General features: G+C 41.0%; 4 protein-coding genes across 6 annotated transcripts in view; 1 reads left to right on the forward strand and 3 right to left on the reverse strand.

The window, feature by feature from the left end:
- Positions 1–15,042, reverse strand: part of Emilin2 (elastin microfibril interfacer 2) — a 45,933-nt gene extending 30,891 nt beyond the window's left edge. For both annotated transcript variants that reach the window (XM_051190923.1, XM_051190922.1), the window contains exons 1-2: positions 14,677–15,042; positions 14,099–14,221 (exon numbers count right to left, since the gene is read on the reverse strand). In XM_051190923.1, coding sequence (XP_051046880.1) covers positions 14,099–14,221; positions 14,677–14,819 — 266 coding nt within the window. In that variant the 5' untranslated portion in view covers positions 14,820–15,042. The remainder of the gene's footprint in view (positions 1–14,098; positions 14,222–14,676) is intronic.
- A 10,849-nt stretch (positions 15,043–25,891) lies between these two features.
- On the reverse strand, positions 25,892–128,683 carry Smchd1 (structural maintenance of chromosomes flexible hinge domain containing 1). The gene is made up of 48 exons (XM_051190924.1): positions 128,472–128,683; positions 118,067–118,142; positions 116,933–117,094; positions 112,269–112,351; positions 111,613–111,743; positions 106,988–107,102; positions 106,767–106,886; positions 102,734–102,900; positions 100,801–100,891; positions 99,770–99,980; positions 98,145–98,265; positions 93,747–93,930; positions 92,201–92,395; positions 90,040–90,153; positions 88,943–89,049; positions 87,940–88,022; positions 87,656–87,769; positions 86,213–86,290; positions 85,646–85,765; positions 85,046–85,190; positions 80,571–80,667; positions 75,506–75,578; positions 73,296–73,435; positions 71,887–72,021; positions 69,240–69,467; positions 66,390–66,538; positions 65,108–65,196; positions 64,397–64,515; positions 61,197–61,364; positions 59,486–59,611; positions 57,699–57,778; positions 57,339–57,496; positions 55,498–55,613; positions 54,430–54,494; positions 51,097–51,184; positions 50,452–50,583; positions 50,053–50,205; positions 45,504–45,630; positions 45,236–45,355; positions 43,765–43,850; positions 42,265–42,387; positions 41,129–41,319; positions 39,138–39,247; positions 38,929–38,999; positions 36,489–36,660; positions 32,712–32,870; positions 32,005–32,119; positions 25,892–26,780 (listed from the first exon to the last, which is right to left on the reverse strand). Exons 1-48 carry the CDS (start codon positions 128,655–128,657, stop codon positions 26,753–26,755), a joined length of 6,021 nt encoding a protein of 2,006 aa, XP_051046881.1. The 5' UTR covers positions 128,658–128,683; the 3' UTR covers positions 25,892–26,752.
- A 27,621-nt stretch (positions 128,684–156,304) lies between these two features.
- On the reverse strand, positions 156,305–184,994 carry Ndc80 (NDC80 kinetochore complex component). Of its 2 annotated transcripts, XM_051190925.1 has the most exons (17): positions 184,948–184,994; positions 183,664–183,774; positions 182,269–182,346; positions 181,211–181,334; positions 180,946–181,118; positions 178,892–178,994; positions 178,094–178,183; positions 174,339–174,432; positions 172,665–172,771; positions 171,630–171,774; positions 169,104–169,309; positions 167,182–167,334; positions 164,128–164,217; positions 159,469–159,561; positions 158,340–158,470; positions 157,323–157,425; positions 156,305–156,579 (listed from the first exon to the last, which is right to left on the reverse strand). In XM_051190925.1, exons 2-17 carry the CDS (start codon positions 183,762–183,764, stop codon positions 156,433–156,435), a joined length of 1,938 nt encoding a protein of 645 aa, XP_051046882.1. In that variant the 5' UTR covers positions 183,765–183,774; positions 184,948–184,994; the 3' UTR covers positions 156,305–156,432. The 2 variants fall into 2 exon arrangements, with proteins under 2 accessions (XP_051046882.1, XP_051046883.1); XM_051190926.1 differs by lacking the exons at positions 182,269–182,346; positions 183,664–183,774; positions 184,948–184,994 and having other exon boundaries at positions 180,946–181,108.
- Positions 184,995–187,268: 2,274 nt separating this feature from the next.
- Mettl4 (methyltransferase 4, N6-adenosine) lies at positions 187,269–205,902 on the forward strand. The gene is made up of 8 exons (XM_051190933.1): positions 187,269–187,706; positions 189,931–189,993; positions 192,428–192,797; positions 198,126–198,195; positions 199,243–199,417; positions 200,975–201,081; positions 201,441–201,532; positions 205,735–205,902. Exons 1-8 carry the CDS (start codon positions 187,308–187,310, stop codon positions 205,878–205,880), a joined length of 1,422 nt encoding a protein of 473 aa, XP_051046890.1. The 5' UTR covers positions 187,269–187,307; the 3' UTR covers positions 205,881–205,902.
- The last annotated feature ends 82,456 nt before the right edge of the window (positions 205,903–288,358 follow it).

The following is a 288,358-nucleotide window of genomic DNA, read 5'->3' on the forward strand; positions in this document are numbered from 1 at the left end:
GAGAGCAGGCTTTCTTCTTTAGAAGCGTGTTGCCACAGACCCAACCTCCACATCAATTCTAAGTACACAACAGGTATTAAGGACAGAGGGCACTGCTCAGCAAGATAAAAAGAATTTTGGGGTTGGGGAGACAGCTCCGCCAATAAAGGTCATGATATGCAAGTGTGGCGGTTGAGCTCAGAGTTCCAGCATCTGTATAAAAGCAAACTGGTGTAGTAGCACACACCTCAAATCATGACATGTGCTAGGAGACCAGAAACAAAAGGGCTAGCCAATCAGGTTCAATGAAAGGCCATAAATTAAAAAAAAAAAAAAAAGTGCAAAGCAATTGAATAATTCTCCTCATCCACCATTGACCACCACATATATGTGTACACATGGTCATGTGCACATACATCTGCATATACATAAAAATAATCATTTTATAGGCTCTTGGCAGGGAAGGAGATGGGGAAGCCCCATAGAAAAATAGGAAGACTTTTCCCCAAGATTTACTGCAGGGTGGCTTTGGAGTCCAAGGACATCTATGGTATGCTGTACACCACTGGTGTTACAGTCTTCAAAATCCTCACCTTTGTGTGGACTCGTGGAACTAGGTTTTTATTAGAGACTTTGAAGGTGTGGGGGCCCATTTCTAGGCCAATTCAGTGTGGTTCTGAGAACCACCATAGAACCCAGGAGACTCAACAAGCCATGGATAGTTGTTCAAATTAACTGTCTCTGTGGAGTATTCCTTTACACTGTGTGAATACATCACTGTGGTTCGTTTAACAAAGAAGGTGACTGGTCAATAGCTGGACAGGATAAGGCTGGGCGGTAAAGCCAGACTAGGAGGATGCTGGGAAGAAGGGTGGGGTCTCAGGGGTCGACCGCCAGACACAGAGGACACGGGACATGTACACAATGAATTAATGAGCCATGAACCACATGGTAGAGCATAGATAAAAAATATGGGTTCACTGAAAATGTAAGAGTTAGCTAGTAGTAAGCCTGAGTATGGGGGGGGGGGGACTGGAGGAGTGAACAGAGGGGAAACTCAGGTTGAGGTCCCTGACCTACTCCTCAGGGTGAATATGTTGGCTGTCCCGGCTTTTGTGTGGGTGCTGGGGATCCAGATTCAGGTTCCCGTTCTTGTTCAGCACGCATTTGCCCGCTGAGCGCCTTCCCCCCCAACACCTCCATTTTACTCTAAATTGTGCACATGACTCTCTTAACTCAACAAGAAAGTCAGCACTTTTCTGACTAAAGTTAAGCAGTAAAATTGACAGCTAACTAAGAACATTCTTCTATTGAATGGTAAAAAAAAAAAAGATCTGTAAATATATATAGTGCTTCAATAAATAATGATTTTAAATAGGTACGTGGGCCAGGTTTGGTGGCTCATGCTTATAAATCACCACATTTAGAGGACGCCAAGGCCAGTCTGGGCTGGAGTGAGACTCTGGGTGTTTCTTTGCTGTTTTCCTGTGCACTGTGAGATGCAATGGCATCTGTTGCAACAGCGTGATTGTGCAAGGTATTGTAGTGAGTAGCGCAGCATAGTAGTATGGAAGACCTTGCATACTGTGGACTCTGGACCTAGGTTAAGTAGGTCCAGACACTACTTACACCAGCAACTGAGATTGTGACCCTGAGCAAGTTAAATGACTTCTTCCTGCCTTGGTTTCCCCCTCAGAGACGGGGGAAATAATGGTAGCCACCTCATAACTTGTTAAGAATTCGGTGAGTTAAAACATAGGTCTCAGTATTAGCTTTATTAGTGTACTATTGAGTCCATACTCCAGTAGAGTCACACATGCTTAGACGTGAGGAATCGGGACATGGAAATCAAGAGTGTGTAAGTGAGGAACTTTGTGTCAACGTAACTGTTGACAGGAAGCTTCCATCGTTTAAGTACCTCATTTTTAAAAGCAAGCCTCCAAATAATTGTCTCAAGAGTGAGTCTCACTCGTTAGAAGGACATGGGTCTTACGGTGCCCGAATTACTCCTGTGCCTAACCGTTTGCTTCAAGTCTACATGCTTGCTATCAGGCTCACAAGTGGCTTGACGTTTTAAGAAAAGTACCACGTGGTATTTGAATGTGTATCTCTTATGCAGTAAACACGTGAAGTCCTTTGGCTTAGTCACATTTACTCCATAATTTCTGAGCTGTGGGTTTTCCTGTTGGAGGAAACTTGGATGGACCTGTCACTCATGTATGTCACTATCAGAACTGAAATAGGTGTTAACTGTAAGCAGAAAGTGCGTTTGCTGTTAGAATTATTTCACTGCCTAAACTGTTTAAAATTCTAATAAATTTTCTTTCTAACAACAACAACAACAACAAAAAAAAATCAGTCTCTTTAAAATATCTAGTCTCTTTTAAAATCCAAACTCTTTTTGAGATCAGCCTGGACAGCCAAGGCCCCTCATTCTATGGCTGCTGCTGTTCTTGGTGGTCATCGAATGGCACTGGCATCTCCGAAATACTGGGGTCTCTTACTGCGGCTAGGCTGCGCTTTTTCTAATAGCCTCTCCTGGGCTCTCTGCAGGGATAACCTTGCCACACAGCCTCCACTGCTCTCCATGACCCGTGCAGGGCTTCAAACTCACTCCCACCTGGGCGACTCTCACACCGCCAAGTTCGGCTGCCAGCACTAGGTAAGATGTTGGCTGCCCCTGGAACACACTGTCTATGTACCAACCCTGAACAAACACTTCCCAAAAGACTTCGCCTCGGTGATGCTGCTCTTACCTTCATTAACGCTAATCTCTCAGCTTCAGCATGGACTGCCCCAGCAAAGCAAAGGTTTCACCTCATTATTCCTGGCCTCTTGTTAATCACAGCTGATTCTTCAGCTGCAGCTGACCAGATACCATATAACACCGCAAATGTCCCCAATGTTTACATTTAAATTCCCCTCTAAAACTTCACAAGTCTGCCCACCCCCAACGTCATCAGTCTGTCTGTACTGCCCTCAACATCTGATCTTCCAAACTTCCACAAAACAGCCCAACACTCAATGGCTTTTCCAGCCCAAAGTTCCACTATCCTCTCAAGATCATAATCAGGGCGGTCATGGCAAAACCCCATGATCTTAGTACCAATTTCTGCCTCGACCAGGGTTACATCTTACCTCTGACAGTCAAGACAGGACTTTAAACACCTTCAAAGTATCAGGTTGTAGAAAATGATTACACACACACACACACAAAGTCAATTTTGAAAATACAAAGGGCTGAGGGCAAAGCACGTGCCTGGTATATACAAGACCCTCTGTACAAACCCTAAAACCAGAAAGAACAGAAATCATAGCAAACTCTAAAAATGACCCAGTGACGGACGCTGGCTTTAGTTTCTATATGAGATTTCTCATAGATCCCTTCAATTACGCTTCCTTCACAAAGAGTGAGGGAACCTGAAGACGCACAGATGAAATCCTAGCACCCAGGTGCTGTCTGCTCAAGGCCAAGCTGGACTACATAAGAAGATCCTGCTCCCCCCCACGCCCCACACCCCAAAAATCAGAAAATGAGTCCACTGGTGGTGCCCCTTTAATCCAGCCCTCCAGAGGCAGGGGCACGTGGAACTGAGGTTTCCAAAGACTGGCACCATTCACAGCTGTCTCCTACTTGTTGATTAGAATAAGGTGAGCTCGGAGCATTTTGTGTGGCTTTTGCTCTCTCTGCCTCTGACCTTCTGAAACTGTGAGCCAATTAAAAAGTTTTCTTTTATAAATCACTTGGTCATGGTGTTTCAGCAATAGAAAAGTAACTAAGGGTACAGAGGTCTGGTGCACCCCATTAATCCCAGCAGAGGTAGGCAAAATCTCTTTGAGTTAGAAGCCAGCCGTGTCCAGAGAGAGCTCCAGAACAGCCAGGGCTACACAGAGAAACCCTGTCTCAAAAAACAAAAGCCGAAAATTGGCTGATGAGATGCCCCAGTTGGTAAAGCTCCTGCTGCCAAGACTGATGAGTGCCATCCCCAGGACCACATGGTGGAAGGAAAGAAAAGATTCATGTAAGTTGTCTTCCAACTTCCACAAGAATGCTGTGGCACATGCACACCCCAAAACATAACACAAAGAAAAACTGAGTGCCTGTCAGGATTTGTGGCTTTCCAGTAATGCTTATTGATGAGGGGAGCTGGGAAGCACCTCACTATTTTGTTCAGAGAACAAACTACAAATGCCATTCTGCGTTCCTTCCTGTACCAAAGTGAAAGGGAGCCCTGGGGTGTGTCTTGAACTTGCTTTCCCCAGTGATGCAATGCGATGACACCGTGTCTGTTGCAAGGCCAGGAGATGTTGCAATGCATTGTGATGGGAAAGAGAACGTGGCCTATCCTGACTGCTTGTGCTGACCCTGCATGCTGCTTCAGAAAGTTCCTTCAAAGCTGGAGATACCTGACAGAAAACCAGGCCTGGGACACTGCCACCCCAGCAGACTGAAATGTTCAGAATATTAAGAAAGGCTTGCTGCTGCATCCCTGCCAAAGCCCTTCAACCATAGAGTGTGAGAGGACCCGATGAAGACCTGTACTTAGCAGATATGAGGCCTCCAGTTTCATCACCAGGAGAAAAAAAAAAAAAAAAAAAAACAATGAAGGAAGATTGAAGTCTCTGTATTCTGAGTGGTGCCGAGAAAGGCTTTAATCGAGACAAGCCTCCCAAGCAGGGCTGGATTTCATAACCACCCCACCCTGAGCTCTGTCGCAATCAGCATCACAGCTCCCAACCTTTTTTTCAGACCCATGGAAAAAGCTTCAGTGTGTAGAAAAACAAGCAGTGTTTCCCCCATCTAAGGTTTGTAAGACATTTTTATGCCTTTATCTCATTATCCCTGTCTGGTGTGTGCAGTGAATCGACTTCCAGCTTGAAGGAAACTCCAGCATGGTGTTGTTTGAGCCATGGTCTCTATTTGGTCTTGTCTGGCTGTGCACAGCAAACTGGCCTCAAACTCAAGAGATCCATCCACCTGCCCCAGCTTCCTGAGTAAGGGACCCTGCTGAGCTAATCTTTACAAAGAGATAACCAGTTGAGCCCACAAAGTCTAGAGATAGGAAGTTGGGAAACACAAGTGATGAAGATCCCACCCACTTCATGGAAATGACCAGCTTGAGAGGGTTCACCCAAACTGGTTTCCTCTTAACCAAATGCATAGTGAAATACATTGTCCTGGAAGGCTGACATGGCAAAGCAAAGGCCCCTCGTGTTTTGGTGTTAGTAGGTGGGGGTGCGGTAAGGAAAAAATAGCCAGGTCCTTCCAAATGACACAAGCCAAAAAGTTTGCCTTCCACGGTGTTTCTGAACCAGGAATTAGGTTCAGCTGAACCATCCCTCCTCTACTCACCACCAGCACCTATTACCTCTTTAAATAAGGGACAAAAGCTCGTGACAAATTTAATTTTAATCATATCATCACTTTTCCTCCAATGTGAACTGCTGTCACATTTAAATGTCTGTGTGACTTCCTGGGCTCCTCTCAGTAAAACCACTCTTTGTAACCATCTTTTCAAGACAAGGTTTCTCTGTGCAACCCTGGCTGACCTGGAACTCACTCTGTAGATCAGGCTGGCCTCAAACTGACAGATTCGCCTGACTCTGCCTCCTGAGTGCTAGGACTAAAGGTGTGCGCCACCACCGCCCGGCCTTAACAACTCTTTGTCGTGTCATTGGGAAGATACTATTTGACCAATTGTTCATTATTAACTTTAATCCCAGAAAGCCACTTCTTGAAAGGAGTTAATTCTGAGAAGTTGGGAGAGTAAAGTCAGGTGACCAGCAGTAACTCCAGACACTGAGCCAGGAAGCAATCTGCACACTTGCAGTTAGTTCATCAGCCTAAGGTTGAAAAACCCTCCTGGGAAGGAGGGTGTGGGCTGTTATACTCCGTACCTGCTGCATCATTTGCACTCAGCAAACATGAGCACATCTTAATATTCTCCATGTGTGGGAGGTTCCTCAAGAATTAGGCAGTGAGTGTGTATCTTGGTGATATAGCTTATGTGCAGCACTTTCTGGATCCAATTCCCAGCACCCAAAACCAGAACAAACCAAAATAAATAAATAAATAAGTAAATAAAATAAAAAAGCAAGCAATGTAGCACCATTTCAGTGGCCAAAGAAAGATCGCTGTGGCACCAACACTGGTCAGCCACACCAACATCCAGACTAAAGAGTCTTTTGATCTAACAGTTCCTTAGACACCTGCAGAAGCAGCAATAACTTGCTGGTGGAGCAAGCCTTTGCTACATTGTAACTGCTGCTGAGCCTTTGCTACATCGTAACTGCTGCTGAGCCTTTGCTACATCGTAACTGCTGCTGAGCCTATGCTACATTGTAACTGCTGTCACCACTCCCTAATGGACTTTGCTGCTGGCTCTCTGCCCAAAACTACCTCTGAGGTTCAAATACTTGCTACAAGTTGATCTTCAGCAGATCATTTTCTCATTATCTCAGGTCACTGGGTTATTTCTCAATCTTTAGTACTCCAATCTTTCTTCAGCAACTCCAAGTGACCCTCAACTCTCCAGCCTTCAAAGACAGCTCCACTGGCGAGGCGGCAGCATTGGGGCACATGAAGCCAATGCATGTTCAGCAGGCGGTCTGCTGGGTGTGCCTCACATTCTTGTGACAATAGGGTTTTCACACTCAGCCAGATCTACTTTCCTCATTTCCATCTCCTCTCCACAACCCTGTCTTTTAGCCCTGAAAAACATGTGCCTCAGGTGCCTGGTCACTTACCTATGTCTCATGGCATAGTGGCGAGGACAGTACCTGGGAACTAAGGCGAACTGCCAAACCTCCTATCTTCTCAGCCCATACGTGTCATCAGCCCACACAGAGTGAAGCCACCAAGATGAGCCTGATCTGGATGACCTGTCAGCTCCCTACAAGCCAGGCTACCCTCATCCACCTGCCCTTTTCTGCCTCAGTGTTTTAACTCAAGTACCTCGTGCTTGCGCAGGTGGGAACGATCAACAGAGAAAGATTAATTAAGGGGAATTTTAACAAGAAGCAACTGGGTTATTGGTGGGGGGGGGGGTTGGGTTTTTTGCTTGTTTTTTTTTTTTTTTTTTTTTTTTTAAACAGGGTTTCTCTGTGTAGCTCTGTAGACCAGGCTGGCCTGGAACTCACAGAGATCCACCTGCCTCTGCCTCCCGGGTGCTGGGACTGAAGGCGTGCACCAGGCTGTTTCATGTTTGTTTGCTTTTTAAAACCATATCTTCTATTCAAATTGTATTCATTATCTCCAAGATTAAGAATTCAGGAAGGGAAACACAAAAGTTTGGGTTTTTGCTTTTGCTGTGATGTTGGGGATTGAACCCAGGGCCATAGACAGTGAAGGTATTTTTGAGGGCTGGTGTGTGCCCTGCCCACTTCCCTAACTGAGCCAGTAACAAGACTAAAATAGTAACTAAAGGAATATGCTGGAAAAGAGTTTTCCAAACACAGCAACCTAGAAGGTAAAACAAACAAGAAACTCAGAAGATAATTTTGAGTTCTGTAGAAAGGTACAGCCCCAAAGGGTAGAGGACGAGAATCCCCCCAAAAGATGCCATAGAAGCCACATGACTTTCAGGGTTAAGTGTCTCTCCACTTCCCTGACAGGTGTCCTCTGACACCAGCTCAGCCTTTGGCAGGTGATTTGATGTCCCTTCATTGCTAAGGAGCAAGGCTTCAAATAGTCAGCTATATATAAAATGTTTAAAAGGTAAAATATCCCTCTGAATTTGGATGGGATTCTGTTCCTGGAGATAGAGGGGAGGAAACTTTCTGGAGAAGTTGTCAGCCCCCGGGGTTTTGTTATAGCCTTAAGCATCCTGTTGAAAAAAAAAAAAAAAAAAAAAAATGAAAAAAATAAAATAAAATTTGAAAAGCTCAACTATTTTCCTGGCGAGGATTGGTCCTTAATAGGCAACGTTCTTTCCAGCTGGATGACCATCTGTCCCCTTGGAATCTGAAGTGAGAAGTGTCTTGGAACCTGACCCAGAACCAACACCTGCTGCAGATTCCTGGGGTACGTACGTTTTCCCCAGCAGCCAAAGGCTCTGAATGTACCCCACCAAGGTCCCTCTTGGAGCTTTGTCTTCTTAATAGGGCTGAGCTTGGGATGTAGTCAGTGGTAGAATACTGACCTAACCTGTGAAAGGCCCTGGGACCAATCCTTAACACTGGAGATACACACACACACACACACACACACACACACTGGTGGGTGGGGTGTACAACACTAATAAGTGTTACAGAAGGAGAAGGCTGGTAAAGTCAGACAGACATAGAGTTGTGCAGCTAGAAGCCCAGGAACTGGAAGCCTTAAGCAAGGCCAGCTCTCCTCACTGAACTTGTACAGCAGCTACACGTCCCGAACCACCGACATTGCCATACTCATAAGAACAAAGATTGCTCTCTCTCCCTCTCCCTCCCTCTCCCTCTCTCTCTCTGTGTGTGTGCAGCGTTTTGGACTATGGATTTACAGAATGGATGGTGAGAGAGAGCAGATACAGTGACCAGACACTGGGGCCAATGTCTGTCACCCCAGCACTCAGGAGACCAAGGGAGGAGAGCCACAATTATAGGACAGCCGAGAATACAAAACAACAACCGCAACAAAACAAGAACCAAGAGTCAGACAGATGGCTCAGCGGTTAACAGTGCTCTAACAAAGGATCCAGTTTTAGTTGCCAGCACCCACCTGGCAGCTCTTGACCATCCGTATCTCAGGCAGGAAAAATATCCCCACACGTTAAAAAAAAAAAAAAAAAATCCTAAAAAGAGACAGAGCGACAGAACTCCTCAGCAGTCATGAGCATCCCTGACTGGGTTCTTGGAGTCCAGGTTTTAGAAATGCCTTAGGGTTGGGTAAGATGGCTCGGCAAGGTAATGAAACTTGCCACCAAGCCTGATAGCCTGAGCTTAACCCCCAGGACCCACAAGATGGTAGAAAGCAAAGAACCATGTCCTCCAAGTTGTTTTCTGATGCTGACACAGTGCTGTGACACACAATCACAGCCCCCCACACACATACACACCCTGTCCCTCATAAATACCTTCAGCAAAGAAGACGGAAGGAGAAACTAGTCGAGGTAGGGATCTCTCAGACCTTTGCTTTGCTTCCTCCCGAATGCTGGAACCAGAAACTAACAGCAGAGCATGCAGGTGAAAAGATTGTAATCACTTCCTTAATAGAAAGGGCTGTGACCCAGGACCTACCTTCAGCTGACTCTTTCCTGACTTGAGCCTCACTCAAGCATCCAACAAAGCCAGGTAGCTGGAAACCCTCACTCCTCTATGGCTCTGCAACATAAAGGCAGACACTGCTTCCAGTTTTGAGGTGTAAGCCTCTGGGGAAGCAGGCACTGTTGCCCTTGGGGAGTTTGGTAGAGCAGCCCCCAGTGACTTGACCCCTCAATAACAGTGAGTTAGGCACCTAGCTATAGTCACTGAGAAACCTACACTCTAGCCAGGGATAAACCAGGGTCTGCCTTAATTTCCCTTGCTGGGAAACAGTTGCTGGTAGGTACAATGGGAAGGTACAGTGTGTCAGTGTTTCTTCCTTTGAAGCCAGATGAGCCAGCAAGCTGGGCAGAGGACCACTGGCCCAGACTGTGCCCTGGAATCAGAGCTCTTAGACTGATAGTTCTCACTCCGACACAGGGATCGCCTAAGAACACTGGGAAATGCAGATATTTACATCACGATTCATCACAGTTACGCAATAGTAATAAAAGTAAATTTATGGTGGGGGGGGGGTCACCACAACAGGAGGAACCATACTAAAGGGCCAAAGCATTTGGGAGGGTGAGAACTGCTGTCTTAGATCCCTGCTGCCATCTGCTTGTCTCCCTTGGTCCTCCCTAGTATGACCCATAGGCTGAGGTCTTGTGAGACCTCACATAGGGGGCTCAGGAGTGGGCAGCATGGAGACCAGAGATCTCAGCGATGAAGCTGTGATATTAGAGGTCAGTCTTGCTTTTTGTCTGACCTTGGACGTCAGAAAGTGACAGAGGCCCTAGAACACAAGTTTCGGATGCTTGTGAGCACCCAACACAGGCTGACAGCTAAACCATGTTCCTCTGCAACAGCAATATGTGCTTGCCACTGCTTGAGGCCACTTGTCCAGACTGTTCTTATATTTTTCATGTGGGGTCTCATATAGCTCAACCTGGTCTCAAATACCCATGGATAGTCTTGAACTTCTGAACCTCTTGCCTCCACCCTCCAAATGCACCACCATGCCCGGCTTGACTCTAGTATTTCTATGTGCTGTATTGGCTACCAAGACCCAGGCTCCGGACTCTGAGTACAGAGGCATGCTGTCTGTCACAATCTTCCCCCAGGACAGATGTGACTGGACAATAGGTTCCATTTGGTTTGTAACACCAATATAAAAGCCATCAGAGCTATGCACTATCTCAAAAGCCAAAGTTTGAATGTCCAAACCACAATTAAGCAGAAAAACTAGATCATAAACCCAGAGAGATGCAATGAGACAGTTTCCAAGGGAACCTGTCTTTGAGGTTTCATTTACAACAACTCCAACAGAAGCAACACAGATGATAGTCCCCAAATGGTCTAGGACTCATGGAGCCTATCAGCAGCCATACAATTTCAATGACAAGAGCATTGCTTTTCCTAACAGTGCAGGTGAACACTGTCTCAAATCACCATAGATGTCTACCCTCCCAGCCATTGCAGAAAACAGTAGGCAAATCTCTAATAGGTGGAGTAAGGCAACATCTACAAATGACAGATATGAACCTCAAATGTCTCAATAAGCCAGGTGTACTGCTATGCCTGTAAACCCAGCTATGCCATAGGCTAAGGAGGCAGCAGATGGATTAACCTAAGCTTTCCGCCTGGGTAACACAGTGAGACACTTCATCTCAAACATAAATAAGTGAGCTAGGCATGATGGTGCACACCCATTGCCCCACCACAGAGGAAGCTGGGGAGGAGACAGAGTTCAGGGCTATCCTGTCTCAAAACACACACACACACACACACACACACACACACACACACACACACACGGCTCATGCTAAGCAAAAGAAAGAAACTAATGTCAAAGGGTCCCATTTATGTCCTCTTCTGGATAGGCAATAGGAGACAAGAGAAAAACTCATTAGCAGGTGTTGGGCCAGGTGATGGACACAGGAACAGTTTCATCTTTTAGTTACAGTGGCAACTCCACAGTTGTTTTCATTTGCTATATATAACACATGGATGGGAACATTCCTGTGGCAACTGTTACATTATGTGAATAATACTTTAAGTACAAAGGGCAAGCAAACAAAAGGGGAAAAATTCTAAGAAAGGGATACAAACAAGGCTGGCCAGAAGGGCAAGGGCAAGCGTGGGTGCTGATGACCCCAGTCTCTTGACGGTGTGGGAAAGCAGAACACCCCCTCCCCCCATTCCTGAAAGCCTGAGCCCTGGGTTGGGAGGCAAAGAAAATTCATGCTGCTTGCATCTGGGCTCCCTGAACATCCTGGCCAACACCGGAGTTGCTCCATGGACAGGACGCCTCCAAATGCCACAAATGCTAACAGCTGTTGGTCCAGCGGGAGGTTCTGGAGCTATCCAGAACTACTGCCATGAAGCATGAAAAAGATGGGATGTCTAGACTCATCCAGAGAGAAGTAATTTTCTCCCAGCAACCAATCAAACATGAGCATAAGCGGAAGGGATTGTAATACAGCAGGCCCTTCCTTCTCCACTCCTACCTACCAGAAGGGCCAACAACAATAACAACAACAACAACAACACACACACACACACATATGCACACACGCACACATGGGGATGGGGGGTTGGGGGAAGGAGGCCAAGGCTGTGAAAGGAAAGACCTGGGCTTGGATGGAGGCTCTCTACTTTCTAATGACTCCTGGGGATTGCTACAAAAATAGAAAATACAGAGTCTGTGAGTCAACCTCAGCTCCAGAAACTTCAACTGCCCTATACCCTACAGGAAGAATTCCATGTCACTCAGATTCTCCTATCTCCAAAACTGTATTCCCAAAGCCAGCCTAGGACCACACTATCAGAAGTTCCAGATCTGAGGAGTGTAGGAGTGTCCCAACACTGGTGTTTGCAGTGAAGGGAATGAGCCCAAAGGTGTGTGCACGCCAAGCAAGTACTCTACCAACTGTACTACATACCAAGCCCCAAAAGCAAAAGCTGGGGGCAGTGCCTCATGTCTGTATTTCTAGCACTCTAAAAGCCAAGGCAGTATAAACTTGAGTTCAAGGTCAGCCTAGGCTACACAGTGACTTTCTGTATAACAATGTAGCAAACCTTGCTTCAAAAAGCCAATTTAAAAAAACAAACAAAACCAATTACCACCGGGTATGGTATGGTGGCACATGACTTTAGTCTCAGCAGCTCAGCAAGCAGAGACAGGAAGGTATCTGAGTTTGAGGCCAGCCAGGGTTACATAGTAAGACCTTGTCTAAAAAAAACAAACAAACAAAAAAAAAAACCTACCTCCAGAAATGCAAATTTCTACATATGTATGTGTGTGTGTGTGTGTGTGTGTGTGTGCAGGTGTGTGTGCAGGTGTCTTCCTCAGTGTGTGCAGGTGTGTGAAGACGCAGGTGTTTGTGGAGGCAGAGCTGTCAGATATTTGACCACCAATCTCCATCCTACCCATCCTACTCTCTTTAGACAAGGTCTCTCACTGAACCTGGAGCTAAGCTGGTGGCTGAAGTAGCCATCCTACTGCCTCCAACCCTCCACAGCATTGGGCTTATCTGGCTGGCAGTCACCATCCCCAGCTTTTTACTTGGATGCTGGGGATTCAAGCTTAGCTCCTTAAGCTTGCATAGCAAGTATTCTTTACCCATTGAGTAAGAATTAACATTATAGAAAAAACACAACATAAAAATTAATGAAATTGTCCTGGGCTGACAATTCAATTCCAATTGCAAGCAAATTCTTCCAAATTGTGTTGAATATTCGGCTTGTGTTTTGGTCACCAGTAAAAACCTCATTTGGTCCTCTTTGTCACCAGCAGCTGGCCATAAGCTGTGAGGTCTAAATCTAAATGTGGATTGATTTAAGGTAGTTCTGGGTCTCTGTGATAACCAGGGACTCTGAATCTCTCTAAAGAGCCCTCCCGGTGTTTCCTCGAATTTGTACAGCTTTCCTTTTGCCTCCCAGGAGCTCTCTGTCCCTGAGGTTCCCCCAGTGACCACCTCCTCCCTATGTGTCTTTAGTCTAGTCCATCCCCTGCCCCCTGAAGCAGCTTGCTGGAATACAAGCTCAGCCTGTCCAGAGGCAGAGCTGCCGGCCACTGTCCATTCTGTGAAGCCCTGACAATGTGCATTGAGACAAACAACTTATTCTTACTGGAAACAATCCCTGCCATCACGTGTCCCCAACAGCCCTTTATTCTCAAAACCTCAAAGACCTTTCCACAAAAAACTTAAGGACCTTTCTAATCACAGTTGGATGCTTACAAATGTGTTTGCAGAATCGGCACACTAATAAATCATTTCCCCTCTGTTATTTCTTTCTTCCTTCCTTCCTTTCTTTTTTTAATGCAGGGAATCTTTATAAGCAAAGACATGGTTGACTCTCCCTCTTGACTTCTGTTCTGAGAATCCACAAATCTAATTGGAGAAGAAAAGGGGCCATCCAAAGTAGCCTGAGGGAGAGGAGTTTAGTTTAGAAAACTATGATGCTTAAGAGGATGGTTGGGGCAAAACTCACCTAAGTCAGAACACCCAACCAGTTGAAACCTTTCCACTAATCCTTCATCTAAAATATGTTAGGCTCCATCATGTGCCCCAGAACATACAATATGGATCTAATTAGTTTCAGCTGCCTTACATTACAGAGAGAGAGAGAGAGAGAGAGAGAGAGAGAGAGAGAGAGAGAGAGGTGGGGGCTTTGTTCATCCTCCCCTGTGACCTAGAGAATCACAAACTCCCAAATTTTGCGCATCTTCAAGGTTCACACAGAATTGCACACTCTAAAATGGCCCAGCGTGGCCACTAGCCTGCACAGCTCTCAGACTTTTAAGGATTTGTAGAGGGTCTGGAAGAACTTTCCATAAGGCTGGAGCCCAGCTCCCCAACTCACCCACCCCTTCGGCCCGCGCCCCAGGACTTACGCCAGAGCGGATGGACAGGGCATCTGGTTCCAGGGACAGTTGTACTGAGTCTGTATAAAACTCTCGCTTCCTTCCTGCACTGTGCAGGTCACGTTCTTATTCACAATGTAGGCGCACCAGTTCCTGGGGGTTGAGAGAGAAGAGCTGGGTAAACTTGTAGAACAATGAGGCACAGGGGTGGGGGGCGACGGACAGAGGGACAGACAGATGGACGGAGGAGCTGACCCAGCAAGTTGAGGGTCACCCGCTCAGAAGGCAGGAGCCTGCCAAAGCCGCCACCCCAGGATGCCTCCAGCGTCTTCCGAATATCAAAATAGAGCCCCCACACCCTGCCGACTCCAGGACGTGTTCAGCAGGGCACTACCCCACTGCCCGGGTCCGCTTCAGGATGCTCCAGGCTCCTGGTGGGGAGCACATGGTCATCCCGGGATGGTGATGCCCCCAAATCCATAGAGATTTCTCTCCTGCAGCCGGTCGCCATTGGCAGGGCAGTTCCAAAGACGGTAGGCAGATTCCGAAGGGACCCGCAGGGCGCGGGACTCCGGAGCTGGAGGCGATCAGAAGGGGCACGCACTTACTTGTTCCTGGCGCTGGGCCGCGCGTGGTACCCAGGTTGCGAGCTCGAGTGGCACAGCCCCACACCGCCCAGGGCCAGCAGGGTCAGCAGGGCCGGCGCCCAGCGACAGGACACGCGGGGTCGGGGCGGGGTCGCCTGCCACATCTTGTGCCCTACTAGTTTACAGGCTGCGGGGCAGCGGGACGGGCAGCAGGCTCAGGGGTTCGGCTGCCCCTCCGGCTCCTAGCCCCCACGCCTCCGCACTGGCCGCTCCGCGGTCCCTCAATGACGCACAGGTCCCCCCGGTGCCGCCCTCTTTATTTCACTTCCCTCTCAGAAACGTGACTCTTCCCTGCATCGCCTCTCGGCCTTTCGACTCTCCGCAGGGGGTTGGGGGGGAAGAGCCAAAGGGTTAGGCACAGAGTTCTCGGTTACAGAATTTCCAATCACTTATTCCTTTGGTCCCTTCCCAGCCGCCAGCAGTTCCACCTCTCACCTTCCAAGCCAGGCGCCCCTAGGCCCTCCGGAAGTGCAGGGAGCGTTGGACAGTCCCAACCCAGACCCCTGGGGCCTCCCTCCGGCAAAGAGCCCAGGACAGCACCATCTGTTCTCCTGGGGGACCTAGGCAGGGGGCTCGGCTTGGATTTCTTCCTCTGAGGCCACACCGCCACTTCCCTAACAACCTCTTAGAACTTGGGAGATGGTTAAGCGCGTGCGAGCTCTCCCTGCACGCAGCCAGTGCGCGCCTTGAACTTTGCAAAGGTTCTGGCTGCAGCCGGACAGTGGACGCCTGGGCTGGTCTCCCTGAAGCAGCAAACTGTCGCGTGCTACTCTAGTGTTTGAGAGATGATGTCCTGCTCGAACTTTTCTCTGTCAGCATTAAAGGCAGATGGTTAGGTTCATAAAAAGCTGTGCAAACATGAATAAGTGAGTTCGGATCCCCAGGGCACTCACACAAAAAGATAGGCAGGGTGTCAGAAACCTGTAATCCCAGAGCTAGGGGGATGGAGACTGGAGGATTCACTGGGGCTGCAGGCTCACTAACAGATCCTGTCTCAAAAATATAAGATAGCAATTGACTAGAGGAAACAAACATCAACCTCTCCCCCCCCCACTCTCTCGTGTGGGCGAACTTTTTAAAACACTATTTATTATACTAGTGTTTTCTCTTTGCATAATTCAGACAAAGCTGGTGTTTTCCTACCAGCCTCCATCCCTCTTTTCTATCTTTCCCTCCTTCCTCATTCATTTTTTTTTTTTTTTTTTTGGCCTATTCGTAAGTTACAGGAGTCTCTGTCAATTTATTTTTAGCTTGAAATAACTACGCAGAAGAGGTCAGCTGTAGCAGGGTGTGGTGGTCCACTTGCGCAAGCTGACCCCGAGAGAGTGGCATCAAGAGGCTAGCCTGGGCTACACACCACACCAGGGGGTGTGGAGGGAGCTGTTGCTTGCCCTGTGCTTACAAGCCCTGGTTGCAGGCTGCCCAGGGTCAGTGCAGTACCTGTGACCTAACAGGACATTGTTGACTCCAGGGACATGGGAGCTCGGCTATGTTTTGACATTAACTAAATGAAATCACTGCTTGTTTTGCTTCTCATATGCTTTGCTTTGATGGTTTTGTTGGGTCTTTTGGTTTGCAAATCGAAGAAAGAAAATTCCCAAAGTAGAGAAGTGTACCATGTGAGGACATAATCTGTTCATGAACTTTCCGAAGTGGAAGACTATGCAAATAATGGACTGAAGTCACCCCCGCCTTCAAAAGAACCATGCTGGGGGAGAAATAACAGAGATAAAAGGCTGTCCTGTGTAACCCAATCTACGCCTTTCTGTGGGACCTCTCAGTCACTCCTGTTCTAACCTCCACTTTGTTCACTGAATGTCGTGGAGGAGACAGAAGTCTAAGAATGGAAACTGAGCAAAGGGAAAATCAGGAGACAACCTACAAATCATGTCCATCCACGACTTCCTTTCTTTAAAAATGTAAGAATTAATTTCTGTTTGTTTAGATTTGTGCACATGAGTGCAGTAGCTGAAGAAACCAATCATGAGGGTGTGAGAGCCTCTGGAATGAGTTACAGGCCACTGGGAGCCTCAAGATGTGGGTGCCATACTTAGGTCCTCTGCCCTTAATCATGGAGCCAACTCTCCAGTTCCAACTTTTTAAAAATTGTGTGTGTGTGCAAGCATGCCTTCACACATATATTTACATAAGTAGATTTCATTGTATATCATAATTAATCTGGAGCTGGTTGAATCATATAGGAACTGGTACTGAGTATATGCAAATGTTACACCATTTTACATAAGGGTCTTGAGCACTCAGAGATTTTAGCAACCACCAGGGTAGTGGTAACTGTTACGAATATGTTTTCTGCCCAGCCTGGTCCCACAGCCATGCCAGCCCCAAATAACACACAGAGACACTTTATTAGATATAAAGCTGTTGGTCTGTTACTAGCATTTCTTATTGGGTAGCTCTGTCTTAAATATTAACCCATTTCTATTAATCTAAGTGTTCCCACATGGTCTTATCTTACCAGAGAGAGGGTCCAGAGTTCTGCTCTCTCGGTCCTACATGTTGAATCTTCTCCTACTTCCTCCTCGAATCCTCCTTGTCTTCTAGTTCTGCCTATCTTGCTTTCCTATTGGCCAACAGTGTTTTATTCATTAACCAACAAGAGAAACATATTTACAGAATGACATCTCCCATCATCTCCTCTTCTCTGTCTAAATAAAAAGAAGGGCCTTAATCTTAACAGAGCAAAATATATAACAAAACAGTTATCAAATAAGAATCATAGTTAACAATGTTTAGTCCATTAACAGCAAGATTTAAAGTAAATATTTTATCATCTATCCTATCTTTTTGAGTCTAAAGTTCTATACGTAACTTATCTTTAATTTTAACCAAGGAAAACTATAACTATTTGTCTTTAACCATTGAATTGTTAGCACTATGCTGAGTCAGAAAACCTCCATTAAAGGGGCTGCGCAAATCTCTGCTTGTCACTAGCAAAATAGAGCCTAACTGAGGAGAACTGATGCTACCAGGAAACCTTGTTTTTGTTTTTTGTTTCTAAAACCCTTTTGTTAAGTTTTAAGTGGAAATTCTTAGTAACCATGTTGAAGGTGCCATTTTGTTACTATTATGTTTTCCACCCAGCCTGGTCCTACAGCCATACCAGCCCCAAATAACACAGAAACACTTTATTAGATATAAAGCTGTTGGCCTGTTACTAGCATTTCTTATTGGCTAGCTGTCTCAAATATTAACACATTTCTAGTAATCTAAATGTTTCCACGTGGTCTTATTAAGCTTACTGGAGATAGGGTCCGGAATTATTCTCTCTAGATTCTACATGTTCAATCTTGTGCCTCCTCCTCGAATCCTCTTTGTCTTCTAGTTCTGCCTATCTTGCTTTCCTATTGGCCAACAGTGTTTTATTCATTAACCAATAAAAAAAAATTACAAAATGACATCTCCCATCAGGTAGCAATCCCCCAGATCACAAGAGACAACTATATTTAATCAGCAAACAACAATGCTTCTCAGTAGATACATTGTATCCTGAGCACCATTTTTTTTTTCCCTTGATTGGTTTTGTTTTTGAGCCTGACAGTGAAGCTCCAGCTGTCCTTGAACTCACAACTTCAGCTTCCATCGCTGGGATTATAGGTTTGTGGCTCCACAGCTGGTTATTGTGGGGTCTGTTACATGCTAAGTGTTGTGGAAAACCTACTGCTTTCCATGAGGAAGCCCAAACTGCCATGATCTTGTCTTTACAAGAGCCTCCAGAAAAAATTGTGTGCACTGAAGAGAGTGAGTACACTATGCATACAGTCAATGAGTAAGCCAATATTTATCACTCAGGCTTCTTAGACAGAGGCCCTGAACACTTGGCATAGGACTTCTCTGACAAGACAGAAGAAGACTCAGCCTTCAATAGGTTACCAAGGGCCAGCTTCCTTTCTCTCTCAGTCAGACAAGAGGATGCCACAAACTCAGGAGCCAAAGGACCTTCCACAAGAAACAGGGCATTGTATAGAGAGAAGGTTTAAGCACATTAAGAAACAAATCAATTGGGCAGGTCATCTGCAGAGGCAATAAGTATAGTGCGCAGAATATTCCAAGGTTGGATTCTAGTACTATCTGCCAATGACCCTGATTATCCATGACCCAGTTTACCGTAACAACATTATAGGATTTGAATTTCTCTCGAGTTTAAGATGAGAGTACCCCACAGTACCCTGCACCTTTGATTGGTGTGATCAGTTTACCCAAAGCAAAAAGCTAAAATGAATTTTCTTTTGTAGTAGTCAGGCATGTGAAGCAAGCACTCCACCAGTTGCATTGCCAGCCCTAAAAATCAAGTATGAAACAACTCTGCAAAACCCATTCTTGCCTGTGAGTCTCACTCAATGGTAGAATATTTCCCTAGCAGGCATAAGTCCTGGGTTCCTCCCATAGCACCTCAAAAAGAAAATCAATTTAGTCATTTACTTGTTGGTCATGGCACAAGATGCTTGCCATGTATCTCAGCAGAGGGGACAGAAAGATTCTGAGAGTCAGAGGTCAACAGAAGCCAGAGCAAAACAGTTGCCTGGGAGGAGGAGGAGGAAGAGGATTACACTCTGGCACCCAATAAAGACCACTGGCCACCATGCACACATGTACACTCACGCTTGCACACACGTGTGGGCACATGCGCGCGCGCACACACACACACACACACACACACACAGAGTGGGGAGAGAGAGAGAGGAGAGAGAGGGAGAGAGAGAGAGAGAGAGAGAGAGAGAGAGAGAGAGAGAGCTGGGCTCTTGTCTTTCCCTGTTCTCCAAGGAATGCTTAGCTTATGGAGATTTTATACTCCACATTGCAAAGGAATTTACTTTTGAGTGATTTAGTCATCTGTTTGGGAGGATTAATAGCTCTTTGTAATTAAACTCCAAACACTGTACCATTCAATAGTAAATATCTGTTTTCCTCAAAAAAAAAAAAAAAAAAAAAAAAAGGAAATTTAAGTTACTAATTGCTTCCTTCAACCCCGTGCTTCTTTGGTCTAAGTAAGTTCTACCTGTGCACTGCATGTTACATGTGAGACTTCATCTCTGGTTTTGTTCAGTTTGATGCTTGGGTGTTTGACACAGGGTTATGTAGCTCATGCGGGCCTCAAGTGCTCAGTGTTCTTACTTCTGCCTCCTGGGCTCTGGCACTGTGTCAGCACCGCATTGTGAGCTATGTACCCCATGCGGGACTGTAAAACATTTTTGAAAAAAAATTTTTTTAACAACATTGAGACAAATGTATATGTGTCTCAAGAGTATATGCCACACATGTATAAGATCCCTAAGAAATCAGATGCTCAGGGCAGGGGTTACAGTAGGGTTGTAAGTTGCATTGCAATGACAGAAAGAACTCTCAGCCACTGAGCCATCACTCCAGCTCCTGAGGGTCTTGAGTTTTCAATCTTCCTGCCTTCACCTCCTGAGTGTTGGAATTACAGTCACATGCCATCATGCAAGCTCCCACATTTTTAGTAAACAAGATTAGCAAGGTTGAAATACATGGCTTCACGTCATCCAAGGAGAACTGAGCAGCTCAGGAGCCTGAGGAAAGTGTGTACCAATGCCAGTATTAGATGTCTCCATAAAGGAGTATGGCTCAGTGGTAAGCACTTACTCAGAGTGCTCTGGGTTTGCTCCCTACCACTGTGAGGTGGGTTGGAAAGGTGGACACTGAGGTTGCTGGAAAGGCTGTGTGTGTGGGGAGCACTCTTTTTCTCCTGTCTTAAGACAGATAGGATAAGCAGAGACCTGATCTGCCTGTGAGTCCGAGGCTGCTTCTGTTGTGCATCGGTTAACATTGTTAATTATTTTAGAGGTTCTTTTGATCTTTATGAGTGCCTGGCTTTGAGAATAAATTACATGCTCATTCTAAGAGGACTGAAATGAACTTAAAGCTGCATGTTTGTTCAAACTCGTCTTTTTAAAGGTCAAAGACATCCACACATGTCAGTGTGAACAGAGACATCTGAGTTTGGGAGAGAGTTGGAGTTAAACGTCATCTCTGAACTCAAGAGTTCTCCAGTACGCCTAATGCCTGGTTCATCTTGAGACCTTTTGGAATTTATATTATTTAAAAAAGAGTAGAGTAGGTACAGTGACACTCACCTGTGATTGCAGCCCCCAGAGACCTGGGTTTAAGGCCAGCCTGGCATTCATTGTAAGACCTTCTCTCAAACAAATATATAGAAGAAATCAACTCAGTTACTTGAAACTGGCTTGTTTACTTGATTCTTCACGACACTGGATATTTGCATGGGTTTTCCTTGGCTGGTTTTCTCAGATTGAATCGGATTTCAAGTAAATACTCAGAGATGTCTCATTCTACCACACTTTAAACTCCTCAGAAAATGTACCCGGCAGTGGGGCACTGTACTCCCCTTCAATGTCTGGGCCGGCTGTGGCGCCACCACCATCTTAGGACACTGTGTTGTAAGAAGACTAAGTCAACAAAAGCATTTGCTCTAAGCACATAAACGTCTCTAATTGCTACTGACCGATGGAAAATAGGAGGTGAGACCATTGTTTCATATTCAGGCACCACGGAGGGTCAAGGAACAAGGCATCCCGGGTTACTATTACACGTTCAATGTCTGCCCCTAACTTCAAAATATAAAAGCAGAGTGTTTAATTTTTCAACTGTTCGGAGGTCATACTCTCTACAGGGCTGCTTGGGGGGGGGGAGGCACAGCGGTGCCTCAGTTCCTGGGAGAAACAGGAGGGACATTAGAACAGGGGGCTTGGAACATGGTCCAGAGGGCTCACTCCTGAAAGAACTGTTCAGAGTACGACTGGAAATTTAAACAGATAACAGAGCTGGAGCATGCATGGCTCAGTGGCTAAGAGCACTTACTGCTCTTCAGAGGGCCAGGGTTTAGTTTCTCAGCATCTACATGGCAGCTCACAACAACCTCTAGTTGCAGGAGACCCAGTGCCCTGTTCTACCCAGAAGGCTCCAACATACTTGGTGCACATAAGCTCACTCAAGGAAACATACTTTTTAAAAAAGTAGATAAAATAGATATTTATGGACTGAGTGTCCTCTCTCCCTGATCCACATCCAGTTCTTGCTACAGAGCCTGAAGCAGCTTGGATCTTAATATGCGGCTCAGGTTGGGTGGTACCCTGCCTTTCTCCTGTCTTCCAAGTGAGCTAGGATGACGGGGGTGCACCACCACTGTGGGACTGTATTCTCCTTCCTTCCGGTTTACTACATACAGGGCATCAAGTCCACAGCCCTGCACAGCTAAACAAGACTTCTTACACCAAGTTGCATCTGCAGTTACCCTGGTAACCCTGTCCTGGGTTACCATTTCCTCAAGTGTAATGTTCTCAAATTAAAAATGTATAAACCAAGCCCAGTGGTGGTAGTGGCACACCCCTTTAATCTCAGACATGGTGCTGGAGAAGGAGCTGACAGTTCTACATCTCCATCTTTGGGCAACCAGGAAGTAGTCTGAGACACTGGGCAGGGCTTGAGCATAGGAGACCTCAAAGCCCACACCCACAGCAATGCACTTCTTCCAGCAAGGCCACGCCTACCAACAGTGTCACTCCCTTTGGGGGCCACTTTCACTCAAACCACCACATTCCCCATGGCTCACTCCACTACCTTTCTTATAGAGCAGGCTCAGGGCCATCTGCCTCATCCCTGGGGTGGGGTGGGGGGCACTGCCCACAGTGACCTGGGCTTTTCCGCGATTGACAATTAAGAGGATACCCAGCAGGCATATCCAGAGGCCTGTCTGATGGAGGAAACCGCTGTACTGAAGTTCCTTCTTCTCAAGTGACTCTAATCAGAACACCCTGTTCCCATTAAGAGATCGGAGGAGCCATCTTATATACTTAACCTGGAGGACATTGGCTCTCCAATAAAATGCACTTCCACAAGTGTGAAGATTTCTCGGGAGAAGCTAAAGGTGTATCCGAATGCAGGTGACCATGGGCAGTCCATAAGAATGTATCTCATCCTGCAAGAGTACAGATGGGCATAAGCACCTGTGACCTAGCAAGGCTGAACTTTTCAAAACAGTTTGGTATTAACTCTCAGGAGTCACACAGTGGGATCACACAAGTAAACATTTGGTAAAGGATGTAAGTAGGCACAGAACAAAGCCATTAATTGCCTAGGCTGGCAGGGCCCTCCAGAGGTTGTTACATTCCATTAGGAAAGGCCACTGCTATCACTTTTAGTCAGGCATAGTGGTATACACCAGTAATTCCAGTACTAAGGGCAGAGGCAGGATGACCACAGCAAGCCTGAGGCCAGCCTGTTTTACATAGTAAATTCTAGGGCAGCCGGGACTACATAGTACTACATACTTAGTGTGTGTGTGCACACGCTTTGGAGTAATGTATCTGAGTGACAAGGCCCATGCTCAGTTAGTATGTATGGGATTCTAACTAGGTCAAACCCTCAACATGAAAAACCAAACAGAACAGGACCAATTAGCTAACAAACTGATTTTTATCATATAGCATACAGATATCCAATAAAACTGCAATAGATTCATTTTTCTTTAATATTTATTTTAGGTCCTTAGAGATAGCTCAGCAGTTAAGAGCACGGGCTGCTCTTCCAGAGGACCTAGGCTTGATTCCCAGCGTCCACAAGTGAGCTCACAACCACCAGCAGCTTCACTTACAGGAGACCCAACCAGAGGTAGTGTGTACATGCAGGCAAAAGCGCGTGCGTGCACGCACACACACACACACACACACACACACACACGCGCGCGCGCGCGCGCGGAATTAAAACTTAAAAAATATCTTCACTTACGTGTAGAAGCCAGAACACTCCTGGAGGGCTCGGTACAGGTGCTTGAGAAAGGCTCAGGGAGCAGAACTAACCACTGAGCCATCTGCCCGGCGTTGGGGGAAACAGCCTCCCGTCCTGCAGCCACTAGTCCCTTAGCCTTACCAGATTATGCCCTCTCCTTCCCCAGCTGCCCTCTCACTTTGCTTCTGCAGTGGCTCTGACTTTCGCACAGCTGGGTCTCATTTTTACAGCCGTCTCCTGGGATCACTCTGCACCTAGCAATAGGGTCTTTGTGAGCATTCGGAGCCACGGCTCGCACACGTGTGTGTACCACTCATGTAAACTCACTGCCCTGTGCTTGATTCCATTTCACGTTTGTATAGAGTCACTGTGACAAACACGATCAGGGATGGCTACTTGCAGTTCATGCTTTGGCGTAGGAAGTGTAATGAATGTCGTGCCTTCATGGTGCCACTGTAGTCAACAACGCCACACCAGGAATACAGGACTCTCCTGATGTCGTCAGCAACATCCTCTACTTAAATCTCTTTGAGCATCGGCACTTGGGCACCGAGGTGGCGTAATTCCTCTCATCTGTGTTCGCCACTCCTCCACTGCACTGCTGGCTTGTGCACATGCCACAAAGCACTTTGTCCCCATCTTAAGTTTTTCATTACGGGTGAACGAATACAAACATAGAACACTTTTCAGTACTGATAGCTTCTCTATTTACATGAATACAGAAAGCAGTTTCTGGGTATTCACTTACAACTTTAGAATCTCACCAGGGTGGAAAGTAGCATTCAAATTGTTTTACGTTGTTTTGAGTCTTTCTATATAGTCCTGGCTGTACTGGGCCTCACTATATGACCGGGCTGGCCTTGAACTCAAGAGATCTGTCTGCCTCTGCCTCCTGAGTGCTAGGATTAAAGGTGTGCACCACTACAACCAGCCTCTGCATCGTCTTGGCGTGTTGGCTCGCTTTTTTTTGCTTTTCCTGCAAGTCCTTTCTTGTTCCTGAAGCAGTATCATTTCGTGCTCTTATGTAACTGCCATCTTTCTCCACTGTTTTTCACATTTTCAACATTTGTATATTTCTTACCACTCATCTGTAACTGGGGGGAGCCAACCCAAGGAAGAGAAGAACCACAAATAAGCAGACAGTCCTGTACTCGCCACACAATTTACTATTTTGCCACCAAGGACACCATTCACAAAACTCGGTCTTTATCTTATTTACTTCTTTCTCCACCTAACTTTTCAGTAGAATTACCAAATGCTCTAATTATCCCTTTCTCCACTCTGTGTTTTGCTCTAATCTCCTCCAGTAAGTAGCGAGTTAGTCTGTTTTTCTGGCCGGTTACCAGCCTTAACCCCTGCGGTTTCTTTACGGACCTAAGAACTCTTTAAGCATCACAGTTTCCATTCTGGTCTCTTGGATCTCATTAAGAGACTGGCTCAGGACTAAGTGGGTCTGGAGGCTCAAGGTTTACTTCTGAAGGTTCCGTGAGCGCTACATATTCACAATCATTTCACACATTTTCAAGTCTTTCCGTAGTTCTCTAATCACTGGTGTTTGTGACAAGTTTTGCCCAACTGCGTTGAGAAAACATGTGTTTCCCAAATTACTTAGTCCTTTTTCAGTTTCCGGGACGCAGAACTCACAGAGGGTTTTCTTTAGCCATGTTTCCTTTATTTTTCTCTTGTTCATTTTTACTTCTCTCCTAATTACTTACTTTCTTTGTGTGTCCTGGAACTAGCTCTGTAGACCAGGCTGCCTCTGCCTCCCAAGTATTGAGATTAAAGGCTTTTGCCACCACCGCCAGCTGATTTCTTATTTTCAAGCTCTGTCTACTACTTTTCTCTTCTGCTTCTTCCTCAGATTTCTCTCACACTCTCGGTGTCCATTGTACGGTCTTGGCAATATTCCATCCACATTCACTGAAGCTTTTTTTCAAATTCCCTTGCTCTACCCTTTAAGGGTCTAAAGACTCAGAGAATGTTCAAGAGAAGAGTGTCTGCTTTTGCTCTTTGCGATACGGGCACTTTATGGATTGCTTCAGAGAGGGTGAAGGAACGGCCTCCCTTGATTAGCTTGAAGCTGGCCAGCAGCCCTCTCTCTTCCCTATGGCAGAGAGCAATGCCAAGGTTAACTTTTTAAAAGTTTTCAGATTTTGTAAGACAGGGTCTCACATAGCCTTGAACTTGCTATGTATCCACTGCTGGCCTTGGATCTTGATCTTCCGGCTTTCAATTCCCAAGTATTAGGATTATAGGAGTGCTCTTCCACAGCCAGGAAGCCAGTCTTCATTGTAACTAATTCTATTATTATTGTTTTGTTCCTTTCTTCAACGATGCAGTCGCGTCAATACTTCTTACTCAGCTTATACATTTTAATAAAGAAAAACACTAATTTGTTTTGGAGGGGAAATGACTGTTTATTAACCTTGCTGCATAATCAGAAAGGATTAAAAAACACACACATTTCCTGGGACAGAAAACTGTACCAAAAGTATTCCTTACAAAATAACATCACAGACCAAAAGTCTTGCACTTACAGAGACACACACAGTGTATGTTAGCTTCGGTTAATACACAGTTCAAATGTTTATACAACAGCTTCCTAACAAACTCTTATTGCATTTATGTATGTTTTCTTTAACCTCTTAAAAATAGTAGTAAAAAATTAGAAAATAATGTAAATGTAGAATTAAAGCTGAGGCTATAGATCTAGCATTAATAAATTCAGACAGTACTTATAAAAATTGATGCTGCTGCATATCTTACTTATATACAGGATAAAAATCCTTAGACTATCCCATCAATTTATTTTTCCATGTATTTGAACATTTAAATTGCCAGACACCTGTGCTTTCTCCATTTTAATGCAGAATTCAACTTTCCACATATATTTACAATTAAATATCTAGCTCTAGAACTTTCCTTACACAAAAGACAAAATGTGGTTGTTAAATAAGTTCACAAAACCCCAGTAAAAAAGGTTGTTTTTAAGAAACACTTCTAATACAGTCATGATTATGCTGAGAAACAGGAGGTTTGCAGTCTTCATGGCAAGAAATGCTTCAGTGCCAGCTTGCGCATCACTGGGTGAGAGCGTGCAATTGCAAGCTAACAGCCAAATGACTGGATGACTGGAATCATTCTAGTAAATCTGTACTGCACAGTGAGATTCTGCAGGTGAACAGCTGCTTCCAGGCCCACCTGGAGATACAGGACATTCTTGCCAGGATTCCTGTACTGTCTTCAGAAATGCTCAGTTTGGCACATCACCTTTCGGTCTTCTGAAAGAGACACAGAAGCAAGGCACTCTTGGTGAGCTTGGTGGTCTTTGTTCCTACTCCCTTTCAGACATCTGCCTTGGTTGAAGCAGAAAAACAAATACCATGATTTATATACCAGTGACTGCCTTTCCTAAATTCCCCGGTCATTCCAGAATGCTTAAACATCACATGGAACTGTGGTCTAACTCTGATCCTTAGTATAACCAACTAATATAATCTTTAATTATTATTTAGTAATCATACATATATAATATGTATACAAAAATAAGTAACTACCGTGTGTTATATTAGCATACACGAACAATTTGAATTCTAGTTTGAGCAGAATAATCTGATAAAAACTGCACATTATTTACTCCCTCACTGCTCCCTCTTTTGAATAAAATGATTTCCAGAACTGTGTTGGGGTGCAAATGAGTGTGACAGAGGATTGCCTAGTGTGTGCGCGCGCACGAGCATGCGTATCTGTGTGTGTGTGTGTGCTTGTAAGTAAATACCACATTTTCTAATGATAGTACCTCCAATCAGAGACACGCATTTTAAAGAAACTTGTAACTTGTAATTACAAAAGTATATATATTCCTGTATTTTGCTTATTGTGTGTGTCCATGTGCATGCCTGAGTTACATCATAGGGATTGGAAACTGGAGTTATAGATAATGATGACCTGTCCTGTCATGCTGGGAACTGAGCCCCAAGCCATTGGCTGAATAAAGCCCTAATTTTTAAGCATAAACTGAGACTCGCACTTTCACATTAACGCTTGAAACCCTCAAACACCAAGGTTAAGCTACAGGTCTGCAATGTAAACAGTTTCTTTTACCAATGGCACACTGGAGCTGATAAAACATGTTATGGGATTTTGTTAAAAGCTGGCATAAACAAAAAAAAAAAAAAAAAAAAAAAAAAACCAAATAGAGATACATACGTGCTGCTGCTTCTTTTCCTATTAAAATAGTTCACTTTATGGGTGAAATATGATATCTCAACATGGTTAAGAATATTTTGGGCCAGCAGGTAACATGACAAGCTGATTTTGATCCACAGGGCCCATAGTGGAAGACAGCTGAACCTCTGCAAATTATCCTCTGATCTCCACTCTCCACGAGCAGACCACCGAGTCCAATTTAAAAAAATACTTAGTTCCAAACACTTTCATACTGACAGAAACCGAAAGGAGGGTGGGCTAAGCGTGGGAGGTGAAGTCAGTTGACACATTTTCCTCGCATGTGTTTAACAAAACACACAAAGGATGCAAAGGAAGTCGTTCCCACCTACACCTTCACCTGACACCACCCACCATGTCAGACAAGCAACAGCCAAGTCTCTGTGTTTCTTCCCTTGTACACAAGGCCACACTGGGAAATTTAGTTCCTTAAAAATACTTTCTCTATGTAAATGCCTTCACCATGATGCCTCTTCGCATCTTTCACTCTCCCTGGGGAACAACTTCATCCAGGACACATTTTGTTTGCTACTGTCTTCTTCCAGGGTTTCCACTATTCGAGATTACTTCATATTTTCCCTATTTACCACTGAAATGTTTAGATTTTAATCCTTTTACTGTAGCCAGTCTTTCTGTAAAAGTACCCTATTCTTGTCTCCTAATTCGTGATCATGTTTTTTGTTTTTTCGAGACAGGATGTCTCTGAGTGTCCTAGAACTCATTCTGTAGACCAAGCTGGCCTTGAACCCACAGAGATCCTCCTGCCTCTACCTCCCAGAGTGCTGGGAGTAAAGGCGTGCACAGCCCATCGTGGTCATGCGATTTAATAAGGGCTGTTTTACTGTGACTCCTCAGCAAGATGACCCTGGAATGTATTATTACAGTTAGGAAAGGGCACGGTTGCTGGCTTAGATTCTGTGAGAGCTGGAAGTGGCGCAGGGCAGAGCAGGGTCAGTGGGGCTGCAGGCTTTGCTTTCATTGTGGGTAAAGAGTCAACTGCCAACTGCTGGTTTCTAGAGGAAGTGCCAGCCAGGGTTCTCTGTGCTCACACAACTGCGCCAACGTCCTCACCGTTGATGCCTCACTGCGGTGGCAGCGCTTATGGATTCACACAAGTGTTCAAGTGTCACTAGTGTATTCTAGCTGTTGCTTCTTCTCGTCCCACTCTCCCTTGGAGAGCTCTATCAAACTGTTTTCCAAAATATTTCCTAATCCCTTGACCTCTAAAATACCCCACGCTTGTCTCTCATCCTGTCAGCCTCAGGAAACTATCTGAATTTAGGCAGGTAAAGGTAGTTTCAGGCATAGAAGGGCTCCATTCTTCTTTGGCACTTTTTTCCCCTAAGGAAGTTATATCACAAAGACCTGGACCCAAGGCATTCAACCCAAGAGTACTCTGCCCAAGACACAGCCCTGCAGGGAAGCCCATAGCTGCGGCACTATCGTGGGAGGAAGACAATCAAGACAGACCTCAAGAGAAACAAGACAGGCAACTAAAAGCTGCATGCAGGAAATCGTCTAAACAACAGAGTAAAATTGAGGATGATTTTAAGAATGACAGCATAGGAAATTTATTTCCATCTGATGTTTGAAACACTGATGGCCTATGTACATCAGGATCACGTAGCCAATAAATTTGCCTAGTTCTATCTAAAGTGGTTAAAAGACAGACCCATGTTATTTTATCTTTTGGATTTACTTATTTTATGTGTATGAGTGTCTTGCCTGAATGTATGTGTATGTATGTATGCATGCCTGGTGCCTGTGGAGGTCAGAAAACAGCCTGGTCTACACTGTGAGTTACAGGACAGCCTGGTCTACATAGTTAGGGAGACCCTATCTCAAAAATTAAAGAATTTTTTTTTTTTACATTGCTTACATGTTTAAACAATGTTCTGGATACATAGTACCCTGTAAGTCTAAACCTTTAATTTTGATGCATGAGTAATTTTGGTTGAAGGTAATACGCTATTATTTTAACTATGACTACTAACTACTAAAATAATTTTAAACCTTTGATGGGAGACGTCATTCTGTACATATGTTTCTACTGTTGGTTAATGAATAAAGCACTGTTGGCCAATAGGAAAGCAAGATAGGCGGGAGGAGACAAGGAGGAAAGAGGAAGAAGTAGGAAGGAGATTCAACATGTAGGACCGAGAGAGCAGAACTCTGGACCCTCTCCCTGGTAAGATAAGACCGTGTGGAAATACTTAGATTGACAGAAATGGGTTAATATTTAAGGCAGAGCTAGCCAATAAGAAACGCTAGTAACAGGCCAATAGCTTCATATCTAATACAGCGTCTCTGTGTGTTACTTGGGGCTGGCACAGCTGTGGGACCAGGCTGGTGGGAAAACATGCTCGTAAGAAACCTTATCTCTTCCAGATTACTATAAAATCTTTTTTTGTGGCGGGGCAGGGGAGAGACTGAGACTGGGACATCTCACTTAGTACTCCAGTCTGGCTTCAAACTCAATATTGCTCATGCTTGCCTCAATCTAACCTCATCCTCCTGAATGCTAACATGGCAGGCTTGTACCATTAACTTACGCTTCTGGAATAGTACTAACTAGGTAGTCTCCTAGGAAAACTACAAAAGCAGTCACTCAATTTTCAGCACATTTCATTCATCCAACAGATTCCTCAGCTGAGAAAAGATGACTACGAGTATCATCAGAACCAAATTACTTTCTCTGAGGAAGAGCTAATAGCATGTGTCTTACTACTGCTAAGACTGAACAGAGGGTGTGCCAGTGTCATCTTTCCATTGTGAACCTTCCTAATCAACTTTTTACTGTATCCTTCCCATATCCATTACCTTCTTGTGAGTGGTAGAGTGACACGTGTATACTTTACCCTTAGGAAAGAGCTTCAGCCAGACAGCTTTCCTTCAAATACAGCATCATCTGCTATTTTCTCAGTTTTCATGATTTTCTCTGTAACCATTACCAACCCTCTATGGACAATCTCTCCCCTGCTCAGTTTCTGCTTTACTGCTTTTTCCTGACACGCATCCTGTTTCATCTCTATGTTCTACCAGCAAATTTTACTTTCAGAATGATCCTTCTTTTGCAGAAGATTGAGGAACATGACAGGGGCAAGAGCCTTGTTAGTTTTATTTATGGAGCAAAACCAGCACAATTATCATTCAAATATTTGCTGACTATGCAGGTAGGCAGAGCATAGGACACCAACTCCAAACACCACAAGACTCCAGGGAACTTATGGTTGATATGAAAATGTTACTCAAACAGAGTTTCAAATCTTTAGAAACAACATATAAAAACTCACTATTACACTATTCTTCTGTGGAGAAGTGTCCTGGCCAGTTTTATGCCAACTTGACACAAGCTAGTCATCTGAAAGGAAAGGCCTCAATTGAGAAACTGCCTTCATAATATCCAGCTATAGGCCATTTTCTTAGTTACTAATGGGGGGCTGCCCAGCCCATTGTGGGTGGGGCTACCTTTGGGCTGCTGTTCTCTAGGAAAGCAGGCTGAGCAACATGGGGAGCAAGCCAGCCAGCAGCTCACCCTCCATGGCCTCTGCACCAGCTCCTGCCTCCAGGTTCCTGCCCTGCTTGAGTTCCTGTCCTCAAAAAGTTGCTTTTGATTATGAACTGCTATATGGAACTGTGAATAAAATAAACCCTTTCCTCCCCACTCTGCTTTTGGTCATGGTGTTTCACCACAGCAACACTACCCCCAAGATAGGCAGCTTTCTAAATCTAATTTTAAAAGGATAGCTCTTACTACTAAGTTGGATTGCCAAAGGCTCTGTTGGGTTTTTGATGAGTTACTAAGTAGTATTTGATTGACCAAATCAAACATAAAACTTTGAAAATAACTAATTCACAAATGATTGTGCACATTACAATTTAGAAAACCGGTGATTCTGTTAGAGTGTACTATACTGAAACATATGCCAAAACACAAACTCAATTCAGTTTATAGTGGCTGTTAATAACAGAAAAATAATTAACATTTCCAAACAGTAAAGTATCACAAGAAAATTAGATTTCCTAACAGAATACAATGATTCTGTGATGTTGTAATACAGTAGCATCGTACCCTAGCGACACTGAATCAAACTGGGAGGGAGCTCACACACACTAGGCAAGCACTCTACTGCCCAGCTATCATCCCCAAACTGTTTGCATTTAAAACACCAATTCTGCCTCCGGAAGTCTAGAAATAAATCTATAATCGCTTTAAAGTACAATGACACAGGAACTTTGGCAAAGTAACCAATGACAACTGGATCACTACATGCTCACCTATTTTGTCTGGTGGATTCTCTTCTCATTTTTTTGGTAGGAATTGGACACTCTGTCAACTCAATCTTTGCAGTGTGACAAACTGAGTCATTACACTTCCGTGTGGGAGTCATACCTATGAAGAAAATGTAAGACGTTGGAGGAGAACAAGGGAAGAAAAACATACCTATATTAACTGTGAAGAGAACTATCGCAACCGAGAATCTTACTGCTTGGGCTGCCTAGTTTTTGTCAACAGACATCAACTAGAGGCATCTGGGAAGAGGGAGTCACACGTGGGGAGTTGCCTCCATCAAACTGGCCTGTAGGCAGGCTTGTCTGTGGGCACCATCTCGGTGTGGGAGGGCACAGCCCACCATGGCTGGTGTCACCCCTAAGCAGCCAGTTCTGTGTTATATAACAAAGTGAGCTAAACTAGCCATGGAAAGCAGCATGTTGGGTAGTGTTTCTCCATGGCCTCTCTTGCCCTGGCTTCCCTGGATGACCAGCTATAAGCTGAAATAAATTCTTGCCTCCCAATTTGCCTTTGGTCAACTGTTTATCACAGCAACAGAGACGGTAATAACTTAGACACTATTCCTGGCAAGAGAACAGTTTAAAGCATTTGTCACACAGCCTTGGTGGTTAAGCTTAAGTTCTGAATCAAGTGCATTATTCTTTTTACAGTTGGACTCATCATTTATTATCAATAAAAAGTCAACATATACCGAGTTTTTGCTCTATTAGCTTCAGGGATTTTTCCTGTTCATCCAGCTCTTGCTTTTTCTTCTTCATGTCAGGGGTGTGAAGGTACTGCAACTGATTACTCAAGTCCTGGTTCACAGTGCCCAGCTTGCATACTGCAGTGCGGTACTGCTGAAGGAGGTCTGCAGAGAGGCAGACATATGAGTAAGAGCAACGTCACACCAAACCCAACTCTTAGAAAGAATTACCATCATCGAGTAACCCACCTTTTAAAGCCACGAACCATTCAACAAAAACAAGTATAGTTGAGACAACACATGACAGTTACATTTTAACTTTTTTTTTTTTTTTTTTTTTGCACACATTAAGCAAATACCACAGAGTCCAATCTGCAGACACCTAGAGTCTTTTATATGAGTGTGCTTAGGCATTTTTTTCATCCTGCCTTATACAAAGTATTCAGCAACAGTCAACACACACAAGCCAGAGAGGAGGGAAAGCAGAAGAGCACTGAACGTTGTGCTGTCAGGAGTCCACTATTTCCCTGAACTACGACTACCAGACAGCCACTCCTCCCTCAGGCACCTTCTTAGCGCACACGGGGGCTCAAGGGAACCAACCCACTGTTTCAGCACAAACGAAGGGCCATTATAACAGACACAGAATTTAATTTCTTGCTAAAACATGTAACTTTCAAAACACTCTTTACAGAAACTCAAGTTATTCAGGTTGAGACTACTGCCTATCGCATGATTTACTAGACATTAAATATCACAGACAAACGATATTCTAGCTGCAATGTTAGTAAACTGGCCAGTGTTAGTGGTTACAGTCTGGATGGTTATTTAATTACTTTTACTATAGCTTAGCAAGCCCCGTATACAATCCAAGGTGTTTCATATCTGGTGTTTTAGAACTATGTGTGAACAATATCTGGTGACAAATTACTAATCCCAGCATTCATGAGGTTGTAAGCACTTTTCATGTAAAAGTGAAACTTTTGCCAGGCAGTGGTGGCACACACAGTTAATCCCAGCACTGGGGAGGCGGAGGCAGAGGCAGAGGCAGAGGCAGGAGGATCTCTGTGAGTTCGAGGCCAGCCTGGTCTACAGAGTGAGCTCTAGGACAGGCAGGGCTACACAGTGAAACCCTGTCTTGAAAAACCAATAAACAAAGTAAAAATGAAAACTACCCCCATTGGGCGTGGACGAGTGGAAGACACCCTCACTCAGGCCTGCTTGGCACCTCACTGAGCAAAGACATGGAAAGATGGAGAGGAGTGGCTGGCTCATGGGCCGTGAAGAGACGGAGCTGAAGTGCAGGTGGTGAGGATGGTGGCGCCCTTGCAAATGACAAGACTTCATTCTTTCCCACTGTGCGCACGGACCAAGTTTCACCCATTTCTTCTGTCAATGGACACTTGCCATGGCTCCGTAACTTAGCTATTGTGAAAAGCACTACAGTGGCAGGCAACTGTCTCTTCCCTATGCTAACAAGTCTTCTGGATAAATCTCGGGTCATATGGTAAGTCTATTTTTAGTCTTTTTTTTTTTTTTTCTTTCTTTCTTAAGAAACCTCCATATGGGTTTCAATAGTGGCTGGACCAGAAGTGCACAAGGATTCCTGCTTTCCTGATGTCCTCATCAGCATTAGTCACTTGTTTTGATGACACCCTTTTCTGACTGGAGTGAGATGGATCTTAACATAATTTGTATTTACATTTCAGAACAGTTTTTGTATACAGTTATTAACATAAACAGATATATGAACCTTCTCTTATTTTTTTTTTTCAACTGCTGTTTTTGAAACTTAAGGCTAAAGTAGTTCCTCAAAACTGAAAGCTATCCCAGTTTAAGAGATAAATAATGGCCTATTTACACAGAGAAATACAACCCTGTAATGACACACACAGTACAAAATGAATAAAAGCAGATACAAGGTGTGTATTCTAAGATTCTATTTACACCTAAAGACAAAGACAGACAAAAGTAACCTAAGCTATAGTAAAGAAAGAAAGTCATGTCATTTGAAGGCAAAACAAGCAGCTTTCTGTAGAGCTGATAACATTCTAGTCATTTTAAATTGTGTGTGGTTTAATCTGCAGGCAGATTAAACACATCAGGCAAGTGCTCTACCCTGAGTTACATCCCTAAGCATTACTTGTTAAGTATGGTGTTCTTTTGCTAAAACTTAATAGTTCCATGTTTGTGAAATGTGTATTTTTCTGTATTTAGATTATATATTACTACAAGAACAAAAATGTAGCCTGGGGTAATGCCTGATTCTGTAATTCCAACACTTGGGAAATTAAGGCAGAAGAATTACTAAGCAAGCCTGGGCTACACAGTGAGAGTCAAGCCAGCTTAGGGCAACAGAATAAAAATGGCCTCAACCAAACCAAGCCATAAGACCAAAATATGACAATTATACACAATGGACTATCAATCAGTGTTGCAGAAAGGGAATCTCAACCATTTGTTATAGTGGATAAGCCCTGACCTCATTCTAAGTGAGCAGACATTAAAAGGATAACGCAATTTCCCCCTTGTATGGGTTACCTAGAATATTTAATTTCATAGAACATTCCAAGTAAAATGATGGATGGAAAGATACTAAGTTTCAGTTCTGCAAAATGTATTTTGGGGGGTAGACATTATGGTAAAGTGTTTAATACTAAATTGTGCAGTGAAAATATTTAAGATGTCAAATTTTATGACATCGATAAAAAAAGGGTAAAAGTTGGATATTACTGCAATTAAGCTTCATAAAATATAAGCAGCAATATGTAAGGTAATGGTTGCAGGGACTTTCCTGTACAGCAGTGCAGACCCAGGTGATTATGTTGCCTGACCTGAAGAGAATAGAAGTGCCAGGAGGGCCCATTATCATATACTTTTAAGGGGGGAAAATTGGTTTTGGATAGGTTTTTTGCTACCAGGTTCAAGCTAATATCAAGTTCATAGGCTCAAGTGAGGTTTCCTACTTCAGACTCCCAAGCAGTCAGTGCAAGCACAGGCTACCATGGCTGGCTCACAATCTCTTAACTATAGAAACTGAGACAAAAACAAATGATTATCTGATAAACTATGAATTCAAGAACGGGGCAGAATATTCTTTAATACACAGTAAAAAAGAGGCAGGCAAGTACTCTAGTGACTCTCTGGACTACTGCTCTCTTGTAATAATTCAATAAAGGAAGGAAAAAAGGAGCATATTTCAACTACTTAACATAAGACAGATTTTTGTAATAACAAAACATTTACATTATTTACATTGGTTACTGGATAATTTGTCATATTGGACTCTAAAAACATAGGCCCTTAAGGAGAGTGTCAAACCAGAAACCACATTTAGACACTCATTCAGCTGCTGGGAATGTTGCTCAGTGGCAGAACACTTGCTTAACAGTAAGACCCCAGTTCAACCCCCAGCACTGAAGAAAAAGAAAAACAAAAAAACAAAAATAAAACAAACAACAACCCCCCCCCCACAAAAAGACGTAAGTAACAGGGAATCCCCAAGAGAGATGACAAGAGTAAGACATGTCCTGGAGCTGGCGTTGTGGCCTGCTTGGCAGAGGGCTTGCCTAGCATGCAGGAGCCCTCAGTTCCAACCCCAAAACCACGGACGGCGGGTGTACAGTGACAAATACCTGCACTATCAGCACTGAGAGGTGGAGGCAGGAGGGTCAATACATTCAAGGCCATGCTCTGTATCTGGGGCATCCCCAGATACAGAAGACTCTGTCTGAAAACAATGACAAACAAACTAAACCAAAACTCACCCCATATTTAACTTACCTATTTGTTTCCCCAAGACCACACACTGTCTTGGTATTGGAGCTCCGAAGACCATTCCCCGAAGTTTGTCCATTGGAGGAGCCTTATTCTGAAGGCCCCCAAACTTTCCATTACTTCTAATTCGATCCCCATCTCTAGTCAGTAATGTGGGACAGTGTGTGATTTTAACAACCTATTGAAGGTATGGAGATACTAATTAGAAAGAAACTGACTCCAACTGCTCTACAGAGAAAGTATTTAAGCCTCAGTTTATGACATGATGGCTGAGCATGGTAATCCACACCTATGATCCCAGCACTCAGGAGACAGAGGTATTCAGATCTCAGTAAGTTTGAGGCCACCTGGTCTCCAAAGTGAGTTCCAGAACATACACAAACAAGCAAACAAGTAAAGCAATAAGTGACATGACTGGGGTAATGTTTTCACATTAGTAAGCTAATGGTGTGTAAAATAAACTGGATGAAAAGTCCATAGACAAATAGAGAATCAGATTAGTTTTCAAATGCTAGCTTAAACTACAATGGTGAGAAAGGATTCAAGAACTGAACTCCCACAATTAGTCAGAATAAAAATACCTCACTGATTTTAGCATTTCATGATCTCTACGAGTGTCTTCAATAATTCCACTTATAAGCATGTAACCCCTCAGAATGTGCACTTAAGCAGTCTTAAAGAAACACATTAAGGTAGCACGCCTCAGTAAGTTACATGCACTACAGCACATCCACACAATGAAATAGGGGAGATGACCCAGCGGGTAAGAATTCTGTGCCATACAAGCATGGGGATTGGGAGTTTGCATTCTTAGCACCCACATAAAGCAGCTAGCGTGGTTGTACTCACAGCCCCTACCGCCTGGGGTGGGAGGCTGAGGGAACAGGAGGATCCATGGGGTTTGCTGATCAGCCGGCTTACTCCCCCCCCACCCCCAAAAACGCAAGCTCCAGATCCGATGAGACCCGGCCTCAATGGAAAAGTTTAATTGCAGTACATCTAACATCCTCCTCTGGCCTGTGCACATGTGAGCACACACCCCACCCAAGTGTAACCAAAGAACACTATAATTTAGCACATTACAAATATCTAGTATTAAAGCTTAAATAGTATCTGGATTATTTATTTACATAAATTATATACAATGTATAGAAGTAAAATTACATCTTAAAAAAAAAAAAAAAAGAGGAAATACGATTCCAGAGGCACTTCATAGATGCCCTTCCAGAAAACTACACTCTTATTTATTTTTTGTTTCCATTTATTTGGTTTTGAACCTGTCATTACAGAAGCCTAAAATGTGTTAAAGCCTCTGTGTTAAGATGTTGGCCAGCCTGGTCTATAGCGTGAATTCCAGGACAGCCAGTGCTACAAAACAAGCAAATACACAAGCAAAAAACCCAAAAGGGTGTTATGCAACAATTAAAAACACAACCAATAGCAAACTCCCCTCCTCCAAAGATGTTAAGTACCTGTGAGCAAAACTACATTCAAAGGTGTTAATAAACAGAAGTGTGTTCTCTCAAACCACATGCTAAAACCCATTATGCAAATGGCCCTATAATCTACTGGTTCTCAACCTGTGAGTTGTGATCCCCACTGATCACATATCAGATATTTACATTACCATACATAACAGTAGCAAAATTGCAGTTATGAAGTACCAATTAGTAATTGTATGGTTGCAGTCACAACTCCATGAGGAGCTGTATTGAAGGGCTGCAGAATTAGGAAAGTTGATAACCATCGCTCTAACGTGATAATGTGGCCTTTAGATGAGAAACAATATTGTTCTTTGAGATAGGTTTCACAGTACACCCTAGGCTGGTCTAGACCCTCATGATGTTGCCCAAAAGATGAATGAATAAAAAAATCTGGCATAGCCGGCTGGTAGTGTCCCACACCTTTAGTCCCAGCACAGCACTAGGGAGGCAGAAGCAGGCGGATCTCTGTGAGTTCAACACCAACCTGGTCTTCAAGAACTAGTTCCACGACAGCCTCCAAAGCCACAGAGAAACTGTCTTGAAAAAACCAAAATCAAAAAATCTGACACACACACACACACACACACACACACACGAAACCAAAAAATTTGCAGGGAAATGGTAGGCTTAGGAAGAAAGCAAGCTCACCCAATCAAAGACAAAACAGCAAAAGTTTGCCCTTGTATGTGGATCTCCAGCCTATAATGTATAAACAAGTGAATATGTGGGCATAAGTACAACACATATAAAGGAAACAAAGGGTAATGTGCACAAAAATGCAATTGATAGAGAAAGTGTAAAATCCCAAACTAAGGTTTGGAGCTTGTCCGTGGCTGTTCTGTGAGGAGTTCACGGAGACAAATGATTAAATGGCTAAATGGCTATGCCAATTGAGCTGTATGATGCTATTTCCCAGTTCTTTACAATAAAGTGGTTTTTTTTTAAAAAAATGAAATACATACCTCTTTTCTATAATGGTTGGCTGCATCTAGATTATCCAAAATGATGGTGTCTCCTAACAGCATACCAAAAACTAAAAACATCAAAATATACAGAAATATTGATGGAAGCAGTATTTACAAGAATGTAATTTTCATAGTTAACAATTTATATATTTATATCACAAATGTAACAGTTGGAAAAAATGAAGCCACCACAATGTCTTTTTTACCTGTTTCACAATGCTCGATATTATCTGGGAATGTTAACAAATCTCGGGCAAAGACTGGATCTCCAAAGGGTTTAAAATGTAATTTACCATTTCGGAAATGAGGTAGAGGTCTAAATTCAAAAACAAAAACAAAAAAGCACTAAACAAAGCATACATAACTATTTAAATTCAAAGAATATGCTTAGAAAAACATAATAAATAGATGCACATTATGTGACATGTGATCCGTCTACCCCAAATAAAATTCTTTGACCAGCATGACCAGTTCTCCCTAGAAATGAAGATTTGCCATATAAAGCATCTGCGTGTGAAGTCCTACTCATACATAGTTCTCTCCCCTTCTTGTACTCTTATGTTCACACCTATAATCTCAGAACTTGGGAGCCAGAGACAGAAGGATTAACAGAGCTAGGTCCAAGATAGCCAGGGCTACATAAGAAACTGTTTCAAACAAACAAAACAATAATAATAAGAAATGAAATACATCTTCTCCAAAGAGGGAGTGTAAAGATAATAAACAGAAGTAGAGCCAGTATTCTACAGTAAACTTTAATCCTAAACATCAAATTAATTCTTACTAATTTTGTTTTAATATAATTATTTTGAGAATTTAATACAAGCAACTTATTTTGATCATATTCACCTCTTAGCACTTCCCCTAACTCCTCCCAGATCCATTTCCCTGCTTTCCTACTACTATTTTCCATTTTATTTATTTATTTTGGTTTTTCGAGACAGGGTTTCTCCATGTAACAGTTCTAGCTGTCCTGGAAGTAGCTTTGTAGACCAAGTTGGCCCCAAACTCACAGAGATCTGCCTGCCTCTGCCTCCCAAGTGCTAGGATTAAAGGTGAGTACCTGACCTACTCTATTTTAAATAATCCACCAAGTCCAATTTGTGCTGCCCATATACTCATGGGTGTGGGGCTAGCCACTGAGCATGTCAACTTAACAGGGGACATACCTTCAAAGAAAACTGAATCTTTCTACCTCAAAAGCCATTAATTGTCAGAAGGGGTGGGTGCTTATGAGCCCCTTCCTCCTCCATGCTAAAATGCTGGCCTGCTTGCCCTTGATCTGTATAGTTCTTGTATATAAATTCAGTGGTCCTCAGGCGTGTATGCAGACCAGAGGACAAAATCAAATGGCTTCCTCGATTATTCTTTGTTTATTTTTTGAGCAGGATGTCTTATTGAACCTGGAATTCAAATGATCGGCTAGACAAGATAACTAATGAGATACAGGGATTCTCCTGCCTCTGCCTCCTGAGTAATGGGATCACAGATGTGTGCCACATCTGGTTTTCAAAAGTGGGTTCTGGGAGTCTGACCACAGGTCTTTATGATAGTACAATGAATACTTTGACTGAGCTTCCTCTTCAGCACATGGCCCACTGGGTCTTCAGCAATTACAAAGACAGAGGAAGCCTTCCTCAATGGAAATGTTTTCTCATAAAAAGTTATTACTTTGGGGGTTAGAAAGAGAACTCAGTAAAGTGCATACATGAACTTTTGAACTTTTAATCCAGTATTGGGGATGTGGCAATGGTTGGATCTCTGAAGCTCATTGGTTTGCCATTCTAGCAGAATGTGTACGCTCCAAAGCCAGTCAAAAACAAGGTGAATGATTCCTAATGAATAGTATCCGAGGTCGACCTCTGCCCTGCATATACATGCACACACATGAGTATGCACAGCAAACCCTTATCAACAGAGCTGCATCGATGTGTTGACTTCCTATGCTGTCTAAAATGAGTACCAATTCAACAGCAGTGTCGTAGGTAACGGACTGTAATGGGGATGGGTTAAGATGCAAAGGAAAAGTAGGAACTCAAATATAAGTCTGTTATATCAATAAAATCACATTATTTAAATTCAAAGGCTTATTGAGACGGTAGTTTAACTTGTATTGAGCATGTGTGAGATGCTGGGTTTTACCCCATTTACTGCACAAAAATAAACTAGACAATAAAATTTACTTTTTTTTCCTAACCTTTTCCAATCTGGAAGAGTTTTCCTAAAAATAGAATCAAGGGGCAACACCTGCTGACGACCTTGAGTTTCATCGTAGATAGAGCGGGCTGCGTCAGTGGTCAGGGTGACCACACAGTCCATGTCACTGGCCAGATGCCAAGAGATAACCATCGCGGCTCGATCATCTTCAATTTGCGCTAGATGTGCAATCTGAAGCCATTTCAATAAATACACACAGAAGTTAAAAAAGCAAAAACATAATTTTTAAAAGTCTTACCAACAGAGATCAACAACAAAAGAAACCCTTCTGAAACATGAATAAAGAAATATCAGCCAAGTGTTTTGGCATCCACCTATAACCCCAGGAGGTGTCAGGCTGAAACTAGTTTGAACTACACAGAAAGAAAAACAAAACAAATTAAAAAAAAAAAAAAAAAATTCCTCAAGCAGCAAAAAGTTACACTGACTGGAATCCATTAAACTACCTATTCTGTTATATTTTTAGAAATAATTTTAATAGATTAACCAAGAGTAAATTTGTAAAATATGCAGACAACAATAATGTAAAATTGTAAGCTAATTAAACATACACTTATTTCACACTTCAATGTCATTAATAGGGAAGGTCTTGGGGATCAGAAAGCACACTGAAAGACATGTAATGAAAAAAAGTTGCAAGATTCATTCAGCATATTATTTAAAATACCTTTCAAAATATATTTCTTTCAGAAATGAAATGTCAATGTTACAGATAAGAATCACTGCTTTATTGGATATTAGAACAAATCATTTTCTCACTTGCGAATACTTCTGTTGTCACAAGCACCCTGTGCAAGGATTGTGTGGGTATAATCAGACCTGCCCTTTATCCTTATCTGACCTGGTAGCACAAACCTGCCCAATGATAACGCTTTTCTCCCACTTAGACATATCACAATGTCTGCCCCAGTTTTCCAACTTACAAGGCATTAATGGGAAGAAGTAAGAAAATAAGATATGCTGACTGGAGGTGACGCTCAGTAGTAAGTGCTGCCTAGTAAACAGGAAGTTCCAGATTCAATCCTCAGACTTGGGTTGGGGAGAAAGGACAGACATAATTTAAATAAAACACGGTAACAAGGATGGATTGTTTCTTAAAAAGCTTGAATCACAAACCTTTCCCAAAACAGCTCCACCATGCTTAGTGTAGTTTGGAAGAGTACACGATCTTCTGGGCTTTTTTTTAAGTTCATTTTGTTCTGTTATCTTCTTTTCCAAAAGTGCTTCAATGTGAGATATCTGTAATTAAAGAAAATTTATCAAAAGGTCAATTGTTTTTAATAACAGACAGCCCAGGATAGAGAAAACCAGTAATTTGGAGTAAGGTATAGGGCCGTGTGTGTGTGTGTGTGTGTGTGTGTGTGTGTGTGAGAGAGAGAGAGAGAGAGAGAGAGAGAGAGGGAGGGAGGGAGGGAGGGAGGGAGGGAGGGGGAGGGAGGGAGGGAGGGAGGGAGAGAGAGAGAGAGAGAGAGAGAGAGAGAGAGAGGGATTCTATGTGTTCCTCCCTGACTGTACTGGAACTCGATCTGCACACCAGGCTGGCCTCAAACTCACAGAGAGCTGCCTGCCTCTGCCTCCCAAGTATAGCACCACTGCCCAGCGAAAGAAAAAGTTATTAAAATATGCATTACTTTATAAGCAACAAAACTATAGTAATTGTGATGGAAAATGCCTATCATATATATTTATCAGGGATACTGGGTCACAAACTAAGACCACAGCATGGTAGGTACGTACTCTATCAGTAAGTTATACTCCCAAAGATAAGAAGCCTTTTTTGAGGAGGAAAAGGGGCAATGCTAGGATTTCAGTTGGGTTCTGACACATCCTAAACTCACATTCTACCACTGAGCTAGCCATTCAATGTTTTCTTAAAATTTTAATTATGAAATATACTGCATAGCCACAGATCTACCGGTATTCACCTGTAATTCCAGCAGTCACAAGTCTGAAGGAAAAGAGTATGAACTAGTCTGAACTACATAGCAAGACTGTGTACCGAAAATCACACACACTCACCTAAAGGAAAGGATAAAAATAAACACACTGTACAGTCACCTTTTCCCTCACACCGAATCACACACAGAAGACAATAAGCTAAGAAGTCATCTATACCGTTTTGCATTACTTAAAAAGCATATTTATTCTTTTGACGATCAGAGTTCAATTTCCAGAACCCACACGTGGCTCACGACCAATTTTAGGCCCCAGTTCCAGGTGATACAATTTGCATGCAGGTAAAACATTCATAGGCATGAAATAACTAAATCAGTCAAATATATTGAGTGTGTTTATCATATATACGTACCATGGTACACATGCAGAGGTTAGAGGGCAAAAGTTTGCCCCCAAGCCTGATGTCTTTAAAGTTTTATTCCTCCAATTCACATGAATGGAAAGGAACAAATTGTATAAAGTTGTCCTCTGACTTCCAGTGCACACCACGGTATATGTATGGACTTCACAAGCACGTACACATGTACACTCACACACATACTATATACATACATACATACATACACACACATATGAAGCTTAAAACAACAGTGTCTACAGAATTCCTAGTAAAATAAGTAGGTTGATTTAATAAAAACAATGTACACTTGGAAGTTGTACCTGCTGTGCTATAGGAATATCAATATTGTGAGCTTTTAGTTCATTTCGCAGCTGGGCTTCTTTTAATTTTGCTTCTTCAACTTGGCCTAAAATTTAAAAAGAATAAAATGCATCTTTTTAAAGATTTAACTTAATTTTATTTTATGTGCATTGGTGTTTTATCCACATTCATGCCTGCATGAGGGTGTTGGATCCCCTGGAACTGTAATTACAGATGGTTGTGAGCCACCATGTGGTTGCTGAGAACTGAACTCAGGACCTCTGGAAGAGCAGTCAGTGCTCTTAACCTCTGAGCCGTCTCTCCAGATCCTCTAATTTTTTTTTTTTTTTTTTAAGTAGGCTTTAAAATATAGCTTTTGAAAAAAGTTTACAACTATTTTTTCCTTTTAATGTTTGATATTAAAATGAAAATTGTCAACTGATCACTGCAAAGTTACACTATAAATCCCAAAGTTCAATGTACATAAAAAGAGAAACAAAATTAATGTACTAGGAGATACTATGGTACCATACTGCAAACTCTTATGATTTTGGGTGTCATTTAATCTTGATCCCACACATAAATACATGAGCTACATAACTGCAGACAGAAGAGTCTATTCAAGAATCTATGAACAGTCTGTACAAAACGAGCACTGGATTCAATTATAGACAACCTGGGTTCAATTCCCACTACTCTGTAGCTCACAACTGCCTGTACCACATTCTTCTGGTCTCTGCGGGCAAGAGGCACAGAAAAGCACCTATACATGTAAAATAAAAGAACCTTTTGCAGGGTGTTGATGGAGCACACCTTTAATCTCAGCATTCAGGAGGCGGAGGCAGAGGCAGGTGGATCTCTGTGAGTTCAAGGCCAGCATAGTCTACAGAGTGAGTGTGTTCCAGGACTTCCTGGGCTACTCAGAGAAAACTTGTCTTGATAAACAAACAAACAAACAAACAAATAATAATGAGGAAGGAAGAAAGGAAAAAAGTATAAAACACAAATTTAAACCCACAGTAAAAACATCTGACAAATGAAAAACAGGTAACAGAGCACAATTAAACAAATGTATTATTATTTTATTTTATGTGTACATGACAATTACTTTAAAAGATAGCAAACATTTTCTGGACTAACTGAAGAATAAATTATTTCATTTTCAGTGCTTGTGGACCCACATGTTACCATGGTATATAAAATACAAAGAGCTTAAGATTAACACTAAAAATTAAATTATCATTTCCCAGTGACAACTTTTACCAGAAGCTAGAACTAGGTTAAGTTAGTCATCAATGTAGTCAAAAGCCTGAAATTTTCCACAGATGTCTGCTACAAGCTTAATTAAAATAAGCTTCATGTAAGAAGCTGTCCTTACCTTCTGCAGGACTTACCATTTCACTTCTATTTCAAGGAAACAGATGGCCTCTCCCACCGCCTCACCTGCTCAAAGCCCTAAGGTTTTATTACTTTTGAACACAGGTGACTTACATTTCATTTCATCAACAAGCTGCTTGTTGGCATCAAAGAGACTTCTGTACATGACGATGGACTTAGATAACTGGTCCTTCTCTTTTGTAAGTGCTGCCATTTGTTGCTGCTTTTTAACATCTAAGGAAAAAAAATTCAGATAATTTAAGTAACTCAGAAACTGACTTTTCCCATGTTACATGCCATAACATGCATATGGGAAGCAAAACAAACTTACCTGAAGTGCCACTAACAACAGAGTTTAATAACCTATTTCCCCAAGACTTACCGTTGTAAAACATAAATGGCAGGCTGTATGGCTCTAATGTTCTTGGTAAAGTTGATAGCCGAGGCTCAAAGATAATAAAATATTCAGTACTATCCCTTCCAGGACTGTTTTCGGCCAGCACTAGAGTCTGTGTAAGTGATAAGGGAATAAAAAAACAAGATTTTAAAAAGAGACATGGCTCTTTTTAAAATGGCTACCAAACAAGCAGGAAAATCCAAACATGAAAAACCCTGGCTGACTCTTCAGATCGCTAAACCATCAGCGCCACCACACAACACACAAACATTTTACCTTGGATATTACTGGAGAGCCACCAAATGATGTAGTGAGCACAACTGAGCAAAAGTTACATACAGTGGGAGATTATAGGAGAAGGTTTGATTTTGACCTGTAAAATTATTTTGAACCAAACCTTTAGGCTGAGGCAGGGTAAAATAGCTGATGGAGTGAAAGCTATAAAAACAACTCAAAGAAATACTCAAAGCACAAAGCTGAGTTTAAGTTGCAGCTGTCACCATGGGATAACAGTCCCAGGTGACAGACAAGAAGCTCCTGGAAATGCTTAGACTTGCTTTCTAAAGTTTTGTATTTTCTTCTGTAATTCACAACAAATTAGTATATCTGAGCTTACGATCAAAGCATGTAACTACCAATTGATGCAATTATATTTTAACTCAAATATAGTTTCATTTCTGTAGAAAAAGACTTGAAGTTCTTTGTTCTTCAGAATATACAATTTTTAAAAATCCTAAACTGATAGAACACTGTGGAGTATAAAAATCTAAATTATAAACTTAACGTGTATAATTCTTTTTCTTGCTCTGTAAACAGTTTTTGTTTGTTTGGTTGGTTTTGGTTTCTCCAGACAGAGTTTCTCTGTATTGCTTTGGAGCCTATCCTGAAACTTGCTGTGTAGACCAGGCTAGCCTTGAACTCACAGAGATTCCCCCTGCCTCTGCTTCCTGAGTGCTGGGATTAAAGGCTTGTGCCACCAACACCCAGCTTATAATTCTTTTTCTTAAAAATTAAGGAACATAAGTTATAAATAGGCCAATTCTCAGTTCTATTCAGGTTTTAAAAGCTACCAGCAATGTGTGTGTATGCACATATATATATGTATGTATGTATGTATGTATGTATGTATGTATGTGTTCACACACACAGACAGAGGAATGTAAGTACATAAAAATAGTTTCTATTTTAAAAGTAACACACAATTTAACTTGTCTGCTTAAACTTAATTCATTAATGGCAATTCATAACATGTTGCAGATTTAAAATGCTTATGAATAATACAGATAAGTTACACAATAGCACTCAGTCTTTGGGTAGTAAATAGTTAGCTTAAAATTTTAACAATTTCCTGGGACATATGAAAAAAAGTGTATCACTGACTATTTTCCTGACAAATTTGTTTTCTAGGATAAGAAATATAACTAATTAAAAATTTATTTTACTAGATATCAAATTTCCCTTAAAGGGGGGGAGGCTATATCAGTTTACCTTTCATCAGCAAAGCATAAAAACACCAATCCCCCTGGTGAGGGTCAGCATTTAGCTCTAATAATTATTACTTCAACTAGCTTCTTGAGCATCCCTTTTGTTTTTAATGGCCATTTATTCTAAATCATTAAAAAATTACTCATTTATTTTTGTACTAGAATGCCTTTTAAAATATTCTATAGTTTGTCAGGTTTCAAAACCATGTTCAATATATTAATCTATGTACGTATGTATGTATACACACACACACACACACACACACACACACACACACGATAAAACCCTCTTTAACTAACCATTAAACTTTTTCTATTATAGAATTAGGTAGCAAGGTATTTGATATCCATGATCTAGTGCCAAAATTACCAACATACCACTACTTGTTTTAATTCTGTTTTCATCAATACAGTTACTTCTTTTAACTTTTATAACATGCTTACCAAAAAGCTTAATCTGTAATAAAGTTAAATATACTATATGAACAGGAACTTGACATATGAGATGAGACTGTTTCAGATCACTTAGGCAAATAATATAGACTATAAAATGATAAAATGAACTTGATAAATTACAATGTCAGGTCATGATTTAAAACAAAGGATGGTACAAGAATATAGCAGTATATAGTATGTAGATGGAGACACAATGTCCAACTCCTAGCACCCAGCACCAAAATAAACCTGAAACAAATATCAACTAACTCTTCCTCTCATAAATGAGCACTGAACTTGTGGAACATGACAAGACTCTTCTATTTACTCGGAGGAACAGTAAGGACCTCTGGTGGTGAGGGAAGATCCAGACACATGAAGTTTAGACTTTATATGCAGCTTTTGGCAAATAGCTAAATCTCTGCTCTAACTAGACAGTACAATTTCAAATATACATGGGGAGGAAGAAGGAGGTGCAAGGAAAATGGAGCTAGGTGTGCCCTTCCAACTCCAGCTCACTTTGCATGTCAAAAAACTTTGACTGTTTCATTGTTTAATTTCATTACAGTGTAGGAGAAAGTCACCTCATTCTCCACTGTAATAAGAGCAACTGTGAAGAGCTGACAGCAGCGTCAAGTGGCACTTGTCTTCAATAGTTCAATAGGAAGAGATTAAAACCAGTGGCTTGGCACAAAGCAGACTGAGCAGAGAGGCCACTGCACAGGCCTTACAAAGACTGACACCAACCCTTTACTTTCCACATTGCAAGTGAAGACCTTTACACAAAGACTGCATACTTTTAAAGTGTAACAGTTCAGTTAATGAAAACATTTTGGTCAGTCACTGCCCAATAGACCACCAAGTCTAGGATAGATGTAGCTGGGAGACTCTTACAAGCCTAAAGTATTGAAACAATGTAAGATTTGAAATGGATTATACACAATGATAGCCAACAAAAATATAAGAAAAGGTACTATAGCACTTATTGGTACACAATGAACTACTCAATAAAGACTCTAAAAAATTAATGAATTGGAAAAACAACAAAAATAAAGATAATTTTGTCTGTTTAAAGATTTAAAAAACAATTTAAAATTGTTTTTGCTTATGTGTGTGCCTGGATGTGGATATGTACACTCTAGTGAAGATGGCCAACAGGCAGAGGCACTGATCCTTTGGACCTGGAATTTAGGTGGTGGTGACCTGGGAATTGAACCCCAGTCCTCTGGAAGACCAGTACTACTCTTAACTGATGAGCCATTTCTCTATTCCTATTTTAAAGATTAAAAAAAAAAAAAAGAAAAAAAAATATAAAAACAATACTGATCACTGTGAATATATGTGCCACCAATATACAAAATAAAAAACAAAACAAAAACCCTAAAAACAAAACAAATACTGAAAACGAAACCTATCCCATCTTTAACCAAGAATCCTTCTGGGGACAAAAGAGGTCTCCCACTGCAGCTCTAACAATGAGCTACAGCCCCAGCCACTTCCAGGGCACTTTTAACTTCATTTTGACAAAGATTCAACACATTGCCCAAGGGTGGCCTTACCCAGTGTGTACCCAACCCTCCTGCTTGAGTACCCTGGTCCCTGCCAGGGTCAAGGCTACATTACCATGCCCCAAAAATAAATTACAAATTTGATAAGAATTAAAAAACCCAACTTTTCATATCCAATGTTTCAAGTAATGCTGGGAGAGGTGGTGCATCCCTGTAAACCAGCATTTAGCAGGAAGACATGACGTTAAGACCATCCTGGAAAGCACACCCCCCCAAACACAAAAGATGGACAAATAGTTTTGTTAGAAATATAAATTTAAGTATTTTAAAAATATATGTATTATCTTATGGCCACTCACTTGTCTTTCCAGTAATTTTTTAAATTAATCAGTAAATCAGTATCTATTTATCTATCAACCATTCTAAATCAACACATAGAAAAAAGCTGATAGAAACATTTCTGATAAAAATAAACCTTGGAAAGGAAATAAATTTATACCAAGGATTGATGAGAATACAAGTAGTCACTTTATTAATGACATAGGCTTTTATTTAACAAAGAATATACTGAAAATAAACTGAACAAGATAGAAAATTCTTCAAAAGCTTGGTACTGTTCTATTAATAAAATTTAGTATCCTCAAAAATTAATACCCCTCCATCATGTACATAATATAACTTCAGATGATTTTGTTTTACAGGGCCAGTGATTGTTATTTCTGTAGGTTAACAATATAGCAATTACTTAAAGAGGCTTTTTTAGACTGCATTTTAAAAAAATATTTCATTTTAGAAAAATAACGATCATTGGCTAATAATTTACTAAAATTTTACCTCACCTTTATTTTATTGTTTATCTGTATAATGCCGGTAACTTTACAACAAAACACAAACATTACATTGTCACTGAAGTTGAAAAATCAGCACAATAAGAGAAAGAACCTGAGTAACAATGGTTCTGGGTCCAATTTGCAATAGCAAAATCACAAATATTTCAACTGATTTTAAATTTACTACACTAACATAAAACATCAGAACAATTTCCTAGGTCTGTATACAAGGAGCAAGTACATTTTATGGATGCTGGAAAAGATCTAAGAAACTTACTGTGATTTCAGCAGATCCATTCACAAAGGGAAATTCAAGTGTCCTAACTTTCCCGATGAAGAGTGGGGTATCCGTATCCTCCTCATTAAAACCTTTAATGGTAGCTACTACAGTACCAACCAAGTTCTTTCCAGTATGATTACCGTAATTATCCTTGCAACACACAACGGAAAAGAACTAATTAGAAGACAGACGACTTAGAAAAGAGCATGTATAAATCAGAAACATGACACATTCTCTACTCATTGACAGTTCAACACTTAACTCATCCCTTCCAGCTTTTCCTGTAGGTTTAAACTCAATTATCAATATTACTCTGTAATAGACATTCTGAACCTGAATAGCAAAGCCAATTGTTCTTGTTAAATTCTTAATATTTGAAGAAGACATGGACATTACTGTAATACTGAGATGCAGATCTCTGACCAAGGTCCTGTTGGCAATTAACCGAACATTAGAAACAGCTGGGGTAGCTGGTTGGACATCAGGAACCAACTTCATAGGCTGATTAGGTAGAACATCAATTATAACCTTAAAAACAAAAGCAAAATTCATATTGCAATGCACTCTTATGCGTATTATTTTAGAGAGAAAGGGCAGCATATAATAAATAAAAAGTAATCCTCAAAAACTTCCATTAATATCTTTAAAATACATTTATCCTATTTTTTCTGAAAAATTATAAAGGTCCCTGCTAAAGCAGGTTTACTTGCAATGGTTTCAGTAATCTGTTATCAATCATTGCACTGCAAATATCGAGTGGAAATTTCTAGAATTATTTTATAAAATTTCATATCTTATTTCATATATTATTGTCTCTTATTATTGTTGTTAATCTCTCAGAACTTGGTCATAAGAAAGCATGTATAGGAGAAAACAGAGTTGAGTACTACCTCATGGTTTTAGAGACCCACTTGGGTCTTGAAATAACTCCTGTGAGTAGGGAAGTGACTTTCACATCTAATGATTAGTTCACTTTAAACCAAATAGTTCACTTATAAAAGTGAGTAAATACCATGGTAGATAAAACTAAAGTATACAAACCTGTTCACTGTTGAGCACATGTGTTTTATCGATCATAAAATCAAACTGTATACAGTAGGTCCCAACTTTGCTAGGGACTGTTTTTTCCCTAAAATAAAAAGGTAAAAACAATTTTTTAACAAAGAGTGAAAAATTATATCTATATATATACACATATATACATGCATATATATAATTTATACATATATACATATATATAATTTATACATATATACATATATCTACATATATGTATATATATGCATGCATGCTTACTCCTAGGACCCTCATACCTGTCCTTTTGTTCAAACAAGATCCTGAACAAAGGTTCTAGATATAGTAAAAATAGAAATAACAGTAACATAAAGATATGAAAGTAAACACAGAGAACATGAACAATTATGTGTCTTTTGGATTTTGCTTCATTTCTACATTATCAATTCCCAACTAACAGTTTTATAATTCCAAAGTTATAGGCAACCTTACTAACCTTCCATGTGACTTTCTTTTCAGACATTATTCTTAATGTCCGACTTTATATATTCAATCTGTTTATTGTGACTTAATTATCAATAAGAAATCCAGTGCCTAATTAGAGATATACTTGGTTTATCTGAACCATATTCAACCATAATGAAAGTCATAAAGTTATAATAAAAATTAAACAGTATTGCCCTCAAAGGCAAACAAAAACAAAACAATCCAAAAAAAAAAACCCAAAACAAAACCAAAAATGAAAAATAAAAACCTTCCTTGAAAAAGCAAATAGCAACATCAAAAGGTTGCTTACAGATGTTTAGAATCTGACAGCTAAAGGGTATAAAAAAATAAGATGAGAGCTCTGAGTGTTGAGTTTTACTCTTAAGACTGAATTACTCCTGGGAGCCAATTCTAGAGCACATGTGAACCTAAGGCAGATGGATTTCTAAAAGAAGTGCACACCAACTCTGCATCATCTTCATTTCCAACCAAAAAAAAGGAAACATAAACCTTCTCTCTGGGCAAGTCCAACCAATCAAAAAACAACCAACAAATAGTACTCATCAGGAAGAAAAGGCAAACAAACCTATCACAATTTAAAGATATTTGAAAAAAACTTCAAACAAAACTAGAAATTAAGGAGCTGATCAGATACTTGCTACAAGGTCAACAGACACAAACCAACTGGATTTCTATGCGCACAATAAACAGAACACAAAAATGCTTAAAAATACTGTAAAAAGCAGAAACAAAAAAGTCACACACAAACAAAACCCAAACCCAACTATTTAGAGAAAAATGTGCAAGACTTTGAAAAAGACCTATAAAACACTGTAAGAAAAACTCAAGAAACTAAGAGTACAGCGTGGAGAATGGAAGATGCTCTCAGACTTCTCACAAAATCCCAATCAGTTTTACCATGGGCATTTTGTTTTGTTATTGGAACCTGCTGCATTATTTCTAGGATTTATATGGTAAAACAAAAGACCAAGAACTGTAGGTGAAAATTGGGGCAGAAATCTTTTTGTTTTGTTTTTTGATAGGGTTTCTCTGTGGGTTTGGAGCCTGTCTTGGAACTAGCTCTTATAGACCAGGCTGGTCTCGAACTCACACAGATCCACCTGCCTCTGCCTCCCCAGTGCTGGGATTAAAGGACTGCGCCACCACTGCCCTGCTCATGATTTCTTTTTAATTTTCAAAGACTAATTTACTTATTTTATGTATATGGGAATTTTGTCTGGTTTTTTTTTGGGGGGGCACACCAGAGAGGGTATCAGATCCTATAGGACCACAGTTATAGACAGTGTGAGCCAATATATGAGTGCTGGGAATTGAACCCAAGTCCTCTGGAAGGGCAGCAAGCACTCTTAATCCCTGAGCTATCGCTACTCCCTGGATTTATAACACAACTATCACTGGAGAATAGATATATCTTGCATTCATAGTTTGAAAAAAAAAAACCATCATGATTACTAAATTTATAGAACATACTAAGGGAATGATCATAACTGGGGTGTAGTTCAGGGAGAATGCATTTATCATAATATGTAATAGACTGTAGACTCAATCTCAGTAAGGTTTGCCCACTCTCCCCCCACCCCCCAAAGAAAAATCAACCCCAAATACCAAAGCAGAACCAATTCCAGGTATGAATGTAAAGAGCATTAATACAACAGATCTGAATGAATTGCTCCTAGAAAGATCTGCTCAGTGTTTACCCTTGTCTGTAGTCTGTGAGGTTAGATTCATGAGTTACTCTGTACTTGTCAGTTTCGCTTATACTGATTCAAACACATGTGCTACCACAGTTCCTGCTATAAATTGCTTTTCCTGGAAACCTGCAAATATGCTATGTGTCACTCAGGAACTGACCAAACCAGCACCCCCAATAAAAATCTAATCAGCTCCCCCACATAACTTGATACTGGAGAATTAAAACACACCAGGAGAAAACTTTGAAGCCTCAATAACTGCTTTCTCTTGGATATATCATCTCAGGAGTCTTCTCTCTGTAGACATTGACCTTTCCCACAATAATTCACAGCAGTGAGTGAAATTATGCTAAGTCCAGTGGGTCCTCCTACTAGTGAATCATTAAACCAAATTGTCATGAAATTGCTAACACCATAATATGGAAGATGTTTTTATAATTCAAATATAAAAACTTAAAAAGAGGATTAATTATAAAAGAAAGTCTCAACCTAGAACTTCTGATCAAAAGATCACAAAGACTGCAATCACCAGCCTCACAATGAACAAAGATATTAACAGAAGTCGCGGTGTCACATGACTGAACCCCCAGAACTAAGGAGGCTACAAGCCCAGCCTGAGTCAGCTCTGCGGGTAAACCGTTCATTGTACAGCGTAGGACCTGAGTTCAGACCCCTGGATGGGTGTGGTCCTGTAAGTTTACAAGCACAGCACTGCTCACTAGCGGGCAAGCCTATCAAAAATGTCAAGCTGCAGGTTCACTGAGGCCCTGCCTCCGGGAAAACACAGTGGCGAACAATAGAGAGCAGCTGTACCCACCTGTGGCCTTTGAGCACACCTGTATACACACTAAATAAACCATTATACTAAAAGTGCTCTGATGCCGTAAGAAATTCTTTTTGTGGATTTTCTACATTCTAATGCTAATAAATCACAACATCCTTCCTCAAAGCCATTTTTACAGAGCAATATTTTAAAAAACAAAACAAAAGTCAAGCAAGCATGCCTTTCTCCAAATAGCTTCTTAACAAAGATGTTAAGACATAAAGTTAACATTTTTTTCTTGATCATGGACTGCTTTTCCTTTGGTAAGGACTGCAAATACCACTAAGGAATTATTCTATACTGAGCACACATAAAAATATTAAATGATTTAAGTGGTACCTGAAATAAAAGCAGCCATCTTCTTTGTCATTGTCTTTTATTTTACTACAACTAAATGTTTCTGCCTAGAAAGAGGAATAGGAGAGAAAACAATTAAATGTTAACAATATATGCAGGATGAAAACTTAAACATGTGAAAAAATAAACAGACTGCATTTGAATTTACACATTTACAGGTACCACACAGCTGCTAGTCCTAAATGAGTAAAGACTCAGATTTTCCCACGGGTAACTTTCAGGCTTTTAAACAAGCCAGCTTTTAAAACAGATTATTGATACGAACCATCGACCCTGAAAAGGGTATTACACTGGGTGGCTCTAACAATTATGATTTCCACGCAAGAGTTATCTCATGTTGTACAATATAGGGAGCCAATGGCTACAAGGGACTACTGAGAAATGGAAATGTGGTTTTCTAAAAGAGGATATGCAGAGATTCCCTCTCATTATTGAATGATTTTGAAATATCAGCTTGCTGTGTCGGCATGAGGACCTGAGTTCAAATCCCAGAAGTAACATAAAAGGTGGCCATGGCTGTGTTCACCAGTGGACAGTGCACTGGTGGGGTGGAGGCAACACGCACACCAAGGCCAAGTGAGTGAGCTTTTGTTGGCGAGAGAACCTATTTCAGGGGAATAAAGAGGAATAGAGCAACAAAGGTAGACACCCGGCACTCTCCTCCAGCAACCTCACATGCAAGCATGGGTGTGCATGGACTTACACTCTCACACGCATGCAGCACAATACCCACAAACTAACTAGTCAGAGAATGACAGACTCAACTTTTAAAATTCTGAGGACATGCTGAGATGGCAACTTTTCATATATTAGATGAACAGTACTTAAATTATTTTACTTCTCCGTCACTTTTTTGTTTCTCCCTTGTTATTTTAAGACAGTCTTCCTACGTACTCCTGGCTGTTCTGGAATTCACTAGGTAGACGGGGCTGGCTTTAAAATCGCAGACACCTGCCTCCCTAGACTGGGATTAAAGGCATGTACCACCACGCTAGGATGGCCAAACAGATGATATTATTTTTAGTTTCTGAACCCCATGCCATTACTCACATTTGGTGGTGGCTGGCTCATGCCACTGGACAGCTTCCACATCTTCATGGAAATGCGTGTTGGATTAATATTTTTGATGACATTACCACCTTCAGAGATCACACTAACCATGAAATCTGCCATGTAAACATAAAATTTACTTAATAGCAATATTGTGGTAAAGACAGCAACACTATTCAAAGACATTAAACAGAAAGACCATTACTTAACCAGGAATTTCCAAAAACGATTCTAGATAACTGTTAATTATGACGCAAAACTTTCTAGGGCTGAGTCTGAACATCAAGTTCTCCTAGACAAATCTAACAAATTTATGTTTACATTTCCTTCTCATGGTTCAGTCTGCCATGGAACCATGGCTAGGATGGAAAACCAGAATAGCATGACCGTATGTGCTTAGTACCTAAAAATGAGGCCAACTAGTCACAATGTTGTGTGCCGTATGTACTTCTAGAACAAAAATATTTTACTTTTCTCGGGCAACACCTATGATCCCAGAACTCAGGAGGCAGCAAGATAGATGAGTTTGAGGCCAGCCTGGTCTACAAAGTGAGTTCCAAGACAGCCAGGGCTACACAGATTCAAAAACAAAACAAAACAAAACAAAACTTCTTTCTTTAATGCTTTAAAAAGATGAAGTTGCTAATGTAGTATATGCAATACTCCCATTACAATTACGAGCTACACGCAACACTTTGTACCTGTTATATTTTATAAATTCAAAGAAATAAGTTTTATTCTGCCCAGATTGAACACAAAATTTATGAAGTATAAAGCCTATGGTATGTGTACTTTAATTATTAGAAGTTACTATTAAATGATATTAATCCTGACTTTTTTCTGTGCTTCTTTTGATGCATAAATACACATGGGCATTCACCTCTCAAGAGAAGAGAAAATTTGTAGAAAATACTTCAGTAAAGGACATGCTAATTTCTTACTGACAACAGTCAGAGTATATGACTACTAAGTCACGTCCTGCATTAGTCTGTATTTACTGAAACCTGTAATATTCATGACTAAAACCAAGACTCTAATTGAGTAGCTATTTAGCAGATGGTTGTTGTTCTGAGACTCTTTAGTATATCTTGATATAACTTATTTCTACACAGTTTAAGCTAAATGGTCTTGGGTTCAATGGCTTTAAGATAATATCACAACTTATATAACAGAGCTGAGCTACATACTAGTTACCACTTTTCATTCCTGTGAGAATGTCTCACTCTGTAGACAAAGTTGGTCCCAAATTTGCTGCAATCCTGCCTCAGCTCAAGTGCGACACCAGTCTGTGGCCCCTGATTACAGCACTTATCTCAGACACCAGTCATCCTTAAAATCAAAGGACCATGAAACCACAGGGCGAGGGGAAAGGACCGCCCAGTCTTATTAGTATTCAGGCGTCTGCACTGGCCTGTCCTTGGGGTCCTGACAGGATCCGCCCTCAGCTGCAGCCACGAAGAGCACCACCTGAGCACATTCACTGTGTTCTTTTTAAAAGGGCCCTGACCACCTTTTCCTCCCTCTCCGCTTCCCTCCATCCCTCCTCTCGAGCAGCTCCTGCCCCTGGAGGCAGGTCTACCTCCTCTCCTTTCCCCTTTTTTATAATCCTTTTACCCTAATTAAAACAAACAAACAAAAAACCCTCCGATTGAACTCTGGTGTCTTTCTAGAGCCACTTTTTAAAATTACAACACTTATGTATTTATGTATTTTGTTTATCATTTAAAGGCAATGACATGTACTTTTTTATCATGCTGAGTATCAAACATAATTTATTCCATTAATATTACTATACGGGATATTATCACTAAAGATTTATTTTAATACTCTCCAGTACTTACCAGTGAATGTGCCACCTGCTATAAAAGAAGCATCCTTGTCATATTTAACATTGAGCCGAATGGGCTTCTCAGGGTCTGGAACAATCATTAATTTAATCGTAGGTCCTTCTATGGTGCTCTTGTTATAGATGCCTTTAATCTGCAGAGCATGTTCTCCCCTAACAACAGTAGAAAAAAGAGGCGCAAGATTCAAATTACATTGTTATAACTGAAAACCACAGAAAATTAATATAAAAATTAACTTCTTTAGAAAACATTATTATTCCTACTGTTTCCATTCTTGTCTAATGCTAAATAGTTATTATTCTTAAATTCAGAAAAATAAGTCTCTGTAAGAACCACAAAACTTTCAGTTCTTACCTTGGAGCAGTAACAGTGAACACCCCCAGATTAGCTCTGCCCTTATCATCCGTTTTATGCTGCTGGTTTGCAGGTAATAGCTACAAATAAAACAAAAAGGTTGACTAGAAAATTCTAGAAATCAGCCAATCAGTGACAACTTAGACCTTTAATCCCAGCACTCGGAGACAGAGGCAGGCAGATCTCTGTGAGTTTGAGGCCCACCTGGTCTACAGAGCAAGTTCCATACAGCCAGGGCTACACAGAGAAACCCTGTCTCAAAAAAACGAAACAAACCAAACAAAAAGAAGAAAAGACAAATCTGGAAATCTATCAAATTCTTTTTAAACCAGGTTTCTTTCTTTAGTTCTTTTGTTTGTTTGTTTGTTTGTTTTTTTTTCCCGGAAACAAGGTTTCTCGGTAGCTTTGGAGGCTGTCCTAGAACTCACTCAGTAGACCAGGCTAGCTAAACTCTCACCGCTTAACTTTGTGGTGTATAGTAGTTTACAAAGGTACAGGCTGACCCCCCCCCCAAAAAAAAGGCAGTGATTATGAAGAGAAAAATGGGGAATAAATCTCTCTATCTTGTCTAATTTCTCTTTGGATCAATTATCAGTAATCAATTTTTTTCATTTTTCTATCAGGCTCCAAATTCTTGTTCCTAACTCAGATATGTCTTAGATCACATTTTATAGTAATAATCTCAGAGTCTTCTTTGACAGTTCTAAAACTCTACTGATTCTCATCACTTTATTTACTAAGGACGCAGACCATAACTACCATGTTACATTTTTTGGTACTTTAAGTTCCCACATCAATTTTTAGAATAAACTTTAGAGAACCTGGGTAATGGGGGTTGGGATTCTGTCAGAATTAATTAAATTCAAGAGCTCTGCCAGTTTTGTACACCAGTTATTCTATTCTATTTATAAGACAGCTATAGACAGATACTCAGACTATCTGAACAGTCTCAGAAGCTGTAGACAGATACTTGAACTACCTGAATATAGTCTCAGAAGCATTCCTGGAAATGACTGGCACAAATTTCCTTCAATTCATTGCTGCATAGTAAAAATTAAAACAAAACAAAAAAAAGGACCAGAGGCTTCCTACTATTCTGAACAGCCAGCTCTCCTGACACACACGGAACAGGTAATAGCTAAACTATGTGTGCTCTCATCCTTGCCCCAGGGAAACAGAGTGAAAAGAGGACCATCACCCTAGAAACCAATCCAGCCCAGGACTAGCATCTCTGCCCAAGTTCAGGGAGCTCTTTGTAATACGAGAGGAACTGTCCTAGCTGAGCAATGATGGCACCTCACTATACTGTTACAAGCTACAAACTTCACGTTGTCTAGTATAGACTTTCTGATTTATATAAAGCATTAATTAGTAAAGGTTAAAAGAGATTGCATCTTTTAAGAGAGAAGGAAATGTGACACCTGATACCATCATGAGTATCAAGTGCTGATTTTTGCGGTGGGTAAGGAGATGCTACTTTTATGCACTCTAGAAATCACTTTCCTGCTAAGCTACACAGAATTCTTCTTAAAGATTAACTGATTTTTACTTTATGGGTGCTTTTGTCTCCATGCATGTCTATGCTTCATTTTCATGCCTGCAGAGACAAGAGGGTATCAGATCATATTGCAAAGATTAATAGCAAAGATTGTTAAGTTGCCATATAGATGCTAGGAACTACACCTGTGTCCGCTGCAATAGCAACTGCTCTTAACCACTGCGCCATCTCTCCAACCCTGAAATACAGGCTTTTCAGTGGAAACTATCTAAGGAAGTTTGAAACTTACCCTTAAATTGCTAGCTTTTATGAGATTTATTTTAACATTGGAGACTAATGCAGGATTATCCCACTGATCACAAACTTGAACAATCAGAGGATTCTGTAATTGTCTTCCATTGATGACTGGAATGGACTGAAACAGATACAAACATTTTAATAAACACAAACAAGTATGTGTCAAACAATCCAATTACTTTTGTATTATCATGTTACATTTAGAATCACTTCTTTCATCAATGAAAATAAACTCTGGAAAGCCAATTTAAGAATCATAAATGACCATCTTATAGTAAAGATTAAAAAAAACAGTATTTTACATTATGTGCTTATAGCACCAATCTGTAGTTTGACATTTCTGTCAGTTTTCAAGCTTTTGCACAATAGCATTTACCAACAACATTTAGCCCATGATTAAAGATGGTACTAACAATCCACACTGTAAATTCAAATGCTTCTTTCTTGTTTTCTCTCTAGCAAGTATGGAAAGCTTGTTCAACTCCAGAAATCCATACAGTCATGTATTAATGGGTATATCCAAAGGACACATTGATGCCATGATGTACTTACTAATGGTATATCCAAACAATATGTTATTCAGCAAGATACCACACAAAGCATCAATCTCATGTAAGATTCAAAATTAAGTGGGAGAAAATAAGAGTAAAACATGGAAGCTGACTGATCATCTCACGCCTATCCATGTCTCTTTTACTTCCTTCACCCTCCTGTATTATCTGAGTTTACTAATTAATCAAACTAGGTTGCGGGTTGCCAAAAATGGCAGCAAATGTAATGCTTTGCTAGAAATAAGATATCCAAACAAATAAGAATCTCAACAGTGGTCATATACAATGCTTGGTTTACAAGGCTACAAATGACTAACACCAAAGATGATAAACAACTTGGATTTATAAATCACTGCTAGCTTCATACACTGTCCACTCCACTGTTGGTGTGAGTCTCACTATATAGTCTAATCTACTTCCTAAATGTGCGTGCAGATAGGGCTCCCCAGATCCAGCCCACTCTGACTGCTGAATTGGGGGGGGGGGAGTGAGGGGAATGAATATGATTAAAATACATGTATTTGTAAGGGAAATTCTTAATAAAAAACATTGTATTCTAAAAATGTCATCACCATAAAACAGGAAGTATGTAAAATAATACATATGTTTTAAATCCATTTTGTCACTTCACATTGTACATTTTATCCGACAGGTTGCCACTAAGAGCAGCACCTGTGCCAATTCATATGTCCCCTGCCCACCTCCCATCCCTTCTCTCCCTTTCCTCCCTCTCTCCCACTCTTGTCCCTGGAGGCTGGTCTCCCATTTTATCTCCCTTTTCGCAAGTCCCCCCCCCCCAAAAAAAAAACCCTTCGTTGAACTCTGTTGAATGGTGTCTTTCTCTCCTTCAAGTTATTTTTTAAAATAACAACAGTGGTGGCTCACACCTTTAGTCCCAGCACTCTTGAGGTAGAGGCAGGCAGATCTCTGTGAGTTCCAGGCCAGACTGGTCTACAGAACTATATCCAGGACAGCCTCAACTGTCACACAGAGAAACCCTCTCTGTCTCAAAAAAAACTTACCTTGTTTGTTACTATTAGTTATAATTATTATTTCTTCTAAAACAAAGTCTATCTGTTCTAGTCCACAAAGGCTCTGAAAGCAAGGAGCCTGCACTCTTAACTATTCCCATGAAGATATCAAGTTTCATACCTCTTTTAGCTCTGGCCAGTCGATGAGAAGCAGCTTGGTTGGAGGTCCAGAAACAAGGTGCACACGTATAAAGTCAGAAAACTCTCGCCAAGTAAAACACAGATCCTTATGCCCAGGAGGACCGGGAGTAAACCTGATGCCTCGCACACTTATGCTCTGTGTTTTGGCCTAGTGAAACACACACACACATTGAGAAAGCACAGGTGGCAAATGTTGCATCACTCACCTGTTGTTCTTCTGGGTAACAGAGCAAACCCACACCAACACTGCAGACTCCATCCTGTTTTCAGGAGTGGACAATGGCATCTTTCTCTGCCCTGTCAACTGTGACCACAACTCTCTTTACTTTGTCTTCTCATAATTCCCCCTCCTCTTCTACAGGTTATTTTTTAATCAAAATGATTAACACCAAATTGTTTTAAATTTTGGAGTTGTTCTAAAAGTATCTGTTTGTTTGAGACCGGGTCTATTAGCTTTGGCTGGTCTGGAACTGACTATGTAGACAAAGCTAGTCTCAAACACAAAGAGATGCCTAGGTTAGCCTTGAACGTAAACAGATTTGGCCAATCTCTGCTCCCTCATGCTGCCACTATGCTACAACCAGCCTGGACTGAGCTCTCTGAATTTCATAATATTTGCATGAATTGGTTAAGCTTCCTAATCTATCCAGGCACTGGGGGTGCAGGCATTCAATACCAGCACTCTAGTATACAGAGTGAGTTCCAGGACAGCCAGAGCTACACAGAGAAACCATGTCTCACCCCCCCCCATCCCCAAAAGACTCCTAGTCTATAAATATGAGATACTCTAAATATGAGTGTCCTGTTAGTAGTCAAAAATTCCTTGGATTTGAGAATATTTTAAATTTTCTATTAGGGATGCTCAATCTATATTTGTGATTTTCTTTAACCCCCAAAGCAAGCACACTAAGCAAGCCTGACTAAGAACTTGGCTCTTGAGTTTTCCCCTCACTTTCTGTTTTTTTCACTATGGCTCTTCTCTGGGTATTTCCATAGATGACACCATGCTTTAACAACAAAGTCTTTCCTGAACACCGTGCACAGTAAGACACAGCTATCGTCACTGTTTTTGTTCATGCCTTCCCATTATCAAGGTGACACTTTCGTGGTTACCACACCCTACTGAGCCAATGAAACTAGCTATTAATCTTTGCACTATGACAAGGGGCACAATAGTAGTCTGTTACTTTTATGAGTGTGAGTGCTTTGCTGCATATATGCCTATGCACCATTTGTGTGTCACAGTGAATTTTTTAGAATAAGCCACACCACAAGCATGTTTATATACTGATGGGAATAATCTAATGGCCTGGGAATACTGACAGTATAAAACAGCATGTTACACTTCAGGACCAATGACGTCAAAAGGAGAACAGCACGCATGGTGTGCAAACTGTCTATACATACATACATACAGTCTATACATACATACACACAAACTGTCTATACATACATACATACAGTCTATACATACATACACACAAACTGTCTATACATACATACATACAGTCTATACATACATACACACAAACTGTCTATACATACATACATACAGTCTATACATACATACACACAAACTGTCTATACATACATACATACACACAAACTGTCTATACATACATACAAACTGTCTATACATACATACACACAAACTGTCTATACATACACACACACAAACTGCCTATACATACATACACACAAACTGTCTATACATACATACATACAGTCTATACATACATACACACAAACTGTCTATACATACATACAAACTGTCTATACATACATACATACACACAAACTGTCTATACATACATACAAACTGTCTATACATACATACACACAAACTGTCTATACATACACACACACAAACTGCCTATACATACATACACACAAACTGTCTATACATACATACAAACTGTCTATACATACATACACACAAACTGCCTATACATACATACATACAAACTGTCTATACATACATACACACAAACTGTCTATACATACATACACACAAACTGTCTATACATACATACATACAAACTGTCTATACATACATACATACAAACTGTCTATACATACACACACACAAACTGTCTATACATACATACATACAAACTGTCTATACATACATACATACAAACTGTCTATACATACACACACACAAACTGTCTATACATACATAGCATCACCAACCATGCACTGATCCTCCCATTCATCAGCACACAGAACTGAAGGGAGATAACGCCACAGTTTTTGGCAGAAGAAACCATGGCCTAACACTAACGGCAGAGCTAGTGAGGAAAGACAGCAGGAGGCTATTCTCACGGTTACCCTGTCAAGTAAAAAGCATCTGCGGAATGCCTTTTTCTGACTTACAATGCCCAGCATTGCCAAGACCCAATTCTAGAACACCCTTTTACCTGATGCTGGCTTAGACCTTTTCAAGAAGAGTATTTCATGCTTGTTTGAAACACAGAGAATTCTATTAGGGGCTTTGCTTTTCAAGCTGAGCTGAATGAACTGGACAGTGGCAAAGCTAAACAGTGAGATTTCTCCTCAGTGCCCTGTTTAAATGCAGGGGGTAAGCACTAGTTTTATTTAAATACTGAAATGAAAATTTACCTATCGTGTACACATAGGTTGACATATGCGTATTTAAATACTTATAGTGAAATGCTCTAACAACTACAATTTGCTCCAAAGGGATTTGGTTAATGGGAACCCATGATGGCTGCAAATGAATGATGGGATCAGAGAAAAACACTTGCTATTCTGGTTACTTTTATTTGTGAATGTACAAATAATAATAATAATAATAATAATAATAATAATAATAATTGTTATTATTATATTCTGAAAGCTCTGGGCCTCACATAGGCTATCCCTACAAATTTTTAAATGAAAGTTTTAATTTCTTTGAAGACTTTTTAGATATAAGCTCAAGGTTGGTAAGATGATACATCAGGTAAAAAAGAAACCTGTCACATTAAGTCCGCATTCAGTATCTGGGACCCCCATGGATCTTCTTAGATCTGTAACTGTGAATGATAGCAAGCACTTAGCTGTGTGCAGTGTCTACAAACATACACTAATACAACATATGCAAGTCAAACTTTCATCATTTTCATTCTTTTCTCCAACTTTTGTCAAATACAAACCAATTCTGTGAGGTAGTTTTACCTCCAAAGTGGTCTTCAAGTTAGAGTTATCAAGTCCAACTCCAGCAATTGACAACGTAGACAAAGACTCCGATGAAAAAGCTGAGATCTGATTTCCGTATTGATCTGCAACCATAACAACTTGGAGAAGAAAAAAGCTTTAAGTTAAAATCCTTTTTAAAGATATATCTTAACACATAAGATGCACATTGAAGCTTTAATTAACTCTCATTCATAGGTAACTTATAGTTATACCTATTTCTCTTAGAATCATTAAAACTGTATCAAGAACCTGAACAGAAATGTTTAAATACTGCTATTAATCATGCAACTTTTAATTTCTTTTAAGTATACCAATGTTACTACTGTTTTTATTTGTGAGGTGCTAGCAACTCAACACAGGCCCACATACATGGTAGATATCTTACCAGAGAGCTACATTCCGATGTCTAAATCACACTTTTTAATAATTAAAATGTGAAGAAAACATTTTAACAGTATTTAAAATTCTAGTTATAAGAAAATATAAAGGCTACACAGGAATCAATTCAATTCATTCATACTTTTAATACGAATTATTATTTCTTATCACAAAGGCAAGATTTTTTTAGGACAAGTATCTTATGAAACTGGTCTTCAATGTATGCACAAAATATCTTTCAGATTACACATTTTAAACATTAATAAAAGGCAGCATCATTTAAAAAAGAAAAAGAAAGAAAGCTATACTGACCTATTTCTCCTTGAAGCTCCTGGCCCATCTGCACCGTTTTACCTCCTTTTAACTCACATTTCAAATGTTTGGGATCATCAGGAAGTGGCCTGAAATTGGTTTTAATTAGCCATTAACTGCAGAGAAAAACTGAAGAGCTACATACATGTAATGCCCTAAATTTAAATGCAAATGCATCCCTCCAAATCTTTCGTTTTTAAACAGCTATTGATTGCAATAAGTAAACACTATCAACTGACAGACAAGAATAATCACAACAACGAGTTGGGGTCAGTGCTGAGATCCTGGAAAGGGTGGCCAAGGGCTGGTGCAACAGGAAGACAGTCCTTTGCTCTGCTCTTTTCTACGAGTTGTGTACATTAACTGTGACTGGATATCAGTTTCAAAATTCACCACTAACCAAGACAATATTTTAGGTCTCTGTTGTTTTCAGATGAAGAACCTTCCTTTGGTGCATTTTTCAGTTACTAATGGATCAATGAAGTGCAATCATTATAAGGCCTAATCACTATCAGTCATATACAGTGCCACCACTTGTAATTCCAGTACTTGGCTGAGGAAAGACACTGTAAGCTGTTTGGGACATTTGATCACACCATGAACCCCAGTTTGTATTTCATTAATTATAAGTAAAATCCACCTTGGGTCAGGAGGACCAGTTAACAACTAGTTGAGATAAAGAATCACAGAGTCAGAGGATGTCAGTAGGTAGGGGCTTGGAATGGCATGAGTTTTTGTTGTTGTTATTGTTGTTTGTTTGTTTTTTATTTGGCAGAGGGAAGGACAGGATTTTTTGGAGACAGCAGCAAAGAGGGAAGGTCAGCTACTTGCTACTCAGCCTTTCTGAGCTGATAGCTTTTCACCCCAGCCTTTGACTCCCCAGAGTAATATTGACAAATACACTGATAGAGACTTAATTAAAAGCTGTATTTGGCTGCAGCGACAGAGCCAGTGCCTGTGGGAACAGAATTCCCACCAGGCTGCTGCCAGAGAAACAAGCAAGTAACTGCGAAGCAACAATTACTGCCCCAAACAGCAGATTAAAGTACAGTTTCTGTGCCAAGGGAAAAGCAGCAGTGAGCTTGAAGCCAGCCTCAACTGCAACAAAACCCCAATAATTAAGCACTAGGTACATGAAGCTTTACTGTAAAGACACTCTCCCATATTTCATTGAAACTAAAAGATGTAATCTTTTACAAGCAACTTCTTTTCAGGTTTGTGTGTGCTACAAGGACTATCTTGTTGTGGTACTCCAAACAACTCAAAACGTAAGTTCACAAACCTGATTGTAAAGGCACTTTCCAGAGACACATGGTCATCCTGGTAAGAAACCTGGCAATACCGCACGTCTTTCACAGATGTTGGTACTTGCACATCAGGAAGCAGACCTTGTAGCAGGTGTTCTTTGTTAACCTCAGGAGTCCAGTTAACCTAGCAGAGAACACGCATAACACACACAAAGTTGAGAAGCATCCTCAAAGCCCCCACAATTGCTTGTTTTTCTAAAGACTGAAACAGGGTTCCAGCATGGGCGTCTGCTGTCCATCTTCTAGGATCACAGGAATATGCACCATAGCTCACCTAGTTACTACAGCGCTTAAAGCTAAATTTAATCCTCCCCATCCCAGCCCCACACCAAAGACAGTCTACTGAGCTTTGGCTGTACTGGAATACTCTATGTACTCTATGTACATCAAGTTGGCCTCAAAATCAGAGATCTGTCTGCCTCTGTCTCTGAAGTCCTGGCATTAAAGTGTGCACTACCTTGCCCAGGTAGAAAGTCACTTTTTTGTTGCAAATATTTCTGAGTCTTCAGAGTAAATACTAAAAAAGAAAACCATTAAGACAAGTGTTTTTAGAGCTGTGCTACAAGGCTATTAGCTGGTGGAAATCAGCTAGACACGATGGCACTTCCAGGAGTCTGAGGCATATGATTCCAGGTTGGAAGCCACGTCCTGTTCTTTAAAGAAACAAAACCAAACAACCCCCCAAAATACTCATGGTGGAGTGTACAAAGGCGATCCCAGTGGCTGGGAGATGGAGGCAAGATTATCAGCAGTTAAAGGGCAGCTTGGCCTACATGAAACTCTTACTCATAAACAAAAACCACTGTGTGAGTCCCCGAAAAGGAAACAAAGAATACGATTCTGGCGTACTTCCACTCTGTTAAGAGAGAAAAGGATACGCCGCTGCTGTTTCACCTTACTGGTCACCCTTTGGTTTAATCGTTTCTTGAGTAATTTTTATATCTTGAATCACATTTTTTAATATTTATTATGTGTGCAGTGCTCTGCCTACATGTCTGGGGGAGAGTGCGGTGGTCAAGGAGCTCTTAGGAGCTTTGCAACCTGATACAGTGCAGGGCACCAGGACCCTTTATCAACAGATGCCTGCTGCTTCCTTCCGAGGAGTTTGAAGCATCAGCTCAGTCCAGCTAGTCTCTTCTGTTTAGAACAGAAAATAAAGGCCAGATGCAGCCACTGGTCCAGTGTTCCGGGTCATGTGAGACCACCCTGGGCTCCTCAGGTTTTTTTTACCAAGTATATGAATATGGGGCAGCCAACCCCATATTTTTTTTTTATTATGTGTTTTTTATTATGTGTCTCCCTTTCTGTCCGTTCCTTTGGTTGGAGAAAGGGACATAAAATTCTAGTGAGAATGGGCCACCCCAGAGCCACGGCCACCCACTGTTGCCCCTAGAACAAACTCCCACAGGTCCACAAGCAGCAACGCGCCATGCTCCGCTCCCCTCCCTCCTACAGACTGGAACAAGAATGCCCCATCCTATAAAGGTCCTTGCCCATACACTGGGAAGCCAGTAGCCATCTGTCCTGTGAGGGGTGGGGGAGGGGGAGGGAAAGGGAGCAGACTTTGGGCCAGGAACTGTTCCTAACCTCCCCATACTGAGGAGAACCCCAGAGAGGCGGATGTCCAACATTCTAACAATGATCGGGACGTCTTCTGGATCAACTGTATTGTACTGTATAAATCTTCAGCCATCAGCCCAGCTGTCCTGTTGCCAGATAACTCAACAGAGCCTGGTTAACTACTCTTACAGCCATGGCTGGGTTTATTAATCCTTCTGATCCTAGCTCTCGCTACAGGCCCCAACTTATTCAACTGCCTGCTTATTTGTGTAAAACAGGAGTGAATTCTGTCAAACACTAATGCTAAAAATAACAATACAACCCCCACCCCTGGATGAGACCATAGAACCAGTGGGGACGTAACCACCCCTCCCTCCTCCCCATGAACACAACTGTCACCATAATGGTAGTACCATTCAGGCAGAAAAACTCAGCATACAAGCAGCAGCACCTGCTAAAACGAAAACAAGGACCTAGTCCATCAAAGTCCACAGTTGTGGGAAATCTCTAATGTAGTAATAACTTTGCTTTCTGGGTAACTGTCCTTGCTCACTGAAGTACGACCACCCAGGATTTTTTTTTTTTTTTTTTTTTGGTTTTGGGTGCTTAAAAAGCTAACCCAGAGAAAGGCTTGGGACGACAAAGGGATCTGAAATACCCAATGTAGTTGCCCAATGACTACGCATGTCCCAGTAGTCTTCTCTGTGGAAAACCTACAACAGGTCTAGTCCAAATAAGATGTTTAAAGTAAGGTCCGTTTAAACTTTTGCTAGATCCCTTACAATGACCAGGTCCTATTTCTGAACACTCAGGATATTACACAGAACAATGAGAATCAAGAGTAACTCCCACAACCATGTCACAGGATGGTGATGGCCATCAGAAGTTGACAATGACCATCTGATATGCTGATGTCACCCCACTCTCAACGGCTACTCCGCATCTAAACCAACTGGAGAGGAAGCTGAGGGAGGAAACTACTCAGAAGAAGACTGACCAGTTCAGCACTATCCTTTTAATATTCCCACCAACTCATGGAATTTCTATTTTTATTTTATAGGAATGCCCAACCTTACTTTCCATTGGCAAAAATGTATTGGAGTCTAATTAGGATTCAAAACTCCCAGTCCAATAACACAATTCCTTTACCACCAACCTAATGACAGTATTTTTCTTTGATAAACAATTTCTTATAGGCTATCCACAAAATTTCTATTTTCTAAACACGAGTTTTTACAAGTAAACAATTTGTTTAAAATACTTACTTTAATTTTTTCTGCCAAAGATGGTGTAATATTGATTTCTCTTTCTCCTTCATCATACATTTGAAAAATTAGATTTCGCATTACATCTCCTGCTATCCAATTAACCTCATCCTGATGTTTGATCTGGATCGCCTTTTGTCCCTCCACACTAAATATCTGCAGGCGAGCAACGTGGCTACTGGGAAGTAACTTGATAGTCTTTTCCACAGGTGACACATCTTTACAACTCTAGAAGAAAAAACATGTTATACATTGAGTGACCCACGTATTCATTTTCTCTTTTACCTAACAGCAAATCCATGGCACCGCTTAACAATTTAGTCTCAGTATTAGGAAAGATCATCTATAACTATGTAACTAAGTTTTATCACTAAAGGGGCATTATAAGCCAGATGTGGTGGCACCCACCTGTAATCCCAGCACTCGGGAGGTGTAGGCAGAAGATCAGGAGTTCAAGCCATTCTCAGCTACACAGAAAATTCAAGGTCAGCCTGGAAATACAGGAGACCTTGCCTTTAAAACAAACAAACAAATAAAAGGTGTTATATTTTTAATAATACAAATGTTATACCATCAGGCATAAATGGCATTGCCTTCTTTCTTATTGTTTGAATTCATTTAAAATTATTATAAATTCATAAGTTTTAAACTAAGTCACAAATCCAATAAAGAAGAAATCAAGAACTTTCCAAAAATCGAAGACAACTTGCTGCCACAGAAGATACTACTTTTGAGTATTAAGTTGTACGTACTGAAATTCTGTTTTTTTGTTTTTTTCCAATTAATAGCACACTGGGATTTATGTAGACAGATGGGATTTAGATACCCTGAACACTGAGCTTATCAACTGAGAAATTTATATTAATTACTAGTACACTACAATTATAAAGATCCATCATAAAGAAGATGCATTTAGACGTACAAAATTAAACTATTATACCATCACTCCTATAACAGGCTATATTACATTCAACAGCACAGTCATTTATTAATCCTAAAATAACTTTAAATATTACTTAATATATTTCCCTGTCTATTTACAGCTATTCCTATAGAAACCAATTAGGACAGTGATTAAAAATTTATTAATTTACTTAAAATTCCTATCTTATACAATATCAAGCAGTTTATTTTAAAGGCATACACATTTACTGGACTCTTTACTCTCACTGCCTTTGGAAAAGACACTACGAACTGAGTAAAAGCAGACTTAACTTGCTATTTGTTTAAACCAAAACTGAGTTCCTGGTCTTCTGATACTGCTGTATAATCACATAAATCCCGCCTGCCTCAAAGGCCAGATCCTCCCCACCCCTTATAGTTTTTGTGCACATACATATTCATACAGGCACACACATGTTGCCTACATTACTGCATAAAGCAAATGTATCCTAATGTTACCAAAGGCTAAAATGTAGCTCCCTGGGAAAGGCTGAGACTCACTGGAATGAGCCAGGAGTGGTAGCACACGCTTTTAATCCCAGCACTCAGGAAGCAGAGGCACGCAGATCTTTGTGAGTTTGAGGCCAGCCCAGTCTACAGAGAGAGTTCTGGGGCAGAAAAAGAAAATTATAATGAAGCTAAGAGATTTTGTCCCTTTAAGGTTCTTAATATCAGATATGTGAGAATTGTGATATTAGTATTAGGTACACAAATTAGTCAGTAAGCATGAATTAAGCAGCTGATTAAGTCATCTCCCACATCAACTGCTAAGAAATCTATTCAAATATCTTCTTTCAATATTTGTTACCTCATCTGGCAATTTTACGGACTGTTTCTAATACCCTCTATTAGCCACATACGACTACAAAAAAATTAAACACCAATGGCTGGCACTGGTGGCGAATGCCTTTAATCCCAATGCTTAGAAGGCAGAGGCAGGTAGATCTCTGAGTTTGAGGCCAGCCTGGTCTATAGAGAGAGTTCCAAGACAGCCAGGATTGCTACACAGAGAACCTCTAGAAAAAGGGGGGGGGAAAAAAAAAAAAAAAAAAAAAAAAAAAAGGAAAAAACCAAAACAAACAAAAGAAATTACACATCTATGCATACAAGACTAAGGTTTTCATATCTTTCAGCGGTGGTATATGTGGTAAATTTACAAAACTTTCAAAGAAAAAATTAGGACTAAAGCAAAATTGTATGCTTTAATATTAGATAAGTTTCTGAGGAACTATATTCTGGATCAGAGAGACTGGTTTAGTGATTAAGAGCACAGACTTCTTTTGTGGATCCACCCGAGCACAGTTCTCATCACCCAAACCAGGTGTCTGTAACTGTAACTCTAGCTTCAAGGAATAATGAGTCTGGGTGTCTGAGGGTACATTCTCTTATATGTGCTTACCCCCATATAGACACAGACACAGACACACAGACACACAGACACAGACACAGACACACACACACACACAATTTAAAAATATACCTTTAAAAAAGGAAAATATAACTACTAGTAGTTATAAACATAGTAAGAGATCTGATCAAAAATTATTAATATGTGATATGTAATGCTAAAATACTGCTATACTTCACATTGTTTTTCTTAAGAGAACCCAAAGATTACATATTTTAGCATCAAATAACTTCACATAAATACTCTACAGCTGTTAAAGACCTTAGAGACATAATACCAAGGAGAACAGTAGCTTACAGGTATCTCAATCCTGGCGGTCAGTGTCTGATCTTTCTTAATGTTCTGAACTTGAATTGCTGACCCTGTTAGGATGCTGGTCCCAGAGCTACTGCAATCCACAGTGTAGACTGGTAGGCCTGGAGCACCTAAAAACTGGAGAGGATGGGAAAGATCGTTAACTAACCAATAACTACTCAGTAACTGTTCAAATTCTTGAATAATTTCCCATAGCTAGTATTTCTGGCTCTCCACTGGAAAATTCTTCTTTTACTTTAAAAAAAAAAAAAAAAAGATCATGTGTATATATGAGTGTGTCTGTCTGTCTAAGGCAAGAACAGGGTATGGAATCTCCTGGAGCTGGAATTACTAGACGTTACTGCTATCTCTTCAGCCCTCTTTTTAAATGTCCTGAGTTTCTTTTGTTGTAGATCTTATCCCATACCTTTGTTTATGCAGTAATTGAAAATTCTCAAAGAATTTATCATTTTCTTTATGAATGAAACACTTTATCTAAATTTAGGGGAGATGGCTCAGTAGATGACAAACCACTTCCATGCAAGCACAAGACTTGAGTTCGACCTCATTAATCCCACTACTCTGTCTGAGACAGAGGAATCTACAGAAGTTAGCTGGGCAGCTACTCTGCCATATGCATTCTGGCACAGAAAACACACTTATACAGAGACAAATATAAGAGGATAAAAGGAAGATAAGAGAGAAAACTTATGAAACTGTTTAGATGGGCCTGGTAGTGTAGGCCTTTAATACCAAATATCCAAGAGACTAAGGCAGTAGAAAGAATCATAAACGCAAGCCTTCTTGGGCTACAGGGTGAGTTCAAGACCAACTTAAACAATTTTATAAAATCCTGTCTCAAAAAAAAAAATCAAGAGGGCTGAGGCTATAGCTTAATGGTAGAGCATTTGATTTGATTAGTATGAACAAGGCAAGGCCTTAAATTCAATTCCCAGTGCAGACAGACAAAAAGAAAAATGAAGGAAAGGAAAAAAACAAAACTGGGATCTTTATTGATTTTGCATTATTAAAAAACTTCTGACAAGGAAAGGTTCTAAGAAATGTTCAAAGGAATAATCAATAAGGCTTGATTTAACAGTGGCACATGCCTGCAATCCCAGCACTCTGGAGGCAGAACAGACTCAGGCAGATCTGGGAGTTCCAGCATAGCCAAGAGTAGAGAAATCCAGTCGCAAAAACATACAAAATAACCAAAACAAAACAAAAAATGATCAAAAAGAGAAAGAGACAAAAGACAGAGTCTGATTGATTTCCCCAGGTTTCATTAAATGTTGTAACTTAACAGAATTTAAAAGCAAAACAATGCAAACGCTTACTATTTAGGACTTAACTCTGAAGCAGCAAACAGAACAAATCTAAGTACTCCTGACTATGTGTCACACTAAGTTTACCTTACAGTGGACAATCAGCTTTGGTTGTACTGTTATGTTGTCGGACTCATCCACAACTTCCACTTGAAATGGGAAAGCTGTTCCATTCTCTATAACTAGAATTTCTGAATCAGGTTTCACTTTTAGCCGATGAGGAGGACCTATCAGTAAATTATGTAACAAAGCACACATTCAATAGATTAAATAGAATAATCTTTTTGTATTTAATATACATGAATGATGCAAGGAAAAAAAATAATACAGAACTTGATAAATTCTATCTTTGAAATGCAGTTTGGGTAGATGATGGAGCTGTCTCAACAGCACAGTTAAATATTTGATGTTGTGGGGCAGTGGTGGTACACACCTTTATTCCCAGCCCTCAGGAGGCAGACAGGTGTTGTGAGTTTGAGTCAGCCTGGTCTACAGAGCGAGTTCCAGGACAGGCTCCAAAGCAATACAGGGAAACCCTGTCTCAAAAACCAAAGGGGGGTGGGAGGGTGGGGATTTGCAATAGGGATTCAGCTCAGGCCTGGAATGTAGTATTCTACATAAATCAGGCAGGGGGTTGCATGTGTGTAACATGTCACTTGGGAGACTGAGGCAGGAGGACTGTGTGCTTAAGGTCATTTTGTGCTACCTAAATAGTCTCTGAAGCAGCCTAGTCTATACTGTCTCAATTCCTTCCCCTTCCTTTCCCCTCCCCTCCCCCCTTCCCTTTCTTCTATTTTTTTTTTTTTTAAAGGACAGAGACTTGGCAGGTTTTTTACAATCTTCCTCCAACACCAAACTCTATCAAATAGCACAGTAGGAAATAGCAGTAGAAGCCAAGACTTCATATTAAACCAGTACCTAAGATTAACTTTGCCACTTACTGACCTTGGACCCAGTACATCTCTTTGTTCTTATTGATTTATTTTTAATCTCTTTATTTTAAATATTTTCTTTATGTAGTCTCTCTCTCTCTCTCTCCCTCCCCTCCCTCTGTTTTTTGAGACAGGGTTTCTCAGAGTGACAGCCAGAGATTAAAGGCATGTGCCACCAACACGTGGCCCCCATTGCAAATCTTAAAGATTGAATTAGAGTTGCTAAATGTAACTCAAGTCTGAGAAAAAAAATTAGCGCTGAGTATTGCAAAATATTATCTAGAGATAAGCTTATAAGATTTAAGTTAAAATTGTTATATCAATCTTATTGGTATAACTTTCACATTACAAGTCTATATTAATTTGCTAAGAATTTATTTTGGGAAAATGAAATTGAACTCAAGTTACATAGGATGGAATACGCTGTTTAAGGGATAGCCTACTATAAGAATCTAAAAAGTATATTTTGGAATCACGTCATTAGGGTTTCAGTATAGGTAAACTTAGTCGGGCTGCTTTTTCAAATAATCTTTAGGATGTTTCTTGATCTTGTAGGGTTTTAGCAGTTAAATGACAGAATCACATTACTAAAATTGCAATTCTCAGGGCTGGAGAGAGTTTGGGGCCCAGCAGTATCTACACCCTGGTTTCCCAGGGGCCAGTGGTATCTACACCCAGGTTTCCCGGGGGCCAGCGGTATCTACAGCCAGGTTTCCTGGGGGCCAGCGGTATCTACACCCAGGTTTCCCGGGGGACCAGCGGTATCTGCACCCAGGTTTCCCGGGGGACCAGCGGTATCTGCACCCAGGGTTCCCGGGGGCCAGCGGTATCTACAGCCAGGTTTCCCGGGGGCCAGCGGTATCTGCACCCAGGTTTCCTGGGGACCAGCGGTATCTGCACCCAGGTTTCCCTGGGGACCAGCGGTATCTGCACCCAGGTTTCCCGGGGGCCAGCGGTATCTACACCCAGGTTTCCCGGGGACCAGCGGTATCTGCACCCAGGTTTCCCTGGGGACCAGCGGTATCTGCACCCAGGTATCCCGGGGGCCAGCGGTATCTACACCCAGGTTTCCCTGGGGACCAGCGGTATCTACACCCAGGTTTCCCGGGGGCCAGCGGTATCTACACCCCAGGTTTCCCGGGGGCCAGCGGTATCTACACCCAGGTATCCCGGGGGCCAGCGGTATCTGCACCCAGGTTTCCCTGGGGACACGTCACACCTCACTACTGAAGGGACAACACCCTTGTGCACATGCCACCCCACAGACATAATTAATTCAACTGCACTTTTCACAACCTCAATGGCCTATCTATATTCTGGCCATTCACCACTACTATTCCAAATATTGTTAAAAAACAGTATTACCAGGTAGCAGCCTAATTTTCAAAGTCTGTGAATCTTCTTTTAGACCGGGAAGAATAACCTTCAGATTAAAATTCTGTTGAAAAAAGACAGCAAAAATTAAAGCCAAGTTTTAAATAAGTAGCTTACCATTTCAATTCTAACTTATGTTTATTAACTTCCTTACCATAATATAAATTTTCTTATAGTTTTGGCAAAATTATGACAAATATTTAAAATTCCCAGTAGGAGGAAAACTTTCCTCAAACACAAATGGTTTATCAGAACAAGAATGGTATGTTTTAAAAGGGAAAACAGAGGTAGAAAAACAGCTCAGTGGTGAAGGGTACTTGCAAGGGACCCAAGTTCAGTTCTCAGCATTAACAGGGTGGCTGCAGTCACCTACAACTCCAGCTCCAGGGGATCCACTCAGCTTTTCTAGACTCCAGGAGCCCACGGGGTGCACATACGTGCACACACGCACGCACGCACATAAAACAGTCCTACATATAACATAAATAACTAAACAAATTTCTAAGTAAAACACTCAAGGAGTAGGGAAAAAATGGACTGAACTCTGACCAGAAAGGTAGCAATAATAAAGAGGTTTAAGTAAAAGACCCATTTATATGTGTGAGGATCTGAACAGACCTCTCCAAAGAAGAAATAAAACTGGCTAAGAATTAATAGAAAGTGTTCGCCATCCCTAGCAATCAGGGAAATGCAAATTAAAACAACTTTGAGATTTCCTCTTATCTCAGCCAGAATGGCAAAGATCAATGTCACAACCTATAACAACAAATGCTGAGATGTGTGGAGAAGAGGTGGCGTCCCTTCACTGCTGGGAGAGCAAGTTGGTCCATGTACCCGGAAATCGGTGTGAAGAACCCTCAGAAAGCGAAAAATAAATCACTCCTAGGCATATGCCCAGAGTACTCAACATCATACTCCACAGACACTTACTCAGCTATGTTCATAGCTGTTCTGTTTACAGGATTCAGAGCACTATTGAGAAGTAAAGAAAAATGAAACCATGAGATCTGCAGGTAAATAAACAGAATTAAAAAGGATTAAAAAATATTTGATGGCTTGGGGAAGTGGTGGCAGGAGAATCTCGGTGAGTTTGAGGACAGCCAGGACTGTTACACAGAAAAACCCTGTTTCGAAGAACAAAAACAAAACAAAAGGCTATACTGAGTATGGTAACCCAGACCCAAAGTCATATTTTCTCATCTGAGACTCATAGCTCCAAATCTTTAGATGTGAGAATGTGAGTACACAGCTAAGGATAATGACAAGGAACAGGTAAAATGGGACGGCATACTGGGAAGCATGCAATAGAGAAAAATAGGGTACAGGTGATTTAGAGGGTGAAATTGGAAAAACGGGGGGTGGGGGGGAGGATGGATTGTAACTAAGGATGGTCAATAAGGAAGGAGAGAAGGCAGGAGGTGCAGTAACAGTAAGAATGTCTGACAAGAGTCTAAGGACTCATTATTAGCTATTTATCTAAAATTATATATAATACATAAGTCTATATGTATAAGCATACATACATATTTAAAATACACCATTCACATCTGGGCTGACAGGTCTCTCTAAGAGCCACACACTAACAAACACATCAATACCAGGCATGAGACACTTCCTTTCAAGTTGTTGGTCAGGGGAGTCCAAAAGACTTCCAAAACGTTATAAAATATTGCTGTTGCCCTTGGTTGCATCACAAAAGTTGAAGGTAAATCCTTATTGCTGAAGACACCATGTACTCACAACATGGACCTGGATCTGATCTGAAAGCATCTCTTGTGGACTAGATTTCATGGTATCAGAAGGTTCCATGCAAGTTTCTGAGGAAGGGCAGCAACCAATAATTCTACACATCTATGTTGCCTATGGTCCACAACAATGATCATCACAGCACATGACCTTAAAGGCACAATAATGGTAGGCATATCTTTGTGGTGACTAACAGCTTTCTAGGTACACTCAAGGCTTACTCAACAAAAGAGAAATCATGCCTAGTATTGGAAAACTAGCCAACTATCCCAAGCTAGTAAGGTCATGGATCTTAGCGAAGCTATTTTACTTAGCCAGCATAATTCCTAACAACACTAAATATGTATCTTTATACCTAAACCTAAATGTAGCCCCTCACCTACACATCAAAGAATTATCTTTATACCAGAGAAAGACTATTACAGAAAGCCAAAACCAATCAAAATACACAGAACAAGCAAGTGAGCCCGTGGTGACCAGCCCCAACAGATAAATTGTCGAGACAATTCCTGCACCCAAGGCTCAAAGAAGAAGGGACATAAAGATTCTAAGAGTGGGAGGAACAATAAGTCTGCTGTGCGACTATATCTCTGAGAAATGTCAGAGAAGCAATACCAACTAAATCTCAAGCATGGCTGCCTAAATAAGACTTGACTAAGGATGAAAACAATAGACAAGCTAACATGGAAGGAAGAAATCTCATAGGACTGCAAACCTACACAAAGAACTAGATGCAACCAAGGAATTCTGAGAGCGGGAGAAATAGCCTTCCCCAGGAATAAATGCCCCAATTTGGTTATCTAACACCAAGTGGTCAACCCTGAAAACACACACATACGAGTAACAATATAGAGATTGAGCAGAAAACACACGCGCGTGCACACGCGCACACACACTTAAAGAAAAAGAGGCCAAGAATTTGAGAGCAAGGGGATGGGTATGTGCTATAATTACATTTCAATTAAAAAACTAAATCTAGAAACTTTGGAATGGAATGGAATATTCTGGACTGGATTTTATTTTATTTTATTTATTTATTTATTTGAAACAGAATGGTAATAGTAACCGAAGCCATCTAAAGTCTAGCTTTAGTGTGTATAAAAATATGTGGTTCTCGCCTAGCATTGGTGGCGCACACCTTTAGTCCCAGCACTCAAGAGGCAGAGGAAGGTGGATTTCTGTGAGTTTGAGGTCAGCCTGATCTACAGAGCTAGTTCCAGGACAGGCTCCAAAGTCACAGAGAAACCCTGTCTGGGAAAAAAAATTGGTTCTTACTCACACCACATGGACATTTGCTCAACATGTTCACAGCAGAATTATCTGTAATAGCCAGAACCTGGGATCAACCTAGATGCCCCTCAACCCAAAAATGGATAAGGGAAATGTGGTACATTTACATAATGGAGTAATACTCAGCAGAAAATAAACAAAACAAACAACAAACAAAAAATAAAAAACAAGACAAATGGATGGAACTAGAAAAAGCCATCCTGAGTGAGGTAACCCAGCCCCAGCAGACATATTATGTACTTACTCACAGGTGGATATTAGACATAAAGCAAAGGACAACCAGCCTACAGGCCACAACCCCAGAGACCCTAGGTAACAAAGAGGACCCTAAGAGAGACACAGATGGATCTGCATAGGAAGGGGAAAAAGACAAGACCTCCTGAGTAAATCGGAAGCATGGGGGAGAGGAGGAGGGAAGGAGAGTGGGGGGAAGTGTATAACTACATTTTTTAAAGGTCCAAAAAAATATGATTCTGAGATACAAACATAGAAACCCTATAACCTCGTTATCTCTGAACCCTTCTATAAATTTAAAGTTATTTTAAAGTAAAATTTTAAATACCTAGAAATCATTTTGAAGTCCATCTAACATGTAAGATTTGACACTAATCTCAAATTATTTCAGAAAAGTCTCAATTGAGAAATATGTATAAAACCTTATGTTTAATGTCAGTAGTATGTAAGTTAAGTAACACCTACTAAAATATTTTCTATTACATGTTTAGAGAGATGGTTAAAAACACTGGCTGTACTTCTGAAGGACCTAGGTTTGATTCCCAGCACCCACAATCACAGCTCATAGCTGTTAACTCCACTTCCCAGGGGAGTGGTCTCCTCCCCTGGTGCACACTTACATGCAGACAAAACACTCCAACTCAATAAAATAAAAATGTCTTTTGAGCTAGAAGTATTTGAGATCTTGGAATAGCTCTATAAACAACGCTATCTGAGGAAAGAAGCAAGTCTACACATGAAATTTTTTATTTCCTTCCTTAAATACATCACCTTCAATATATGCAGTAATTCTGGTATGCCCTTTTTGATTGACATTTATCCAATGAGGTAAGGTGTACAATCTTTAACTGTGGCATCATGTCAACATTCAAAAGATTTCAGTTTAAGCCAGGCGATGGTGGCACACGCCTATGATCCCAATACTCGGGAGACAGAGTCAGGTGGATCTCTGTGAGTTCAAGGCCAGCCTGGTCTACGGAGCAAGTTCCAGGACAGGCTCCAAAGCTATAGAGAAATCCTGTTTTGAAAAACCAAAAAAACCAACCAACCAACCAAACTTGGGCTGGAGAGATGGCTCAGGGTTAAGAACACTGGCTGCTCTCTGAGGTCCTGAGTTCACTTCTCAGAAACCATATATGGTGGCTCACAGCCATCTGTAATGAGAACTGGCACCCTCTTCTGGCCTGTAGTCAAACATGCAGGTGCGATACTAAATTATTATGCAATATTATGTAATAAAATCTTTTAAAAGAATTAAAAAAGAAAAACACTTCATATCAGGGCTACTCTACCTGAGATATCTGAAGAAAACTACCTGTTTCCTCTCTCTTCTTTGGGCTGCTGGAAGGTTAAACCCAGGACCTTCCAAGCTCTATTTTAAACATGATAGGAAAATATCTTTCTCTTTTACAACCCTTACCAAATACTTCCCCTTAAGTATCAAAAGGCCAAAATAGCCAACTAAAGTTTCACTGATTTGAAAAATAAGAGAACAGAAGGAGGAAAGAGTAAAGCACTACCAGAGAAATGTTGAATAAATAGTTCTGAATGACGATGAAGACAGCTAGAAAACATTTAACTTAAGAATATTGAAATGACTACACCGTTTTAACTGGTAAGTCAGCTAACAGCATTGATGAAATTCTAACAACTCAAAATTACTGTGATCTTGTTTACAAAATACAAAACAAAGGAAAATAAACCCAGATCATTTAACATTCATTTTTCAATTTACCATAACAGGAAACAAATGATAAATATTATAACATTTACGTATAATGCTTACCTTGCCTTGACAATTGTTAACTGAGCCCTTAGCGACAACCCCTTGAATTATACAATTTGGGCCTTTGGTTATTTCTTCATAATGTAAAGACAGACCACTGGGGGGAAAAAAACAAATTACTTTTAAATTCCCCTGCATTATCTACAAATAAAGTTGCAAATGTGCTACTAGCATGTTTAATTCATCTTTCTAATAAAATTTCTAATTTAATTAAGAAAATTCCTAAAAATCTCCCCCTCCCCCCTTGAGCTAGGGATTCCCTATAGAGCCAAGTGTGCCTCAAATTCATAATCCTCCTTCCTGAGCCTCCCCAGTACTGAGATTGAAGATGTGTGCTACTCTATTTAGCTCCAAAAAATTTTAAAATAGAAAAAAATATGACCAAGCAAGTATACATGATACCGATGGGGTAAACACTGAAAATAATTATGACTTTCATAAAATAAAGAAACTACACATGTTGAGTTGGTCAAGACTCAAGGAATAAGTCAAGTATTTGCCCAATGTAAGTCTGATGTAACACACTGCCAGCTAACAGGGCTAACTGTTGATTATTCTTTGCTTCATTCTAAAATAATAATAATAATAATCTCCCTAGCACCAGTCTTGCAGAATTTGCCTTTTCTATTATGCAAGTGTAAATACCATGACAGTACTTAAAAAACAACCACCAAAAAAGGTAAAAAGTAAAAGGGCAGCAAGACGTATACCCTATACTAAAAACCTACCAGCAACGATCCCTGGATCTTCCTTAGCTTCCTTTCATTAGACTTGTTCATAAGAGTGTGATTTAGGGAGAGTATCAACATGCAAACCTTGACTACGAATCACCCTAGACTCTCACTGCTGATACAGTAAGAAAGCAGGAACACAAAGTTAGATCACAATCTATCCCTAAGAAAGGAGGTGTACTAAGTACACCAGGTTCACACGCAGTACCCATGTATCCTCAGTCTTTTCAGAGAAACGCTAGGCAGTCTCTGCTATGCAGTAAGCAGAATGGCATCAGAGAAGTCTAAACAACAAAGGTGCCTTTCCTGTTGCTTTAAGCTCCTTACAATTTATGCTGAGTACCTTTTCTATTGCTGCAAGTAACATCTGGGTTATCTGTCTCCCTCAGGTAAAAAAAGAGCAAATGGTAAAATGTACATCTTAAGCACAGAATTCAAGTGTTTATAGGTATTTTTTGAATAGTAAGATTTACAATGAAAACACAAAGATCTCAACAGTCTTTGATTTTTACAATGGAGTAATACTTTCTTTTCAATTCATCCGACAAAGTGTTCCAATTAACAAAACATCTAGGTTTGTTTTCTCACACAGAGAAAAAAGGAGAGGGGAAAACAGAAAGCATGCTGACAATTTAAAATGCATTTAGTGTGTGTGTGTGTGTGTGTGTGTGTGTGTGTGTGTGTGTGTGTGTGTGTGTCTACACTTGTATATGCAAGTGTGTATGCAAACCATGATGTGTATGTGTGAAGGTCAGAGCTGTCCCCTTCAACCACGTGGATCCCAGTGATTAACATACACCTTCAGCCGAATCCTCGTCCTTATCCACTGAGCCACCTTGATGGTCCACACTGACCATTTTAAGTGACTCTTTGGGCTGAGAGATGACTCGGTAGTCAAGCACAGGCACTGCTCTTACAGACGGCCAAATTTCAGCTGGAGCACCTGTGAGACCAGGGCCAGCTCAGGGGACCTGAAGCCTCTGATGCCCTTCAGCACCTGCACTCACAAGCACATGTACCCATGCACACAAAACTAAAAATAAAAGCTCAAAAAAATGATTTTTTCTGGCTGATTGGTGGTGGCGCATGCCTTTAATTCCAGCACTCAGGAGGCAGAGACAGAGACAGAGACAGGACAGTAACTGACTGGTAAACACCAAGTTATTTCATGTTACCTCTGTGGTTTAAGAGTTAAGACCAAAAACACTTCAATAATATGCCAACTGAACCTCCCATTTGGGATATCTGTCTATCATCTAATTCTGAGTTGTTAGATGTTCAGATCAACAACTTAGTTTCACCTTGGTTGCTAGAATTTTTTCATAAGTGACTTTTTTTTTTTTTTTTTTATTCTACCCTAATCTGTTGGGGCCTACTGCAGAAGCTTAGTCTAAAACAATGGCATCCTGCAACATATTTAACAAAAACAACATTAAAGCTGTAAAATGGCAGCCAGGTGGTAGTGGCTCATGCCGTTAGTCCCAGCACTCAGGAGACAGAGGCAGGTGGATCTCTGTGAGTTCAAGACCAGCCTGGTCTACAAGAACTAGTTCCACAACAGCCTCCAAGGCCACAGAAAAACCCTGTCTCGAAAAACCAATAAAAATAAATAAATAAATAAATAAATAAATAAATAACTAAATAAATAAATGTGAAATAGCATGCAAAATAGCTCTCAGCAAGATGCCACTTATTATGTGCTTTTGCTGGCTCATGAAATATGAAAATAAAAAAATTACTACTAAAGCAAGTATGAATAAAAAGTATAATGTAAGACGGGACAAAGACAGCTGGGCAGTGGTGGCACATAACTTTAATCCCAGCATTTGGGAGGCAGAGACAGGCCAGCCTGGTCTACAGTGCTAGTTTCAGGACAGGCTCCTTTAACCTAAAAGGGAAACCCTGTCTCAAAACAACAAACAAACAACAGGAACAAAGACAACAAAATAGGCCAAGGTGAAATCAATTCATAGTTGCAACAAAGCTGAATCTGAAAATGGCTGTGAAAAAAGCTGGAAATCAAAACCAGTCACAGATACTATCAAGATGCTGACGGGTAATACCAGCAGACTCATAAAAATGGGTCAAAAGGGAACAGACAAAAGGCAGGCATGATGGAGGGGGAGAAACTGGTGGATACTTAAACCCCAGAATTTAACACATTAAAACAAAAAACATTGAAGCAGAGGCAGAAGATAGAGCAGGGTAACTCAGTAAAAAGAATAACAAAGACAATGCCGAATGAAAGCACACACACTGAGACCTCCTCATCCCCCATTCCCATCCCAGCCTTGTTCCTTCACTAGTTGGGAACCAAAGTATTCGCCCGTGGTAAGAAACCCATCCAGACCAAGAGAAAAGGACTGCACTGCCCGCCTCAGAGACCTATTCTCCTGTTTGTATCCAAGGTACAGTCAGATTCCTTGGGCCCACATTCTTGGAGTGGACATGTGCTTTACCCAGTAGATAGGAAGCCACGGTAGAAGTTATTAAATGCAAAGACTTCCAACTGCTCCCCCAATGTCAGAGGAAAAAAAACACGTAAGAGGATTTTCCATTCGCCACAGCTTTGGCTACCAAGCTGTGTGAGTGCCCTCTCTCCAGCGTGTGCTTACTGTGCAGGCTGGTCACAGACCTTCTTTCTGATGCATACTGTACAGAGTGCTGGGTTCTGTGCCTATGGAGCTTGCCTAAAGCTCCGCTGAGGGGGTCTGCCTCCCTCTGTCATCTAATTCCACAAGTTAGAGCTGTTTATTTCTTTGTTCATTACTTCTGGATTCCTTTTGCTTTCATCTCTTTACTGTACTTTAATGCCTTCCCACAGTACCCAGCTCTTCCTGGAGTACAGAACCTAATATATTTGTTTTAAACAAGCAGAAAACCATTAAAGTAATGGTTACTTCTCATCTACCATCTCCAACAAAATCATTTGAAAGGCATCAACTGAATGATTTGTATTCACTCACTATTAAAAAACAACAACAACAAAAGCCAAAGAGTAACATTTTTAACACTTACTCAATAATATAACTTTTCTTTTACATTTATCTTTTTTTTTTTTTTTCCCTGGACTGGGAGATAGGATTTGGGTATAAGTCTCTTTTCTGAATACCCAATACAAAAGAGAGGAAAAGGGACCCTCACAGATGAAGCTGGAGGGGAAATGAGAGAAAAATAACTATAGACGTAACAAAATAACCAACTAGGCATGGCGGTGCATGCCTGTAACACTAACACTCCAGCTGTAGGAAAACTGCCAAGTTCAAGACCAGCTTGATCTACATAGTGAGTTCAGGTCAGTCAGAACCACATAATAAGACTGTTTCAAAAATACAAAAGCAAAAGAAACATCCATGTTCAAACACTAGAGCAATTATCTGGGTTTTGGAGATGGAACTCAGGTCCTTGGGCTTGCAAGGCAAGTGGTTTATTGGCTAAATTATCCACCAGGCCCCAAGCTGTTAATCCCTAAGCAAACAACAGCAACTAACAGAATTGCCACAGGATAACACACCATACTTGTAAAAAGGAAACAGAGCAAAACTCCAATGACTTCAGCAGTAAACTTAGTAAATAAACTTATATGAAGTAATTTACACTTGACATTTTAGTCACAGAGGATGGCTTGGAGCCAAATAAATCCTCAAGAATCATAAAATTAATTTAAAATATTAATATGAATGCTAATCTTATACAAGGTATGCATAAAGCATTAAATACGCAACAAATAAATCTTTCAGTTACCTTGCTTCAATAACTGGCCGGACATCAGATACTAGTTGGGTAGTATGACCAAATTCATCCTGTAACTCCAAAGGAATATTGAATGGAACTCCAACACGAAAGGGGGAATCCAGAAGACCAAATGAGAACTTCTCTGGCTTGCCCTCTTTAACAAAAGCAAAGGGAAAAAGAAACTGAGAAAATGTACTGGGAGGTCAGGAATGCACCCTCTCATACACTGGAAATTACAACTATAATAAAGGTGGCATTTTAAACCCGTGCAAGGACTGGGAAGCAAGCCAGCAGTGAAGTCTGGTCTCAGCACTATTGCCAAGTGACTCGCTATGCCTGCAACTACTCCAGGGTATCTGATGCCTTCTTCTGGATTTTGTGGACACTTATATATAGGCTCACATACCCATACACTAATATATAATTAAAAATAAAAAGAAAACTTAAAAAAAAATCTGTGCAAAGATTTAACTGTTTAACTATTGCCAACAACTAACATGCAAGTAAGTATATTGCTTTATCTCACACCATATATAAATGAATCCCCCCACCACACGGACTTTAAATGAACCAGCAGCAGATGGAATTACACATTAGTGTTCTGCTTACCTTTAACAGAGAACTTTATTGCCTTAGATGGCAGTGATCTTCCTGCATATGTGTCTGCATTACTTTCATTCAATACCACTTGTAATTTCAATGTGTAATTACCCAGTTTCTGAATGTTTTCTGGATAAATTAAGGAGAGATTAAACATCATGCCAACATACATTGATTTACATATAATTTTCTTTCCCAGGGACATGGGGAATCTCACAAGACTGTCCAGCCTGTTCTCAGACTAGTACATCCATTGGTCCTCTCTGCTGAGCTGCTGGGTAGCTACAACAGATGTGGGTTATTTATAGTGGTGATGGGGACCAAACCCAGGGCCTCAACCATGGGAGGCAAGCATGTCAGGAGCTGGAGAGATGGCTCAGCAATTGACATGGCTTGTTGCTCTTGCAGAAGGACTAGGTTTGGTTCATAGCCATCGGCAATCCAGTCTCAGGGCGTTGGATGTAACCTTCTGGTCTCCACTGGCACTAGACAAGCATACTGCACACATACATGCATGTAGGCAAGACACTCATACACATAAAAAAAAAATTAAAAAAAAAATTAAGAGTAACTCACCCATTTTTTTAAACCAGTAAGGCCATTTTCCTCCATGTTGACTGATATGTGAAATGATTTCTTTATTTCCACTTGAAGCTTGACAAAAGAAAATAAAATATTGCCTTGTGAAACTGAGTATAAAATAAAAATAAATATAAATTGTTTTAACAGCACCAAATGCAGTCATCTTCATTTGCTGTACACTTCATAATAGGGTTCTGAAGCTTCAACCTACACAGAACTATCTTATGCAAACGAACAAAAGCAATGAAAGTTATTTAGCTCATTACAATGTTTTCAATCCCAACAGTGAATAAGGGCCCCTCCTTCACATCCTCACCACAGAAATGGTATTTGTTTTCTTGATGATAGCCTTAGACATTTTGTTATAATTTACATTTCCCTGGTAGCTAAGAATGTTGAATACTTTAAAATGTTTATTGGCCAAAACCTTCTTTGTCCTCCAAAGACATCTGAATGCCCAAGCACATACTCACTCAGACACAGACACATAAGTAAAAATGAAATATTAAAAAATGGTATGATGTTGGCTAGCAATATGCTGAAAACAGCCTTTACAAGGCTGAGCTTTGTTCCTTCTATTCTGAGTTTCTTCGGGGCTTGTCTAACATGATACTAGATTTTGTCAATAGTCCTTTGTGTATCTTTTGAAATGATCATCTAATTTCTGCCCTTAAATCAATTTATGTGACATTAAATTTATTGATATGTTGAACAATCTTGGTACTACTGAAATAAAATCCCCTTGATCATGATGAATGATTTTTTTTTTATGTTTTCTTAAGTTTTGCCAACAAATATTTTGCTTAGAATTTTCCCATCTATGTCCATTAGGGAGATTTGTCTGTAATCTTTTTTGTTGCAATATTGGCTTTATAAAAACAATTTGGTAGTATGCCTTTGTTCCCTGATCTAAGGAATAATTTGAGAAGCACTGATGTTAGTTCTTCTTTGTGGCAGAATTCATCAGTGAATCTATCTGAGTCTGGAATTATCAATCTGAAATTCTTTTCCACCCTTTAAATCAATTTTTAGGCTACAGGGTCAGGCATGGTAGCACACACCCTTAATACCAGTCCTTAGGAGGCAGAGGCAAACGGACTTCTGTGAGGCAGGGCAACCTAGCCAGAGCGGGCTACATAGTTAAGACTCTGCCTCAAACAACAACAACAAAGATCCAAGGTATACCTGAGTAGAAGTCTCTGATGAGAGCTTCTCAGACTACACAACCAGCTACAGCAAGTTATATGTCTCACTGCCAGTGAGAAAAGAACTTGAGGAGACTGAATCAGGCCCTGGATCAAGAATGTGTGAGATTCTAGGATATCCCACATTAGAAAATTTGTATCTAACACTAAAGACACCTAGAGACGGGGATGGCACATGAAGGGGCTTGCCAAAGGAAAACAAACAAAAAACCAAATAGGTCTGTGTTCTCACTGTGCAATATGACTTTCAGCTCCACCAGCAGCTTCTTGGATCCTCCGTGACTTGTCCCTGGAAGCTTCTGCATGGTTTCCCCCTTCTTGTTCAGGATTTCGATCCGTAGTGCACCTGTGAGAAGGCACAGAGTGGAAACCATGAAAGGCTGTCCCAATCAGGCACCAACAATCTGGATGGTTTCATGTTACACTCCAATATTCTATAGTCTTCTATATATTACAAGTAGACAAAACTATTTTAAAATAAAGACAAACCAACGAAGGGGCTCTTAGAAAACATACCAATTGGGGTTCCAGCAGGTCTAACTTCATTTGGCAATAATTCATCTCCTTCAGGCCAAGTTATAGACAATCTATCAGGGAGCCTATTATGAAGACCAGCATATTAATGTTTGATAAATTTGGTTAATTACAGCATTAATTAGAAATATGCAAATTACCAGAATATTAGGTACTATTGATACATTTTTAGCAGTTAAACCTAATCTTGCTATGTCTAATAAAAAACAAGATAAAAATCTATCTTGACAGTAACTCTTAGACGTTACTTTTCTCTTTGTAGTACAAATTACCCATTAACGACAAAATAAAATAGCATCATTAGCTTGATCCAAAAATAGAATTTTCATCTACTTCATTTTCTTTCCTTTTTGGGGGTTTCATTTTAAAGTGGTGGCAGTAGGACCTGCTGTGCATTAATATAAGCTGTCCTGGAATATAGGACATAGCTCAGGCTATGTCTCCATGCCCTCCACCCCAGTATCCTGCAGTCAGGGGGACAGCTGCTCCTACCCTACTGGCTATTTCTTTTTAGTGTTCTTGATTTCTCACAAAGTGCTAGTTTTCTCTAGCAGAAACCACACCAAATGATTTCCTTTAACTACCTGTGTTAAGGTGTAAATCAAGGTGACACTTTAGATAAGATTGCTTTTTCTATAAATCTGGGTTCCTGTCTAACTACAACTCTCAATATTCATTGTCAAAAAGTTTACCTCAGGGCACATAACAAGTATGAGAATACTGAATAGCACTACAATTCTTGCATTAAAATATATATTCATTCAAAATTGTACTATATATAATACTCATTCATTCTTTTTTTTTTTTTTTAATTTTAAATTTTTTTGAGACAGGGTATCACTATGTACGCCCTGGCCGGCCTGGATCTGTCTATGTAGACTAGGCTAGACTTTCAACTGTAAAGATTTGCCTGCTTTTGCATGTACCACTGTGCCCAACCCCAAATTCTTATTTTATTTAGCCTTGTTTCTTAAAATTGACTTACCTTGCCATTTCATCTTCTACATACTTTTTAATTGTTTTCTCGGCAACTGTCCTATCCAGCTTTGCAATGGGCACAGTTTTTATTTCATCATACAGCGCCTGGGGTTCCTGAATAAGAATTTATACCAACATTGCAAACATAATAATTTGAACTAAATTGCTTAGTTACTAAACAAACTAAATAATCCATTTATTTCTTTCAAAGACATCAATTTTATCCTAATTAAGTATACAAATGAGAGTAACTATTCTTATACTTAACTGTTTATTTTCACTTTTAAAAATCTAACCTTAAAATTATTATTATGAATGGGTACAGAATATGTGTGTGGGCACTTGTGTGGAGAACAACACATGTTCTCTCCTGCCTCTAATAACTATTTTCACTATTCTATTTAACTCACATAATCCTAATAAAATCCAAATAACAAGAAACTGTGTAAGGGGGAAATGTTTATTTTAATCTTGGACTTACTTATTCTGTGTTTGTTTTTTCAAAACAGGGTTTCTCTGTATAGCTTTTCTAGAGTCTGTCCTGGAAATTGCTCAGTAGACCAGGTTGGCCTTGAACTCAGAGATCCGTTTGTCTCTGCCTCCTGAGTATTGGGATTAAAGGTGTGCACACACCCACCCCCAAAACTTATTCTTAGAATAGAATTCTGTCCAGTGATTACTCATCTGTGATCCTAGTGAAAATTGACTCTTATTATGCTAAAAATAAGTATATATGCTTATTATGCTGATAATAATAATAATAAGTGTATATGCAAAACATACAACCATTGAATATAGAATAGAAAATTACACTAACAAGCACTTCACTCAATAGGAAAAAATACACACCAATTTTAAATATCACTCCCCCCACCCCCCCAGACAGAATTTCTTGGTGTAATAGTTCTGGCTGTCCTGGAATTTGCTCTATAGACCAGGCTGGCCTCAAACTCACACAGATCTGCCTGCCTCTGTCTCCCAAGTGCTAGATTTAAAGGCATGCGCTACCACCGCCCAGCAAAAATACCATTATCTTTATTCCAATATTTACATAAAAGTAGTGCCAAGAGGCTTTCAATAATTATCAGTCACTTGCTTTCTTACCATTGCAATCTGAACTTCACCTCCCGTAGCATATACTTCTCCATCATGATCGCCATAAAGGAAAAATCTTACTATGCTTCCATAGAAGAGAGGAAGTGTCTTCACTGTCTTGACCTAAAATTTAACATAAACGCTCAGATTAATATTTTTGGAGAGAAGACAGGTTTAATAATAACTACTTCATGTAACTGCTCTGTATGTGAAAAACACTCTTGTGGAAAATGACTTCAAACCAGTAGGGCAAACAATAACGTGTGGGGCTTAGCACTTAACTGTTGGCGACTTTAAGATAGGAACCTCTTCATCCAATCTGGAAGGATTCAGACACTGTGCTGGCCTGCCCATGTCACCTGGCAGAACGCACTCAGGCAGTACCCTGGTCAGCCCAGGTGCAAGGGACCCCTTTAAAAGAAAGACTCCCCCCCCCCCAAACTTGCTCTCTTTCCTGCTGTTCCCCTAGGGAAGACAGGAGTTTTCCTGTCTCCCTCTTCCCTGTCTCTGGGTTTCTTCATCTCTTCCCCCACTCCTTCTCACTGCAGCTCTATCTGCCTGCCAAATTTGTCCTGTCCGTCCCCATCCCTCTCAGTCACCCTTGCCAGCCATGGAAATCTGCCAAGGTTCCTCACATGCTTTATCCTAGCACATACGTAGTATTTAAATGTGTTTATAGACGATCATTTGATAAGTTAACATTTTCATCAAATACATTAGCTTGAAACTTGTCTATGAATCAGGTGTGATGGGTCTATTTACAATCCCTTCATTTGGAGTTGAGCAGTAGATTGTTCAATCACAGGTCAGCCTAAGCCACGTGGTGACACTGTGTCTCAAAATCGGTATGTCTTCCCTTGAAAAGGTCATTATCAAGGGCTGGACAGATGACTCAGTGGTTAAGAGCACTGGTTGCTCTTCCAGAGGTCCTGAGTGCAACTCCCAGGAACTACATGGTAGCTCACAATCTGGCATAAAGACATACATGATTAGGGCAATCATACATATAAAATAAATAAATCTAAAAAAGAAAAAGGAAAGAAAACATTATCAATAGCTTCAGAAATTTAAAGTAAATCAAAAATCACTATAAGCTATTTTCATTCACATGTACATTAAGTAGCAGAAGAAGTCAGGCCTTGGTGGCGGACACCTTTATTCTCAGCACTCGGGAGGCAGAGTCAAGTGGATCTCTGTGAGTTTGAGGTCAGCCTGATCTACAAGAGCTAGTTCCAGGACAGGGTCCAATGCCACAGAGAAACCCTGTCTTGGAAAACAAAACAAAAAAAAAGTAGCAGGGAAAACCAACCAACTTAACACTTTGTATTTTTCAGAATTGTTTATGTAGGTCCATGCAGATAATCTGCAAGGCATTTACTCAAGTCCAGCAGGCAGAAGACAGACTGACTACTCCTGCACCTTGCAGCTCCTCACTTGGCTTCATGGATACTCAAGTTCTCCTAGACCCCAGATGTCCTTTCAGTCTGACATCAACTACCTTCCGTCCTCAGCTTCTTTAGCCACCCTGCTACTTCGAGGGCTTTAACTACATGATGGCACCATCACAGTCACAGAGGGCACACACATCTTTCTAACTTGTACCTGTCGAATATATCCAAGCTTCTTTCTCTTGATGCTAATAATTCAAATGCTACTTTTTACCCAAGGTATGTTCTCATTTGCTCTCTTCTTACAAAGTCCTAACACCATCCAGTATCAGGAAATGCTCTCCTCTCCTAACCATTGTCTTTTCATTCAAATAGTCTTCCTTTCAACTATGCTTTTACTGTTTCCATTATTGGGTTAGAATAGTCTAAGATCAAATCACATTTCACTCTCTGTTTGCACAATACGTCTAAAATCAGAAAATATTTTGTTCACCTTTAACAAAAAACAACTAAAAACTAAAAACAAAACTTACAACATTAATACAACACTGCCACTCCAAGTGAGGCAAGTTCATAAGAGAAATAACGTTTTGTTAATGGAGCCTTTGGCAATACACAGGATTTATAAGACACAGTAAGCTGTATATGAAAATTGGTTTCTTTTTCATGCTCTACAGGTTCTAAAGAAACTAACAAACATTTTTGTAGTTGATAAACTCTAATACACCTATTATAGCTGGCAACTCTACTAAGACCTTGATTTAAACATAGGCTGAACATACCAGTTGTCCTGCTTTGTAGATCTTTCCATCCCATTCAATAGCTGAGTATGTTGCCCACGGGCCTTGCTTTTTAGAGGGAAGATCTGGACGGGTAATTATTCCTTTAAAAATTGTAAATTTTATTTGTTTGTCATACTTTTCATGACAGTCCTTCAGCCATAAAGCAAATTCTCTGTCAATTTTCATTCTCTGCTCCTGTAAAAATTTAAAATGTTCTATGAAGTTACTGGTGAGCCTTAGAAATTTGTCACTCATTTTATTTCCATGTCACACATCACATGTCAGAAAACCCAGGGAAAAATTAAAATATCTTGCCAGATTTTTTTCCCACACAAATTTAGAAGATTTCATAACATTAAGGCATGTTTTTTCCTTATGGCATTCCTTATAGCATATTTATACTAAAAATGGCTTAACCTACAAGAATGAAAGAGTATAAAAACTGTTTGTTTGATATAAAGTACTTTCAGCAGGTAAGCATTACATTACTGAAAAAGTAGTGCAAAGTAAATGATTCTGAGGTACGTAGACATAAAAGTACTCAGTCTTAAATTTTTAAAAATGTCTCCACGATGGAATCATTTTGTTTCATTACTAGTGCATGCATTTTAACACTGATTAATCTCAAATCACCTTTAAGCCAAAACTATTCCATAAGTATAAGCCCCACCTTGGTAATTCATAAAGCAAGACACAAACGTGTAGTTAAGGGGTAGTGAGGTGGCTCATGTGGTGAAGACACTTGCCATCAACCCTGGAAACCCAGTTCCATCTTTAGAACCCACTAACAGGAGGAGGTAACTGACTCTAGCCAGCTGTCCCCTGACCTCTGCACGCATGTCCTGACACATGCACGTGAACACGTACAAAAACATTATTAAAGCCTTATACAATAGACAATGTTCTGTTCCCATGAAATACAATCATACATATTCATATTAAGTGGAGATACTTGATGATACTACTAAAATGGTTATGGTAGCGTATGCATGTAATTCCAGCACTTGGGAGATTGAGGCAGGAGGACCATGAGTTCAAGCCTGCCATCCATGAGACTTTCTGAGATGTATGTGTGTTGGGGGAAGGAGGTCTAATAAGGGTAGGTAAATATTATCTAAACACAGTTTAACCAACTTGAAAAATTTTTAGTATAATAAAGTTAAAACTCAAGAAAAAAAATCCAATCACCAAAGTCTTAAAAAACAAAAACCTTCATTTGATACAGCAAAGCATAAAGGTTATGCACATTAGTGGGCACTGTCATATTGCACATATATATTATATAATACTCAAATCTAATTAAATTGGCAGGGGAAATGACCTAGGTGTTAAATGTATTTGCTGCTGTATGGGTCAATGATTGTAAGCCTAGTTCTGTGGGAACTGACGGCCTCCTTTGGCCTTCATGGACATGTGTACTTACACACATTTGTTTCAACAAACATCAATTATTTAAACACAGTAGTCTTTTGAATAAATGAACCTAAATATACAAACCATTAGTCAAAACCTATTTAACATATACATTGAAACTTAAAAGGCATACCTGTCCATTTAAAATTCTTGTAAAAAGGGTGTTCTTATCTTTCAATTTCAGCTCAAGATCCATAAATGTCAGTTTATTTGTGCTGACCTGAAATTTGTCATTAGTGAATAATGCACCAGATATTCTATTAAAGCACTCAATTGGGGCAAGCCCTCTCTTCTTAGGAGGAGCACACCAGTCAAAGCTGGAACAGAACAACATTATTTGTCAGTAAAAAGATCAGGTTAACAGATGCCAGCCCAGACCACTATACCCAGCAAAACAAAACGTTCAATCACAACAGATGGAGAAAGAAAAAAAACACTGTACTATAAAACCAAATTTAATTATTTACAAATACAGTTCTAAAGAAGGCACTAGGAATAAAACTTCAACCTGAAGAGGTTAACTACACCCAAGAAACACAAGGAATAAATAATTCCAGACCAACAAATCAAAGTGGGGGGAAAAAACCATACCGTAACAACAAAATAATAAACCAATAAACACCCACTGATCTCTCTCAACATCAATGATGCAATTTCCCAATAAGAAGACACAAACTAAAAGAATGGATGCAAAGACGATCTACGCTGCTGCTGCATCCAAGAAGAACCTTAACATCAAGGATAGATATCACTTCAGGGTAAAAAGATAGAAAAAGATATTCAAAGTAAATGAACCCAAGAAATAAGCTGGTACAGCCATATTAATATGGAGGACATTGCAGTTCTTAACATCTATGCACCAATCATGAAGTCATACAAGTTCATAAAAGAAATACTTGCACAGCTAAAATCACATATTGAGCACACATACTGATAGTAGGAGACTTCACTCCTATCAGCAGTCAGGTTATTCAGACAAAAAACTAAACAGACATGCTGGAGCCAGCTGATGTCATAAACCAAACGGGCCTAACAGATATTTATAGAACACAAACCCAAAAGAATGTATGTTCTTCTCAGCACCTCGTGGAACCTTCTGCAAAACTGACCACACAAAGCAAGTCTCAAAAGATAGAAGAAAATGAAAAAACAAAAAGAAACAAACAAAAAACAGCTATCCTGTAACAGCACCACACTAAAGGTGGATATTAAAAACAATAGAAACAACACAAAATTTACAAACTCACGGAAACTGAATAACTCACTATTGAATGAAAAACGGGTCAAGACAGAAACCCCAGAAATTAACAAAATTATATGGGCATATTTAAATACCTGTATTCTATCAAACAGGAAAATCTAAAAGAAACATGACGGGGAATGTTCTGCTAATCGTTACAGAAACAGATCATTTTCTCAACAGGTACTACTTACCAAAGTTAAATGATGAAACAAACAATTTAAATAGACCTACCACCCCCCATGAAACAGAAGCATTAATCATAAGTCTCCCAACCAAGAAAAGCCCAGAGCCAGACAGCTGCAGCACAGAATTCTACCAGACTTTCAAAGAAGAGGCAGTGCCAGTACTCCTGAAAGCATCCCACAAAATGAAACAGAAGGAACCCTGCCCATTTCATTCTGAGACCAATTACCCTCATACCCAAATGACATATTCAACAATTAAAGAGAATTGTATCCCGATTTCTATTATGAACACAGATGCAAAAATACTCAGTAAAATACTTGCAAATCAAACCCAAGAACACATCAAAAAGATCATCCACCATGATCAAGTAGGCTTTATCACAGAGATGCAGAATGGCTCAAAATATGAAAATCAGTAAATGTAATCTATCACACAAATAACTGAAGGAAAACAACAACAATACATCCTACTAGAGAGATATTTGCTCAACTGTGTTATATTTCAGAATAGCCAGAAATTGGAAACAGCCTAGATGCCTTCGACAGATGGGGGGGGCACAGTGAATGGAGAGGGAGCTAGGAGAAAAAGAAGGGGAGGAGAGGAAAGCACGTGGGACTAGGAAGATTGAGTCAGGGGAGGAATAGATGAAAATTTAAAAGAGAGAGGGAGAGAGAGAGAGACCATAACAGAGGGAGGCATTATAGGTTTGAAGAGAAAACTGAATCTAGAGAAATGTCCAGAGACCTACAAGTCTGACCCCAACTAACAATTTGAGCAACAGTGGAAAGGCTACCATAAAAGCCCTTCCCTGATAATGAGATTGATAATTAACTTATCCACCATCATGGAGCCCTCATCTAGTTCCTGTCAGAAACAGAAGCAAACACCTATAGCTAAACACTGAGCTGAACTGGAATCCAGAAGCAGAGAGGGAGGACAAGACCACACTGCAGAAACACATAGAGATAGATGACCTGAAAAGAGGAGCTAACGGGCCCCCAGACTAATTGCTGGGAATCCAGCATGGGACTGACTCAGACCCCCTGAACATGGGTCTCAGTTAGAAGGTCTGGACAGTCTAAGGGACCTCAGACAGTGGAACCAGGATGTATCCCTGGTGCACAAAAGGACTTTGGGAGTACATTCCCCATGGAGGGACACTCCCTTAACCTAGAGACAGGAGGGAGGGCCTAGTCCCTGCTCCAAATGACTTAACAGACTTTGTTGACCTCTCCTGGAAGGCATCAACCTCCCTGTGGAGTGGGGGGGGGGGATAGGATGGAAGGGTGGGGGGGGCATGGGAGGGAGGGAAAGAGGGAGGAAGGGAGGGAGGGGGAAATGGGATCAATATGTAAAATAGGAAAAATGAATCAAGTAAATTAATTAACAAAAAAGAAAATGGTATGTATTTTCTTATATGTGGGTATTAGCTGTTAAGCCTTCAATAACCAGGCTATAACCTGGATAACCACAGAGGTTAGGTATAAAGTGACCAGAGGTGGGAGAAGGAATCTTCTTTAGAAAGGGAAATAAATGGACAGGTCTGTGTGGATGTAGGCGATGAGACAACAGGAGGACTAAATGGAGAGGGGGAGGAAGAGGAGAAATATGGGAGGGAATACAGGGTGAGCTACGTCAAGCTAAAAGCCATTTGAAGGGTCATATGGAAACTTACTACAATAAAAGTACTTTAAAATGTCACATATATGAAGGAAATCTAAATGGAATCAGGGAGACAAAGCTCCAACTAGACATCTCTAGCCATGAAATAGAAGCTCCAGTGTCAGGAGTAAGTTACGTGTAATCAAGCTGTTAGCTAAAGGTGCCCAATGGAAACACCCAAACTCCTAGGCTACTGCCAAGGCTCTTGGTTAGTAAAGCTCTATTGCTGAAGATAACATCTACATAACTCACTGCACAGAGGAGACAATCTGGTGCCTATACCTCTATTGACCAGTGCTCATGGACCAGAAGGTACACTGCATATTGCCGGAGGAAAAAGGTAAACGCCAACCCTACACAAACTGTGATCTGCAATGACCCGTCTGCAGGAATAGCCAGCCACTCTCTGACTGAATTTAAGGCCCATGCTTCATGCAGCCCAGGTGGCCTAGAACCTGAGACAAGATAGGTCATGGAACTGAGAAACCAAATACTACTGTTCTGCTAAAGGAACATAGCGATAAATGATTTCTAATTACATTCTGCTATATTATCAGTGCCTTGCTCATCCAGAGATGCTTTCCTCTATAGTAAATGGGAACAAACGCCAAGACCCACAGCTGGACAGGGTGAAGAAATGAAGGCCCTTGGGACACTCAGTCAAAATGGGAGGTCTTCATCAAACCTCCCACCAGGGCTCAGGCAACTGTTGAAAGGAGGCAACAGAAGGAAAGGAAGACATACAGACACACGTATGAACTCAGACTTTGGCAGGCAGCATGCACAGGGAGGGTCTTCACAGGTGAAAGCTAGATGGGGTCCCTGTGATGAGATGGAAAGTAGACACAAGCTACACCACATTAATAACCACCTGGTGTACAAACCACACTTAAGAGCAGGCCTCAAGCCAAGCAGCCGATGGACAATACAGAATGAACGCAACTGTGGTTCTGGAGTTTAGGAGTTTTTTTGTTTGTTTGTCCGTTCGTTGTTTGTTTTGTCTCATTATGCTTTGTGTAGACACCAGAAATAATTTTTTGACCTTATGGGTCTTTTACATGTATGACCTTATAAGTCTTTTACATGTGTTATGGCTTCTGGTTTTTTAAGGTGATTTCTACGTGAGTATGTGTGGCTCTGTGCCTGTATGTGTTTCTTATATCTTTTCTTAGGTTATCTCTTTTGCTACTCATTGTTCATTTTGATTTGTTCAGGTTGGTTTGTTTTTATTTTACTTTATTATTTTTTTCTTTCTTTTTTTAAGATGTCTGTTCTCTAATGAGAGAGAGAAAGAAAGAATGTGAATTCAAGGGGGTGGGGAAGATCTGGGAGGATTTGGGGAAGGCGTAACTAATCAGAATATAATGAATGAAAAAAAATCCATTTTCAATTGAAAAAAGACTAGGCTAAAAAATGTAGTCCACAACAATGAAAACTTACTCTTCAACTGATGTGTATGGAATTAAGCGTCCATTCCAAAAGCACTCAAAAATAGGTCTTTTCCCTCTCGCCGCCCTCTCAAGGATGAAGCAGTCATCATCATCTTCTTCGTCTCTTAATTCTATAGCAAAAGGGTAAGTGGAACAACATTTTCATGTCTATAAAGCAGGGACAGCTTTTACTACTGTGACATCAATTTCTCTAAGCTCATATTAAATTCCTTCCAAGAAAATACGACAAAGTGTCCTTCAAATTATATCAAAAAAATTTTAGTGAAAATAAATTTCTAAGAGTTCATAGTTATTATAAATAAATGGTTACCTACACACTATCTAACAAGACTATAATCTTTAAAGCTATTTTTTTCCTTTCTTCCATTTGTTTGTTCAGACAGGGTTTTTCCGTGTAGCCCTGCTTGTCCTGAAATTCTCTAAGGAGACCAGGCTGTCCTCAACCAGAAATCCACCTGCCACTGCCTCTGCCTCTGCCTCCTACGGACTGGGATAAAAGGCATGTACCACCACGACCGGCTTTTAAAGCTGGTTCTAAAAATTGTTTTAAAGTTATTCATCCAAAAAGATTTTTCCTCCAGTGAATTCCCTCTTCTCCACAAATAGGCTCTTGAAACCTGTGTGAAACACAATAACACAATTTCCACAATTCTATAAAGCTAGCAATGCCTATGTGAAAATCATCTAAGAAATTACAGTGTCAAGTAACAGCAAATTCATCAACTTTAGACAAATTAGTCAAGAGGACTCAATTTAACTTTACATAAACTATGATGCTTCCAGAGATTGGATTCAGATAGACAGGAAATGATACACTACCATAAATCAAAAATAAATACAATCATCAACAATATTGTGCTTTTTATCAATACATTGTTAAATACCCAAATAAATTAAGCAATGTGTTTCTGATATATTAACACATACTGGCATTAAGTGATTTATCTAAATTCATAAAGCCTTCTTGGCCTGGCGGTGGTGGCGCACATCTGTAAGTCCAGCACTCTGGAGGCAGAGGCAGTTGGGTTTCTGTGAATTCAAGGCCAGCCTTGTCTAGAGAGTGAGTTCCAGAACAACCAGGCCTATTTCACAGAGAAAACCCATTTAGGAAAAACAAACAAAAAATCTTAAGGTATAAAAAGTCTTACAAAAGTAACCAAAGCCAAAGTATATTTTTTAAAAAGGAGTAAATGTGATTGAATGACATTTAACAAATACATATAAAAGACAGATATTGTAGAGAACACATACAAGAATACTATGCATATACATGAAATTGAACTCAGAGATAAAAAGTTTCTGAAAGTCAAGTGTTTTTTTTCTAACCTGGAATTGAGTGTACACAAAAATTAAGTATTTGTATAAATTTATAAAACTGTGAAAAAATAAAGTAAAACAGGTATATGAGTTAAACACTAATAGCTCATAAATTTATTTTGAAAACAAAAGACTATGAGAAGTTATAAAAATTATAAACACTAACAATACATAAGGAAAAACTGTTCAAACTTTTATCTAGTCTCAATTGCCCAACTAGAAATCATTTAGAGAATACTATTATAAATCACAACATTCTATTTTCAGATAACAGATGAGATTGTGAGATTGACATACTTGATGGAAAGCCTGGATCATCGGGGTAAGTTTCTCTGTCGTATAAGAAGGGATGATACCGGATAACCCCTTCCACAACACCATCTCCTTCAAAGTGAGCCTTGAACTCAAAACTATCAGATGCTGTGTTTATATACAATGTCTGCATGTCATCTTGAATCTCCCTTAGGTTGACAATCTTTGGTGTCTTCCCTTTTTCAAACAAAGAAATCTAAAATAAAAATAAGGTAAAAACAATTAAATTCTATGGTAGCTTTACTTTTCTCAGCCAAGTTCTAACAACAGAAAGGTAAGAGTACCTTTATTTGTAAAGTAATCATCTGGTTAACAAAATATTCAGATTTATGTATGGGTCAACACTCAGTGAAGACGTACATTTATAAAACAGAAAGGAGTAAATCAGAACTGAAGGAGAGAAGTCATAAGCATATTATATCTAAGTTTTCCTGTTAAAAGTATGAGGTAGGACATTTTACATGAGATTCTTCCCAGTGTTTGGACAAGGAAATGCATTTAAATGTTCTGTTCACCAAGACTTTATGAACAAATAACACACCCTTGCTTTCAAAAGCACTGTGTTCAATCACAATTCTCATCTCTACAGAAGAGAAAATAAAAGGGAAATGAGAGCTGTACCCAAAGCAAAAAAAAAAAAAAAATCTAAGAGCCATCTCTTCATTAGGTACTCAAATAACCAAAGAAAACTGATTAAAGGGCTGGCAAGATGGCTCAGACTGCTCTTCCAGAGGTCCCGAGTTCAATTCCCAGCAACCACATGGAGGCTCACAACCATCTATAATGAGATCGGTGTCCTCTTCTGGCATGCAGACATATATGTAGACAAGACACTATATACATAATAAATGAATAAACCTTTTTTAAAAAAAAGAAAGGAAGAGAGAGAGAGAGAGAGAGAGAGAGAGAGAATTGATGAAAAACAAAAAGGAGAGCAAGTCTGTCTAACTAACTTTTGTTACTCAGTATTGTCTGGGATAGTAATTGTAATGTCCTAAGGCAGATTTCTGTCTTACTTCAATATCAATATTGTTGGAAGGTCCAACTTCTTTTGCTGTATTTTTTTCATTTCCTTTTGGTCCATGAATATAGTAATGATAAATATGCCTAAAACAAAGAATAACATTATGCTTTATTAACATCAAACCTTAGTTCACAAATTATATTCCCACAATTTAATGCACTTACTAGTCAAGCACTTCAACACTGAGATAAAATGCTAGCGTCTCAAATATGTTACTTAGCCATCCAGCAGTGACCTTCATTATCTAGCCATGCACTCCCGGCATTTTTTACAATATTCCAATGGTAAAACAACCTCTGAAATCCAAGCATTATGTCTCTGTTTATAGATTCAATTTATCTAGGGTCACAGTACTACAGCTAAGACAAACTCAGCTGTATTTAATTGTTTTATTCAAATAAATCTTTAAAAAAGGTGAAGGTGTCTAATTCTGTTTGTTAAAGTTGCTCTAAAAAGTATTATGGGAGCATACTGAGCTGTACTTTAACAATCTTCAGAGGAGGGAGTTACTCTACAACTTGCATGGTTTCTCAACCTTGGTGTTCAAATTATACCCACATTTTAAAAAGTTAATAAATTCAAGCCAGGAGGTGGTGGCTCATGCCTTTAATTCCAACACTCGAGAGGCATAGGCAGGTGGGTCTCTGTGAGTTCAAGGCCAGTCTGGTCTACAAAGCTACACAAAGAAACCATGTCTCAAAAAATAACTAAAACAAGTTAGTAATTCAACAAAATTCCATTAAAAAACCACCAGAAATTTGTGCTGGCTTTTTTTTTTTTTTTTTTTAAAATAAAGGCTAAATAAAATGCAATCTTGTTTAAGACAATAAAATAGTTCTCTAAGGGCTGGAGAGACGGCTCAGAGGTTAAGAGCATTGACTGCTCTTCCTGAGGTCCTGAGTTCAATTCACAACCATCTGTAATGAGATCTGGTATCCTCTTCTGGCCTCTGGCCAGCAGGCATATATGTAAACAGAACACTGTGTAAATAATAAATAAATAAATCTTAAAAAAAAAAAAAAAAAAAAACTGTTTCTCTAATTATTCCTCAAGAAAAAATTTACAGGATTCCCTCTCACAAATTAAAAAAAAAAAAGTTTGCCAGGCATAATCCCATGACTCACTCAGGCAGAGGTAATAACAATGCAAGATCGAAGCCAGCCTGAGATGCACCGTAAGACTCTATCTCTAAAGAAAGAGGCAAAGAGAGGGTGGGAAAGGGGAAGGGACAGGGGCAGACAGGACAATGTTCATCACCCTAGCAACTCTCCAAAATAATACTAACAAAAAGGAAATCTTTGAGTATTTAGAATTATTTACTATTAACATGGAACATTTTAAGGACTGTGTATAATCTGTTAAGCATTTATAACTACGTAGTAGATAGTCTTCTAACACTGAAGATATAGGCATGAATCAAAAGATTAGTGGGAGAAACAAACAAGAATGTGCTATGGAAGATTACAGGACACCTTCGGAAAGTGTGACATGAAAACATTACTGGACTGGAGTGTGACCAACTCTCAAGTTATTCTCTGCAGCAGGTGCCCAAAACCTGTCCTTCAAATTAAGGTTGAATACATGAAGTAATCTACTTTATTTTTGATGAGTGAATGAATAACCCTTTAAAAATCAACATCAGAATAGTGTACAATGTACCAGTATGAAGGAAACTAGACCAAAAGAGACTTCAATACACCTGCAGTCATTTTCTGTCCCTGAGTGGGGGTTAGGGTGAATGTTATGTAAGCCAGCGGTGGAACCCCAGGTCTGTAACCCTGACCTGGAAGTCAGGAAGGAAGAAAATGGGAAGGGGCCCAGGCCAGCTGGTGCACATACCAAGACCCTGTCTTTAAAAAAAAAAAAAAAAAAAAAACCACACACACAAGAGTGAACAGGAATACTTCTTAAACCAAATTACTTACGTTAACTGTCGTGTCCAAAGATGAAAATAATTTTTCAAGTACTGTATGTGTTCTGGCTGCACTCCTGTAATAACCACAGTAGTAAAGCTATCTTTCTCTTTCTCCTCTGCAATAAGATTGTGTAGGAATCTTTCATCATCATTTGTAATGTGAACAGAATCAGCTGGCTAAAAGGGTGAATACAAACAAAACAGATTAAATCATCTATAATTATGATCATACTAATGTGATTCCGAAAATTTAATTTTAGTATTTCAAAAACAATCATTATGCTGAATATGGTAGCTCCTGCCTCTAACCCTAACACTTGTGAGGCAAAGACAGGCTCATCTCTGAATTTGAATCCAGCCTACAGCTCCAGGCTAGTCAAGGTTGACAGTAAAGAAGTGATCAACACAGCAGACACAGAGAGATTGGTAGACTGGGATTGGAAGACTGGGCTGAGGGAAAGCAAAAGCCCCCAGAAGCTTATTACATACAGAAGAACAGAAGAGGGGTTATAATACACAAATGAACGGCAGGAGAGTATTATCAACAGCTGAACAGGGACGGGGTATCCATGAACCTAACCTCTGAGGAAGGCACTGCCGTTTTCCCACCGGTCTGAAGCTTTGCTCATGTCTACAACACACAGCCTCTTGGACTTCATTTGCTCCCTATAAAGAGCTTCAAACCCACCCACCCATTAGCGAGTCAAGGAAAGGAGCCCAACCAATAGAGCTGGAAAGAATTGTCCAAGGAGGCAAGGGGGTAATGGAGCAGAAGGAAGCAGTTTGTTCAGTTCCCGCCACCCAGTGCCCACATCACATGGTACCCAGTGCCCACATCATGTGGTATACAGCTAACCACTAACAACTCAAGTTCCAGGGGGTCGGATGCCTTTTCTGGTCAGTGTGTATAGCTGCATGGCTATGCACAAAAACAACCCCCGCAATACAAAAGTGGAAATAAAAAAAATTATTCTTCTTAAAAAAGATTAAAAAAAAAAAAAGTAAGCAAGTACTGCTAGTACTGTGGTTGGTTCTGGGTTGATTCTTAGCACCAGCAGAAAATAACAGAAAACAGTAATGTCAACTGAACCGAATCTAGACTCCCAAGAGGCAAAGTAGCCAAGCACACCTGAGGAATTATCTAGATTAAGGGAATGTCTGTAAGGGATTCTCTTGACTGGGTTAACTGTGTTAGAAAACCCAAGGATCCTCAACTGTGTATACAAACAGAACTGAGAACTAGCATCCCTTTGCCTCTGCTTCCAGACAGAGGATGCCATGTGGCAGGCACCTCAAAACTCTTGCCTCCCAATGACCTCCCTAGTTGGATGAACTTCAGTCTAGAATGGTGAGCCAAAATAAACTCATTCTTGCTTAAGTTGCTTTTGTCAGCATATGTATCACAGCAATAGAAAAGACATTCAACAAAACAGCAGCCAATATATCTAGCATATCTACCACTGTGGAGACCAAAGTAACAGGATTACCAAGTTCAAGGCCAGCTTGGACTATATCATGAGTACCAGACCGGCATAAACTAGTCTGTGAGGCTCTGACTCAGCCAAGCAGGCAAATATATATATATATACACACACACACACACACACACACACACACACACACACAAAGCATTTGGGTACTCTCTATTGCTGTGAAGGGACAAGATGACAAGATGACCACCGCAACTTAGACAAGAAGGCTTGTAGTTTGGGGGCTCTTGGTTCCAGAGATTACTTAGCAGAGTTCATGGACATCGTGGTGGGGAGCACAGCAGTACACAGGCAGCTGCTGCTGTGTACACATCTGAGCAGTAGCTGCAAGTACACATCTGAGCCACAGCATGACGCACACAGAGAGCTAACTGGGAAGGGCGTGGGCTTCTGAAATCTCAAAGCCCACCCTCAGTGACACATTTCCTCCAACGAAGCCATTCCTCCTAGTCCTTCCCAAACAGTTCCACCACCTGGGGACCAAGTGTTCAAATGTGAGCCCAGAGGGCCACTCTCATGCATACCACTGCATCCTACACCCAGGCCCGCACAGCTGTTAGACACATCAGAATGCACAGTGAACTTAGTTCCACTTCCAGAGTCTCTAAGGTCTTTCATAAACTGCAGGATTAGTTGGTAGAGTTTCACTCTGAGGGTATGAGTCCCCCTTTATCTTTCAACACAAACCAACAATCCAGCTTTAAATTTCCTAGTGCTATTTTTTTCCCTCAAACCATTACATTTTTGTATTTCTTGCCCTTTACTCCCTGCTTACAGCATTCAATGGCTGTTTTTTTTTTTAGTCCAAAGTCCTAGTTCTCCACATTTCTCAGACAAACAAACAAACAAACCACAGCTTAGTCAGGCCTGTCATAGCAATACCATAATCATAGGCATAGCTCCAGCCTGTCTGTTTGATTTGCTTTGATTTTTTTGTGACAGGGTTTCTCTGTAACCTTGGCTGTCCTGGAACTTGCTCTGACCAGGCTGGCCTCTGCCTTCCAAGTGGTGGGATGAAAGGCGTGCACCACCACTCCATGCTTGGTTATTATTGCTGTGATACAACACCGTGACCATGGCAACTTATAAAAGAAAGCATTTAGTTGGAGGTCCTGGTTTCAGAAGGTGGTAGGGTCCATGATCATCAGCTGGGAGCGTGGCACCAAGCAAGAGGCATGGTGCTGGTACAACCACTGAAAGCTTACATCTGGGTCCAGGAGGAGGAGACAGAAACAACTAACAAGTAACTAGGAACGGCATGGGCTTTTTCAAGCTCATACCCAACCCTCAATGACACACCTCCAGCAACAAGACCACACCCCCTGATCCCACACCTCCTGCAACAAGACCACACCCCCTGATCCCACACCTCCAGCAACAAGACCACACCCCCTGATCCTTTTCTGAACAGATAAGTCTACAGGAGGCCAAAAACAACAACAAAATAAGGAACTGATCCAGAATATATTTCAATGCAAAACCATAGAAAATATATATAATTTTTGAATCTCATTTCTCAGACAAAAAAACTGTAACATATCATAAACATATTAAAAGTTCAAATTATCACAAATATTTAAATTCTAACAATTTGTAGGAAAAAAAAATATCTGCAATTTGGGGAAAATGTTACACAAAGAAAACCAAACACTATATTTATAACTATAGGTAAAGCTTTCAAATATACTAAATGCTCAAATAAAATAACAGTACAACCAGAGATAGAAATATTATAAAGTTATTTAAACATCCTTTTCTGGTCTCAGGTACCAGGCACTCATGTAGTATATGTATACATGCATGCAAACAAAACACTCAAACTCTTTAAAATGTATTGTATACAAAACATTTTCTAAATGAGTAAAACTCAAGGTGTTGGTGTGGGAAACATTGGACTGTAAAGAAACTTGACCATTTTTAAATTTTCACTGTGTTTTAAAGTTTTGTTTATATTATGTGTAGATGTATATGTGGAAAGGATATAAGCAAGTGTGAGCTCATGACTCTAAAGTTCCAAATTCCTCAAACTACATTATCAGAAACACTACCTTCCTACCTGGGTTCTATTATTACCTCATAGCAAAGACTTAAAAATTCAAATTCTGGGTCAGAGAGATAACTCAGTTGGTAACGCACTTGAAACCAACCCGATGGCCTGTGTTACATCCTGGGACACACTCCTTCATGCTGTGCTCTGACCATGTGCGCTGTGGCTGACACACACACACACACACACACACACACACACACACACACACACACACACCACAAAATAAATAAATGTCACACACACACAAAAATTCTGGACACAAATTCCAACCAAGACCTGTAACTTTTTAAGTAATTTAAGTAGTTAACTTATGTGAAAGTTTTAGCCTAAAAAAACAAAAACACATAAAATAATCATTTTTACTACTCTCTAAAGAAAAATATAAAACTATTTTGACAATCTCTTTCAAGTTTTTAAAACATTAACATCTCAGTAACAGGTTAGAAAAACATTCTGTTCCATTAATGTGGTCAAAGAAATAAATGTGTAATTTTGAGCTGTACCTTTCTGTTTCTAATGTATCCACTATATATTGCCTCTTTATTTTTTTCCTTTTTCTCAAAATCTTCTTTAGCAAGCACAAGCTCATGAACATCCTGGGAGTCTGCAGGCTTGCTTATCATCTGTCAAACAATACAAAAGATAGATTAACTACTAGTAGTTAAGTTTGCCAATCCCAAAGTACTTTCATCAGCTTTCACTTAAAGGAAAAAGTGTCACTTACTCTGGCTGATTGCCCAACAAAGAAAACAGCCTGTTTGCCTCCAACACCAAAATAGGAAATGTCACTGTTCAAGCTGCGTGGTACTGGTACTGGCCGAACATACCCTGAATGATCACTAAAAGGAAACATTGTATCAATCAATGCTTTACGATGACCTACTTGAGAGAGGTAGAAGCATCCTGAGTTAGGGAACAGCATTGGTTGGACATATAGTAAAACCCTGTCTAGAAACCTACCACTTGCCGGCAAAGCCCTGAGACTGGTCTCTGGGGTAGGGGTTTCCCATTATACCCACAGAAACCCTCTGCAAGGGCAAGCTTAGGTTTCATTTCAGGAAATGTGAAATCAGCTGACCACCAATGTTACACGAGCAGACTTCAGTGCTAATAACAGATAAAAGTTATTTAACGTTTCTACTTCCCAAAAGAATAAAAAACAAAGCAACAATTACTAAAACCATCCTAGAAGAGGTGGAAGATGGCTCAGTGGTTAAAAGCACTGGCTGCTCTTTCAGGATTGGTGTTCAATCCCCAGCACCCACATGGTGGCTCACAACTGTCTCTAACTCCAGAGTACATCTGATGTTCTCTTCTGTTTTCCACAGCCATCAGGCATGCATATGATACAAGAACTTACATGCATATAAACACACATAAAATAAATCTGAAAAAATATCGTAATAAATAAACATTGTCACAGAAGAAATTGTTTACTAAACAAAAATTTACCCAACCTATATTTCATGTTCAAATAATAGAAGCCATAACATAAAGTATAAAAGTGTTCCAACAAGGGGGCTAGAGAGATGATAGCTCAGAGGTTAAGAGCACTGGCTGCTCTTCTACAGGTCCTGAGTTCAATTCCCCAAAACCATAAGATGGCTCACAACTATATATGATGAGATCTGGTGCCCTCTTCTGGTGTGCAGTCACATATGCGGGCAGAACACAGTATACATAATAAAAATCTTTTTAAAAAAGTGTTCCATCAAATATATCAATAAACTTTTTTTAATCTACAATTTGCATTTGGAAAGAGTAACTAAAATAAAAATCTCAGTTAAGGGAATGGATCATGAACAGATTTGAGTTGGAAGCAGAATGAACACATAAACTTGTAGACAAGTTAAACTCATTTTGAAGAACAAAACAGCTTAATGGTACAGAAAGTGCCCAGTATGTATGAAGCCACAGGTTAACTCTTCAGTGCTTTAAAAAAAAAAAAAAAAAAGAGTAAATGAAAATACACACAAGGCATGTAAGATCTATAGGATCATCTCTGCACCTAATTGTAAGGGACTACAAAAGAATAGGAAAAAAGTATCTGGAGAAATGATGGGCTATGCTTTCCAAATATAAGGAAACTTATAACTTATTGCACAAATTAAAGAACTTGACTTAATTCCAAAGAGAATTAAATAAAAAAGAGTCATAACTAGACACATCAGAGAAAGAAACTAAGCCGGTGGTATACAAGAGTGATTCCATAACTTGAGAGGTTGAAGCTGGTGGGCTTCATGAGTTCAAAGCCATCCTGGTCTATATAGGGAGTTCCAGGCCAACTAGGGCTACAAAATGAGATGCTTTCTCAAAAACAAGAAGGAAGAGTACACAACATTTCTGTGCCATTAGCAACAACTGAAATGAACCATTGCCACCTGTTAAAAATGTTAGTGACACTGGAGAGATGGTTCGGCAGTTAAGAGTAATAGCAGCTCTCCCAGAGCTGAGTGTGATCCCCAGAACCTACATCGTGGATCACAATCTGTAACTCTAATTCCAGGGGATCCCATGTCCTCTTCTGGCTTCTGAGGGCAGTGCACAAATGTAGGTAGATAGTCCTACCAACAAAACACCCACACACATAACATAACACGTAGGTGTGTGTGTGTACATACATAAATACATACTTACTTGTTTGTTTTTTTTTTTTTTTCCAAGACAGGGTTTCTCTGTTAATAGTCCTGGCTGTCTTAGAACTCACTCTGTAGACCAGGCTGGCTTCAAACTCACAGAGATTCCCCCTGCCTCTGCCCTCCTGAGTGCTGGGATTAAAAGTGTGCACTGTAACCACTGGCTTATAGCTAATGTTCTTGTTTTTTTCTTTTGGGGGGGTTGTTTTTGTTTTGTTTTGTTTTGTTTTCTGAGACAGGGTTTCTCTGTATTGCTTTGGAGGCTGTCCTGGAAATAGCTCTATAAAGGCTGGCCTTGAACTCAAAGAGAACCATCTGTCTCATATAAAATATTAATGAAATTAACAGTGCTAAAATTGTCAACCATTCTACAAAAACAAAAAAATTCTACCAAAAAACAAAAGGAAAACAGGTAAAAAAAAACACAAACACCAACTATCAAAGAATGAAGAAGCTTGGATAGATATGAAAAGAGAAAAAAAAATACAATACTAGAATTGATATGGATGGATGGATGGAGGGATAGATAGATAGATAGATAGATAGATAGATAGATAGATAGATAGACAGACCGACAGACAGAGAGATAGATAGATACAGATAAATGATAGATAAGTATCTCTCTCTAGAACTGGAGTCTGCCACCAGACATGAATGCTAGGAACCAACTTTGTTTTTGTTGGGCTTCCTTCCTTCATCCACCTACTGCATACCCACCCGAACAGTCTCACACTAGGCACAGGCTAGCCAGGTAATTCTCTTCCTTCGACCTGAGCTGAGAAGACCAGGGTCTGGAGAGGAGACTCAACAGCTAAAGAACACTTGGTGCTCCTGAGAGAAATGGGAACCAGTCTGCAGCACAACATCAGGCAGCTCACAGACACCTCTAACTCCAGCTCCAAGGGGCCTGACACCCTCTTTTGGCCTCAGTGGGCACTGGTATGCACATGTAAAAAAAAATAAAACTGAGTACTGGAATTACATGCAAATTGGCTTCTTACTTTCTTTTTTTAATTAATTAATTTTTTGTTTGTTTGGTTGGTTAGTTGGTTTTTCAAGACAGGGTTCCTCTGTGGCTTTGGAACCTGTCCTGGAACTTGCTCTTATAGACCAGGCTGGTCTCGAACTGACAGAGATCTACCTGCCCCTGCCTCCCAACTCCCAAGTGCTGGGATCAAAGGCGTGCGCCGCCACCACCACCACCCGGCTTCAAATTGTCTTCTTTCTTGAAGTAGCCTCAACTCAAACAATGTCATAACAGCCTCTTCTCCAACCACCTAAGCTAAAGGAAATGTCTACCAGTTCTGACACATTATATTTTCTTCACAGCTCTAATCAATAATTTAAAATGTTTATAAATATGTTTGTATTTACATTTGGTTTCCTCAATAGAACAAATTATAAAGCAAAAGGTGTTTTGTTCTGTGAATCTTCCTTTTTCCATAGCCTGTCCCTTATAACATCACCCTTGTATCAAATGAAACTGAATGCAAGAGGAAAAAAACTAATAATTTATTCTATGTAAGTGGATGCCACGGTCTAAGGAATAACACATGATGCTGCTGCAGAAGTTGGAGTGAGCCAAGGGACCAGTAGTGGATCCAAAAACACTACCAAGATGTAACAGCTATAATTATTTACAGGTAGTATATATATACATGTGTAGGTAGTATATACATGCGTGTATTATACACATACATATTTAAATCCAGCAAAGGGATGATCTTACTAAAAATAGAAATTTCCTTAACTTTTCACTGTTAAAAAACTGGTTAGGGTCCAGATAAAAATCAGTGCCCTGTGAATCCAGTGAAGATTTAATTGTCTTAAACAGTAGGCTAAACCAGTTAAACCAACCAGAAAGGCAGGGAGTAAGCTCCGGGCCCCCTTCCCCGAGTTCACCACTAACAAGGTTTTCTTTACCTTTTGCTACCCTCAGACTATAGAAACAGTGGTGTTTACCTTCATGTTGACCTATTTTTTTGCTCTTTGTTGAGACATTGTACCTCTGTGTAGACCTGGCTGTCCTGGAACTTGCTCTGTAGACCAGGATCTCAAAAGAGATCCACCTGCTTCCACCACTGATACTGAGAGTAAAGGTGTGTGCCGCTGTGCCCGCTTCACACTGGCTTTCTAGTCATTCCTTTAGTTGGCTCTTCAAGTGTCGTGTAATTATGAATGATTACAGAGAAGTGTCATATCAGGAGTAAGAAATAACAAAGAAAGCCACTGAGTGAATGTCTTTGCTCATTTGATGAACCCTGACAGTGCTGAAATGGAGGCAGGTGTGAGTTGCCACGCCCAGCTCTCCTGGGGGTGACATTACCCATAAGTGTGTCCTGACACAGTCTGTAAAACTGAGCCTAAAAATAGAAACTCAGGATTCTAATGAACCGTACGTAACTCTAGACATTTTCAAGCAGTATGAAATGATTTATAAAGATTACCCTAAACACCACTCTTCTGTCCTAACAGTATTCATCATGTTAATATAACTCACACAGACCTCAGGAAATGCAAAATGTTCAGTATAAGAGCACAATATTCTATTTTAGAGTAATAAAACAAATATGCAGACAGTTATTAAGCCCTCTATAATCCTCTATATCTAAGGACACACTTACCCTTATATAGGTTATATATCCTCTATATCTAAGAGCACTTACCCTTATACAGGTTATCATTAGAAAGGAAAAAGCATGATTTTTCTAACCTTTCAAAGTCACCTTGTCTTGTGAATTTTGACAACCTATACACAGCCCAGTTGTTAAGCTGTTTAGAGGTCATTCCTCTTCCATTGTCCACCACTGCAACGGCAGGCTTCCCTTGTGTATCGTCAAACAGCTGTGAAATAGACAGAAAAACTCCAATCACTCCTAAAACACGAGGTATGGATTCAATAGGCTCACTCATATCACTGGCTTAATTATAAACAAATACAACTTCTGTAAAGGCACTGAATTACATCTATCAAAAACCTTAGAATTCTTAATGTTTTTTAACCCAGAAACATCATTTCTCAGACTTTAACTTAAGGAAATAATGAAGGTATATATAAATATACAGTATTCCTGCATTGCTTCTCAAAGACAAAAATATAGAAAGAAAAATATGTTTAAGATGGACTCTGTAACTTACAATGTAGCTAACAAAACCCTCTGCATTAATATCATAAAATACTCATTCTGTGATTACAACTGCAGTTTTAAAAAATAAATTATAAAACATAAAAACATAAAAGCATGTATAAATAAGCATAATCATACTTAGAAGCTATAAAAATTAGTAACAAGACATCAGATAATTAGTTCTAGTTTTTATTTCCAATGTACTACTAAACAAATATTACTTTATACATGAATCTCTTACCAATTTGATCTGTATTCTCCTAACACCAACATTACGAGAAGTAGCTGACAATGAATTGTCGATTAATTCTGCAAAAGCAAATGCTGGAAGAGAATGAGAAAACACCACTTAACCTCTCCATCTCAAATACTTCATACAAAAATTCAAGTAGAAGGAACTCTGAAACAACCTCTTTTATTTTCCAAAGAGCTACAGTATTAAATGCTGCCGGGAGACTAATGCTGTTATGCATAATGAAGTTTCATCATCAATCACTAATCTGAGCAACACGGTAAGGCCCTGTATCAAACCAGCTGCAATGAAAAAGGGCTGGCTTGAGAAGAGAGAGAGTAAGAGCATGCTTGGATATAGAATGCCAAAGACTAACAATATCATGTTAAATGGCAGCCAGTTGTGTGTTTGAAAGCTTGGTCTCCAGTTGGTGAAAGTGTCTGGGAGGATTAGGGGGTGTGGCCTTGTGGAGGAGATGTCACTGGAGGTAGGGAAAGAGGTTTCAAAAGCGGGATTTCTACTATTCCCATTGTGCCCTCTGCCTCATGCTTGTGTGTGAGCACACACACCATCTGCTGCTGCTTCAGCTGCCACCTCCGTGCCCTCACACCACCCTCAAAAACTCTAACCCTCTGAAATCACAAACCAAATTAAATGCTTTCCTTTCTAAGTTGCCTTGGTCATGGTATTTTGCCACAGCAATGGAAAAGTAACTAAGGCACCTGTGATCTTAGCACTCCAGAGGTCGTGGTCAGAGGATGGTCAGGAATTCAAAGAGAACCTGAGCTCCCAAACACAGTTCCTATGATAGTTTAAATCACCAACCTGGCAGGATCTAGAATCAGCTGGGAGACTCTGGGGATATCTGTGAGGGATTTTTTTTAGATTAAGGTAATTAAGTAGGAAGACCCATCCCAGCCACCAGGCTGGGTACCATGGATAAAGCCAGACATGCAGATTAGTTTTGACTGTCAACCTGACACAAGCTAAAGTTGCCTGGGAAGAGGAAGGCTTGCTTGAGGAGCTGCATTTACTAAGACAGAGGGGGCCACTGTGGGCGGCTCGAGGTAGATGGCAGCAGAGAGCGCCAGTGAGCAGGCCACAAGTCAGTCAGCTGGCAGCATCCCTTCACAGTTTCTACTTGAGTTCTTCCTGCCCGAGTTCCTGCCCTGACTTCCCTCAATGGATTGTGACAAATAAACCCTTTTCGCCCTGAAGTTGCTTCAGGTGATGGTGTTTATCAGGGCAACTGATAGCAAACTGTGACACCAGGTGAGCATAACCCTGCATCCCCCTCTATCTTCTCCTGACTGGGAGGAATGTGACTAGTCTGTTTCCTGTTCCTGCTATGTCTTTTTGTCTATGATGAAATGTAAAACTGAAAAACAAAAACACACACTTCCTTAAATTGCTTTTTATCAGGTTATTTCATCATAGTAACAGAAAGAATGTTATATTCATACTATAGAAATCAAACCAAAAAAATGTGTTAACATTTTCTCCAAATTAAAGCATTCCGTCCTACAAACTCTTAAGAACCCAGAAGTAAAATAAAAATTAACAAGGCTCTGAACCCTAAAACAGGCCCAAGGCAGGCATGGGGGCACACATCTTTAACCCTAGGATTCAAGGCAGAAACAGGGATATCTGTGTGGGTGTGAGGCCATCCTGGTCTACGTAGGCCCAGAAAGCTCTTGGATCTTACAAGACTCACAAGAGTCATCACTAGTTATAAAAGCAATAGGCAGTTGATGGCTGGGCTGCCTTTAAGTTGCATAGGGAGCTCCAAACGTTCAAGAGTTAGCCGAATGCCTGGTGGGCTCTACTGCTGCTTTAGCACTTGGAAGACTGAGGCAAGAAGAACCTGAGTTTGTGCAGCCTAGGCTACACAGTGAGACCCTATCTCAAAAAACAAAGGAAAAATTGATACACCTAATTTTATCTTCATTTTACAGAAATTTAACCCAGCTGAAACTTGCTGACCCACATAATAGCACTGTAGCAAGCACTCTAAGCATTTAAGTGACTAGATTGATAAATTAATCAGATAAATTTACCACAAATTAGGCATGCATTTGGATCAGCTTAAGGACAACAATAACTAGAAAATAAAGATATAAAAAAGAAATAATGTATAAAACTTAATTTAAAAAGGAAAAGGGTCCAGGTGGTGGCACATGCCTTTAATCCCAGCACTTGGGAGGCAAAGGCATCTGGATCTCTGTGAGTTTGAGGCCAGCCTCGTCTAAAGAGCTAGTTCCAGGACAGCCAAGGCTACACAAACAAATCCTGTCTCAAAACACACCTCTCCCACCCCACCCCCCCAAGTAAGAAAAGGTGAATAGAATGGAATACTGAGACAAGTCTGAATTTCTGCCTCTAGAAATATATACACTTTCAATACAATCAAATTGAATTAGTGTAAGTGTTACATAGAAAGCTGGAACAGATACTGTCCTTTACAAAGAGATTAGAGAGCCAGAGGTAAACTTTGTTGCACTGACACACAGGCAATAAAACTCAGCTCTGTCTGCTGAAAGAAAATTCACAAAAGAAACAATGAACATGACTTAAAGACATGGCCACAACAAAGTAAGGAAGAACCAGAAGCAAAGAAAGGAGAGGAAAGACCTTGAGATATAACAGAAATCAAAGCCAAAGTTCAAGAAGAGATTCTCCACTTATTTCTGTAATAACAGCCAGCTGAAAACCAATTCTTCAAGGAAGTTATTTAAAGTTGACTCAATTCAAACATGTAAGCACCTATTATCTGCCAGGCTGTTATACAAAGAAACCCTGTCTCAAAACACAAAAACGCAAATTTTAAAAGCTTATTTTCAGGGGTGGGGGCAGAAAGAGGTCACAGCAGTCAAAGGCACCGGCTGTTCCTCCAGAGGACTAAGGCTCAATTCCAGAACCCACACAGAAGCTCACAACCATCTGTGCACCAGTCCCAGGGTTTGTGACAACCCCTTCCCTCTGTGAATACCAGCATGCACATGGTGCACAGCAAATATACAACAAATAATCATTACATAAAATATAAATAAACAAGCAAGTGAATAAAATATTTTTAAAGAAAAACTTATTTCTACTCCAACTTTTCTAGTCAATGGTGACTTCTGCAGACATATGGAGATAATGAAGGAGGTGAGGAAGTCAGAGACTGCCAGAAGCCTTGAAAGTGGACAGGCTAGTCAGCACAGAGAAGGAACCAAGGTGAATGGTCCGGAAAGTGTGTAAAAACAGAACAAGTACTGCCAAACAGAGCAGGCCATACAGGGAGATGAGCTGTGGAAGAGCTTTTGACTTATCTATTAACACCACCTCTGTACTTAACATAAATTTTTATTTTGGTTTTTTGAGACAGGGTTTCTCTGTGTAATAGCCCTGGCTCTCCTGGAACTCACTTTGTAGAGCAGGCTGGACTCGAACTCACAGAGATCCTCCTGCCTCTCTGCCTTGTGAGTGCTGGGATTAAAGGTGTGTGCCACTACTACATGGCTTATATATAAAATACATTTTTTAAAAAAATCACTAGTAGAGAAACTTCTGAAATGATAATCATCAAAGTGTTAGTGATGATTACATCCAGGTAACAGCAATATGGTTATTTTTACATTCTATTCACTTATCTCTGTTTAGGAATTTCTAACAGTAAAACACATTTAAAGAAAGAATTTAGGGGTCGAAAGATGGCTCAGTGGTTAAGAGCACTGGCTGCTCTTCCAGAGGACCCGGGTTCAATTCCTACTTCCTATGTGGCAGCTCACAACTGTCTGTAAACTCCAGTTCCAGATCTAGCACTTCAGACAGACACACATGAAGGCAAAACCCAATGCACATAATAGATAAACAAACAAACAAACAAAAATAACAAGAAATAATTTTAATATGGTTTGTAATAGCATAAAGTACTTTGACAGTCTGGAAAAAAGATCTGGTACAGTCTATAACGATAAACCAGTCCAAATGTAAAGGTTTAGAAAAAGATATTAAAGACACGGCAAAAGCTGCATAAATTTACAAAGTAGGGACCGTTTATAATACAGCAGCAGAATGCTTACCTTATATGTACAAGACTCTGGGGTTTAATCCAAGTAAATAAATAAAAAATAAATGGAAGGTAAGGGGTATTTTCTTAACTGGAGATGGTTTACAGCAAGACAGGAAGATGTCTAACGGGTTAGAGATGACTTTTTAAACTTGACTTCTGTGCTGGAGAGATGGCTCCACGGGTAACACCTGCTGTGCAAGCTCAGTAACCCATGTAAAAGCCAGATGTGCAGCACTGCAGTACCTGTAATCCCTGTGTGTCTACAACAGAGACCAGAGACTAGAGACTCCCTGGAAGCCTATAGTCCAGTTACTCTGGCAGCGGCAGCAGTGAACACACATGATAGAGGGCAGGGAGCTGTCTTCTGACTCTCTCATGTACTGCGTGGGACACACATCTGCACACACAACATCACACAAAATTTTAAAAAACGGAGACTGGGCTGGAGTGGTAGCTCAGCAGTTAAGAGCACTTTCTGCTTTTGAGGAGCCCCAGCTATTTTCCTGTGCTCCCTGGGAAGCCACACTCATGAGGCACACATCCACACAAAGGAATGGCCTGTGGCCAAAGGATAAAATACATTAACATTCAAAAATTGTACAGATAGACTACTTACGCAAAGGATTCTGTCCTTCACTTGCATAATATTCATACATGCCACTTTTAACCAGAGTGTCATAGTGGGGCAGGAAGTCAATTCTCTCTTTGGTTGCTGTCACTAGTGACTGGTCAACTGACTGCAGCAGGTACAGAGTGGCTCCATCTTTAACAGTTTCATCTGTAACCGAGAGGCAGAACCATAAATGCTAGGGGACTGACCACCAGAAACTCAATGAATTTATTCTCTATGAAATGCACTTAACAGTAAGGTAAAGTGTCAATGGATCTATTTACAAATTCCATTTGTGAATATAAAGAGCATCAATGGAACAGCTATAAACATTTCCACATCTCTCTAAAATACATGATATTTATATTTCCTTTATTTATTGTTGTTGGTGTGTGTGTGTGTGTGTGTGTGTACATGACAGCACACACATGGGCAAATACATGTCACAGTAAACATGTACAGGTCTCAGGACATTTTTCTGAAGTCAGCTTTCTCCTTCCACTGTGGGATATGAGGATCACCCTCAAGTAAGTCAAGCTTTCTCAAGAAAGCCTTAGCTTTCTGAATGCTGAGCTACCATGGCAGCTAAAACACATTTTTTTTGTTTAAAGTTTTTAAAATACCATTACAGGTTGAGCCAGCAAGATTATTCCACAGTTAAAGGTACCAGCTTGCCAAATCAGACAATCTGAGTTCAATCCCTAAGACCCACACTGCAGAAGGAGAAAAACTATTCCCAAAGTTGTCCTCTGATCTCTGCATTAATACACACATACACAAATAAAGAAATAAGAAAACACTTAAAATATAACAACACACCAGGTGGTAGTGGCACACACCTTTAATCCCAGCACTCAAATGACAGAGGCAGGTGGATCTCTGTGAGTTAAGGTCATGAACATGAAATCTCTTAAGTTATAAAAACTTAAAAAGAAAAAATAATTAAAGAATTCAATTTTGGTAAGAGCTCAGTTTTGTGGGTGTTCAAAAACAGCTAAGTGGTAAGGCCTCATTTTCTATGGACCAACTGACAGAGGAAAATGTGACCTCTGTGAAAACAAAGTACTCCAAATATCAATACTATGGCAGATGGTGATATAGAGCTACACAACAAATACAAAAGAACATTGCTTTACTTACCAAAATTATCACAAGTAATTTCTTTTCTGCTTGTAGTTGTAATAACAAACTTTTCTTCAGATGAAATGCCAATTGTCTATCCAAAATTAAAAAAAAAAAACCTATTATATAAAGAAAATAACTGTTCTATTTATGTTTGCAAGAGTGTGAACATACTGATATTAGAATTTTGCAATATCAATTACACTTACTTATCTAGGAAATAAAACACGGCATTTTTAAATTTCAATTTTGCAAAATAATCACACATAAGCCATATAAACTGCTTACCTAACAAGATTTTTTTTCCTGCTATTTGCTACTCAGAACACATCTGACAATCATTAAATCATGAAAATGTGATTACATGTACAATGGAATTTTATTCAGCTATAAAGAAAAATGAATTTATAAAATTTTCAGGAAAATGGATACAATCAGAAAATTTACTAGTGAGGTAACTCAAGCCCAGGAAAACAAGACGTGTTTTCTTTTATACGTGAAATCTAGCTTCGGATATTTAAGATTTCTATAATTAATCTGTGTCTGTAGGTCAGGTAGCCAAAACGGGTCCCTAGAGGGAGAAGGGGCCTTGGTCTTATAGAGCATACATATGGAAACAGAGGCAGCCCTGGAGCTAAAGGCTATGTGGGGGTGGGCAATGGACTGAGGTAGAGGACGGGGTGGAAGCTTTGCTAACCAACACTAAGGATGTACAAAAAAAAGCCGTCAAGTGGGTGATGACACGTGCCTTAGTACCAGCACTCGGGGATGGGGTAGGAGATAGGGGATGGGGGTGGGGGTGTGGTGGGGCCAGAGGCAGGTGAACCTCCGTGAGTTGGGAGGCCAGCCTGGTCTACAGAGTGAGTTCCAGAACAGGTTCCAAAACTACAGAGAAACCCTGTCTCAAAGAAACAAAACAAAGAAAGGAAAGAAAAAAGCCTCACAGAACCCCACTACTTCGTACATTAACTACAAATTTATGTCCCGGTGATGGCGACACACCCCTTTAATCCCACCACTTGGAAAGCAGACATGCACACATGAGTTCCAGGCCAGCCAGGGCTATTTAGTGAGATGAGAAAGAACGAAACAACTTTTCTTTTTGGTGGTGGTGATTGGGGGATGTGAGCGGGGGTTCAAGACATCCAACCTAAATTAAACAACTTTCTAACTTGGTTTAAGACCCACTCCACTAGCAGGGCGTTGGTGACACACGACTTTAGTCCTAGCACTCTGGAGTTCGAGGCCAGCCTGGTCTACAGAACTAATTCCAGAACAAGCTCCTAAACAATACAGAGAAACCCAGTCTCAAAAAACAAAACAAAACAAACAAACAAACAAACAAACAAAAAGACCCACTCCACAAAATGGAAGCTTCATCAAGGTAAAAAAAACCTGTGGCTAAATATGTCATGGTTCCTAGAGGGAGATCTATTCACTCTTCCACTACACTGACAAAGTATTAAACCATCTTCTAATGACTGTTCACTATACCCATGGACTAGTTTATCTGTGGTGATACTTTGTTAATGATCTAACAAATAAAACTTGCCTGAAGACCAGGGCAGCAAGCCAGCCACACTAGTTAGCCATACAGAGGCCAGGTAGTGGTGGCACACACCTCTAATCCCAGCACTGGGGGGGGAGGGGGAGGAGGAAGTAGGTGGATCTGTGCTAGTTCAAGGCCACCCTGAGCTACACAAAATTGATCTGGTCTAAAAGAGAGGTAATCTCAGCACTTGGGATTCATCCTACACCTTTAACCCCAGCACTAGAGAGAAATATGAGGTGGGAGACAGGAGCTCAGTGCAGTCTGAGGTTTGGTGGCCAGCAGTGCAGTCTGGAGACAAGCCTGAGGGCAGGATCGCCCTTTCAGTCCGAGCATTTGTAGAGGTGAAAAAGCTCTAGTGCCTGGCTGCTTTACTTTTCTGATGTTGACCTTTAACCCAATATCTGTCTCTGGGTTTTTGCTATTAATACCAACTATAATTAGTGCAACATTTATCTTTCAACCCTCATCAGAGACACTTCTGCTTGTAACAAACAATTAACACAAACCCACAAGTGATCAGAGAATATGAGAGATTATGGAATGCTCAGCCCTAAATGGTTCGTCTACATCACACCGAGTATGCTCAAGGGTCACTGTGGAAAGGGGTTGGGACGACTGACTACATGGAAATAGTATTTTCAGATACAACAAAGCTGCTGCACAGGTAAACTCATGGTAGCAGTGAAAGAATGCACATTGTGGAGGGAAGGTAGGTGGTAAGCCCTCCCCCTGGCTGAAGTGATAATAATGACTGACAGCTGCTAGCAGAGAGACTCAGATTTAAGGTTATAGACCCTCTGCTCCAGAAGAGAGCCCGAAGCCTAAGAGTGTACAGAGAGCAAAAGTGAACTTGATGGGTTTTAGGGAAAGAATGAATGTAATTAAAGCAACCTCTCTAAATTATCAGAGAATAATGTGTGTGTGTGTGTGTGTGTGTGTGTGTTGTAATTGTTAAGAATTTTAAAGGCAACTGAACAGAGGTACCATGAATAGGCAGAAAATGCTTCCTCCAGAAGGCAAGAGTTATTAAAAGAAAACCTTGCTGGGCAGTGCTAGCACATGCCTTTAATCCCAGCACCTGGAAGGCAGAAGCAGCAGGCAGATCTGTGAGTTTGAGGCCAGCCTGGTCTACAGAGTGCCAGGAAAGTCTCCAAAGCTACACAACAGAAACCCTGTCTTCAAAAATAAAGAAATCTCAAAAACAATACTTTGGTTGCAAGATACAGATCAAATAGGAACTGACCAGGAAACTTGCTTTCTGATGGCTAGCATTCATAGCACCAGAAGGACAAGAAAATAACAAGACTCACCTGGAAGTTGACCCCACATACAAAAAAGACTGACCTGTCAGATAATACATGCCTTCCAATACAATAGTGGCATCACTGCTTCTAACTGGACCTGAAGCCTGCTCCACAGGAGGGAACTCATGCCTGGTACTGTAAATCTGGTTAAAAGCCCAGGACTAGGGAGGTCACAGGATTTAGAAGGGAGCTAACTTGCTGTATTAAATGGACATGTTGTCAAACTGCCTTCTAAATATCTTCTTTATACTTACAAGAAGCTTGTTTTTGCAGTAGGCAGCAGTCAACGAAGAGACTCAAAATGGCCAAAGAGCTGAGAAAAAGTGACTGTGCTCAGCCCTCAATGGGACAGTTTTATCAAGTGTCCACAGCCTCCTGAGGAAACATTAGAGAAGGTAGCAAGACATAAGAGCTGGAAGAATAGAGGAAGTGTGCTGTGAAATGCCATTAACTGGGCGTGACACAGCCTACACATAATCAAGCCAGTGAACATCCCAATGTGGATAAAACAGGAGCTGAAGAGCCTTCAACCCTAAATAAGGAGCTATGGGCATGTAATGTCAAGTAGGAAGGAGGTCTCACTTTTCTCTGAGGTGGGGCTGCTGGTAGATTACCCATGCTCTGGTGGATGACTCCATACCCAAGTATGTAAAAGCATAATTAGATTCACTAAGTTATACTCAAGCATGGGAGGGGGCACAAGGTAGAGAGGGTAGAGGGAAGGAAGATTTGGGTATGATCAGGACACACTGTATACACATACAAAGTTGTTAAAGAACAAATTAAAAGATACGATGAGAAAACCCACTAGTGACTAGGTGAGACATTATGAAAGGATTAAACTTCTTACATTTATTTATTCATTTATGGGGTACATGGCACATGTAAGGGTCAGAGGACAACTTGGAAGTCATTCTCTCTGCCCACCATGTGGGTCCTGAGTGGGGAACTCTGGTCCTCCGGCTTGGTGGCAAGCACACTCACTCACTGACTCATCTCAAAAGCCTTGGTCCATCAAGAGGAACCACCCAAAGACACCATCTTTCACTCCATCACATAAGGAATCAACTTATCTGAAACAAAGCATTAATATAACACTTATTTTATACAAATTAGATGTAGACATGTTAGAATAGGTATTTCAAAGCACTAAGGTATGAATATGTATGCTACAGGGAATCTAAAGAAGCCTGACACCTTTCTAAAAAACATTACTAACTAAATGAATAAATGTAATAAAAAATGTTTTTAAAAGGTGGCAATGACAATATGAACTGTAAAAGATCAAAACAATCAAAAAATAATTAGAAAGGTAAATTAACACTTTCATTTAAACTAAAAAGAAAAGACGTACATTTCTAAAATGAAACATAATAGTGAGCAGTTGAGGCAGGATTCTGCCTTGTGTGGTGACACATTAATTTTCCAGACAAACCTTTCTATCTAAAGAGGGCTAAGAAATTTTTTAATTATGGATGCCCAGAGGCAGATGATGGGAGATGTCATTCTGTAAATATGTTTCTAATATTGGTTAATGAATAAAGCACTGTTGGCCAATAGGAAAGCAAGATAGGCGGGACTAGGAGACAAGGAGGATTCAGGGATGGGTAATAGGAGATTCAACATGGAGGACAGAGAGAGCAGAACTCTGGACCCTCTCTCCAGTAAGCCAAGACCACATGGAAACATTTAGATTAATAGAAATGGGTTAATATTTAAGACAGAGCTAGTCAATAAGAAATGCTAGTAACAGGCCAACAGCATAATATCTAATACAATGTCTCCACGTGTTATTTGGGGCTGGGTCCACGAACCAGGCCAGCCCTGGTAACAAAATGGCGCCTTCAACATGGCTACTAAGAACTTCCACTTAAAACTTAACAAAAGCTTAAAAAAGGGTTTTACAAACAAAAGAACAGAAACAAGCAAGGCTTCTTGGTAGCAACATTTCTCAGTAGGACTCTGTTTTGCTAGAGACAAGCAGAGATTTGCCCAGCTCCTTTAAGGGAGGTTTCCTGACTCAGCATAGCGGCAAAAATACCCCACAGCTTTTAAGAAGCACTGCTAACAATTCAATGGCGTATATGAGCAGCTGGTTTAAAAATAAATAAATAAATAAAAGAAAGTAGCTGGGACATTGATGGTACATGGCACATGCCTTTAATCCCAGCACTTGGGAGGCAGAAACAGATCTCTGTGATTTCAAAGCAAACCTGATATACAGAGTTAATTCCAGGACAGATAAAAGTTACACAAAGAAACCCTGTCTCAAAAAATGCAATAAAAAAGCCACATAAAGATGGAAAGTACAAAAAGATTCTGGATACAATATGGTATTGTGTTTTCTTTAAAGCGTTTGACTGCTAAGGAAATAACAATAACTGTTAAAACAAATGTTGCTGGATTATTCCAATTTATATATTTTAAAAATGCTTTGACTTCAAAATTTAAGTATAAGGACAGGTTACTGGGGAAAAGAATTTCTATTTTTGTTTCCATAGAAAATGAAAAGCTGTGGTTTCCTTCCAGGCTAACATGGTTTGATCAAGCAAAACCCCCTGAAGCAGTGTCCCAGATGAACCAACATTCAAAACAGCTGGGATAAGGCATCCTTGCAGACCACTATGGCCAGGATTTCTACATCTTAGGATCCCCAAGACAGTGCCCCCTACCAGCAGGAAGCAGTTTGGAACGATGCCCGAATTTCCAAAGATTGTTTATAAATGTTTGTTTTCACTTAAATGGGATTGGTTATAAATGGTTAATGACACAACCAATCTCTTTAAAGGTAAAAAGGGATTATGGTATAGAAATGAATACTTTGTTTTGGAATGGATTTTCATTTATTGATATAATTTAAGGTCAATTTTGTGAAATGTGTATTTCTCCTCTTGTTTAGGTTATTATGTTTATATAGCTCATTTTAAAATGTAATGTATAATTTAATAGGTTTTAGATAGTTACCTATAAGAGTCAAAACTTTAGTTAGGTTTTACCTATAATAGTCAAAACTTATAGTTAAGTTAGCTAGGTTTTCAGAGATATATATGAGATGGATAAATATTCTTCAAACCTTTCAAAGACCTACAGAATATGACAATTAAAATGGTTTAGGATTTTTCTTGACAATGAGACATAACTGCTCCTGGCAACACCACCTGCGTCAGAAAGGAAGATGGACATTGAAGAAATGCGTTATGGAGTTTGCTTTCAATATGGCAAGACTAACCATTTGGACAAGATACCGCTCTTTATTTGACTTTATGCTGTATAAACTGGACATGCAGGACCCACAGGAAAGTGACTGCTGAAACAAAATGGACATTGCTACAGGATTCCTGCTTCATGGAAGAGTCTGCCAGACAGTCTGAAGGACACAGAGAAAAGTGACTGACAAACTGCCAATACAAATGGACAGTTTAAGGTTTCCTGCTTTGCTGAGGAGTCTGCCTGACACACCATGCTCTATGGGCTGAAGATGGAAGATTACAGAAGAACTTCAGGTGACTGATCAGGTAGCAACATGTCTCTGTCATTTCTAGAGTTTATATATTATCCTTCTGTGGTCTTTGAAGGAGTTGAAGACAGATAGTTATGGTTATATTTTTCCTTAGTTAGGATTAAAGATAAGTTACATAGACTTAAGACTCACAAAGATAGGATGATGAAAGTTTTTCTTTAAATCTTGCTAATATTAACAGACTATTTTTAACTATGGTTCTTATTTGGTAACTGTTTTGTTATATATTTTACTATGTCAAGGTTAAAACCCTTTTTATTTTGGACAGAGACAGGAGATGATGGGAGATGTCATTCTGTAAATATGTTTCTCGTATCAGTTAATGAATAAAGCACTGTTGGCCAATAAGAGAGCAACATAGGCGGGACTAGGAGACAAGGAGGATTCAGGGATGGGTAATAGGAGATTCAACGTGGAGGACGGAGAGAGCAGAATTCCGAACCCTCTCTCCAGTAAGCCGTGACCACGTGGAAACATTTAGATTAATAGAAATGGGCTAATATTTAAGACAGAGCTAGCCAATAAGAAATGCTAGTAACAGGCCAACAGCATAATATCTAATACAATGTCTCTGTGTGTTATTTGAGGCTGGCGCAGCTCTGGGTCTAGGCCGGCAGGAAAACCTGCTCCTATCAGGAAGGAGGATCTCTGTGAGTTTCAGGCCAGCTTGGTCTACAAAATGAGTTTGAGGACAGCCAAAGATGCTAAACAGAGAAACCTCAGTTGCCACGGTCATGGTGTCTTCTCATAACAATAGAAATCCTAACTAAGACAATATTTAACTGCAAAGTATTATCATGTACTTAATTATTTCATACAATGGCCTCATAAATCTATTGTTCTTACATTTTATTAAGGATTCTTCTAGAATAATGGCTCAGCATACTTGATCTAGCTTATGACTAACTTCATAGATGGCTTCTGACCTTCAACAGTCAAATTACCTACCTACATATTATAGCTAGGAAAGCTAGCACCTTTATTGCCTGAATAACTTTTTACTCAACTAGGACTATATAGCTATTCCTTTATAAAGGGATCATATTGCAATTTAAAGTGTGTTTCATAGACACGACTTTCCAAAATTCATAGCTTGGGGAAGCCTATCTCTAATTGATCATAAGACTTGTATTAGTCTACAGTTGAACAAAGCTGTCAGCAATGTTGAATACTGGACATGCAAATCAGAACAGTATTGTGCAACATACAGGTAACCCAGGAAACGATCAGAATTTACGCCCAAGGTCCAGGGACTACTGTGGACTAGGGAGTGGAAAGATTGTAAGAGCCAGAGGGAGTAGATGCCTCTAAGTTAAACAGTATTTGCCAGACATGACTGAGATACACACATAATCTCACAGTAGCTGGGACTGACTACATGCACAAGACTTGTACAAGCTCCCAGCAAGGATGGGGGAGGGAGGTCAAGATGTTTCATCCATATCTGAGGCTGGGCTACTGGGGGAGAAGGCCCTGACAGGCTACCTATGCTCCATTCAGGTAGTGCTAAATAGGCTCCATGAGTATTTTTTAGAAAAGAAAGGAAACATATTCAACGATGAAGGGCATGAGGGACTAGAAGAGAAAGAATGGGGGTGGGTCTCAAATCCATTAAATGCATGTATGAATATCACAGTTTCTTTTTAAAACTGCACACGTGTGCACATGCATGTGCTTGTGTGTGTTTTGCCCGTATATATGTCAGTGGGGCTGGAATGATAACTCAACGGATAAGAGCACTGGCTGGTCCTCCAGAAGGCCCAGGTTTAATTCCCAACCTGGTCTACAAAGGGACTTCCAGAAATGCTATCTTAAAAAAACAAAACAAAAAAGGCGCATGGTGCCTAACACTTATGATCCCAGACAGAAACAAGAAGATCTTCAGTATTCTAAATGAAACAAACAAGTAAACAAAAAAGTTAATAACACACACACACACCTATCTCACTACAGAGACACACCTATAACTTTAACACTATGGAGTGGGGGGGGGGGGTGACCTGGTGACAGCACTGGGAAGGAGCCCAGTTCTTTCCCTGGCACATGCACAGCACATGAAGGTGAGTGCACGTGCATGGACACATACAAACAAATGTAAAAAAAAAAAAAAAAAGGGAGGGAGGGGGATTTTAAAGATGTTCCTGAAACAATAAACAAAACTAGTCATGAATTCAAGTGTTTATTGTAAATAGTGGCACTAAGAGATCACACCTGATTCTATGAGCCCTGTATTAAGATAGACACTTCCAGGGCTGGACAGTTAAGAGCACTTGTTCTCGCAGAGGACCTGGGTTTGATTCCCATCACCCATATGCCACCTCACAAATCACCTCTTCTGGTCTCTGAAGGCACCAGGCATGAACCAGTGCACGGACATACATGCAGGCAAACACCCATATATATACAATAATACATAACTTTCTTTAAAGTAAAAGAGACTCTCCTGGCAATATTAAATGAAAAAAAAAAATAAAAGTAAATGTAAAACATGTATTACAGAGACATAAAAAGGGGGACTCACGGGAGTTAACACTGACAAACACACAGAGCTCCTGTCTAGCGCTGGCTACAGCATGAGAATCAGGCTTAAGACAATCAACCAGCATATGCACAGGCATAGAATGACCTTCACAGTTTACCTAGTTTTTCTCCCAACTAATGTATCCATTCCAAACTGTGTAGGCAGTTACCATGTGTCAAGACCCTGGGAATGGAGCTATATATAAACAAAAGAAAGTCCACCTTGGCAAAGTAAATCTCAATTTGAATTGTTTCAATAACTGTACAAAATTATGTCCCTAGGCCAGTGTTTTTTTCACAAGTGGGTCGCCACTGGCCCAATGACCCGTTCACAGGGGACGCCTAAAATCATCTGAAAACATAGATATTTACATTACAATTGGTAACAGTAGCAAAATTAAAGTAGCAAGGAAAATAATGTTATCGTTAGGGATCTCCACAACAGGAGGAGCTTAAGTATTAAAGAGTTGCGGCATCAGGAAGACCGAGACCCACTGTCCTACCTAGGCCATTCCTAAAGTTACTAACAATTCTTCTGAAGGCAAAACAGCACTTCAAATTGCTTTCTTCTGAAGCTGTTTTTCTGTGGTTAATTCTGGCATTACCACATTCCTTCATTTAAAAGCTCAGAACCCAGAACGGCGGCAGTCGAGCCTGTGACTACCAACACTGGTCAGCAAAGGCAAAATGACCGAAAGTTCGAGGCCAACCTGGTCAACAGAGAGACTTCTGGCAAGACCTTGTCTCAAAACCCCCGCAACACTACTCCCCCAAAATGTACTCACTCACAAGCTCGGGCAACAGTAACACCACCAATCCACGAAGCACCCACCAGACAGTTTAAAGCAGGTTCTGCTACACAGTCATTCATTTTCCAAGCCCATGTACACGTTCTTTGTCGTCACCATGGGCACTTGGAAGCTATTTCAGGACCCCCACCCCAAGAAGGTGGGCGCTCAGGAAACCAGAAGCTACGCACACTAGCCTAACTCGAGAGTTACAGGTGTAGACGACACTTGCTGGGACAGAGCCAGGCAAACCCTTCTGACAAGACAACCCGGGAAATTACTCCATGCTCTCTCCTCGAACCTGGGGTGCCCGGACTCGGGGAATCTCACCACCTCTAACCATCGCAAGCCCTGTCGACTCTGACTCTACAGCTGCGCACAAACTCTGCGGTCTACTTGCGAAGTTACAAACTACACAGGTGCCTCTGCTACAGGATGATGAGCTTCGCTGCTCCGCGGTTGCTAAACCCGATAAGCGCGCACCCCCCACCCCTAATCCCGAGGTCCCTAACGCTAGGCCGGCCGAGGTCCACGGACGGAGGGGCGGGACCCCAGCCCGCTCGTCCCAAGCCGGGCCGGCCGGGGGATCATGCGCAACGCGGGGGCCTCCCCCCGGCAGAGGCGAAGGCCGCAGGAGCAGGTCCGTCTGACAAGTTTATGGCGGTTGGTTACCCACGCAGGCTCCGGGCCACCTACCCCTACCTCCGGGCCGGCATCCCTCCCGTGCCCCGGGGCGTACCTGACACACAGAAGCGCGCAGCCCCGCGTAGCCTGCACGCTCCGAGACCTGCAATGCGCGATCCCCGAGCTCCGACTCCTTCCCGCGCCGGTCAAACAAGTACACCGTCCGACAACCGTCGACGCCGGCGTCGCTCCCGGAGCCCGCCGAGAGGCCTCCGGGATCGCGGGCGCCCGTCGCTGCCATGTTGCGGGGCGGGCGGGGGAGGACACACGGATCCGGCCCCCCACGGCCCTGGGGCGCGTTTCCCGGCGACGCCGACTCCGCGCGCGCCCTCCCTCGGCTTCCAGCCGCCGCGGCTCAGGGCCCTCGGCCCGCCGCGCAGCACCGTCCTCGGCTGCGGCCGGGAGGCAGCAACCCGGGAACCGATTCAAACGCTCCCTTGCCGGGGCGCCGCACGTCACTTCCGCGACCCCGCGGGCGCAGGGACGCGCCGCGCGCGCGCCTCGGGGACGCCGCCTCCGCCTCCGCCTCCGCCGCCGCCGCCGCCGAAGCGAGCCTGGCTCCCCGGGACCCGAGAGCAGGACTGGGCCGCCGCCGCCGCGGCCGCTGCGCAGGAGGAAGAGAGCGGCGGGCGGGGCCCGGGCGAGCCCGGCAGGCCGCGCGCGGGGCGGGGCGGGGCGGGGCGGGGCGGGGGCGGGGCGGAGCTTCGCGCGCCCCCCAAGGCCACGCCTCCCACCACCACCACCCCCTCCCCCGGGCTTCACGCGGGCCCAGGGGGACTGGCGAGCGGCGGGAAGACCGCTCCCAGCGCCCCGGGCGCCCTCGCGGGGAGGCGGCTCGCAGGCGCGCAGCCCCAGGCGCAGCGCTGGCTCGGGCTGCAGGGTCCCGCTTCCTCCTCCTCCTCCTCCTCCCCCGCCGCCCTCGCCGCCGCCGCCGCGCCATGCGGTCTCCAGGGCGCCGCTGAGTCGAGTGGACCCGGTGGCGGGAAGCGTGGGGGGAGGGGAGCGCAATGCAGGGCGCAGGGCTTGGGGCCGCGCGGGTCCGGTCCCCCCCCCCCGCACGCGCGCGCGCGCGGCCGGCCGACGCTGTGCACCGCGCCCCGCGGTTGCGCGACCGAAGCGCTCCCTTCGAGGTCGCGGGCGGGGGCTGCGGCGTGGGGCGTTGAACGAAAACAAAGCTGGGCCTCGAGCAAGAACCGGGGCTCTGACATCATCACCGCGGCCGCGTTGCTCGCCCCCCCCCCCGGGGTCGGTTTGCTGGGGCCCCGAGGCTGAGGCTGTCAGTGGCGCCTGCGGGTCCCACTCTTTCGGGTGCGTGCTGACCGGATGACGCCCAGCCCACTCGCAGAGGCTGTTAAGAGTCTCCTGAGTGCGTAATTAGGTGTGCGGGACACCCTCCTCGAAAACTTTTAGCGCCGTTAACGGTGGATGCGCTTCGCAACCGTGCTGATAGATAGCGCTAAACAACAAGAAGTAACTTGGTCTCCGGGTCTTCAACCTGGCTGCTTTGCACTTGAGAGCAACGTGCAAATCAACGAAACCCCCAGGTGATGGTTTAGGGAGCCCCTTTAGGTTTCCAAGAGGTGAACCATGTTTAAAGTATGCTGTTTTTACGAGGTTTGCTGAAGCCTTTATGGTTAGTGATAAATAGATTCACAAAGTCGCTGCACCTTAGAAACACACCTGATGATTGGCACCAAGGACAGCATTGAAGGGTTGTTGGCTGGACCTACATTTTCTACTCACAGGCAGAAAATGAAACTTGACAAAAGCGTGAAGAAGGCATGTTTTTGGGCTGGGCGACATAAATAGCATGACTTGGAGAAGAGAGAATGCTCGCGGAAGGTGGTATGTGAAATTGTGTCCAAAAGCATTCATGTGTCTGGGCAGGAACAAGGGAGACAGGAGACCCAAAATTAACCCCCGTAAAGTCATGTAAAGTCTCCTTGTAGTTTGGTTTTTTTGTTTGTTTGTTTTGTTATGTTTTTTCTTTTTGTCAGCTTCCTGTGCTTCACAGGCTAACTTCGAACTTTGACCCTCCTGCCTTGGGCTTGCTGGGGAAGGGTGAGTCATTACTCATAACTGACATTTCACATTTTTATTTAAAAACTCAAAACCTCGGGGCAGTGGTGGCAGACACCTTTATTAGTTCGAGGCCAGCCTAGTCTACAGAGTGAGTTCCAGGACACAGAGAAATTTTGTTTCAGAACCCCCCCCCCAAAAAAAAAAAAAAAACTTCACATCATACCATTTCCTTCTGTCCTTTTCTGTGCTATGTTTGATTTAAACAACTCAAGAAAAACAAATTAGCCAGGCAGTGGTGGCTTATACCTTTAGTCTCAGTGCTTAGGAGGCAGAGGCAGGCAGATCTAGGAGTTCCAGGCCAGCCTGGTCTACCGATGGACAAAGAGAATTCCAGGACAGCCATGGCTACACAGAGAAGCCCTGTTTTGAGGTGGGGGTGGGAGAAAAAAAAAATGATTTCTCTGAGTTAATGAGCAAGATGAATCGCCTCTGTGGCTTGGCAAACTGGGACTTAACAGCCAGATGATCAGCAGGGCAATTCCTCTTCCTCTGTACTACCAAATTTTAAATCTCATGAATACAAATAGAAGCACTGTATGTGTGCAGGTGCCCCTTAGAGGTCAGAGGACTAGGATTTTCTGGTGTTGGGGTTCCAGGTGCTTGTGAGTCCCCAGATGTGGATGCAGAAAATCAAACTTTTCAGCATTCATGTCCTGATTCATACTTTTGTCTGTTTGTTTTCATTATTTAGGAAACACTTTACTTCTGTAATCAAGCCCTCATAGATAAGAACTTATATATTTAATACAGTGTGTAATTCCTGTACTAATAGGGAAAAAAAATAGGCTTAATGTTTCTAGACCAGCATATCTGTTACTGTGATGCTAACTCAGCATGGTAAATTAGGTTACTTTTTCCAAAGTTGGCAGCATAGCTAACGTCTCCAGAGATTCAAATCATATATGTGTATATACTTGTAGCAAAACAACGAAAGTGTTGTGTTATGCATCAATAATAGCTACAGATTTCCCAGGTTCAGCTGTCATTTGAACAAATTTGTAGAGACATCCAGCATTCTCTATTAAAAGGGAGAAAAAAACTAAAAGGAAAAAAAAAATCCCAGAAAACAGCTTCTTGACACCTTTTTTTTTTTCCTTTTTAGCTTCTCAATTGTCATCTGAAAAGAAAAACTCCTATTCTCAAAAGGTACTATTATCAAAAGCAGCTCTGAGAGGCATTGGTATCGCATGACTTTAATGCCAGCACTTAGGAGGCAGAAGCAGACAGATCTCTGTGAGTTCAAGGCCAATCTGGTCTACATAGCTAGGTAGTAAGACCCTGTCTCCAAAAAGAAAGAGCTCAGGGGGACTAAGGAGATCGTACAATGGTTAAGAATGCTTGCTGCTCTTCCAGAGAGCTTGGGTTTGATTTGCAGCACCCACACCCATACCAGGCAGCTAGCAACAGTTCCATTTCCAAGGGAGGAAGGGCCCTGCTCTGGCCTCTGTAGGTAGGCACCAGGCTGACACTCAGTGTGCATAATCCATGAAGTCAAACAAATCGTTTTAAAATACAAAAACAAACCCAAGCTGTGGTAAAGCATAGTCACTACTACACATCATAAAGCAAGTACAAGATGTTTTACATCCATGGAGGTAAGATACAGTACTGTCTTCCATCTTTAATGCTTGTCTAGCAAAGGATTGTTAGGTACAGCTATAAAGAATTACACTCTCTTAGGTGGGATTTCCTTTCATTTGGTGGCAAATTCTAAGCATTAACTCTTTGTGAATGCCATCTACAAGCTTAAAAAAGAAAGAAAGAATAAAAATTCTCTAAAGCAAAGCTCCCCAACCACTGAATTTGTACAAAGATGGAGGCGAGCAAGACTCAGCCTCACTGGCACTTTACATAGTTTTTTGTTTGTTTGTTTGTTTGGTTGGTTGGTTGGTTGGTTGGGTTTTTTTTGGGGGGGTTGTTGTTGTTTTATGTAGAGCTTGTGTGGGAAATTCAATTCTGGGGCTGGAGAGATGTCTAAGTAGTTAGGAGCACTTATTGCTCTTGTAGAGAACCTGGGTTCCAGTCTCATTATCTACATAGTGGCTTATATCCATCTTTAACTAGTTCCAGGAATACAATGCCCTCTGCTAGCCTCTGTAGGTCCCAGGTACATGTGTGGTTCACTCACATGCAGGAAATACATACACAGTAAAAATAATCTTATAAATCTTAGGTTGGACCTGGTGGCACAAGCCTTTTTGTTTGTTTGTTTGGTTGGTTGGTTGGTTTTGTTTGGGGCTTTTTTTGTTTTGTTTTGAGGCAGAGTTTCTTTGTAACAGCCCTGGCTGCCCTGGAACTCTATGGGAGACCAGGATGGCCCCAGACTCAGAGAGATCCACCTGCTTCTGCCTCAGGAGTGCTGATGATGGAGATGATAGGGGCAGTGCAAAGAGCCTTTAACCTGGGGATACAGAGGCACTCAGTTCTCTGAATTCAAGGCCAGCCTTGTCTACACAGCAAATTGCAAGAGGACCAGGATGGCGCAGAAACCTTGCCTTGAAAACAAACAAAAACACCTAGTTAAAAGTGGGTGTGGAGTTAAACACCTTAGTCCCAGAACTTGGGAGCAGAGGTCTCTGAGTTCAAAGGCAGTCAAGTATACAAGGTGAATTCTAGGCTAGCCAAGCCTGTTTTGAGACCCTCCTTCAAGCCTATTGAGCTGAGCTCAGTGATGTACCTACTACTATTAGACCGGGCTGCTTGGGTACCTAGCAGGAATTTGGCTTGAGCCCAAGAGTTCAGACTAAATGAGCCTCATTTAAAAAAAAAAAAAGTTAATTAGCTGGGTAGCTGGGTGGTGGTAGTTAATCCTACCACTCAGGAGGCTGTGAGTTCAAGGCCAGCCTGGTCTACAGAATGAGTTCAAGGACAGCCAGAGCTGTTACACAGAAAAACCCTGTTACAGGAGAATTCCAGGGGCTGGAATTCTCGATATGTCCAGCATTTAGCTGTCCCTGAACCAGCTTTTCTAAAGCCTTCTGACGCCAGATAAAATGTGGTAAATAAAAATCTGGGAAATAATAAGCTGAAGGATGTTTATTTGGGAGAGACATCACTTACACCAGAAACAGATGACTGCAGCAGGTTCATGTCCCAAGGATGCCTCCGGATGTTCTCTGTATCGACCAGGAAGCAAGAGAGAGAGCTGGGGTTCAGGACCCCAGACCTAGTCCTCCCAGGTCATGACCGCACCTGTCCCCAAACCCCAATGGGCGTGGTCAGTGCAACAGGTGTGGTTGGAGTGGACGTCTCACTACAATTCCCCTTTTAGTCTAAAAGAAAAGATTTAGGCTTGATACAAAACTATACACAAAGACAGTAATTATCAAGTATGCTTGAGGAAAGGGAAACTTAAGAACTTACACACAAGACCTATTTCCAGTGAGACAATAAGAGCAAATGGCAAGAACTACACCCTGTCTCCAAAAACCGAGGGGGGGGGTTAAGTTTAAGTGGTCTCTAATAAATATTTCACAAACAGGAAAAGAAGGGCCAGAGAATTGGCCAGTAGATAACGCTGCTTGCCAAGCAAGCCTAGGAACCCAAATTCTGTCTTTGGAGCCCACATAAGGCAGGATAGAAAGAACCAACCCAAAAAAATTCTGACTTCCACACATGTATTCTGACACATCCCCTAGAAATAATGATAAATGAAAATGTTTTTAAAGGGAAAGTCTATCGGTGCTCATGTATGGTGGACCCTGGTGGTACATGCCAGTTATCATATCACTGGAGTCAGAAGCAAGGAGGATCGCCACTAGTTAAAGACCACCCTAGCGTACATACTAAGTTCCAGACCAGCCAAGAATCCACACAAAGACTATCAAAAGAAAGTTAAAAATAAAACTCATAATGCCTTTGGCCATTTGTTTGGTTGTTATTTTGTACACATGAACCCATTTATACATGCTTACTGTGTTTTGTTTATCCAGCCACAATAAGTTGGGTCTGGTTTCAAAGTCTATAGTATAAACTCCCCAGAAGACAGACAGGAGGATCTCAAATTCAAGAACTGAGTGGATAACTGACTGAGAGCTGAGGATACAGGGCTCATACATCTGGCATGCTGTGCACCGTGTGTATGCAGTGCCTGTAGAGACCAAAGAGGGTCTCAGATCTCCTAGGACTCGAGGTACAGTGTTGGTGAGCTGCCATTCGGACGCTAAGAATCAAACCCAGGTCCTCTGGAAGAGCAATCATGGCTCTTAATTATTGAGCCATCATCTCTTCAGCTCCACAAACAGAATCCTTTTCCACAACTATAGCTGTAGGCACATACATTCATTGGTTTATTTGCAATACTCTGACAGGAAAACTGTTTCATCACTCAGAGGAAAGTTGACAAATTAGCAGAGCAAAACTGAAGTGGCAAAGGTTCCTTCTAGAAAGCTGATGTTACTAAAAAAAAGAAAAGGAAAGCTAATGTTACTCATGGAATGTCTTTGCTTATGAAATTAATTAGCTGGCGCTCTTTAAGACCTGCTGGTACACATAGATGGACAGACTGTTTCTTTTTGTACTATCAGTCTGCATTTCTTTTCTTTACTACAACCCATTTCCTAATTTCTAGCATAACATAATATTAATGGTTTAGAAGAAGCTAGAAAAAACAATAACATAGTCTGGTGTTCGTTTTGAGACAGGTTCTTGCTAATGTAATCAAGCTGGCTTTATAACTCAATACTTCAGATTTTACTTTCTGAGAGCTGAACTTTTCACCACAACTGATGTTCATGGTTGCATCTGTTCATGTATTTAAAAGTAGTGCCTTACTACTGGGAAGTTGCCCATGATCTGATAAACAAAACCACACCTATGCACATGTATGCAAGTAACCCTCACTCAGCGGATTAAAAAAAAAAAAAAAGACATGAAAGTGTGTGTGTGTGTGTGGGGGGGGTGGTGGCTGGTGAGATGGCCCAGAGCACTGGCTGCTCTTCCAGAGGTCCTGAGTTCAATTCCCAGCAACCACATGGTGGCTCACAAACCTCTGCGATGAGATCTGGTGCCCTCTTCTGGTGTGCAAGCACAGGCAGAATACTATATAAGCAATAAATAAACACATAAAACTTTTAAAAAAAAGAAAAGATAGTAGGTGAGGACATATTGAGAAGAAGGTTCCGGAATGCGAAGTGAATAAGAGATGGGAGTGAGGGTGCCTATAAACAAACACATTTAAAATTATCAAAGATTAGATTAGTTTTTAATTTTTCTTTTGTTGTTATTCTCGGGCAGGGTTTCCCTATGTAACCCTGGCCTTCCTCTGTAGACCAGGCTGGCCTCGAACTCAGAGATCTGGCTCTGGAGTGCTGGGATTAAAGGTGGGTGCCACGACACCTGGCTGTATATTTTAATTTTTCTAAAGCTATAATGTAGTGTGGCTTATAACAGTACTTTGGGATGAGGTTGGTTGTGCAGTTCTGCTGCCCTCATGTGAGGTTGGTTACTTAGTGTAGTCAGCAGGAGCTTCAGTAAGGTGAGGACTCCCTTCCATGGCTAGCAGTCAGCTGTGGCTGCTGACTCGATTACATGAGTTCTCCTTTAATTAGCCAGCTCTACCAGAATGGCCTAGCTTCTTACCTGGTCATCACATACTACAAAAACAAAAACGTCAGTGTGCAAGTGTTTATCAAGGCCTTACTTGCCCATCATGTTTGCTAGTAGCTGGAGATAAGCACATAGCTATCCCCACTCTGTGATCCTCTCCCACAGCACAAACAGGTTTACAAAAATCTCTAGTGATTTTGAGAAGAAATTCTACGTCTGTCAGGTTTGAGAGGTGGTATACACTACACGTGACCTATGGATGAGGAGACCCAAGGTTCAGTCCCTAGCATTTCCAAATATAGGAAAAAGAGAGAGAAGAGGAGAAGGATCTGGTAGGAACATAGGAAAACTAAATGCATTTGGTTGGTAACAGTAACACTTTAAGTCTGTGGTTTCTTGTTAATAAACAATAGCACAGAGTCCCTAAATCAAAAATGTTTCTTTTGTGTAACTGGTTTAGAGGTCCAAGGGGCCACACCTGGCAACCAACCGTGTCTTGTTGCTGGCAGAGTCCCTAGGCGGTAGAGGGCATCACATGGTAAGGGGCTAGGAATGTGCAGCTGGTGCCTCCTTACTCACCTGATGCTCCCCCCAACCTTAATGACTTTATCACCTCCCCATGGCCCAGTGTCTAAATGCCTTAATTGGATTAATTTTCCACCCTCTTAATAACTCAAAATAGTGATTAAACTCCAGCAGGAATTTCCCAGAAGACAAACATTCGAACATAGCTGGCTAATCCTCCAAAGTTAAAATAAATTTTAAAAAAAATGGCACACATTCTCATATTGTAGGTGTAAGGACTACAATATGAGCAAAAACAACCTAATTCTTGGGAGCTACCAAAGTAGCAATTGTGCTTGCCCGTATGTATGCGGAAATATGGCATATTTCATCAGAGAACCACTGATGTGGGATGGTCTTTCTGTGTGCTGTGAATATGCATTCTTCTCGTTAGTTAAGTTAATAATAAGAGATGTTTGACCAATAGCCAGGCAGGATAAGGTCAGGTGGACAATCAAACTGAGAACTCAGATTAAGAGGGGCGGGAAGACTCAGGAGACATACCCCACAACAAGCAGGATGCATTGAAAATGAGGCAAGAAGCCTTGAGCCATGTGACGAAACATAGAAATATGGGTTAATTTAAATGTAAGAGTTAGCTAGTAATGAGCCTACACTTCTGGTTGAGCATTAATAATTAATATAAACCTACGAGTGATTATTTGGAAGCAGCTGTGGGATGAGGTGAGACAGAGAAACATCTGATTTATTACAAACAACTTCTGAGAATATCAAATTCATACTGTAAAAGCTTGGTAGCAAGTGCTTTTACCCACTGAGCAATTTCAGAAGCAATGTTTTTTTCTTCAAGGTCTGATCAATTATTTGTTACTCTTAAAGACTTATGGACTCAAGCTTAGAAATAAAAGCTCCCAGGCTGGGTAAACCTATATTTCTCAGAAATATGTTCCAGGGGTTCCCTTTTGGATTCATTCTGCTAGCCAAAAGTTTGTAGAGGCTAAGAGACCTGCTCCAGCCCCCACCAGTGTTCCAAAGATGAAATGTTTCTCAGGAGCGAAGGAGGGGGTAACTTCTAACACAATCTGAGGGTCATCTTCTTTATTTCCTGTGCTCTTTACTGTTCTGTTTCTACTCTAACAACCCTGTGCGACTTCTAACTTTCTCCATGCTTCTTCTAGCTGCTGCTTCTATTCTTTAAAACCTCCTCTCCTTCAGGACCTTTGAGGTCATAAAGAAATTTTATTGATCAAAAGCACGTTCCTAGAGCAAGCAATAAGGAGCTGAGCCATTTACGATGGCAATGTAAGGGTCCAAGGCCAAAGGAGCAAAACCAAGATCAGACAGGGAGGGCACAGTGCCCAGTGACAACTTTAAGACACAGATCTATTGTTAATAGACTGGCAGGTTAATATGAGGTACTTTCCTATCTGCTGGCAGAGTGAATCAGGACACCCTTGTCTTCTATCTATTTGAGAGCTATAGCTCAACAACTTTAGACAGGCCTCAATTTTTTGTCCTTAGGTATCTGTGAATGTCTCAATTGAGGTCTCTTTGCCTGGACACTAACACTGACCAACTGTCTGCCAAGGAAGATAATTGCAGAGGGGCAGACTTCTAAGTTAATACAAAGACCCATTGAGAGAGTAAGGGTATATTCATTGACTATGATTACTTTCTTGCCAGAGTCACACATAGCAGAGGGAGACATCCAATACACCAATGCATAGGGGAAATTGTGCCCAGTAAATGATTAATACATTGCTGCAGTTTGGGGGATGAATCCCACCATAGAAAGGGAGTGCTATGGCCTCACAGGGAATTTACAGTAAGGACAGTGACTTTTCATAAAGCAAGTACTCCTACCACCCTGTGTATGGGCCTTCTCCATTGGATAATCCCAGCCATCGGGTTAGTTTTTTGATTTTGTCAGATGAGCTCTCACTGCATATTTCTGTGGTCCGTAGCAAAAGTTTAGCATACTTTGTAGCCTCTTTGTTTTCCTTAGTTTTCTGTTTCTTACATCAGTGTCTGTATCACAGGACATATGGAGTAACAGGACATTGAATCTACAGTTCTTACCGTCTTTGTTTAAAGGCTTTCTGGAAGCATATTGGTAGATGTGATGGCTATTCTTGGTTGTTAGTGTGACCATAACTGGAGTGAATATAATCCAGAAGTGGAGTGCACATGTGATCTAGATCTAGAGACAGGACGACCTTTAATCCATAACTTGAGTCTCGAAGGCACACCTTTAGCCCATGTAAGGACAATGGAAGAATGAAGGGTTATTCTTTGTTCTTTGCCTGCTTGCCCTCACCTACTCAGCTCATACATTCCTTCTTTGGGATCCAGCACACCGGCTGAAATACCCAGCCTTGTGGGACCAAGAAGCTACTAGAGTCTTGAAATTTCCATTCATAATTAGCTATTGTTGGATTTCAGCCTGTAAGCAGAGAGAGGAAGAGAGAGAGAGAGAGAGAGAGAGAGAGAGAGAGAGAGAGAGAGAGAGATTCACTCCATAAGTTCTAGGACTCTAAAGAACCCTGAATATTACAGTAGACATCATCGCCTTTAGAGAGACTGAAAAGTCTTCAGATTCTGCTAGCTCTTTTGGACCCCACACACTGAGGTGTATCTGGCAGTCTAGTCCAGAACCACTACCTCCAATAACAAAGGTGAGAACTCTTAGATTAACATCTACAATGTATCCCCAAATAGCCTGTTTCTTTTCTCCAGTTTTTGGTCTGTAACAAGAATAGCCATTACTCTTTTTTTTGTTGGAAGCCTCACCGCAGCCCCTGGTATCCATATACCCCAAGAATCTAGTATGTTCTGATGGAAATTCCCTTCCAAGCCCTGTCCTCCAAACCCTGCTGCACCTCAGAAAAACCTCAAGTGAGGACCTCTCCCCCCACCCCATAAATGCTCAAGACCACTCCCACAGGGAATTTTAACTGTCCCCAGAAAACAAACTTGTGGTTTTCCAGTCTCTCTTTTCCTGGGTCTCCTCTCTGGGGGCTGGAAAATCATCCAGGAGCATTGTATCCATTAAATGTGAGTGTTTTAAAAAATTTGGTTTGACTTGGTCTGAGTTGGAGTGCTGCCAAGATGCTTATCAGGGTGCAGAAACTTTACTTTTACCAGGTGCAAAGCACCCTGTTTCATGGGAAACCCTTGTTTTCATGGGAAAACCCACCACTGATTCCAACCACGTGACGTGACCCTTCTACTCTTCACCCAGGGCATCATCAGATACTTTTGTGGCCATGTTCTTCTTACAGAAGGTACAAAGCTTGTGTCCATCGCCCACTTGAGTGGATTTCTGACAGCCAGCTGCTAGGAAGGACATATTCAACTTCATTTTCATACAGCCAACTGGCTAGAAGGCATTGCAAACAAAAATCCCCCTACTTTCCTGATCGGTATGAGGACAATGAAGACAGAGGGGGAAACAATGAAGATTTGTTAATATAATGGGTGCGGGGGTACACACCTTTAATCCCAGCACTGGGGAGGTAGGGATTGCAGGGTTAAAAGCCCAAGATCACGCTCAGCTACATAAGGAGTGTGAAGCCAGCCTGACACATGTGGGACTCTGTCTCAAAACAAGAAAGCCAGTTAACAAATGAGTCAATAAGTAAGGCGTCTATAAATACTTACATGTTGTGGCCTGATGTTTTTATACAAAGGATATATCGCATAGAGTAACAAGTGTTATAGAGTATGCCCATTTCCAAACTTATCAAATAATGCAAATCATACACTTCCCAATACTATAGGAAAGGCATTGCTGCTCTGTGACTTTGTCAACACTTAAGGGTGGTTTTATCCCCCCCACAACTTTGGTTTTGATTTGTTTTGTTCTGTTTGAGACAGGGTCTCACTTTGTGACCCAGGCTGGAGACATACTTATGACAGTTGTGATCCTACTGTGCTGATCCAGACTACAGGTGTAGGTCACCACTCTGGGCTTCCTTCTCCTATTGCTCACGTTTCCTTACTTGGTGTTGTGGCCATCTTCATTTCCACAGTGGTTGTAACCATAGCTTAATGAAGAATAAAATACTGCTGGGCTTGGTGGCTCATGCCTGTAACCCCAGCACTCAAAATGCTGCAGCAGTAGGACTGTGAGTCTGAGGTCAGCCCGGGCTTTAGTCACTGTGTCAAGTAGGTAGGTAGACTGCATCCTTAGCTTTTAAGACCTGATGGTGCCACTACTTGTATTGGAAACACTTAGCTGTGAGCAAAAAGCTGCTGTTTGCACCTCAAGCTCATTATCTTTTCCTCACAACCCTTGATGCTTTCATATGTTCCCACAATATACCCAGTACATTCTGATTCAATGAGCATGTTATAAGTCAGGTTCCCTAATGACAGAGGAGGACCAAATCTTAAACTCCTACACTATTTTATATAACATCTTCTCCCTGGCTGGGCTTGGTGGTGCACACCTACAATTTCTGCACTCTCAATTTTAAAGCCAGCTTGGACCATATATCATGAATCATGGTCTTACTGTATGTAAACAAATTTCCCCTTCCCTCATTCTTTTTTTTTTTTTTTTTTTTTTTTTTTTTTTTTTTTTGGTAGGGCAGGTAGGAACATAGGAACTTGCCCATGCTAGGTACGCACTCTACCACTAGGCCACACTCTCAGCCTCTTTTCAAACTTGTTTTACTTTTTGAGATAGTTTCAGGTAGCCTAGTTTGGCCTTAGTTGCATATGTAGCAGAGGCTGGTCTTGAACTCTTGTGCCTCCTGCCTCCACTTTGAAATGATGCCATGATTACTTAAGTTTTGTTGTTGTTCAATGGTTGGTTGGTTTTTCAAGACAGGGTTTCTCTGTTGTAACAGTCCGGGTTGTCCTGGAATTCAGATCAGGCTGACCTCGAACTCACAGAGATTCACCTGCCTCTACCTCTGGAGTGCTGGGATTAAAGGCATGTGCCACCACCACCACCGCCTGGCAAGTTGGAAACTTCTCAACCAACCCTCACAGGAAATATTGACCATGTGGACTGGAAGGATGTATTCTTTCATCTTATGACTTCCTTAACCACCCCCACCACAAACTGAGGAGGATGCTTCTCAGCAGTAAGAGGTAGCAAGACAATTGCACACATAAGATTTAAATATTATCCATCCAGAAATATGAATGACAGCAGTGTGCAGGAGGGATACGGTGTTGCACATACTTTATATCTTGCATGTACGGAAGGAAGTGTGCCGAGTATGCACAGGCCTGAGGACATCGGATATTGGGTGTCTTCTCCGTCTGATTCTCTTAAGCTCCTGGGATCTGTCACAGGCAAACAAGCCTGTGCTTGGCCTTTGATGTAGATGCCTGGAATTTGAACTCCGGTTCTTGCGCTTCGGCATGCTGACCGTCTCTCCAGCCCCAGTCACCAAAAGTCTGTCATTGTTCACTCAGTAGCAAAGAGAATTTTGTAACTGAAAGTACAGCCACACATGCTGGCTCATCCCTGCAATCGAAGCACTCAGGCAACCGTAGCAGGAGGATCTGGACTTCAAGGCCAGCCTGAAGTACTTAGTAAAACACGGCCTCACAAACAGCAACAAAAGCCGGATTTGGCGGCTCATCAATAGTCTCAGCATTTGTAGATGGAGGTGAGGGGGTGTGAGTTCAAGGTCTAAATTGGGAGGTCAAGGCAAGGCCATCCTAGGATAGGAGACTCTGTTTCAAAAAGAAAAGAAAACCCTCACTTGGGGCTTGGGAGTGGCTCATCTGGTAAAGGCACTTCCTGCTAGGCCTGACACCGAGTTCCACCCCAGAACCTCTGGGGTTGAAGAAGAGAAACACCTCTGTACAACACCCTGTGGTGTGCACCATGTGCTTGCACACACATGGTAACAAAAAAATGCAACCAAGGAATGTGCAGTAATTGCTATTCACTGAGTGAGACACTCATTTCAATGACTTTTGTAGACAGATAGGATAAGTCACTTGCCCAAGTTCATGTGGTTAGTAGTTGACAGAGCTGTAAATACCACTCAAATATATTTGGCCCTAAGACATAAACATTATTGAGGAGATTATTTGGGCTATATGTAATTCTCAACTGAGCTGTCTTCAAACCTGGTTCTGTCTGTGACATCTGTGAGTAAGCTCAGCAGATGTTGGACTTTCTTGGACTTCTTTGAAACTATAAAATTGGGGCTGAAGCATTAGCTGTGTTGTTCTTTTGAAAAAAACTTTAGTCTGATAAAAATCACAAATGCAAATTATTTGTTGTTGTTGTTTTGTTTTTTGAGACAGAGTTTCTCTGTGTAACCGTTCTGGCTGTCCTGGAACTTTTTCTGTAGACCAGGCTGGCCCTGAGATCTACCTGACTCTGTCCCTTGAATCCTGGGATTAAAGGTGTCTGCCAACACTACCTGATATATAATTCTAATACTTGTTAATATTGTCTGAAATTTAGGCAAAATTATTTTTTTAAACTTAAGTTTATTTTAAAAATTATAATTTACTTATTTTGAATGTAGGAGGGCATAGGGGAATAGTGTGCTAGTGCTACGTTGTGTATGTGAAGGTCAGAGGACAATGCTTCTTCTACCATGGGGGGCCAGGTATCAAACTCAGGGCCTTCAGTCTTGACAAGTGCCTTTACCCACTGAGAAATCTTGCTGGCCCAGGTTTTTATTTTTTTTAATTTATTTTTTGTTTTGTTTTAATATGGGAAGTTTTTCAGTTTTAACAGACTTTGTTTTGGCCAAAGTCTGTTGGATCTGAGCTAGGAAGATGTCTTATTCAATAAAGTGCCTACCCTATAAGCACAGACATTGAGTTTGAATCCCAGAACCCATGTAAAAGCCAGCATACATGGCATGTATCTATAACTCAGTGCCGGGGGACCGGAGACAGGTAGATCCCTGGAGCTCATAGGTCAGCCAACGTAGCCAAATAGATGAGCTTCGATTCATTAATTAGCCAGGCATTAGTGGCACACACCTTTAATCCCAGCACTTAGGAGGCAGAGGCGGGCAGATCTCTGTGAGTTTGAGACCAGCCTGGTCTACAGAGTTCCAGGACAGGCTCCAAAGCTACAGAGAAACCCTGTCTTGAAAACCAAAAAAAAAAAAGAAAAAAGAAAAGGAAGGAAGAAAAAAAAAAGAAAACAGAATTGTGGCTAAGCCTTGTTTACATACACGGAGAGTTCTAGGGGAGCCAGGGCTGCATAGTGAGATGCTGTCTCAAGAAATGAAATGTGTCTGAGAGAAACGAAAGTGATTGTCAGAAAAAGCTGTGGCCTGTGAGCCTAGAGAAGCATATGGGGGAGGAGCCTGCTGGAGGGTGGTCTTTTTCCTTTCCCTTTCTTTTTACGAATCAGAGACAACATACATTTATTAACGAAAAATGGGAAAGAATTCTGGAGATGGGAGGAGTTCCAGGAGGGCTTTCTATTTGCACTATATTAAAGAGCCAATGTTGTGAAAGAAACAAGAAAACTGAGCTTGGAGTAAAGACTCAGGCTCCCAAGGGCTAGACCCAACCCCAGCTTACCTGTGCAAGCATAAGATGAAAGAAGGTAGATAGAACCAGCATGGAAACAAAATTATAATGATGTTTTAGAAGTATTAATTCATTCATTAGACCAATTGAGCACTTGTTTCCAAACATAAATCCATAACGGGTTGGACACTGGAACTTTAAAGATTAAAAAGTGCCCTACCCAAGAGCAAGTGGGATAGGAAGACCATTTCCAGAGGAGGTGGTGATCACATTCCACAGGCTCCTCTACAGGCTTCCTCCCCTTTCCTTAGCCCTTCCCAGCTCTTTTTCTCTTTTTTACCAAATGCCTCCCTTTGTTTAACCAATCAGCTCAGTTTGGAGATTCCTCCCCCAAATAAGAATGTTCTATGCTGCTTCTGCCTTCCCATTCCATTTCAGTTCTACCCTTGGGGACACAATTAGATTTAGAAAGCACCCCCCCCCCCAAAGATGAACTGGGGCTGGAGAACCTGAGCTACTGGAAGGCCCTGTCTCAAAAGTCGAGCTTGAAGAAAAAACAGAGAAAACAAACAAACAACATCAAAAATCCCAAGCCTGAGTGCAAACGACGAAGAGGACGTTTTTCAGGGTTTCTTTGTATTCTAAAGTTCACAGAAATGGTGTCTGCAAAGCAATGTTGTGGTGATACTTTGTTTGCTATCTAATAAATAAAGCTTGCTTGAAGATCATAGTGGGAAGCTAGCCACACTAGTTAGCTATAGACTCCAGGCATGGTGGCACGCACCTTTAATCCCAGCACCAGGGAAGTGGAGACGGGAGTGATGTAGCTGGGCAGAGAGAGAAACATAAGGAGGAGGAGACAGGGGCTCATGGCTTCAGTCTGAGGATTCGTCGGGACAGGGTGGCCCCTCTGGTCTGAGGATTCAGTAGAGGTAATGTGGCGGTTCCTTTACTTCTCTGGCCATTCAGCATTTACCCAGGTCCTACTAGAACTCTTGCTACATGGTTCTTTCAACATAATCACTCAGTCCTCACAGTCTTCCACACTCACAGCATCGCTTCTGCTCTCTGTCCTGCACAGCAGGGCCAAGTGACAGGCCGGCCCCTGCTCAGTTCAGCTGACTGGGGATTTGGACTCCAGGACATACATTTGTTACTTACCCCAAATGGATGATGCAGAATGTGCGGTTGTTGTTCAGGTGGAGAATATCAAGTTGCAACTGGCCTTATACTCCATATTCTAGTTTCAGAGCCTGTCCTTCCTGGATTTTACCAAATCTAAATCAGTACTAGAAAATACGTTGAAACTTTGCCTATGTGACAACAATCGGGGATATGGTTGCCATCAATTGCAGTGAGATGAGCTTCGGGTGATGGAGGTCAAGCCCGTTAAGTCTGTGTCCGCTATGGAGTGTAATTTTGATGTGGACTTTGACACCCACCCTGGATTTAAACAAAAATAAAAACATGAAGACAAGTAGAGTATGAGGAGTCAGTAGAGGACAAAGCTGACCACTTTCTGATAGAGGTTACTGTCCTTACCTTCTTTGCCTGTGGGAAGGAGGATTGGACGGGAGGAAGAAAGGCCCAGATTCAATCCTTTCCCAGTCAAGCATGCAGACCCTACAAAGGGGAATTCTCAATTACAAATTTAATCTTGGTAAGATAACTTTCATCATAACTTTATGTCCTTTTCTGTGTCTGGACATGAGGTGGTGGCCATTGGATGCACAAGTTTACTTCAGTCTTGTGATGGGCGATGTTATTCTGCAAATATGTTTCTCATATTGGTTAATGAGTAAAGCACTATTGGCCAATAGGAAAGCAAGATAGGCAGGACTAGGAGAAAAGGAAGATTCGGGGATAAGTAGTAAGAGATTCAACATATAGGACCGGATCCTCTCTCTGGTAAGATAAGATCACGTGGAAATACTTAGATAGAAATGGGTTAATATTTAAGACAGAGCTAGCCAATAAAAAACAGTAGTAACAGACAGGCCAACAGCTTTATATCTAATACAGCTCGGTGTGTTATTTGGAGCTGGTGTGGCTGTGGGACCAGGTGGATGGGAAAACATGCTCGTAACAGTCTTGCATCACCAGCACAAGACACAAGGTCAAGCCAACAAGAGCAAGTCAAGACATTCCAACAGGCAGCACTAATTTGACCGGATGAGTTAAAAAATAGAAAAGGACATGAAATTGGAAGGGGATGTTTGAGGTGGGTATGACCAAGATATGCCAAAGAATAAAAGGCATTTCTGATTTAGAAACAAACAAACAAACAAACTATGTCCTTGGTCCCCCAGAGAAAAGGAAAGGGACAAGATCTCCTGAGCAAATTGGGAGCATGGGAAGCATAGGAAGAGGGAGTTAGGAGATAGAGAAGGGAGAAGAGGAGGAGGGAGAAACACATGAGGGACCAGGAAGATTGAGTTGGGGAAAGAATAGAGGAGAGCAAGAAAAGAGATGCCATAATAGAGGGAGCCATTATAGGTGTGAAGAGGAATCTGGCACTGAGGAAATGTACAGAGATCTACAACAAGGATGACCCCAACTAAGAATCTAAGCAATAGTGAAGAGGTTACCTTAAATGCCCTTTCCCTGATAATGAGATTGATGACTACCTTATATGACATCCTAGAGCCTTAGCTGATAGAAGCAAAAGCAGACACCAACAGCTATATACTGACCTAAACTCCTGGAATCCAGTTGCAGACAGGGAGGAGTGATGAGCAAAGGGGTCAAGACCAGGCTGGGGAAACCCACAGAAACAGCTGAACAAAGGGGAACTCATGGAGTTCAGTCTGATAGCTGGGAAACCAGCATAGGATTGACCCAGACCCCCTGAATGTGGGTGTTAGTTAGGAGGCCTGGACAGTCTATGGGGCCTCTGGTAGTGGATCAGTACTTATCACTAGTATACAAATGGACTTTGGGAATCCATCCCACATAGAGGGATACTCTCTCAGCCTAGACACATGGGGGAGGGCTTAGTCCCTGCTCCAAATGATGTGACAGACTTTGAAGATCCCCCATGGAAGGCCTCACCCTCCCTGGGGAGCAGAAGAGGGATGGGATGGGGGATTGGTGCAGAGCACAGGGGAGGAGGGGAAGAGAGGGAACTGGGATTGATATGTAAAATAAAATTGTTTTTATTTTAAATTAATAAAAGCAAAAACAAAAAAAAATCCACATTCTTTTGATGCAGTGGTTGAAGAGAATGAAGCTGGAGGAAGGGAAAGTACTCAAGACGCTGTATTGGTGGGTGCAATTCATTATACATTGGTCCAAACCTATAAATGAAAAACAAAGACAGGAAGATGGCTCCAGAACCCACATAAACCCAGACCAAGAACACCTGTAATCCCAGTGCTTTGATTTGTCCTCTGACCTCCACACATGCTGGTGCACACACACACACACACACACACGAAGTGTAAATGCTAATGTAAATTATGCTTCGGTGATATGATATGCAGGTGAGGATCCCCCAATTGTAACAAATGTAGTATGTTGGCAGAGCATATTAACTATGGGGAGACTGTACATACGTGGAAGCAGAGTCTAAGAGAATGGGAAACGTTATCTAAATTCCCTTCAATTGCTCTGTAAACCTGAAACTTCTTTAGGAAAATGAGATACTGTTTGATTGATTTAGACAGGTTTTCCTGTAGCCCAGGCTGGACTCAACTCAGTATGTCTTTGTAAAAGCATACAGGGCTGAGTATTGAGGGTGCATGTTCATGGGCTGTCCATCGGTAGTAATACTTACCTGAGCTGGGTTAGAATTGCCTAGGTTTGTGTGACACGGTAATGCGATGCAGCTCTCATTGCTCTAAATTAGACTAAAGTTGGTTCTTCTCAACTTCAGAACTGGATTTCTTTTTAATTCTAACAGGTTTACTTTTGGGTTTAGTAAATATTGCTCGAAGAAGCCAGTCTGACATCAGAGTGAGGAAAGGTGTACAGCCTGATTTAGACCCTTCTTAGAGAACAGCTGACCTAAGTGGAAGTGTCTGGATAGTCGGCAGAGTTACACGACACAACTGATTTGTAGTATGTACTTCTTATCTGATGGGGGCAACCTCACATGTACCTACATCATTTCAGACACTGCCTCAGGGTAGCAGAAAGAAATCGGTCTTCCTCTGCAGAGTGAGTTGTTTCTCCTCTGGTTTTGGTTTCCTAAAAGAGAAGTCATTTGTGAGAACTGGCTGTTTCTCACACTCTGATTACATCAACCTGTTGCTGTAGCTTTCCCGGAAGGCAAGCAGCAACACGAGTGAACACCTTTTAGTTTTGTGTGGCCAGGGGAAACATAAAAGGTGAAGACTTTTCTTTCCTGCCCTCCTCAAGCCTCTAACTTAAATGATGCGCAGTGTGGAATTTTCCCAAGCCATTCCTCCTCTTGGCCATCCTCTGGCTTGAAGTGATCATGGCTCTTCTACCTGCTCCTCTGTTGTCCCTGGGGACTTAGCTCCTAGCACTTCTGAAGAGGCGATCTGGGTTACAAATGCTTTTCTGGAGGGAACAGTATATGTGCAAGGACAGAGTTACACAAATAAACCTGGGTGTGATATACACAGAGAGCCGAGCATCTCTGTCCTAGTCACGCACTCACAAAAGGTCCCCTTTGAGAAGCAAGCTACCCAGGACAAAACGGCAGAGATGCTCTGAGACTTTTGTGTTGTTTTTTCTTTCTTTCTTCTTCTTCTTTCTTGGTTTTAGAATAGCTATTTCCTGCTTCTGGGTGTGTCCCTCCTTCTGTTCCTGTGATCTAAACCTAAAAAAGGAATCTTGAAAAAGAATAAAGAAGTTAAAGTTATAAGTTCACACATTTTCACACGCCCATTGTTTATTTACAGGGTCCCTTTCTTACATCCACAGGGCCTCAGCCTTTCCCATTTTGGAGAATGTTTTTTCCTTCCTGCAAAACTAAATCTTCACAACCATGTTGGTTTTTAAAAAAGAAGAAGAAAAAGAAGAAGTAGTTGACATAGTTGACATCAAGTAGTAAATCGTTTCAGCTTTGCTAGTCTAAAGCCCAAATACTGCTTCTGACTCAAAGCCTCGTTCCCTAAGATTTACTCTTCAAAACCAATCACACAAGGAAGAGACAGGAGAGGGCATTTAATGGTATAATTGTTTTGTCCCTCCCTTTTGTCTCCCAAGCCTCTAATCTTTCTCTCAGGGGAGGACTATGATCACTTGGGAAACAGCCAGTGGAGATGGGAGGAAAATACTGCACCAGATATTAACAGCTATGCGCATCCTCAGGCTCCACACAAATCAGAGTTCTCATTTTCTGATGTTTTTCATGGAGTGCTGCTCTTGGCTTTTCTGTAGGTCTTTAGCCAGCAAAATCACTTCTTTGACCAGCACCCTGTACTTTAACTAGGACTGGGGAAACGTTGATGATGGAGACAAATGGTGTTTTCCTCTGGACATGGAAACACGATTTTAACCAAACATAGTAAGTTCCATACTGCATTTGGACAAAAATGACTAGTAATTCCTTAGTGGGTCAACCCATAGAAAACCTTTCGATGAGACCTTCTTCACGTGATCTTAGTGAGATATTCCTCAATTGCTTATTCAGAGACAGATATGGTTTGGTATATGGTCTTTCCTATGGACCAGAGGTTTATTTATCTTTATTTAATTTTTATTTGTGAGTGTGTGTGTGTGTGTGTGTCTGTGTTTGTATGCACACATGCACGTGGCTCACCATGGAGGCCAGAAGAGAGATTGGATTCACTGGAGCTGGAGTGACAGGTGATTGTGAAGCCTCTTGATATGCTTCTAATTGCTGAGCCAATATTCCAAACTATCTATCTATCTATCTATCTATCTATCTATCTATCTATCATCCATCTGCTATCTGTCTATATCATCTGTCATCTAGCTATCATCTGTCATCTATCATCTATTATCTATCATCTATCTGTCATGTATCTAACATCTACCTATCATCTATTTATCAACCATCTGTCATCTATCTATCATCTATCGTCTGTCATTATCTATCTATCATCCATGTATCTATTTATCGTCTATCATCTGTTATCAATCAATTATCTATCTATCTATCTATCTATCATCTATCTATCTCTCTATCATCTATCTCTCTATTTATCTTCCTTCCTACATACCTACCTATCATTTATTTGAGATAGGTTTCACTGTGTATCCTTAGCTGTTCTGGAACTCACTCTGTAGAACAGGCTGGCTTCGAACTCACAGAGATCCTCCTGCCTCTGCCTCCCAAGTGCTGGGATTAGAGGCATGAGCCTCCTTTGTTAGGCCAGGTTAATTTTATTTAGTCAAACAAAAGTAACATGTCTTTGCATTATTATCAAAAGAAGCAGAAAAAAAATGTAACACATATTTACACAGTTAAAATAATATTCCACAACACCTCATACACATTTATTTTTTTCTGAAGTGTTATTGTGTTACTCTTGTTATTCTCTAGAATGAGAAAAATCCTGAATTTAAGCTAGAGACACCCTGTGCTCTCCAAGCAGATGAGCTTGGTTTCAGAGCTTTATTGTTATTGGATGTCCTTTTAATTCTCTATCTCACAGAACTGGAATCCCTTGACTCTTCCTTTTCTCCTTTTATTTGATCAAATCCCTCCCATTCCTCCCCTCCTGTCCCCTCTCCTGTCTTTGAGGAAGTCTCGTTTATTCCAGGCTGGCCTCAAATTCACCCACATAGCCCATAATATCACTGAATTCATGCCCAGTGGGGAGATTATAGGTGGATGCCACCACGCCTAACACCTTAGTTACCCTTCTATTGCTGTGAGAGGGCATGGTGCTTCCATGACTCTCATGGAAGGGGATATGATAGTGGGCAGGTAAGAATGACACTGGCATAGTAGCTGAGAGCTCACACCCAGTAACGCTTCTCCTAATCCACTACACCCTGTTTATGGGTTTAAAGCATGCCAGGCTATTACTCTACCAACTGAGGTACGTCCCTAGCTCCCAGTTCCTTTTCTTTGCATGGGATAGAAATTTTCTTATGGGCTTTGCCACCTGTAGCTTTCAGTCTGTGGCTCACCTTCCAATACCACATATGTTGAAAGCATCTGGACTTATAGCCTACACAGCCACGCCCACCCTGGTGACATGCCTCCTCCAGTTTCTAACACCTCCCAAAACAGTGACACCAGCTAGGGACCAATCATTCCATACAGGAACCTGTAAGGGGACATTTCACATTCAACGCACAATATATATTTGCTCCAAAGACGATAAATAAGCCAGGCCTGCTACTATATGTCTGTGATACCCATAGTCTGGAGGCTGGGGCAGGATGATTGTGAGTTCAGCGCCTGTAAGTAATGGACCACCTAATTTCTGGAGAGAAGACACTTTTCTGCTTGGGACGTAGAAAGGTAAGAGAGGACTGGTTTTCCCGTTAGCCCATCCCTCTGATAGCACACTGCTCAGCTTTTTGTGTGCATAGGTGTGTGCGTGCACATGGAAGCCGGATGTTTACTGTATGTAGGTGTCTCCCTTTATCTTTCTACACCTTATTTTCTGAGACAGGGTTCGTACTTATTAGAAACCCACAGATTAGCTATGAGGGCTAGCCAATCAGTTCCAGGATCCATCTGTCCCAGAGCACCGGTCTTAGCTTTTGACAAGGGATCTGGGATCTGAACTCAGGTCTTCATGCTGACACAGCAAGCACTTTACTGACTGAGCCATCTCTGCAGTCTCCTGTGTCCTGTGTCCTCTCTCTCTCTCTGATTTGATTTGTTTTGCTTTTTGAGACAGGCTCTCCATATGCAGTCCATACTAGCTTGGAACTTATGGCTATCTTCCTGCCCCAGCCTTTGGAGTATTGGAATTACAGATATGCACGACTGGCTATATTCTTTTAAAAACAGAGAACCTCAAAAATTTCCCCAAGGTGGCTTTTTTTTTTTAAAAAAAAGATTTGCTTTTATTTTATGCATGTGAATGTTTTGACTACATGTATGTAAGTGCATCATGTGTGTGCTGTGCCCATGGAGGCCTGAAGATGGTGTCACGTCCCCTGGAACTGGAGTTACAGATGGCTGTGAGTCACCATGTGTGTTCTGGGGACTGAGCCCACCCAGGTCCTCTGCAAGAAAAGCCAGTGCTCTTAACCACATCTCCAGCCCCACGAGGTGGCCTCTTTTGCTCCTGAACAGCTGAGTTTTCCCTCCACCCTCCACTCACTGAGTTGTCAAATGTCACTTTCTCTATTTGTGTCCTTACCTGCTAGGGTCTAGTGAGTGAAGCAGCCTGCTTTAGAGCTGATTCCTCTCTTCCTCTCTTCCATTTGGAGGCTGCAAAGTCTGTAAAGGATGAGCAGCTCCATTATCACAGCCTTCCCCTCCACAGAGTGTTGGTGCAGCCTGCTCCCCACCCACTCACCCACCCACCCACTCATGCACCCATTGTACCCACCCACATTTAGCCATGTCTTCCTGCCTTACTACACCACACCCTTTGTTAGTGTACTGTTCCTTGGCAACATGCAGGCCAGTTGAGTAACATTTAGCTTCTTTTGCTTTGTTCATGTTACTTATTTTGCTCAATTACGCTTCTTGAATAATTGCTTGGTTTCCAGGATTCTTTGCAAAACGTCTTTACTCTCTCCACTTTTACATGGGTCCTGGGATTATAACTCAGGTTGCTAGACATGGACAGCAGCACCTTTGACCCACTAAGCCAGCTCACTAGCCCCAATGCCAACTTCAAAGGAAATGTACCTAATTACCACAGACTGAGAATCAGAAAAACTACACCAAACTCTCTTGCTATAAGGCAAATATCCTCCAAGAAAATGGTTGAATTTGGGGGCTGGAGAGATGATGCAGTGGTTAAGAACACAAGCTGGTTTTTGAGAGGTCCTGAGTTCAATTCCCAGCAACCACATGATGGCTCACAACCATCTGTAATGAGATCTGGTGCCCTCTTCTGGCTTGCAGGGATACATGCAAATAGAACAGTGTAATACACAGTAAATAAATACATCTTAAAAAATAAAAAAGGAACAAGATCTCCTGAGCATATTGGGAGGAGGGGCAGTAAGTGGAGAGGGAGCTAGGAGAAAAAGAAGGGGAGGAGAGGAGAGCCGTGGGACTAGGAAGATTGAGTCAGGGGAGGGATAGAGGAGAGGAAAGGAGGAAGACGGGGGGGGGGGGGAGAGGGAGAGAGAGAGAGAGACCATAATAGAGGAAGACATTAAAGGTTTGAAGAGAAAACTGACTCTAGAGAAATGTCCAGAGACCTACAAGGATGACTCCCACTAGCAATCTGAGCAACAGCAGAAAAGCTAACCTTAAATGCCCTTCCCTGATAATGAGATCGATGACTAACTTATCTACCACCATATAGCCCTCATCTAGTAGCTGATGGAAAGAGAAGCAAACACCCACAGCTAAACACTGAGCTGAACTAGAATCCAGATGCAGAGAGGGAGGACAAGACCAGGCTTCAGAAACACACAGAGACAGCTGACCTGGACAAAGGGGAATCCAGCATGGGACCAACTCAGACCCCCTGAACATGGGTCTCAGTTAGAAGGACTGGGCAATCTAGAGGACCTCAGACAGTGGAACCAGGATGTATCCCTGGTGCACAAAAGGACTTTAGGAGCACATTCCCCATGGAGGGATACTTCCCTAACCTAGAGGCAGGAAGGAGAGCCTAGTCCCTGCTCCAAATGACTTAACAGATTTTGTTGACCTCTCCTGGAAGGCATCACCCTCCCTGTGGAGTGTGGGGGGGATAGGATGGAAGGGTGGGGGGGGATGGGAGGGAGGGAAAGAGAGAGGAAGTGAGGGAGGGGGAACTGGGATCAATACGTAAAATAAAAAAATGAAATAAAAGTGTACTGATAAATGTATGTATAATACCACAATATGCATATGAAAAATTCTTTGACATATGCTCAAATGTCCAGCTAATAATGTGCTAATAGTTGTCAAAAAAAATAACAACTGTGCCTCATGTCGAAAAAAAATAAATAAATACAAAAGAAATAATGTGGTAGAATTCAGGCAATTTAACTTCAGTCTAGTATCTCTTCAGGCCCTCCTTGCTTTTATTTTATGTTACACCTTTAGGATCTGTTTTGGCGTTCTAGAAGGGAAGGCCAGTGCAGCCACCATCATGGGTTCATTCTCATTTCTTTAGCTGTGCATGTGAACTTTGAGCTTGTAGATCCTTAAGCCTTCGATAATTAATGACAAGGGCTGGTAGTTTACTGGCAGGGAAGGACACATCCATTTGAGTGTCTCATGATCCTCTTGCCTCAGTTGCCCAGAGGATGGGTTATGGGTGTGCACTACGACCCAGCCTTTTCTTTTCAGGACTTTTGCCTTTTCATTTGGTGATACTTTTTCTTGCCTAGCATACAAAAGGTGTTGAGTTTGGTATCCACAGCACATAATCCAGACATGGAGACAAACTGCTTGTAATCTCATGTTTGGGAGGTAGTAGTAGGAAGGTTAGAAGTTCAAGACCATCTTCAGCTATACAGGGAGTTGAGGCCAGCCTGGGCTGGAGATTTTGCCTCAAAAATTAATTTTTTTCATTAATAAATTTTGTTATTTTTATGGATTTTTTTGTTTTAGATAGGGTCTCAAAGGCAACCTTGACCTTTAGCTTGCTATACAGCTCAGCCTGGCCTTGACCTCCAATCCTGGGTCCCAGTATTCTGAATGTGGAGATTTACTTATGTTGGCCATCATGCCTAGTGAGCTTGAGGCTGCATATGTGCTTCAACACCTGACTCCTGCAGTTCTGGGATCAAACTTTGATAGGCTTTGACAGGCTAGACAAGTACTCTAGCACATGCCCACTATACCACTACTATCCTGTTACACTAGATTCTTCATTAAAAAAAAAAAAAAAAGAAAAAAGGAATTTACATGGCTGGAGAGATGGTGCAGAGGTTAAGAGCACTGACTGTCCTTCCAGAGGTCCTGAGTTCCACTCAGGCTCACAACCATCTATCATGAGATCTGGTGCCTGCAGGCTTACATGGAGGTGGAACATTGTATTCATAATACATAAATAAATCTTAAATAGTGAATTTAAAAGCTACTTTCTTCTTTGTTCTACTTTGGCAACAACTCAGTATTCTTTTTTAAAATTTTATCCACCATACTTTATGGTTCACATAGTAAGTACCTGTATATAGAAAGATTCAACATCTCTCATTTTTACAGACTGTTTTCCTTTCTCACAGATGGGACAGCCTGTTGAATAGTCCTGGCTTCACTAGAATGAAGACACCTCATGAAGTCAGCTTGCTACCTATATAGTGCTTGAACAGGCAGTCTTCATCTTTCCCAGGCACATGTTTTCCTGTGTTAAAACTACTTCTAGATTGTGTCCACTTAGCTCTGTCTGAAGATAACTGCTTTTAATTATTTATTCTTGGGTGCTGGGAATTGAACCCATGGCTTTGCAGATATATGCTAGGCAAGCTCTCTACCCGGGCTACATTCCCAGCTGAAGAACTTTTAAAATTAGATAGTATTTAAACAAATGATCTGAAAATTTAAAGTAGAGGACCTGTGTCTTTCTTCTAGGCTGCAGAGGGCTCCTGCTGTCTTAATGAGAACATCTTAGACTCAGTGACGTTCCCCCATGGATGCAGTAGGGGAGTGACATGGCTCGGGAGCTCCCGCTCTGAGGTTCCAAAAGGTACATAATTGACTGGAGTGAGGGAACTTTGTGGCAGTGTAGCCTCCTTTAAGTTGTTCAGAGCTCTTCAGTGGTACAGCTGTTTGTGAGCTGCTCATGCTGTGGGTGGGACTCTTCATGGTATAACTGCCTGAATGCTGTCCAGATTCCCTGGTGTAGCTGCCTTGAGTCATTTTGATCCTGTATGTAACCCCAATGAGCTCACTGATTCACCACCTGGATTTGGATGGAATCCTTTCTTTGGTTTGTTGTTACCTTTTCCATCTGGGTGAATAGATGCTTTTCCCATCCCACGCCCTAAGCCACGTGATAAGGCCCTGAGAGTCAATATATCGGGCTCTGCAGACCAGGTCTTTTGCTTACATTGCTCAACTGTCATCACAGTAGGAAAGCACTAGAGTCAGTGAGTGGCTGTGTCTGACTTGGTTCACATTGTAACTAGAGTCAGCGAGTGGCTGTGTCTGATTTGGTTCACACTGTAGTTTGTTAACCCTTGCTTTAGCCCACACCAGGTACTTTCACATCAGAAGTGAGTCACAGAAACAGGAGGGGAAACCCACACTTTACTAATGACTTTATTAACCGGCTTGTTAGGCCTAAAAAAGTTAATCTGTCAAATTAACATAATTTTGGGATATAAATATTTTCAGCTAATGTCGTCTTTGAAAGATACAAGATAGCCACCATTCATTTATCTTCGTTCAGGGGAGCCTTAAATACAGCAGTGTTACTCTTATACTTCTCTGCAATCTCTCTGATGTTCTCCAGGAGGTCTTCAGACATGCAGTCTTCATATTCTCTGTCAGCTTTAGCAATCTGTTCTTCCAGATGTTTCTAGTGGAAACAATTCACAAGGCTTAACATACAATTTTGTTTCACGTGTGACATTTACATATAAGGATGACATTTTAGCTGGGTGTTGGTGGTGAACACCTTATTCCCAGCAGAGGCAGGCAGATCTCTGTGAGTTTGAAGCCAGCCTGGCATACAGAGTGAGTTCTAGGAAGTCTCCAAAGCAATACAGGGAAACCCTGTCTCAAAAAGCAAAACAACAAAACAAAACAAACAAACAAACAAACAAAAAAAACCAAAAACAAAAAAACAAAACAAAACAAAAAAAACCCAAAACCAAAAAACATTTTATAATTAAGAAAAGAGCCAGTTCATAGTCCATTTATTTGTGTAAGGCAGGATCCAACACCATCAGTGAGTACTCCCTTCTGACATACCAATTTTGTTTCTCCTGAATGTATGAGAAAGACATGTGCCACCATAGCCCAGCTTACTTTTGGCCTCTTTGAAACAGGCCAGGTGTGCACTAGTAGCAATCCTATTGCTGAACTTCCTAAATGCTAGCATGAACACCATGCCAGACCTATTCTGTTAGTGTATGCGTGGGGGTGTGCGCATGAACAAAAGCACTGTTTATAAAGTATACAAGTAGTCTCCTATAACCTTGCCACACCAGTTCACAGGGTTCTTTTAATAAATCATGTTTCCATAAAAACGAAATGTGTCATTTAATTCCTATAGAAACAAAACAGCTCTTATAATTCAGTTAAGACCTTAATACTCACTTCCAAAGACCCTACATGTGTAGCAACCATCTCTAAAAGACGCTGTAAGTTATTTCCCACTTTTCTCCTTTCTTCAGTTGTGGTTTGTACAATTAGTTGGTATCTGTAGAATTAAAAAAAAAAAAAAAAAAAAAAAAAAAAAAAGACAACTCTTGTTTAATGTATAGAAAATAGGTAAATAAATCAGTACAGTGGAGTAAGCTGACAAAAGTGGAAAATTTGCATTTATTTATGTTACTATTCCCCAAGAAATGTTTGTTGACTACAGAAAACCATGCCCAGTAGAATCCATTCAAATACCATATATAAGCATATACCAGATTTCCACCGGCTGATTCAGTTCACTGAACGTGTGGTCAGCTATCCTGGTGTTATGACCTTCCACCTATTAGCCCAAGTGCTAGACAATGCCTGACTTTGTAGGTCTTAAGTTGAAGAGTTCCGTATTCATTGAATTACTTACATATTTCTTTTTTGTGTTTGTTTGTTTTTTTTTTCCCCCAAGACAGTTTCTCTGGGTAATAGCTGGCTTTGGACTAATAGAGATCCACCTGTCTTTGCCTCCTGAGAGCACCACCACAGCCCAGCCCTACTTATGTATTTCTTACCACCGCTTGGCTCTACATACATATTTCTTAACTAGTTAAGATATGTCCAACCCAGTATGGTGGAGCATGCTTTTACAGAGACAGGCAGCCTAATCTACACAGTTAGTTCCAGAACAGCCAGGGCTATGTATAAAGACCCTATCTCAAAAACAAACAAACAAAAAAATAATAATAAATCCCAAACTAAAACAAAAAAACCAGATTCATTTCCAGGCATCAAAAGCTATTAAATAATCTAGGTGAGCAATAACTGTAATAGTAGCAGAAGGTATCTTAAATTTTTTGCTCACATTCTTAAAATCTCTTTATTCTTTGCACCCCAAATTCTTTTATACTAGGAATTAAAGGTAAAAGACCAGAACCAGCTTTACAATGTTTAAAGAATTGGCTCATGGTGAGGTGAACTCACTCCCGCTGCACGGCATCTAGCTCATCCGTTGCTTCGCGGAGGCCTTCCTTCACTGTGCTCTCCAGCAGGTGCTTGTGTTTCTCCAGGGACTTAAGCTCACTGGCACACTTCTCATCTTCTTCCTCAGCTTCCTACAGGAGAAAATCGTTTTTTCTTGACATTCAAGTGCGTGAAGCATTTAAAAAACAATGTTGCATCATTGTGTTCCCAAGATGGTGACTGCCTTCTTTAATTGTTCCACTGGGGACTTCATGCCATAAACACAGATGGGCCCTTTCCAGGAGGCTTCTGGGTAGCAGTTTATTCAATAGAGTTTCAAGTCTAATTTATTTATAAGAAACCTGGTATTTGGATTAAATTTTTACACACATATTAACTATGCACAGCAAAAGTGGTTTCGATGCCTCTCAGATTCCTGCATTTGTGGAGATGATGTATGGAATTACAAAGTCTTTCACTGAAGTGCTCCCAAGAATAAACTTTCATGAAGGAAATAAGATAAAAGTAAAAACAACTGCCACCTATTTCACACTTCACGTGCAGATCAGATATTGTATAATTTCTAAAAATTTCACACTGCTCAAAAAGTATCCTACATATAATATGGGGCAAAACAAAAGTTTCCATTCCGAATACTCTATTGGTATAACTAATGGCACAGTTAGAAATTTAATTAAATTGTGTTGAGTGCCAATGAATGGGTCTCTTAATACCTGTCTGGTAAAATGCAGGTAGAACAGTCAGTCTTACACCTTAACCACCTTCTGGAGCTCTCATGAATAGTATGGAATTTAGTTGGGACAATCAGTTTGCAATGATTCTTAATGGACAGTTAACCTTATGGGGAGTTCATTCTTTGGGAATACGCGACACTAACTCAATAAAAATATACAAGAGATTATGGCTTTATTACTTATTGAGAAATGATGTTGCTGTGTAGCTAGGTAGGTCTTGAACCCGTGCTAATCTTCTATTCAGGGTCTTTCCAAATGTTGCGATTACAGGTAGGACTATACCACACCTGGCTTTTTTGGTTGAGTTTTGAGACTGTCTCTCAGCTTCTGTATGCCACCATATCCAGCTAAGATTTCAGATGTGAGTCACGTGAACACACTGGTCAAGTTCTTACCTTAACTTTTTGTTGGTAAAGACCGTTGAGCTTTTGAACCTCTTCCTTTAGCATCTTCACACTTCTGTTGGTCTCTGTCTTCATGGTGTTCAGCTTGTGGAACATCAAAATTTCTTGAACATTGTAACACATTTAATTTTCTTTTATGCATCATATTTTATTGTTACACAGTGTTTCGATAGCATTTATAAACCTATGCCTCATGTGTATGCCTGGTGCCCAGTGAAGTAAGAAGAGGGAGTCAGATCCTTTGAGACTGGAGTCAGCAGACGACTGTAAGCTGCCATGTGGATATTGGGAATCAAACCTGGGCTCTTTTCAAGAGCAGCAAGTACTCTCAACTGATGGGCCAACTCTCCAGCCCTTTTTTTCTTTTAAAGAAGTACAATTTTTCTTTTCAAGATTCTCCGTCATGTGTAGAGGACATCAGTACCCTGGAACTGGAGCTACAAATGGTTGTGAACTGCCATATGGGGGCTGGTACCTGGACCTGGGTTCTCTGCAAGAGCAGCAAGTGCTCTTAATCATTGAGCCATCTTTCCAGCCGTAGCAGCTGCTTAATTAAACACACAAACAAAAAACAAAACAAACAAAAAACCCCCCACAGGTGTCAGAAACATACATTAGGAGAAAGACAGCCTCTTTTACAGTGTTGGTTGAGAAAACTCGGTATGCACCTGTAGAAAAGCAAAACCAGATTCTGTGTCACCCTATAAGAAACATAGAAAATAGATCAAAGACTTCATGTTAAAGCAGGAAGTGTTGAAATTGCTAGGGAAGACATATCAATCAGCTACGTCCTATATAGCAATCACCTATGTATTTTTTTTTTTTCTTCCTTTTTTTGGAGACAGAGTTTCTCAGTAGCTTTGGAGCCAGTCCTAGAACTCACTCCGTAGACCAGGCTGGCCTCAAACTCAGAGAAAGCTGCCTGCCTCTGCTTCCCGAGCGCTGGGATTAAAGGCATGCCCATAATCATCCTATGTAGAAGCAGAACTTCTGAAAGGACTGTAATACTATAGGAAATAAGCCCAAGGACTGACAAATGGGATTATATGAAATTAAAACCTGCTTAAGTAAACAACCTCACAACTGAAGAGACAGACTGCCAACTATGTTTCAGGTAGGGATCTACAATGTAATAAACAGCAAAAATTAACACAGTCCTCAAAGGAAGAAATAGAAATGGTCAATGACATTTGAAGATGGTCCTAAGACACCACAGTAGGGCACATTAAAAAGGACTTGGGACTGCACCTTACCTGCTCTGAATGACTTTCATCAAGAAATGGCAATATACTGAGGATTTGGGGAAAGAGAAACCCTTATGCACTGCTAGTGAAAATACAAATTGCAGCTACTATGGAAATCAGTATGAAGGGTTGCCAAAAATTTGAAAGGGCTGGAGAGATGGCTTAATTAAGAGCATTAGCTGCTCTTACAGAGGACCAGGGTTTGGTTCCCAGTATCCACTTGGTAGCTCACAACTGTCTATAACTCCAGGGAATCTCACATCCTCTTCTGGCCTCGACAGGCACCAGGTGTGTACCTATATACTTGCAGGAAAAACACATACATAAAAACAAAAATGAACAAATTACAACCAAAACTATCACATGATCTGGCTACCTCACTTCTGAGTACATACCTTAAAGATTCTAAGTCATACCACAAATACTCTTGAACACTCATGTTTATTCATGCACTGTGTAAAATAGCTTAGAAATGGAGTCATCCTAGATGTCTATCCACAACATGAAAGGCATAATGTTCTATATGTAAACTATATGACTTTATTTATCTGCATTAAAAATAACTGACCAGGTGGTGGCGGTGGCGCACGCCTTGAATCCCAGCACTTGGGAGGCAGAGGCAGAAGCAGGTGGATCTCTGTGAGTTCAAGACAGCCTGGTCTACAAAACGTGGTCAAGGACAGCTATGGATACACAGAGAAACCATGTCTCAAAAAACAAAACCCATGTTGCCTCAGTGGTTGAGAGCACTTCTTATATTCCAGAGGACCGGCATTTGGTTCCAGCACCTACACTAGTGGTCCACAGCCACCTGCACCACCAGCTCCAGCAGGTCTGACAGCTCTGACTGCTGCGGGCATCTGCACCCACACACACATGCACATACTTAAAAGTAATAAAAACAGGACATTTTCGGAAAATGGGGCAAATTGCAAATCACTATGTTAAATAAAGCAAGATGTATTCAGAAAGACAAACACTGTGTTTTCTCTCATATGTGGAACCTTGGTTTAAGTTTCTATGTGTGAGGGTATTGTGTGTGTGCGGATGATTCATGACCGGAGCGGGAAGAAGAGATCTTAAGGGATTTGGGCAGAGGGGGATTCAAGGGAGGTAGTGGAATATTGTGCTGGGAAAGAAAGGAGGCTTGTGCGCAAGGGAGCAGCAAGAGCAGGGCACGGGGAGGGCAGAGGGTAGGGAGCGGAAGAAGAAAGCATGCATAAAAATGCCAACATGAAATCTACTACTGTGTAGCTAACTTAATAGTCTTCTAATGGAAAGTATTTAATGTAGCCATCTTCCCACTTGAGATGGGTGCCCGCAGGGCAGGTGGTGAGCTATATTAATACTAAAGACATCTGTTACAGTACCAGACAGACCATACGGTCACGGATAAAGCAACTGCTGAGCCAGCTGTTGCTATACATGCATCTAATTCCAGTGCTTAGAAGGCTAAGTCAGGCCTGAAGACTGTGGGTTAGACACTTGTCGATACTGATCAAGGCCCTGTCTTAAATTAAGATAAACACATTTGCCAAATACATTTCAATGGCCAATTATTGAGCTTTGCATTTTATGTCTGTCACTGATGGGTTTAATTTTTTTTTTATTGTGATGCCTGTAAATTGTTGTACAGGCCTACAGTAGCCTCTTGATAGTTATGTTTATGTTCTATGACAATTTCCATGTCCTAAAATCATCTGACCTTTAATATCTGAAAGTACTCATCTGTAAAATAATATGCTAATGGAATCCTTTTTTTGAAAGTTAATTATTTTTCTTATTTTACTGGTTATTTTGAATGTTCATTTTGAACCAATTTTGAGATTTTATTGTTTACACTATAATTGATCTTATTATCCATTTTCTCATTTTTTGAGACAGGTTATTGCTTTACATACCAAGCTACCCTTGAACTTGCTATGTAGTTCAGGTTAACCTTGAACTCAAGATTCTCCTGCCTTAGCTTCCAAAATGCTGGGATTACTGGTATGTACTGCCATGACTAGTTGATCAATTATTATTAAGATGATTTATATGTACGGGTGTTTTGCAGGCCTGTGTGCTTCATGTGCACACAGTGCTCAAGGAGGCCAGAAAAGGGTGAGGTGAGGGTGTCAGAGCTGCTGGCAGTGGAGGTGCTGGGAACTGAACTCGGGACCTCTGGAAGAGCAAGCAGCACTCTTAACCGCTGAGCCCTCTCCAGCCCCTCATCAACTTTTTCTTAAAGATTGGTTTTTGTTTATATTATATTTCTTTATAATTTGGTGGTACTGGGAATTGAGACCAGGGCTGCAGGCACAGGCTAAGAAAATGCTTTACCACAGGGCAGGGCTGCAGTCCACAGAATTTGTTAATACTGAAAACGTCTTTCTGTGAATTACTTAGACAGCTGTTTATGAAACACCATAGAATATACATGAACAAAGCTGGGTGGCGGTGGCTCACTCCTTTAATCCCAGGCAGAGGCAGGTGGCTCTCTGGGTGTTCAAGGCCAGCCTGGTCTATACACTGAGTTCCAGGATAGCCAGGGCTACACAGAAACCTTGTCTCAAACAAACAACAAAACAAAAAGAAAAACCAAGTTTCAGATAGGTACATTAAGTCTTTGCTAGAACAGTTCCTGAAGAGCTGAGTTAACAGGGGCTTCATTCAGTGTTTGCAATCACATAACCACAGTCTGAGAGGAAGCAGCTGGGCTCATCCCCGAGGGCTGGGATAACCTACTTTAAAACCACTTTAAAAGCTGCCACAGGCATTTCACTCATCCTAAGGTTTCATGGTCTAGACTGGAACACTTGGTAGAGCTCAAATGGTTAAAAAACTTAGTTCCTTTATATGTACCTGTGATGGGAGGTGTCATTCTGTAAATATGTTTCTCTTGTTGGTTAATGAATAAAACACTGCTGGCCAATAGGAAAGGAAGATAGGAGGGACTAGGAGACAAAGAGCAAGTAGTAGGGAGGAGTCAGAATGTAGAGACCGAAGAGAACAGAGGTCTGGGCCTACTCTGGTAAGATGAGACCACGTGGAAATACTTAGATTAATAGAAGTGGGTTAATAATTAAGACAGAGCTAGCCGATAAAAAACTAATACCTGGCCAACAGCATTATATCAAATACAGAGTCTTGGTGTGTTAATTGGGGCTGCCACCACAGTGGGTCCAGGCCGGCAGGGAAAACCTACTCTAACATACTTGTCAAGGTGAGCTCCAGCTTTCATTTTTCATAATCTTATTAAAATTTATGGGACGAAGAGGCAAATTTTATCTGAGTTCAAGGCCAGCCTGATGCCAGGACTGCACAGAGAAATCCTAACTCAAAAAGAATACAATTTAAAGCATTGTTGATCAAAACCACAAGTCACACCCAACGTTAGGCTTTAGTTTCCATGTGCCACACTTACTTGTTCTAAAGTGTCTTCCAGACCAATCTTTTTATTTAGAGCTTTGTTAATTTCTTCTTCATTTTCATTCAAGAGCTCTTTGAGATGTACCTAGAAAATACATGAGATATGCTAGTTAAGATATCTAAAATTATGGAGAAAACTTGTCTTGAAAAAAACCACCCACCCACCTCCCAAATTAAAAGATATCTATCAGAGACAGAGAAACCTTCCCTTAAGAAAAGCCAAAAAAAGGCCGTTTCAGAAGAAAAAATTAAAGTCATAACTTTTTAAATATAATATACCATTGTTGAGAAAACTTTTTTTTTTTTTTTTTTTGTTGGAAGACAAGGTTTAGGGAAGAGAAACAAGCTGGTCTCAACATTCATCCTCCCAAGTGCTAGGATTATAGGTGTGTGCTGTGGTGCCCCACAATCCATTTCTTCCTGTGTGTCTGTGTTTATGTACACGTGAGTGCAGGCACTTGCTGAGGCCAGAGGTGTTGTATCTCCCTGGAGCTGGAGCTACACGAGGTTGTGAAGTCCTCTGCAAGAGCAGTCCACACTCTTAACCATGAGCCATCTCTCCAGCCCTCCAGTTACCGAAATAAAGACTTTAAGACTTAGTTTCATAATTCTGGTTGTATTTCTATTTGTCTTCTAACCTACTGATTCTATTTCAACACTATATGTATTGTAAAACCTACTTCAAAATGATTAAATAGAAATATTTATATTAAAATAAATTTAACTAGAAACTAAACTTTCTATACAATTACTATACAAAAAAGTATACAATTCAGTGGATGTAGTATGCTATGTAAATGTCATCCATACTTTAAAAATATTTCATTACTCCAAAAAGAAAATACCATAGGCCATTATGTATCAAGTGTTTCCTTTTTTTTTTTTTTTTTTTTTTTTTGGTTTCTGTTTCTAGGAGACAGGGTTTCACTATGTAGCTTTGGCTGATGTGGAACTGACTGTAAGTCTTTAAATGTTATTACTGACTTCTAATTTTGACCACTTCCTTTTTTGGTGCTGTCCATCAAACTTAAGACCTACAACAAGCATGGGTTCTACCACTGAATATAAAGCCAACTCCTGTGGCTGCACAGGCCTGTAACCCCAGAAATTCGAGGCCATTCTTGGATACAGGTTAAAGTTTCAACAAAACAAAAATAGGATATGTAAGATGGCTCAGTACTTAAAGAGCTTCCTGTTCAAGTCTAGAGACCTGGGTTTGATCCCCAGAAACCACTTAAAGGTAGAGGGAGATAACTGACCTGCACATGTGTGTCATTGCTCATACTCTCCCACATGTCTTTCCACACTCCGATAAAAAGCAAAACAAATGAAAACCCTTGCCAAACCCCAAATAGCACAACACAATACAAAAAAAAAAAAAAAAAAAAAAAAAAACAAAACACCTAGGCCTGTTTTTTGAAAGATTCAATGCCTTTTTACATCTCTCTTCCAAGTAGCTGGGTGACATATGCTCTCCATCATTCCTAACCATTTCTACGTTCTTTTCTGGATTTATTTATATTAACTTTGTGGATACATATTCTTGTTGCATGCAGATGCCTGCGGAGGCCAGAGGCACAGGCTCCCCCTGGAGCTGGAGTAGCAATCAGGTGTGAATTAGGCGCTGTAGGCACTGGAATTTGAGTTTGGGATCTCTGTAAAGGCGATGCTCCTTCTTAACCACTGAGTTCTCTCTCTAGCGTCCCACTTCTACCTTCATTGTTCTATTGTTATATGAAAATATTTCTAGAGGTGAGAGTAAATTTTCTCCCTTTCTGTACCTCAACATTCTTTTACAAGGCTATTTAATATAGGCAATTATTTTCTTGCTGCAGTAATATGAAGCCATTCATAGCAGTGATGCACAAACTCAGCCTGGTACCCTGGCTACTGACAGAAATCAAAGTACCTAGTTTGACAACTAATGGCCTGCAAAACCAGTAAGCAATGATTTACTGTGTGTACTTTTTTTTTTCTTAATAATGTATTTGTTATTTTATATGAACTGGTGTTTTCCCTTCTGTGTGAGGGTGTTGGATCCCCTGGAACTAGAGTCACAGACAGTTGTGAGCTGCCATATGGGTGGGAATTGAACCTCGGGTCTTCTGGAAGAGTACACATTGCTCTTAATCACTGAGCCATCTCTCCAGCCCCCACACTTTTTTTATTGAGAGTAAATCTAAACTGAGTGTAGTGTTGTACCCCTTTAATCCATCTGATCCCGACAGGCAGTTCCAGGACAGCAAGAACTACAAAGTGATATTATGAAGTAAATGTAGAAGCTGAGTGTTGTGACACACGCCAGCCTATATGGCAAGTTGTAGACCAGGATTCGCAGGAAGCTCTTGTCTCAAAACTATTGTAAAAGCAGGTGTGTATGTGTGAATGTAGTTGGCTTGATTTGAGCACAACTGGAACACAGTCTGTGCACAGCAGACGCATGGTAGGTGAGTAATTCTTGTCCAAGTCCTAACCAGACCTGACCCTGCTCAGTTTTCAACGAGACCAGGCAGGTTCAGGGTTGATTGGCCATAGACTGGATGAATAATTCTCAAGGAAAAATGCAGCGCCTCTGACTCAACATAAAAGCTAAGCATTTCAAAGGTGGCATTTTTAGTATTAACAACAAATGTGCAACACTTTCCCCACAGATTTTCCATCTTTCAAGGTCTCACTGCAGGACCATCCCTCTTCGGGCTACTGGCTGGGGACTGATCTGGTTAGCAACCGTGTAAGGACTACCAGGAAAGCATGTACTTGGCATCTGCTAATGCTCTCCCAAGAGGGGCTGAAGGAAACTAGAAAACAAAGCTTACCTCAAATTGTTGACTTAGACCTGACACCTTTTACTTGTCATCAACTTTCTTTGTAGATAGTTGGATGAAGTAGGCAGAGAGGAAAAGGCTTTTAAAGTTCAAAAGTTAGGTGTGGAATAACATTTTTTTTCTACTTAGCAGACAGAGAGAGACAGAGAGAGAGAGAGGCTAAGTGCTCTACTTCTTAGTCTAGTCCTAGGTCATGATAAACTGAAGTTTGAACACAGACTTACATACACTTGAGCCTTGTATTTGACAAGGCATTTGGCACCAGCTTCAGGATTAAACTTAATTTCGAAGTCATGACCTCTGGAATTCTCAGCACCTTTGGGAATAAGCTTTAATTTTCTAGCCAACTTGTGGTACTCTGCTAACTGGGCTTCAATCTGGTAAAGAGAACACAAAAACACATACACAAAAATGTTAAAAATAAAGCGGTCCTATACTGTGTGGTTTTAATGGTCATTTTTTTTTTTTTTTTTTTTTGCAATTCTACATAAGCTGTTATGTTTTTGGTAGTTTGGTAATTAAATGATAACAATTTAAAAATATACAAGTGAAGCCAGGCAGTGGGGGCACACACTTTTAGTCCCAGCACTTGGGAGGCAGAGGCAGAGGCAGAGGCAGAGGCAGAGGCAGAGGCAGAGGCAGAGGCAGAGGCAGAGGCAGAGGCAGAGGCAGAGGCAGAGGCAGAGGCAGAGGCAGGTGAATCTCTGTGAGTTTGAGTCCAGAGCAAGTTCCAGGACAGCTAAGGCTACACAGAGAAACCCTGTCTGGAAAGAAGGAGGGGAGGAGGGAGGGAAAGAAAAAACCCTCAAAACTTGTATTTGGCAGTATATAAACAAACATTTTAATTATCTCAAATAAAAGAAATAACTTACATTTCAAAGTATTAACTATATTGAAAGAAATTTTAGTAGTTCATATTTCTCTCTGTCCTTCAAGGCTACATCTGAATGTTACCAGAAAGGTATTGTTTTCCTCTAATGGAGTCCCCAGCTTTCCCAAACTCTTACTTTTACACTACAATGTGACAACCTGCTCCCTTTTACTAGCTGAATGTAAGCTCTATAGACTCAGACATATCTCTTCCCCTGTCCCTAGAACCCAGCCCGGCAGTTTCTCCCCTGTTTGTTACTCTACTGCAATACAGTGGCTCTTGGTCCTATAACAGGGGACCAAGTGGGGATCTGATCTATTGCTTCCTGTTCCTCTTTTTAGTCTAATAAAAAAGCTCCCTAGAGTTCCCTGCGTGTCTCTGATTTCTTTCTCCGATAATCAAGTTCCACAGTAAACACTTCTGATGATCCAGATGCAGCTGCGGCTGCAATTCTTCACAGAGTGCTGGAAGGCTATACTACCAGATCTGACATGCAGAACGAACATTTAGTACACAGAAGGGCTACGGATGCATTGTTTAGATAAGTCTTTGTAACCTGGTGAGAGTCTGACACTGCTCTCAGCCAGCTCTCTGGTACCCAGCACGCTAAGTTGTCCCCCCCCCACCCCCCACGGCTGGGGTCCGGCTCCTTCCTAGGTTACTGCTTACCTACCTCTTAGATTATTTTCTTCTTTTAGCTTGTTCATCCAAATACATGTTATTCTTTTTAGTTTCACAGACTCAATGTTTACCTTGTCCAGAGATTTATATCTTTCCTTTCTTACACAGCCCTTGAGAGATAAGGTAACTCACTTCAGACTCAATGATGTACTCTGAGTGCACTTCATTTTCTAAAGTAGCAAGTATAGGCTGTGAAAGGTTAGACAATGCAGACAATAACAAATTACAGCCCAAAGCTAACCAAGGCTGGGTGCGGCATCCTTTTCTTTGGTATTGCGTACTGACCTTGGTACTGTGACCATGCTAAGCTTGGGTCCTATCACTGAGGTAGACACTAACTGCTAGTTCTTATCAATCTGTAGGTATCATTTCCTTTATACACTGGGATGGAGCTTACCTACAAGGGTTAGGAAGATAAGGGAACACAGATGACCATTTGACTGATATATTCTGGGGGCGCTAATGGAACTGGTGTACGGATATGAGTGTTTCATTTGTGCTAAATGCCAGTGTTGGAAAGTTCATCACTACCTACTGAATTCCGCTTGGTGGTCTTCAATGATGAGTGGTCACTCAGAATATGGTGTGACTTACCGCCTCTTTGCCTCTGGCGTATTTTAATTCCTCATTCCACATTTGTTGTTGCTCAGCCTCTAGGTCTTTGGTTAATTTATTGATGGTCTGCTGCAATTCATTTTTTTCATGGTTTATTCTCTCAATGTCTGCAACTGAGTACTTCTGGTTATCAACAACATTCTGTAGCCTGGTGCTCTCCTGTCTTATTGTTTCACATTGTAGCTCTGCATCGGAAGAGACAACACTTTTCAAGTTTTTTTTTAAAATTTCTACAAAGAAACTGATGGCATAATTTAAGATTGCCGATGTTTAAATATCTACTTTATACACACACATCCTTTCTTTTAGATAACCGATCCTACTTCATTAATGATTAAGTTAATACAATGAAAATTTTATGTTAGCATATTCCACATTAGCTTACTAGTTTCAGAAAGAACTGTATGGCAAAAATGTGGCCTCACCCAAAGTTACATTTAAAACTTGTAAACAGGCATAGTTTGATTCTGTTAATATTCATTTTAAATGCTTCCAATACTCTTGTACAAATTCCTTGAATTCAGAAGTGTAGTTTTCACAGCGTAACAGTGGGTAACTCTACCTCTGAGGTGGTTTAAGTAACTTCATGCATGTATGATGTATCTGCACAAAAGCATGATAGATCTAAAGAATTTACATGTCCTATTCATTGTAGTCACAGACGGCTTTAAGTAATCAAGGAAGTTAAAATACTAGGAGAATTAAAACACATGACAGATGAAGTATTATTCTCTCATCTACTCAGTTTGCAATTTTGAATATAATATTCTCCCAAGAAAAAGGTGCTTACATGGTGTGGTTGGTAAAGTGCCTATGGTGCAGGAATGAGGAGCTAATCTTAGATCCAGAACCCACATAGAAGCTGGTCATGGGGCATGCATCTGTGACCCTTACATTATGGGTATACACACCACATACATATACAAACACAAAAAGCACAAGTATGCTAATTCTTGTGATTATGTGCTAATAAAAAGATAATACTAGTAATGGTTTAATTACATTGAGAGAATAGTATGATACAGAATAGCAAAGGACATTGATCAGGGGCTGAGAAAACAGTAAAGAGCTCATTTAGAGCAAAGCCAATATGCATGATTCGAGTATTTTGTAAAAACTTGATTTTAGATACACTATGTGACAATTACAAGCTGTGGTTTTGTAGCTGATCAAAATTACACAGACTACGAGTTAAATCCAAAACTCTAAAGATTATCTACACAATCTACACAGGATAGACACAAACTTGGAAACCCTAAAGGAAGAAACCTTAGAATTCTAGGAAAACTGCAGCTGTCCATATAATTTATTTTAAACTGTAGTTTAATGGCTCTCTGATTTCAAGCAACTTCTGCTCTGTTTCTGGTGTCACAGAAGTTAGCAAGCAACATGTCATATTTTTCAAAGCTTAACTAAAGCTGGTATGTGTTCCTGAATATATTAGGAAGACACAGGACATATATGAGCTTCCTTAGCTGTACTTTTGCCTGTAAGGGGATGGGACATGTGCAGCTTTCCATTTTATTTTTCATCAGTTTCAGCTACTGATTTGCTTACATGGGACTGAGAGAGAGTAAGACAGTTACAGGCAACTGAGGGAGGCAGAAATCAAGGGTCTAGCTGATTAGAGACAGTAAGAGGGCTCAGCAGGTAGAGCCCTTGCTGTGCAAGACTGACAAACTGAGTTTCATAGCCAAACTACATAGAGATGCAAGGAGAGAACAGACTCTGCAAGAATTGTCCTTCTACCTCCACGTGTGTCCCGTGACATGTTCTCATATATATAACAACACATGCTAAATAAAAATATAAAATTATAGAAAAGGAATCTTGCTTATAATGTAAAACAGAATAAATATGTACACACACTCACACACACATATATATACATATATATATAGGTAGGTGGTAGTGGTACACGCTTTTAATCCTAGCACTTAGGAAGCAGAGGCAGGTGGATCTCTGTGGGTTTAAAGCCCGCCTGCTCTACATAGTGAATTCCAGGACAGCAAAAGCTATATAGTGAGGCACTGTCTTAAAAAAAAAAAAAAAAAAAAAAAAAAAAAAGTAATAATTTGTTCTCTGACAGCTACAAATGGAATCTAAGAGTCAGTAAATGTGTGCTGCCAAGGGACTTGCCAGCTTCTGTGGCTAACAACATTCCTGGGTTTCCACCTCCATTCCAGTCTCCACCTCCATCTTTCCATTGCATTCTCTGTGTCCTCTTCTTTTAAAACTGTATTTGTATCCCACACTGGCTTTGAACTGATGATCCTCCAGCCTCTGCCTACCAAGTGTGTGGATTAAAGGTGTGTGCCACAATGCCTGGCCCAGAGAACAAGTTCTTATTGTTTTAGTGCATAAGCTGTGTGACTTTTTAGTACGACAGCCTCAAGAAACTAATACTGAAAACTTGGTAGATTACAGAGCTGCCTGTAACTCAGGTAAGTCCATAAAGCCCAATGGCCAATCTGAGTGACCTCATGCACCTTTAGCTCTGCTTACCCAATCTACCAATTTCTTCATCAAGACCACTCAATTTCTGGTCTAGAATGGATGAATGCGACTCCAAATTGCTCATGTATGCTTTGTACTTTTCAACATCTGCTTGTAAGGAAGCTTTCAGTTTCTTCAATGATATCAGACGATTCTTCAAGAAGAAAACATATTAAATTAGTTATCTTCACCAAGAAGGATTCCATATTTTAAGGAAAGCAGTTTTTATACTTATCTTAGAGGAGTCAAAAGAACTAAAAAAACAAAACAAAACACACACACACACACACACAAAACCCTCTGGTATTACCATTATAAATTAATAATTTAATGAAAGGGTTTGAACAGTTTAGGATGGAAAAAACCAAGGCTAATGTAGAAACACAAATATTTAACATCTGATTATTTAGCAGAATAATCTGGGTGGTCTATTAATAAAATACAAGCTAATGTTAAGGTTCTGCTATCAGAGTTGGAGAGATGGCTCAGGCTTAGAGAACCAGCTGCTCTTTCACAGGACCTAGATTCAACTCCCAGTACCCACATGGTAGCTAACAACCATCTCTCTGTGTTCAGGGAATTCAACATTCTTTTCTGTTCTCCATGGGCACTGTGAGCATGTGGTGCACAGATAATCATGCAGGCAAAATACACATACATATTAAAATAAATACCCATATTAGCATCTTGCTTTTATAAAAACATGTAGGCTACAGTATACTCTAAAAGTCAGTTTGAACCATCTTGAGAACAGTGCTCCTTGCAAGTAAATACTCTGAGGAACTGTTCCAAGGGTGGTGTTGGTCTTATGTAAACATGCAGGAACCTTTCATCATGCTCTGAGCATCATTAGTTTACAATAATAGATCACAAGGGAAACAAAGCACCGCAGACACCACACACGGTTCCATCCAAGTCCATACTATCTATCCGTTAAGAAGCTTATTGTTAACCCATTTAGAAACACCTTCCATAAGAGCGTCTTCTCAAATAGGCTCAAGGTCTGAAGAACTGTTCAGTGAGTCCAGAAGCATGTTTACTAACCGGTTCTTTTTCTCTTTCTTGCTCCAGTCTTGCAATCTGTTCATTCAGTGTTTTATTTTCTGCTGCTAATGATTCCAGCTTGGATGCATCTACCTTATACAAGTCCTCTGGAGAAAAGCCCAAACACTCCATCAGAATCAACTCACAGTACTCTTCAGGTTTTCAGCATCTTATCCCCTCACTTCCCAAAACCACCAATGCAGCAGATACTACCATCTATAATAGCAAGCCTTTATTTTAACTCCATGGAATATCCTATTGCCCTTAACCTGCTTAAGTTATCTTCCATATCACTTGTTATTCACCCTATGGTTCTTCATTTAATTATCATTCCTCTTCATCTAACAGAATAAAAGCTCAAAGGCCAAAATTTTCTATTCTTCATTACTGCATTCTTGGTGCCTGGCACACAGTAGGTATGTAAAAAATATTCGAATGAATTAATTTATATGTTTAATTATATATAGGAATAGTAACTCTCTAAATGCTTTCTATATTGGTTCACAAAGAATTTTCCTTTGTGTGTATTATGTATGTTTATGTGGTCATAAATACGCATGTGCGCATTTAGAAGCCAAAGGTTGACACTGTGTGTCTTACTCAGTTGTTTCCATCTCTTATTTTTAGATAAGATCTCTCACCAAACATAGAGCTGTCTGATTTGGTCAGATTGGCTGGCAAACAAGCTCTAGGATTCTCAAGTTTCTACCTTTCTCCATGTTACACTTTTTATGGGTATGGGAATCAGACTCATGCTTGTTGAGGACATACTTGTAGACTGACCCATTTCTCTTTAATGTATTTGTCTACTGCCTGGACAGCTGGAGGACAGGGCTGGAGCACTGTCAGAGGACAGCTGGAGGACAGGGCTGGAAGGCAGGCCTGGAGCACTGTCAGAGGACAGCTGGAGGACAGGGCTGGAGCACTTCAGAGGACAGCTGGAGGACAACTGGCTGCCCTCTATTCTTCAGGACACATCCCAAGAGTGCGCCTGCTTTTGCCTCTCACCTTTTGTGCCTTGGGTGTCAAGGTGATATTCCCCATCACATCACTATGTATATCACTAGATAACAATGAGTGAAAAATAATTTATTTGGAAATAAAATGGCCTGACAACTCCTTCAAGATTTAACAGAGAGACTTCATGTATTTTCCCTAAGTAGTGCGGTAACTTCTTAAATATTAGAACATGGAAAATTATCTTCTGTGTTCCTGTCAGAGAGCTTTTTATATTTTATTTTATTTTGCAAGACAGGGTTTCTCTGTGTAGCTGTGGCTGTCTCAAACTCAATCTGAAGACCAGGCTGGTCCTGAAAGCAGAGGTCCCCTGCTTCTACCTCCTGAACGCTGGGAGCACTGTACTACCACGCCTGGCTCAAACGCTGGGAGCGCTGTGTCACCACTGCCTGGCTCATTTGGAAATTTTTTACATTGCTTTCTAGTTTGCAAAATTTCAAAGAGGTCAAACATTTCTTGAATTCACACAGCCAGAATTATGACTCAGATCTGACCATAACAGTAATTTTGGCTTAACTATTACTTCTTCCCATTAAAGATACAACAAAGAACAGTTCATACGTACCCACCTGTTACAAAGTAGCTCATGAAAAAGCAGGCATGGCAAGACAAGCAGCTGCCCCCCCTCCCCAGTTAGGTGTCAGGGAGGACACTTACTCAGCTTTGACTGCAGCTCTGCATTCATGTCTTCAAAGCTGTCAGCCCCGGTCATGAAACTCTCGTAGCACTTTATGGTGTAGTCCAAAAACAGCTGATTGTGTTACGCAGATTGCAAAAACAAAGACAGGATTCTCTATTTAGTTTGCTACTTTTTTTCAGACTGGAAATTCAAATTTGAGTAAAAATGAAGTCAAGAATAGTAGGCAGTTATATAAATTCCTTAGAATAAGAGTAAAAACCTGCCATTAACTGTGCTATAAAGATGTATGCAATGTACTACTTCTAAGTATGAACAGGGATGAAAATACCAAATTAGGATAGATATTTTGAAGTGAACACAGGAAGCTTACTAATAAATATAATTCAACATGAAATGCACAAGCTTAATCATCTTTAAGAACCCTGGGGCTCTCTCTTTCCACCATCTCTCTAAGGAGGCAGACAGATCTTTGTCTCTTTCATTTCTTCTCCCCTCCTCTTTTCTTACTCCTTTACCTTCCCCCAATAAACTTTCCAAAAAGAAAGAAAAAACATTTTTTTTGAGGCTGAAGTGGCCCAGCAGCTCAGAGCACTTGTCCCTCTTGAAGACGACCTGGGTTTCCTTCTCAGCACCTACGGTAGAGACTTACAACTCTTAAAACTATTCACAGCTCTATCCCAAGGGATCTGATGCCCTCTCTGACTTCCTGGGAACTAGGCACACACATGATACACACATATATGCAGGCAAAGTGTGCATAAACATAAGAAAAATAAACAAAACGTAGTAGTGATGATGATGGAGCTCAGGAGACAGCGTGGTGGTTAGGAGCAATGTTGCTAATGCAGAGGACCTGGTTTTGATTCCCAGCACCCACACAGTGGCTCACAACTCTAGTTCAGAGGATCTGACACCCTCTTCTGGCTTCCATGGGCATTACACATACGTGGTACACAGACATACATGCAGGCAAACCACCCATACACATAAAATAATATTTTTATACAAACAAAAGCTTTTAGAGTTACTACTATGCATCTATAAGACTGGCAGAACAAAACAAGAATGCACCTCATGAAAAGCTGAAATGGACTATGATTATCTAAGTCCAATTAAACAGACAAGGACTAATTATGAAAGCCAGAACATAGCTAATAACAGCTATAACTACACTGAAACCAGGTGATTAGTCATGTGGTAAGTTGAGACCTAAGAGGAGACTATTAGAGCTATGACTATTCATCCAAGAGAAAGTAACCCTGTTTTCCAACATGAAGCATCTGACCAATGTAATTCAGGCTATCTTGGAAACACTACCTAGCCCAGGATGGCCTCCAACTGTTGACTCTCTTTCCTCAGCCTGAGTACTGGAATCAGTATATCACAACATCTGACTCTGAGAATAGCTAGTCAGAATGTTCCACAGCCTACATATTTCCCAAGACAAACTCCCTTTGCACCAATCCTGTTGATAGGGAAGGGATACCCTAGATAGATAGTAAATATTCCTGTAACCAGAAAGGTAGGCCACTGGTGGCAAATTAATATATTTTCAAGTCACTTCATTCTACTCTCCTGTGAATTGGTTAAGTGACCCAGTTTCCTTAGGTGAGGTAAGTTTGGATCCTAAGAAACTGGAGTTTTCCTGTGATGAACTGTGCTATCAGTGAAGTCAGCTGTGCACAACGCGCCTCGGCGGCCTCTGCCTGCATGCTGGGCTGTTACTTCGAAGAGTACAGGGCTCTGGATGCTTCAAGAATTCTAGAAAGAAAAGGCCAAAAGACTCTCCAGAATCCTCTGCAGCTTGGATCATTGCTCCATGCAGCATGTTCATTCTTGTTTAAAACAAAGGGGGGTGGGTGGGTAGAATAGCTCAGCAGGTGAAAGCGCTTCCTGTACAAGTCTGACCACTTGAGTTCGCGTCAACTCCTGAAAGCTGTCCTCCAATCCCATGTGCGCGCGCACACACACACACACACACACACACACACACAGAGGAAAAGGTCATTGATTAGTCTAATCAGTCACTATTTCTCAGGCAGTAATAAAGATGAGACTAGAGTGAGAGCCACACTCCTTTTGTGAGAAAGGCTTTAACAAATGAAGTTAAAACCAGAGCACAAAGCAATGTTTACTTTGAGAGGCCTATGTAATAACTGGCCCTTAACATATATCAGGCAACATGAAAAATATAAAGTTTATTCTTGAGCTGATGCTTGTATTTTAGAATGCATTGGGATTTGCCATGCATTTTAGCTTCTATTAAAGCGTATGGACCAACTCATGCCATCTGTTAATAATCACTTTTCTCTTTGGCAGTTACCATCTTCCTTTTTTTAGCCTTCTGTGTGCTGAGGTTATGGGAGTGCACCACTATACTCAGCTGTTTATTACATTTAGCACAGCTACTTTTGGAAGTGGTAACTGAGCTAAGTGACATTATGTCCAACTACAGAGGCCAAAACAAAATAAACAAGAACCTACACAGAGTTTTTAAGAGCCGGTATGTGCCAATCTTGCAGTTTCAGCTACTTGTGAAGCCAAAGCAGAAGGATTGGGAGTTCAAGGCTTGCCTCGAGTACAGAGTGAGTTTAAGACCAGCCTGAACAATTTAAGAGGGCTTTTTGGCATGCAAGGTGCCTCGGTTTCAAACCCCAGCAATTTCCTAACTCCCTTCCCTCCCTACATAGTTATGTTTTGTATTGAGAAAGAGTTACTTTAAAGTGAAGATACAGGAGGAAAATCTTATCTATAACACGTATATTAATTCTAATATATTTCCTTTTTTTTTTTTTTTTAAAGATTTATCTATTTATTTTATGTACGTGAGTACTCTATTTGCATGTACAACTTTATGCCAGCAGAGAACAGCAGATCCCACTACAGGTGGTTGTGAGCCACCATGTGGTTGCTGGAAATTGAACTCAGGACCTCTGGAAGAGCAGCTAGTGCGCTTAATCGCTGAGCCATCTCTCCAGCCCACATTTCCTTCTTTCTTTCATTTCTTTGTCTTTTTTTTTTTTTTTTTTTTTTTTTTTTTACTATATAGACTAGGCTGGCTTCGAACTCACAGAGATCTGCCTGACTCTGCTGAAATTAAGGGTGTGTACCTGATTACCTTTGCACTTTTTAGATAACATTTTAAAATTTCTGTGGCTAGTAATTTTAGGAAGTTATGGTGTCATTTCAATAGTAGGCACATTAATAAGTTTTTTTTTTTTTAAAGATCAATTTTACTTTACTAAAAACATTTTTCTTTAGATTGATTGTATGTCATCTATTTTGCTTGGGAATGGTTGTCTATCCCAGTATTTGGAAGACAGAATCAGGGAAATCATCCAGTCAGGAGTCAGCCTAGTCTATATAGAAAGTTCTAGGACAGTCAGGAATATATAGTAAGAATTTGGGCAACTTTGTCAGGGCCACCTTTGATGTTATCTCCATGACCTACAGTTACCTGGGTCCTGGACCTCTGGAAGGAGACTGTTCACCAAGTTTCCTCACCAGAATTCACTGACTTTCCTATGAAAATCCACACCTGAGTCTGTTCAGAGGACCCAGACTCCAGCTATGGCCACCACGTAAGGGTTTTTATACAAGAAAAATTAATGAACTAAGTCTGATTAAAAAAAAAAAAAAAAAACAAAAAAAAAAAAAAAAAAAAATTAACCTCAGAAATTTCTTAAAGCAAAAGACAAGTTCCATAAAAGAATACTTTTTAGTGAAGAGTATCAAAGCAACCTCTTTATGTAGTTTATGGTAATGAATATACCTTATTATGTATAATTCCATCTTCACTTTCTTCTCCCCAAGACTGCATATCATCAAATAAAGGTGAACTTTCTTTCATGGCAGCATGAATCTAATTAGTACACAAACAACAGATTAGAATGGCTGAGTTGATGGCTTGTAAAATTCATTTTCTGAATAATTTTTAGAAGCTAAAAGAGATATTGATTCTTAAATATGATCCTTCATGTTTTTTTAATAACTAAATACTGAGATTTAGAAAGAATGGGTTCTGTATTTCTCTTCCAGAGAAAAATAAAACAAAAACTAAATGTGTACACGGGAAAACTCTGTCTTGAAAAAAACCAACAAAGAACCCAAAGAAACAAAACAAAAAAGGTAAATGTGTAATGATTCAGGTATTATGCTGGCCTGCCCCTGTTACCTGGCAGAATGCACTCAGGCAGTACCCTGGTCAGCCCAGGGTCCCATGACTAATACTAGTCTGCATGCACAGGTGCAAAGGACCCCTTTAAAAGAAAACCCCGCCCACTTCTCTCTCTATTCCCAATCTCTTTCCTGCTATTCCCCTGGGGCAGACAGGCCTTTTCCTGTCTCCCTCTTCTGTTTTCTCTTTGTCTCTTTACTTCAGTTCTTACCTCCTCCTCAATAAACTTTCAATTTGAATCTTGTCTACAGGTCTGTTTCCCATCCGCCTGCTGCCCATCATCCTCAGTCCAGCACTGGATGGGGCTAGGGACCTGCCACCTGCTGTCCCAACCCATGCTGCACTATGACTACCAAATGTTTAAAGGTAACATTTAAACCGTCAATTAAATACCTTGATGCTGTCTATGAGCCACACCAAGGCTGCCACGATATGAGGCCAGGTATGAGGGGCTCCCACAGTATACATGGAGCTCTTGGACAGTGCAAATGGATACCTATGAGAAATCATAACACAAGGAACCATCAAATTAGGAAGCATGAAGGATATACTAAAAGTTATGTTTTAAAGCTCCACGTACACCTGCATAGTCTAGCTTGTTAAGATATTGAGATCTGCCCTGGTTATCTTATTCAATGTTTTTTGTGTATTTATTCACATTCCACAGATTACTTAGCAAGGTGTTTAATAGCTGAGTACGGTAGGCTTCTACTAAAAAACCTTTTTACTTTCCTACATTCACTGTACTTCTCCGTCACTAATCTACTACAAACAGCTCTTGTTCCTCAGTTTCCTCAAGGGTTGGGATCACAGGTATGGGGCCCATACTTGCTTTGTGCTTAGTCTTCATTTACAATGCTTTTTAACTTGATCTCTGTATTGGTTAGTTTAGAGAACCAAACACAAACTAGAATTATTTGGAAATACAGAACTTCAGTGAAGGAATTGCCTTTGTTAGGTTGGCCCATGGGTTTATCTATGGAGCACTTTCTTCATTCACGACTGATGGGAGAAGGTCCAGTTAACGGATTGTAGGAGAAAGCAAACTGAGCAGGTCACGGAGAACAAGCCAATAAACAGCTTGCCTTCATAGTCCCTGCCTCTGTTCCCGCTTGAGTTCCTCAATGATTAAAGTGATAAACTCTTCCCCCAGTTGGTTTTATATTCTGTGTTTTTTTTTTCAAATTTTATTATTATTTTATTTTACATGCCAATCCCAGTTCCCTCTCCCTCCCTCTTTCTTACCCTCTCTCCCCCCTCACATGCACCCTGACCACCCTCCTGTCCCATCCCCCTTCCCCCATTCCACATGTAGGGCTATGCCATCCAGGTGGGTCGTCTAAATCTGTCAAGGCATTTGAAGTAGGGACTAGGACTTCTCCCCTGTCTCTGTGTTTTACCCAAGTATCAGGAAACCAAATTAAGACAATCTCATTCTTTTCATCAGACCTTACTGTTATGGTTTTGCCACTACAAACTGTGGTAACCAGGCTGTACTTTATGTTTTTTTTTTTTTTAAAGTTTGTTAGCTTTGGCTAGCCTGGTATTCATCATGTAGACCAGGGTAGCCTTGAATTCAGAGATCTACTTGCTCTGGCCTCTGAAATTCTGGGATTAAAGGAATGCCACCATATCAGCCATACTTTATATTTGTCATCATGGACTGCTACAGTATGGATATTTATTCTGTAGAATTCATGTTCAGAACTTGGTTCCTAAAAAGAGAAGAGACTTCTGGCAGGTGAGAGCCCTCACAAATGAGTCTATTTATTATTAATGGCATTGAAGGCATGGCCTTGTTATAATAATCTTTTTCTGTCATACATGCTCTTCTTTGCCATGTGATACAAGTCATAACCTACCAAGAACACCCTTCCTTATTAGAGGCTGAGGAGATGTCAAAGCCATGTTTTTGGTTTTCCAACCTTCATAACCAAGAGTATGTATACGTGTTTAAATATATACGGTGTTTTAAGCTCACAGATTATCTGTACCAAGTAGTCTACAATATATATATCACATATACATATACTTATGTATTTTTAATTTTATGCATATAGATGTTTTGTCTGCATATATGTATAACATGTATGTTCCTGGTGGCTGTGGAGGCCAGAAGAGGAATTGTTACATATGATCGTGAGCCACCAGGTAGGTAATAAGTCCTTTGGAAGAGCAGCCAGAGTAACCACTGAGCCATCTCTTTAGCTCAATAACTCCCATGTTTTATAAATTACCAAGCACTGCTATTTTGTTACAGGAACAAAAAAGTTGAATAGCCCACAATCTGTCAATTTTCTTTTCTCTACAGTTTACCCTACACATACTGCTCAGAGTGCTCACCCTAAAACTGAACTCACTAATTCAAAGTAGCTACAAACTTATTTCATGTGTTTTTTTCTGTGTTCTGATAAGATCTCTAGACTAACGGAAAAAGTAGTACATACCCAAGGCCTTTAAAAATTCTTGGGATCTCTTCTTCAAATTTTGTATCAGGAAGTTCATATGACGGGCACAGGAAGCCGTAGAGAAAGGCAAAGATCTTCAGGAAATCTTTAGTTGATGGTGACTGCAGAGACTTCATGGACACACTACACACATTACCATTTTCTGTAAGAAACTACAATCATTTTATGAAGCACTGAAAGTTCGGGATTAGAAAATATATTGGAAACAAAACACTCAATTCAGAGAACTTAAGTCATGGGTTACCTCATAGAGCTGCCGAATACATTGCTGAATGAACGCTTTATCATTGAGTGGTCTTGGATCTTTGATTTTTTCAGAACTGGAAAATATACCAAGTTGACTATTCCTGGATCCATGTCCACTAGTCCTAGAAGAATATGTATAGAAGGCAATCATAAGTATTTCCTTCTGTGCCTGGTCTACAGAGTGAGTTCCAGGACAGCCAGGGCTACATAGGGAAAACCTATCTTGAAAAACAAAACAAATAAGCCAAAAAAAAAAAAAAAAAAAAAAACATTTTATTTTTGAAACCATATAATGAGATTATTGTTATTTATTTTTTTATTTTATTTACATTGGTGTTTTGCCTGCACGTGTTTCTGTGTAAGGGTGTCTGCTTCCCAGGAACTGGGACTAAAGACAGTTGTGAACTGCCATGTGGGTGCTGGGAATTGAACTCAGGTCCTGGAGAAGAGCAGTCAGTGCTCTTAACTGCTGAGCCATCTCTCCACACCCCCCCACCCTCCCCTCTTTTTTTTTTTTTTTTTCTAGATAGGGTTTTTCTGTGTAATAGCCTTGGCTGTCAAACTCAGAGAGATACACCTGCCTCTGACTCCTGAGTGTTGGGATTAAAGGTGTGGTGTGCACCACACCCAGCATGATTATTGTTACTTTAAATCGAGTTTATATTTGATATTTTCTTAGTTTAACTTCTAATATAATTAATACTGACAGATTTAGGCCATATAACAAAAACTCTTTGGAGTCACCATTAATCTTCAGAGGGTAAAAGACTGAAATGTGGAACTAGAGGATGGCTCCTCTTTTCCCTCTGACTCTACAGTTTCTGAGAACAGAACATGGCACACTTGACTACCGCCTTATAACGATGGAACAGTGGTCTGAACCTGTTCTTTTCTAGCATCAGGTAAAGCAGATACCGTCAAAAACAGGAAAAGTGGATCATAGCTTTTGTCTTGAAAGCACCTTTCCAATATAATTTTTTTTTTTTTTTTGTCTCTAAGAGAATCAGTGGATGGCTGTAAGAACCTATGCATTAATATAATTAAAAACTTGATTACCTTTTGCCAAATATTGAGACTTTTCTTTCAGATGTAGGTTTGTTTGTGCTCAGCTTTCCAAAAGTGGTTCTCTCTTTGCTTTAAAGAAAAATAGAAAACAATTTTTAAAAAGTAAATGTATGAATACTAGTTCAAGTAATTTTGGAATTATGTTAGAGCAAATACCTCTTTTCAACTACCCATAATGATTTCTCAAAAGAACAGAAGTTTTTGGTAGCTGCTTCACTGGAATGAGCTAAAAGAAGGTGTAATTTTAAAATGTTAAAAAATTTAATCTGTATCTTTTTAACATTAAAATTTCTTTATGTATGGATAAGAATTTTAAGGAAAATATAAAAAATAATTATAGGTTGACAGTGCTATGTTTGAATTTTTTTCTTTTAAAGCTTACTTTTTAAATTTTGAGATAGGGTCTTAGTCTGTACTCTAGGATGTTTTAGGACTCACTATGTAGTTTAGGTTGGCCTCAAATTCCAAATTTTTCTTTCAGCCCTTGTACTAGGTAAAGCCATTTTTCATATTTTTTTCAATTATGAAAAAAAATGGCAGGTGAAGTGTTTCTTCTAATACAAATCAATGTACAAAATCTTTTGGTGTAAGCAATGTGTAATGGTAAAAGAAAATGTGCTTCAGGAAGGAAGGAAGGAAGGAAAATATGTAAATTGTCCAAATTTCTAAAAGAAGTAGAGGCTCATACAACATTAATTCCAAGTAATTAAAGAATGGCTTATGAGCTAGTTTAAATATAGACATTATAGGATATAGGTACATAATGGGTACATAAACTGTAAGAACATTGCTTAGAGTGAAAAACTAATGTTTATGATAACAATTTCTTTAGTTGGTTCCTTTGTGAACTATGTCTTGTTGGCCTTGAACTCACATCGAGCCATCATCTTCCCAGAGCCTTTTGAATGCCAGAATTACAGGTGTGTGTGACCACACTCAGCTGTGACAGCAAGTTCATTTGGACACTCTTCTCCCTCCAAACTCGAGGAAGTAATTTTATAGCTTATCATCAAAACAAATAATATTGCTTTCATTTTATTATTACCTTTAGTAGCTGGGAACATCTTAGCAAATTAAGCCATACAACAGTGCCTGCTTAAACAGTTGATTATAAAGTAAAAGAGAAAACCAAGGGTCGTTGAAAGGCCAGCAACAATCCTTTTATAGCATGCCTACTAAAGTACTTGACTTTGGGAATTTGGGGAGCAGTGAGACCGACCAAACCACCCAGCACTTTTAGATTTCATCGACACCCAGTCCAGTACTATGGGGAAGAGACAAGACTCACTAAGGTATTACTCACACTTCTGTATTAACTAGTTCTGACATTTTCTTTGCCCTACACAGGAAAGTATGAGGTTGAGAATGCCAGGTGCAGGAACTTACGTTTGAGGGGTGTGAAGGCCTGGTTTATTGAGGTCCAGGGATCTTAGCTCCTGTATAGAGAGGCGGCCAGCTCCACCGACGGAAACTGAGCTGCGCTTCATGCTTGCAAACCTAATTCATGATTGCAGTATTAGAGAAACGTTCCCGATGCAAGGGGCTCGTCAAGCAACAATTGCCATTTTTATCCTGGAGTAGAAGAGCAACTAAGTTGGTTTCTTATGATAGTCTCTTCCCGGTGTGCTATATTTGTTTTTCAAATGTATACCTAAGTCCTCACTACAAAGATCACCTATGCGGCTTCAAGTATTCAGAACACTCAAATAAGGCAATACAAAAACGAACAATATATGATCCCTGAATCACAAGGCAGTCGGTGATTACAAAATCCTCTGTCACCCACTACTCTTACTTACATCTGTTTCAGTGGTAACTCAGACCACCTGACGAGAAATCCCGGGCTTCCGTCTTCCTAAAGTGTGTTATTTGACACGTGTGAGGGCAGACCACAAGACAAACAACAAAACTCACTCTAAGCGTATTATCAGGAAGGAGTAGGGGGTGTGCGCGGGACTGTCTGGAAGAAATGTAGGCAGAGAGGAGGTGGAGCCCTCGTGTCTGCTCGTAAGGGTCACTTACGCAGCCAACCCCGGAAATGCCAACACCTGGGGATGACAGCATATTGCCCGGGTGCCACATGCGTGGCCATGCGACCCCCCCCCGGGGCGTGACAACATCTACCTGCCTTGCTTTAGTGTTTAACACATCGTTTCTCAGTTAATACCCCTCCCTGTCTTTCTGGCTCTAGTCTCCCTTTCAACCAAGACGAGACCATCCGGCCCACAACACGATGCACAAGAACGCGTTAGTGTTTCACAAGCACGTCTATGTGGGATCCCGCCTCCGCCGCCGCGGCGTTAGGCACGTCTCACCTTGCCGCTTGCTTTGTTCGAGCTGCGGGATGCGAAGCCCGGAGGACCGTTATTAGCACGGGTGGGCCGTGCACTGCTGAGCACACGCCCCTTCTCGTCTGCCTGCTCAACCTTCCACTCAGATGTCACTCAAGACTTCAACTCTCCAGACTTTTCCCCTACGGCGCTGCATTTCTAGCCCGGGGCGCCGCGCTCCAGTCTGTCAGTCCCCACCCCGACCCGGGCGACGCAGCATCCCCCGTCCTCCCTCCACAAACGCGGCTCGCACAAGCCTGCAGACCCCGGCAGCCTCCACCGCACGGCTCTCACGCGTCTTAGAGCCTGCAGAGACAACCCCACGTTAGCAGTTCGTTACCTTCCTCTCGGCTTCCCGACCAGACCCGGCGCCCAGCTCCTGGTAAACAACACAGCCACCCAAGACCCCGGCTTTCGCTTCCGCCAACCAATGGCCGTTTGAATTTTAAAAAAAACCCCGCCGGCGTGACGTCACGATCACGCATTTCCTGCGCGCCGGTCGCGGTCGCCGGAAGTGTGCGTGCCGCTCGCTTCGTGGTGCAGCCGGGGGCTCCTGGCGCGGACCCCGGGGTCCCTGTCGTTTAGTAGCCGGCGTCCTTGTCCCGAGACGGTGCCGGCCCCACGCTAGAATCCGGCACCTAGGACGGCAGCGACGTCGGGGCTGGGGCGGCCCGAGCGTTCCTGGAGTCGCGTTCCGTACAGCAACATGGCTGCGCCCACAGCCCGGGGAAGCGAGGCTTCTCTTGGGCTCTGGAAGGATGTCCGCCAGGACCAGGTTTAGGCGGGTCCGTTTCCGTGGGGGCGAGTCTGGGGGAGGCAGCGTGAACTTTTCTGAAGGTAGGGCGGACTACTGAGTGTGCTGGTGCTCCTAGAGTCGCGTTCCGTACAGCAACATGGCTGCGCCCACGGCAGCGAGGTTTCTCCTGGGCTCTGGAAGGATGTCCGCCAGGACCAGGTTTAGGCGGGTCCGTTTCCGTGGGGGCGAGTCTGGGGGGCAGCGTGAACTTTTCTGATGGTAGGGCGGGCTACTGAGTGTGCTGGTGCTCTGCTAGCCGGGGCCCAGGAGGAGTCTGAAGGATAAGTAGCTGCAAGGCGCTGCAAGCGCTGTGGATCCTCCCCTCCCGCAGTGCAACCTCAAGCAGGCATTGCTGCTTAGCAGACAGCGGTGGGAGGTCCTAGGGCGCGGAAGTTTATCCCGGAGCTGCTGTGCTGTTAGTTTGCGGAACTAACAGCCTTTTTCAGTTCCAGTTTTTTTTTTTTTTTTAAATTTTTTTCCCCTACCCATCACCGCGTCTCCTCGACTCACGTCACGGGAGAATCAAAATCACAGGTGTCACGGGGACCCCCGTCATTAATAACAGTCAGGAGATGTGTTAGCCATTGTTATGTTTCAGACTCCGTGAGCAGCAAGCAGTTCATGGAAACTCATGAAAACAGAACATAAAAATGCTGACTTTGGGCGGCCGTTGTGGCGAACGCCTTCAATTTCATCACTCGGGAGGCAGAGGCAGGGGGATTTCTGATTTCCAGGCCAGCCTGGTTGGCATAGTGAGTCCCCGGATAGGATAGCCAGAGCAACATAGTAAGACACTATCTGAAAAACAAAACAAACAAACAAACACCAACAAAACCCTCAACCAAACAAAAAGATAACTTTGAAACTCAGTGAAATCAAGTAATTTAGCCTGAAAGTGGCAGTCTTAAAAAAACTGAGGAACAAAGACTAGTTCACGGTCACTTGTATAAGAAATTTGAGCATAAACGCTATGCTTATTATTAGCTATGCCTTTCACCTATTTCTTCTTCTGTTCCCTCTTAAAGTGTCCACTTCATTTTAATTAAATAAGCTATATCTAGAACGCAAAACATTGTAAACAGAGATGAAGTAGTTCTGAAAAACCTAGTTACTAGAGAGTGGCTCCAACAGATTATAGATCTCGATCTTTAATCTTGAAATTCTGACCCAGCAAACTAGTTAGTTTCACTCTAGTTATGCCAGAGAAACTAGATGCACTACTGATATTCCACTTTGCTTAGCTGGAGCAGTCGTTCAGTCTTACTGTTCTTCCATTGATAACTGTTAAGTAGGGCACGGATCGGAGTAATAGATGACAGACACCCTGTGGCAAATGTAGTTTGAAAACACAAAGGCTAAAACTCTTGTTGAAATTCTGTGGCCCTTTCTAGACAGCTTTGTGTCCTGTAAGAAGTTGAATTCTTGTAGTTGATTAACTATTCTTTGTCTTGACAGGACATCACCTTTTAAGGATTCAGGGGCTTCAATACTTGGATGATGTGGACTAGTAGCTCAATCCAAGGACTAAAACAGGACTATGGAGGGCATAGGGCATAGGAGAAAGGAGCATCAAACTGGAAATCCACATCCATCTCTCTAAAAGCATCTTTGACCAGGTTGGCTGAAAAATTTGAACGACCAACTCTGAAATGAAGAGACATTTAAAGGAGAGGAGCCCACCTTGTATGTTTGCATATCAGACCTACTTGTGTGTTCAAAGTACAAGATTATTGAAATACGGGACGTTAAGAACCTGATTTTAAAAGCTTTTTTTTTTTTTTTGTTTGTTTTTAGCGCTGGGTATCAAACCCAGCACCTCCTACGTCGAGCTACGCACGCTCCCAGCCCTAGTTCTGATTCTTGATTCCCAGTTGTTTTCTGCTCTATTTTTTTTAAAAAAGAGAATGTCTGTGGTGCACCATTTGCCACCTGGGTGGTTACTGGATCATCTTTCTTTCATTAACAAGATAAACTATCAACTTCTGCAGCACCAGGAGCCTTCCTGCAATAACAACAAGCCTACTTCTTCTGTCTACCTGGGCTCTCTTCAGATGGATGCCACGCCTCCTTTTGGAGCTCCTGCTCCATGCATTGGTCCTGATTCTACTACTATGCCAGGCAATGAGGATGAAGACGGAGGGAGTTGTGGAATGATCACCCAAAAATATGTTTTCCGACCTGAGCTATTTAAAGTCACCAAACCTTACATAACTTCAGCGGCTCACAAAGAATGCCAACAAAGTAACAAAAAGGAGAATTTAGTGACTGGCAATAAACAAGAAGTCTCCATTTCTGTTGGGAAGGTAGGAAGTTTTAAGGTTCTTCTTTTTTTTTTTTTAAACCATGAAACAAAATTTTAATTCCAGTATCTCAAATATCTTCCCATTTTCTAAGTATAAGGAATTAATAATGCAGAAGGTGTTAGCATACCCAAGAACAATTTTTATTTATTTATTTATTTTTTTGTTGAGTCAGGGTCTTGTGGGCTGCCCTCCACCTCACTGTGTGGCTGAGGGTGACAGACTTCTTATCCTCCTGCCTCCATTTCCCAAGCCCCCCGGGGTTATAAGCATTTGCCATCACCTACCTTTAATTTTAGATCCTAACATTCTAGAACAACACATTGCATGTTTCAGAAAAGTAAGCAGGGGCCTGGAGAGATGGCTCAGCAGGGAAAGGCGCTTTGCTGTCAAGCCTCGTGGTCTGAGTTTAGTCACCAGGGGCCACTTGGTAGAAGGAGAGAAACTGACTCCCACAAATTGTCTATCCAAGGTCTTACTGCATTCCCTGTTGTCTTGGAACTCATCTGTATAAACCAGGCTGTTTCGAACTCTTGCCTCTGCCTCTGCCCCTGGAGTACTGTGATGACGGGCACTTTGCCACCGTTGCCTGACAGATTTCTCATTTTAATGTGGGAAATACAGATGAGCATATGTGATGAATTCTATCATGATGGCATGTGCCTTATTATTATTATTTTTTTTTTGATATGCCAATGCAAATCACACAATGAGCCTAATCTTAAATCCTCTTACGTATTTAGCCATCAACAACTATTTTAGCCTGTTCAGAATCTGGCACTGCGTTAATTAGTAGCAGGTCAGCAGTGAAAAGGAGGAAGTTACAGCTCTTTGCTCCTGATCTCACAGTCTCTGCTGCACGTGGTAGTCAGGTACAGAATACTGCTAGTATTGGTTTGTCTGTAACCCTCAGAGCAATCCTAAGGGCCTTTACGCATTTGTAGGTATGCGTTTTGTATGTGTAGGAACACATGTGACTTGGAGTACATCTCTAGGTCAGAGGACAGTTTTCAGGAGCTAGAGCTCTGTCCTTCCACAATGGTGGATCCTGGAGATTGAATTTAGGTTCTTGGGTTTGGTGATAAATGTCATCTTGTCAGCCTTCCGAATACCTTTTTTAAGATATATTAAAATTAATTTTTTTTTTTTTATTTTGATGAGAGGTGTTTTGTTATGCTGCCAGGATAGTTTTGAACTTGGGCCTCCCGTCGCCTAGCCACTGGGATTGTCATCATCTAGCATCATACCTGGAACTTCTTTCTTTTCTTTTTTTTTATCTTCTTTTGGAAAGGGTCCAGGTAGCCCAGGTTGTTCTGGAATACACTGTGTAGCAAAGGATGACCTTGAACTCTTACCCCTCCTGCCCCCTACCTTTCATTTCCTGGCATTACAGACCTGAGATGCCATACCTGGCTCTGAGAAATTTTTTTCTTAAAAAAAAAAATTATTGATATAATGCATATGAGTGTTTAGCATGTAGATATTTCTGTGCAGCATGTGTATGCCTGCAGAGACCAGGAGAGGGCGTCAGATCCACTGCAACTGGAGTTATAGACAGTTTTGAGCCACCGTATGTATTAGTATTCAGGCATCTGTACTGGCCTGACCTTGGGGTCCTGACAGGATCCGGCCTCAGCTGCAGCCACTAAGAGCACCACCTGTGCACATTCATACTCACTGTGTTCCCTTTGAAAGGGCCCTGCGCACCCATCCTTCTCTCTCTCCCTCTCTCTGTCCCACTCTGTCTCTCCTCCTCTCTCCCCCCTCTCCCCGTCTCCCCATCTTTCCTCTCTCCTGCTGTTCCTGTCTCTAGAGGCCGGTCTCTAATAAAAAACCCCTTTCTCACGGCATCTTTCTCTCTGGAGCGCTGCTTTCCCTAAGTTACAATATGGATCCTGGGAACCAAACCCGGGTCTTTTGTAAGAGCAGCCAGTGCCCTTGACTACTGGTCTTCACTTCTCTGGTAGCCTACAGATGGTTCATGTTCAGAAGTGAAGAAAGTGGGGAGTAGGTAGCTATACCTTATGCATATAAACCGATTGCTAACTGTGGCAACAACTGCTTATGAAGAACCAAGACTCCTTCATATCCCATGGGCACCGATTTTGATCTCAATGGACCTTCTTACCTTCAAAAAAATAGGTAGAATACTAAATCTAACAGGTTTCAAACCGTCAACTTTTGCGATACGCTGCAACATTAACTTTTTTCTCGTTACCCTCTTTAGAAGCGTAAAAGATGTGTGGCTTTCAATCAAGGTGAATTGGATGCCATGGCATATCATACAAAGGTAGGTATAAAATATTTATCGATCATGTAGGGAGAGTAATACCAAGTGGCTTAAAAGTGAACAAAATATATCTTAGAAATAAAGCAATTGTTTTGGTCAGAATTAGAACTTAAGTGGTTTGTTTCTTGTCAGCAGTGAACAGTTTAAGCCAGTTTTTATTAACACCACATATCCTGTTAGTTTAATTAATCTTGTACTGCTGGCTAAATTCATTGAGGATGCTGCAGTGTTTTTACTCTTGGAGATTTTTCTCTCATGTGTTGAATTTAGGTTCAACAATAAATGACTGAACGTAGACTGTTATTTAACTTTATATATGCAGATACAACAAGAGAACAGAATGGTTATTTGTGGGTGAAAACTTGAAGAAAGATAGGGAGAGTAGAATGAGGCTCCCTTATATATGAAATCAGCGTGATAATGTATGTGCTTGTGCAGAGTCTACTCTGGAAAAAAAAAAAGCACAAAATGAATCAGAGCTCTTTAAAAGAATGCACATTTGTATTTTCAGTATTGGAAATGATGTGAGGATGGAATATGTAACATGGCAAATTATGAAAATAATGCTGAAAATTTACAGTGGGGGGGGGGGAAACCCTGAAAACAACAAAGAAACCCCTCAAAAGATTCAACATGAGAGTAAGTATAGCATAGCAATGGATGATAGATTGCTGCATGGAGGTGGTCTTCCGAGGGCCAGCTCCCATGATCATATTTTGATTTCTTGTATTATGATGAATTGTTGATTTTTTTGAATTAATTGTTTTAGTTAGCCTGGAAAATAATGAGGTTCATCATGACACTTTCTTACATATATCATTGTACCTTGCTCATATTTCACCCCCCCCCACTGCCTCCCAAGTAGTCCCCCTTCCTTTATGATGCATACACACACACAGAGTTAAATAATGATACACATGCATATGTCATCAAATCTACATTCTGGATGAGAGAAAACATGCCTATTTTTGTCCCCCTCCCCCTAATTATCTTGGTTTGAACATTTGGTAGATACTGTCATATTGCTGCTATAGAAGTTGTAGAATAGTTAGGTTATACATTGAATTCGTTTCCCCCTCCAGAAACTACCATGCTGTTTTCATAGCTGCTGTACAATTTTTGTATTTCCACCAACAGTGCATACAGGTTCTAATTTTTCCACATTTTCACCAAAACATTCTATTTCGTTTTTAACTGCCACTCTGATGGTATGGAATGGGATCCCGTTGTGATTCTGTGTAACTTGATATTTTGTATTTTTACTTCCATCGTGAGAAAAACATTTTGTAATCTCTCTTGTGATTTCATCTTCCACCTGCCTGAATTATTTAGGAGGGAACGATCTCATTTGCATTTGGGGTTGAGTTTTAGTTCTTCATCATTTTGTTCTTTATTTCTAACTTAAATCCTTTGGGGAGGGTATAAGATTAACTTCCAGTTCTTTTAAGTTTGTTGAGATTTGTTTCATTGAAGTATTGTTGAGACTGTACTGTGTGGGGTTGGTGATTGTGTTCTGTAACTGCTGCTCCTATGCATAGCTTTCAGAACTTCTCTGCCTGCAGAATTTGTGTTACTTGTTCTGTCCTTCCTGGTGGGCTTGATAAGATGGGTTTAGATCAGCATTTCTCCCGTCTTGAGAGACCATGATTACCTAACACTCCAGTGAGGGCTGTGAATAAGTTAGCTTACCATGAAGATTCACAGTCGCTGGCAGAAGATGTGGAATGTCTGGATCAGGACAAAGGACTCTGGCACAAGGAAAAGCGTGTGTGTTACGTGGATAGGTGCCCTTCCTACCCCGTGTTGTAGGGCTTTGCCGTGCAGAGCATAGGTGAGCATAGGCAGCGGATATTTTACTCACCACCACGTCCGGATACCTGGCAGAAACAGCCCAAGCAATGGAAAGTTATTTTTGGCTCGAAGCTTCATCATTTTTTGTATACACTCATCGTTACATTACTTAATAGGGGATTTATGAGGTGTGTTTCATTCTATAGAATTCAAAAGTATGCTGTTAACACCCATATCTCATTATACTATATAAAATTAAGCTAAGCTTAATAAGAATGGATTTTAATATATTAAGTAAGATATTCAAAGCACAGCAGGAATTTAATTATTTGGAAAATTATTTTATTCGTAACCTAATTTTATTTTTTGTGTATGGATGTTTTGCCTGCATGCATGTCTGGTGCCGTGTGTGTGCCTGGTGGCCTCTGAGGCCAGAAGAGTGTGACAGATCTCCTGGAACTGGATTGACAGCTAGTTGTGAGCAGCCACGTGGAAGTTGGGAATTGAACCCAGATTCTCTTTAAGAACGGCAAGTTCTCTCAACTGCTGGAGCCATCTTTCCAGCCTCTGGAAGATAATTTTAAAACCAGTATCATCTTAATGTACTTTAAACATTTTTTTTTTTTTTTTTCTTTTTAAACAGATCAGAGAGCTGATTTTGGATGGATCTTCACAGTTAATCCAAGAAGGTCTCAAAAGTGGTTTTCTTTATCCATTTGTTGGAAAACAGGATGGAAATAGTGACCACATCACTCTACCACTCAATGCTTGCAATTTGTCAGAATTATGTGAGATGGCAAAGCATTTGCCGTCCATGAATGAAATGGAGCCTCAGACGCTATGTTTGACAGAAGACGATACGTCTATTCAAGAGCTGGATCTGTTATCACAGGTCATTGAAAACAACTCTAGCTTTCCCAAAATGGTTACTTTAATGGGGCAGAAATACCTACTGCCACCAAAAAGCAGCTTTCTTTTGTCCGACATTTCTTGCATGCAGCCACTTCTCAACTGTAAGTAGTTTTTATGTTTGTTTTAGAAAAAGATACTTTTTCTGTCATCTCAGAAGTCAAACGTTTGAACTTTGATTGTAAGTTCAGTTTTAAAATGCTGACTTCTGCTCTATTGTTTATTTTTGAGACAGAGTCTTGTTAAGTGGCCCAGGCTGGCATGTATTTACCCAGTTGTTATATGTATAACCCAGGATGGCCTTGATTTCAGTTCTGCCTGCTTCTGCCTTAGCTTCCTGGATGCTAGGATTAATGTATGCGTCACTACACCTACCTCCTGGTTTTTGGAAGTCAATAAATTTTCTTGACAAATAAAGGGTTTAAAAAAAAAACAACTGGTATTTAAGAAAACAAACATAATAGTTACTTGCGCTCAGGAATTCAGAACACACTTGTGTTTAACCAAGAGTTTATCTACTGAAATGAAAACATTTTAGTTGTGAATATTAATTCCCAAATCATTACTATCCTTTATAATTTTTTCATTTCTAGCCTTTTATGTTACATTTTAAGTTTTCAACATCATTCTTTTAAGAAAAAGACATGCTAAGGAAAGACATCATTCAAAAGCACGCTTTCCTACTGGAGGTGGATTAATCCATCTGTTTTATACAACCAAGAACTTTTGCAGCACTGTCCAGGAGTTTTCCATGGGGATTTTGTTGTTTTGATTTGTTTGCTACTCCTGGGGCTGGAGAGACGACTCAGTGGTTAAGAGTGCTGGCTGCTCTCCAGAAAACCTGGGTTCCATCCTCAGGACCCACAGCTATTAACTCTAGTTTCAGGAGATCTGACGCCCTCTTCTGGCCTCTGAGGGCATCAGACACACATGTGGTATACAGACAAACCTGCAGGCAAAACAGTGGAGATCTATTCCTATGCAGTTTTGTCTGAATAAAAGATGCTCAAAACTCTTTTCGACAACTGCTTATTTACACTCATTTTAATTTCAAGATGACTTAAGAAATATGAAATTATCTTAGCTAAGAAATTTGACTTGGGAATATTATCTCTTACTGGCCAAGATCTCCCTTAGTTTGGTATTTACAAAGGCCAATGAATAAGACTATTATAATAGCTATTGTTTAAGCATTAACTATTTCTGAATTACTTTTATAGAAGACCACAGTGAGAACGGATCATTGTCCTACAGGTGTTAAAGGAAAACAAGTTTTCAGTTACTGAGCCTACCTCTAAATCATTTGTTACCTAACTTAACATTTTTTTGTACAAGGTTTAAAAAGTTGTTGAAGTCTATAATTACCCAGGCAGGTAGTCATACACACACCAAAACCTGTCAAGTTTGATTTCTATGCGTGCTTCTGAAGGCCACTGAGGATTAAGTGAGATGATTGTGTCAGGTTTTTAGCTCAGTGTTACATGTTGTTAATAAATTATAACGTATCCCAAGGAATGTGGTAGGTGAGAGGTGGTAATGTAATCAAGTTGAATTTAATCTGTTATTAGGATATTTTATGGCAACATTTTAAGTTATAAGCAACTGCAACATACTTTAGTATTGAAAACCTTTTAATTACTGGCAGGCCACCCTATGCCTGGGTGGTCAGTTATCCAGTGATAGTGTCTGTCATAAATTCTTCAAAGTAGATGACAGGGATGAGTTACTTAGAATGTCATAGTTTTCATTCTCGTTTCATCTTTTACATTAATAATTTAAAAACAACCACTTTCTTATTTTACTTATTGTATTATGTGTAGTTGGAATTTTCTTTGGCCTTCCAGCCAGCAAAGACATGGAGACTTATTACTAATTATAAATGCTTTGCCTTTGCTTAGGCTTGTCCACTAGCTCTTTTAACTGAATTTAACCTGTTTCTGTTCATCTACATTTTTGCCTCAGGGCTTTTTGCCTTTCATTCTGTATGTCCTACTTTCCTGCTTCTTCCAAGTCTGTCTGTCTGGCCTCTGGCTTCTCCCTGGCATCTCTCTCTCTCTCTCTCTCTCTCTCTTTTTTTTTTTTTTCTTCCTTCCCAAGACTAAATTCCTCCTCCTACTTACTCTCCCTGACTGGAAGTTCTGCCTATACCTTCTCCCTTGCTATTGGCCATTAAGCTTTTTATTAGACCAGTCAGGTGCCTTAGGCAGGCAAGGTAAAACAGCAACACACCTTTACACAATTAAACAAATACAACACATCTTTACATAGTTAAACAAATATTCTGCGACAATTATGTCTTTTATTTTTTAGAGTATACTATAATTACACCATTTCTCCTTTCCCTTTCCTCCCTCCACACCTTCTCATACATGCCTCCTTGTTCCCTTTCAAATTCACGGATTTTTCATTAATCGTTATATGCATGTATGTACGTAACCTGCGCTGTTTGTATAATGTTACTTGTGTGTATGTTTTCAGTGTTATAATTACATTCAAGGGAGATAAGTATACAGGGAGAAAGGAGAGTAAGATAATAGTTAAGGATATTTGAAAAAGTCATAAGGAATAAAGGCTGACCTTGAACTTACAGAGATCCTGTCTCTGCCTTCCAAGTGCTAGCATCAAAGGTGTGCACCACCTCCTGGCAATGACTTAAAATTTTTATCATACAAGTCTTTCACTTGTTTGGTTAGTTATCCCAAGGTACTTTATATTATTTAAGGCTATTGTGAAAGGTGTTGTTTCCCTGGTTTCTTTCTCAATCCATTTGTCATTTGTGATTTTTGTTAGTTAATTTTTGTAGCTACTTTGCTAAATGTGTTTATAAGCTGTAGAAGTTTCCCAGAAGAATTTTTAGGGTCAGTTGTGTATATTATGATATCATCAGCAAATCAAGATACTTTGATTTTTTTTTTCCTTCCCATTTTTTTTATTCCCTTGATAGTTGTCTTATTGCTCTAGGTAGAACTTCAAGTGCTGTATTGAATAGGTATAGAGTGGACAACCTTATCTTGTTCCTGAGTTTGGTTGAATTGCTTTGAGTTTCTCTTCTTATAAGTTGATGCGCTTGCTATAAACTGCCCTTATCACGTTGAATTGTGTCCCTTGTATTCTCCATCTCTCCAGAACTTTCATCATGAAGAGTGTTGGGTTTTGTCAAAGGCCCTTTCTGTATCTAATGAGATGATCATGTAGTTTTTAATCTTTCAGTTTGTTTATTTGGTAGATAAATTTACTGATTTTTTTTTTTTTATGTTGAACTATCCCTGTATCTCTGGAATGAAACCTACTTGGTTCTGTGGATGATGTTTTTAATTTGTTTGTGGAGAGGGAACAGACACTGAGGGAATCCAGAGAATCATAAGGACATAGTTTAGAAACCTGTACTCCATCAAACTAGAAAATCTAAAAGAAATGGATAATTTTCTCCATACATACTACTTACCAAAGTTAAATAAAGATCAGATAAACAATTTAAATAGACCTATAACCCTTAGTGAAATAGAAGCAGTCATTAAAAGTCTATCAATCAAAAAAACAGCCCAGCGTTTTTAAATTTTTTTTTGTTTGTCTGTTTTAACACAAACATCAACCAACTTTCAAAGAAAAGTTAATGCCAATATTCCTCAAATTATTCCACAAAATAAAAACATAAGGAAACTGCCCAATTGATTTTATGAAGACACAGTTACCCTGATAACCAAATCACATAAAGACTCAGTAAAGAAAGGATTAGAGACCAATTTCCCTTTTGAACATAGATGCAAAAATTCTTAATAAATACTTGCAAACTGAATCCACTGACGTCCATCCTTGATGTTAAGGCGTGTTTCTTGGATGCAGCAGAAGTATGGATTCTATTTTTGTATCTGTTCTGTTAGTCTGTGTCTTTTTATTGGGAAATTGAGACCCCCCCCCAATATTGAGAGAGATGAATGAGCAGTGTTTGTTGATTCCTGTTACTGTGTTCTTGTGGTGGTGGTCATCGTGGCGTGTATCTCTTTCCTGTTTCGACTTTCTGGTTTGGGATTATTTATCTCTTGTGTTTTCTTTGGTGTGGTGTACCAGCAGTTAGCCTACCTGCTTGCCTCTATCCTTATTTTAATTTTCATCCTTTAGCTCACTTACAAGCCTGTACATTTATTAGAATATATCTATGTTGTACAGTTGGTGGGGAAGGTATAACTCTTCCTTAGAATAAATTCCAGTTAACTAATGTGAATGGAATAATGGGCCCAGAAAATTTCCATTTGACAGATGCCATAGTTATCATTGAGTGGCAAAGTAGTGCGTGAGAGGAGGGTGCTCTCATGCTTTTAAAGTATCTTGGCATAAGGTAATTGCTCAGGAGCAAGAAAAGCTTGCTCATAAACGTACCATCAGTTGGTACTTTAACAGTGACAGTATGACACAGTTTGACATCCTGGATCACCCGTTTCTTTGGTATAGTGTGGCAGACTTACTTTGGTAATACTCTTGCCAGGAATAGATGGTCTAAATTTAGTAACGAGGCAATACCAAGCCCAAGTTAGGGACGTCTGTAATAACCTGAAATAGGAAATGTGATAACTAAAAGCAAAATGTGATTCTGATTTTGACCTGGATTTAAAAAGAAAGAAAGCAAGAAAGAATTTTGTGGTAACTGGAGGTTTCCTTATGTTTATCGTATCAACTATAAAACTGAAATTTCAAAATAAAAAGTTAAAAAAGGAGAACGTTAAAAAGTACATAGGGCCAGGAGGACCATTAATGAGGCTGCCAGACTTGTAAGGGGGTTTTCAGGTTGTTAGTACCCAGCTCAGTGGACCGTAGCCACCCATAGATGGCTCTGCAAAAGTCAGTGTGCACAACTGCAATTGCTGTTGTCTCACAGGCCCAGAGTTATGGTGTCTAAATAAGTACCACAAACTCTTCTGTTGTGTTCCTTTGTGCGTGTGTCTATAAAGTCCTTCCATTGGGCTGGGTCTGGCTCAGCTAAATAGCATGCTGAACATATCCAAGGTACTAGGTTCAAAAAGCAGTACTTTACTTTTGAAACACATTAATTTGTTATTATCATTGTGTGTTTCTGTGAACATGTGTAGAAGTCAGAGGACAGTTTTGTGGACTCTTCTACCCTTGTGTGGGGTTGAGATCCAGCTCAGATCAGCAGGTTTGGTGGCACTTGCTGGTCCCTCTTTAAAACTTTTTGTCTTAATTTCGTTGTGTGTGTGTGTGTGTGTGTGTGTGTGTGTGTGTGTGTGTGGCTGTGTGTGTGTGTGTGCATGCACTTGTGTGCTTGTGTATTTCTTATCTTTGAAGGCTTCTGGGGATTCAGCTCAGAGCTTGCTTATGAGAGTGTGGGCTCTATGGCTTCCCCTCAACCACAGTGTTTAGCTTTTAAACTCATCACATGCAGAGGATGGTTTTTGAAATTGTGCCTTTGATTTCAGGTAGTAAGACATTTGATGTAATTGTGATTGATCCGCCATGGCAGAACAAATCGGTTAAAAGAAGTAACAGGTACGTGGGAACGATTCATCTGTTCGTTTGCGTTCTGGAGCCCTTTGTCCTTTGTGCTTTCTAGTTTAGTATACAATAAACATGACAGCGGTTATCTGAGCTACTGACAGTGTGCTCATCAAAAAGTAATTTCCTTAATTCTAGATACTAATACATGTGTGAAACAGGGTCTGCAGCCGTCACTGAGGCCTAAGCTATCCAAGGTTTCTCAACAACGCTAAGGGCCGTCCTTTGCCTTCTCCCTGTCGCATGTGCCATACTTGTAGTTTACAGCAATGTGCCGGGAGTGAATCTCTGAGTTCACATACTTGCTTGTATTTTCAGTCTGCGTCATCTCAGGATGAGCGCAGTCAGCTACCGGGCTGGCCTTCACCCTTACTAACGTCCTTATAACTGGAGGAAGCTTTCTTCCCCTGTACTTGTGATGACTGCTTTTTAGTTTCTTCTCACCCTTCAGTTTCCCAGATGCAGCAATTCCTGTCTTGTTATAAACTCAGACTGACGTCCTTCCTCTGAACAATTATCTTTAGCTTTCTTTGGATTTTTGTTTATAAGGTGTGTGATAATTTTCTTTCTAAGTTGTAAGAGTGTAGATGTCTATATTTGTATCTACGTCTGTACCTCTATATTTTTTGGACCCACTTGAGAATGAAATAAGATAAAGATACTCTTAAAAATTTGAAAGTATGTTTGGAAAAAGCAGAGGTGCTGTGATGTCATCATAAGGCGCACACTGCTGGCCCCTAGATCTCCTATCACCTCGCCCAACCTCACCTAGCTTATTACACGCTGGAAAATTACCAAAATGTAAGTCACTTGAAAGTAATTAAAAACAAAACGAAGCAAACCAAAAACAACCCAAAAACCTACATCCTGGCAATTAAAAACTTGTAAAATAGAAAAATCGGGGCATGTGTAAGTGCCAGTGAATCCACCAGGTGTCAGTGTGACTCCATATTTACCACACATGAGTGGCTCCTGGAGCTTTGTGTCTGTGGGGTTGGTCCTTGAAGTTAATTTTCTCATGTTTTTCCTGTTCACTCTCAGGTACAGCTGTTTATCACCACAGCAGATAAAGCAAATGCCTGTCCCTAAGCTGGCTGCTGCTGACTGCCTTGTTGTTACTTGGGTGACCAACAGGCAGAAGCACCTGTGTTTTGTGAAGGAGGAACTATACCCTTCATGGTCTGTGGAAGTCATTGCAGAATGGTACTGGGTAAAGGTGAGTTCAGAAGTCAGCTCATCTGCTAACACAGTGTCGCGTACCATAGCTCACGGGAAAGATACAGACTGTCCTCACTGCGTCCACGTCACTGGTATCTTCATCAGGCTCCGATGAGAACTCTCTGTGCTTTGTGCCTGAACACCTGCCTTCCTGTTCTCAAAGTGTTTGTCTGTTTATCCCGTGTCTATGCAGTAGGGCCCCAAACTGCTGGCCTTGGGAGATCAGGGGGAGATAAAAGAGTAAAGTTATAGAAAACTCTAGTTTATTAAATAATGTCGTGTGTGTGTGTGTGTGTGTGTGTGTGTGCGCGCGCGCGTGCATATGTAATATCTGTAGTTTAATGAACAAGAAAGAATTTTGGGACTGTCTTTTCCACACAGCAGCTGCTTCTCTGCCCTTTGCGTTACCCATCTCCTTCCCCTGTTTATGGGGATGAGAGCAGAGAATAACAAGGCACCGTAGAGCACCTGAGAAGGTTGGGGAACCAAGAACCTTTTCTTTGTTTTTTGTTTTCCCCCTGTAATCCACAGTGTCTTGAGGACCATCTTGACCTTAGCTACCTTCTAGCTTCTCTCTCTCTCTCTCTCTCTCTCTCTCTCTCTCTGGAGAAAGGATCCTGCTAAGCTTCCAGCGTGGAATTTATAGTGCAGAGTCAGTCTCTGCACTAAACTGTGGCTCTGACATTCTGTCTGTCTGTCTGTCTGTCTGTCTGTCTGTCTGTCTATCTATCTATCTATCTATCTATCTATCTATCTATCTATCTATCTTGGTTTTCGAGATAGGGTTTCTCTGTGGGTTTGGAGCCTCTCCTGGAACTAGCTCTTGTAGACCAGGCTGGTATCGAATTCAACAGAGATCCTCCTGCCTCTGCCTTCCGAGTGCTGGGCTTAAAGGCATGTGCCACCACAGCCTGGCGAAGTTCTTTAACCTGAAGTGTAGAAGGCTTTATTTTTAACTACTTAGTCACATGGTTAGTAATCACTGGATGTTATTTGAGTGAATTAATGACTAAGTTAACAATGGCCTATTTTTCAGGGTCATTAAAAAGTGGAGATTGTTTATGTGAGAGATGATAACCGATATATTTAAAATATCCATGTTATGAGTTTTAAGACGTTCCTTATAGGCACATTGTCCCGTATGGTAGCCACTGTGACATGGAGCTCTCTAGTACTTGACTTTCACCCTTCAAGTAAAGAGATACTGTAGTGTTAAATATATGTTGGTTTGAAAGACCCACTATGGAGGAAATGTCATATATCATGATACCTGTTAAAATTGGTTGCATATGCAAATACTGTTTTAGATATGCTAGGTTAAATACAATTAAAATTAATTACCTTGCATTCTTTTAAGAAACTTATTTCTAGTGTCACTACTAGAGAATTTAAAATTATATATTTGGCTTACATATGTGGCTCATACTATATTTTTTATTGGACAGTCCTAGTGTGGAGGTTTAATAGCTTCTTTCTCTCTTTTTTTTTTTTTTTTTTTTGTGGAATCTGTATAAAAAAAAAAAAAAATTGGCTTTCCATGGTTCCTTCCTTTCAGATCACACATTCAGGGGAGTTCGTGTTTCCATTGGATTCTCCACACAAAAAGCCTTATGAATGTCTTGTATTGGGGAGAGTTCGAGAAAAAACTACTTCAGCATTAAGGTGAGAAAACTGATTTTTTCAAAATTATATAAATATAGGCTTTTAAAATTAATATAGTGATCACTCTGACTTTCCTTTATTTTTATACTTTTAAGTCTAAAATGGCCTAGAGCTGAAAAGTGTAAGTTACATAATAAATAAGATTTATATTAACTTTTGTTTTATCCAGAGTATAGTAGTTAAAATGACATCCTAAAGATGTTTGAATTTTTAAATCGATTTCCCTCATTGATTCTGTCTTTAAATTTATTTATTAATAGAAGTAATTACTATTTAAGAGGAAAAACGATGCAACTGTAGCACGTAATTAAAAGTTGTCCTTTGAGTAACAGTTTGTTATCTCGTTCTGTTTTAATTAGGAGCACAGATGTGAACGCGTCCCCTGTCCCAGATCAGAAGCTGATCGTCAGTGTGCCCTGCGTTCTTCACTCACACAAGCCACCGCTTGCTGGTATGTGTCTGTGAGGCAGAACTTTACGGCCTTGAAAGTAGCCAAAGGGTTGAAATTAGCGTTTGAACGGGGTCTGTAGGGTTGTGAACTAGATGTTTGTTTTAATATCAGAAGTGTAGAAAGTTCATTGCAGAACTTATGGAGTAGAGCGCGTGTTGGGTTGTGTTACCTCGGCTGTCCCTCGGCCCTCTCTCTCAGCCTTACCGTCTTTAGTAGCCTTGGCGGATGAAGGCTGTTGGGGCCTCAGAGGATGTAGTCCAGTGAGTGGTCTTGTTTTGCCCTCAGGTTTAGGATTCAGACCCAGCAAACCCCTTACTTGTTCTAAGGCCAGGAACCCAGCATAATAGATGTGTAGGATCCCCTGACCGTGGCAGTTGTGTGTCTCCCGAAGGCAGGCTGCCATTCCCTGAGGCTGCAGTGCTCAGTGCTGTGCCCCTCATGGAGTGGAACTCAGCAGCAAGGACTAGCGGCGAGTGTTGGCCTCGGGCATCGGCTCACACGCGCGCGACTTCTGGCTCTGCTGCTCTGGCCGGTTACCTGCATCTTTTTCCTTCGCCCTCATTCCCAGACTGAGTAGTGATATCTAATGCTGCAGAGCGGTAAGAATCGCTGTCATTGCCTTACAGCGCATTTAAAAGTCAATAAGTGGTCTTACTCAGGGAAGTCCTTGAGAGCCTGGATTTGATATTGCCAGTTTGCTTTTCAGGTAACTTCTTCAGGAAGATAGTTTATTAATTTGATCATTACTACTTAAAAACTATGGCCTCTTTTTTTTTTCTTTTGCAGAATATAGTTCGTGAGTTAGGAAAAGAAAACACAAGGAAGGGAACTCAGGGGAGCTGGGAGAGGGCTCAGTGGGTCAGTGCTTGCTCAGCCAGCATGAGTTCAAGTCCCCAGCATCCATGTAAATAAAAAGCGAGGCTCGGCCATGTGTGCCTGCGGTCCCTTCATGGGTGGCAGAGGCAGGCTCTTCCCAGAGCGCTCACGGGCCGGCCACTCTAGCCAGATGCTGTGCTCCAGTTCAACGAGAGAACCTGTCTCAAGGGAGTAATAAGGAGGACACCTGCTCTGGTACTTACATGCCGAGTGCCCACGCCACACCTGTGTTACACAGATACACACCCACACACACACAACAAATGAAAGAAAGTGGACTCAGGATTTCTGTTTCCATCGTTAACTTTGCAAAGGAGTCCTTGCAGTACCTTTAATTTGAGAATCACTCAGATGTGTCTGACTATTCTTTGCCTTAGAAGGATCCTCTGAAATCTCACACTTGGGACTGCATAAATACTGATGCATTAGTTTGTGTCCTGGATGAACTCTGTTGCTCCTTGAAAAAGGATGTATTTAACACCAGTTGTACTTTCAGGAAATATAATTTGTATACTTCAGTTTCGATTATCATTTGGTATGCTCCAAAACTTATTAAGTCATTTGCTTTAGGATTTATAGTTTGCTATAAAAGATTTACAAAGAAATTTAAGGCTCCCAGCCTTCCATTCTGAAATAGTTTTTAATCTCTTTGTCATTTCATTTGAAATAGAGTAAAAATACCTTTAAAGATCACTCTTAAGAGAAGATTTAAAGACAGTGGTGACTTAAAATGTCTTGCCCTGAATAGTCTATAATGTGCAGTTCTGCCGTACTGCCACTAGATGGCAGCACAAGCACATCTTTTTAGACCGGAAGCCATTCCAAACTCAAAGTTGTTATTTGTGGGTAAAATCTGAATGACTCAATATAGTTAATCTTCAAGCTTTGGCTACATAGTAATATGCAGGAAGTATTTGTGGTACTTTGTTTTTGAGCTTATATTAGTTTAGGTTATGTGTTCTGTCTATAGAGAGGTACAAGTTAAAGCCATCAGAAGGTGACTTAAAGATTCCTGTGGTAAATTTTACAGTGAAATCATAACTCGGGGGGCTTGCATGATATATATATATATATATATATAATATATATATATATATATATCGAACTTCTTCTTGTGAACCTTATTAAACTGTTTCATGTAGTCTGAAAACATGAACTGTTCTCTCTTGCTTCAAAACCTTAAGGTATGTCTTCTTAATTAAAAAGTCATTTTATACGTGTGGGTGCTCTGTTTGTATGTTTGTTCATCAGATGCCTGCAGAGGCCAGAAGAGCTCATTCAGTCCCCTGAGTTAGAGTTACAGATGGTTGTGAATCACCACGAGGATGCTGGGAATCAAACCCTGCTCCTCTGTAAGAGCAGCAAAGGTTTTTTCTTTTTCTTTTGAAAATAGATTCCCTTCTCATACAACACATCTGATCATAGTTCCCCCCCCCTCAGCTCCTTCCGGATCTTCCCCACCCCCCTTCCCCTCCAGATCCACTACCCATCAGTCTCTTGTCAGAAAAGAATAGGCCTCCAACAGATAACAACCAAACATGACAAAATAAAGTGCAATAATGTAAAGTCAAACTATCACATTGAGGTTGGACTTAGCAACCCAACAGGGAGAGAAGAGTCCCAAGAGCAGGCAAGAGTCAGAGGCTTCTTATTCTCACAGTTGCAGCAGGTGCTGTTAACCGCTGAACAGTCTCTTCCACCCCCTCATCAGGGACGCCTTTGCCAAAAGAGACTCTGGAGCCTAAGTAAACCGCCATCTTGTATCACTGTACCTTAGCTTGTGTTAACTTCTAGAAAACAGAAGGGGGCTGGGTAGCGCAATCTTACGTCACTGTGTCTTAGCCCATGCTTACTTATAGAAAATAGAAGGGCGGTTGGGGTTTTCTCCTTTAGGTCTCTAGAGAAATTTTTCTCTTTTATGTTGTCCTGTGTTTAATTCCGTACTTTTGAAAGGAATAGAGTCTTTTATGTCAACATCTAAAAGCATACCAAAGCCTAAATTTGAGTTAGTTCAATTGCAGGCAGTAACAGCTTTTAATTTCTCTTTGACTTTTGGTAAGTAAGAATATTACTCTTGGACAACAAACAGTCTGAAACACTCACAATGTTTTTAATAGTAATGTAATAATTTTGTTAGTTATCTGGGCTTCATGTGATGCATTTTGATCACATTCACTTCCTCTCCCTCCCCAGCCCCTCCCAGATCCACACCTTCTATATTATGTTTCTAACTTTACAGATGTTACCTTTTAAACCTTTCAGTTATCCCCAAAGAAGCCACGAGGCTGGAGGTGTAGCTCAGAGATGGAGTGCCTGTCTAGCATGTACAGGCCTTGGGCTGGATCCTTACTTCCCAAGTAAAAAAGAAAAATCTTGCACAAGCCTTGTTTGTCATTCTTAGAATCTGATAGGCTTCTTCTCAGGCCAGCCTAACATAGCAACGGTGAACTGTACTCTGCCTGCTGAAGTTCTTTCTTCTTGGAACCATTTTTATACCAGATTCCTGTTATGCGGCTAGTAGAGCCACCAGAACATGATCAGGGTTAGAATGATTTAATTGTTTATCTTCTAAGTGGACAAGTGCTTTTTAAAAAAAAGTTGCTGTGGTTTCCCTTTCTCCCAGGCAGTGTGGACAACAGTTACTTAACTAATCTAAATGAAATGTCTTCTCTCCAAAAAAGATGATTTTTCAGTGTAATAGTTATGAATACATAAACGAGGGCCTCCTTAACTAGAAATAGCGTGGTGAAATTTAGGCAAAGAACTATAGTGTGGGAAAAGACTTAGATCTTCCAAGTTTCAGCTCTGGGACTGTAGTTACGACTTTTGAATACTCCTGTTTGTATACAACTCTTTGCTTAATTATTTCACTAAAGTATGTGCTAAAACTAGACTTATAGTTTATCTTCATTCAGTTTTCAAGCAGATCGCCTTCATATTGTTTTTAAATGCATGGGTTGTATTTATTAAAAAATAAAGTAAATGAATTCTCAGGAGAGGTGTGAGCAGCATTGGAAAATTGGAGGGTCAGGTCTGTGGGCGTCAATACCCTTGTTTCCCTTTCCCTTTCCTTTCCCGTCTGCAAATGAAAAGCCATAAATCTGAACTAGTGCAGGTTGCAGTGGTGCTGCTCCTAAGCCTGCAGGTGCTTACTCCTTTAGCAGAGCCAACCATGATATGCTTGACTCTAATTTGCTGTCTGTCTTAAAAACCAAAATACCTGCCTCTTCTATCCTTCCCTGCTTTAAAAAAGGACACCGATTTTTTTTTTTTTTTTTTTTTTAATAATTGATGATTTTTTTTTTTTTTCTTTTCTTTTTGGGCAGAAGTACTGAAAGACTACATCAAGCCAGGCGGGCAGTACTTGGAATTGTTTGCTCGAAATTTACAGCCGGGTTGGATGAGTTGGGGCAACGAGGTCCTCAAGTTCCAGCACGTGGATTATTTCCTTGCTCTGCAGTCTGGACGCTGATGGTAAAAGTTGTGCTGCGTTTCCCCAGTGTGCTTAGACTGTGAGCTTTTAATGTGCGTAGACTTCGGCTTTTCAGCAAGTGACCATCCTTCGGGCAGTTTCGAGATGAATTCTACTTCAGTTGCACTAATACCTTCCCCCATTCTGGGTTCTCTACAATTAAAGAGGTAAGCAGTTAGTGGAAAGACCTGCCTCTGCCGCCAAACGAATTTGGAAAGCGTGTACTGTGGGCTCCAGACCATGAACTTGCCTGTCGGTATTGTTTATTTGGTGGTGTTAAAAAAAAAAAAAAATAATGGAAGCCTCATTCCAGAAAGAGTCAGAAAGTATTACCTGAGTCCAGATGTCTGCATGTGTTTAAACACAGAAACCCCGGCTCCATTGGAGCCCGTGTGCTTGGGTGGCATTAACTTGCAGTACCCAGTGGTGGCAGCTCGGTCGGGCAGGGCCATGCACTCTCCAGTCTCCCAGTGAGCAGCTTCTGCCATGCTGCCTTTGTGTTATCTCCATGCCTCCTGTCTGGCCTGAAATTGCAGCCTCGGCAATATCAGAAAAAGTACTGGCCAGGTAGTTGGTTTGTGTGTGGGCTGAACAGTTTGGACGGTTTGGGAATGTTTCCATTGCATTAAGAGTCACTATTTAAGCACTCCTTTATCTTTGCCTTTTTCTACAAGAGAGCTTAAAGATATTTCTTATAGAATGTCAAGAAGTAAACACTGATATAGTTATGAAAAACTGTTTAGATTATAGATTTTATACAAATAAATATTTTTATACCACGGTGGTTTTGATTTTCTTTCTTTAGTGCTGGGGATTGAATCCAGGCTTCACTTATGGTTGGCCATTGAGCTAAACCTCTACCTACTTACCTACCTACTGTCTGTCTGTCTGTCCGTCTGTCAGTCCATCAATCTATCCATCCATTCATCTATCTATTATCTGTCCATCCATCTATTATCTATCTATCTACTATCTATCTACTATCTATCTATCTATCTATCTATCTATCTATCTATCTATCTATCTATCTCTGTTTTTCGTCTGTGTAGCAGCTCTGGCTGTCCTGGAACTCACTCTGGAGAGCAGGCTGGCCTTGAACTCACAGTTCTGCCTGCTCTGCCTTCCAGGTGCTGGGATTAAAGCTGTGTGTCACCATTGCCTGGCTTCTAAAATGTTTTGATTGAAAGGATTCTTTGAAAAGCATGTTGATAATATGTACTCAAAAATTATACATTTTTTAATTGAAAAAAATTTCATGTAATATATTCTAATCATGGTTTCCCCTCCCCAACTTCTCTCAGATCCTCCCCGTCTGTCCAACTCCATGCCCTTTTTTCTTTTCTTTCTCTCTTTAGAAAATAAACAATAGATTCACCAGTCTTCATTGTGCAGAGAGTTGTACATCATGCACAGTCATCTACATCATGGCCCTTTGCAATGGCCCTTTTCATCAAGTCCCCTTCTCCCATCCCTGATCCCTGGCAAACAGTGATGTGTTTTCTCACGTTAGTCCTTCTCTTATATAGTGGAGGAACTGTTGAGTCCGGGTTCTTTCACCTAGCATTTAGAAAAAGCGTTGATAATGTTTGCACATCACTGTTTACTTACAAAGTGGTTAGACTGAAATTACTTTGACAGACTTACTTAGTTTACTCACCAATTTAGTCAGAAGTTGTTTTGAACTTTATCTTTTGAGGGTGTAAGGTTAATATCAGAAACTTAATTTTATGCTTGTAGACATAGCCTTGTTAATTAAATGGAAAAGGAACATTAAACGTGAGGCAAACTTTTCAGGATTTCATTTGAAATTATTCTCAGCTTCTTGTATTTATTTAGATTTTTTTTGTGTAGTTTATGGAAACATTTTATTATTAGCATGTTTTTGGAATTTTTTCATCATGAATATTGGTCCTTGAAAGAGAGAAATAATTTTTTACTCAGTGAGCCCTGCATTCGACTGGCAGGAGTTAAAGTGTCAGCTCTAATTCTAAGTTCTGTCACCCTTGGGCCTAGTTACTGAGCATTGTTGATGAAAGGATGACTGCAGAGTCTACAGAGGCATACCTTACATACTCCATGAGGAAACGAGTGGGTAGTGTGGGCACTATACTTGCTATTGTTATCACTCAGTTTTAGCCAACTGACCTGGTAAACTTATTTTGAGGTTTTTTTTTTTTTATTTTCATAAAGGGCTTCATATATTACTTTGTGACTTCTCATTAGGAGTGGTGGTATATTCCTGTAAAGCCAGTACTTGGGAGGTAATTGGAAATGCAGTGCCATCTTTAGCTATATAGCTAGCCTAGACTGTAGAAAAGCCCTCTCTAAAACCCAAGCACATGACCAAGGATTTCTGAAATGGCTCTATTGCTCTCTACACCTGTGAAGTTTCATTGGCTTTTGGACTCAGTGGAGAACGTACATAGATTCATAGTTGGTCATAAGCCATCCACACGAAGCTTCCCTGCTAACTCAAGAAACTTATGCACCCTTGGATGTCGTGGCCTTTCTTTTTATTCTTACCTTCCTTATAGAGTCCTTTGGAATAGTTAATCACCTTTTGGGAAATCATTCAGCCACCTCCCCACACCCCCTGACCTCTGTGTGGCCGTGCACACACATGTGTGCCCGCAGCACGTGAAAGCCAGACCTACCTTGGCTTTTGTTTCTTAGGCGCCATCTTCCTCTTCTTGTGAAGGGTCTTCCACTGTCCTTACAATTACCAAGTAGACTACGCTGAATGGGCAACAAGCTCCAGAGGTTCACCTGTTCTGCCTCCCCAGGGCTTGGTTTACAATCATGGACCACTCTACCTAGCATTTGTTCATGTGGGTTTGGGGTTATAGAACTCAGGCCCTCATGCCTGTAAGGCAAGCATTGCCTAGTTGTTCTTTTGTTTGTTTGAGACAAGGTCTCACTCTGTAGTTCACTCATTTCCCCTTCCTCCCCCTCCCTTTGTTTCTGTCTTCTCTTTACAATTACCCTGGGCACTGCTGTCAGTAGCACTTTGCACATACAATGGCCATTTCAGCGAGTGCATAGTCTGAGGCCGGCCTGACTAGATTTGGATACCAGTTGGCATATAGCCATAGCAAGTTAGGCCTGAGTCTCCCCATCCACAGAGCTGAACCAGAAATGCTTGTTTATTTTCATTTCCAGTTTCTGTTTATGAGTGTCTTGCTTGCATGTATGTATGTGTACCACGTGTATGCTTGGTGTCAGCAAAGACCAGAAGAAGATGTTGGATCCCTTGGAACTGGAGGTGGTTGTGAGCTGCCACATGGGTGCTAGAAACTGAACAGCAAGTACTCTTCACCATGTAGTGTTCCCTCTACCCCTGAACCTGAGATCTTAGGAGCAGTCTTGTTAGTCCCTAACCAGAGGGCTCATTGTGTAGCCTCTGGTGTATTTGAATGTTTCCTATATTATCACAGAAACATACCTTCTTCAGTGTGGTGTAGCATCAGTCAGTCTTCTTAGTTACGGACACAGTGTTTCTTATTAGATTTTTTATAGGTGAACTGATAGCCGGAGAGAGCTTTAAAATCTAATGGGCTGCTTAATGTTTTGACTAAGCCGTTAACATGACCGTGAGGTTGTACTTATCCACTCAGTCACATTTTAAGGACGTTCTACATAACACTGAGTACAGATAGTTAAAAGGGGGAGATTCCATAACCCAGGGATGGTAAAAATAACTCATGTTGTCTTTGTCTGGATGTGTGAACCAACTCAAAACCCTACATTCTGTTACCAGTCTGCTCCAGTTAGATAACAAGCCATAACTATCATAGTGTTGTTGAACTCTACCACCCAGCCTATTCCTAGAGCTAATCAAGATCTGCCAGTTTCTGTGAACTTGAGTGGAATCTATAGACTCCCCCTACCCTGCCAAGATCAACCCAAACCTTGGACCAGGTAAGAATGAATGGCCCTCCAGGGGTGGAGAACACAAGAGCATTATACACTGTTCTTTCAGGTTAGATACTGGCCTAAGTATTCAGTACTGTCAATGGGCCAATTTACAGTGATGGCTCAGGCAAGGGGATAGCGGTTTGTGTATGGGAATTGCTTTTAACAAGTATCACTGAGGGCAGTATGACATTCAGATCTTTTGTTGTTATTGAGACAGAGTCTCATTTAGCACAGGCTGGTCTTGAACTTGCTCTGTAGTCAAGCCTGGTACCCAATAAGCCATCTCACTGGCCTTAAAAACAAAACAAAACAAACAAACAAACAAAAAAAACCCAGAACACAAAAAACAACAAACAAAAAACTCCAAACACAAAAAACATTCTTATTAGAGAAACAGACAAATGTATGCAAAACAGTATACAAGCACCAACAACACCTCAACTCTATTATTTAAAAGTCAAAGGTCCTTGGGGTTCCATCCACCTTGAGCTTGGAAGGCGTAGTTTCAGATGTTGCTTTTGGCATGCTTTGGCCATACCTTCTACTGGGGAACACTTGTTGCGTAATGAAACCGCCACGCACGCGTTTCCATGGGTTTGCAGAGCTTCATTCTGTCCCAGCTACGCATTGTTTAGTTGTGGTAAGTTTCTCACTTTCCTATAGTTTTACAGGAGCCTGACAGATAACTTGAAGTGGCATCTAGAATGATACCAAGAGCTACACCAAGAGCCAGCAGTAGGTTAGCAGCGCCATATTTGATAACTAGATCTCAGAAAACTGCCCCATCGCGGGCAGTGTTACCCAGTTTGCACACAGCTTGTTCGCTCGTATGAGCATGGACAGAAACTGCTGGGAAAACACGGCTATCTACTACTGTCTTGGGCTGCTCTGATGTGCCAGGAGTGGAGTGAGCACACACGCAGACTCGGGCAGACAGCATTGCAATCCCTTCTGCAACCAGAATGCCATGATGTTTGTTCATTCCAAGGTTTATTTCAGGGGCGTGTACGTGTAAGAGGGTAGGCACCTTTGGAGGCCAAAAGAGGCCATCAGATCCCCTGTAGTTGTGATGACCTCATTGTGAGTTTCCCTATGTGAGTGCTGGGAACTGAACTTGTGTCCTCTGCAAGAACAGCCCGTGTTCAATGGTGTACTTCGTTGAACAGAGAGTGGTAAACATCTGGCGTGCCTGGGAATATTTCCAGGGAGCATTGATCTGGGGAGGAAGCTGCCCCTGCATGTGGGTGGCTCCACCTGATGTGCTAGGGCCGGGCAAAATAGCAGGGAGAAGAGGAAAAAGCCGGTTAGCACGACCATGTTTCTGCTCTTCGGCTGTCATGATGTAAACTGCATGGCTTTGCCGTATTCCACACCCCACCTTAATGGACTAAACTCCTGAAAATTGAGTGTTTCTCACTTTAAGTTGTTTATGTCAGGCCTGCAGTAACAGCCACGAGGAAGCTAAAATGGTTTCCTAGTACCTTTGGGAGCTTGGGGCTGACTTACAACCGTGACAGTAGCATGGACAGACCGCTCCACAGATGCACGTTTATTCCAGTGGGGAAGTAGCAGTGCCAGGAAAAGCTAGTTCTCCTTTTTAGCGTCTGGTCTTCGCCCGTCCTGGCACCAGCGTGCCTCGATGTCCCTGGCAGTGCCTCGAGTCTCCATGGCTTTTTGCGCTTGTTCTTGAGTCTTGTTTATCTGAATTTGGTGAATTGCTGTTTTCCTTGGTCATCGCTGCTATGAGACAAGGAAAAAGCCCAGCTCTCATCCATGGTGACAGATCCACCCAGCCCACTTGTGGCGCTAACCACGCCCATTTTTTTATTTTAAGCCAGTGACTGAGAAGCAAAAACAAGAAAAGCTTCCTGCTGTGACCTCTTTTGTAAAAAAGCAGGACACGAGTTCACAAGGAGGGGGGTCCTTTCTCTACAGGGAAAGAAGATGAAGGATTGAAGTTCATTGCCAATCTGAGGGTATTTCTATCCTTATCAGCCTAGGGACACAAAGCAAAACTGGCATCTACCTCTCTATCCTTAGCACTGGCTTCTTCCTGGGATAGCCGACTTGAGTAATTTTCCTTTGTTTTAGCTCTTCTCTGGTTTATTGCTCTCTGTTGAAGATATTGTTGTGTGTCTAAACCAGATTGCTAAGCCACTTTGGGAATTTCTTATTCCCTGGGTAACTCCCATGTGCATTTGAAACACACATGTTAATAAGCTTCTGTTTGTATTCCTCTTGTTAATCTGTCTCTTATTGCAGAGGCCCCAGCCAAGAGTTTATACAGATAGAGGAAACATTTTTTTTCCCTCCCTCACACCACATTGAAACTGTCAGCATATAATGACTGAATGGCAGACTTGTGACCTTACCATATCCTTGGACTTAAATGAGTACACATGACTCATGTAAGAAATTAGTAGAAGGTCTCACTGTTGTGGAATATTTGTTTAACTATGCAAAGATGTATTGCATTTGTTTAACTGTGTAAAGATGTGTGGCATTTGCTTATGTGCATAATATTTGTTTGATTTTGTAAAGATGTGTTGCATTTGTTTAACATGTTGCAGAATATTTAGTTATGTAAAGATACAATGTTGCTATTTTATCTTGACTGCCTAAGGTACCCCATTGGTCTAATAAAAAATTGAACAGCCAATAGTGAGGGGTGAGGTAAAGGTGGAACTTGCAGGTAGGGAGAGTAAGTAGAGAAGGAAATTAGGCTAGAAGGAGAAAGGAACCGAGACACCAGGGACCACCTAGACAGTCAGGGAGAAGCAGGGAAGTAGAACACACAGAATGAAAGAAAGGTAAAAAGCCCTGAGGCAAAACATAGCTGAATAAAAACATGTTAAATTAAGTTAAAAGAGCTAGTGGGAGGAGCCTAAGCTAAGGCCAAGCATTCATAGTTAATAATGTCTCTGTGTCTTTATTTGGGAGCCGGTTGTTGGCCCAAAGAAAATTCCAACTACTTCTCACACTGCAGTCTACAGAGTCAAACCCAGAGTTGTGGCGCAGAGCGTAGAGATCACTAAGTAAGTTGGAAAATGGAGGGTCAGAACTCCACCTTGATTAAATTTCTGTTTATTTTCCAACTCAGGGTAGTGGTTGTAATGTTGCTAAGGACAATGGGCAGCTAGAATGTGCTGGTTCAGGATAGTTACAAAGTCATACTGTCCTCTAGATGGTAAACTTTAAAACAATTTAGATAGCAGTGCACATGATTTTGTCGATGTAATAAAATGACATTAAATTTACTGGTGAATTAAAATCATGTTTTTCTGTATTATCCACTTAAAATAAATCACAGCATTTAAAACGTGTGGTTTTGAGTTTTAATTTATGTGTATATCCATGATGTCACTGTTTCATAAAAGATAATAAACAACTTAAGTCAGTTACATAATACATAATACTCATTACAACCTGAATTTTCTAATGGACTTTCACAACCCATCTCTCCCTAACCACTCCCGCTCCGTCCTCAAACCTGGGGTCTGCTGCTTTCCCTTGCGTACATTTTAAGAACTTTACAGAGATGAAGTCATGTATCGCATACTTTTCTTTTTTTGTCTTTTATCACTCAATATAGTTATTTTGAGCTCATTCCATTGTGCAGTCTGGTGAACAGTATTTGATTATATGGGTAAACCAGATTTTATTCGTTTATTGGTAGTTTTCTGTTGCTGCTATAACAAATAACCACAACCATGACAGCTTGATTAAGTTAGTCCCCATTGTTCAGTTTTCTCAGGGCAGCCTCAAGCAGTCAGAACTGGTTCATTGTGGCGGTAGCTAGGCTGGGCTTTTGCCTGAAGGCCATAAGGGAGGAAGGCTATTTTAAGAACTTGACTGAGGTGAAGCCATACCCCGCCCTGTTCCATACTGTCTGTTGCCTTGGCAGTTGCCTGGAAGTCTCCCATAGTTCCTGGAAGCTGCTGTCTAGTCTTTACACTTGGCCCTGCAGCTTCAAAGCCACAAGATCACACAGTCCTTTCGACATTTCTTTAAAAACTGGAGATTGAACTTGTCAGGCAAGCGCTCTACCACTGAACACACAACCCTTAAAGGAAATTGAGACCATTTCACTGAGGCCCAGGTAGGCCTTGATTTTGCATTCCTCCTGCCTCAGCCTCCCGAGTAGAAATTAAAGGCCTGCATTATCAATCTTGCTTCTTCTCGTTCTTTGAAACTGATATTTCTTTATGCCACCTTAAAAAATAATTCACTACTTTTAGTGGGGCTGTGATTAGGTTTGAGCTACCCAAATACTCTTTTTAAGTATATTCTCAGATTTTGCTAATATTTTGTTGAGAACTTTAAAATCCTTTTTTTTGAGACTGTCATACATGTATACAATGAAGCATGATCATATGTGCTCCTCATATCCCCACCCCCAACTCCTAATCCCCCCATCATACCTCTATCTCAACTTTGTGTCTACCAGTAGGAATATCCCTAAAAAAAGATTGCTCCTCTCCCAGCCAATAGCTACTCAGTAAGGGGTGGGCCTAGAGATCTACTTAACCTATGCGGGGCACTTGGCTGGTTTGGTCTTGTGGAGGCCTTGTGCAGGTTAACCACAGCTACCGTAAACTCATGAGCGCAAGGACCGTGGCACATTCAGAAGACAGCTTTCCATCCCACTTCGTACATCCTTCCCACCACTTCTGCAATCGTCCCGAGTGTTGGTGGTGGGACGCATGCTTCACATGTCTCCTTTAGAGCTGAGCACTCAGCATCTCATTCTCAACGCGTTGGCCAGTTTGATGTTGCTCCACTGATGGTTGCCGACTGCAAAAAGAAGCTTCTCTGACTAAGGTAGGGAGCAGCCCTACTCTACGACTACAAACACAAGTACACAAACCTATAACCGTTTGGGGTGCCTAGTCTTGGTTTCCAATCTGGCACATCAGGGAAGAGGGGGCCTACATTGAATTGCCTCTATCAGACTGGTCTATGGGACATTGTATTGATTAGTCATGGATGTGGGAGGGCACTGTTGATTGTGGGCAGTGTCATCTCTGGGAAGATGGTCCTGGTCTGTGTAAGAAAGCTAACTAAGCAAACCAGGAGGAGAAAACCAGTACTTAAGTGTTCCTCTGTGGTAGCTGCTTCAATTCCTGCCTCCTGGTTACTGCTTTCAGACTTATGCCTTGGCGTCACTTGACGGTAGACTGTAATCCATAAGCCAAATAAACCAACACTTCCTTCCTTCCCAAGTTGATTTTGGTCATGGTGTTTATCACAGCAACTGACAGCAAATGAGGACACCATTTAACAAAAATAACAATAGCAGGTTCTACTCTACACGTCGGTATCCAGTTATACCAGCACCATTTGTTGAAGATGCTTTCTTTTTCTACATTTTATATTTTTAGCTTCTTTGTCAAAACACAGGTGTTCATAGGTGTGTGGGCTGATGTCAGGGTGATGGGAGATGTCATTCTATAAATATGTTTCTCTTATTGGTTAATGAATAAAGCACTGTTGGCCAATAGGAAAGCAAGATAGGCGGGACTAGGAAATTAGGAGGAAAGAGGAAGTAGTAGGGAGGAGATTCGAGATGGAGGACTGAGAGAGAAGAATGCCAGCCCTTCTCTCTGGTAAGATAAGACCACATAGAAGTACTTAGATTAATAGAAGTGGATTAATATTTTAGACAGAGATAGCTGATAAGAAACTAGTAACTGGCCAACAGCTCTATATCTAATACAGTGTCTCTGAGTGTTATTTGGGGCTGGTGTGGCGGTGGGACCAGGCTGGCGAAAAAAAAAAACACACTCATAATATCAGGGTCTTCAATTTGATTCCATTGGTCCACCTGTCTGTTTTTATGCCAACACCAAGCTGTTTTCAAGCAAGTACCCTTTTAATGGAGTATTTTGTAAAGAACAGCAGAGCAGTGAGGCCAGAAGCAGAGAGTTAATGAGTGAATGGGCCAGCTACTAAGATCCCAGGCAAGCACGCCTTTAATATATGCCTTATTATGAGTGCGGTAGTAGGTGCTGCTGTGTAACAGTAAGCTGCCTCAGTATCTTTGGCTTATACCAACAAGATTTATTTCTCACTTTACATGTTTGCAGTTATAGTTTCATAGTTATGATTCTGGTTCAGACTGCATGTCAAATTCAGTCACCATGTGTGTCATTTGATTCTGTGACTCTAGCTGAAGAAGTAGCTGAGATGTGCCCTTCTTGCGGCACAAGGTCATGGCAGAAAGAGACATAGTTGAATCAAACAAATTCAGTATGTGAACTAGATGTGAACTAGGCCGTAGTTTTACGTATACTGTTGGCTAAATAAGCAACATAGCCAAATTCAATGCCAGTGCACTGGAGAGAGTGCCCTGTTTGGCAAGGGACGTCATATGGGACCCTCTTAGAAAGAGGGAATAGATGTTTGTGAACAATGTTAAAATGTATCCATTCTTTTCTCTTTTTTTTTTTTTTGTACAAGTGTAGTGATACTTCTGATCTAGAAACTGTTTCTCCACACATCATTGATTTCTGGCATGCAGCCTAGCTCTGGCTGGGAATCAGCTCCTAAAATATGATAAATGAAGAATGACCATACATAATTCATATCAGTGATTTTTTAAAAAAAATTATCAATTTATAATGCCACTGAAAATACAAAGCTTAACTCAGGATATATTAAAGACTTAGATTATATTAGTATGGAGAGGAACATGGGGACTGTCTAGTTCAACTTTTATAGTTGGCTTATGGATTGAAGGCATAGTCCTTATTTGACAGTGTTTAGGGGTTGGGCCCTTAGGAAGTGATTGATTTATGAGGACTTTTCACTTTATCAGTGGATAAAAGTATTGATAGTCTTATCACGCCTTCCTTCCCTTCTGCTGTGATACGAGCATCTCTGGTATTAACCACTCGGTTTTCACCATGATGACTGGCCCAAAGTGATGGATGGGATCCAGGGACCACATATGAAATATCTGAAACCTTGAGACAAAAGCCTTCCTCATTTCAATCAATTTCATCCGTTATTTTATTTTCACAGCAATGGACTAAAAATTCAATTCCCCTTATTTGACAAATTAGGAAACCTGAGGCCAAACAAGGCAACTTGACTTGTTCAGATCTCAGTGGTAGGAGGTATTATACAATGTGTCTCAGGGAACTCATATCTGTCCTCTTATTACAGAGAAAAGGAACTCAGTCTATAATGTAGTCCTCAGGGACATACAACTATACCTCAAGGTTAAACCCAGCAAGGAGAGGCAAGTTTCAGAGGGCTATGAGGAGATTAGAAGCTGCCATTTCACGTGATGGCTTCTGAGGTGGTGGTCTATACTGGATTACTTACTGTCCCACTCTGTTTCTTCCCATTATCCTCTTTCTCCAATATGACTAGGAAAAAAGGACCAGCTCTATCTACTCTTTCTGGTAGACCCATCAGACAATATGGTGGGATCCAGAGAATGCACAGAGACACCAACCCTAGCCCAGGCAAAGAAGCTTTGCTCTTACCCACACTCACCACTGTAGGGAAATCTTAGGGCCAGGACAGGCTTTTGTGGGTAGGGATGGAGATGTATAATTAAGGGAAGAATTAGGGTCTTGAAAATATGTCAACTTTTCAATTTATAACTAAGAAATATAATTTGTTGTTACACCATGCTATAACTTTAAATAGACTGGTAAGCAGGAAGAGTTTTTGTCTCTGAGGACACGGTGTTCTATGGCCATTTCAGTAATGGAGAACATGTTTGCTCTCTTGGCATTCATGAAATTTAATAAGTGAAAGAATACAAAGAGAAAAAGAGAATGAAGGACCTTAGATTCTAAGAGTGTCAGGCATTGCTGTGCACAGCATGTTTCAAGGTTGCTCTATTCTGTTGTGTTCAGTAGCACAGCTGAGCTTATGCACTTCTAGCTTTTTCTCCTCAGGATCTGAGCTCTTAGCACAGTGCATCACACATAATAGGAACTCAGTAAGCTGTGCTAATGTTAGACTGGAGGCATCTCATTAAAGTTGAAGGTTAATGTAGGGAAGTGTGTGTGTGTGTGTGGGTGGGGGGGGTTTGTGATGGAGTCAATGGAAAATTTAGTTACCAAATATAATGTTCTAATGTTGATAGAGCTTCGTGGTTTATGGCTCTCGGCTGCATGCAGTGTCTATGGTATGCTCACAATTCTATGACACAGAGAAACTCTCAGTCCTTTAACTCCTCTAAGGTCCAGAGAGTCAAGGAGTGGTAGTCAGGTTTCAAACTCAGTTCTTTTCCCCAAATGCAAAGAGTTTTCTATAAGGAGTATTCAGAGCTGCTGAAAGATTTAAAAAGATGGAAGATAAACTTACTGCTTTCATTAGGATGAACATGAATAATGGAAGAGAAAGACTAGAAGTTAGGGACAGATGGACAGGACCCAGGGCCAATGGGTACTCATACTTTCTTTTTTATTTAAATTAAATTAATTAAAAATTAGCTTACAAGGCATTAGGTATGATAATATTTGTAGGGGGGTTTCTAGATGAAGAGAACTGAATATAATATATATATATATATACACATATATATATATCATAAACATGATAGGGAGCAATTGAAGACACCTCTGGATCATATATACACTCACACACACACACACACACACACAGAGGATGGGGAGCAATATATACACTCTCTCATACACATAGACACTATGGGGAGTGATTGAAGACATCTTAGGCTTATACACAATGCTTGCACACGCATGCACATGCATGCACACATACTACACACTCATACATACACATGTGGCTTGCACAAAGAGTTACTGTTCAAGTTGCTGACTTGAGTTTCATAGAGAAAAATTACTAGAAGGGAATTGGACAGAATTTCCAACAATTTCTGAAGTTTTCCTACAGATATCTTACAATTTATACTACATATTTACATAAAGGGGCTTTCTTGATATGAACAATTACAAAATCAGATTATTTATCAACTCTTAAAAATATTGAAGATGTTCTGTGTACTATTACCATAGTCACCAAAGATTTAATCCTCTCTTGAAAATCATATTATCATGCAAATTTCTTTAATCTGTATCATATAGTAAAATTATATGTATATCAAAGAATTGTTTTTTAAAATTTTTTCAAAGAATTGTTTTAAAATAAATTTCTTTGTGATTTGTTATCAGTAGGTGTTTGTGTGCCTATTTCAGATATGTACATATATAGTTCCACAAAGATTTCTGAGGGGATAAGGGATGGTAAGTGGGAACAGTTTAGGAAGACTTCCTTTGCCGAACTTGCTCCCATTTTGCCTCTCCAGAGTCCCAATCCCCTTTCCACTGTAGCAGAGGTTCTAGTATAGGTGTTAGGAGGCCCTCCCCTTAGCAGGGCAACAGAAGCTAAAGCAGGAACACTTCCCTTTCCACCACACCTTGCAAGGATTATACTCTCAACAATTTAAAACTAGGACTTCCCTGTTATCCACCTGTATCACTCCTGGACATGGACCCAAAGGATTCCATGTTCTACCACAGAGATACTTGCCCATCTGTGTTTATTGCTCTACCCACGAAAGCAAAGGAACGGAACCAGGCTGGATGTCTATCCACAGAGGAATGGAAAGTGAAAACGTGGTGTATACGTGTCCACCATTTCCACAACTCTCACATTTAGTTGTGATTTTAAGAAACTAGACCAGGTTGTCCTGGTTGATACCTCAAAATTCCAAGGTTCTCTCTCCTTGTGTACTCACCAAGTGACATTCCACACCCAGTTCAGTTACTGCACAACACACTCTTCAATTTCCTTCAGTCCATTCCAAGTTTCTTTTTATTTCCACTCCTTCATCTCAGGTTTAGATGTAGAGAACCCCTATCTCCTTCTAACTGGTTTCTATTTTTAAAACTCATTCTCTTCAATATATCTCCACTTACCAAAGTAATCTCTCTAAAACAAATGTGACCATTGCTGTGAGGAGGCCACCAGAGAAGATTGCTTGGACATGGTTCTAAGCCTATAGAAAGTGACTACGCTGGGTGAGTGTTCAGGACCCCAGTGTATGGTGAGCACAACAAACCATGTCCTGGGTTGACATACTTCAGTCAACAAGAACTATTAGCCAGAAGTGGAGCTACAGAAACCAAAAGGCAAGGTTAGTACTTTTAGAGACTTTCCCAGAAATATGGGCTTTGATGGATTAAGTATTTCTTTTAGTTCTGGCTGCTGGTGCTGTCTATGTGATGAATTTTACAGCCTAAATGGTACTTCCATCATGGAGTCAGTTGTGCTAGGGTCTACTAAGATGGAGAGCTGCCCCGTTATGACCATCTCTTCCTTCATTTGCTGAAGTTATTCTGAGGCCTTTTTAGCTTTCAAAATACAACTCAAATTTACCTCCTTAAGCAAAAGTCTGCCATTGATGTGGTCTTTGTCTAATTCGATCACCGTATCTGCAGTCAGGAGATACACAGAGCTTTTTCAGTTGGTCATCTCCTCTCTGCTTCTTCCAAATGCTCATTTATAGCAACCTCTTAAAACACAGCTGATTGTCTGGTGTTATATTTTCCATTGTTTTAAAGGATTTGCTTGTGATCCAATCAGAGTATTTAGGGCCATTGTCCTGAAAGTTATAAAGACCCCCCCATTGTCTTTCAGGTTGAAATGCTGTGGAGATGGGAAGCTGTAGTGCTGAGGCTAAAACCCAGAGTATCTAGGTAAGTGCTGTAGCATGGGGCATATACCAGTGTCTCCTGATATTTTTCCTCACTAAAGTAGATTGATTTAGCTTTTATCATATTAGGTCTTAACAGTCCAAGAGATGCACTAGGCTAGAAGACCTATAGTTACTGTTATGATGTTTATGATTTTGGCTGTGATGACAGTGTATAAATTTGACAGATTCATTGGGACTTTACAGACTTGTGCACTGTAGGTGTTAACATTGAAGTTTACATAAAGAATGTCATACTTATGGGCAGTTCAAATGTCTTAATTAGTACTGGAATAGACACAGAAAAATGTAAGCATGTTCCTGTAAGAAGTACGGGATTTTCCTCCCGCCACCAGTCTTGTCCCGCCACTGCGCCAGCCCCAAATAATGCACAGAGACTCTGTATTTGATATTATGCTGTTGGCCAGGTGCTAGTTTCTTATCGGCTAGCTCTGTCTTAGTTATTAACCCATTTGTGTTAATCTATGTATGTCCACATGTTTTTCTTACTGGGAGCCGGCTGCCGCATACAGCTCTCTCCAGACTCTCCATCTTTGCCCCTCCTTCCTACTTCCTCTTCCTCCTTGTCTCCTAGTCCCTCCTATCTTCCTTTCCTATTGGCCAACAGTGCTTTATTTATTAACCAGTATGAGAAACATATACAGAATGACATCTCCCATCATGTTCCTACAAAGCTTATTTGTAATTTTATGTCACCTAACCAAATGGTTCTCAACTCTGGATACAATGCAGTCATCTGTAGAACTTACAGAATGAACAATGACTAGGAACATCCCAGGAGAAGCAGACCAGAGTCTCTGGAGATAAGTGACAAGTGTTGGTTTTGTTCAAAGCTTCCCAGGTTTCTACTTTTAGCAGATGTGAGATTGTCAGCTTTACGGATTGAGAATCACCTAGGGAATGAACCTCTGAGCAGGTTTATTTTTAATAATAAATAATTAGTATGTATGATGTGTATTTATGAGTTCAGGCATGTTCATGCCATGGTGCATGTATGGAGGTCAGAAGACCGTTTTTGGGAGCTGGATTTCTTCTTTCGTCGTGTTTTGAGGTGAGGTCTCTTTTGCTGTTTCTTTCACACTGCATACTTCAGCTATCTGGTCACTCAGCTTCAAGGAAATTCTGTCTCTGCAACCCAAGTCACCACAGAATGCTGAGATTACAGATGGATGTCACCATACCTGGTTTTTTATGAGTACTCCAGGGATTGAACTCCAATAGTCAGGCTTATGTGCCAAGCATGTTTACCAAGTGAGTCATCTAACCAGTCTGGGTATGTCTTGAAGGGAGATGTTTTTGTAAATATGTTTCTCTTATGGGTTAACGACTAAAGTCTTGTTGGTCAATAGGAAAGCAAGATAGGTGGGGCTAGGAGACAAGGAGGATTCTGGGAGATGTAGTAGAGAGGAGTCAAGACTTGAGAGAAGCCAGGTGGAGAAGGAGGGGCGAGACCGAGCACGAGGACTTCCTGAGAGGGGCGAGCACGAGGACTTCCTGAGAGAGGCCAGCCGGTGAGCTAGGTGAGCTGCTTGCTCTTCAGCCTCGCTGGGAAGCAGGGTTCTACCTCAACCTTTGAATCTTGAGTTCTTTAGTGGGACAGAGATTTGCGTTTCCTTAGTAGCTTTGAAAAGAGTTGGTGCCTGAGGGAACAGAATTACCCCAGGCCCCGCTCTTGCAGTTGCTGTATAGGATAGCCAGCGGTCACTTAAAAGGCAGCAACAATTAACGAAGGAAAACAACAGCTCAGCTAGGGGTGGGGGCTGGTGCCCTAGAGTACTGACTGGCTCAATTTGTTTGGTGCAGGTAACCACTGCCACTGTGCAGTAGTGTCATGTGTGGAAGACAGGACTTCAGTCCAGTCCTCCCTGACTTGTGGATCTCTTGGTCCATCCCTGAGTCCGTGTATGTGTGTGTGTGTGTGTGTGTGTGTGTGTGTGTGTGTGTGTGTGTATGTGAGAGAATGTGTTTGCATATTTGCATATGTGTGTATGTACGTGTGTGTGAGTCATCTACTCACACTTATCTCTTCACTTTTATCAGTCACTACTGTTCATTGTACAGAGACGTCTCTGGTGAGGTCTGAGATGAGCTGCATTGACCTCCGGGTAGAGAGAGTCAAACTTAGAGGGCAGGTTGATTCGATTATGTCCAGAGAAGATAATTTCTATAGTAAAGCTGATGCAAAAGGAAACACTTAGGATGGTATATCAAAGCAAACACAACTTATACTATTAGGATTTTATACTATTTTAATCTGAGTTTTGTCTTTGTCTACTCCCCACAGCACTAATTTAAGGGAGGAGGGGTTTAACTTAGCTCGGGAGTGCTACATGCAGTCCATCGTGGCTGAGAGGTAGACTCGAAAGAGCTGCTTGCATTATATCCACGTTCAAAAGACATCAGCGAATGCACACTGGAGCTCAGCTCGATTTCTTCACTCTTCACTTGTAACAGTGAAGGATTCCCTGTAGCGCCCGTGCTACAATCTGTTCCGCTAATCGGGGAAGGCCTAGAGATTTAAATAAAAGATGAGACAGCGGGCCACTAGTGCAACAGGAATGCTGGATGTCGAATGCAGTTTATTGAGGGGAAGGAGCAGGCTTATATACTGACTCACAGCACAGTGGAAAACAATCAAGGGTCAAGCGAGTGAGTTCTCGGGCTTAGTTCTTCCCCAGCAGATGTGTGTTAGCAAATCAACAAGAGTACTGGTAACAACTCCGGGCAAGATGTTCCAGCCAACAGCTTCAGGCTTGCTCCAGGTGCCTCAGTGGTCCATTTAGGGCCCTGAATAAACCCCCCCTTTTCTTTTAATATAAACTAACACCTGCTCCTTTCACTTGGCAATTTTCGAGTCTTTCACAACGTTTTGCACCCTTGGTGATTGGATGCAGCTCTGTAGAGCCACACTGAGTGAAAGGAGCATGTGACAGTCTCCTTAAGTTGTTTTATATCCTTGAAATGTAGTGGGCTGCGCTCCCTAACCCTGTTACCCTGAGGATCCACTGTCTCAATCACAGGAAAAGCTAGTCCTAATGCTTCTGCATTGGTTATTAAATCTTTGACCTCCTCCTCTCTCCCTAGCGGCACAGAGGCCCCACTAATGGGATCACAAGAAAAGAGGCTATGCCGTGGCAGACAGCATTTGTGCTCATCAGCTTCAGCAATTCTTTGTTTTAATTGTTCAATTTCTGCTTCCAAAGAACCGTCTTCATCAGTTACGGTAGAACTATCATCTCCTAGTTGGGATCCCTCTTGTTCCCTGGTAGATTTCACAGATTCTGAATCTTGTACTTCCTCAAACGTCTTGTTCATCTCTGCCATTTGTTCTTTTACTTTGACATTGTTGCTCAGGAGTGCATCTCTAACTAGACGCCAAAGGGGAAAGGTGGCAATAGGGTCCATGCAGGGCCCTACAATTCCATGCCTAGGGAATGGCGCCACCCATGCTGCTGGAGCTTCCCACCTTATTTAACACATCGTCTCCTACAGACATTTCCAGAGGCTATATCTCCTAGGTGATCGTGTCAAGTTGACAACCTTAATCATCACAGTCTTCCTTCCCTCCTCTTCCTCAGCTCCCGCCCCCTGTCACTCAGGGACTGAACACAGTGTCTATGCATTTGCTAGTCTAATTACTTAGCACTCACCCAAATCCCGAACTTCAGGAGTTTAATCTGCTTCTATACAGTCAAATGTGTGCTTTAGTCTGTTTTTTTTTTTTTTATATAGTAAAAGGAGTTTTTATTAAAGAGCAACAACTTGAATAGTTTTTGATGGTATACCTAATTAGAGGCAGATATGTATATATATATATATGTATATATATATATGGGTTATATATATATATATATATATCTACGGGTTTGTGCATAGGTGCCTATGGAGGCCAGAAGAAAGCATTGGGTCTCCTGGAGCTGGAGTTACAGGCTGTTGTGAGCTACTGAAAGAGCAGTGTACACACTTAACTTCTGAGATCTCTTTCCAGCCCTGGACATGTTTATCTGCAGTTTGACACCTATAACTTCCCTTTAGCTATTATACATGCCCATAGGCATACACATAGCCATTTCACTCTGATTATAACAAAATTAAAGGAGACGTATAGAAATTTATTTGTGTAATTATTCAATCATACAAGCACTTAGCAGAACACCTTCTCTGTGCCTTGCAATGCCTTGAGGCAGAGTGGGGTTCAGTATTGGTCACCAGAATTTTATTGTCCAGCTGGAGAGATAGGACATGAAAAAATTAAGTCTGTATCAGGAAATAGGAAAATTAGTTCGGTAGCAAGTTTGTGACTAAACGCCCTCCCCCCAGATAAGTGAGGTCCACAGAACAAGCAGGTAAAAGATATACAATGAGACAGACAGTTTGGTCTTTCTCTGTCTGCTTTAAGACACCGTGTTAGGATTTTCGTTTCATAGTTTTGACAAGACTGTCAAAAGCAGCTCCCTCCTTTTTTTTTTTTTTTTTTTTTTTTTTTTGGAAAGTTATTTATTGTGAAGTGAGCCAATACTATTAAGAATGTCTAAAATTTGCAATACATAGGTTACATGTTTAAATAACTATATTGGCAACAGTACATGCACAGCAGTAGAGGAGTCTTGGCTCTTTGTTGTCAGAGACTGCTGGTGGCCATGTCTGAGGAGCATGGCAGTCTGGCAGTTGACTTCTCCATGGGTGAATCCCAGATAGGCAAGGCCCCCTGTAATGTCTCCTGCTACTGCTGTATCTTTATATGCTTGCTTCTGCCATTTTCCTCTGGTATTTGGCATAGCATGAATTGCTGTGGGGAGATCTCACACCCTAATGTGGCATAATTATCTCATGGAAATATCCCACTCTACTGGATACTTTTACCCATGGATTATTATGAAGATGATTTCCTCCTAAGCTGTACTGTTTAACTGAAGCAATGATTTTATACAATACTAGCATTAGTTTAAATAGGATTTTGATGATTGAGAGTCCTAATAAATACTGTAAGGGATTATGATAGAGGTTAGGTTAGTGGGAAAACTAATATAGGTAAAAGGAAGATATGGTGTTGCCCTTGCTCCTGATGAAGCAGGGGTTGCAGAGGATAGAAAACAGGACAAGGAGATGTCCCACAGCTAGTCTCTCTTGAGGAGCTGTATGGACTGTGCCTTAGGTTAATGATCAAGAAAAACAGCCGAGTCCCAGAAGCTAAGTTAGCTCAAGTTCTTTTAATCTTAATGTTGAGAGATGTGTCCACAGGTTTTGATGCACATCATAGGTAAAATAAAGCTTCAAAATATGATGTAAGGTTAGATCAATATGTTTTTGTTAATAGCTTTGAGGCGGAAAAACCGTGGGAAACAGTCTCAAGTTTAGAAAGGCAGAGGTACTACACATGGTTGAGTGAGAGGGGTTAAAGGTCAAGGAACAAGAACAAAGCATATTACCTGATGTGCCTCTCTTGCTGGTAATCAAAGGTGATGATTTCTGCCCTCTGCTTCCTGATATAAGAAACTGTTGACTAGTGAGTATGCACCCTGAGGATTTAAAGTAGAACCGGCCTACTGTTTTTCATATGTAAAAGTTTAGGTTTATGATTCTTTTAAGTTTCCTTGTAAGATTACCTTTTGAGATATAAAGTGATTGACCCTTTCTTTGTAAACTCAAGAAATGCAGCCAGACAGTAAAAGAGCTGGGAGAGAAAAATACCCGGCTTTCTTACACTCTGTCAATGTATAACAAGTTGCTTGGACATGAATTTATGTAGATACTTCGGAATAATATAGAAAATGTTTTCTTTTTTGTACTTGTATTCATTGTAATCATTCACTTGAAAAATAGTATGTAACCACATTTTAATTTTTATTGTTTGAAAGGTTATTCTGGGGTATAAAAAAAAGGGTAAGGAAAAAAAATTAGAGTTAGTTAGAAGGAAGAGATTAAGAGAGACAGAAATAAAGAGAGGGAAAAGGAAGAAAACAGAGAAAGACCCTAAGAGAGAGTGTGTTTCCTCTCCCTTTTATTTTGCTGGTCCCAGAGACTTAAGTTTAGCCCCCTCACTGGCCCCTGAGAATTGTTTTACTCCCTCACAGAAAAGTCAGGTTGAGTGACAGTCTGCCAGTTCCTCAGCCTCCCCCTCAAACCCTGAGCTGCTGGAGGCTGGTCCTCACTGAAGTGGTAAGAAACTTTTGGGGGAATGTCTAATTTCTTTCACCTTTGGGATTTCATGAATTTAGAGACAAACACAGACACATTGGCCTTTATTTTTTTGGGGGGGCATTCCCAGCTGCCCTTTCTAACTTGGCTTACTTCCCTAAAGGTATGGAAACAACTTGAACTGTCTAAATATGGGTGAGGTATAATCTAAATGATAATTAACTTTTCTCTTGAGACCTGCCAAGACGGTCTGGTTGAACATTGATTGCAGTTCTAGAGTGGATGAGCTGTGTTAAACAATTACACGCATCCTACTTTTATTTTGTGACTTAAATGAAGACATAATGTGTTATGTCTGGTCTTATGTTTCCTTAATGGGAAGGTCTTTTACTTTTTATTTTGGTTTGGGTTTCAGATCTGCTTTTTGGGGGGTTGATCAGAATTGCTTTCATTCCCGACACTTGCACTTCAACTCAATTAAACTTTCTCTCCTCAGGGCACCTAACTTTTATTATAAAGTAACTAACCCCCCCCCCCCAAAAAAAAAAACACAACACCTAAGTTGCCCTTGATGCCTAATGCCACTGCCCAATTTAATAACTTCCTATTGTCTTGTCTTCTGAAGTTCTCCAGCTTTATTTCCACCCTGACATTTTACTTGGATTCTCATCAGAGAATCCATTTCTGTCCCACTGTTTCAAATAAACAATAGTGTATCTATCAACTAATTACACTTCAATACCTCCCACCTCGGGGACCTTGGAATTTCTTAAATTGCTTTGATTTCAGGAAAGAGATTTTGAAAATGTTTCTCCTGAAATTATTTTTAATGATTCATCAGTCACAGAAGCTGGGACTTGGGAGGGACAAATGGCTTCGACATACCTGACTAAACACCAAGCTGCCTCATCCAAGTTTGGGGAATGCACAGCCATTTTTCTCTGCCTAATAAAAAAGTTTTGAAGTGTTAGATCAGCTCTAACCTGCACGGATATGTTGGGTTTCATTTGAGAAAGAACCAGGGCCACTAACATTACTAAAACATGTGAATCTGTTTCTATAATCAGAGCCCTACGGCACGCAGCATAGACTCATGTGGCCTTGGAGTTCACAAGGTTTTTTTTTTAGTATTTAGCTACTAGCATCCTCCCAATCGGGAGCACCTGCTCCTGATTTCCACTGAATTAACACCTGTAGAAATCTTCAGGCGTTACAAAGACTCTAAGAGTAAGCTTGCCCTGTGAATTTAAGAATGGAGCACAGGAACAGTGAACATGTTGAAATGACTCCCATGTTTTATGCATGACCCTCTTGTAATTAAAACAGATCCTGAAGGTGAGCTTGAAAATACTAATATAACGATTGTTAAGAAACAGAGTGTATTTTTAAATATCTGCAGGGCATATTTCCCGAGGGGGGGAGTGTGAAATTTGGTTTATTTTACTTCCTCAACCGTTGCTTGTCAGAGGCTAGAGTTTGGGTGTACCTACCAATGAACCCCTCTTGCTAGGAAATTTGTTGGAAATGATCAAATACAGGCACACTACATAGACCTATCAGCAGATCCATAATATGTTAATTTCAAAGCATTGTTTTATGACAGCTTTATTTTCAATTACTAAACTGGGTGTTAAGATTTGCTCACATCTCCCAGTCTTCCAAGGACCTTTTGAGATCTTTCAAAGTTTAACATTTTTGGCCATGGGTCATCAAGGTTGTGTTATGATTGGAGGACGGTCCCTCAAGAAGGTAATAATTTACAATTTGAAAAATATATGGATCTGATTGAATTTTGTAAAATTTTGTTACAGCAAGACAAAACACTTTATAGCCTCTTAATTTTAGATATCAAATTAGGACTGTTATTGATGATTTTTACATGCTAAAGTTGACTAAGATTGGGTTTTCATGAATGAAAAATAGCTAACTAGAAGATTTCCACATCAGTATATTTGTGGTTTCAGAGTTGGGCTACTATTGTTGTGGTATATACTGCATAGATCTTAAGAAGTGTGCACAAGCCCCATTATATTGTTCACTTGTGTAACCAGAGCTATTATTCCAAGGCCAAAGAAAGACAGCAATCCTCACATTATTCCTGCCTTATTCTGTTACTGACCCTCTGCTTTATAATTATAAATTAATGTTAAAGTGTTGTGAGTTGTTAGGTACAATTTCTAGTGCCTACCCTCTAGTGTTATGTGTAAAAACTATATTCTTGGATTCTTGACCATTTTGATTACATGCAAGAGGTCTTAAGATGTATGTACATTACCTCCTGAACCACTAAGTTGCATGTGTACCATGAGATAGTACATGCACAGATAAGACACAGCATATTTTTACTTATAGTCTTTAAAAAAATTTAACCTTTATTTTTATTTTGCGTGTATGGGCATTTTGCCTGAGTGTAGGTGTGTGTACCATATGCATGCAGTGTCAGTGGAGGCCAGAAGAGGGCGTCAGACCCTCCACTCTAGAAGTAGAGTCCCTTGGGACAGGTGTTACAGACGTTGTATGCCTCCAGTTGGGTGCTGGGAATTGAATCCAGGTCCTCTGGAAGAGCTACTAGTGCTCTTAACCAATGGGCTATTTTTCTGGTCCTACCCCCAGCGTATTTTTATATGAATGAAGCAGATAGATTTTTCTCTACAGTGAGAGCAGGTGAGCTGAATAGGTCTTGGGGTGAAGTGAAGTGTATTAAGAGCATTACCTGTCTTTGGGGGTTCCGAGGTGGAGAATTACAGGGCTTCCTTTGCATGATATGTGGTTATAGTGTTGTGTATGTCCATGTCCAGCTGTATAAAGACCATGTTAACGTTATATGTTTGTGAGAAGAAAGTAAAGTGTCTGCCTAGAATTCAGGCTTTTGCTGAGCTATTGTAAAGAGATGAAATCATAGCTGTATGACAGGCCAAGTTCAAGGGCTAGGAATGGAAAATAGAAGGAATTAGAAGATGAAAGAATACTCGAGTCACTGGCAAATGTACCCGTGGTCTCAAGGACATTTTAAAGAGAATCACTCAGAAGTACCTTCTTACCAGGGATGTTTAAATAACAGCTTACATAACAGTCACATTTATTGCTTTCTCATGGTCTTTTGGGAGCTGATTATGGTCATCTTAACTGATTCCAGATACCCTTACTGACACCATATTGTTTAAACCTTTATCTGTCCCTTTGGCCTTTATTGTCTTCTGACTTATGTGCAAAATGCAAAAGCTTCATGATCGTTTTACACATTTCCCAAATTCTAAAAAAAAAAAAAGGCATTAAAGATTTGCTAATTCATCCTCCTTATTAAAATAAGCTGAGCATGGTGGTTCATGCCTTTAATCTTAGCACTAGTGAGATAGAGGAAGGGGTATCCTCTTTATTTGAAGCCAGCTGGGTCTATACAGTGGGTTCTAGGCCAGCTAGGACTATGTAGTGTGACCCTGTCTTAAAAAGTGTGTGTGTGTATGTGTGTGTTTGTGTGTGTGTGTACATAGGTGTGCACATAGGTCAGAGGAGGATGTATGATGTTTGTTTTGCCACTCTCCACCTTCTTCCTTTGAGACAAGGTCTCTCATTGAATCTGAGCTCAGTTGGCAGCCAACAAGCCCCTTGATCCTTCTGTCTCTGTCCCCCAACAGCATTGTGGTTACAGGCTTGGTGTATGAGCACTGGGTATTTGTGTTTGCACAGAAAGTGCTCTTATACACTGACCTATTTCCTCAGCTCTGTTTTTATATTGAATCAGAGCATACATTCATACAATTCCAAGCTACAAAAGGCATGTAGTGAAAAATACTACATTCCATTCTGTTCTCAAGCATCTAGCTCTTCTCTTTAGAAACAAACTGTGTTATTAGTTTTGTTAATACGCTTCCAGAATTGCCTAATTATGTGAAGATTCTTCAGGCAGATAATACAATACTCACCCCTTAAGACACCTTGTGGTTTTAAAAAACTTAACATTTAAAATAATTAAAATCACGGAAACATTTAAAATCATCAAATTACATATTGTTACAAAAAAATCCTCGCCAAATTTTGTGGCCACAGAATATTTCATTGGACAGATATATTAAAATTGATTTAATCAGTCACCTATTGACAAGTAGGTTGTTTTCAAATTTTTGTTAAATCAATAGTGCTGTGGCAAATACCTGATACATTCAAGGGAGAGCACTTGTCTGAATGTATCTAAAGGGTAAAATCCTAGAAAAGAAGTTTCTATTTAAGAGTAAATTATCTGATATATATTATTGCAAAATGTTACTGCAGGAAGGTTTAGTTAGTTGCACATTTCCACAAATACAGAGTGTTGCTGGACTTTTTGATCATTGTCTAATTAGTGGGTAAGCTGGTGTTTAGTGTTACTTTAATGTGTATTACTCTGTTTTAAGCAAGTTTCTGTTACATATATACACCTTTTTCAGTTGTGCAAAAGTTAGTTACCCATTTTTTATTTGTTTAGAATGTTTAGTGTCTTCTGCACATGCTAGGGATGCTGTAGCTATATACTCTCAACAATAGGGTTTCCTGCACAAGACTTCTGCAAAGGCTACACCAGTCAACACTCTAGCAAGGATCCAGGAAGTGCTCACAAGGCCCCTGCTCTAGTTGAGAGTTGCTAAGGGAGGGAGAGCCAGTTTTCTCCAGAGACAAGCCTGTGATAGATTGCCTCTTCCCAGAGCGATCAGCCCTATACCCAACAGTGTAGAAAAAAAGAAAAAAAAATCCAATAATCTGGTACTCAGATTGGACTTTGTTGAACTGAACTTTAGGTGAAATGTGTCTAAGGGTGGACATCTAGCAGGTGGCAGGACCTGAACTGACAAATGAGTTTGATGTAGTTTTCCAGCTGTAATATTGCTTCTTAGACATGTTGTTGGAAAACTGCGTTGATGAATTAAATATATAGGATAAAGGATTCTATTTTAAGAAGGAAAAGTACAATCCTGTTATACGAGATATAAAGCAAGTAGGATTTATAAATTTTTAATAGCTATCAGAATGAGGTTCTCAGCTGGTCAAGGATCCAATCGTCCTTTATTCTTTTAAAGTGATGTCTTGAGAGTACTTCACTTCCTTCAAATTAGTTTACTGTGTTATTGGTAAGATCATGAATCTTGCTCTCCTGCCCTATTCAGAGCCTGAGTCATGATCATGCTTTCTCTTCCAGTGAGATTATTATAGGATCAAGGCCAAGTAGATGTCAGGGAAAACAGAACTTTAATAAATGGAATGTCTGGAATCTTATATCAGAGAGTTTAAAGACAAAATGAGTATATGACTTTGAAGCAAAGGGATGTTAGATGTGATAGGGGAGGATGAAAAACCTTTTGTTTTCTTCTTCATTATTGTGGTGAGATTTTGACCCTCAATTTTCTTTGCTGGCTCTTGCAACCCAGAAGGGGACAAAGAACATGCTGATGAGGTTGATGAGGATTATAAAAAGCAGCCATAGTTTATTTAGCTAATCCCGAGACAGCCTTTAAGACAAAAGCTTGTGTGCAGGTAAGAGAAAGGAGGAGAATTGATTCTTGATATCAGTAGGCTCATTTCAGCTGTGGACAACTGTCTGATCCTTCTTAACCAAAGATTCCTGTAGAATCCCACCCCTCTCTAAATTGCCTATCAGCATGACAGAGGAAGGTGGTACTTACCCACTGGTTTCTTTTCTATGTTGTACCAACCTTGACGCGTAGGTTGTAATCACACATCCTTTCAGTGCCAAAGAGTCAAAAAAGCTCTGAAATGTGAGAGATGATTTCACACAGTGGGGTAGTGGTGGCAGATACAGATTGTGCAACCTCACAAGGCTCTGTGTCTTGAAATTCGGAATGATTTTATAACCAGAGCCATTGACTTTTTTATTTTCACTAGATTCTCCAAATTATGGGGCTGTCTTGGGCTATCAGATTGTATTGTATGAAGTCAGTGATCATGTAATGGCTAGAGCAAAAATCTAAAATGCCCCAGAAGAATGTGGGCTAAGGCACAATGTCTGCTATATCAATTTAATCATTACAGTGCCTTCTGTGCTATGTGCTACACTCTATCTCAAAGCTGAAGGAACATATCTCATAAGGTTTAAGGTGATGGTTCTGCTGGTGGTCAGTGGTGGGGGTAGGATTCAGTCCTGAGTCTGGAGTGAAAGTCCAAATTCTTTATACTATATCTAGGTCTTGGTGCTTGAAAGTGGAGAACAGAACTCTTGATAATCAGTGAGGAGTTTTGAATTCCCTCCACACTGTTGTTAAGTGACACACTGTTCATTGTAAAGTGTATTGTTCTGTTTCCATGGGTCTGTAATTCCAGTAGTTTCTCTTGCTGTTGATTTCTGTTTTCTGTTATGATCTGATAGGATACATGGAATTATCTTTACTTTTTGTTGTTGTTGTTAGGATTTGCTTTGTGGTTCATGATGTGATCAGTTTAGGAGGACAGGGCCAGTAAGATGGCTCAGCAGTTAGAGGTCACACGTGTCTAGTGACCTGAGTGCAATCCCTGGAACCCACCTGATGAAGTTGTCTTATGATCTCCACATGTGCAATGGCATGTACACACACACACACACATACACACACACACACACACACACACACACACACACACACACACACACACCCCAAAACAAAAAATCGGAGTCAGTCAGCCAGGTCTACCCATGTGACTACAGAGTTTCCAGTGTATTAAAATGTGATTATAACAGTTAAGTCTAGTTGGTTTACAGTGTAATTTAGTTTTGCTGATTTTTAGTTTGGAAAATCTACTCTGACATGACTGCGAGGAATTGAAGTCTGTCAATATTATTGTGTCAGTACCTAGGACCTATGTGGTCTTTTATGACTTTTAATTTTTTTTAAACAAAATTTGGGGCTATGGTATTTAGTGCATATGTGTTCATAATTGTTATGTCTATATCTTCTTGTTGTCTTGTTCCCCTTTTAAGTATGTGGTGCCCTCTTTATCTCTTCTGACTAGTTTTGCTTTGAAGTTTACTGTACAGATACAAGAATAGCCACGCCATCTTGTTTACAGTGTCTGTTTTGTTTGGCAGTTTGATCTTCATCATTGATGTTGTTTTGAGGCATCTTGTGCTAGCTAAGCGTGATTCTTGGAGACAAAGACAGTGTTTTTGTGCTTAAGATTGAATGAAAGGCCTTAGACGTGCAAGCATCTACTAGTGAGCTATATAGCTCCATCCCTTTTCTATACTGTTAAACTATACAGATGTGAACCAAACTTTGATTTCTGATGTAGTATGGTCAATATAACAGAGAAATGACTTCATGTGGGTGTTCTGGTGTTTTTAGAAAGTGAAGGTTTAAAAGCATTAAGTACTTTAAGAAAAGTAATAAATACATCTTCATGAACAGTATAAAGCTATATATATGTGTGTGTATGATTAAAAGAAATGATAATTTCTTTTACAAAAGGAAATATCCCAAAACCCTTTTGAAAGTGCTGTTTGTAAAAAGAATCCACAAGTTTTTTGTTTCCCTCTATCACTAAAAGGTGTTTGCAATCAAAGCTTCCAAATGTGTCTTCTTGGAAGATGTACATTTTACTTTAAAATTTGGCATCTGGGAGATTTTCTAAATTAACTGTTCTCAGAAATAATGGGGGTGAGGAACAGCCAAGGTGCTGTACTAGGTAAGTCAGCATAAGCTGTGGTGAATGGGGAAGTGGAGGCTTGTGTTTTCCTCCCTGACGGGTGGTTATTAGCAAGGATGCTGCTTAACCACTGCTAACTTTAGAGGCATGTAGTGGGATCGCTAAAGGAAACTCAGACAAATGACCCCAATGGAAAAAACATCGAGAAACGACACAACCAATTTTCCCAAGCTGTATCAGAATTTGGTAGAGTTTAGTAGAATAGAGTATCAGAGACAGCATCGGTCGAACCATGCCTCATCACGTTAATTAATTAAATTTAATACATTACAGGTGTTGGGTATAGAAGTGTTTATTGTGTTATTGCATATTCGCTATCTGAAGTTTAAAAAGTTTCAAGTTAAAAGAGTAAAAAATTTACCCATGGGATTCATTATTGAATGGGATTGTTTTGCTTAGCAAATTGTTGTCTCCTAATATTGAGCTGGTGTGTTAGTGCATGAGCCTGAGAATGAAGATCACAGAGGACAAGGCCAGCCAACAATCAGTGTGAGGGTTTTGAACCTGTGGATCATGCCATCTGACTGATGATTGCAGGGATGACCTTAGTGTGACAACAAAAGACTGCCCAGTGAAGCAAGCAGTAAGAAGTCTGAGAAACACAAATTCATTGTCTTAAGCCTCATTGCTGTGGGTGATCGTTATGCAAGAGAAAGTGATGCACAGAACCAGAATGGGATACAGGGGTACTTTTGCTTTCTTTATTGAGAGAAGACACTCCTCTTCTTCCCCCTACTCCCCCAGCTGTTCTATTCTTTTAAGACTTCTGGCTCGTCATGAAGGTCTCAGTTTCAATGATTTCCTTTGCCTGATTCCAAGACATTATTTTTTGCTTCCACATTGTCATTACGACTCATGGCTTTAGTGTGTGGTGTACGCCTATAATCCCAGCACTTGGGAAAGGGAGGCAGGAAGATTAGGGTTTCAAGATTATCCCTGCCCACATAGAAAGTTTGAGGCTGGACTGGGCTAAATGAGACTGTCTTAAAAAAAAAAATGATTAAAACGCGAGCCAGCCAACTAACCAAATAAACCCACTGCTTTATTGAAACAGCTACATTCTCTCTCCATGTCAGTTAAGATGCAAGTACTCTGACGTTTTTTGACCGTGGTGAGTGTCTCTCACCACTCTCAAACTCCCAGTGCCTATTTAATTGAAACACAATCATTTCAAATTCAGAGTTGATTAGAGCCTTCAGGTAGCCTAGTCTGCCTGGCTGTTTGCTATGGAGTCTCCATCTAATGCTCCAGGGTTTTTTCCTAGAAATAGTTTTATTCTAATTTTCTTTCAAAAATCAATTATATGTCCTGTTTAGGGCATTGAGGGAGGAAATTTAAAATTTTGTATTATCACAGCAGTAGCTTGATGTGGTAGGCACCACTATTTTATTTTTTACATGTAAAGCTCTAGAAATCTTGTAGGTAATGCATATTTGTAAATGATTTGTGTGTGTGTGTGTGTGTGTGTGTGTAAAAATCATACCTAGAAATGAATAAAACTGTATTTTAGAAGAGCACAAGCCAATTTTGCTTAATCATGTGATTGGCATATAAGCCAATTTCAAAATCTACTAGAATCTAGAAGGAAACCTTCTTCTTCTTCTTCTTCTTCTTCTTCTTCTTCTTCCTCTTCCTCTTCCTCTTCCTCTTCCTCTTGCTCCTCCTCCTCCTCCTTCTCCTTCTTCTTCTGTGACACATGGCTGGCCTTGAACTCACAGAAGACAGAAGACGTGTGTGTGTGTGTGTGTGTGTGTGTGTGTGTGTGTGTGTGTGTGTGTGTGTGTGTTGCCACTGCTGAGCTGTGGCACGTGGTTTTGAAGAAAACATTCTATAAGTGAATCCTATAGGGAAGACTTTAATGAAATAAGTAGAACTTTTGTGTTGTTTATTTTGTTTTGTATTTCTTATTAAATTAGAGGTCCTGAAATTGTTTAAAAACAAATATGAAGGGTCAGGGGTGCACAGAGGAAGAGACCCTAAGGCGTATTTTCTTCTTCTGAGTAAGTTTAGCTTAGCGATTTTTTTTGTTCTTTGCTGAGAGTAGTAGTGGCCTCAGGGTCAGCTATGGTAAGGAAGCATGTGACAGGGGTTGATGTGGGTGAGGCACATTTTCACTGGCAGTTGAGAAAAGACTATCCCTGCACTCTGGGAAATTTTAGATAGAGAAAATCTGTAAGCTTTGGTGAAAGACAGTGACCGCTACCAAAGCATGGTTTTGCGTGGCAACGGAAGAGGACTAAGATGTGGTGATCTTTCGCAAATAAAACTTGCTTGAAGATCAGAGTGCAAAGCTAGCCACACTAGCTAGCCATAGAGGCCAGGCAGTGTTGGCACACACCTTTAATCCCAGCACTTGGGAAATGGAGGCAGATGGATCTCTGTGAGTTCAAGGCCACCCTTTACTACATGAAATTGATCCAGTCTAAAAGAGAGACGAGCTCACATTTAAGGTGGTCCCACACCTCTGATCCCAGCACTAGAGAGGAACATAAGGCAGGAGGAGAAGGGAGCTCAATACAGTCTGGGGAGCAGTGTAGTTGGGTGCAGTCTGAGGTTTGGTGAATCGCCCCTTCAGTCTGAGCATTGGTTGAGGTGAGAACTCTCTAGGGGCTGGTTACTTTGCTTCTCTGATGTTCAGCTTTACCCCAATATCTGTTTCTGGGTTTTCATTATTCTTGCTACAGTAGGAAGTAAGGTAAACTGGACAACGATAGAAGAGGTCTGTGTGGACCTTCACAGGCTTTATTTCTTCTTATGTGAATGTGGTGTGCATATTTGTGTGTGTATGTGTGCATGCATGTGGAGGTTAGAGCCTGATGTAGGATGTCATGTACCTCAGCTGCTCTGGCCGGCAGCTGTTGTAGGTACACTGCTCTGCTCCCCTTCATTCTTGGTAATAACCAGGTGTGTTACCATCAGCATTGTTCTTAATTGTATTTGTAATGCATTGAGCCAACTGACAAATGATCAGATACTCTCAAGGTTTAGGATATTATTTAAGGGATGTACCGGAGTCATCTCAACTCATCTGACATTTGTGGTTCTCAATGTGGACGGCATATGTTGCAGCTCCCTCCACGATAGCTTCCCTGTTAGGCATCTTCCCGGATGGATATATCTTGGTGTTTTTACATGGATCAACAATATGATGACTCCAGTAACAAGTGTAGTAGGATTGCTGGCATACAGACTCCTTCTCTAGACTCTCTGGGCTGATGCATGTTGTGTTTCAAGCCTCTTGAGAGCTACAACTTGGGCAGATGGCAGGCCTATCTGACAGAGACAAGATGTGTCTGTATGAGGCCATCTCAGTCTTAAATGTGTCTGAATGGCTTTTCTTCATTTTTTCACAGTAAGATGTTTGGTTTCTTTTGTTCTTCAGTTCTTCTGTGGACTGAGATCTAACAAGTCAAGGAGAAGAGGAATCCCTAACTCCTGTTTCCCCTAAACATGGAGACTCTAAACAAGGTAACATTAAGTTCTGTCCTTCCTGGTAACTTTCCAGAAATGCCAACAGTGGCTTTGGCCCCATCTAGTCTAAGCAATGAGAACTTCTTGGTTATAAGTCATAGCTGGTTCTTCCTTTTCTGGACAGTGTGGTGTGTAGAGTGCATGCTGGGTTATGGAAGCCATAAAGCTAGAAGCTGGAGAGCTGCCTTTTAGTAATCGTCACATGCAATTGCTGTCATTTAAAAACAGACACTGATTGCCTTGGTTACTTTTAAGTGTACCGATTCCAGATCTAAGTGGTTTCTCTCTTAAGAAAAAATAAGTGTGAAACACTTGGGTTCATTAGATAAACTGAAGATAAATCCTAAAATGATTTGAAATTTGTACCATGCAGGTGATAAGCTTACTAATTTGGCAAAATGGCCATGTTTCCATTCACATTTGCTTTAACTGTATAGGAATTAGACGATTCCTAGCCTTTTGGGGTTCATTCAGATGTTAACAAATTTCTCCCAATATTTTCTTTGAACATATATGAGTATTATATGTATAATATATATGTACATTCATATAATCAAGGCTCATGAAGAGAATTACCTTATGAAGTGAGTGTTTTTTTTCCCCTTCAACTTACTAGTTGATATCTGCTCATATGGGACCCTAATCTGTTGCCATCTTCTAAAAACTCTTCTGGGAGAAAAAGACTATGTTTCTAGTACTTGAGGGGCTAAGGTAGGAGGAACTCAGGTTTGAGGGCAGCCTAGGCTACATAAGAGACTGTCTATATAGAAACAGTCTCAAAAAACCCCAGACAAACAAAATAAGATTGAAATGATATAATGTACTTGATAACAAAGGAGAAAGTAGTGATTATGTTGATGGGAGATGTCATTCTGTAAATATGTTCTCTTATTGGTTAATGAATAAAGCTCTGTTGGCCAATAGGAGAGCAAGATAGGCAGGACTAGGCAACTTGGAGGATTCTGGGAATTGTAGTAAGAGAGTCAAGATGTAGGGACTTGAGAGAAGTCCGGACCCTCTCTCTGGTAAGATAAGACGATGTGGAAACACTTAGATCAATAGAAATGGATTAATATTTAAGACAGAGCTAGCCAATAAGAAATGCTAGTAACAGGCCAACAGCTTTGTATCTAATACAGCATCTCTGTGTGTTATTTGGGGTCTGATGCAGCTGTGGGACCAGGCTGGTGGGAAAACTGCTGGTAACACTTTGTGGTTAAGTTGTTTATCAAAAGTTACCAGAGATGGGGGTGTAACTTGGTGGTAGTGTTCTTCCTAGCCTACGTGAAGCCTTGGGTTCAATCCATAGTACCAGAAGAAGATGTAATAATTTTCCTCTGTGACATCAACCATTGGGTGACTCGTTTTCACTAATTGGCTGAGAGCTAGGCCTCTTAGTGTTTTCCTCGTACAACCTGTAGTGTTCATTCCTTTGGTGTGCTCCTATTTTTATTGCTGTAAATATTTAATCTGGCTAAATTATTCAAACGATTACGGAGGCTGAGACAGCTAAGATCAAGGTTTGAGACTCCAAGTAAGGTTCCATTCCTTATAGGAGACACCTGGTCACTGTCTCCTCATGGTGGATGGAAAGAAAGAAAAGGGATGGGTTTTGGATTGAGGCTTCCCTGCCTTTGAATACTTCTGTGGTGGGGAATTCCATTTCAGCATGAATTTGGAGGGACTCAAACATTCCATTCATAGCAGACACTGGACTACTCTTGTGTCAAAATCCTTCATTTGGACCAGTACCTTCACCATCATACAATGGGAGATAAAATCATCTTTTTGACTACAGCAGCTCATGTAGGAGTGAGTGGACGCCTGGTCCATGCTGTGTCAGCAGCAGGATCCCGCGTAGCTCAGTGTGTGGTAGAGCTGTGGGTTGTGAGGCCGGGAAGTACTGGTTCCAAGTACTCTGCCGCGAGCAAGTTAAGGTGCCAAGGACAGTGTTTAGAAACAGAGAGGCAGAGAGCACAAAGATGTGGCAGTTCTTTCTTCCAGCCCTTTCCTGGGACTAGTTTAAATGAGCATTCCCTTATTCCTCTGAAATAACTTAGATTTCTTTTCCACATATGACATGAGGAATCTATAAAGGAAGGTCTATTCACTTGCTGGGTTCCACACGTTTTGGTAGACTTTGGTAGATTTCTGTGTGTATATATGCGTGAGTGTACATGTGGATATGTATGCATGTGTTTGTACACAGGGCTGTCTGTGTACATGTGTGCATACATGCATGCGTGTGTGGTGCTGACCCTCATTCTTAGTTTTTTCTCCCATTGTCTCCTTAGGAGCCCAGTGTCGTTCTCTAGATAAACCCCGTCTCTTCAGCAAGGACAATCTGGGTTTTCCTCTTCTGTTCATATAAAATGTTTTTCTTTTCTTTTTCTTTTTTTTAAAAAGTGCCAAATGCTGAGGATTTTCCCTCTTCCTCAAAGGGCCAAAGTCCAGCTAATCTGTTCCTATAGCTAATGAGCTTACATTGGAATCTTAATAAAACAATGCTCTCCCCACAAAAGAGACGTTTGGGCGAGCAGGCTGGTGAGAGAGCACAGTGTTCTCCACATTAGAATACCTGCCATGTTTTAGCTCTTTCCCCTCATTAGCTAAGCCGCCTCCTGACATTTTCAAGGCCCTATCTCAGCACCTTTTATTCTAAATAGCTAATTTATACCTATTACTCGCTTTTTTTTTAAACCCAATTTCCTAGGCAAACCTAGACACACCTCTTATCAACTGCTACCATTTACTTCCAAAGCTGACTAATATAATCTAAATCCTCTTTTTATATTCACTGAAGAATGTTTGAAATTCTATCCACATATTTTACTATTTGGTTGAATGAGTGTTTGGAATGGCTTGTGATCTTGCTCAGAATAAATGCACAGCAGGTGTTTAGCAGTTTTTCCCTCCCTCCCCTTTTCCCCCTCCCTCCCCAGATAATCTCAGGTTTGGTGTTGCTGTCAAAACGGAGGTGTGTCTGAGGTGGTGGAGGATGGAAAGGGGAGGAGACTTCCTTAGAGGATTTCCAGTGTTACTTGAAGGGGGATTCTGGAGAAACTTGGTTGGTATAGACAGTTCCATCATGGGACACTGTTCTCCCTATGAACATTCAATTTGGATACATAAATACCACGGACAAATAGGTGTAGAGTTTAAGTAGGATTCTTTGCATTTTCAGCAAATGAAACATTACTTTTCCCCCAATTTCTCTAGACTGTGTTGGACCAAATATGGCCATAGTAGCAAAGTAAGATAATGGATACACTCACTTGTTACAGAAACCATCTCACTAAATGTGTAATTTTATTGTATCATGTTGTAGATTATTAAATATGCACAATAAGATTTATTTTCAAAAGCAAGACAAAAAGTGCCACAAATCTCTATAGCCTCACCAAACAAAATCTGGAGTCTTTTTTTCCCCCCTCTCCTTTAGTCTGAGCTGCTTTGTATCTTGCATTGGAAGTGATGATATGGATTTCCCACAATGTCTTCACAGATCTTGTAGATTCTGTCCATTCCCAGTTGGAATGGTCTTCTAACCAGAAAGCCAGTACAGTAGAGGACTGAGAAGTCTAGGCAATAACTTTGGTTATTACCAGTGAAGTCATGTGAGCTATCAAATGACAGTAACCATAAGAGTGATCTCATGAGAGAACATTTTGAAACACTGTCTACTGAATCCAGCCTAGATCCCAGCATCATGCACAAAATTTCCAACTAGAAAGAGAAGATGGACACTAGATGGTAGAAGGGGCCTTGCAAGAACCATGGTCTATAATAAGAAAGAGGTGATAGAGAAGTCTAGTTGACAAAGGAACATAGGGAGGCTTCCCTCTTCAATGGCAGGAAGTAAGGCATGTAAACAACAGGGGCCGTTGCTTTGTGTGGTCTGGAGAATGATCTAAGATGTACTTAACAGTTTCAATTGAATTCATCAAGCATGTAGCAAACAAAATTAAAAGAACAAATAGTAAATAGCGGGTAGATGGGAGGCAACAGATGGATACCAACACTGTCAAATCATGAACTGACAAAAACCAGCAGATGACCTGAGAGGCCTGATTGAGACAGCAAACAGAGATGACATCATAAGACAGAAGTTACAGCATCTAACAGAGATTAGCTGGGGAACTGCACTGAGGCAGTCAGCTGATTGAGAGCTTTGTTCTTCCTGTTCGCACTACAGGCATTTTTTATATCATGGGGTGAACGATAGCTATATCTATCGGAAATGGCTTATCTTCTAGCTGTTCTCAAGGACACAATGATTATAATCCTCTCAGCTGCTTTTTCTCTCTGTTGCAGAGGCAGGGACCAGCCTGACCCAGGACAGCAGATTTTAGAGGACACTTGACATAAATATTCATGAGGCTGAGACCAGGGAGGGCCTCCTTGCGCCCAGAATCCACTTCCGAAAAGTATAGTTAGACAGTTTTCCAGTGTCATGTATATTACAGATATTTTGGAAAGGTGGGAAGGCAGATTTGGTGGAAAATTCTGAAATATTCTTCCGGTTTGCTTCAGCTTCCTTAGTGTAAAGTTATCTTGCAGAGGTGAAGGCTAAAGGGAAAGATGGTTCAAGAGCAGGAAAGAAATTTAGTAGGACGTCAGGAAAGAACAGAGGCCCTGGAGGTTGGTGCTTTCACACTTGATTGAGCCTTTCATTGGACCTTACTGTACAGGCGTGCCAGAGGTAGAAGGCTGGATTCAGTCCTAAGAGATATAGTGTAGCGTATGATAATTGAGCACACATGCAGGGGAGTGTTTGCAGCAGGTACGACAAACACACCCCACATCACCTTGTGAGCAAAGGTACCAGAGGTGCCATTATGTTTTGTATCAGATACTGGGGAACGATGTGGGGGAAATTACCTAAACCCATGGGTTATACAATTAGAGAGTTAGATTGGAGTAAACTCCATGTTTCTAGCAGTGTCTTACCCTAAGATTCCATAGTCTGCTCATCTATGATTCATCAGAAAAGTAGCACATAACACAGACACTAATGAGGGATAGGTTCAGTTAGCACAAAATAACTCAGGCAAACTTCTGCTAAGGTTTCTCAAAACATGGTAAGGTTAATTAGCCACTAATTATTTCCCTCACTTGTTTGTTGCATTCTTTTTGGATGACTGTGGCACAAGTCAGTACTTTTTGCAGGAAAAGTATCGAGAGATAAAATGGAACAGATCTGGAGTCCTGGAACTGTGGGCCAGTAGGTAAGACCGCAAGAGGGAGGAGAGAATGCTGGGTCTCTGCTCCTGCTGAGGCCCTATGCTGCTTCGTGACATCGTATTTATTGTTTTCACTGTGGCTTGTCAAAAGTTCTGAGACACTTCACAATCTGTGCTCCGCTTGAGTATTTGGCTGAAGCGGAGCTGTACCAAAAGCCAAAAGCCCTGGAGTAGAAGAGGAGAGGCTGGGTTCTTTCCATCTCTTTGTCACAATCTGGGCACGATAGCAGCCACCATGATGTTTTGGAGAGATAGAAGAGCAAATGAAACTTTTAAACACTCCAGTAAAAGGCTCTTTAGTAACTGCAAAGAAACTTCTAGCACCCATGTGGTCAACGTCTTCCTGACGACGACAACAACCACTGCAGCGGTTTCGAAGCCTCCTTCCTTCACTTGTCTAGCACTATAGTCGCTCACCATGTAGCCAAGGCAAGCTTTTAAAGAATACATCCAGTTTATACCTTGACTTGAAACTCTCTTACTAGATGGAGAATGAAGTCCAGCTCCTTCATTTTTCTCCTCAAAATCTTTCTTGAAATGGCTTGTACTTCCTTCCCCAATCTTGTTCCGAACACATTTCTATTTCATGTGCTGCCTGCCGGACACATTGACTTTCTATTGTTCCCAAAGTGTGCATAATTTCTCACTGTCTCAGAACTTGGTGCCAGTGGGGCTTGTGCATGGAAAGTTCTTTCTAGTCCTTAGAAGCTGAATTAGCCACTGTAAGAATTTCTTCCTCCTTCCATACTAGACTAGGGAAATGTGCTTAAAAGAATTAAAAAATATGTAATTGGCTGGCAGTTGGGCAGTTGTGGCGCACTTGGGGAGCAGAGGCAGGTGGATCTCTGTGAGTCAAGGCCAGCCTGGTCTACAGGGCTACACAGAGAGAAGCTGTGTCTAAAAAAAAAAAAAGGGGGGGGGCTGGTATATCTTCTGTGCCTAAGACAAAATTTCTTAGCACCTAGTAAACTCTGCATAATGGAGAACAGAGAGACCTCCAGAGTGGGTGGTGTTGATGTTGCAATGAGTTTGGAGTCAGCTGAGAAGGACCTGAGTCTGAGCTGCTGTCCTCCAAACTATAGATCCCATTTCCCACTCAACGACTACTAAAGCACAGGCATCTTCAGGTCTTTCTTATAAAATGTGTAGCCTCCGACACCCTCCCTCCATTAAAGTGCAAATAGTCCTATGAATTTATTTCTTAAAATGATGCAGAATATGTAAAGCAACATGGTGTCATGAGTGAGTGAGTGACGGAACAGAGCCAAAGGGCCACCCAGGAGAGAGAATACCAGGAAGGGTCTGAAAAGGTCATGGCAGGAGGGAGGCGGCAGTTTTGTTTACGGCGGGATCATTTCTGCTTCTCAATCCCCAAGACTGTTGACCACCACTGATGGCATGCGTCAAGGTGTCAGATAGCGTTTGCTTTTAAAAAGCAGGTTCTTGATGATTTTTCTCAAATGCAGAAAGTTGGGGGTTGGAGTGTGTGCGTGCTGGAAAATGAATGCAAATAAATGTGTAGCAACCATCACAGTAGACAACGTGAGCCAAACAGCATGGGCTTTGCAGGGAGAGATTTGGTATCTATAGTGTTGTGGTTACTATGGTGACAATGTATTTTTAATGACATCATTAAATGGTGGTTTGGCTTCTTGTAACTAAGGGAGCTGTACTCCAGCAGCTGCGCTGTTTGGCCTCCACCTGTATTTTCTATGGAATTGTTTTTAATGACTCCAAAACAAAAGTGTGTTGGATAGTGGAACACTATTTTGCTATAAAATCTATGTATGTTTTTGATATAGAGAGGATGAACTTTAGAGAATGCTAATTCTCCCCATTACACACACACACACACATACACACACACACACACACACACACGTAGGTAAAAACATACACATGGGTATACTTTACAGATGAAGAGCTGGATGGAAATTAAATAGGTTTTTTTTTTTTTGTAACCACCTCATTTAGTTACTGTCAGACTTAGGATAAACCCTTGGGGATCCTGATCCCAAATCAGTTTTTCTTGCCATTGCATAAAGCCTTCCCTAAACACAATATGACACAGAACGCATTGTATGTGTCTTTCATACATCAATATTGGTAAGTAGCCATGGTGTGACACACCTTTAGTCCCAGCACTTGGGAGGCAGAGGCAGGCAGATCTCTGTGAGTTTGGTGTCAGCTTCCTCTATACAGAGAGTCCTAGGCCAGCCAAGGCTGAACAGTCAGATTCTGTCTCAAAAGAAAAGTTGGTAAATAGTTGCAATGAAAGTATAATCACCCTGAGGAGGTTGTGATGTAGTTAAAGCCCAGAGGAAATAGTAATTAATATATGATAGAGCTGGATTTTTTTGTTTGTTTTTCAGATAGGGTTTCTCTGTGTAGCCTTGGCTGTCCTGGAACTCACTCTATTAGACAGGCAGGCCTCAAACTCATAGAAATCTGCTTGCTCCTACCTCTCTAGTCCTGGTATTAAAGGTGTGCTCACCACTACCTGGCCAGAGATAGAGTTTACGGGATCCACGAGCCCTTAGAAACCTTTGCAAATGTGTTTTCGTATGCATATACTTAGTTTTTTGTTTTTCCTTCTCCTCTTCCCCTCTCCTCCTTTCTCTCGCTGGGACCATAGGTATATGCCACTACCCCTGCCTTCGTGTGTATTTTTTTTTTTACAGAGTCATCAGTGGATTTCTGACTTTTCCCAATAAATGTCTCTTTCTTCACTTGTGTCCAGATGTCATAACCCCAGTGGAAATATAAATATCATATTGAGAAAAATGCTTGTTAAGATACTATGAAGATTAACATTCTTGATTTCAAAAGCATACATACCTAAAGAAAACCATCAGGATCCATTTGAGTGAAGGGAATAGATAGGAGCTCCCCAGAGCAGGAAGTACAAATGGCCAACACAAATGAACATTACTCATTCTCGATCATCATCAGTGAAATGAAATCAATTCAGATTCACAATGTTCTTGCAAAGAGTCTTAGACAACTACCTTGCATTCCCTGTTGCAGAGGTGGTGCAGGAGCAGGCTTTTGCCTTTAACTAGGAGTTTAGGTTTGGAAAAAAAGTTTGGAAATAAAATTATTTGGATCAAGAGCCTTAAAAGAATGGTTGACACCAGTAATTCAGCTTCTAAGGAGGCAGCCCCCTTTCAAGGTAACAATTAGAAGTTCTCAGTAAGACTTAGGTGTAAAAGCATTTCTCCTCATGTTATTTAAAATAGCAAAAGAGATGTGATGAGAAGAAGGAGAAGGATGAAAGTTATAAAAAAAACCCATTATATTTTATACATTCAATACATGGTCTTGAAAATTGTAATGATACATAAACTATTTGTGATATGTTGATATATTTATAAATATTCTACCTTCTCTACAGGGGTCCTAGAGATCCCCCAAACACATGTTCCTACACACACACACACACACACACACCCCTATATTCTTTGTTTGTTACTCATATTATCCCTGCTCAATATAACACTGAACGTTGCTCAATGAGCTCACTCATTCGAGAGGCCATGAAACGGAGGAAGGATTTGAAAACAGAAGTAATGTCTGGAAGCTAGGGTAGCAAGACAGCAAGGAAGATAAGGAGCAAGAAGTTTAGGGATACCCTGGGAACAAGCAGGGGCACCCAGGGCCCAAAAGAATGGAAATGGGTTTTTCTGTAGGAAAGCAGTGGCAATGAGCTAAAAACAAAAACAACGAGGAAAATAGAGGGATGGATGCCCGATAGAAAAAGCTTAACAACACCTGGTTCAGAGGACTCTGGGGATGGGCAGCCATAAGAAGCAACACAAAGATGGAACTGGTGGAAAGATTTTTCTGTTCTGAAGGAAATAGGCCAGGATGAGTCACAGGCTACAGCCCAAAGTCAACTTACTTATTCAATTCTGAAACAAAACAAAACAAAACACCTTAGGGCTATTTAGTGAAATCCACTGCTGGAAAATTGCATGTAGATACCATTCGCTTTGATAAATGGTTGTGCTCTGGGACAGCCTTTATACAGAGATTTAAGAAAGTAATCAGCTGTTTTTTAAAAGAGAAGTTTAGGTTTTCTAGAAAAATCTCACTGAAACTATATAGTTGCCACAGGCTTCCTCTTGTAGTCCCTCTCCAGCATGCTGCATTGCTGTGGTACATTGTTACAACTGGTGAGCTGGCATGGATGTAGTATTCTTTTGTTTTTAATGTTTTTACTATAATCCTATATGTGTGTATGTGGGCTGTGGCATTGGTGTGGAGGATGGAAGACATCTCCCTTCACTTTGGGGTCTAACTCACGTCGTCAGTCTTGTGGGGCAAGCAGTATTCCCTGCTGAACATACTTGATGGCCTGATATCGATATATTAATTAATTAACTCTCTATGGTTTAGTCTTTCACTGTGTTGTTCCATGAATTTTGGCAAATGCATGACATGTCTGCAGTTATAGTTCCACGGGATTCTTCCATTGTCTTAAAAAGCCCCACTTTCTATGCGTTTATCCCTTTCTTCACCCCAACGTGTGGCAGCCAAGGATTTTTTGCCCTTACCTTAACTTAGTTTTGCCTTCCCAGAATTCCATTCTGGGAGTATGATTAGAATCATAAACTACGAATCCTGTTCAGATTGAATTCTCTCACTTAGTGCATTGAAAGCTGCTCCATTTGTTTTCCTGGCTCGTCACTTTGTTTCTTCTTGCTGTTGACTGACATTCCATTATCTGGATATAGCAAGAGTGTATCCATGTTTTCGTTTCTAGAGGCAATGAGAGCAGTTGCCTCATGTCTTTTCCAGCACATGGTGGTCTCAGCACTTGGTGGTTTCAGTATTTGGAATTTTGTCTCATGGTATCTTAAGGGTGGTTTGAGTTTCCTTAATGACATTTAATGTGGGGGCAACAGTTTGCTTCTGTTCACCCCTCTTAAGAGTTCCCTATGTATTTTAGATACAAAGTTTTTTTTTAATCAGTTGTATATTTCACAAGATCTCTCTCTCTCTCTCTCTCTCTCTCTCTCTCTCTCTCTCTCTCTGTGTGTGTGTGTGTGTGTGTGTGTAGGGACTTCTCTATTCATTCTTCTTTTAAATGGTCCCCAAAGTCTATTTGTACTAAGAACCAAGAATGCTCTAAAATTAATGATGGAAAAGCGTAGATTCACACAAAGCACGAAGAATAGCAAACAGGACAAATACCAAAAGATTTATATGTGGGCATATAATAGTGAGAGAGCAGAAAATCAAAGCCTAAGAGATATTCTAGAAAGAGGTTAGAGAAATAAAGTACCTTGTCCTTAGACAAGGATGGTATTGCACTTCCTTTTACAAACTGAGAAATGTTTCCCATAGGCTTCATTACTTGAATACATTGTTGGTGGTGTTGCTTGAGGGAGTTCAGGAGGTGTCACCTTGGTGGAGGAAGTGTGTCACTGTGGGGATGGGCTTTGATGTCTCACATATGCTTAAGCCATGCCCATCCATGTCTCAGGTTACTTCCTGCTGCCTTTGGATGAAGGTGTAGAACTCTCAGCGCCTTCTCCAGCACCATGTCTGCCTGCATACTGCCGTGTCCCACCGTGATGATAATGGACTAAACCTCTGAAGCTGTAAGCCATCCTAGTAAATGTTGTCCTTTATAAGAGTTGCTGTGGCCATGGAGTCTCTTCACAACAATAGAAACCCCAAGATAGAAGTTGGTACCAGGGATTGGGGTTTTGCTGTGATAGGTCTGACCTTGTTTTTGCCTGGAGGAATTTGGACTTTGGATTAGGAAATCAGTGGAAAGCTTTAAGCACCGCTTAGTGAGTCATACTAGTAGGGACATGGAAGATTTGAATTGCCGGGGCCTGGCTCACGAGGTTTCAGAGGAGAAGAGTATTAATATGTGACCTATAAATTATCCTGTGACATTTTGGTGAATGTGACTGCTTTTTGCCCTTGTCCAGGGAGTCTGCCTGAAGCTAAAGTAAAGAGTTTTGGATTAATTTCATTGGTAGAGGAAATCTCAAACCTGCCCAGCACAGACTGTGTTGTGTAGTTGTAGCGGTGACTCTGATGGAGACCTGTATCGAACAGGAGCAAGCTGAGCAAGGGAAAACACAAAGTGTGCAGTCTGAGGGGCAAAGGCGCACTGGGAAGTGCAATGCAGCTAAGTCCCAGTGTTCAAGGAGGTAGACAATTAGAAATGGAATAAAGGTAACCTCGGGGCAAGATCCCACCCAGCAAAATTTCCAGCTTGTGGAAAGGAATTAAAGAAAAGCTTAGCAATAGGATGCGATAGCGCATGCACACCTTCAGTCCCAGCACTTGGAAGGCAGAGGCAGGTGGATCTCTGAGTTTGTGGCCAGCCAGGTCTAAGGTTCAGTTCCAGGACAGTCAGAGAAGGAAAACATCGAAAACAGAAAACTGGTGAAGATTTAATTGAACAAGGGGGCCATGTTCCAGCCCCAGAGAGTAGCAAAACTTGGCAACTTTGGCCATGTGGTTCCGGCTTTAAGTCAAGGAGCAACTAAGGAAAGCCACCGAGTCAAGGCATGTTGTTCCTGGTTTATACCAAACACATGCCCACCGAAAACCAAAAGCTAGATAGACAGTTATAATCCTCATCGAGTGACAGTTGCAGCAATCAATCGTTTTCTGTTATGACCATTTTAAATTTGTCATGAACCACCCTGGGCTTGCTATGAGACGTAGCCAGAGTCAAGAAGGAAGATCCTAGGAGACAACGTCTGTGCTGGAGGAGACTAAAACCTCCAGAATCAGAATCTTATGAGTAAAACATCCTGTTGATTCTTGGTGGGGAAAAGATTAAATGTTGTTAGTTTCAACTCATGTTGAATTTCCCCATCAACTTGTTTGTGTTATTCTTCTAAATCAAGTGGGCTTAATTCATCTTCTAGTTCATCTAAATATTCCACAGTAAAAAGATTTTCACCAACAGATAGGTATGCCCGAGGGTTCCATGTAGTGTTAAACAGAGCGCTGCATTTAACAGATGGCAGCAGAATACCAAGGAGCCAATTGAAGGTGTAGGTAGAGGTCTTTCCATTGATGTATTTCTGTGATGCCTTCTGAAAAAAAAAAAAAAAAAAAAAAAAAGAATGAGAAGACAGGGAAGTTCTGGGAAAGAATATTGAACGAATCATTTCTGGAGTGGAGGGTAGCCATCAGCAGAAGCTTGTCTGGATCCTACTATTCCAGGTTCCCACAGGATGTGAGGCCTCAAGTGCTCCTTCCTCTAGGCTTTCCTGGCTTTTGTTTGTGTGTTTACCCCCAGTCCTCTCTAATCCCTGGTTCCAAGGTAGGTTCTTGCTATGTGTGTCTCCTTGTATATACTCCTCAGCCTGCATTGCTTTGCACCCTCCTTCAGTGCCCCCAGGAGGAGAGAAAACCCTGATGCTCCACCCTGGCTGATTGAGTAAAATCAGAACTAGGTTTGTGCAAACTTGCAAACAGAAAAACACGCATATTCTGTGGCTCAAAGTTGGTGCTGCTTATGCGTGCATGCTGTGTGAAAAGCATGCCTGGTTTGGAAGGTAATCCTTAGTGGCTGCTTTTTTTTGTAGTCTGTCTGTCATCCTTACCCCTGCCCTGGCTGGAATTTGACATAGGTTACAAACATAGGGGCAAACAACTGGCGCTCTACAGTGTATTGCGTGGCTCCTTTTCCTAGAATGTATTGCTTTGGGTTGTCAGCGGTTGGAAAGAGGGTTCCCGAGACTGCTTGTGAGGAGGTGCTGCGATAGGAGTATTCTCGGGGAGAGAGGAGGAGTGGGGATGATTTGGGGCACAGTAGAGAGACCACAGGGTAGATTTCTATGGGAAGCACGGTGATTGGGGTGTCTTCTGAAGCAAGTCCCAGCCTGCGGTAGCCTGCAACCTTCTTTCCTGGGTTCCAAACGCGTGTCTTTCTCTGTCCTTGCCTAAAGCCTTCTAAATTTCTCTATTTCTCCCGTTGCCTACCTCTTTTGGGTTGCTTGTCTTCCTTGTAACGGTCTCCACTGTGAGTGGAGTTGCCAGAGGCCTTGCTTTGCTGCCTAGAGATGTCCTCAGCACAGAGGTTAGCATTTTCAGGGGTAGAGGATGACAGCAAGGCAAGAGGCAAACACTGAAGCTCTTAGATACGATTTTAATGGGGTAGTCCCCATCTCTTGATACTCTGTGTATTAATAACCAGGGCCAGGCTACTGTCTTATCTCAGCCCTCTGTTATCCCGGTGGGAATTAACAGTCACCCCCTGGAAAGCACCTTCCCCTACACGTGGATATATTTGTATCCATCATGTACATTTAGATAATTCATGTACTTATATGCCAAATACACACACACACATATGCCGTACGTAACCAGCTGGTTCCTGACTTGTCACGGTCTGCTGTATGATTTTTATGTTTTGTTGCCGAAGCAACAAGTCATTAAGTTTTGAATTTGCCTGCTTCCTGGCTAGAGTCTTATAGCACAGTAGTCCCTGAGCCTCTGAGTACCAACAGGAGGAAATCGAAGCCTGTACGTAATCATGGGTGAGCAGCTGGTACTCTCTGAGTTATAATGCTATAGTACTGGGAAGGGTAGGAGTGTTAGGTATATTTTCCTCTTATGTAATTATTTGTGTGTGTGTGTGTGTGTGTGTGTGTGTGTGTGTGTGTGTGTGTGCACGTGCCTTGTTCCACAGCATATGTAGAAGTCAGAGGACACATAGGGGAGTCAGTTCTCTCCTTCTACTATGTGGGTCACAGGGATCGGACTCAGGATATTAGGCTTGACCCAGATGCCTTTGCTCATACAGCCATCTTTCTGGGCCCCCTAGTTATGTTACTTTTAACATGTGGTTGGTTTATTGTACTCCAGTGGTACTTGTCCAGGAGATCAAGCTACACTCAAAATGTGTTTAACCAATAAAAATGCCTTACTGACCCTCCCAAAAGTATCAAGTACAGAAAAGGTCCAAACAGTAAGATCAGCACTAGATTCTTTTTCTTCCCTACTCCAGGTGTTTTGTCTGTCAGCATTTGGATGAAGTCACTTAATATTCTGGCTGATAATAACCTGATATGTAATATTTTAAAACTTTTTTCACAAGTATGTATGCATGGTGTGTATGCGTGTTTGCATGTGTGTGGGCCTATGTGTATGCCCCTGCATGTGGTGGCCCAAGATGGCCATCAGAAGTTGTCTTCAGCTGTTGTTCAGTGTGTTTGCAGGGGCAGCCCCTCAACTGAACACACAGCTTACTCATGTTAACTAGTCTACACAGAGCTCACCCATGTCAACTAGTCTACACAGGGTTCACCCTTGCCACCTAGTCTATACAGAGCTTACCCATGTCAACTAGTCTGTCTACACAGAACTCACCCATGTCACCTAATCTACACAGGGCTCACCCATGTCAACTAGTCTGTCTCCACAGAACTCACCCATGTCAACTAGTCTCCACACAGCTCACCCATGTCAACTAGTCTCCACACAGCTCACCCATGTCAACTAGTCTACGCAGAGCTCTCCCATGTCAACTAGTCTACCCAGAACTCACCCATGTCAACTAGTCTACACAGGGTTCACCCTTGCCACCTAGTCTACACAGAGCTTACCCATGTCAACTAGTCTAGTGAGCCAGCTTGTTTCAGAGATGTTCTGTCTGCATCTTTTGATCACTATCACTACAGGTGAGTTGACATGCCACCTGGTGTTTGTGTGGGTCCTGGGGATCTCAACTCTGGTCTTCACGTATGTGCAGCAAGTGCTTTATCACTGAGCCATCCCTTAGCCATAAAACCATTTTCTTGGTTTGCACTAGCTATTATAGTATTGTAATGGAGAATATAAGTCTTGGAGAGGTGAAAAAAAATCCCCTCTACCTATGTGTTTTTTTTTTTAAAGCTGGGATTCCCTGTGACAAACCACAAATGAACTCATTGGCATGTACATTTTACACATAGATGAGAGATACACACTGAATGAGTTGCTTTGAAGAGGAAGCTTGGGATCTGGTTTATGTAGCAGTCTTCATCAAAGAAAAATAATTTACAGAGATGTGACGAGACAAAAAAAGAGGACCCCAGTCTCTGAGCAGGTGATGTGGCAAGGCTGGCGTTTGGGAAACTTAGTGGGTGGAGGTTACTTGGTATCATTTCTTTTCAAGTACTTTCTGTGATGTCAGTGACAGACTGAGAATACTGTTAGGTGACCAAACTTGGTCCTTCTGTGCTGAGGGACTTAGAAGAAGGATACAGAGGGACACATTAGCAAACTTCTGTCATGCTTTTATACAAAACCGAAGGGCACCTGGGAGCTTTCCTTGTGTCTGCTTCTTAATGTCATCAGCTCAAAATAATACTTAAGCCGAAGTGGTAGATTTGGGTATGGCAGATTTTGCAACTCTCTGCAGACAAGAGCCCCAGGAAAGGTATAAAAGCTGTCAGGTGGTTAAAAACGTTTCTGAAAGACAAAAACTGTTTCATGCATTTGTGGTTTTCACTCAAATTATGGAAATGAAAACTGTAGTAAAGACTCAGAGAATGTTCTCTAAAAGAAAGCATAAAATGTTTTGTTTTAGAATAAGAATTTATATTTTGTAACCAAGATAAACGTGCCGCTTGGTTGCACTATGAACTAAGAATATCACGCAGGAAAGAGTGAATGATAATCTGTGAGTGGGAGAAAACAGGCCATAGGCTGAGAAGTGAAAAATTCAACATTTGTATTTACCAGAGGTGAACCCTGAAAGTGAAAACAAACAAACAAACAAACTGGATGATTGGATTTTATTGTAGGCTAATACAAATTTGAGCTTCATCCCCAAATCCTCCAAATCTATGTATGACCATGAGGTGTCACTGGGAGTTGGCTGCATTGCATGGCAGGATAGATTAACACGACTCTTGTCTCCAGAGACAGCGTCACATCCAGCCCCAAGCTGAATATTTGACCACCATCTCTTTTAACATACAGTGAGTTATTTAGTCCTGGAACGTGTTTGTGACGTTCTTAGAATATAGCTGTGTTTAGTTGTAGGTTGTTGTCTCCAGAAATACCGTGAGTGAAGGCCGTCAGTTGCATATGTGGCTGACCTAGTTGTAGGTATCAGGAGGTATTGGTGGTGTTCTAGTATTCCCCATAGAATTCTGTAATGGCTCAGTGTTGTGAAAACATTTTTCCATTTGTCACTATAATATAATAGAGAGAAGTACCTTATGGGGATGAGGCTAGAAGAGGCTTTTATATGATTACATCACAGGGTGATAGATGCTAACAATTTTGCTTATTATGAGAACAGTCCTCCAAAGAGAATTCCTGATATATATGTATATATATTTGCAATTGCTCTTCTCTGTGTGTATACAAATATAGCTAATAGTGTATCATAAATATAAATAAAAAAGCTAGGAATAGTCAAGAGGGATTTAGCATTTGTAAGAATAGAACAAATTGGAATTTGAGCATATTTGCTCAGGTCTCATTTTGATTAAAGGATGGCTGGGAAGGTTGAAAAAAAAAGAGAGAGAACTGTTCTAGGGAAATATTTACTAGATTCATATTGTTGCCTTCATGACCTTTGGAATAAATTATTGAAGGGCACAGAAGCAGATATCATAAAGAATATTCCTTAGAAATTGCAATAGCAGGCCTGGAGAGGTGTCTCAGCAGCTAAAAGTACTTGCTGTTGCTTTAGAAGACCTTTGATTCCCAGTACCCACACGTGGCTCACAGCCATCTCTAATGCTAGCAACAGGGAATCTGGTACTCTCTTCTGGTGCTTCCAGGTGTGTGTGTGTGGTACATAGACATAGTCCAGGCAAAACACTCATACAAATAACAGGAGGAAAACCTCCAGGCTCCCAAGCCTGCTGTACCTATACTCTTTTTTATATATGTAGATGTTTGGACATTTGTATGCAATAGCACGCATGTGGAGGTCAGAGGGCAGCTTGTGGGAGTACGTTTTCTCCTTTTACCATGTGGGCTCCAGGGATTGAACTCCAATTGCCAGGTTTTGCAGCAGATGCTTTACACACTGAGGCACCTTGCTGGCCCATACAATTCTTTCCCTTAAAGCTCAGGTCACGGGGTAAGGACAGTTTGGATACTACCCTATGAATTGAATTGTGAAGATGCTGAGTCCAAAATGGGTGTACTCCAGAAGCATTAAACTGACATCCATATGACCCCACTATTTTTGAGGTCGAATTTTACTAAGAAGATCTCAAAGGCTCTTCTAGAACTTGCTTGTTTCTATACAGCAGGAGGAAGGCAAATTATAATACTTTTGAGTTCCTACGCTGTGCTATACATGAATAGACACGTGTAATTTATGAGAGTAAGTCAGTGTCACTGAACAAATATACTGAACATTATGAGTGATGCTGGGTGGGGGGAGGAGTCAATAAAGCATAGCACCGATACGTGTGCCTTGCTCGCTAAGGTTTGCAATGAAGGTTCTTTTTTGTTTTTTGTTTTGGAGACAGGCTGGTATGTATGACCCTCTTAAGTCAGTGTCCCATGTGCTGAGGTTATAGGTGTGTGCGACCACAATTCAGCCATGACCAAGATCCCTCCCTCCCTCTTTCCTTCCCACCTTCCCTCCCTTCCTCCCTCCATCCCTCCCTCCTTCTCTCCTTCCATCCTTCCCTTTCTTCCTCCCTCCCTCCATTCTTCCCTCCCTTCTTCCCTTTACTTTTCTTCCTTTTTCTTTTTTGTTTGTTTGTTTATTTATTTATTTGTTTTAGACAGGTTGTCTCCATGTAGCCCTGGCTGCCTTGGATCTCACTATGTGGATCAGACTGGTCTGAAACTCACAGAGATCCACCCATGACTGCCTTCCCAGTGCTGGGATCAAAGACATGTGCCACCACACCCTGCTATAATGAAGATTTATAACCAGGCTTACCTGATTCTAAATCTAATATATACAGTGAACCACTGGCATTTTTTTTTTTGGTAGTAGTTGTTTAATATCTATAATGACTGGGTAGTTTGTTGACAAATCTGACATTTCAACAGTAGCCACCACATTAGCATAATAATAGTGGAAAAAACTGTCGAAAAATCAAAAGAACAAAGCCAGTGTCCTACTCGACATACAGCTATTGATGCATTATTTTGTTTTCATTTTCTATAAGGAATCAACAGTCCACGGAGGTAAAAAGAAAGTATTTCCGAGTGTGTACGTACTGAATCAGCCGTATGTGAAGGGCTCAACTCAAGGCTGTCTTTTGTATTTGATGAAGCTTCTCTCTGCAATGGTGATTTGAAGTTGGCCTTGACAGACAGGAATGTTATGAGCAGAGAGGAGGTGTATAAGAAGGCCTGATAATCTCCCAGCTCTTAAATTAGACAGATGACCATCCTTATAGTAAGCAAGGGTCATCTCTGCTCTTAGGACCTTGCCCATTGTAAGTGCTCAGTTTACATTAGCAGAAGGAATGATTGGTCCCTGACAGCTTCAACCTTATTCATAAGTGAGTCTTTAATAGACTTTTGCCTGAATTCGTCTTCAAATTACATTTTGTTTCTTGATTTATTTTGTCTGCATGTGTGTAGGTGTGTGCAGACCACAGCACAGTTATGGAGATCACAGGACAGCTTGTGAAGTTTGGCTTTCTCCTACCATGTGAATCCCACTTTTACCCAGAGTCATCTTACCACATCTTTGTGTTCAAAGGGAATACCGTAGTGGCGTGTGTGTGTGTGTGTGTGTGTGTGTGTGTGTGTGTGTGTGTGTGTTATATGTGAACTATGTATGCATGGTACACACACATGAATGTGTGGCCATGATAATGCATGCAGACACTTGAGGGTGAATTCTGGAATCTTCCTCCTTATTGCTAAACTCAAAGATCATTATTTTGGCTGATTTGCTGGCCAGTAAGCTCCCAGGATCTTCTTTCTCCTACCAATGCTAGACTTAGTGCTGCTGTGTTCTGCTATTTTAAAACTTGGGTGCTGGGGATTCAAACTCATCTTCAAGCTGGGACAGCAAACACTCTTGACTGCTAAGTCATCTCCCTGGCCCTCAACAATCTCTCCGCAAGTGCCTGATTATCGTTGGTTTAGAAACTGCTTGAGGTAAGGAAGAAAGATCTCCATTTGCCCTCATGATGAGATGCTCTGTGCAGGTGGGGAGACAGACAGCTTTCTGCCAGATGCTTCTGGAGGATGTGGCAGCCATGGCAACGGTAATATATCTTCCAATTGCTGTTCCTTGTCCTTTGCAGGGCTCACTGATTCTCACAGATGAGCGTTTATGAGCTGGAGTGCAACATTTTCTCTCTTTAGATGGTTTGTTCATGTCCTTATTAATTGCTGCTCAACTCTAGAGGAACGGAGAGAATGAGCTGCTTGCTGTAATCATTAGTTTGAAAAGCTTAAATACCATCCATTGTATGCATTTTGTGTCTCAAGATTTTAAAAAAAAAAGTTCATCTAAAAGATGGGAAAAAAGTAGCAACAGCAGTCTTTTCCAAGAAACATCGGGTTCCCACTGTTAATCAGTTAATACAGTGGTTGTAAAGCACATAGAAATGAAATGTAATAAAGTGTCGCCCTCCTGATCAGCACTGTTAGACTTTAATTACATCAGAAGGTCACCGACCAGATGTTTTGCTACTCTGGAGCAAGATTCCTCTTCTTTCCCCTCCCCTGCGGCTAGGTTTTTCTTCAGAAGAAACTATGGAAGAAAAGGATTTTCTTGGGGTATTGGTGTTTCCTGTCTGTAACAAATAGGATTTTTGGACCTTCTCTGAGTTTATTGTTGGGTCTTCTGGGTCTTGAGTAGCATACCCTCTCTTGTTCTGACCCCAGCCTTTTCTGAGAGTTACAAGACAGCTGTCCTCAGCTGTCTACTGACTCACTGAAGTCGAAACTTAATTTGAACCCGACTTTCCATTCACACCTGCGGCTAAAAGTGTCTTCTCGTTTTAGTCACTACCATGCTTTATTACCTAAGGGCTGTCACTGTCTTGCTGTCATTCCTCATGCCTTCTCATCCTCATTGTCAAGGACTTAGTAAATCTAATCGTACTCGAGTTGTGTCCTCTTTCCAGAGACTTCAGTGTTGAACCAGATTTTATTCTGCTTCTTTGGGTTAGTAAACAATGGGTCTTATGTCCTAAGAGGCTACGAGAAACCAACGGAGTTGGCTTCTCTGAGGAATGCTTTGCATTGGTGCCTTGAGCTGCTACCTCTTGTACTGTGGACGGCGTTTGTTGTCATTGTGTTTTTGAGTGATGTGGTTACTAACATTCTACTCTAACTGGAAGCCCTGATGATGCTTTCCCCCCCTCATTTGAGAATTATTTATTTTACAATCAATACAGATTGACACACTCTATAAATTTGTACAGTGAAAACTCATGTTTAACAAATATCTATTATTATTGCTTTCTTATTTTACATATCGATCCCAGTTCCCTCTCCCTCCCATCTTTCCATGGCCCCCGAACACCCTCCCATCCCATTCCCCCCTCCCATCTCCCCAGGGAGAGTGAGGCCTTCCAGGAGGGATCATCAAAATCTACCATGTCATTTGGAGTAGGGTCATCAGGCTTGGTGGCAGGAGCCTTTACTTGTTGAGCCACATTGCTAGTTTATTGTGCAATATTATATCAATTAAACATCGGTCACCTCTAGTGTGTTATTTCTTATAGTGAAAATATTAAAAAAAATCTGTTGGCATTCATAGCTGTGAACATCAACTTATTTAATACACACACACACACACACACACACACACACACACACACACACACACACTCACATTCTTCTTTAGACAGTTTGTGCTGACTTCCAAGAGAGATAGATGAGTAGGTCAACTCTTATTCTCCCACCATGATTTTATCATCACCTCCTGAGACCATTAGTCATGCTGTCATCATTAAGTTCATGACAGGTACATTTTGTTCCTTGCCCACAATTCCTCAATTTTAACCTTGGGTCTGTATCTACTAAGTTCAAAGCTTCCCATTAACCTCTGTGGTACCAAAACGTCTCCATTTCGTTTTGTGTAGCCAATTTACCTGGTCTTTGTAAGAGTTGTCATACAGTATTTTCTCAAGGATGGTTGTAGTCATGGGCTTTAGGGAATGTCTTTTGGCTCTTCTACTTTGTCTCCTGAGCTTCTTAAGTATACTTGTTAATGTCCCAGTGCTTAGATCTATCCGCCAACATATCATATCAACAACACATTATTATAAATTTGCCCTCTTTCTGAAAGTTTGATGTTCACCTAGTCAGTGGAATATGTTGGAGTCTGATGACTGCCACGATACACACTTCACTCAGCAACAGCCACTCTTGGAAGAGGCTATATAAAACCAGTCCATAAAATATTTGCACTTTTGTAATGTTCACACTTTAAACATCTTTATTGTGCTTTATAATAAGCAGAGATCTCAGACTCTTAAATCTTGGCAGCTTTTTCAGAATCTTTGGTTATCTTTGAATTACATACTTTTTTTTTTCTTTTCTGAAAATACCATGAGATGATGACCTAACCTTTGTATTTTGGCTAGAGAACTTTTCATTGCAGAAAAATGTTACATTGACTGGCTACACCACTGTCACTCTTACTCATTGGCTGACACAATGGGATTGTGTGTATTTCACCCTTCTTGAGAGTCTTTCAACAATTTTAAGGGTTATGTCTATCTCAATTCTTCTCCATTCTTATTCCAATTTTGTGAACTGTATTTTGAAGGATGGTTTTGAGGGGAATCATTAATGGAAAATCTTATCCTTTTTATTTTAAAGAGTTCAATATATTTTATAAATATGATGCTTCTGCATTGAGAATGCTATGAAAGTAATCTATGAATATGGATTGTGTGTGAGTCACACTATTGCATGCAAATTCATTTGTTCTTATAATACATGTATATTTATAATATAATTTCACACTTAATAAGATGACATCCATGGTGGCCAAAGAAAATGTCACGGGCTAAAATTATGCACCAGAAAGAGAGAAAGATTGTCGACTCTTTTAGGTACTTTGTCTGTGAAACAACTGGGAGAAAAGATCAGTGTATGTGATATTGAAAGTTGTATGTGGCACAGGTCAAAGGGACACTTTATGCAGAAAACAAAGAACTCTCCAAAGAATGGCTGGGATCAGAGCTGTTATACAATTTGGACAAGAGTGATGATCTTAAAGAGAATGAAAACACAAAGGGAAAGGATGTTTCAAGCACTTCCCCACCAGCCTGTCCCCAGAACCATGTCAGTCCCCAAATAACACACAGAGACACTATTAGTTATAAAACTGTTGGCCAATGGCTAGAGTTTCTTATTGGCTAGCTCTGCCTTAAATATTAACTCATTTCTATCTAGCTAAGTGTTTCCACGTGATCTTTCCAAAGAGAGAGAGACTCTGGACCTCTTATTCCTCTCATGGCCTACATCTTGACTCCTCTTTACTATCTCTCCCAGAATCCTCCTTGTCTCCTAGTCTCATCCATCTTGCTTTCCTATAGGCCAAAAGGGCTTTATTCATTAACCAATAAAAGAAACATATTTATAGAACGACATCTCCCATCAAAATGTTTTTTTGAGCTTTGAGGGGAGGGGAGTTACAGGAAGGCTTACATATGGGAAAATCATGGCAGGCCAGGCCAAATGACCTGGATGGATCCCTTGTTTTGGCTCTTTGTGTCCTCTTGTCTTTTCCTGCTGAGAATAGGATTTTGGAAACGTCCTCTTCAGCTAGATCTAGCAGGACAATCTGTTTTTATGAATCACTATCAATTGAAAATAATCCTTGTGATAGGATTCATATTTTGAAGATGTGGGTTAGAATGTATAATGCCCCAAACAAAACAGAGCTTGCGATGTCCAGAGTGGGTCCAGAGTTCTAAGACAGATATGGAAGACAGGCTCCTCACACAGCCACACAGGGTAAGGGACGAGGCACAGGGTGCTCACTCCATCTAGCCGGGGAGATAGCTCTCTGAAAAGCAGTCCAGCATAGAGCAGCCTCAAGGGTTACTATTGCCTCTGGTCTCTGTGGACATCTTGGCCTAGTCTTTAGTACTAATGGGCAATTTAGGAATAAGAGGAGAAATGAATTGGTTTCTCTGGTAGCTTCTAACTAGTATGGGGAGAAAACTGTCAGGGAGAAAAGTGAAGACAAACCATAGCCTAGATTTTAGAAATATAAACAAAATTCTTTTTCTCGTCACTGTTCTTAATTATCCAGTGACAATTATACAAAACTGAACTCTAAGCAACCATACTTCGAACACCCAGTATTCTCAAATACCTAATTGGGACTATATAATGAAGGTGAGCATTGTTGAATTCCAGGCACCATCCTAAGTACTTTGCATATACTAATTCATTTACTCAGAGAAACAAAGCCATAGAGAGTTAAAGTAATTTGTCTAGGAACTAAGACAAAGCAGAGCTCTAGATTTGAGCTCAAGAAGCTTAGCTATGAAGCTGATAACATTGAGTCATCAGTGCCAGGAGTTCTCTTAGGATTCTTGTAGAGAGATGGGACAAAATGGAGGCAGTTCACTGGAAGTCAGGGAATAACATGAATGAGTTGGTTAAGGATTGTACTGTGGTGGCAGCTCTAGACTAACAGGGGCACAAATGTTGGAGTAGTCAACTTGTTTGGATAGATCTTTGGGCTAGGCATCCAGCATGGACCTTTATAAAACTCTTGGCGATTTCTGAGTGGTAAAGGAGTCTTGGTTATTTATGTTACTAGAGTGACTGTTGGTGGTTTCTGCATGGCTTTAAGATGGGAACTGGTCACTAGCAATACTAAACATAGTGAGTTAGAATGTTGAAGCTTTGAGGTAGCCTGGCCTCTGAGAAGGGTTAGAGAGCTAGAGATTCAGATTGGTTTTGTGACCAGGTATTCTATCAATCAGTCTCACATACTAGAACAACAACAACAACAACAAAACCCCTAAAAGTGCCCCCAAGACAACCTTCTAAAAAAAAACCCCAAAGCTCAGTGGTGCTTTGTGGTAGGTGAGTACATTGATGAAATGGAAGGTGCCCAATTCCATAGAAAAAGGCAATAAGTCCTGTGTTAGAGCGTCTTCCATGTATGTTTGTATTTGTTTTTCTTGAGTTATATCTGTTATAATAAAATATAATAACATGTGTAATGCAACCTTGAATTTTATTAGATGTAGTAAATTATTACCTTAATGGGATTGGGGGACTATCCCAGATTTGTAACCAATTGGTATTGATTGAGGACTATCTTGTGAATTGTGCCCTTTGATCTGGGGTATCTGCATTAACCCTAACCCTCCCATCCCCTTTCTTCTCCCCAGGGAGGTTGAGGCCTTCCATGGGGAATCTTCAAAGTCTGCCATATCATTTGGAGCAGGGCCTAGGGCCCTCCCCCATGTGTCTAGGCTGAGAGAGTATCCCTCTATGTGGGATGGGCTCCCAAAATCCATTCATATACTAAGGATAAATACTGATCAACTACCAGAGACCCCATAGATTGCCCAGACCTCCTAACTAACATCCACATTCAGGGGGTCTGGGTTGGTCCTATGCTGGTTTCCTAACTATCAGATTGTGGTGCAGGAGCTTTCCATTGTTCAGGTCAGCTGTTTCTGTGTGTTTCTCCAGCCTGGTTTTGACCCCTTTGCTCATCATTTCTCCCTCTCTAACTGGATTCCAGGAGTTTGTCTCAGTGTTTAGCTGTGTGTGTCTGCTTCTGCTTCCATCAGCTACTAGATGAAGGCTCTAGGATGATATATACATTTTTTTTAAAAAAGCATTTTTTAAAAAAATTAATTTTTAAAAAATTGAATTAAATTAGTTTATTTTACAACCTGACCTCAGTTTTCCCTCCTCCCCCTCTCCTTCCATTCCCTCCTTGCACCTCTCCTACCTTACCAATCCAGTCATCTTCTGTTTCTGTTCAGAAAGGGGTATCAACAAGGCATAGCATATCAGTTGTGGTAGGACTTAGCATCTCCCCTTGTATTAAGGCTGGGCAAGGCAACCAGGTATGATGGATAGATTCCCCAAGGTTAGCAAAAGCATTAGGGACAGCCCCTATTCCCACTGTTAGGAGTCCTACAAGAAGACTGCATTACACAACTGTAACATACATACAGAGGGCCTTGGTCAGTCCCATGTAGGCTCCCTGTTTGTCATTTCAGACTCTGAACTTTTATGAGCTCAGGTGAGTTGAAAAAAGAAAAACCAGAATTTTATGTCATTAAAACACTGTAGGTTCATGGAGAGAGTAGAAATATTATTTCTCAAATAATTAATTAGGACCATATATGACAGTGATCACTGTTGAGTTCCAAGCACCATCCTAGCTTCTTTGAGTATACTTTATAATCACCACAGGAGACAGATGGAGTTCTCACATTTTGTTTTTTAGCCAGAGAAAATAGAGCCATAGAAAGGCAATATATAGCAAGTCTGCAGCCAGCATAAACAATGGGGGAACTGAAGGCATCTCCACTAAAATAAAGAACAAGAAAGGGTGTTCATTGTCTGCACACTTGATTTAGGGCTTGAAGTCTTAGCTAAAGAACTAAGACAAAAACAGGAAAAAATGGATACAAACACGTAAGAAAAAGTCCAACTATCCTTATGTATAGTTGATATGATTCTATACATAAGAGACTCTGAATACCCCAACAGAAAACTCTTACATGGTATCAGAACTTTTAGCAAATGGCAGGATGCAAACATAAAAAATCAGTAGCCTCCTATGTACTAGTTACAAATATACTGAGGAAGAAGAAACCCTGTGTTATGGGCAGTTTTCCTGCCTGCCTGGTCTCACTGCTGCGCCAGCCCCAAATTACACACAGAGACGCTGTATTAGATATAAAGCTGTTGGCCTGTTACTAGTGTTTCTTATTGGCTAGCTCTGTCTTAAATAGTAACCCATTTCTATTAATCTAAGTATTTCCATGTTGTCTTATCTTACCTGAGAGAGCTTCCAGAGTTCTTAAGTACCTACATCTTGACTCTCCTCCTGTCTCTCCCCGAATCCTCCTTGTCTCCTAGTCCAGCCTATCTTGCTTTCCTATTGGCCAACAGGGCTTTATTCATTAACCAATAAGAGAACCATATTTACAGAATGACATCTCCCATCAACCCCGAGCTTGGCTATCATCATAGTTAAATTGAAGTTTAACTACAGATTCATAGCACTCAAAATGTATGATACCAGCACAAAAACAGCCATGTACATCAATGAAATAGAATAGATGACCCAGATATAAACACGCAAGGTTACAGTCAACTGAGTTTTGACAAAGGTGTCAAAAAACAAACTGGTGATAAGATGGCTTCTTCAACAAATAGTGTTGACAAAACTGGATATCTTGCTTATACAAATAAAGCCTGTCTGAAGTTCAGAGACTGGAGCTTGTAACTAGCTTACCATAGAGGTCTGTACAGACAGACAGGAAGGACTAAAAATGGCAAACAAAAACTTAAGAAAAAAATGTTTAGCTTCATGAGCCATTAGAGAAATGCAAATCAGAACTATATTGAGTCTGTATTTCCAATCAGAATGTCAGTCATTAAGCAAGCAAATAACAAACGTTGGTGTGCATATGGACAAAGGAGAACCCTATACCTTGGTTGTAGGAATATAAATTAGTCCAGACACCATGGATATCAGTATGGAGGTTTCTCAAAAAGCTAAAAGCAGATACACCATATGGCCAGGCTAAACCACTCCTTGCCATGTACCTAAAGGACTCCAAATCATCAGGGAGACACTGGCACGTAAATGTTATTGCAGCACCAGCACCAGCAGCTCAGCTCAGTTATAGAACCAGCCTAGGTGTTCAACAACAGAGAAATGGATAAAAAATTGTGATATATACAATGGGATTTTTCAGTCGCACAGGAAAATGAAATTGTGTCATTTCCAATAAACCAACCTCAGAAAGTTACATGTGTGAATGGCATGATAGTGGTGATTTAAGCCATCTTATAGAACAAAGGGGACTAATGAGAGGAGGAGGGAGACAAATGGGAGGGTTAGGGTACTGAGGGTGTGAGGGATATGCTCCAGGATATTGTACATGTGAATGAAGATGGCTAAAAAAATCTAAAAAGTTCTACAGGTAAGAATGTGGTGTGGGAGGCTTTAGAGAATGATCTTGGTTTTGATATCTCTTTGAAGGGAGTATGTTTGTGTGTATCCCCTAAGTGTGCATTGAAGGTCGTATGTATGTATGTATGTATGTATGTATGTATGTATGTATGTATGTATTCCCATAAATGTACATAGAAGGGAGTATGTATGTGTGCATCTTCTAAGTATATATAGACAGAGGTATTTATATGTGCATCTTTTAAGTGTGTATAAAAAGTTGGAACAGGGCTGGTGCAATGCCTTAGTAGTTAAGAGCACTGGCTGCTCTTCTAAAGGACACAGCTTTGATTTCCAGCACCTACATGGACACTCATAACTGTCTGTCACTCTAGTTCCTGGCTGATATGATGCCCTTTTATGGCTTCCTTGGTTACCAGGCACACATGTGGTGTACATACATAGATTCAGGCAAAATACTCATACACGTAAAAAGCATTGACATTCTAAATTGTCAAAATAGTTATTATGCACTATGTTTTACATAGTTCTAGTAATTCTTCATGAAAACAGCTGGAAAAATTTGACTTGAATCTTTCTTTTAAAAGTAAAATATATGGAATGTAAAAAATAAATTAATAAAAATGAACAAAAAAGTAAAATATACCCAGAAGAGCTGATGATATCACTGGATTAATTCTCTTTATTTTTCTAAGAAAGACATTGAAGTATGTAGATCTTGATCTCATAACTCATAAGGCCTCATGGCTAGCCATGAAGGGTTTGGGACTGGATTCTAAACAGCTCTATAGTTGCAATCTGGCTCTGATGATCTCAAAAATACCTGCTTACAAAAAGGCTATGCACATTCACCAAATACATAGATACTTAGAGTTTTTAAAATTAATTAATTAATTTAAATTTCATTTTACATTCCAACCATAGCTCTCACTCCTAACCCTCCTCATAACTCCCCTCACTCACCACTCCCAGCCCTAATCCACTTCTCCCAAAGGGTAAGAACTCCCATGGGGAGTCAACAAAGTCTGGGCACATTAAGTTGAGGCAGGACCAAGTCATCCCTTCCTTGCTCCCCACCTGGCATTAAGGCTGAGCATGGCATCCCATCATAGGGAAAAGGCTCCAGCAAGCTAGGGATAGGTCCTGGTCCTACTGCCAGGGTCCACTCAGATAGATCAAGCTACACAACTGTCTCCTTCATGCAGATGGCCTAGTTTGGTTCTCTGGAGTCTCCACAGTTGTTTGTTTAGAGTTCATGGGTTCTCAACAGCTTGGTTCAGCTGTTTCTGTAGATTTCCCCTTCAAGATCTTGATCTCCCTTGCTCCTATATTCCCATCTTTCCTCTCCTTGACTGGATATCCAGAGCTTGGCCTGGTGATTAGTTGTAGATCTCTGCATCTGGTTCCATCAATTACTGATGAAGGTCCATGAATACCAGTTGGGGTACCCACCAATCTGATTATAGGAGAAGGCCAGCCAACATCAAATTAAATAGAAAGAAACTCAAAGTGATTCCACTAAAAACAAGAACAAGACAAGGCTGTCCACGCTCTCCATATATACTCAATATAGTACTCGAAGTTCTAGCTAGAGCAGTAAGACAACAAAAGGAGATCAAGGGGGGTACAAATTGGAAAGGAAGTAATCAAACTATTGCTAGTCATAGATGATATACTAGTACACATAAATGTCCCCAAAAATTCTACCTGGGAACTCCTACAGTTGATACCTTCAGTAATGTGGCATGATACAAGATTAGCTAACTCCCCCCAAAACAGTAGCTTTCCTATATATAAATGATAAATGGAATGAGAAAGAAATCAGAGAAACATCACCCTTTACAATAGCTGCAAATAACATAAAGTATCTAGGGTTAACTCTGAGCAAACAAATGAAAGACCTGTATGACAAGTACCTCAAGTCTCTAAAGAAAGAAATTGAAGAAGACAGCAGAAAATGGAAAGATCTCCCATGCCTTTGGATAGGTGGGATCAACACAGTAAAACAAAACAAAACAAACAAACAAACAAAAAAACCCCAGCAATCTTACCAAAAACAATCTACAGATTCAATGCAATCCCCATCAAAATCCCAGCAAAATTCTTCACCGACCTTGAAAGAACAATACTCAGCTTCATATGGAAAAACAAAAAACCCAAGATAGCCAAAACAACCCTGTACAATAAAGGACCATCTGGGGGTATTACCATCCCTGACTTCAAACTGTACTATAGAGCTATGGTAATAAAAACAGCTTGGTATTGGCATAAAAACAGCCACATGGGCCAATGGAATTGAATCAAAAATCCACACACCTATAAGCACCTGATTTTTGACTAAGAAGTCAAAACGGTACAATGGAAAAAAGAAAGCATCTTCAACAAATGGTGCTGGCATAACTGAATATCAACATGTAGGAGATTGCAAATAGATCCATATCTGTCACCATGCACAAAACTCAAGTTCAAGTGGATCAAAGACCTCAAAATAAATCCAGTTACATTGAACCTGATAGAAGAGAAAGTGGGAAGTAGCCTTGAATGCATTGGTACAGGACACGATTTCCTAAATAACACCAGTAGCACAGACTCTGAGAGCAACATGGGACCCCCTGAAACCGAAAAGCTTCTGTAAGGCAGAATTTCCAGATGAAATGAGTTCTATTGGAAAGTCAAACAATAATTACCTAGAATAAGCACGAGGTTTCGTTTTATTACTTCAGTATTGATTCTCTCCTTTGAGAAGACTTTCTTATAGCTGGGTGCATATTCTTCCAGATACTTCCCTGTGCATACTGATTAGTTGGTTTGGGTAAAGTAATTTCCTACAATAATGTTCATATATTCACATATATATATATATTTCTTTGAGTTTTATCACATTTAATAATAGATATAAGGTATATTTCTATTTCAACATTACAGGTCATTTTCTTACCGCTTTTTATTTTATTGGATGTAAAGAAAATAGCAGTATAATCACTTGACTAAGAAGAAACTAAAGGATTTTTCTTTTAATTTTATAGATTTCTAGTGCCTTCCTTTTATCATTGTTTGATCCCTTTGTTCTATTTGTTCTCTGTAATTAAAGTTTATTTTTTTCAGAATGTCTTTCATCTTTCTCTTTCCTACAAGAAGTATATTTATAACTGTTACCTTCATTGCATTTTTCAACTTCTGTTTTCTTAGATATACAGCATGATTACCAAAGTTCAAATTTAAAACTAGCCATTGTGTTGGTAAAATGCCTGCTATGTAATGGTGAGAACCTGAGTTTGGAGTTCCAGCATTTACATAAGCTAGGCAGAGTGGTGAGCACCTAAAATCTCAGAGCCGAGGCTCTGCTCTAGACAAATCAGTAAGCTCCAGGTTCAACGAGAGACCCTAGGTCAAGAAGTAGGTGGAGAACATTGAGGAAGATGCCCAATGGCAAGTGAGATATGGATGTGTGCAAGTGTGCGCACATATGAGCACACACACATGCACACAGGCACACACACATGTACATGCACGCACACACAAACACACACACACATACACACTAAGAAACAAAACTAAATACTATAGCTATTGTGATAAGAAAGGGTTTAATCACCAAAACCAGAGATTAATTATTCATGAGTTGTAAATGGAATAAACAGAAGTTATTGGTGATTGCTTCACTCCTGTGCATTAACTGAAAAGCTATGTCCCTGAGCTGACACAAAACATCAAGCCTTCAATGTAATATTTATTAAACATTCTTAGTACAGATTTAAAATATTAAGCGGTTGTTTTCCCTACAAAGATTAGCATGTTTACAGTTTTTCTCATTTTAATTCTACCTAAAATTGCTTTTTCCTGAATGAATCTTGCAGACCCTACCTTCCAACATTCATTCAGTTCTAATGAGCAACTGCCTAGAGTCCAATTAGGCCAAAAATAAAATTTGATTTCAGTGAGGTTATTTTATAAACGAGGTTCCCAAAAGTTCATCTAGTAAATTGCACTAGTTCTTTATAGTAGAAAAATAAGCAAATTTCAGATGGTTTTCAAGCAGGTAAGAAATGAAACCTTTAATTCCAGCCCTTGGAAGGCAGAGGCAGGCAGGTCTCCATGAGTTTGAGGCCAGCCTGTTGTACAGAGAGAGTTCCAAGACAGCCAGAGTGGTTACACAGAGAAATCATGTCTTGGTGGGGGGTGGAAAACCTAAACTCCTATTCTCCCTGCAATGGAAACATCAATGCATAAATTTTGTGTATGAACAACTGGAGTATAATAGCATACATAGATGTGTATAGATATCTGACACTGTAATGATTTTATTGCAGATGTTTCTATTATGCAGGTCTTCATATTAATCACTTTGCCAATGACTAAAACAAAGGATATTGATGCCATTGACTGGTATTTTGATGATGTCCATTAAGCCTATTTGAATATAGAAACTTGATGCTAAATTCACAAAAGGCCAAGTGGGAAAAGACAAGTCTAAAATCAATTTATTTCATCAGTAATGTAAAAACACATCTATTCCTCTAAAATTTTCACATCAGCCTCAACAATTGATGATGACAAATAACGAAAAAGGACACACATAAGAAATAACAACAAGGGCTTTATAGGCTTGTTTTATTGTTACTATTTATTTGTTTTGGGTGCTAGCATTGAAAAGTCTTGCAGTGGTTTTTTTTTTGGCCATTGATCTCCTCATAGAAGTTTGCTTTGATGTCTGGCACAGCATGGTAAACTTTAGCTGTATTCTCATTTTAATGTGTCACACGGAGGGGTGTGGTAAGCGGTTGTTTGAGAAGCGAGGGACCTCATCACAGTAGCTAAGCGCCAGTACTTGATGCCTGTCTGGATCTGCGTTTGACACCCAGCGCCGTCCACTCTTTCTCTGTAACTTTTCCTTAGCTACTGATGTTACTGTTACTCCAATGTTGTTGCTGATTCTCTTAATTGTTTTTCTTCTTCTGGTTGCTTTTTTGGATTTACAATTTCTATTTTGTTTTCAGTATCTTAATTATAGTATCTATACATATTCTTTATGTATTTTGGGTTGGTATTTATTACACATCATGAATGCTTAAATTGATGGTTTTCTCAGAATCAAAAAAAAATTGTCTATAGTCTTTTTATATTTCTTCTTTCATACTTCCAATCCCACGCTACCTTCTCATAGGCCTCTATGTACTGTAGAGGCCTCTATGTACTGTAAATGGTATCATTTGTTGTTGGTTGTTTGCTCATCCTGTTCACCATGTTTGGTAATTCTCCTGACTCATATAAAAGTTCACTCATCTTTATCCTACTACGTCCAACTTCGTTTTAAGCCCATCCAGTGAACTATTTACTTTAAAATTTCAACCCTTACTTGCCATACTTTTTAAAATTATTTTTTCTTAAAGCTTCCTTGGAGCTCTTGTTTCTCCAATGACTACTCATTTTGTCCAACATTTTCTGTATCCTATAAGATAGCTATACAAAGGTCCAAGGGTGCTGCTTCTAACATCTCAACCAGGCGTGATCTGTATCTATTGCTCCCTTCTCCAGTATATCTACACTTAAGCCATGCCTTATAAATTTTGGTGTATGCTGCATATTACATGTAAAAAAAATGAAATGAGAACTAGACATGTTTTCTTTTTGTCCACAGAAGATCATGCCTTTTCCTTTGTCAGCAAGCTAGAGAGAAGTGTTTCCTTTCCTTATTTCATTGAGAAAGGGTCTCATTCTATAGTCCAGTCTTCCTCAAACTTGTGATCTTCTGCTTCTCCTGAAGTGTATAAAAATTGTTCATAGCATTGAGCTGAGTGACTCGAGTTGAAGTTTCTGTTAACTGCACACCACCTCAGCTTTTAACCATCCGGTGGGAGCTTTTGATTCTTTCCTTGAACAGGGATTTGTGGCTCAAGAAGTATAAACCTATGATACTTCTGTCTCTGCTTTTCAGCTCCTTCCCTACCTCAAATTCATGTAAAAAGTGTTGGATAGAGAAGATGTGTGACTTGGGGTCCTTCTAGGCTTTATTACTCTCCAGTTGCTAGTAACAGACTAATAGCTTTATGTCTAATACAGCATCTCTGTGTGTTATTTGGGGCTGGCACAGCAGTGGGACCAGGCCAGGAGGGGGGGAACCTACTCTTAACAGAGGAGGAGTTGATCTGGGGGGAGGTGAGATGAGGGACTGGGAGGAGTGGAAGGAGGGAAAACTTTGGTGAGGATGTAATGCGTGAGAGAAGAGTAAAAGTTAAAAAGCAAAACCCACTGTTGATGCGATAAAATATGTTAAGGCAGGTTGACTGTGCAGGTCAGATGACCTAGTAAATGGGTGATATCAGCCCAAATTTTGCATTATAAATGAAAATTTGGTCAATAAAATTTCCTTATGAAAGGCATCGGTGATACTAGTTTTAAGGGAATAGATAGATTTTCCCCGCTGAACCTATTACTTGCCTAGCAGTTGAGAATTGTTTTCCCATAAAATCCTTATACTTGCTACTTTTGACTTGTTCTGAGTCTAACCCAGCTTGAGGGGACTTCCTTGTTTTACCTGCTGAAGCTCTGCTTTGGAAACTTCTCCTCGTTAAAACTATGTGAAACGGGAGCCCTGGAGGTGAGCAGGAAGGAGCCAACCCGTTACAGATGTTCTTCACACAGGGAGGCAGAGACTGGGGGCTCTCTCTTGCTGACAGCCCGGGGACATAGACCAGGCTCTCTCACAGCAGTCACCTTCATCTGAGGTGAGCAAATCCTGGTCTTTAAATAACATACTGCTTGAATGTGGTCTCAGTGTTTTGACAGAACGTGATGCAAGCTATCGCTCTTTAATCTAGGGAAAGGTAAAATGCAAGATGAGAATGAGTGATGCATTCCATTTCTGTTAGGAAGAATGTGTGTGTAAAGCCCCTGGTAAACGGTAGAACCAACGAAATGACTACTTGTGGGGCTGATTGAGTCTTTGCCAATCCAGCTTGCCCACAGTCTTTCTGGCCCATTAGATGTTTAGCATCTTTGCTTTACATTTCAAGATATTCATCAGAAGAATATAGTACCTTTAAAAATGATTTCACCCTGCAGGGATGGTGCTTACAGGTGCTCAAAAAGGTCCAGCGTTTGACATACCGACGTAGGCTTTCCTACAGTACAGCCTCTAACAAAACTAGGCTGTCTCAAACCCCTGGCAACAGGATTGTTTACCTTTATACCAAGAAGGTTGGGAAAGCACCTAAATCTGCATGCGGTGTGTGCCCGGGCAGACTTTCGAGGGGTTCATGCTGTCAGACGGAAAGTTCTTTTGAGACTGTCTAAGACAAAGTGCACGTCAGCAGGGGCTACAGAGGTTCCATGTGCACCAAGTGTGTCTGTGACAGCATCAAGCGGGCTTTCCTTATTGAGGAGCAGAAGATTGTTGTGAAAGTGTTGAAGGCACAGAGTCAGAAAGCAAAATAAATATGCAGCCCTTTAAATAAAGGTCAAGGCTTGGTCTGTGAAAAAAAAAAGTTTCAATCTCATAACAGTAAACATTGAAAGACACAGCTCTGATCAGTACATCATGCTTAAGACTACATTTCCAGTGACTGGCAGGATGGTTTGCTCAGCAGGTGCTTGTCACATGGTAGAAGGGAAGGAGAGAACTGGCTCCTACAAACCGTAACCAATCTCCGCATGTGCTCGGTTGTGTACGTGTGTGCCCGTGTGTGTGCACATGCAAACACACACATACACACACAATAAATAAGTGAATATATAAGGATAGAGTGCATTTCTGACTCTATGCCTTGAAAGAATATTCTATCTCTTAGCAAACAAGTGTAACAATTGCCTGTTACTATCATTGTGCACATATGAAGTGACACATGACATCTAGTTATTCTAGAAAAAGATATGTATAAATAAATATAACCCATCCGGAAACAGGATAAATGGACACATAAAATTAGAAAAAAAGTTCATCATGTTAGCAAATAGAAGAGAGTGACCATAAAGTGATACTTTTCTGGTTGAGAATAGGCTTTTTAGAAATGTCTGTACTCACAGATAAAATAGGTACACAGACTTATATTTTGACAAAATACCCATTACATAAGTAAAAATAAATAAATCTTCAAAAAAAAAATAATGTGTTTGTTCTGTTTATGTGCACGAGTGCAGTTCCACGAGTGCAGTTCCAGCAGAGACCAGAAGAGGACAATGGGTGCTCTCAGAGACCAGGCGAGGGCTAGACGTGGAGACGTGGAGTTAGAGGGTGGTTGCCCGCCGCCTGACACACGGCTGCCGGGAACTCTGGTCCTCTCCCAGAGCAGTGTATGCTCTTAACTGCTCAGCCATCTCTCCATTTCTAGATAAATATATTTTAAATCTCAAAAAATGTTAAAAAAAAGTCAGCTTCTCAAGTCAGAGGTCTTATTATGGTTCAAACTTAAACTGTGCTCCTAGACATGTTTTAAACGCCCGGTCCCCAGGTTACGAGGCCATTTAGAAGGTTGTGGCTTCTGTAGGAGTGGGACCTGGTCAGTGGAAATTGACCACTAATAGTGTATAACATTTGGAGGTTATACACACCTAGTCCTTGTCTAGTTCTCCTAGCTTCCTGGTTTGTTACCATGGACACGCTACCCTATGCCCCTGCTGGAGTGCTCAGCTTCCCCTCCATAAGGCACCGAATGCTGAAGGGTGAGCAAAACTAACTTTTTGGTAACCGGAGTAGGGTTGTTGTAATGTTATACTTGACTATGTGGTTCTTTTGCCTTTGAAACTGGTTTGTGGGAGGAATGTGGAAGAGGTACAGGATGTGAGCTAGAGAAACTCTAGCGATGTAGGCAGAGTTTAATAGGCTTTTGGTGGTGGTGGGGGCTGAGACAGCTATATAAAAACATGACGGTAAAACTTCGCGTATGGAATTTCAGATGGGAGTGAGCACTTAATTCAGGACTGGAGCAGGGGCTGTTTGTGTCGTATTCTAACACTAGGTCTGGCAATGTTCTGTCTGTGTCTTAAAGATTTGTGTCAGGCCGAATTCAAAAGTGATGGACTAATTTATCATTCAGACTGTGGCATGGTTATTGCTTGCAATATTTCAAAGCCAGGTTTATAGAGAAAATTAAGACAAAAAACAAAACCAAACAAAACATAAAACCAGGAGAGAGACTGCAAAAACATATGTTTTGGAGGTGGGAGTGTAGTTAGATCTACAGACAGTAAGTGCAGACAAAGTGGCCATAAACTATGCATCCTGGTTCCTCCCACCATTGCTTTTGGTGTTAATATCCCTGTACAAGAGTGTGTCATGTAGTGGGATATTCACTTTGTCTGCTTCTGTGGCAATGACCACACCCACTGGGGGGGTGGAGCCAGGGGAGGAAGTGACCTGTGGAAGGAGGTCTGAGGAGGAGCCGGGAACTCTCGCTTGCTGGCGGGAAGCGGAGAGGAGAGCATCAGATGGAACTTGCTGGTGTTCATCTGTCTAGGTTGTAAGTTATTTCTCCCTGAATAAACATCTATTCGACCTATTTGTTTATCCTGATCCTTATTAAACCGCAATAGTATCATCTACTTTTGTTGCAACCCTGACTGGTAAAACCCTTTTTATTATTCTTAAATTACTAAGGGTCTGAATATTAAACACATAGCATTACTCAGTGTTACAGATAAAAATATTACTTTCTGTTACCTAAAAGAATGTTACTTTAAAACAGTATCTCAAAGACCACATGACCATCAGGTTTTTATGGACTTGTTCTGAAGGAAACATAAAACTTTGTGTGTATGCCTAATTGGTGGACGGCAGGCAGCTTTTGTTTATTTTTCAAGGATTTTCAAACTTTTTTCGACTCCTATAGAAAGATGGCTTAAGGAAACGGACGTGTTACTCAATGAATTATAATTATGATTTAAAAGGAAACACGAAGACTTCACATCCTGCTTTAGGAGGACATTTTGACAGTGAGATCTTTTTAACCTCAGAAATGTTAGACAAACTGAGCCCTTATTACTGAAGAGGGCGATAGCGAAAACAAGGCGTTTTTGTTGTTCTTGAAGCTGACTTGGGTGACAAGTGATTTCCTCTCCCTTGTTGTGTTCTTCGTAGCTTATACAAGAGTCACTTCAAGTCAGTCTGCCACTTTCACCCACGGAGTACTTGCTGAGCATCCAGCATTTGCCAGAGACTGCGCTGGGTGGAGACCACGATAAATCCCATAGTGTCGTCCAGGACAGCTTTCAGAACATGATTCAGTAAAAAGACAAACCAGCTTGAGGACTGGAAATGTTAGTTACCCTGGTTTGATCATGTTTTAGGCAATGTTCCCCAAAAGAACAGTGCCAATAAAATGCATTTGTACTGTGAAAGGGAATTTATGAGGTTGGCTTTCACGATGGGGGCTGCCTGCATACCAAGAGACTTCAGTGGTTGCTCAGGCCGAGAAGCTGTAATTAGCAGTTCTACTCTGTAGGGAGTGATTATGTGTTATGTAGGCGTTTGAAACTTCCCAATTAAGTAACATTAGTCACTCATTCATTGTTGATTAAAAATACAAATCTTGGGCTCCAAGGAAGTGCAGGAGAAATCCCTTGGTTTGAAAGTCTTGTAATTTCAAGTCAAGCTATCATTTGATTAGGCATGTATGTGTATGAGTGTGCACACTCGTGTGTGCATATGCAGTACATATTTGAAGATAAGAAGACAACTTGGAGAAATTTGTTCTCTCCTTCCTCCATGTAGGTTTTTAATACTTAGGATGGGTTTGGTGGGCGGCAAGCCACTTTACCTGCTGGCTGTTTTGTTTTGAGGCAGGGTTTCCTCTCTGTAGACCAGACTAGCCCTGAAATCAGAGACCTCTGTCTGCCTCCTGAGTGCTGGGATTAAAGGCATGCACAGCCACCACTATCTGGCTGTGATCCTCTCTTCTTATCCTAAGATTACAGGTTTGTGACACCAAGCCCAGCATAGGACAGGTTTAATGGTATTGGCAATTCGAAAGTCCTTGCTGGAGAAATGCATAGAAGTCCTTTGCAGAGTAGCAGTTTGGGCAGGGTTGGATGTGTATATAGATGCACAAGTTAAGATATAGATGCACAGATTAAGATACATGGGATGAGGTTATAATATGGGTTATTATATTTTATTCGGGGAGAAGTCACTTACATGAGAAACCTGCAAGTTTCTGCTCCAAGAATCCACTCCCAGGTTGCTCTCCATGACCTGACCAGAACCAAGAGAGAGAGAGAGAGAGCTGGGGTCTGGGACCCTACACCTAGCCTTTTTCCATCATGTCTGCACCTGTGACCACACCCAGATGGGTGTGGTCAGAGCAACAGGTGCGGGTGGGGTGGATATCTCACTACATGAATGGGCAGGTTCCATCCTGAGGACAGCTATGCATTCTGGGGAATTGTCCATGTAGAGTGTTAATGCCCTTACTTTGTGAAGCTCTGGCCTCTTGCTGTTCAAGGCTGTGGGGCAGGAAAGCAGCTGGAGAAATGGTCTTGCTTTTGATGGAGCCCCTTTGTGACGGAATGGGAACCAGTATCTTATGTTATCTTGGTTTTCATTGTTGTTTTAGTTTATGTAGATGTGTGTGTAGGTGCATGTCTGTGTGTACACATTGTGTGGAGGCCAGAGGTTGACATCAGGCCTTTTGAACAACAGTTCCCATTATTTCATTTTTATTTTTATATTTATTCATTTTTATGTGTATAGGTGATTTGCCTGCATATATGTGTCTGTGCACTACGTACATTCCTGGTGCCTGTGGAGGCCAGGAGAGGGCACTGTATTGGATTCCCTGTACCTGAAGTTAGAGTTATGAACCACCATGCAGGTTTTGAGAATCAAACCCTGGTCATTTGGAAGAGCAATCAGTGCTCTTAATCTCTCTTCAGCTCCCACTTTGTTTTATGAGGCAGTCTCTCACCGAACCTGGAGCTGTCTGATTGGCTAGACTGACAGGCTGGCCAGCAGCATCCGACTTCTCCAGTGCTGTGTACAGCATATGTAGCCACTTCGGTTATTTATGTGGGATGCTGGGCGTCTGAACAGCAGTCCTAATGTTTGTGTGGCAGGCACTTTAACCGAGCCGTCCCCCAGCAACATGTGACCTTGGGTTTTTAACAGCAGATGCCCAGGCTTTCCACAGAGGCTGGGAAATGAAGAGGTATACCTGTGCAGTGGACATAAAAGTCTGAGCCAGATGTTAGGTTATAGGCACTAGTGAACAAGACTGTGTCTGCTGTGTTGTGTAGCACTTGAAAATGTAGTATGTTAAAATCTTTATTGATATACTATGGATGTTTGACGTGCATGGGAGGTCTGCCCTTCTCTGAAGAGAAAGAAGGAGGAGTGGATTAGGGAGTGGGGGAAGAGGGGAGGTTGGGTCCAGGGACTGGGAGGAGAGATGGGAGGGAGAGGAAACTCTGATTGGACAGGGAAAAGAAATCAGTTAATAAAAACAAGTAGAAAAGAGATACATAAAACAAAACAACAACAACAAACACTCTGCCCTGATTCTGGAATTATACTTTGTGTTCTTCTTGTGCTACACAACTGCAAGATGGCCTTTCTGTCTCCCACTTCAGGGAAAGAGATATCTGTCATCTGATAATGGCTTTTCCCCTTGTCCTTTCCCTGCAATTGCCTTGTACTCTTAGAAAATGCATTGCTATACAAAAATCCAAAATTTTTTTTCTTTTCTCCTCTACAAAAAGCCGGTCTTTCAAATCTTTTGTGTAATTAACATTCTGGTATTTGACCAAAATGTTTTTTTTTTTTAAATTTAAATAGCTGTGTGTTTTATAGTTCCCATTTTTTTTTGAAGTATTCTTTTAATAGTGGGATCTATAAGGCAAGCTCTTGATTTTAGAGAAAGTAATCCATAAAATAACGTATATCTTCTTTTTGTCAAAATTTCCGCTTGAAAGAGAAGGTGAATTAATCATCCTTTGTGATTCCAGTGAAAATTAAAGTTCCTAAAATGGCCCGAAGATTGCCGTCAACGAAATAAAATCAGGATTTCAAAAGAAACACGTCACCGGGAACTTGGCTTTCTTTTTAGCTGTCTCAGACCTGTTTCACAAGTCACACAAAAGTGTTCCAGGTCTTCAGGGAAGCCATGAATGGAATCTGGACGCTTTTGTACTTGCTTTTAATGCTCAGGCCCAGACTTATACATCTCATTTGTGTCCCCCCCCCCCCCCCCCCCCCCCGCCACAGTAGGACTGTAAACCTTTCAAGTACCTGGTTAGCATAGCTTTGACTCACAACTCTGAGTCTGATAGCACTGAAGGCCCTCGAAGGGAAAGCCGTTATCTCCTAAGAGCAATGGTTGGGGGGCACCACAGCACGAGGAACTGCTTGAAGGGGTTGTAGCATCAGGAGAGCTGAGAGCCACTGAACTAGATAGAACACGTTTTCCACTATGGTACGCCTACCCTCCTCTTCATCTCTCTTTCTCTTCCACCCCCCTTCCCATCCCTCTCTTTTCTCCTCCATCCTCCCCCCCCACTTCCACTTCCTACTCTTCCTCCCTGCTCTTTGTTTTTGCTTCTTTTGAGTCAAGGTCTTGCTGTGTAGCTCAGCTTGGCCCGTAACCTGAGATCCTGCTCTATTCTCTCATGTTCTGGGTGTGCAGACATGCGCTACTCCAGTGCTTTTATTTTTTCAGCATTCACAAGTTAATGTTTCCAATACTGATAACTTTTTTTTTAATTAAAAAAAAAACTAAATTGGCACACACAATGTACTTGCTTATGTGGCATGATACAGTATCTCATCATTAGTAATGTAATGTAACAATCTAATCAGGATGATTAGCAAATCACTACCTTACACTTTCATCGCACTTGTTCTTTGGAAAGGGAGCATTCGCAAACCTCTCTTTTAGCTATTTTGAAATATATGTTTCTCTCTCTCACTTTCAATCTCTTTATGCATGTTAGGTAAATGATGTACCATTGAGTGACATCCCAGTCCTACTATTGTTAACTATAGTCCCTTGATCATGTACTAGAACAGTGGAGTTTATCCCCACTATCAACATTTCCCCTTTGGAACACCTCCTGCTTCCTCCTGCCCCCTTCTCCCCGTTCTCTGGTAGCCACCTGTGATCATTAATCTTGACTGTCAACTTGACAGCATCTGGGATCACCATAAAAATGAATTTCTGAGGATTCATGGGAGGGATGGTCTAGACTAGGTTGAGATCAGAAGACCCACTCTGAATGTGAGTGTTGTTACTCTGTGGGTTGAAGATCCAGAGTAATAAAGGGGAAAAGAGAGATGGGCAATGGGCAGCAGTGTTTGTGTCAGTGTTCGTCTCTCTCTGCTTCCTGACTGTGGGTGCATTGTTACCATCTGCCTCAAGGTGCCGTGTCTGTGGCTTCCCAATCTTGACAATGGTGATGAATTCACCATAGTTCTGCTGTAGACTTTTGTGAATCTCCCAAACAATGTCTAATCCAGATAGATGACTTAGTGGTCAGGCAGTGGTCCGTTGGCCCCAGAATTCTGTCACCAATACTGGGAGAGGTAAAAAGCTAGGACAAATAAGTACCTAATTGAAAGAACATGGTGTTTTGGTTGAAATCTCTGCTCTTGGAGTTCTTGCAGCTATGTAAATTTGGGAGTATCATTTGATTTTTCTGAGTTTCCCAATGTACCAGAGTTATTATTATTATTTTTGAATTGTGTGTACTCATGTGCATGGAAACTTGGTAATATGTGATTGATCTCTAAGATATATTTAAATTAATTTTTATATTCTAGATGAGTACAAAGCCCTGGTATTCTAATCAGTGAACTGAGTTGTTAAACACATTTTGGATAACTCTTTAGCATTATAACCAAAATAATCTTTTGTGTATAAAGAATAAAGAGAAGAAAAATATCAAAGCTCCTCTTCCAGAAAGGAGAAGGGTTACCCGCTGAGGCTGATAACTGGGCTGCTTCTCTACTCAGGTACAAACAGACCCCTACTAGACCAGAGTCACAGCTGGCCCAATTTAGTGCTCAGCAGCCAGTTGTGTTTCTCTCTGCTGGAACTTGCAGAGTGAAGAGTAGCCTCTGGAAAATAGGCATTAATCCTTTCTCAGATGATACTCACAAGAAGCTAGGTTCTCAGATAAACTCCTCATCCCTTATTATTTCCAGCAAGCGCCATAGCAATCAGGCTCTTGTTAAAGCACCTTCCCAAGCAGACAGCAAACATTGCTTACCTCTATCAAATGGTCAGTCTCTTTTCATTGTTGGTATAGGCAATACAAAAACGTAATAATACATCTTGTGGTTTGTAAAAAGAAAAAAAGTACATTTTTTCTTAATGTGATCTTTAAAGTGCTTTTCTTTATTCTTTAGAATTTTATACATGTCTACAATAACATGGTCATAGCCAAATCTTTTTTTTTTGGAGGCAAAGTCTCTCTACAGAGTTTTGGCTGTCCTGAAATTCACTTTGTAGACCAGGCTGGTCTCAAACTCATAGAGATCTTCCTGCCTCTGTCTCCTGAGTGCTAGGTCTAAAGGTATGGGCCATCATTCATACCTAACTCTTGTTCCTCCCCTCTAACTCCTCCCAGATCTTCTCCAACATGTCAACCCCCCTCCACTTTGGGGTCTTCAGTTTTTATGACATTTCTCTGCAGAAGCTTTGTCATTAAGAATTCACACTTGCAGGCATATTCAGAACAGAGCTCTGCTTTTGGACAATATCTAACTTTGTTCTTGTTCTTAAGTTGTGGAAGTTGACTTGAAATACATTTGGACAGATCCATTTGGGAAGGTGTTTCAGGCATTATGAATGACCTCCACAGGGAAAAGTACCTGGATTTGGGTCTGGTGGTGCAGACATGTAGTTAATCCTAGCACTTGGTAGGCCAAGAAAGAAAGATTGCTAGTTCAAAGTCAGCCTGGGCTAAATATGAGTTTAGGACCAGGTTTGCCTAGAAGTGACTCTGTCTCATTCATAAAACAAAGCAAGTTAAAACAGAATTCACAAATAAACAACATCAGCAACAAAACCTCCAAAGTATTGCAATTGAATGGACATGTGTGTTGCGTCATTTTTCCTGATGGTAGTATTGGTGGTGTTGGTGTTGATAGCATATGTAAAATATGTGAGAGTGTGTGTGGACAGAGGACACTTCATTAAAGCCATTGCAAACCTGTTAGGGATAGAAGTTTGGTAGAGAGATAGCCAACAGCCTAAGCATACTGTTGCGGCCGACAAGTTAGGTGATGCATCGTGAGAATGGAGGCTGAAGTGATTGGTGTGGGCTGTGATACAGAGAAGTCAAACACCACATAAAGGCATTCAAAATCTATTCATAGCCATTTCTCAAAAACACCCAGCTGATTAAGAACTTCAGCCAATTTCTATACTCATGGATAGTTTGTAGTCTCTGGGCTGAAGTTTGGTGTAGGGGAATATGCAGCCAAATTGTCCAGATTCAGCAGCTGAGGAAATTATTTCACAAGCTCCTGATGTTACTTTTCTTCTCTTTTAAAGCCCAGCCTAGGGAGAGGCTGGGGTGTAGCTTAGTGATAGGATGCTTGTCTAACAATCTCAAGGCACTGGGTTCACCTTCAGCAGTGCACGAAAACCAGAAAGTAAACTGCAGCTAATTTTTCTTCTGGGGGGGGGAGGTTGTTGTAATTGAAAAACGTGGCATTCATGAGAAAGATTCCATGCAACAGAGCTTGGGTGGATGGATTTCTTACTGGGGGAAAGTGAAAGGGAGAAGTGGGCCGGGAAGAGGGGAGACTGTCCTCTGGGGACAGGAGCAGCTGAAGAGAGAATCAGTTAGGGCGGAGGGAGAGAGAGAGAGATAGGGACAGGCAGAGAAGCAGAGAGAAAGACAGAGGGGGGGGAGGGAGAGGGAGAGAGAGGAGGTTAGCAGGGCCCTTTTAAAAGAACATACTGAATATGAATGTGCACAGGTGGTGCTTTTAGTGGCTGTAGCTGAGGGTGTATACTGCCAAAACCCCAAGGACAGGCCAATACATATGTCTGAATACTAACAGGGATTATTACAAGGACTTTGAGATGCAGATAGATAAGAAAGACCCTTATAATTACCATTACCACCACCACTACCACCATCATTACCATCAACACCGCTCTCATAACCACGGTCTCTATCACTGTTAGCACCGTCACCACCATTACCTCCAACGCCGCTCTCATAACCATGGTCTCTATCACTGTTAGCACCGTCACCACCACCACCACCACCACCACCACCACCACCACCACTACCACAACCACAACCACTACTCTCACCATCACATCAATACAGCAAGGGAGCAATTTACTATCTCACACCAATGCAGAACTGAAGGTACAGTTTCTCTGTGTCTCAGCAGTCACTCTTAAATAACCATACAGAGACTTAACTATTAATTATAAATGGCCAGCCAATAGCTTAGGCTTATTTTTAGCTAGCTCTTAATAGCTTAAGTTGACCCATTTCTATTAATCCATGTGCTGCCCCGAGGCTTGTTTACTATGAACTTTCCATGTTGCTTCTTTCACATCTGGCTCAAGACTCCCCAGACTCTGCCCTTCTTCTTCCCAGCATTCTCTCTGCCCCCAAATCCTGCTTAGCTATCAGACAATCTGCTTTGTATTAACACATTTTCAAGGAGAACAGAAGGATTATTCCACAGCACAGAACTTTTTGTGAATCCCATGAAATGTGCATTTGCGTGTCTATTTTATTTAAGGTTATCTCTAATATTCTGTCTTGGAAGGGGGATTGAAGCCTAGGTAGTGGCCAGGAGAAGATGCAATTACAGTGTCATATTCCATCCTGGCTTAACACATTTCCTCATTACACCACACTGGCAAATCACTTTGTGTTTCTGAAATCACTCTGGGAATGTATTATCATGTTCCATAGTTTCTGAAATAATTTTACATATATCATGGGTCAGATTTTATGTGTTCCCAATCATAGCAGCCAGAAGCAGAGGGCCAATCGGTGGTTAATCAGCAGCACCACCAAGAAAGTCAAGAGCAGGTCAAGGCAGAGCGGAAAAAATACATTCTTTTTTGCAGCAATAGAGCTTCCCCATTGCGACGCTAAAGTCAGAATGGTTGCTATGCTTGCTTAAGTCTTCAGGTCTGGAGGGCTATTGTCAGAAACACTTCTTTTTCTAGAATTCAGTTGGCCAGGGATGTCTCAGGACTGTTGGCGGTTGACAGTGATGCACAGTGGAGACAACAGACCCTCTTGTCTTTGGGCCTGCTGGGTAAGGACACTCTTCTTGCTACTAAGATCATGTGATAATAATATTTTTGACATGGGCATTTATCCAGAGAGGCAGCAACTTGTATTCTCTGAATTTATGGTTTAAAAAAGGGGGAAATGTATGGAGCAAAAATGTGATCAATTATTAAATAACTCAGTATGTTCTCACCTGACAGCAGAAGTGAATGAGGGCATATTAAAGTTGGTAATTATTAATCAATACTGAATGTAAAGACCAGCACCCTAAACCAAACTTTGACCAGTCACCAAATTTATCACAGCCCAGAAAACATACATTAAATACAAAGACATCTACATCTAGGCTAAGTGGTAGCATGGCCTGTTAATGACCTGGGCAACTTTGAACTAAGCTCATTTTGGTGTATTTACCTCTGATAAAGTGATCTTAGATACCAGAATGTTGAACAGGATTCCAAGTTTAGGTGGAAAGGCTTGATAATTGTGTCTAAGAGCTGGGGTCATTTAAAACACCCTCACTTTTGATAACAAAACAAACATATCATATTAGCTAGATAGTTAACCAAGTGTACCAAATATAATGTGTGTGGGATTATCTTCTGAGCATTCAGCCCTGGAGAAGAAATGTTTAAGGCAGAAAGTGTCTATGGCCTTGCTGTCTGTTTATAGCTAGAGTTCTAATACCATGGAAACTCTCCATAGCAAGGAAACACAATGAACCTTCCTTGTGGCCTTTACACCCTAGAGAGAATATAGCAGAGAATTCTGCACAGAGGGTTCATGCTACAGTTGTTTAGACTAACATGAAGATAACAGCTATTGTAAGAGTTAGGATATGAAGCAGCTTGCTAGCATTTCTTTTTCAAAGCATATTAGAATGAAGTAAAGCTTCACCGTTCATCCACAGGTGAAGGAACTTTGGTTGGCTCTGTTACCAAGACAATCATGGTGTGAGATAGTACAGCACATCTGGTTCCTCCCAGGAAGATGGTGCCACATGAACCCCAGATGACACTGTGCTATTAGTCACATCAACTCCATATGTTTGCCAGACTTGGATGTCAATTCCAGCGGCAGCCCTGGTGGGATTCATTGAGCTTTTTGGAGTCATTTGGGCCTTTTCTTTTATCAGACCCCTAGTCCAGATCTAGCTGTATACCACAGAATTAATAATTAAAGTTTGGACTTCTGGAATGTTAGCGAGGTTGAATAAGGTTAGCTGAGAATTACACACAGGAATTGATGGCATGTGATGATGTGTTGGGTTTTCAGTTGAGCTCTGCAGAGGATGTGATTGATTTTTCCAGAATTACTTATGATGTTTAAAACAAAGCCAAGCAGATCGGTGCCTAGGAAGTGTGCATACAAGCAGCTGAGGAGCCGAAGCCAAGACTTAGAAAATGCTTGAAAAGAGATCCATTCTCCATGGAGAAGGCAGGTGTTCAGAGTGAAATAATTTCCTCAGAGTTTATGAAACCAACATTGCTGCTTCAACTCTTTAGTGCACAGGGAGGGGCTTAGTTAGGGTTTCTATTGCTGTGAAGAGACACCAGAACTTCAGCGACTTTTCTCGAGAAGCATTTAACTGGGGCTGGCTTACAGTTTCAGAAGTTTAGTTCATTATCATCATGGAGGGACGTGCAATGTGCAGGAAGACATGGTCTTGGAGAAGGAACTGAGAGTTCTACACCTTGATCTGCAGGCAGCAGAAGGAAACTACCACACTGGGCGTAGCTTGAGCATATAAGACCTCAAAGGCCATATTCACAGGTGTTACCTACTCCAACAAGGCAACACCTCCTAATAGTGTCATTCCCTATAGGCCAAGCATTCAAACATATGAGTCTATGGAGCCCATTCCTACTCAACAGGAAGTGAGAGGAAGACATAATGGACCCACGTGTGAAGTCATTGCCAGAAGTCCATTTGTGATATCTAAAATTTGAAACTATTGATTACATTGAGCCATAACCTCTGTCAACGCTCCTGGTTGTAAGCAAGTGTTCCTGTTGGAGAAAAAGCCAACTCATTCATTACTTCAGGCTTAGGGCATAGATTGGAGAATGGGCCTCATTTTGGCTTTTATTATGTATATAATATGCATATAATCTTTCAATAAAGAAGAGTCTCCTCACTTTACCTTCCCATCCATTAGTCAGTTTTGTTCATGGCTCTTTGTCTGGGTAATGCTAATGTCTTTCCTCTGACTCTGCCTGCTCAGTCTTGAGACTAGCTTCCTTCATTTTTCCTTCAGCTCAGCTTTAGCTCTTATTCTTGCTAGGTCACCACCTGCAAACTTGGGTGCCTGGTGGTGTAAATTAGTCAGCTGTGGAATCAGAACACAATTGGGCCATTGTCAAGGGAAGGGAACAGGAGGCTGGGGAAGCCAGGAAGCAAAATGGCCTCTCCCTCATTCTTGTGGACTTCAGTTTCTGTGCAGGGTGTCTGCAGACATCCAAGCAGCCCAGGAAGGCCCCAGCCTTGGGCTGTTTCTTTAAGGCTCATGCAAAGAGTTGCTGCTCAATAACTCATCACTTTGCATTGCTTCCCACAGTCCTTCACTCACAGAGTTCCTTCTTGCTCCCCAGGATTTTGTGCCACCATCTTCAGATCTTTACATTGCCTTCCACTGGCTTTCTAGAGAGACTAGAAGTGATAATGACATGTCTGCATGTTTGTCTTTTTGAGAAACGATAAACCTGGAAACCAGGAATCAAGTCAAATATTTGTTTTATTGACATCGGTATTTGATATTGATTGGCCAAAGGTCCAAATCTATGTAATAGACTTCTTCATGAAGACACGGGTGTGGGTATTTGAAAGAAAGCGGCCACCAAAGGGAGTGGTGTGTGGTCTTGGGGGAGGCAGGCTCTCAGGTCTCAGGTGTACTCAAGCCATGCCCAACATCTCAGTTCACTTCCTGTTTCCTGTGCAAGGTTTAGAAGTCTCAGTCACTTCTAAAGCAGCACACCTGCTTGCGTGCTACCTGCCCTAATAATAATGTACTGAACCTTTGAATCGTTAGCCACCCAATTAAATGTTCTCTTTTATGAAAGTTGCCATGGTCATGGTATCTCTTCACAGCAATAGAAACCCTAACTAAGACAATGGGGATCATAGGGAAAAAAATGTTCTTTGCAGAGTACCCTCCAGATAAGAGTATTAATTACACAGTCTTGAGTCTTATTTGATAACATTAAAAAAATTACTTCTTATGAATTAAACATAATGTGCCTCCCACTCATGGAATAAGTAAGAAAAAGAAAGTTTCCACTAAGCAGGTAGGTAAGAATCCCAGGGATATCTCTGCCATTTTGTTATCACAACCCCTAAGATAATTTATTATTAAAAGTGAATCTGGATTATATATCTATATCTATATCTATATCTATATCTATATCTATCTATCTATCTATCTATCTATCTTAGGATTTGGCTATCTCCCAAAGATAAAGGATAAATAAATATCAGGTAGTAAGAGTCTCAGAACCTTGGCAGGAAATAAAGGCCGATAGTCCATCACTTCCACAGGAAAACAAATTAAGCAAATCTTAGTCCCTTCTGTTGAATGTGAACACTCACGGAATCTCTTAGTCTAGTGCCTTGCTTGGTCTAGGACTTTGTATATTTCCCAAATTCAATTAGTACTAGGGAAAGAAAGTCTTCAATTATTGGGGAAAGGATAGTTGGAAGATTATAATTCCAGGGTCATTGAAATAAAATTGTGGATGGAGTTTCACCTGTCCCAAAGCCGTTTAGTCCCAAATAAACACACACAAACTTTTACTAATTATAAGCTGCCTGGCCGATGGCTCAGGCTTCTTACTGGCTGGCTCTCTCTTAATTATTAACCCATAACCATTAATCTATATATTTCCACGTAGCCTTATCTTACTGGAAAAGGCCCCAGCATGTTACTTCTCCAGTGGCTATATGAAGTCTCTCGAGGCCTCTCTCTGTCCTCTCCCCAGAATTCTCCTCATCTCTTAGCCCCGCCTATATTTCCGGCCTGACTACTGTACAATCCGTGTTTAATTCATCAACCAATAAGAGAAACATATATACAGGAGCACTTGGGTTTTTTGTATGGAAAATGTGCTAAATTTCAGAGTCACGAGGTTTAACATTTCACGAATTTGGCCTGTTAAGTAAAATAGAGGTCAGTGAGGTCCAGATGGAAACAAGGGTGGACGGTGTTTGTATCAAGTGGAAACTGTGTTTGCCGTCTCGTTGATTTTAATTGTAGTTTATCTACTGAAGAAGGTACAGTTATTCCTAATCAAGGCTTCCTTCTGTAGGGTTTTCTTGTTTTGTGTGTGTATGCATTCGTGTGTGTGTGTGTGTGCGTGCGTGCGTGCGTGCGTGTGCGCACGTGTGTGCATGTGCACGTGCGTGTGTGTAGGCCAGAGATCAATGTTTGGTGTATTTCTCAGTTACTCTCTGTCTTAATTTCTGATACAGGGCCTCTCAATGAAGCTGGACTTTACCTGACTCAGTAACTGGCTGGTCAACTAACACCTCAGGGATCTTCCTGTCTTTGCTTCCACAACTGGGGTTATAGGAATTCATTGGCACATCTAGCTTTTTTTATTTTTTTTTAAGGTTTAGTTAATCTCATCTTATGGGCATGAGGGTTTGGCTTACCTATGTGTATGTGAACCATATGTGTGCTGTGAGCCCCCATGTGACTGCTGGGAACCAAATCCAGGTCTTCTGCAAGGACAGCAAGTACTCTTAACTGTTGAGCTGTCTTTCCAGCCCTGGCACCCCTGTTTGATTTTGTGTGGACTCAGTCCTTACGTTTGTGCATGTTTGTGACTGAGCCGCACCAGCAGTTCCGGCCCTCTCAGCTTTACTAGAGTACATGTCCTTGGTCCTGCAGTTAGTACTACGCTGTCCTTGGTGTGGTTGAAACATCTTACTTATTAAATGCCCTTTCTTATCCAGGAGGCATTTAGTGACTTGGTCAGCATTTTATTTCCTATCAGTGGCTCTTCGTATTTGGGTAAATCCTTGCACAGTTTTGCATAGTGGTGAAAACATTAGAGGAAAAGCCAGCTTTGGATATTTAATCAGGTTTTTC

The sequence above is a fragment of the Phodopus roborovskii genome, unplaced genomic scaffold, assembly GCF_943737965.1.
Source record: "Phodopus roborovskii unplaced genomic scaffold, PHOROB, whole genome shotgun sequence".
NCBI lineage: Eukaryota > Metazoa > Chordata > Mammalia > Rodentia > Cricetidae > Phodopus > Phodopus roborovskii.

Bases quoted from the DNA above. Each gene is read 5' to 3' on its own strand.
- Mettl4 (XM_051190933.1), top strand. From the start codon at position 187,308: ATGTCTGTGGTGCACCATTTGCCACCTGGGTGGTTACTGGATCATCTT. The intron at 189,994-192,427 runs GTAGGTATAAAA...CTTTTTAAACAG, and splicing joins CCATGGCATATCATACAAAG to ATCAGAGAGCTGATTTTGGA. The intron at 201,082-201,440 runs GTGAGAAAACTG...TGTTTTAATTAG, and splicing joins AAAACTACTTCAGCATTAAG to GAGCACAGATGTGAACGCGT.
- Smchd1 (XM_051190924.1), bottom strand. From the start codon at position 128,657: ATGGCAGCGACGGGCGCCCGCGATCCCGGAGGCCTCTCGGCGGGCTCC. The intron at 57,497-57,698 runs GTAAGAACTGAA...TACTGTTGTTAG, and splicing joins TTCACTGTTACTGCTCCAAG to GGGAGAACATGCTCTGCAGA. The intron at 51,185-54,429 runs GTACCACTTAAA...TTTTTATTTTAG, and splicing joins GATGGCTGCTTTTATTTCAG to GGAAAAAACAGTCCCTAGCA.
- Ndc80 (XM_051190925.1), bottom strand. From the start codon at position 183,764: ATGAAGCGCAGCTCAGTTTCCGTCGGTGGAGCTGGCCGCCTCTCTATA. The intron at 167,335-169,103 runs GTAAGTCACACC...TCTCTTTACCAG, and splicing joins ACGCCAGAGGCAAAGAGGCG to ATTGAAGCCCAGTTAGCAGA. The intron at 164,218-167,181 runs GTAAGTCTGTGT...TGTATTTTCTAG, and splicing joins AATACAAGGCTCAAGTGTAT to GTACATCTCAAAGAGCTCTT.